The sequence below is a fragment of the Pempheris klunzingeri genome, chromosome 1 (genome assembly GCF_042242105.1).
Source record: "Pempheris klunzingeri isolate RE-2024b chromosome 1, fPemKlu1.hap1, whole genome shotgun sequence".
In the NCBI taxonomy this organism is placed as follows: Eukaryota; Metazoa; Chordata; class Actinopteri; order Acropomatiformes; family Pempheridae; genus Pempheris; species Pempheris klunzingeri.
Window position 1 is genome coordinate 33435371 of NC_092012.1, and position 271169 is coordinate 33706539.

Consider the following 271169-nt stretch of genomic DNA (forward strand, 5'->3'; position numbering starts at 1 on the left):
GTGTAATAGTATTGCAGAGCAGGAGTAGGTGGAGGAAGAGAAAGCTGCAGAGGAGGCTCTGCTCATCTGTTTGGAATAGAGTCAGGTCTGCTGGGTCTGTCAGAAAAAACAGGCAGAGGGAGAGACAGAGAGAAAGGGAAGAGAGAGTGAGATGCTATCCCATATTTCTATTACTATGTGGTGTCAGTGGTCAGTGTGTGAGGTTTCCTGTTGCTTAGTTACTGTATTGCAACGGCAGCGTCAGTGTCTGTGTTTGTATGTGTCATCCTCCCAGTGGTGGGTGTCTGCACGACTCTCCCACTGCTGCCGCCATGTCTGCTGCCTTTAAACTGTACTGCTGCTAACAAGAATCGGTCTTCTGGCAGAGAACTTTCATCCACGGCTGTTCCTATAGGCGCCTTGCAACACATCCAGCTCCATACTGTACTACGTACGTCGGGGGAACAGCAGTGCCCAGCTGGTGTTGAGGAGCCAACATGCTCCCTGGATTAGCTGTGAGCATTGGCCCAGGTGCCCTGTCATAACCCCGCCCATCAATCACCATTGGCTGACAGCCCCAGCCATGGCTCCCGCCCTAAGGAAACACGAATCTCCACCCCTTCAGGATGATGGATGAGGATGGGGCGCCGGGCCCTAAGGGGTGGGAGTCTATGGAGTGTGAAGCTGCATGGAGGTATGGTGAGGGGGGCCGAGAAGGAGAGGAGGAAAACCAAGTGAGAAGTTACTAAAGAACAAATTGAATCTTATTGTAAGTCTTGAAAATCCAGTGAAAAATGTCGAGCCTTGGCCCTGCAATGATTCCTCTTCCCTCCAGGGTACGGGAACCCATTTCGATAATTTTCCTCAATCGAGTGACATAGAAATGTCACACACTTGTCCGCTGACCTCGGCTTTCTTGATATTAGTAACCAAGGTAGAGAAAAGTAAAATCATCAGACCTCAAGTCAAGTCAAGTCTAATTTACTCGTCTGAGGGAATCAGAGACAATGTGAGGGGAAATTACTTTTTAAATTGGACAGCTTTTGCGTCACGAGGCTCTCTAAGTGAGGATGAGTATCTGAAATGTGTCTGCTGCTGTTTGATCTCCAACAAAGTGGATATAACATTACAATAGTAACCAGTGTCAGCCACCATCAACTGCTGAATGCGCTGCAGCTGTCTTGTATTTGAAATGTTAGAAAGCTGAGCCAAATTGTGACACAACACCCTGGTGAAGTCATGGAGTCAAAATATTCTGTGTGCACCGTCGATTCAACATATAGACAGCATGGCACATACTGTAAGAATGTGGCATCACACACTTTGGCTTTGAGAACTTATTACCTGCCTTTTTCATCAGCTCTACATTTCAAAACACCCACATATGACACAAATGAGCAAACAAATACCAGCGGTGCAAAGTAACTAAGTGTCCGGCCAGGCAGAAAAGGTACTGATCACTTTGATACCCTGCAGGTTACAGTAACTTGTCACAAAGTATTTCTACACTGAGGTTTTACCACTTTTAAGAATGTAAAAGTGGCTCATTCCTGCCCGTTTGTTGCTGTCCTGACCCACTGGCATATTTACACAATGAATACGCCGTCCTGTGGTCACCAGGATCACTTGTTTTTTTTAGCACCTGCACACCTTTCATCAATACGGGCCTCCAATCTGTAAAATTTAGTTTTATGTCTTTATGGCATTAGGACACTGCCGTGAAAACACAAGCACTCCTGAGGGCCTTGTCTCACCTTATCTAACTGGCTCTACACTATGTCTGTGGTTTTCATGGCCACTGGTTTTTAACGCACTCATAAAACAACATATGATATCTCTCCCAGAAGTCACACTCTCTAAATGAACAGTGGCAGCTGAGAGACTCTAGATGCAGCCATACTAATAAATGTAAAAGAGATGAATAGTCGATTTCTGCTGCTCCTCTTTTAGCAGAGAAATGATAAGAGTGAAATTAGGGCCGTATGAGTTGATGTTGTTGCAGGCCAGCTGCAGCACTGCTCAGATTATGCAAATGTGTTTAATGCCTTATCCTCCAAATAAATAGTTGCCGCCAATATTTTTTCCCAACTGGTGTTCAGATGTGCTCAGAGCTGCAGCTCCTCTGCACAGCACAGACTCCAGCTAACTGCAGTGAAGAGGATTTTCCCTGTAGCATGTTGAAAAATGAGTAACATTGTCATGAATAACTTAATGGCCATAAACACGGGCCTACAACTGGAGTTCTGATGAACACATTATCTGCTTCATAAATGAGCTGACTTTATTTGGACCCTATTAGATATGTCAGCAGCATGATTTAGACGGAGTGAAACTCTAAGTAGTGTAATGAGATCCTCATACAATGGCCTGCTTATGGACGCCCTCATCAGAGAATGGAAGCTAATTGCTGTGGAGTCACATGTAATATTTTGAGCTTTTACAGGAGACCTTTTCAGGCTCTGTGTTATTATGTGTTATTGGGTAAAAATGTCAAATAGATAAGGTTTTAGGGCATTTAAACACTTAATGACTTATGAGAAATGACTGTGGCGCTGTTGGTCGGGGGGGAAATTGGAGCATTAATGTGTGTTTTACAGTACACCTACCAAGGCTGGAAGGGAAAATGAGCTGAACCAAAATGTTCTCCTGTCACACAGGTAATGTGAATCAATTATCATCAGCGTGTCACTAAACAAGACACTAGCACTCTGCATGCTCGCCGTCAGCAAATGTTGTTCTGGATGTGTGTTTCAATTATATTCAGTATGAAGTAAAACTCCATTTATAGGTTAAAACATAGTCGTTGTGCTTCATACAGTAACTAAACAACACATAGACGATAGAGTTTATTTAAAAATAAGTGCGTATAACTTCCTTATGAATGGTCCCAAAGCAAACACTCATCATAGAAAACCAGATCATTGCAAACATCTGTGTATGTGTCCTTCCAAGTGAGATTAAAATGCTATGCATCCATTTTTTGGAAAAGCATTGTTCAGTGGATACTCCATGATTTATCTCCAAAAGATGGAGTATCCTATTAGTCTAATAAGCATAGTATTATTATAATTTCGCCAACCATGGACTTAAGTAACTGCTATCCTTCAGAAAAGTAGTTCATTTAATTTCCTGCTATTGAATCAGAGTTGATTTATTCTGCAAATAACTCATTTTGAAATAAACTCATCTAACAGTTTCGCAGCCCTAAACTCTCTCCCGTCTGACGCGGGACTTGGTGCCAGCAGAAAAGACTCCTTTATGTGATGGGGATAGAGAGACGTGGTCTGTTGCACACGCTGCTGCTCGCTCCACAGAGGAAAATATGGAAAAATTGGAACTGACAACGACCTCCTAGACAGAGAGCACGTTGGATTGGATTTTATAGTGCGTTGCCTTGGTGTGCCAGTTCCACACATTCTTGGGTGAGCAGCATCGGTGTGACACGGAGAGAGGATTCATTGTTTTGATTTTAAACATGGCCGTATTAATTATATATCGCCTTCAATTATTCAGGCTGAAAAAGGGACAACATGTGTGGTGCTTTTAACGTATTATTTGTGCTACTGAGCTGCTGAAAACACATTTAAGGCAGGCAACAATGAGAAAACAGTCTCTGCGTGAGGTGAACTAGCTCTGACCAGGGGCGATTCTAGGAGTTGACAAGGTCTGGGGTCACACACCACACACCATCTGGGGCTGAGGTCAGAGTGTGTGTGTGTGTGTGTTGGGTGCTGCAGCGTGTGTGTTTTTCTTTTTTTTTCTGTGGTCCCTGCTGTTCTGCCTACTGTCTAAATTTAATTTAATTTTACTGCTTTGTATGAAGTCCACAAACATTACACTTCATTTGAAATGTGATTCTCATGACAATTGTTCTGGACAAAATGATATCTTTAGGGCAGCAGATAATTCTCAAACCTGTGCCTCCAAGTGTTTAATTGCTACTTTACTCTTTCATTCTGATTTTACATTTTTATTTGACTGCTGTACAGTTTGGCACTTTGTGTTTAAGGCTGCAAATGAAGTAAAGCAGCAACCCGATGACAGTAGATTGAATTGAAAAACTTGTTTATTTGTTCAACCATTTAGGGAATATCAGGTGACCATTTTGTTTTTCTCCCAATTATGTTACCAACTCTCCAAGTATCCCATATCCTTTTACCCACATCATCTCTGTCTAAATGACAAAGTAATGTACATTGTTCCTATAACACTGTTTTCATATCCTCTAAAAATCCATATTAAAAACTGTGCCGTATGGGAATTTCGGGGATATTTCCAAAATATAGCATGCATATTTTTTGGATCTCTTCGGGAAGTCTGCACCAGCAGCAGATATTACAGATACATTGTTAAGGTTTGTTTAGCAGCATTAGTCACTAAACCAGCGGTCCTACAATTTAGGGCCAGTTCTGGTTGCCAGCAGGATTTTTCTTTGTACTTTATGATGTGTGCAAATGCATACACACACACACACACACACACACACACACACACATGTTTAAGTTGCAGCTTGTTTTGAAGGTTATCTAGCTGCTGTTCCTACAGTGGCAAGTTTACCGTCATTCGTCAACTATAACTGACCACAATATCAACGGTTAGACTGACTTTCCGAAGCCAGACTTTCCTGATATTACACTGCAGATGCTACATCATTATACACTTCTACCTTTTCAGCTGTTCCAAAAAATGAAAGGATGTTTTGCTGCCATTTCATCTTTACTAGTTAATACTAGCCAACTAACGACTGGAGAAAAAATTATTTGAATCACTGTGCTGCTCAAAGGCTAACGATGCATGTTACTCAATGCACAAGCTGACATTGTGATTCAGTCTACATACCGCGAACGACAACAGTTCCTCACTTGGTGAAAAATTGGTGGATTGTCGTCCAGGTGATCTCCAGCAGCATCGTGCCTTCACTGCAGTGCAATGTTGTTTTTGCAGCCTTTGAGCCCAGCAACTAAGCAGCATTGCATGTGTCCATGTCGAAGCAGGGCTGCAGAGCAGATGGACGGACTGAGCATGCAAACAAAAGGACGTTCCCCAACCTGGTCCACTACCTCATTCTCCCTACGTCCACGCACAGGCAGCAGTATGTTCTGGAGGTGGTCAGGAATTCAACTATTTACATTTCGTGGCGATTATGGAAATGTTATCTCTGTCGGAGAGATTCGGGGCCAGTCAAAAAGCATTTTAAAGCCCCAGAAGCCCTACATTGATAATGCCGATGGGCTGGACTAGACTCCCTCATTGACATGAAAGGGCGGTGACTTTTTGCATGTTTAATATTATCTTTGCTAAACTTAATTTTCTTATTAGAATGAGAAAGGAAAAGTTACAATGACAGCGGTGCCAGTGTTTGGTTATAGAAAGATGTCTCACCTTTTCAAATGTGAACCAGAGAATTGTCATCCACAGCCAATTATCAAACTCAGGTCTGGTTAAGGTTTTTAAAACAGCCGTCAGGAAGACGTGAACCAATTAAACACACAGAGCCTGGAAGAAATCTAGTGTGCTTTTTCTGCACGCTGCCAATGCTGATGTTCTCAATATTGTTCAAGATTTTATGTGTAGTCTGATTAAACGCACACTATTGCTGTACTACCTTACGTGTCCAGAGGGTATTTATTATGGACCGTTACTTCCCTGTGAACTTTTAAATATCCTGGTGAATATATTCTGTTGTTGCAGCTATATGGTACAGCTAAGGGGATTTTCATCCCCCATTCTTTAGCCTCATTTTGACCTTATTGGAGGGAAAATTCCTCTTTAACTCCCTACAACCAAACAATAATCAATATCCTACGTGGAGGAACACTATTTGCTGCGCATCTTAAAAGCTTTCTTCATGAATACGCTCTACAACTCATCTATCCTATCTGATTGCATTGTCTGTGGATACTGTGGGAATTCCCTAACTCGTGTCTTTACTTGGTTTTAATATCTCATCTGTATTCAGCGTTATAATGTAGAAATGATGCAACACTCCCTCCCAGAGAAATGGACTGTGCATGAAGAGGAAGGGATCTGTTTCTAGCTAAGGGTTACGCTGACAGAACACACGGCTGTTTATAGAAACTCTGGCTGCTGCGTGGGTCAAACGTGTGATGTTACAATCAGAATCTTTTTATTCACTCGGTCATCCTGTTCCCGTTATATGAAGAGATCTGTATGCAGAGCACCAGACCTGATTTGTTCTTGCTGGTGCAGTAACGTATTTTTCGAATGTCCACCTAACTCAGACGACTCAATCGCAGCGTGCCGGCTATGCTCCATTGCCTCATCTCATATCTCATCCCAACCAGCACCTCCATTGCTTTTTTTTCTCCCTCTGCTAGTTTTCTCATTACATTCCTGGCACTCCCTAGGAAATAATACAGAGATTTTCTATTGGTCTCCGTGGAAAAATGCATTTCCTTTCATCTAGCCCTATGTGTGCGTGCAGACTCCACATACAGTACCTGTCCTCTCACAGTGTGTATGCAGCCCGCTCTCCCACTCTTCAGCCTCCTTAAATAGGCTATTTTCTCCTCTAATGTTGTTTCCCCTCTTCTCTTCTTTTGTATTGATTGGACAAGCTCGCTGGATCAATAGATTGCTGTAGATCAGAACAATTGCTGCTCAGGCGGGCTACCATCTCCCAGCATTCAACATGGCCTTCCCATAAACCACTCAGAGAGGCTCTCATTTCTGCGCCAAGGTTATGAAATAAAGGGCTGATAAAAGTTGACGGTGAGGCTTGTTTGTTTTGACCGATGAATAGGTTAACTGCTCTGGCATTGTAGCAAGCCTTCTGCGAGCGCTCTGGGTCTCACCTCATTGTGGAGCAAATTACCTTGAATCTATGGTGTCTTTATTGCACTCACAAATCCTGAAAGTTGTTAGTGCCACAGGACTGAGGAACAGAAGGAAGGAGAGATTGTATACTAATGGCCCCATGATGCTTGCTTTTTTTTTTTTTGATGCAGTTGGGATATCAAACCATCAATCATTGTGCTTTACTATTAAAGAAGACGTTCCTCCATACTGTCGTCTCCCTCACTTTTCTTTCACTTCACCCTTTTGACATTTGGCTGACACTGCATTCTAGTCAGACTTTTATAAGTAAGAACAAACCCTACAGTAGCTTTAATTTCCCCTTGATCCTGTATGTATCAGCACAGTATTCCTTTGTGTATGACACACAGACAGCATCCTTCACAAAAAATGACTTTCAAGAAGAGACCATTGCTGCACACATCCTAAAGGATATGTGCTAAAGGACACATCCTAAAGGATGTGTGCTAAAGGACGCATCCTAAAGAATATGTGCAGCAACAGTATTTTCAAATCTGGGCCCAACTTTTACATATTTTGGGTTTGAAATGAGTGGTAGGTCCAAACTCTTTTTTGGAATTGGTCTAATAAATTGCCTCCAGCAGCAGCTGTGACCAGGCGGCGGACGAGATGTAATAGCTGCGATATAATCTTTTGGGGCAATTGTGCCCAATCAAAGTGCTCCCACTAAAAGTGCTTGTTTTTGCCACTGACAGGCTCAGATTGTTATTCGGAGTGTGTGACAACAGTATGGAAAGGATCCTCACAGATAGACCTGTGTGATCCTTTTTGTTTAACCAGTAACACCGTTACTGTATCGTGCTATTCAAACCCACCAAATTCCATAAATATAGGGTTAGGGTTAGGGTTAGGGTTAACCCTATCCAAAAATAGTAATAATTAGGCTCATGTTTAAAGATACTGGAGTAATCCTTGAAGTAATCCAATCAATCAACTGATCAACTGAAGATTGGCATAAAGTTTAGGCATGAAAAACAAGTGTTCCTTTGTCTTTTTCTTGCAGCGTTACCATGAGGCTCACAGTTGTTTTTGTGTCTTGAAAGCTATTGGATGGATTCATAGCTAAAATTTCAATTTGCCCAACAAAACTAATAGTGTTTTCTGTCAACCATACCTGTACAAATGTGTCACGCTGACATAAGCATTTAGAAAAGCAACACTATGCCGAAGTGCAGCCTGACAGAGCTGCCAGCATGCTTGTAGACTTGCAGTCTTGTTCAATCTTGCAAATGTTAGGTTTCCTTCCAGTTGAAGGGCATGTCTTTACTACATTCTTTAAATCAGAGTCCTGACACCAGTATTCCTAACTATTCCACATGGCAGTCCCAGGTCCCCCTGAACACATATTTCAGGTAGGTTTCAGAGCTCTAAAACTCTACATAACATATGACTACTGTTCCAAACCATAAGTTTCTCTCTCCCTGTAGCTGTAAAAAATGCCCCTTCATTTTAGCTTCTTAAAGCAATTCCCTGAGAAACAATTCTTGGCCCCTTTTTCTTTCTCTACTGTACAAAATGCATCCACCTCTCAGCTGTCTGTGGTGGACATGTAGCAGCTCAAACAAGCCATCTTTATTTGCTCTTTAACGCACATGGACACTTTTGGCAGGAAGCTGGTTGATGAAATCACACCGTTAACTGCTATTTGAAATAAATAGGGCTGTTCAGGCTTGTTTTCTGCAGCTGGAGAGCATTGTTAAAATAATGCCCCTTTTTATCTTCTGCAGACCTTGAGACCATTATCCACACTTTTATCCCACCTTGTTTATACTATACGAGCAACAAGCGGCACTCTGGGTTACATCAAAGTTTGCTGCAGCTTGTCCAAGATGTAGACAAGATGCAAGGTTATCTAACAGGCTTTAAAGAGATTGTGATTCCTGTTTTAGACTTTGTGCAGCGGCTGACAGCTTCAGAATAATTTTCGTTTTTACCCAAAACAGTTTGTACTTAAAAAAACAAGTTAATGGGAAGATCCTGCTCTGTTTTATTCATTTTGATTACAGAATTATGTTTTGTGTCTCTGATCATATCAACATGCCAAGACAAGAAGGTTAAGAAAAAGTCAAGTAGCCATGTATCTATTTTGGCTTAGCTCCTAATTCAACAAAATCATTCTTTCAGCAGTTAAAAGGGCTTTACTGATATGTTCAAGTCTCATTCCATAGTGGACCAATACCATCTGTAACTCTTCCTCTGGAGATCCTCTGAACTCAACTAAGAAACAAGGGGGAGGTGTTCAGGGGGAGAATTGGGACAAATCATTATTATTTGTATTATGACAGAAAATGGTTCATTTATTGTGGAAGCCGCCGTGTAACAGGAGAGGTCCTAATGAGGCCTCATCCATCTTTCTTTCTATGCAGCCTGCAACCACAGAATCCAGCACTCCAAAGGCATGAACTGCAGCTCTGTCCATTTTAAATGAATGGCTTCTTCACCTGTGCTACATGCTCTGGGACATTATGCAAATGTCCCATCCCCTCGCCAGCAGACCCCTCTGCTCTCTGCCTGCAATCAGACGTGATTATGCACTGTTGGCTGCAAACGCTTCTTCAGCAAAATAAATTCACAATGACCATTATCATATTCAGACCTGGTGGCACGAGGTGAAGGCAGGGGCCGGGCAGGTGTAGTGTATCCAAAGATGCACAATAGCCCATTACAATCGCTGCGTGCTTGGTGGTATTTCGGTTGTGGCTGTGAAATAACAAGTAAAGGAATTAAGCTGCTGAGTGGATTTGATCACAGCCACGAATAAATATGGATAAAAATGCGAAGACAGCAAAGACGACAGTTACTTTTCTTTTGTCCACAAAGTCCGACCACCACGCTTGGTGTAGTTCTATCCTTTTGTTCCAGTGTTCAACGCACCATAAGAGCACTAACTGTGGCCTCATTAAAGAGAACAGCTTCTGCACTGATGAAAGCCTGTTGGCCATGCAAAATATCTGGTTCAATATTTCAATATTTCATCATGCCCTTACGGCGAAGAGAGTAAACAGAGCTCTGCAACTCCCTTGAATTCCCACATTCAGTCTCTTTTTCTTTGTCTATGCCAACATACCTGTGTTTTGTCTCATTCATTCCAATCTAATCTTTATTTATTGTCCTCTCTTGATGTCATTTATTTCCTTCTCTACACCTTTCTTTCTTTCCTTCTTTCTTCCCGTTGTTTCAGGTACTTCATTTCCTGTCCTTGTGTGTTTCCCACCTGTGTGGCTGCCTGATTAGTTTCACCTGTCCCTCATTATGCTCTCCTTCCCAGTCTATTTAAGTCTGTGTGTTTCTCTGTTTGTCTTTGTACCTCTGTGTCAAACGCTTCTGCATATCTCTGCTTGTGTTTAATGTTCCTGACGAAGCATTTTGCCTTCTCTTTGACAGATTTGTTAGCCGTTCTCAGACTGATGACCTATGTACCAAACATTTTTTCCAAGTAGAGAATGTTTTTGATTCCAACAGCCTGGTATTTGAGTCGTGCTACTGGGCCAACGACAGTTGTTACACTTTATTTCTTCCTTTCTTTGTGGACCAAATAATGTTAACTACCCACTGTGTGCACTACAGAGCTGTGCCTTTCAGCAAGTTTGCGCTTGCTCCTAAGTCAACACTTTGCAGTATTGAATTTCTAGGACATGTAGCTGAATCCAGATAAAGTTCAAACTCTGTGAACTCTAATATACAAATTAGACAGCTAACCAATATCAAACCATCTTGGGAGAGTCTATGAGACAAATGTGTCTCACTGATGACCCGTCTTAACATTAAGAAGCTCATGAAAATATAGTAGGATATACCTGTTAGTTCAGTGTGACAGGCATATATTTATTCAGCATTGCACATGATCTGCTGTTATATAGATCAGCATTTTTAATATGTATACTGAGTGTCTTTTGCATAAAGAATAATTTCAGGATGAATTAAGTTCTGTCTTACCTCATGTTGAGGTTGTACCTTGAGTGTGCAGTCGTGTCATTTAGGTGAATATAAGTATCAGATTAAACTAACGTATCGGCAGATCCCATATTCTGCTCACTGTAAAGTTCATATTTATACTCGGAGGTCCTACCAGAACAGATTTACATGGTTTAATGTTAAAAAAACCTCATTATTTTTCTCATAGCAGACGTGGCTGCTGCAGCTGTTTCTTGTGTCTGGCTGTTTTAAAAGAACAGAACCATCTGCTGCTTCACTCTCGTCTTCGTGTTACCAGGAGCTGGCGTAGGATTCAGGAGATTTTCAGTGAGACAGGAACAGTCGGCCTGTTGAACGGCTGGAGGAGGTCACATGCTCAACAGATCCCTTTATGACATCATAAGGGGAGCCAAATTTAAACCGAGCGTTTTCACACACATTTACTGAAAGACGGAGCAGGAGAAGCAGAGGAAGGAGTCTTTTCTCATAGTCTGCTGTTATGTAGGCACACCAGGAACCCACATGTGTGTTGAAAAGACATTAAAAGGGGATTTTGCTTATTATGGGACCTTTTTAAGGGATTGGGGCCAAAAAGCCTTGATTGTAAGCTGTTCACTGTGTGCACGAGAACATGCACAGCCATCTCTCAGTGCTACTCTGATCAGGGCTTCACGCTCTTGCTTGAAAGTGGCATCTATAGACAGCTAAGTGGTTTGTGCACCTCTAAGTGGTTAATGATGGCGGTACACCACGGGCAGCACTTTGCTCTTATGCGGAGTTGCCGCTGCAGTGCACACAGCATGGCTTTGTAAAGTCAATTCTTATTGGACTGACGGCACAGATACTGACTGGATACTGGACTTCTGCTTTTCCCCCGATTGACAGTTTAAAGACCTGTTACTAAAATGTGTGTGTGTGTGTGTGTGCGTGCTTTGCTCCATCCATTATAACCCGGAGACAGAGAACATTATTACCCTCACGACACTGACAAGCAGCTCTACAGTATGACCAGTTTGGAGCTGGTCATATTGTTGGTTGTCAGGGTGAATTGTTGAAACACATGCTGAAGTTCTTCTAAACTGGGTCAGCAAACCAATGAATCACCACACTGCATCTCATACCCCCCACCCACATCTTCCTCCTTGTTCTAACTCACTGAAGAAATAGCCTAACTACCTTTCTCCTTTGCTCTGTTTCTTCACACACTGTATTTATAGAACACATGTCCCAGGAATATTGTCAAGGCTACTTAATGTCCTGCATTTCATACCGACTGCAACGCTGCTCATCTCATTCCGTTTGGCACTTTGTAAACAGCAAAATGCATAAAATGTAAATGTCAACTCATGTGTGTAATAGTAAGACTCGAAGCACGGACTGATCCCTCCTCTGAAGTGTTTCTTATTGCAGTTTTCAGACGCCCCGCGGGCTCTGAATTCCCAACCGTGAGTACATTACAAAGAAAGTTTAACTAAACCTGAATCAAAGTCAGACAATTACTTCAGTGTCTCAGTCAAATACAAATTGCCTGTGGGGGGGCCCATAACAGGTGTGTAATCTACATAACGCAATCACCACATAATCACAGCAATTACATGCACGCAAAATTGTGGTTGGCATTAAAATGCACTGAGCATGTTGTTGTATTTTGGTATCCGGCCCCTCTGCGCCGAGACTTTGCTGCGTTCATTCACATTTCAAGCATTTGGTTGACTTTTCCAGAGCGACGGTCTTTAAGTCGCATAAACCTGAGAATCCTCCACAATGCAAATAAGCAATGGTGAGCTTTTCGGGGGCTCGTGGTGCCTGAGTGTGGCGACAGTGATTTAGCATTCATGGGTATCGAAAGTGGCAAACATAAGTGCAAGGTCAAAGTAATTGATTATATGAATTAGCAGGGGCCACATGTGCAGCCCAGAGGACGAGGATGAGGTTTTAATTAATTTGCTTAATTGTTTTGACTCCTAAATGGCTTATTTGAATCTTTATTGTTTACTTTTTATTCTTAAGCCTGAGTCAGTTTTACAAACTTGAAAGGATTTGTCTCTTCGAACTTTGATTTTAGGTGTCTGCTTGTATTTCTGTTTCTTTTTTATTTCAACAGTACTTCGGTGGTAATCCGTTACTGCTGTAGTATTTCGTTTTGCTCCTCCCAGAGATCACTTGTTGTCATGGACACTGCTGGAGCTCCCTGCTCCTAAACCCCACCCTCCTGCACACACACCCCTCTGCTCATCCTCCAGTCAGCACCTGCCAGCTTCTGCCCTCCGCTTCACCATCCACACCCACTGCCACTCTGCCAATCGGCTGCCGGCCTGTTCGGTCTGCCACTCACCTGTTTTTCATCAGCTCATTATCGCTCTGTATTCGTAGCAGTTTGTCTTGTTCCTTGCTGGATCGTTGAAAGTGTTTAGCTGCTTCGTATCCAGCCTGTCTGTTTGTTTGATCATCTGGGTTTCCGACCTGCGCCTGTCTTCTGACCTGTTTCTCCGCCCGATGTTTTGTACCTCTGCCTGGTCGCCTAGATTTATGGTTTTTGACCTCTGGAACCAGCTGTACGTTTCTCTGCCAGTACCCATCAGTAAAGCCATTGTGTTGCTTTACTCCAGCCTCTGTCTGGTGAATCTGTGTATGGCTCCTCTGAATTGTGACACATGTCCAATAGTGTGGGCTGTACTATGATGGATTTACTCTTAGAGTTTATTTTTTATGGATTTCTGTTGGTGATGCTCTTACAATTATCAATCATGTCACATCAACTGGCCATAGAGAGAATTAAAAAAAAAATTGACACCTCATCTTTACTTTTTTTCTGTCAATAAAATATCGAAATCAACGCTGAAAACCAAAACCTGCAACAGTCTTAGTATCACGTTGTTGTCTGTTAAAGAGACATCAGTGGGCCACACTGTTTTTCCATTACTATGAACATGGGTGCTGTATTTTAATTTGAATCCCTCCCACATGCGCTGTCCTGGTGCTATGAGTGCTTACTAGGACACCAAATGTGTATTAATCAGCAGCAGAAAACAGACCCCAACGACAACGGCACGATTCACTCCTGTTTATTCTACTTTTTACTGTAACATTTGCTAAAAACGACAGTGTCCGACAATTATTTCATCTTCTGTAAGTGTGAGACATGAGCCTTTGTTGCCAGGTTTTAAAGATTTACATCTTCAGTAGCAGATAGTGGGCTTAGGGCGGAGTGACACAGACGGGGCAGGGAAGGTGTAAAGTACCACAGTTTGGGTCGACAATGTTGAAAATCGTTCCAAATTTACTGCATAGCTCATAAACATTCCCACCATGGCTTGGCAGTCATAGCACACTATAGAATAGGGTGAACTACTGAGTTTCAGTCTGAGTTTTTTTTTTCTTTAATCTAGATTTGAGGAAGGGAGGGTTTGGGAGATGAAGCAGGAGGAAGAAGGGAAAAATGATAGAAGAAGAGGCCATCAATGCTGCTAATTATGTCCACACCGGGTTTTAAACAGCAGGTCTGCAGGTTAAACAGCAGCCTCACTCTGGAGGCTGTCAGGACAGTCAGGCAGGGCTGCAGATGATAGATGAACCAGCATATGGCTGCTGCTGGACCCATTAAAGAAAGCTCATCGGCAGCACACACATTGCAGTACCCTTGCCCGTGCAGATGACATAGCTTGCGTGGCCGGACAGTAGCATCAAACATTTGTCGCCATTAGATCGGCTAAAATGTTGACAGACTGCTGCTGGATGATTTATCTGGCTGTGATCGCAGCAGTTTAAAAGCTGTTCTCAATAAATCACCATGATGATGCAGGGAGGAGCCCGGCTTCATTTGTCTAAGTTTCTATTGACAGGCATAATATCAGGCAAACAATCAATGCAACACTGATGGGTGATTGGTTATCATCTTTTATTGCTTCGTCATCACCAGCGGACTCCAATCAGCCAGATGGTTCTTAAAGCAGCTTCCTTTTTTACCCAGAGAAAACAGGAGACTTTGTTCAGTTTTGTTTGCACCTTTAAGCCATCTGTGTTCACATGTAAGTATGAGTCGAGTTCTACATGGATGGATATTACACTGCCACTGTAAAGGGCACGGGCTTATTTCATCGAATAAATTGCAGGGAGGTTAAAAAGACACCAAACAGATGGCAACTGCAGAGCCCACTGGCCCACAGCAACACCTGTAGCTGGTTACAGCACAGGTATGATTTATATAGAAAGGGGAGTAAGAAACATGTGTCAACAGGCGGAACAGTTCTATAAATCAGTACTAAATAATGGCAAAAATCCTCCCGTATGGTCTGAATCTGCTCCTGCGATCTAATGTGCGCTTTTGGGGCTCTTTGACATGACAATGTGTAGATTATAATGTGGTATCACAGCAGCACACTTTGTTGTGCAAATGGGGGCTTTTTATCATGTTAATGCTCTTCGTATTGCTGATAGGGGTGGCAGGGTACTCAAGTGCTGGGAAAGACAGACATCCGTCACCGCAGCCTGTTCTTTATCAGATTTTGTGGGCTGAATTAAATTTCGCGACATTAAACTCAAATATTTCAAACTACTTCTTGTAAGACCCGACTGTAAGCCACTTTCTGTTGCTAAATGAAACTGTGTTTTTAATATTTTGGAGCAGCTTATCTCAGAGGCAGAGCAAGAAGCCTGCCATGTAATGCAGGTCTTCTTCACTCGTCATTTCTGTAATTACTTAAAATACCATGTGAGTGTAAATAGTCTAGTGCTATCACACTTGCACACTGCACTCAAAAGCAAAGATACGAAAGTTGTAAAAAAAAAAAAGGGCGGTGGTGAAACACATGATGAAGCTCTTGGTTTTTTAACCTGAAGGTAAAACTGAAAGTGAAAAAAAAAAAGAAAGTTAAAGTCACAGTGACTGAATGTAACATCTAATCCCTCAGTTTAATCCCGGCCTGAAGACGGCATCAAAATGCAAACAAACTAATGCTGTCATTCATGAAATGGAAGAGAATTGCTTGGAAGAAATATGCATTTGCTTAACTTGGTATTAACAGTGATGAGAGGTGGCTGCGAGCGGAGATAATGCAACAGGCAACACACACACATGTGGATGGAGGGTACGAGGTATGTGACACCACACCCCTCACCACTACTGACTGGCCTGACAAATCCACAGGGGGCTGCACTGAGAGGAAAACACACACAGAATCTGATAAAAAAGGAAGGCTGAAGTGACAGACAGTCAGCGGTCTGTGCATGTTGAAACCTGTTACCTGACACATATACAGTTCAGTTTATTCACAAAACAACAATCATATAAGGAATTGTGAAAATATGTGAAATGAGACACCAAAAAAAGCCACCTGGAGCTTAAGAACCAAAAAAAAAATCCAAATAGGAAAGAAAAACGAACAGTGCTTGTATATTACACTAACAAGCAGCAGAGAAGTACGCTTACTTTATAAAGCTAACTGTCTCCTATTCCACTGAACAAAGCTTGTTGGCACAAAGTATGTGACTTTGACACCACAGATCGTTGACCAGAAACCAGACTTGGACTTGAAAAGACTTAACAACAGCTCTGCACTTTTAAGAATAACATTTATATATATATATAATTCAGTCTCACTCGTTTCATTTAGTACGCCAGTACATTAATGATGCTTAAATTAGAGGACTGTAATTGATATGTCACTCCCTGACAGCGTGCTGGACGCTGATGCAGTAAGATACTATCAGTGTTCCTCAATGGATAATGTGGAACATCACTCTAGATCCTGACAGGCCTTTTTAAAGACATGCTCAGTGATTTGAAGGTTAAAATAAAAAGCTGAATAAGAAGTGAGGGAGAATTTATTCAGTCGTAAACAAATAATTAATCATTCCGCCTCCTTACAGGATCCTCATATCTGCATGTACTGTAGGAGAGGAATCACTGTTTCTTTATTTTCCAGTTCTGAGAATATCAACACCCACACAGCACACAAGCTCTCAGGGGTTATAGTATTAACTCTACTTGGACCAATCATCCTCCATCTGAGTTTCCCATTTGATGTGACCAATTGGAGAGCTGCTTCCGCTGCTTTTAACATGCAAACCATGTTTTGCCAGGGACAATCACTCCAGATTTGAGGCAGATGTGATTGTTACATTGCTTCTCGTAGATTAATGAATTGACAGAAAGTGTCTCGAATGTGAGCAGTCAGAAAAAAATAAATCATAAACCAAGAACCAGTGTATTCCTCGGAGGGGCCCCGCTGAAGCAAATTAAAAACAGGTTGCCTATTATCGTGGAATATGAAGAGAGAATGTGTCATAAAAATCTGGGAAATAATGATTTTAGAAAGTAGAAAGTAGAACAATAGATAAAAGGGCTGCCTGGCCGTTTTCCAGGGTTCATCTACTGGAAGAACAATAGTTTGGTCATTTTCTATTCAGAAGAGCGGATCTTCATTTCCCAGCCAAACTAATGGCACCGACAAGTGTTTGAGGAAAAAAAACAGGAGCATCATTAACATATGAGTTTACTGTGTTTACTGTCAAGAGTAATTAACGGCGGCTACATCTCAAACTTAAAATGTTCCAGAGACATGTGGGTCTCTTTGATGCATCGGTACGAAGGCAGAGCCGCGCTGACGGAGTGGACCGATGAGTCGCCATTCAGACGGCTCCATCAAACAAGGTGGAACTGGAAATAAACATTTCATTTTGACATTTAAAAAAGCTATTGACAAACCATCGCTTACTACTTAGATGCTGTCGTGATTTGATTTCAAGGCATTTCAATGAAAACACACTGAAACAAACATGTAACCACCGAGCAGTTTTCCTTAGTGGTTCGCAACTAACTTCCCTTCAGTGGATGTAGTTGATGTAGTTTATTTTATGTTGGTAATGGTGCAGATTCATGAACACACTGTGCATACCTTAAGTATTAAAAATGTGCTTTTCCTCTGAGCACAAAATCCAGCATAAGTTAAAATGGCCTCAGCATACCGACGTCATCCCACGGCTCGTCTGTGCTGTCGTGATGCTGAACAGAACAGACTCCTCAGTGGTACTTTTAAGGCAAGCAACTTTCTCATTGTCTGCAATTTGTGTCAATGTTTTCCTTCATTGTAGAAAAAAAGATTCATCTTGCCATTTATTTTATTTGTGTGGCCTTATTGTGTTTATGTCTCCTTGTTCTATTTCATGTTGTGACAAGAAAATGACTTTGTTCCCTGTGTTCACCTGAGTATTATTGGCTTGCTGCTGAAATCTGATGTAAATGAGAGAACTGGCTCTGAGTTTCGCACCTATGGTCCACCCACACAGGTCATTTTAATTATCGGGCCTGATTAGACCTCTGAGGACTGTGTCGGTGTGTAGAGACTGAGCTTGACTGAAACCTGTCTGACCTTCCTATTAGCTTTGTTGCACCTGTTGGGCTGAATGGCGACACCTTGATCATTCTGTGGTGGCCTCAGATAATTTGAGAATATTTTAACCAAACGTAAGCCTGAGCAGAGAGAGGTCTAATCAGATGGCACAGTGAAAAACACCGGGGCAACCCAGTTAACACAGTCGGTTGTCTTTGTATCCAAAGTGATTAAATCCAAAGTCTCAGTAAAACTGAAATAAATTAATAAATCAAAATCAGTCCTTTTCATTTGTAACATTCCCACAGGAGCACAGTGTAAGGAAATAAAGGTGCTGTCTCACTGCACAGCCTGTCTTCTCACAGCACCGTCAGTCCAAACGCTTCAACAAAAAGACTGCAGACTCATACTACTAATTCATTTAAGCCAGCCTCACTTCAAAAATCTAGTAAAAGGAGCGAACTGAGGAGTCTGATTATTGACCGGCTGAATGTAAAGTAACCACCTATCTGCAGCGCATGTAAATGCCTTAACCTGATTTCTTCTGATAACCTGACATCTGGTGTGTTCTCTTTGTCTGAATGTATTAACCCAGTAACACTTGATATTAAGGTCCTCGTAATAAGCATTAGTTAATAGGTAATGAAGCCCTTTTAGGTCTCTATGAGATGCATAAACACATGTTTATGATGATATTGTCAACACTTGGGAATATTAATAAGCATTTTGTAAGGACCTGTCGAGTAACACAGTAATATAAACCCCATCCTCACACCACCATAACATCAGTTCAGACCTAGTTCACGCTCTCAAATTAAAGTTTGATATTTGTCATTGAACAGCTTAGCTGCACCTGTGCAAACCCCTGATGTTGATTTTGGACTGCTGGTAGTTTCCTTCACCAGTTGTGGTGAACAAACTGATCATTATCCCCAGATGGAGTCTGAGCCAGAATCTAATCTTCATTTCATCAACAGCACTTTATGTAGGCAGACTAGTCTGAAGTGCGCTCGGTGTGACAAACTGGTACTGACCGACTGTCAGGCGGCCCTGCTGCATATAAACAATGACAAATAGGTGGCACACTCTTACTGCGCCCACCAGATATAAAAGGTGACTGCCTGTGAACGTTACAACTACGCTTTGAATAACTGCAGCAGTTAACTGCAAATCATCCCATAATAGAGTTCACTGCTTTCAAGAAATACAGGACAGTATCTTGAAGTGGGTTGAGTAATGTGGTTTACATAAAACTTGTGCCTCTAGTACCTAAAAAAAAAACATCCTGAAACTGCAACGAGAAAGAAAGGAGAAATTTGCAACTGTCTCATTCCATTAGCGGCTCGTTCTTTTAAGTGCTTTTAGAATAAGAAAGTTTGACATCCCTAACAGAAGAATAAATAGGTAAGAGTGCACTTTTGCTGCGTTGCCCATCACAAACTTTGTAACGACTTACTGGATTTCCAAAAGGCTTCTGGTAAACCAACTACAAGCCATATGTCCTGTGAGTTATCCAACCACAAAAAGCCTGCGTTGGTGCTAACTTGATCAAATTATCTCATTAATATTGAACTGTAACAGCGCCTGAAGGCCTTAAACATCTCCACATACGACTGGACCGCATTTTAGCTTCACAAATGACTCTGTGATCGGACAAAACATGCTGATGTGCATTTTTTGGGAGAGTGCGGAATAACATTAGCGGTTCGGTATAGCCAGAGGGGGAGAGAGAGATTGGTGATTTGCAATAATTATATTAAGAATGTAGTGCTGGCTGACTTAAGATGGAATAAACATGAGTGCTTAATGCACCCCTACATTATGCTTCCCATCCCCCCTGCATTGTTCTTAAGAAATTGGGCTTCTGAGAATTCATAATTACTTGTTTTACTCTTGGCCTAGCTTATGAAAGATTAAAATTGTGTTTAAGGCAGGCTTCTCCCTGTGTTGTTGCAGAAGTGCTTTGTATGCCAATATCTGGGGTACTTATCACAGAAACAGATATCTCATAAATGGGAGTCCATGGATACTCAGTGGCTACTCTGCCAAATTTGTCAGCGTCAAATGTAACATCTAAACTCTGTTCAGACATGCTGGGTGAGTGAAGCCCAGAGGAGCCCTCTAAAGAGGAGATTGAAGGGACCAAACGGCAGAAAATAAACGGCGTGGAAAAACATGGGCTTATGATAAGTCTACAGAGAAATGATGTGCTGGCCCTGTGCCGTTTGATATCAGTTTGAATTAGAATGATATTATTGATTTTTTTGCAAGAGCCGTCTGACAATGCGCCTGTAGCCAGTCCCAGTGGTGGAGTGAAGAGACAGAGGCAGAAAAAGGCGAGGGACAGAGGGAGGCAGGGAGGGAGATAAAGAGGAACAGGCAGAGGAAGACAGATAGATAGAGGGAGGGAGAAAAATAGGCTGATAGAGGGAGGGGTGGGATAAAGGAAGAGCGTGAGGCAGAAGCATGAGTGAGGGTCTGCTAGCAGAAATAGAACGACTCCCCAATCAATTGTGCGTCGGTGGCCCTGCTGTGAGACTGCAGGGGATCCCTCAGCAGGAACACATAAAGGAGAGGTCGTAATAGGCCAATACATTAGATAAATGCCATTTACTGCTATGGAAACGACTCCAACCTGGCTGGAGGTTGCCCACTGAGCTGGCAGCAGGTTTGTATTTATAGTCCTTTCCTGCACCTCGCTGTGCAATTTCTCTGAAACCCTAAAACCACCACCACACATACACACATACACCACCCCCCCCTCCTCCTCCTCCTCCTCCTCTTCCTCAGCCTTGTCTTGTCTATCCTTCTTCACCTCCCTTGGTCTCGGTGATCCTACATCTGATATCCTGCCACCCACTCACCCAGCTGCCCCTCCTCTCCTGGCGTCCATGGTGTTTCAGGATGGCGCTGTTGGCAGCTCACCACTTCCTGTCAGCACAAGAAATGACCTGCTGGTGCCCTAAGTGTTGCCCAGGGAGCTCCAGAGTGGAGGGGCAGTCACGAGGGGCGAAGATCAAACAAGACAAGAGTGTGTTCTGCACTGTGGCAAATTTATGACCAGCTTATTGGTTAGTGAATATTTATTACCAGTGGTGATTAGCTGGCTTTAAAGCTGCTCTAATCAATATTTTTACACTAACAGTGGACAAAATCACTATTTGTACTGTGAAAAGTGTCACTTGTTGGACAGTAACAACACCTGCATGGACTGTTTTATTGTGTTCCAGCTAATTCTTTTGGTGTTAAAGCCCATAACTTTGCTGTTTTGATTGAGTCCTACAGCACTGAAAAGGGCTTTAATAAGCTCAAGCACCAAACAGCCAACTACAGCTGGCGAACAGAGCGGAGAGTTTAGCTGGTAAAGAGCCAGATATTTCCCTTCAGAGTTGGTGGAGACCAAAAGCGGAGAATGTTGGACTGGCAGCTGAAGTGAAACACCACTTCAAATGGTGCTTCTCTTCAGCTGTTAGATAACATGTTCATGATATCAACTTTGAGGTGATAATATGTCAGAGGTTTTTGTCCACGTTGTGTTTACAGCTTGTTGCCATATGAAAAATAAAATGGTTTCGTCTCGCTGAGGATAACATTAGCAAACACGGCGCTGCTGATTCAACAAAGTTATAAGTTCTCTTGTACTTCTGTGGGTTTTGTTCAACAGTCTGAACAATTCAACTCTGGTGAAATGAAGACAGAGATAAGTCTTTTTTTTTCTGCTGGAATAGCTCCCAGTAAAAGAAAAAACTGTTCTCAGACTGAGATAAGGTAACATTTACAATCTCAAATGATCTCACACCTCGCTTTGGGAAACAAAGTGGGTAAACAATAAAATGTTGCCTCCTCCATCACGACACAATCATCACAACCCCGTATGAGAGGGATTTTAATTGGCTCTTGATGAGTAAAGCATTTCAAATTAAAGTGTAGTCATTTCCAACACTGACGTCAGTAACAGTCTTGGATGATGTGTTTTAATAATGTGCAGATTTAGAGCGATAAGTGGTTTTACAGTTTGACCCCTGGACTCACAAAATTACACATCTGCCCGTATAATTTCAAGATCCTGGTGAAATATATTACATGTAGAGGGCCAATAGGTGACAGAGGGACTGATTTGACACTGATTATTGTTACAGAAGGGAGATTGGGGATGCGATGGTGTGAATGCTTGCATTTTTTCATTTCCGTGGTTGGCTTTGATGTGGTTCCCAGAGTCAGTAATACGAGGACATTTTCATTTACAATAAAAATGCTCCTCTGTCTGTTTCCACTGTTCCCATTAATCCTGACGCCTTAATTTCAGCTTTACTGACACGAAAGGAGATTTCACAATCTATTGTGTACAAAAACACCTCCTCTACTGTCCTCCGCACTCTTTATCTCCCGTTGGTGTATGAACAATTAATTCCTTATTCAAAGGAAAAGGGCAAGCAGACTCACAATATTGTCTGTGAACAAATACTTATAACCCGCAGACCATTGTCACGTTCATGTCTCCCGGGGGAGCAATTTCAACACAATATAGTGAGCATGAACATTAGACTGTCAGAACCAGGCCAGAGCCCCTGCCTTCCCAACACAACAACTCTGGTCAACTAATGCACAGGGGAGGAGAAGACATCGGGGAAGGCTTTGCTTTCAGGTAATGGCTCTTAGCAATGCCTATTCATTAAACAGAGTGTCTGAACAATAGAGCTCTACGTAATGCATCTGCTTTACACATCCTGCATTATTTATGAGTGTAGAACAGCATTATATTCAGAATGGGTTAAAAGCTTAAAGGTTGTTGAGGGACTTGCTTTTATTCAACTCGATGCATTCAGCGTAATGGTGAAATTCTAAAGGGAGACTGATTAAAAGCCACAATGACCAACTTCTTCACGACAAAATAACAAATAAATATTGTCATGCTGTAATAATTCTGTGGCCGTCTGACCCCAGTGTGCAGCCTATGTGTGCGTACAGGCCTTAATAGTCCAGTTGCCTGAAAGTGTCACTGTGCTCAAAACGAACCACGATTTCTGGCGTCTTGTGGGGGGGGGGGGGGTTCAAACGCTGTCAGATCAACCGATAAGCACTTCAGTTGAGGCATATTGAAAACTCGCCATTCATGAAAACATTTCTCAAATTAAACACACAAGCAATCTCAGACCCACAGAGAAAACAAGAAATCTGAACACAAAATTAAAAAGACGAAAACTTTGTCGAAGAGTTGTCAGTGGGGGGGGGGTGGGGGGCTTGAGGGCAGAGTGAACAACAACAGACTGAACAGCAAGAGTGACATAGATAGACAATAGATAGACAATGTTTACTGCTAAGATACTGTAACTTCTCACCGGCAGCAGCCATGTCTCCTGCTAACTAACCCCGTGCGACATTTATCCCCTACAGCGATGGTCCAGTCAGCCTTACAGAACTGAGTGAGTTCAAATTTCCAGCAATGGAGGAGTGTAGTGCTTAAGTATGTGCTGCCAGGAGAAAACAATTTCAAAAATACAAAAAGTTTTGGCTTCCCAGAAATGGAAAAGTCACTTTCAAAGGCCACCGTCCAGTCTTCTGTTCAAAGTCTATACTCTTTATGCAAATTTCACATTAAACAGAAACACATGCTCATGCACACTGACTGATGATAATTCCATAATATTTTCTATCCATAATGAAAGGAATTATAATTCCTATAATTTTCCAAGTTCTAATATACAGATAAAGCCTTAAAACTGGATACAACAATAAGTTTACACAGCATTGACTTCTCATATATTCTGAGTGGGATAATGTTCCTCCCAACTGCTGCTGCTGCTGGTTTTCTGAGCTTTCTGGCTGAGTTTGCTGTAGGGACAAAACAAAGCCAGAAAACCGGCTCCAGGTTAAATTACCCAGATAACTCAGTAAACTTGTTTTCTAAAACAGTCTTTCGAACCTCCCTGAGCCCCTGGTGAGTCCAGCGGGGACCAGCCCGTGTTATGTGGTCAACTATCGCACAGAATTCTAACGGTTAACATTGAATTGGTGAGTTTAGACCATGTTCACTGGTCAGATATGTGTAACAGACACGTTTAGCCATGCTAACAGCGTGGCTCCAGGCCTACAGCTGTTTTGTCCATCTACCATTTTGGTCCAAACTGAGATATTTGAAAAACGAATGGATTGCATTACATTTTGTATTATAAGACATTAATGGCTCCCAGGGGATTATACTTAATCACTTAATCTCACCATCATGATAGTGACTTTTGCGGTTTTGTGTGGAATACCTGAACAGTTTGCATTCATTGACACTAATCTTTGCACAAACATTCCTGTTCTTCACTCACAGAATGACCAGTTTTGGGATCCATTAAGTTTTGTCTTCCACCATCAAGTCAAAATAAAACATTACCCCCCATCAGCCTCAGCTGTACTTTGTGTTAAGTGCTAATTAGCAAATGTTATCTTGTTACCAAGCTGAACTAAGATGGTGAACATGACAAACATCAGTACGTTAAAACTGTCGAACAAACAATTATTTTCAATATCGATTGATCTGCACGTTTTCCAGATCAGCTGATTATTCACTTGCTCTATGAAATGTCTCTCTGAGTTTCCCCGAGCTCAAGGTGGCTTCTCCTAAAACCCCCTTCAATATACAGTGATTTAAAACAGAGAAAAGAAGCAACTCTTCACATTTCATGAGCTGTAATCAGATTTTTCTGCTAGAAAAGTAAATCAAACGATTATTCAACTGATTGATTAATTTACTAATCATTTCAGCTAATTCAGCTAATTATTTCAGCTCTAGGTAACATGTTGACATTAGCATTTAGTTCAAACCAAAGCTGTATCGAAATACAACCTCACAGATTAGACGCTTTGTGTTGTTTTGATATGTTACAGCTGTATCCGCAATTATTGTTTACTTTTTTATTCATTCAAGTTAAGACTTTACCACTTTGGGACAGACTGCTTTCTCACCTCATATTATTAGTCAGCGACCCCTCAGCCACAGCTGAGCCATGCAAGCAACCCAAGCTGACCGATCACTGTTCTTGTGACCTCCACATGGCATCTGTTTGGCCTCCGTATGTAGATTCTGCTACACCTGACGCACACATATGCACTACATTAAAGAAATAAATCACACGCACTAACACATACTGGGGATCTGGCATCTATTCCTGTGTTCTCAGTACAGATGGGGAAGTAGGAGTGATTTAATGAGTTGTGTGTGTGTGTGTGTGTGTGTGTGTGTGTTAGAGGGGTGAGAGTGGGGGTAATCATCAGTCAGCTGCTAAATCATGTCCTTTATAACCTCTCGCTTCTACCTATATCATCACGTCTCGGCTTCCAGCTGAGTGTGTACATGTATGTCTTTTGCAGTGTTAATAAAATGTCACACTTGCACAGCACATTATCCATACACACCGAGATAACAGAAGAAATAGCAAAGCCACAGATAACACAGACACAAATTAAGCTTATGAAGGTTCAGATAAACACCAAAACACTCCATTTAAACGGACACATGCATGAGTGTAATTATGTCTGAGACCAATATATGCACATGCATACAACAGTCTCCTTTAACCTGAATAGCCAGACCCACTTTCAGGCGCTATGACGTATTGTCTCTGACAGTGAGTTAATCACACAACACAATAAAGGGAGTAAACAAAATAATCCTGGAAACAGAACCTAGCTGAGTCCGACTAGAAATTGGGTCACATCATTTAGTAGTGTGTGAGCCTGACTCATCATTTGGGAAAGATATTTGATGGCCGAGCACAAGACACAAAATTCTGTGATTTTATTTATAATGATTGTAAAATAAGTTTGCTGAGGTCCCTGTTTTTGCTCACCACCAGGCTAACAATGAGCCAGATGACGCTGCCTCTCCCTCCAGGTAGTTCTTTTGGATTGTGCCTGTCCAGGCCCTGGGGGTCAAGGCCTAGTCACCAGATGATCACTGACAGAGCTGGCTCCAGGTGGGGGCCCCCGGTTCCCTGATCCAGATGTGGTGCTGCCACTCCTTCTTTGCCATGTCTATCTCTACAGTATGAATGATATGTGGCATATTAAACACTCATTGGTTTGCAACATTAAGCTTAATTCATAAAAAGTAAGACTTTCATTTCAAGCCTGTGTCCTTGGCTCCACAGAAGCAGCAGCAGCTTGAATGAGCCAGTGAAGAATTTGACCTCCGGGGGAACAATCAGTTCCTGAAGTCATTTCAGTGGTAGTTAGTCACAGAGTGAATGAACCCATTGGCTGACACACAAGTCCTGATGAATGAATAACACCTACCTGGTGTGTTATCGGGGGATTTCTTGTTCGTCATTGCCTAACAGAGACCATCATTTGGTATCATCAGAGGTACCAATGGAGTCAAAATAACAACACCCTGATTGCGGACGTCCTGGCGGTTCCTCCCACACTATAGCAGGATTGACACCTGCACTGAGCTGTTACTGTAAGCACCTCACATTGACATGGACATAGCACAAGTGGCTTTCTACATGACAGGATGGTTTAGTAAGTGTTGCTTTCCTTGATGACGTGTTGGAGGTTTGCTGTTGCCTTCAGCTCTTCGTCTTGTTATGTACTATGTCTATGAATAATTGTAGAATGTCCCACAACACATTTGATGCCACACCTCATGTGCCAGTCAGAGACCTTCGAAACTGTTGCAGACAACCAGTTAGTATCTTCACACACGTAATGTCTGTCAAAAGGGTCCCTCTAACCCTTGGCTGCACATTATTGTGTGGCACTGCTGGGTGAGATTATTTAGACAGGTGTCAGTCAAGTCCGCTGATCGGTTCGACAAACCAAACCTACCTGAAACATCCCGACCTCACTGCTCTGGAAACGCCGGGACCGTGTGTGTCCAAGAACACAACACAAGTCCAAAGTTTTGATGAGTAAATTTGTGTTGTGCACGGGGGTGCGCAGCCAGTCGATTGCTCGTTCAGTTGTTGAAACAGCACAGCAGCATGTGACAAGTGCACGCTCTGCTACATAAGGCAATGGACAGTGAACAGCATTTAAGTTAAAAAAAAAACAGAAATTTGAATGTGTGAACTTGTGAAGGGACATTTGAAGTATTTATTTACAAATGGCACTCGACCATTGGAGTTATAAGCAGAATTTTATTTGTGGTTATTTCTACTCACACCTAATAGTTATAATGCATGAATTATGAGTTGCTTGATTATCCTGTATAAATTACCTGCACCATTTTCTAATTTGGTTTGATATTTAAATTTGTTGAAAGCTATTATTGAGCTAACAATGTTCCATTTATTACATTATGAATATGAACTGTTAATTGCATTTCAGTAAAGTTCAGTCATTTATATTTCTCCAGTTATTGTCATTATTTGATTCATGGGGCATGAACTGATTTTTGTTTATTTTTGTTCTGTACAGCGCACACAGTCAAACCTTCAGTGAAATAGTGGTTAAACTCAATCCCTGTCTGTGGCTCTTCCTTCAGCGGTCAGCCTGACAGGTGGATAACTTACCCGATCCATACCCTAAACCCCCCTTTTTCAGCATCGGTCCAATCCTTTGCTGGTTTAGTGCTTTGGCAATAGGATGGACATCGTGACTGGGCTTCATTCAACTGAGAAATCTGTCATTTGTTAACTGTGTAGCAGTACAACAGTACAGTTACGGCCGGCTGATAGTGAGATACAGTTTATTGACGCAGCGAGAGCTCGGTATATTTGGTGAAGCAGGAAAGCTGTTTTTGATCCCAGGTGTGGACCAGAGAAGTGATATTATGGTCCACCTGATAATATTAGTCTGGGATTTTCTTCAAGAAACCTCCAGTAAAGATTGCTGCACTACACTCCAGATGTGGATCTGCTGCACACACTGGAAGTCTAATCATGCGATTAACTGAGCGTGTCACATCAATGTATGTCATGTTTCATCATGTCTCACTACGTTACATATCGCATATTTGACAAACTCTTCATTATATTCATCTTCCATTCATCTCTGCATACACTGCACTGGAGTCAGATGTTTGGAAACGTGTTTACATCATGGATGGAAACTAAATGATTCAGGGAGCCCAGAGCTAGTCAGGGGCCCTGGACCAAACATCCCACGCTTACTGTTCCAGGGTCCCAATTGAGCTGATATCAGGAGATGCAGAATTTCTAAGCAACACATCTGTAAGGACTTCTGGGCATAATGTAGCGATGGAATTGATCAGTCAACATATTCCCAACTGCAGTATCTGTGGTTTTGTCCATTGGAGTAACAAGGTCTTATTAGCACAGGTTGTCTTGTGGAAAATGCTGTAAACAAACCACAGGTGTCTGGGGTGGGAGAGTTGTGAACAAAGAGAAAACAAGAGATCGCAACTCAAACAGATTTACAGCCAGAACCGATCAATCCTGAATTGGAAAGTGTAGAGTTTGGAGACTAAAAACTAACAGAGGTAAACAGCGGCTCCAAGCTAGTTGCACTTTGTTAAATACCTCATTTTGGCTTTAAGTCCTTTAGTCCCACTTACATCTAATCATATCACTCCACCGTAAAGACGTGTGGTTAGTTTAAAGGAGAAGACCAGCTAATTACTGAAGACACACACTCCGGGAACCTACACATGCTACATTCCTGAGACTACAAGGGAATCTTAATAGGATTGATAGTGCTGCGGTTCATATTATACCACCCACTATGTGAGAGTTAGGCTACATATGACAATATGTAGCTTTAGTGCTGATAAACCATTTACAGTTGGACATTTTCAGACCTTTCAGACTTGGAACCTGTCAAATTGTGTTGGCCGCTATGTTGGTCTAATGTCTGAAAAAGCACCAGATTCACTTTTATGTGAAAGTCACAACAACAAGTCAGAACTGAACGCTGCCAGATCAACGTAGTTATTCTCAAACCCCAAACCAAATGATGCCCCTTTGGACCTTTCTCCTGCGTTCCTCCCTGACTGACTGCTTACATGGCCTCCGGCATGCATGATGTTTCTCAAACACAGAGCAGAGTCATCCACACATGGGGTTCCTGTGTTGCTGCTCCTGATGCCCACTGCGGTCCTGAATCCACGGAGGGATCCAGACCCTCCAGAGCAAAGTCAGATGTCGTGGGCAACAACACTAATGGGACATTTTTCTGACTCTCTGGGTTTCGGAATAAGGTGCTGACAGAACAGTGATCCTGCCACTAACACAGCAACGGTTAAATGTGTGTAAAGTTAGATTAATTCCACAACTTGTTGGCTCTGTAATAAATCTCTTAATTAATTCTACTTCTAATTATCTGTCATGTACGAAGTAAAACAAAATCACTTTTACAACAATACAACAATTGTTCTCTTCTAACAAACATATTGAGGGCATTTCCTTCTTCACTGAACATTTGTAAAGCTGAATTTATTCTGAAAATATTTTAAATCATGCAATGCTTGCTTGCTAGCAGGCTTCTTCTTCACTGCCTTTATTGGCTCAGTGATGTATTTCTTTATGGTGGAGAAGTAAAACCAGTGGCAGGATGTGAAAGAGATAATATAACCTATGACCTGACAGATGTCCATATATAACTAAAATATGTCAAATACCATGAATAGCAATTGCAGTGGGTTGTGTGAGGTAGTCAGTGTATTACCTACAGTGGATGGCAGTAGGAACGCTGACAGAGAGGAGCAGGCAGGAGTCCCTACACAGACGCTAAGTAATGTGCTGCAGGAAATTTATTTTAGCCACCTTAGAAATTACCATTAGTTTAAGTGTGCACCATATTTAGAATAGTTTCAAGAATAGTAGTAATAATAGAATAGTGCTTTTTATCATTGTAAGACAGGCCTTTCAACACTAACTAAGAATAAGTACTTCATTCAACTCCACTTCAAATAATCCGAACTATCCCTTTAAGATACAGATCTCCTTCAGCCTCCTAATATGATTCTCTCAGATGGCTGACTTTAAGCATAACAATGAACATTCAAAGAATATGAATATAAAGAGAAGGATTAGTTTAAGTTCAATAAACCTTGGCTTTAGGCCATAACATCAGAAATATATGACTCGCCAATGGACAGGTGCTGTAATTCTCTCTCAATATAGGCGTCATTTGAAAGACAAAAAAGACAAAAACCATCCCTTATTTATAAATCACATTGCCCTGCTACAGTGCTGAAATGGGAAATATATTACGGTGTAAGAACAGTGCACAGCAGCGGTAAGTCCCTGACTGGATTTAAAGACTTTCAGGCCCTTTAACTCTTGTGGAAGGGTTAACTATAGGGCTGAACACAAAATCAGTTTCAAAAAATTAGAGCTGTTGAGTGCTACCAGCAGCTGCTGTGCATCCCGTCTCTGTTTGCAAGGTGCTCTAGGCCGTTGAATAATTGAAAGTGTGGATGTACAGCCGCAAAGTGTAGACCTGGGCCGGCTGTGATAGAGCCTGGCTGAACAAACGGGGAACAGCAGGAGTGCTTTAGCAGGCTGGCTGCCACTCTGTGATGCCACCTCTAGTCTGGCAGGGACAGATCGCTGTGTAACGAGCCTCATTAGAACACAACTCCATCGCCACATCAAAGGCTTCCCTTTTTATACCAGGAGTGGGATCACAATCCTTGGGATATTTCAGCACCTACTCCATCCCCAAACCTTCACATCTCCCTCTCTGAGAGCAGGAGGAGGCAGATTCAAAGTTTTGGGTCATTTTTAGATCTCTGCTGCTGAGTAGCGGAGGCGGCGCTGATTAATACAGAATTATGATAATGATCTGGAGGATGAGGAAAGGGCAGAGGAGGCTTCTTATTATCTCCCCCGCTCAGGTGATGATGGATCCGGGCTCTGCTGCTCTCTGACATTGGGGAGGGACAGAGACAGAGTTTTTCATTTTGTCAAGTCAGCAGGCCTCAAATCAGGAGGGCGTTCTTTTTTTTTCCTGGGCTGACGCCGCCGTCCATTTTTTGGTAAGGCATTCATGCTGGGTTGTAAATATCTCAGGGAGGAGAGAGTGACCTCGTTTCCACCTGAGCTCCCCCAATCACACACACACTCACACACACACACACACACACACACACACACACACACACACACACACACAAACGCCTACTCCTCTGTTCTGCATTACTCTAATTGGAGCTCAAGATCCAGACAACCCCCCCTTCTCTCTTTGTCTGTCTCTATCAGTCTCCCTCTCTGTTTCCATGTCAAAGTCACATTTCTGGCTCTCTCTGTTTGTCAGATTTCAGTTGAATTGAATTCAGCTCACCTTAACTCTGTTTTTTATACAGCAATTTGTTTTATGTTTTCCTACACATTTTTAGGGGTAGTCGTCAGTCTGTGGAAAACAGTCAGAAACTGAAAGCTGTTTTTGTCCAAACACGATGCTGGATCATAGACTGTACATAACTGACTGATTGATGACATGACAGCTCGCCAGACCCCTCCATGTTCGCTGAAATATCAAAACACACATCAAAGTTCTCATCAAGCTGATGAGACATTCACATTTTAATTGTTCTGATAAGTTTGGTTTTAATGACTTATTTGTTGCTATAAAATGGCGGTGTGATTGCATGATTGACAGCTAATCCTAACCTGCGGGTGGGTTGGGAGGGTGTATGGGTGTGACCTTGATGTTGTGGCTCAGGCCCCTGATCACTACTGCGCCCGTATTCCACATATTTGGGCTTGATTTTCATTCAGTGGGACAAAATATACAGTCTACGTGCTGGACCCTTCTTTCGTCAAAGGTTGAAGACGACACGTTGCAGTTGAAAGTCAACCAGAAGGATTTTCTCCAGGCTATCAGTGTATTATCAGTAACTGCGCTCTTTTGTGTGTCCTCGATCATCAATTAGTGAAACTCCAAATCAGCTCTCTCCAGCATTCAGGCATACACACCAAACTCTGTACAAACAGCAGTTCCATACTCCCACTTCTCTCACAGCAGAATATACAAACACTAAAGAAAATGTTACGAGGAGCACTATTTATGGGAACTGCTAAATACTACTTCCACCATGAGAATAATTTACAGGGCAACCTACAGGAATAAACACAATTTCACAAGTTCAAGTTGTAACACACGACTCATTTCCAGATGGAGCGCTGAAGAAAAGGGTCAGAAGGCTCCTCTCATGCAACACTAAACCAAGAGCAATTTGTTGAACATTTGTTTCTCGCCTTGAGTGTTCAGCACGCAACTTTTCATGCATGGCTCAACACTGAAAAGTCAGTCAGTAAAATATATTCAGAACTATTGGCCCAAACACAGTCAAGCGTCTTAAACCAGTCAAAAACATCTGATGAGCCTTCATTGCATTAAAACAGTAGTTCAAGTGAAATCATTTAACAAAAGGCCTATAAAACCAGTTACATATTCTGAAGACTTGCATGCTTATTCTTTGAGTCCTCAACATATGTATTTAATTTCATGACATGAAATGACGTAAGGGCTTCAAAAGATGGAAAAAAATTCACAATGATGACGAGAGCAATATAAACTGTAGTTTGAGCCTAATTTTTAAAACATTAAAATCGTTTTAAGTGATTCAATTGAATATAAAATGCGAGTAATAGCTAAATCGAGTGAAAAATCCCCCAAAATAAAATGATTTTTCTAATGATGAAGGAGATCTTCTTCCTCCTGTCCTGCTCTTCCTACGGTGTGTGTGTCTCTCTCTCTCTTTCCAGATCAAAGTAGTTGCTGTAGTCATTCCAGTGCTGTTTAATGAACATATTTCCAGTCCACCCACCTGGTTATTCAGAGCCGCCTACATCAAAGAACCTAGGAGGAACCTTGACTGTTGCTGTGATGAAGACGAGGCCTACCGCACCGTTATTCCAGCTCTGCCTCGGGCCCAGAACTCTGACTTTATCAACAGAAGTCCCATGGAACAAGTAATGGATTAATCACGGAGAGCAAATCAGGCATGCTAAAAGGGAAAGTTACTGTCTCAAAGTCAAAACTGTAGCACTAGTATTGCCCTTCTGAGATGAAGAGCCTTTAAAAAGGAAAAGGGACAGAAGAAGATGTGGCTCAAGACAGTGTGATTACTCTCAGATCAGTCACTAAAGACACAGAACATTAACTCCAAAGTGGCTTTTCTTCTTACAAACCTGCCTGTGCTGACTCCTGTTTACTTCAAATTCATACTGAGCTGATAAAATTATGTCTTTTGCTCCCATAACGCATATTTAACACATAGCACGCTGGCTTCTGTGCCTGACTGTGAGTTTGCTGTGGATATGACGGCTGTCAGAATTGTCATCAGCAGAGCTCAGGATTTTAAGTGAGGAGGTGGTGGGAAACTCACACGTTCCTGAGGAATCTGTCATGCTTAGCGCTGATTTCAGAAATAGCAATGGTGTTCCGTCTGACTAAAGCACCAGCGGGGCAGATGGCATTTTCATGAATCACCTTTCCAACCAGATGGTCCGGTCGCACCGAAGAATCCACAACAGAAATGGTAGAAGTGATCTGGTGCAAATCTTATGAATTACAAGGTTTTACGTGACAGTTTAAACCTTTTTAAGGACGTCTTTATCCAAAGTACTGTAATGCAGGTGTGTGAGAACTGCGCTCTCTATCTGTTTTTTTGTTTTTGTATATCTTCTGTACAAGTGGGAATGCAAAGGAGGATCAGAGAAGGGATTCAGCCCCCCGAGCTAAAAAGGAAGTATTTAAGCCTTCTGTCACTGATAATCACTGGTCAAAATGAGCTGACTTTCATGCAATATACGCTTGCCAGTTAGCTGATATCACCTGTGCAGGTGGCTGCTATGTCCTGTTGAAAAAACATCTGGTCTGCACACTGTCACATGGAGCATATCTTGTACAAGACAGCAGAGTTCATTGTGTCCATTCACTTCACTTGCTTTGTTTGGGTTGTTAGCTGCCCCATAAAGCCAAAAGCCAACTGTTGGTTCAGGTTAACTGAAGTTTTTCAAGCTACAATTGAGTGTTTAAGAGTACAGACTAGATGATACAAAGATAAAGTGTCAGAGAGATGCAAAAAAGGCAAAGTGAGCAAAGCTCATTATGGAGCTGTAAGACTATAAATATTGCTGTATTTAGGAATGTCGACTTATGAAGCTGATATGACAAATATGCTAACAAACATTGCCTACTTACTCATCCAGCTGACAACGAGCAACATTAGCATTCATCTGGAGTGCTGTTTGTGTTCAGCTGGCACATACAAGTCTGATATTCACTCCACTGTTATCTGTTATAGTCTCCACCGCCAACCCTGTCTCCAAGAAATTACATTTGTGTAAGAAAATTGCTCTCATAATTATGTTTTGCAGACAAGTGTAATCACTACCTGGATTATGTTCACAGACAATATTTCTACATGTTCCCATACAACATGCAGAACTGTCACACCGCAGTCCAGAGTTTGTGTCCAGACTCCAGACTTAAGTTCATGCAACAAAAACATTTTGGTTGAGGTTAATGCTGCTATTACATCTACAATAACACCTCTATTCGTGTACCTACTTTTCCTTATCTGCTTTTTGTCTGAAACTCCATTAGCCGTCATCCTCCGGTCTACTGGCATCCCAGCACCAAAGCTTTAAGTGCCCGAGCATAAAGCACGTAGTGAACAAGCCAAAATGCTCTCTTTATGCAGAGAGGTGCCGGCAGTGTTAAGGATATTTTGGTTCCTCCCTTAAGCTGTAGTTGGAACACAAAGATAGTGATGCCCTCCTGTGCCAGAAAGGTGTGCTCAGGACCAGCCCTCAAACCCCTGGCAGAGGAAGATAACTCCATGCCACCCACTGACAATGATGCCCTCCTGTCCATCACTGCGTATGCAAAGTTGCATTATCCTATTATGCATTACTTATTATTGAATTGAGATAGTTTCCCCTCTGGTAAGAGGAGATTTTTCTGCTAAGTGCAAATCCAGACAGCAGTTGTACTGTGATTAAGGCACCTACAGCTTGTCTCCCTGCCACCCTCCATGCCTCAGTTGTTCATAGAGCGGACCTGAAGACAGGTGGCGGGAGAGCGACCTGTCTTTTGCGACCCCCGCAGTGACTGACATTTGGGAGTGGTCCGAGCCGCTGAGACTGCTCCGGTGGTCCCCCCTCATAAATATGTGCAGGGTTGATTTTGATTGAAAGATTTAGTTAATTGATCTGGCACCCCGACTTTCATTTAAGACGCTCAGTCAGTTAATTACTTTGGGATTCAGAGATCCAATCACAGTGAGAAGGTTTGCAGTGGAAATGGTTTTGCTTAGTTTCTGCGAGTATGGAGGTACGTCTGACTTGAGGAGCAACGGCCCTGATTATGTATAAAATGCAATTTGTGCAGCATTACTATATATGAGATTATTGAGCATTTTTTCAATCCTCTACATGTTGTCAATAAACGCTGACAGCAGCAGTAACGCGTGCTGTCGGAGAGAAAACACAAAGCTGACCCATATCTTGCTACAATGGTCATTTTTGAGAAGGTGTGAAGAAGCAAGCAGGGATTGTGCAACAACCTAATAAAGAGGTGCAAATCCGTCATGCCCAAGAACATCTGAAATGTTAAATGCTCACTCACCCTGCCCACCGTCAGAGTCTGGATGTTCACCTGAAACGGTTGCAGTTTGGCACAGGCACAGTTATGCTGTTTAAACCAACACCCCATTTGCTCCCTTACCAAATATTGATTTCCTACTATTGTTGTACTATTGTTTTACTCCTATTGTGGTAGAAAAGCTCACAGTGCTCATAAATTTCCTTTGTTTTGGTAATAATTCTGATATGAAAGATTTTCAATTTGTTGTCATTCGTCTTGTCTATAGAAGAGACTTTATCATCAGGCGTTATCTGTCCCAAATATACAAGCTAATAAATCAAATCGAATCAATTTTATTTATACAGGGCTTTACACGCAACATAGCTGGTCCGAAGTGCTGCACAGCACACAGAGGAAAACAAAGCAAAAGAAGAGAAGAAAAATCAGAGTGATGAAAAGTGATGATTGTAATCATAACAATAGTAAATGCACATGGTCACACAGAGGGGCCTACTAAAGCTACTAGTAGGTTCAGGGGGCTGTTATTAGACAGGTGATAGGATGAAGAGTAGGATAAAGAGTGATAAAGTCTGTCGGGTTTAGGAAAAGATGATGGTTTGGATTATTTAATACCTAACTCTGTAAAACAGCCTCATTTCACCTCTATTAACCCAAATCATCACGTTTTCCTAAACCTAACCACACGGCTGTGGTCCCTAAACCTAACCATCATTAAGCATATTTATTGTTACCATGACGATGAAGGTCCAGCATGCTTTTTGATGGTGTGTTCTGCTGGTCATACGTGTCATCTTGGCAGTGTTGATAATAATGGATGATAGACACCTTCTGGTAGGTCCCATCTGAAGCGCGCTAATAGTAGTGATAACAAGCGATAACGAGCCATTTCACGGTCTGATAACTAACAGTCCAACGGGGTGATCCTCTGAAAATTATTCAGCAAGCATTTGGTGACAGGCCACTTTTAATTTGTGTAGGAGCTTCTTAATGTTTGGATTATTCCTCCCACCTCACTTCTCAGAGGAACAGCATAATCAAGCAACTCACTGCACACAGTACATGCAAAACTGCACTTTGAACTCGTGCAACTGTGTTGTCAAAGTTTAAAGCTTGCGTGACGCAAATCAGAAGCACCAGGTTATTCAGATTTTATTCCCTACTTAATAAAGAAATCTCTTAATGAAAGCCATAATTTGTCCTGGTACAGAAAGAAAAGCCTGTATACCCTGTGGTGCTTTATTAAGGAACATGCAATGACACTTATACTGCCAGGATTATGAATTCTGTGGACAGCGTGATGGGAAGAGTCAGGCAGCAACTGTCAGAGTAATGCACTGGTTCTGGTTCTCTGTACACTCATGTGCGTGTAAATAATATTAAGAATTCATTTTCTAGTTAGTGTAAAGATGTGTGCACTATGACTTATCTTAGCTGGTGGTGAAGATGCTAGGTTTGTTAGCAGTCACAGATTTGGGTGTGTTATGCTGTCAGCAGCTAATGTAGCTGTTTGCTCCATCGGGAGCTCAGTCAGCGGCGACATTGGTGACAAATGCATTGCATTTCCTGCGACTGCTTCACATTAATAGCCACCCCGTGCTGAATGCTTTTAATGTGAAGTAGAAGCAGCAGGAAATGTTCAGTTCATGTTGGCAGTCATTTAATACAGCTCTGATACAGTGTTAGGAGAGTGAACGGGGAACAGGCTGCTACTAATGAGATGAAATTACAGTAACCAGTAGCTGTTTCATGCTTTGTCTCCTGTGAAATCCCCCTTCGCATTTGAAGGCAATCTGAATCTGGCATAAGAATGACAGACTACAGCAATATATTGATTTGGCATTGCTAAAACAATAGCCAGTGTCTGTATGAAATGACCAGATGCATAAAATGACCTTGTTTGGTCACACGGGCAGAGTAAGAGAAGCTATAAGCTTGAGAGTAAAAGAACCAGAGGCTGATGTTTTCCCACTGCAGTCAGAATGTCTTATTTGTACCTTGGACGATGGAGCCAGCTGAGTCTGTATACCAACTGTATTTTACACTACTAAAAGGACATCTGATGACAACTGCACAACAGCAGAATTACTTTTTTTCTGTTGGAATTCGATCTCAATATGATTAAAAAAGTATGAATAAAATTCCTCTGAAGGCCAAATTTTACACACACACACACACACACACACAGAGTCGTGGTGCTATCGCGTCAGAAGACATAACATTGACTTACATTAATTTCCTGGAGACTTACCCTAACTGTAACCGTAACCACAATTTGCTTGAGCCCAACCCGACTTCAGTCCCCACAATGTGACTGTGTAGACATATTAATGTCACCAGAACATCAGTATTACATGTTACACACACACACACACACACACACACACACACACCTCCTCATGATTGTTTGAACTATACAGTATATCTATGAACCCATTTCCTCATTAACACCTGCATTCCCTGATGCTTGGACGAGCAGAACAACTTGTTGGTGGCATCAGACTGTTGTTGCCTGCAGACAGATGGCATCCGATAGTGCTGCAATCCTCAGGGCTGGATATTAGCTGAGCTGATAACATCCATCAACAAAGTCACCGTGACCCAAGTAACGACATTCACAAAAAGCCAAGCCCTCCGCATCCCACCCCACACTTATCAGTTGTGCATTAAAGTAGTTTCCAAGTACTTTTCAATGATGGTACAAATTAGAGTTGTGAGGACTCAGTGTGTGAGTCAGCAGTGCTGCACGCACTTTAGCCCAAGCCAGTCCTACAGAGTTGGCTGCCATACAATCCCTCCTAATATAATAGAAACCAATTAACTGAGTGGGTGGCTTTACCCAAATCTTGATTTAAAATGGAGCTTTATTAAAAAGAGTTACAATGTGGCAGCATGCTTAACCTGACTGGTGGCAGAGATATGATAAGGAATGTAATCCCTGAGGCGAGAGCTGATTAGCTTATCCAGTCAGAGCCACAGCTAGTGCAGAATGAAAATGGCTGCCGTCTTGGGGAAAAAAGGGTTATTTAAAGTCTTGACGGGAAAAAAATGTTTTTTGTTTTCACGGACAGAGAGAAAGAAAGACAGACCTAGTGTGAGACAGACCGTTTTTCTGAAAGATAATTCAGAATTAATTCATTATTGCCCACGGTGACTTTTACCTGTATTCTGTTCTAAAAGCAGATCGATCTATCTATCTATCTATCTATCTATCTATCTATCTATCTATCTATCTATCTATCTATCTATCTATCTATCTATCTATCTATCTATCTATCTATCTATCTATCTATCTATCTATCTATCTATCTATCTATATCTATGCATGACTGGGAAGCAGCTGAGTGATGTTTAATGTATAGTAATCCATAATGCATTATGATTGTTGCTATGAAACATGCTCCCTCCTCACACAGTGAGGGCCTGTGTTTCTTCCTTGCCAGATCCCGTCTATGTCAATCAAACAGTGAATGTAAAATGTAATGTAAATGGAGCTGTGCTAGCAACCTCCATCTGGCTTGTTTGACTTGGCTGGCCGGCACTGTGTATTGTAGGTACAGCCCCTCCTGCAGGCCTCCTGTTTGCCTGCTCCTTGTCAGTGTTTATCTATGGATTACACCTTGTCTGCTTGTCTGCATGTCGCACTCCAATTTCTGCCTCGTCGTCTTGCTGAACAAGCATCTTTCTTGGATGGGCACCGTGGTGCAAATGAGGAAACAGCATCTTTTTACACAAAACGAGATTTACGGGAAAGGTGTTTAGGGTTTAGTCCTTTTTATTTAGAAAAATATAATTGTGTTCCCACAAATTGGCAGTATTATGTTAAACCTCTTGCTTCAAGCTGGAAATAGAAATGCGCGCCATGTGTGACAGAGGATGTGTTGCTCCCTCTGCAGCGTATAGATTTCTGTCATAGAGGTTAGAGAAGCAGGTTGGCTTGTTACTTGAAGCGTCTTTGCCCCATCTCTCGTTACTACCACATTCCTGTCATTTCTGGTGATCAAGGTAAACATAACGGTAATTAAAGCATTCAGAACAAATGCCCTGTGTCAACCAGACTGTTTGACTTAGATTCTCCGCAGTTCCTCACATTCATCTGAGGACTGAGGGTTGTTTTCCTTAATTTTGAAGGACACACTCACCATGTTAGAGAAAGATAACAATTTCTAATTTTAGAGAGCCTGCTCACAGAGGGGTGTAGAAAACCATCACAATTAACCAAAAAGTGACCTCCCCGATGAAGGCATGGAGAATAATGGTACGCTGAAGCACGGTTACGTGACTTCATTTGAATTTTGCAGGTAGCACACAGGTATGAGGGGACCAGCCAAAGTATTTCAGCCTTTGATTTTATTTCTCCGGCGCGGTGGCATGCACTGTATCGTCTTAACTGTTGGTTAAGGACTTTCTGAACACGCCGTGACAAGCTTCCATTAGACTCTAATTTAAGTTATCTCAGTAACAAGAAGCCATGCCACCTCTGAACGAATAAGGTCATGACTTTTTCATTTCCAAACTGTAATTGCTATTTATTCCCTTCATTCCATTTGGTTCTGGTCAGGCTCATTTGGTGGACATTACAACACAGACAGCCCAGCTGGCTAATAAAGGGCAGGATAATGACTTACTGTCTGATACGAAGCAGTGTCCTTCACTATTTATATATATGTTTTTTTTATTCTTGGTCCTTTCTGATAAGAATACAGTAACGTTGTGTGGTTGATGGAGATCAAACAGAAAAACGACGTAATTCTCCCAAAGGAAATAGAAACACTTATTCAAAGTCACACTGAGTCTAACAATAGTTCACATTTTTAGACTGACAGGCCATTACTTGATGAAACATCTACTTGACAGAGGCTGTATGTTGCCAACATGCTCCTCTATGCACAGGGGGCTAATTGCAGGGAACCGCGGTGGAACGTTGTGTGACACCACCCGCTGCGATGTAAGTATACAAAAGTATCACATACCAGACTACTGAAGACACTAGCTGGGAGAGAACCAGGTCACTGCTTTAGTTTGCATCCAGCAAAATTATCCTCTAAGACAGACCTCCATGATTAGACTTACCATGATAGTTCTTTGATCTGGAGGTGTGAGAAAACATTTAAGATTTCAATTTGGACATTAATTACTGGAACACACCAACGAGTGCAACAATAAAAGGAAGAATATGCTTCAAAGGAAAACTAACATCATGAGGCTTATGGGTCACAGGCACCCATAGAAACCTTTAATCAGATGTAATAAATATTTCTATATTCCTGTTACGATCACAGGCAGGGAAATAGGAGGAGAAATAAATGTTAAATTAATGTTAACCCTCAAGCAAAACACTGGTTGTAACACAAAGTAAGTGAATGGTGGTGTGGTAGCCCAGGGGTTAGAGAAGCAGCACTGTACATTCTCTGATGGAGCTGCACTCAGAGTGAAATAATATTAGATTTGGTGGACAATTAAGAATTTCCCTGTTGTTGTTTTTAAGATTCTCTGCATCTTTGATTACTAAAGGGACTTGAGATGTGAAAATAATATTATTATTATAACATTTTAGCTCAGTAATATATTAACACTTACAACAGACAGTATAAATAAGTAAACATGCCAGCCACAAGAAACCATTATGATGCACTATTTCAAGTGGTAACTCTGGAGTTTTGCCCACACTGGGAGTGTTTCAGTCTTGTTTTGTTGTCATCCGGTTCATGTGTGTCCATTTGAATCAATACAGCTGTGAACACAGGCGTATTTAGGCCTCTAACTGCAGTCACTGTGTATTGGGCTCTGAGATCTGCCAAAACACGGGAGACCTACACACTCAACACGGTGCCTGAAACGCATCCTGTGCAGACACTGATGCAAGACTGAAGCTGCTGCTGCCCTACTGATGTGCTGCCCGTGTAGATATTGTGTTTGAGTTGGAGCATCGGGAACCGGGTCTGGTGCCAATTGAAAGTCCGCGTATCAGAAAAAGCCTAGCTGTGCTATCAATACCGGACCAGACCGAAACATCCTGCACATAACCTGAGGGGATAAGCACTCCCTTTGAGAGTGTCATGAATTTGTGCCTATCACCATCTAATGACAGATCTTAATAGCGGTCCCTTCACACAGAGGCTCTGATTGGGGCCCTCTGAGTCTGGAGTTTCTGGGCCTGTGCCTAGTAGGTCTTTGGGCAATCGATGCATTGGTTCTTTGCAGTCAGACAGGGACTGACGAATGCTTGTTGGCTGCAGGAGAATGGCATCATTATTTGTCTCAAGACACCAAACTCTTCCCTCTTCTTGTCCTGATTGATGGTCAGCAGTTGATCCACAGCCAGCGTAGGCTTAGCAGTGAAACACAGCGTGACAAATATTCACAATTATTTTTTATTATTGACACAGTTCTTACATGGTGACATGGTGATGCTTTCATCTTCATCACAACTTTGAGTGCAGATATTGCAGGTATTATTTTACAGAACCCAGAAAGATTTCACTCTGAGTGCATATGTAGGACACATGTGGCTTTCAAAAGGGAAAGGAAAAGACAGAAAAATATATAAAGGCAGCCTGACTTACATGACAGCAGTCATTCTTTGAAAGTAGGTGTCATATTTGTAAAAATGATGGACATCTCATTTTGAAAAGAACCTGTAAGTTTTCTAAGCTGCAGAGACTTACCGATCTGTCTTGTCACTCTCTTTGTGGTGAAGTGTAGTGAAGGTGACGGAAGCCACATTCTTACCTCTACGCCTGTCTCACTAATGATTGTGAAGTTGCGGTTCTCTGCTGTGGCTCCAGTTGTTCTTCCTGCCTTTGGTTTCCAGAAGTGTGCGCCCTTAATCACGTAGAAGAGCCACTCTTTGCTCAATGTTTGCTCAATTGCTATTACGCTTTGGCTTCATCCCATGAGACTAAAACAAATGTATTCACTTTTCACCAGCGGAAATTTACAAGAAATAGCCTCAGATAACTTGTCGTTTGAGAGACTCATTCAGTATTCAAACATTCACGAGAGAATATCTGGTAGTTGTGCAGGATATGAAATAGCCAAGCTACAATAATAATAATGCACACATGTGAACGAGGCCTATTCTGGGTCTCTGGCCTTTATAATGCTCCCTCTCATTTCTCCACAGTGCTGTTTGTCCTCTCAGCCTCCTCACTGCCAGCCAGCGCTGCCTCTTCCACTCCCCTGCTCCTCCTGCTATTCTGGCCAAGCTAAGCCACAACTGTCCCACATGCCATGTCTGCTGGATGTGTGAACAAAGCTCGGAGGGAGCGAGGCGAAAACGGACCTCTTAAGTGAGTCGGACCCAGCCAGGCGGGACGGCTGGAAATGTCTTCCCCTTTGATTCCCCAGGGAACAGAGACGGAAAACAAATGGAGTCTGACTCCCTTATTTTCTCAAGGTCCTGGAAGTGACCTGCCGCTGCTGCGGGACACGGGCTGGAGCTGATGTTCGCCGCCTGGCCACCAAGCTGTCCAGCAGTCTGTCAGCCCGACACAATGTAAAAGGCCCCTCAGCCCTCCCTCCTTCCTCACCCCCACTCAATCTCAGCCACAGACCACAGCACAGCCCACTCAGTGGCACTGCTGACAACTCAGTCGGCCTCCTCACGTGGCGACGACCTGGTGAGTAATTGGTCGATAGAAGTCGGCAGGCATCGACTTGTGTGGCTTTGCAGGTGGTGATGACTCAGTGTGTCTTCGCCCTCACTCGCCATGCTGCGGACATACATGCCTGCTCAGAGAAAAATACGAGATCCTGAGGGATAAAACGAATATTCACACAGAGTAAAAATAGCCAATGAATAATTAATGCAACAGTAACGGCACACATGCACTGACATTAATCTAATCATTCCACAGCGGTGTACATAATAAGAATATTATGTGTCTGCAGTGTGGCTGCCAGCAGGCTTGGCCCATTTGGCTGGGAGCTAACAGAGGGGTTTGGCTACCAGTAATCGCACCGCTGCATCTCGGCAACTGGAGAGCTGATTCTGGCAGATGAATATAGGAATTCCATCTTAACACATCACAGCATTAAGTCTGAATTCAGCATTGTGTTAATGATCCTAACACAGGCAGGGGGGGTGGGAGGGAGGGATGCAGGGGGAGTCACACGCGGAGGTTCAAATGTGTTGTTTCTATGCGCCTGCAAACATGCACATGGTATATGTGGAGGTGCAAGGGAATGTGTCTCTGCATGTGCACATACAGCACACACTCCCCACAGGGTGATGCAACACACATGCTGCTCCTCTGTTCAGCACCGTTTAATACAAACCAGGTTAGCGACTGAGCGGTGACATTAGGTACATGGACGCTACTGAGAGTGCAGACACCAAAACACTAAACAGTGTTTCATCAAGTCAGTCTCCTGATTCGCAGGCAGGGGCTGTGCCTTACGTCTGACACTGAAGATTCATATTGATGTGATGGTGTGTAAAATAAGATATTTGCACACAGTGGATCACTTGTACTCACTTAACTCACATTAAAATAAGACACAACTGATTGATAGTGCCAAGATTTCTTTTTATTGTTCAGCGTTGTTGACAGGCAGTATTTTCTCTTTCAATATTCAACAAAAAAAAAAAGAAAAAGAGAAAAGGATTTCCTACAGACTCCAACTCTACCTACATAGAGTGGAAAATAAATGATCATTACTGTGACATATTTTGCTGAACCTTTTTTCGCTGTATAAAACCGATTTTTAGAGGACGAGATGAGAGCTAATTCTTACCTGCTCTGCACCAACATCACGAACAGACAAATTGATGTTTCAGTATAATGCTACTTCTTCCCTGAGGTAGTGCCGACTAAAAAGCTGCCCTTGAGGTTTTTTTTTTTTTTGTTTTATGTAACCTTTACATCTCACGGGAGGTTGCTTTAACCAGCATACTCTTTTTCAACTTTGTCCTTTTTCACAAAACATTTGTACCATTTCACACCTGCATCTGCCCAGTGTGACCACAGTCGTTTTTATCTGTGACTGTGGGGAATTTCCCACTTTCACTGCTTGCTGAGTCATTTAGGTGTTAACTATGTTAACTGCATCGCTTAATGGCACCTTAACAGCAGACGAGTGTATAAAGAGGACATTTTGCTCTCGTTTTTCCAGCACAAATTATCCCAGCAGGTCACATATCTGAATACACAACCTTATGCTCACAGACCCATCTTTAAACCATTTCAGGGGGGCCGTCCTCTCCAATCATACAGCCCGTGAGTTAATTGTAAGCCACCTAGAAATCGCTTGCGATTCATTTTTTATTTTCTTTTTGTCCACAGTAGCCACCAGGAAGCATATAGAGCAGCCGAAAGCCCGCAGAGACGGTTAGTGAACGTGAGGAATTTAGACCGCAGTGTCAGTAATACTCAAAGCTCTGTTGGTCCAGTACAAAGAGAGTTTGTCAGGTGTATAAGGCCACTATGGATATCCGCCAATAATATCAGGAATAGGGTGTGACCTTTTAAAGATTTCCCATGTTGCTTCGTGCTTGCTGCTCTCCAGCGGTACGTTTTTTGTGCACTGAGAAGAAGGACATTTGAAAATTCAGTGTTTTTTCGAAGGCCTACTTTTGTGTACCGATATGGACATTCTGTTTGTAAAATTTAACCAACCACTTCAAAGAGAATAGTCTCCGTGTCAGGACGGGAGGATGAAATCCTCAATGAATCTGTTGTTTTGAGCTTTCTTTTCGAAAGGATTTTGAAATAATATATAATATTTGACTTTTCATAGATCACTGTTCACAGTCACATCTATTAAACATACAATTAGTGATGAAAAATATAGCACTGCCATCAAAATGTAATATGTTTGACTGGAACCGATTTTTGTACTGATTGACAGATCTTTGGATGCACATGCCAACACCGGGTCGCAACCAAATTAAAGTTAATTGCCTCTTGTTCATACGTACAAGTAAAACATAGTGATTATTTCTCTTTCGGACCACTACTCCTCCAAGGCTGTCAGGCAACGGGCCTAGCAAGGACATCGCTGCTGTCATAAGCTTAAACAGAGTGAATGAAGGGCTCTGCTAATTTGAAACATCTTAAAACCTTGGTGCCTTGTTCAAATCTATCAACTCTTGTGATGTAATTACATTTTAAATAGGCTCGGGTGATAAATTGAATCTCCATACTGTTCTGCCCCTAACCAAACTTGATTAATCCATTTTTAATCAGTTGGTGGCAGGGCGGTGCCTTGATGTTTCATTTAACCGAGGCCGACGGCTGACTAGATCATCGGGTCCTGGTCAACTTTGAGAGCACAGGTTGCAGACAAAGGACCGTATACTGACGTATACCGTATAAAACCACATCTCACACCTAATTTTGTCCATGCTTTGGAGGATCCTAATGGTGGCGGTATGTTTGTGTTTCTGTGTGTAAGACGGTGATCTCAAAGAACGACTGCTGTAAAGCAGCCTGCTCCCTTCAGTTGCTGTACAGTAGGTGGGCGAGATAACAGTCCAGCTTAGGAGAATTGCTTCTAATTATAGATGACAGGCACAGACTCATTCCCCCAGTGTCTTCCTCCTCCCAGTGGCCATGCTGGGAAGAGAAACACTAAATAAAGGAACCTTTGGCCTCTCATGTTGCAAACTAAGAAGCTAAATGCAATATGAGGCCCAGTGATATAGTGAACGCTGAACGTTGAAACAGTCGTTCTCTCATTAAAGCAAGATGTGGCAAAAGGCTGTAGTGAGATTCCAGTTAATGGTGGAAAGTAACTAAGTACTCAGGAATTGTACTTAAGCACAAATTAGAGGTACTCACACAGTTATCTATATGTGAAGTTTTATAACTAGGATCAGGAACAAGGACCACGCCTCAATCCGCCTCATTTCTGTACCAAAGTATTTCAGCTCCACATATCTGTTTCTTCCCCCTTTGAATCTGTAATCACATCTCTCCCTCCCAAACCCTCTCTCTCTCTCTCTCTCTCTCTCTCTCTCCCCTCTGAATTTAGGAGCCACCGGGGATCTGAATACCTAGACGACAAGAAGAGATGGCTCCCCCACCCAGAGTCTCGACCCCCCCCGGTCCCCTCCTGTCTTCATGTTGCCAGACAACATGCTCCATCTACTTACTCCATCCAACAGACCACCACTTCAATCCCTTCATCCCTCAACCTTCATCCCTTCATCCCTCAACTTTTCAACCCTTCATCCCTCAACCCTTCATCTATCAACCCTTCATCTATCAACCCTTCATCCTTCATCCCTCAACCCTTCGTCCCTCATCCTTCATCCCTCATCTGTCATCCCTTCATCCCTCATCCTTCATCCCTCATCCCTCAACCCTTCATCCCTCATCCTTCATCCCTCATCTGTCATCCCTTCATCCCTCATCCCTCAACCATTCATCCCTCATCCCTCATCCTTCATCCCTCATCTGTCATCCCTTCATCCCTCATCCTTCATCCCTCATCCCTCAACCCTTCATCCCTCATCCTTCATCCCTCATCCGTCATCCCCCCATGCCTCATCCCTCAACCATTCATCCCTCATCCCTCATCCTTCATCCCTCATCCTTCATCCCTCATCCCTCATCCTTCATCCCTTCATCCCTCATCCCTCATCCCTAAACCCTTCATCTATCAATCCTTCATCCCTCATCCTTCATCCCTCATCTGTCATCCCTTCATCCCTCATTCGTCATCCCTCAACCCTTCATTCCTTCATCCCTCATCCCTCAACCCTCCATCCATCCATCCATCCTATCTACTCCAACTCAGTCGTGCTTCCACACCATTCATTTTGAAATCGACAACTTTATTGGCGTGGTCTTTGTTGGCGAAAAGTATTTTACTACAGTTATGAGGGAAATATTGCATGACGTTATATGATGCCAAATAAAATTCATATTCATTAGCAGCTTTTGCTATAATGACTAGATAAATCAATAAATCAGCCCTTCCTCTCCTCTCATATTATGATTTAGACTGACTGGAGTTCACTTGGTTTAGCTCAATATGTAATGACTGATAACTGATAGTCAAAGCCACTTAATCTCACTTGATTACATTTTTGATTTTATTTCTTCTGGTTTTAAAAATGTGGCTACTTTTGTGACAGTTTAATCAACCAACCAGTTTAATCCATCCACCACTGTATAAAGCAGGCTTATTTACTTAATACGTCACTATAACAGTAAAATGCTACTCAGACACTTTGTGCTCAATAGTATTGATTGTTGACTCTAGGATGAGGAGTAACTGATGTGTGTGGCAAATGCATTGCTTTTGTCCCCTCGCACATGACCAGCAACCCCACAAAGTGATATTAGTTAATGATGTGCTCCTTTTCTTTTGAAGTGATGCTGTTGGGGATAGTCAGCTAGTTATCTGACGATACAGCCGACAAACACCGTTTCATCCATTTCTTTTTGAAAAGGCAACGATTTCGCAGACTGTCAGCTGCATTCACATAGTCTCGAGGTTTAGATCAGAATATTGATCAGGCTTGAGAAGAATGTGATACATATCCTGCTTAAACTGCAATGTGGATATATCTGCTTGATGGTTACATAATGTCTTTGTTTCTTTGTCTTCTTTTGAAGCAGAGGGCAGATGAGTCACATGTGGCTGCAGGGCAAATACGTCTGATTTTAGAGTACAGCTGTTCCATGTGAGTTTGGTGTAATTGTACTCAGTGATATAAATCCACGTGGAGAAAAATCACAAAATCCATCAATTCCACCAAGAAACATGAACTGTCATCAGTGTGAGGGGATTACATCCTTCTTCTCCTGCACAACAGAGGCACTGGGGGGTATAAATCTCAGGTCAGGATGACAATGTGTAATGCACCTTGACTAATTGACTGTAGCATTTTGAATGGCAGGAGCTGAATGGATGTGAAAACAGAGAAGCTGCAGGTGTAGGTGGGGCGTGTTTACCGTAGCTTCTGGACTGCTGGGCGTGTTGGCTGCATCCTCGACAGAGCCTGAGTGGCTGGAGAATCACATCGGTGGGTGAGCTGGAGAAAAAACATTACTCCCATCCTGTCATTGTGAAGCTTTTATTTCCAAATCCTCTTTTTTGTCCCATCATATTCACCTCCTCTTTCCACCCACTCTCCTCATTTTAAATTGCCGTCCGTCGTCTTTCTGCCTTTTCCTTCTTGCTTTCCTTTTCAGCCTTCCCTGCATCTTTGAAATCTCAATTTACAACAGTCTTCATTACAGCAATTTACATCATCTAAATTTTCTCAAGAACAGTATAATCTAAAAGCAGTTATCCAGCACAGGAGTCTCTTTAAAAGTCAATTCATGCAGTCTACATTCATATTTTTACAGATGCCAAGAAACAGTGCGCACGATAAAACATTAGACAGTCACTCACTTCCCTCTTCCATGTGCGTATTTGGACTGATTGAATGTGATGAGTTCCTCCATTAGTCTTTAGAGGCCCACAGGAAAGTGTATTCTTTAATCTCTTAAAACCAATTATGATCTTGATAATGCAATATATGAATCAACTATATCTTTGATGGAAATTTGATTTTCTCCAAATTGAAGTATGACCTACTTCCTGATGAGGAAAAGTTCAAGTAAAGAGGCAGAAAAATGCTCTCCTGTGCACGCAGTGTATGTCTAACTCTGATGTTATTGTGCTTTTATCACTTTGGAGTTCTTTTATGTGATTATCCAGGGACGCTTGAAGTCCATTCAGCCCCATGACGCTGCCAATTACAATCAGTGTTGAGCTGTTGGCTGCTGGGAGCAGCTTAGTACGATGGTCATCTTCTTCTAGTTACCACAGAGCAGCTGCTCATGAGCAGCTGGAGGTTACTTTGCTTGTAGTAGTTACTTTAAGATAATAGGACACTCAATAATAATCCTACTCAAAATATGAGGATTCACAGTGTTGATTTCTTAGGTTGGCCCCTTGTACTGCACTGGAATAGATAAGCCATGAGTGCTTTGACAGTTGGACCCCTTTCAGCTTGCTCAACGACAACACCTGTACATGCACAAAACAGGGGAGTACCATAAATATAGAATGAAATCTTCAGAAGATGGCCCATGGCCCTAAATGGTCAGGAGACTCTTGAAGTTTGAAGTTACTGTTATAAGCATTTCTTGTTTGAAAGTCACAGGTCTCAGTCAAAAGTAGGGAACACTTTGTTTTCACCTGATCCAGTGTGTCAGTAAAGCCAGCAGGATTATCAAAAACCCCAGACACCCTGATCACCAACTGTTTCAGCTGCTGCTGTCTGGCAAGCAGTATGACAGCCTCAAAGCCTGAACTGCAGGCTCCGGGAAAGTTCTTTCCACCAGGTAACCAGGCTCATGAACAATGGACACTAACAGCCTATTGTCAGTCTGTCTGTCTGTCTGTGACACACACACACACACACACACACAGACACACACATACACACATGCATCGACACTCTGATGTAGCTGCGCATATGCAAACACACACAAACATGCAAACACATTTACACACACTATACACTATTTATATTGTCATTGCATTGCATTTTATCATTATTTTATTATGTTTTACAATGTCGAGGAGCTGAAACCCAAGAGCTCTACTCTCTTGTACCTGTTTATTGGGGTGTAACAATGAGCGAATCTTGAATCTTGAATCCTTCAAAGGAATAGTTTGACCTTTTTGTAAATGTGCTTATTTGCTGTCTTGCCGAGAGTGAGATAAGAGATACTGCTCTCATGTCTGTGATGTAAATATGAAGCTATCAGCCAGGTGACAATTAGCTTAGCTTACCACAAAGACTGGAAACAGGGTGACGCAACTAGCCCGGCTCTTTGCTTTATGTATGGAATAAGCAAAAAAGATTTGTGCTAATTAGTGAGATTTAGAGGTGCTCGTAGATTAGTTTTGTTGCCTTTGGACAGAGCCAGGCTAACTGTTTCCCTTGGTTACAAGCATTCACTTTGCAAAGAGTTGGATGAGAAGATTGATACCACTGTAATATCTGTATGGCAATTCTGAAACTACCACCAGCAGCTGGTTTGTCTAATGTAGCACAAAGATGGGGGAAAAACTAATGTTAACCTGAAAAACACCTCAGAAAAGCTGAGAAAAACTGCTGCAAACAAGTGAAAGTTTGAAAGGAGGGGCCTTTTAAGTGTCTGTGCCCAGGGGCCCATTGGCTCCAAATCCTCCCAGACTCATTAGAGAGACTAGCCTGTAAAAAAAAGTATAACATGGACAACCAGTGAGAGCAGTCTGATTCCTTCTTGTCAGCCATCGAAGACTTTCCTAAAATGTAAAACGGAGTGCGTTGTAAGTGGCAGACAACATGGGATGTATATGAACTTTGTTGCATGCCGTATATGAAGAACTGAAAAGGAATGAATATCACAAAGGAAGATTTCAGACAGCGTGTCCAGGGGTGGGTAGTTCCACAAAAGCTAATTCTTCTTATTCTTGACTCCTGTGGTGCTCTGTAACAGAAGAGAGTGAAATTACCCACATTAGATTAAATTACCTCCAAGTGATACAGAGAAACACTTTGGTGTTGCAGCATCACTGATTTAAAAACACACAACAAAGAGGGAAGGCAAATCAGCGAGGCCCCAACAAAGCCAAGCATGCCGTCGTCAACATGCTTAGGTTCTTTGTTGTTGAAATACTTGTGACTTTTAAGGCCATTTTACTGTAAGTTGCACATAGACAGCTTGCCATTTCACCCTAATTCAGATCTATCTGTTGGGGTTAAGTTGCTTCAAGTCCTTGCTCAGGAGATATGGTAATGAATACCTCCTATGATTTACAGCCTCTTTTGCAAAAAGACATGTCCAGGAAAGCAGCATTTTGACCTGCAAAAAAATTTGATGTGCAAAGTACACAACTACAACAGCAACAAAAAACTCTCTGTGTAAAAGCTGGAAAGGCATCGCTCCAGTCGGGGTCAGATGCCAAGCCAACCGAGAGCTTTTCATTTTTGAGCTTGTTCTTTATTCTGCTAACAGACAGGCTGAGCCACAGAGTTTCGGGGCTTGAGTTTTGGAAATTCCACAAAACAGCCCAGAAAAGTAAGTTGTCCAGTCTCTGTGGACACCACTCAATGTAACAAAACAATTTCAGCAGTGAGGGAGAAGCTCATTAGGTGTTAACACCAAGCAGAATAATCTAGTCCAATCAAAAAACACTAAAGGACAAATAAAAGAAACGTGCACTGCTGGACAGGCCCAGTCCACAGCTGTAGTATAGAAACTAATGCAACCACAAACTCATGCAATCACGAAACACCATCAGTGCACTTCTGGGTTATTTGAAACTGCTACTCGACTTTGGTAACCACTTAGACTCCTTCTGTAGCCTCCTTTATTTCCTGTATTACTGTTTTACTACCACTTACTATAATTTCAGGGTCCCACATGGAAACTCTCGTGCACTAATCAGCTTCTTCTTCTGCTATATCCCCTTTGGGTATAATCCTTTACATGACAATAATACACAAAACACACATTGGTAGTAAACATGCCTTCACTCAGTAGATGTTTATTGAGAATTATGCCCACCTCAGACCTTAAATCAGAGCTCTCAGCGACATCCTCAAGGCACAAAGTCTGTCTTAACTGCAAGCGAAAAGAGGAGGGTGATACAACTCTTGACAAACAGGCGTGTTGGCAGAAAAAACAGTGAAACCCAGCCAACACTCAGCAACAGTCATACAATTCAAAATAATCTAAAATGACAGCAATTTTCAATTTAATTCAGTTGGCTTTATTGACATGAAAGTTTTAGAAACAATGTTGTCAAGCTTCAAAAATAAAAAAAAAGCAAAAAAACAACCCAACAAAAACAAGAAAGCTCCATCAGAAAAATTAATGCTGTTGATGTGAGGTGTGAATGAGTATATACACCAACAACAGGAGAGAAACGTTCCATCACACACAGATTTTATCTGTACTTCCACATATAAGATGGTTTACGATTGCCTTGAGTGCACAAACACAATATTTTCCAGTGCACAGGAGAGAGGTTTCATCTGTCAGCAGCAGCGTAACTGCTTCTAGAAAGAATTTGTGCAAAATATTCTCCTCTGAATTTCTTAAGATTAGCTGCATCAATTCCTTAATTAACTCCCAAGCTGGACTCTTAGTTAGACAAGCAAGATCCCCGACTAGCTAGTTTAGCTAGTAGTCTTGCTGATTAACAAGCAAGAGAGTAATAAAGCAAGCTACCCTCACTTTCCTTAAGCTCGGCGGATATATCTGCCGGATATATCCTGGGTGTCAAACTGTCTCTGCAGCAAAAACATGTTAAACGTGTGCCAGGCACAACTTTTAACCACAAAACCAGCCTGAAAATGATTTAAAAAAAACGGAAAAAGCTGCATGAGAGTCTATGGAGCACAGCCATAGAGTTGTCTATGATGCTATGAATGGACAGTCTGTGTTTGAGGGGTGAGACTTTGCAAAAAGTCAACTACATGTTCAGCGTATGGAGTGGGCCGAGCATCGCTGTGTTCAGGGTTCAGGGTTGTGTGGCAGTAGTAGTAAAGGGAAACGTGCCTACCTGCAGAGAGAAACCTGCAGAGACTTCCTGGTTGCCTGGCAAAGGTCACGTAACGGGGGTGAAGATCAGAAGACTTTCCTGGTGTCGTGAAAAGTTGTGACTGTGAATACTGTAGTATAAAGTACATGTAGAGCTACAAATGAACACATCTGTACGTATGACGTCCTGCAGAACTGTTTCCAACTATTTTATTAATCATCCTCAGAGTCACAGTTTTGCATTACCATTTCCCACAGATTTTAGTACTGATGCTCAGTAAAAAAACATTCACAGTTGGTCTGTGAACACGAACTCAGATACAAAGTCTTTCTGTTCTTTCTACAGAAGCAGTTTGATGGGAAAGCTAGAAACTGGAAGCACAACGTTGCGCTCAACTTTGAATCTGCGACTGGTTGCTGTGATTCGATAACTTGCCTATCGCTGCCTTCATTTGTGGCGGAGAGATCTGAGAGCGTGTCATCTTTTAAGTTGTTCAGTTTGGAGAGATGGCAGAACACACCCTCCACTTAATTAGTCCGCAACAACGCCATGCTCTGCTCATGCAGCCCTTCATCTTCAGCTAGACCCTTTGAAGGCTGTACAGTTACACTGGGTGTTCTGATTGATTCGAGCAGACCAGCTGAGCTGGGGGGGAGCTGAAGAAAGGTGGATGTCGAAGCAACCAGAGATTTTAAATACAACAGGTTCTGTGACGATCAACGAAGGATGATAACTGACTGAGCTGGAAGAGGTAAGCCGTGGGCTCGGTGTCAGGCTGCGGACGGTTTGGCTTCAGGTTCAGGCAGAGAGGTGAACGGATGAGTGTCAGCCCAAGTGATGGCAGCCTGTTGAAAGGAAAGGTGAAGACAGCCTGGGAGGTTCTGAAATCCAGTGACGGCTCAGAGAGGCTAAATGAAACAAGAAAGTGACGGCTGCTCTCACTCTCATTTGATTGGCGATGGAAAACTGTCGTGAGCTCGATGAGGTCTTTAGTGAGTTTTTCGAGCTTCATTAATGGAAATATTGTTCAAAGACAAAGACAAATAGAAGTTCAGGATGGGTTCAAGGGACTGGGTGGCATCTGAGGAACCAATCACATTTTGATAGAGGTTACGCTTCAAAGGACCGTTCTCGAAGGGCTTTCATATCTGTCTCGTTTTTAAAAAATGAAGCTTCATCTCAGATTGGGTCAGAGGGACTTTGACAGGTGGTTGTTACTATCAGCCGCCATCTGCCCAGAAAATCTCTCAGAGAGGAGAAGACAGACATGAAATTTACATCACTAGAGAAGATTAGATGTGACAAAATGATTACATCTATATAAATGTAAAATAAATACATTGTGGAATAAATGCAATGAGCTCAATGATACAATAAGAGGAATACTGGTGATTATATAACATATGAAATAAATAAGAACTTCTGACGAAATGGCAAAACACCTTTGCAAAAATAATAGATATTATATATACATGTATTTCATTTGATCCCACGTTAAATACTGAAATGTTTATTTCTTATTTTAAAGGTAGCTTTTTGTCATATTAGATGTCACTATATTCTGACAGTAGTACATGAGACAGGTAATGACATGAGACAGGTGTGTCCCATTTACAAACAGTAGTGATGTTAGCTTGTTCATAATAAACACAGTAGACAGGCTTTTGAACTTTGAGGAATAAATCAGGGTAATTAAAACTCCAGAGCAGCGGGGAGATCATGGGCGACAGAAGCGGGTTAGCTTCTGCAATCTCTCCAGAGCTCTGTGACCGGTTTGCCATCTGCAGTGTCAGCCTTGTGTACTGTTGTGTGCTGCTATTGTATAAGTTCAGGTCCTGTGGTTAGCCCGTGTGGTCATGAAATGAAGCTGAAGAGAAGTTCGCTCTCTTCTCGCTGCTACCAACTGCAGCTTTAAAGCAGGGAAACATCCGCATCTTTGTTTGCCTTTGAATACATTTCATTTTATCATTTACTTAGTTCACAGTCTGTTATTTATGCGCCTTTGTCTCATCCTGTATTCAGTATAATATCACCACCAAGTACATTGGCTTTCTGGTAGACTGCATTATTCTCAGCTGTGGTAAACACAGTACATCGAAGATAACAGCTTATCTTATGTACATAAGGTACATAAGATAAGCTGTCCTACCTTTATGGGGCACAGCAACAGAAACTGCCTCCCTCTGATATTACTGTTTATTAGATGTTTTTTTTAGTTGCAGTTCTGAACTCGTTAACACCTCCTGATGTGTAGCGGTAGCTATCAATGGCACATGGGGAAAACCATCCACACGTTGTACAAATCCAACATGAAGACGTGAGGCGTCGTATCCTGCATGGCACTACCTCAGGTATCCACTCCAGCGGATGCAATCCTCTCTTTCTGTTCAAGTGTTTCATATTTTATCGGCTTTCAGATTTTATCTTGGAAGTTGAACGAACATGCTTGGGGAAATTGTATAATGGAATAGTTTGACTAAAGAAAATGGGTCAGTATAAGTACAGTTACACACAGCAGATGTAGTAGAAAAGAAGAAAGTCAAAGCAGGGAGGGGGTCGGTGGTTGGGGGGCTGGGATGGTGTTTCCCATTTTCCATACTTTAAAGGATGGGTTCACAACTTTTGATGTCTGTCTTTAAACAATAGTCAGGTGCCCATACGGACATTAAAATAGATTAGAACCAGGCATCAGCAGTCTGGATTAGTCAGACCAAGAGACTGTCTTCTAAAGTCACTAAGAAATTCGCTCTTTCACAGTAAAAGGGGAACTGGCATGTTAACTTCAACCCCAAAGGCTTACTTTAACAAATAACAATGAGATTAGAGACAAGTGGTACCAGTAAAACACGCTGTTTATGCTGTTTATTACCAGTAAACTGATGTTCTGTAAGTAAGTTGTGTAAAGCATATCGTATCAGAATATGAAAGCATCGATGCACTTTTACCGTAATGCTACTGGCTTGTCTCAGATAAAAAAAAACATAGACACAACATCAATTTAATCTGATGCCATCTAGTCTCAAAACTGCCCTGATAATTACATTTGAACGATAAACCGGTTTCATCCAGCCTCCTGCTGAACCTGACGCTCCCTCGGTCCAACCCAGAGAACCATAATGTTTTACATCTTTTTTTTATTCAGAGCATCATGATGCAGGTGTTCTCTGCCACTTAAAACATCGACATAGTGAGATACTGATGATTGTTTTAGCTGCGCTGCTTTTAACTTCACATCTTCACCAGTGAGTGTACACAGGAGATTATGTCAAATAAAAACTGGTGAAACATTACTATGTACATTTAAAACTACATTTTGTATTTTCTCTGAGTATCTGTGTGTGTGTGTGTGTGTTATTGTGGGTATGTAGTTGTTTTCTTTATCGTCTTTCTGTCTTTCTCTTTTTAAATGTAAAGCACAATGAGTTTTTCTCTAATGAAATGTGCTTTATAAATAAAGTTGCCTTCCCTAATTATTCATATTCACCTTTGATAGAAACAACAGCTTGTGTTTTTACCAGGATTTTTTTTCCCCATTCTTCCAAATACAGACCAATTAGAGTAATTAAGACTAAACTGGACTAAACAAAGTGATCCATCCAACCAATCCTGTGACTTCTAGATTGAAACGGCTGCACCAGTGATTATTAAGGTGTGTCCTGCAGAGCTCATGCACACACACATTTGTGATTCATGTAGTGTTTGATATTTGTAATTAATGGATGCTCACATTGTAGAGATCTCTGACATTAAAGGGTGTTTTCTGTTGATCAGAGTCAAAAGAGTCACATCAAATCTAATCTGAATTAATAATAAAACATGGAAGTTAAAAGGGAGGGAGGGAGGGAGGGTGAATGATATTTACAGTCTGTTCATTTTGGTACATGACTATTCTGGCTTGTAATTAACAATATAACGATCCCATCATTACTTATTTATATACATCCTTTGTATTTTCATCTTCTAACATTAACACAGTCATTCATGTAGCAGCTCAGCCTCATGTGAGATGTCGAGCTGGATTCACAGTGGATTGCATGCAGCTTCTGCAGGTGTCAGTATGACTGTAGCCGGTAGGAGGGACTTGATGCTCCAACTTCTCATTTTGTGTCTCTGTGCTCTCCAGCCAGTCGTCCTGGTCCTGCTTGGAGAGAGACGACGACATCAGCAGCGGCAGCAGCAGCAGCAGCAGCAGCAGCAGCAGCAGCACGGCACTCCGGGGAAACACCATGCATCTTAGGCTGAAAACACGACCGGAGCCTCGCAATATTTCGCTTTCTTATTTTTGATTTCCGTTTTTTGGGTTTCGTCTTTTCTTTCTGTTTTTTTTTTCCTCCTTTTCACCCAATCTGTGACGCGCAAGGACACTACAGCATCCATCCACGGCAGAAACGCTCACATAGAGCATCCTCTGTACAGACGCACCACCATCCTCCTCCTCCTCCTCCTTCCTTCCTTCCTTCCTCCTCCTCTCCTCCTCTCCTTCTCTCCTGTTCTGTTCTAACCCAGAGGACATCGGGACCTCTTCTCCCCCCCTTTGCCCGGAGACATGGATCTATGGTTTCATTCGATCCGGATTTGCTGGTGGAGGGTTTTGTTTCTGATGAGTGTTTTCCAGGACTATCTGAGCTCCATGCTGGACTGCCCGCCGACCTGCAGCTGCTCTCAAACAGAGATCTATTGCAATAAGTCCGACAACGGCAGGTTTTTCCCTTTACTCGCCCTGCAAGACACCGGGAGCAACGGGACCAGCGTTGACATAGCAGAGTTATTCAAAAACATCAGCTCTATGTAAGTAGATGCGGATTATTTTCTTTCTTTTTTGGGTTGATGTGAATCATTAATTGATCTGGTCCGCGCTCCCAGCCCGTCTGTTGCTCTCTTCACACTGATCCGACTTGTTGGCTGATTATTTCTCATTGGGGGACTTTTTGCACTTCTATCGGCCTGTTAAGTGGCCTTTTATGATAATGCCATCTCTGATCATGGGTCTGGCATGAAGGGTAAATGCGCTTATTCTGCTTCGTGTCCCCCCCCCACCCCCCCACCCCAACACACACACGCACACACACACACACACACACACACAGTGAGACAAATCCTTTGCAGCCTTGTTATGGCCTGTCGGATGTTTTCTCTCTCTCTCTCTCTCTCTCTCTCTCTCTCTCTCTCTCTCTCTCTGTGTGTGTGTGTGTGTGTCCATAAAGTTGCTCCTCCGCAGCGGCTCCGCAGGCCTAACGCGGCCAAATGACATGAGGGATGTTGCGGAGAGCCTCACATCACCCATCCGCTCGGTTCCCGTCCTCGTGTGCGGCAACTGCTCCGACAGATTGTGCCAAATGAAACAGAAATGAGTGGTGCAGTAAGGTCAACCAGTTAGGTTTCAGCCTGCGTCCTCCGAGACCGATGCGACTCGGCAAACTTTATTATGTCCAGATGATGCGGGGGTCTAGAGAGGGGAGGGGGGGGAGGAGGGGGACGTCACTTGTGGCTTTTCTCCCCCTAAATAGATGGACATGTAGCAGGATGCCTGGATTTCAGGCGATCCATGAAGGGTTTGCTTAAAACAGAGGAGCTGTGATGACGGCACTCTCTCTCTCTCTCTCTCCCTCTCCATCCCCCCTCCATACCCCCCCCCCACGCACCCCCCCTCCCCTCCTCTCCTCCCCTCACACCCCTAGAAGTACATTTTCATTCTGCATCCTCTCCCCTCCCCTCCCCTCTCCTCTCTCTCCCTCTCTGTCTCTCTCTCTCTCTCTCTCCCTGGCATCGATCCTTCCTGCCGACATCAAAGCTTTCTTTCTTGAAAAGTCAGGGGGGGAAAAAAGCGCTGCTCGGGCCTTAAAATAAGACCTTTGGTGTCGATGAGTCTGATTTGCATATAAAGTAAACATCTCCCGTTCACGCACTGGAATTCCCCGCACGGCTTCCTCCGCGTCGTCTCACGCCACAAAGGACTTTTCCTCCCATCAGTTTTGGTATCCGGTTTAGCCTTTATCCGTTTGAGGCAGACAACAACTTATTTTGTGGCACGGTTCAGCGCCTCCCTGTGCCACTAGAGGGTAGCCTGGTACCCTCTATGCGCCAGGAACCAAGTGCTCTTTACAACACTGGAGTCATTTACGTGACTGTTTTATCTGAGAGAGTTTCTGCTCCAATCAGGCACAGAGCTGCGTTAAAAGCAAAGGGAGAAGGTGTGGGGGTGAAAGAGAGGGAGGGTCAGAGGTCTCAGCACACTGTCAGTGGTTATTTTAACCCCAGAGTGGCCCCCGCATGGAGATATCCCCGTGGTAAAACCTGCCCCCAGTCACAGGCCAGTCAAGTCAACAGCAGAACAACTCACATCTCAGATTTCCATGTAAAGAAAATGCCCAAATTCAGTTTACAATAAGCACTGAACACCCGAAAGCGACCGACCCAGGACTAATCGTGGCCCCTGGCCAGCAGGCCGCTCTGCGTGGACAGCAACCGCCACCCTGCACCACCAGCACCACCACCAGCAGCAGCAGCAGCTCGCTGACAGCTTATACAGACAATACCTCCCAATGACATGTCAGCTGGCACATTTGGTAGCGATTCATGTTTCAAAAGCACCCGGAGAACATTCAGTATTTGGACATTTTGTGTCAAATCTGTTCCGTTGTGCACAGGATGAAGTAATTGGGTAGTTTACAAGCGTAAATGTGATATACAGCTATCATCTGGCTTAAACCACTAACATTTACTGCCCATCTATAAATATATATTGTTTCAGCTCAAACACATTAATAAGCACGTCTAATACATAATAGTGGTTAATTGCTTGGTGCTAATTTATTATGTGGGCAGAAAACATGCTTCCCCCCCCCCCCCCCCCCCCCCCCGTATTAGCAGCCAGTGACTGAGGCGACATGCAGCACACTTCGTCCTTGGCCCTCTGTGTCTTTGTAAGGCGTTGGATGCACCAGTGTTGGTCTGTTTCACTCATTATAAGGGAAAGTGGGAGAGGTGGGGACAATTTACGGAGATGGTAAACGAGGGTGAGGACTCCTAGCAGGAACTGTGGGATGATTGGCCAGCCAAAGAAAACTGCCAAGTCCAGATAATAGTTTTCCAGTTCTCTCACATTAGAGATTCATCACAAGAGGCATCGCTGTTTGAAGAGGATAAGATAAGGCCTCGCTGTGATACTTGAAGAAAAAACGGTTTTCTGAGAGCAGCTGGAGCACTTGACAGGTTTGTGTAAGTGTGGCTCTGACTGCAGGTGCACGCTTGTTTGCAGAATCCAATCAGCGTTTCCACCTCTGGTGATGACGTTTGGCCTCATTTTGTTTTCCTTTTTTTGAGTACCTGTGAGAGTGTGGTTTGTATGAAGAGTCTAAAGTATCACAGCAATCTGTGCAGCCATCACTGTAGCATCAGGAGCAAAATGCCTCCAATATGTATTTAGATAAAAATCACCCCCACATCTCCTCTGCTCCTAAACACATCCTTCTATTTGACTTGTGCAAAGCACTGAACTATAAATTCTAAGTTGGTAAAAGTATAAAATGTGCATGTTTGATGTCGTGACAGCAGTAATAGTAAATCTATAACCCTGCTTTTCCGTGGAAGTATAACAGTAAAATGATAATACAGTGTAATATCCCCATTATATCCCTACTGGGTCACAGACGTTTTATTAACATATAAATGGGAAGTAGACATCGAAACACCAGCTTCAACCAAAACCTTTGTCGAATCTGAATTTTATAGATTATTATTGCACTCTCCAAAATGAACGTTTTTTTCTTTGAAGTAGAACATTTTGCAATTTTCTATTTCACTTATCTCAACATCTGGCAAAAAAACTGGAGTTAAATGAAAGTTGATTTTTTTGAAGTCCCATAATTTCTCAGGAACGTCGCTCCACCTTCATAGTGACGTTACAGCACTTTGCAGTGTTCACTATTGTGAATCCAGATCACAATCTTATGGGGATTTATGTCTTATGTCAGTTATATTTAAAAATCCTCCTCCAGACATGTGCCTTGAATAAAAATGTGTGGCTGGTGTAGTTATTTAGTTAAGCATGTAATTATTTAATGCTTTGAAACATTAAAAATGTCTTTTTTGAGTGGAGAAGGCAATCCATGATTTAGACATAACGCCCAACAGCACCCCCGAAATCTCCAAATTTCTCGTCACAGTTCACAAATGTTGAGATTTGGAAGCACCGACAGGGACTTTAAAATCAATGAGTGTCCATCTAAGCTCAAACCCTTTGGCATCTAATGATGTCATTCAAACGTCCGTCCCATTAAGGACAGTATGGTCTTAGACTTTACGGTCACTGGGAGATACTGCTCTCTTTAAACGTGGGTGTTTAAAGAGACACCTCTATTTGCCTTTGAAATGAAAGCGCTCCTCCAAAAAAGTCTCGTACTTTTGGCTTCTTTCATGTCAACTCTTTCTTCAATCAAAGTGATTTATGTGGACTTGTAAAATTGCCATCTGTGCAAACAAACGGAGACTTCCACACTCTAATATGGTTTACTGTTTATCTGCTTTGCCAAATACGGCTTGAAGTTTATCGTTTAATATCTTCAAAATCTTGATCATCCCGGCTATAAAACCCCGTGTCGTCTCATTTCCAAGGATTCAAGCTATCCTTGAAAAAGCATCATAGTGTTATATTTACCACGATTGATCTTTTACTTACAGAAGATGCTACATGCAGGTGATAGAAGGCACTTTGGAATGAAACTAAAACAGGTTCAGACTTTATTTTGGGAACACTGAATAAAAGAGTGGTCTCCTGTGACTGACCCTGATCTCTGACCTCCGTGTGGAAACATGGAAGAAAAAAAAAAAACAGCATCAGCTGTGATATGCCATGGCCGAGGATCATGGGAAGGGGTGTGATCAAACGGGACACGGTATGTTGCTTTTCTGACTGAATCCTTCCTGAAGAAGTTGCTTTAAGAAGTTTTTCTCCCTGAAATTTTAAAACAGCTCAGCTCCGCTCGAAACTATCGATCTGTGGACACCTTCAACTACACATTTTATATGAAACCTGCCAGCGAGTAGATGCTGCCAAAGAAACCTGTTTCATACAGGAATGTTTCCAAGGTCTGCTTATAGGTGACTTGTGTGGGCTGCAAGTGTCTCCTAGTTCAGACACTGAGCATTACTGCATTATATAAATTCATCATTTTCTCTACCTCTTAAAACTCGTGTGCAGCCCACATGAGTGTGTGACTGCGGCCAATAGCGGCTCCAGATCAGAATATCTGCTACATAATTCTTGCGTAAGGCTTCTGAATGGGATTTCACGAGTTAATTTTTTAGAGAATTTCACTGAAATAGTTGGCAGAAGTGGAGTATTTCCTTCTCAGCTGACAGTTAGGGAGTACTAGTTGGCCCCATGATGAAAAAGATATTTTGTACATTTGGAACCTGTAATTGGGGCACTCCATCAATTTAATGTAATTTCCCACAAAGCTGGGGGACGAATTTGAAAAAAAAAAAAAAAGGAATGGTTGAAATTGAGGTTCAGATCTCCCAAAATTTGGTCCCCAGTTTTTGTCAAGCCACAAACATGCTGGAACCTACATTTCCCATAATGCAGCTCCACATTGTCCTTCCCTAAATGCCCACGTCTGTCAAACGCCACACTTTCTTTCTGTGGGATCGAAGGACAGGAATGCTTTAGTTGGTCTGCAGCATGAAGGTGCTGGATTTTGGTGGCGTTAGCGGGGACATAGACGATAAGAGCGATACCCATGACTGAAAGATAATGTGCTATTCTACCTCGACTCATAACAGGAAATCTAGAACTATTTTTGGGGTATTTTATTATGCATTCCGGTTTGCTTGGTAATAACACACTTGCAGGTTGGGCTGCATGAATTTCAGATATTCTGAAAATGATTTCATTAACATCTCTTGGAAAAATAACTGACAGCTTCCAGGGTGTCCCGGGCCTCAGTCAGCTGGAACCCAGTCAAAGGGTTTTGTTCCGCCCCCCAATCTGGGAGGTGAGATAGATGTGTGCCCCCTCCATCCACAAGCACCCACGCTCTTTGAACACTCCCACCTTCCTCGCCTCACTGCTAGTATATTTATTTACCCCCCCTCCCCTCCACCTCCCTCCTGCTCTTCCTCCAGCCCTGTGTCTTTGTTCTCTTCTCTGCTCTGTGAAGTTTTGAAGTCTGGGTTTCTGATGCCCAGCTCACCTGTATCTGTTTGTCATCTTGATTTATTTTTCTTTGTCACCTTGATATTTCCCTCGCGTTGGGTTTTTTCTTTTTTTTTCTCTCTCTCTTCCGGAGTGACATGTTTTTACAAACCTGCTGGGGCTTCTTTGTGTGATCTGCAGTTTTAAGTGTGTTAGTATCATTTGAAAGCACAAATAAATTATACGGAAGCCTCACTTACCCTCCGTTAGCTTTACACCTGTCTGACATCAGCCCTGGATATGTGCTTTACATCTCAGCAGATGTAAAGATAAAAATCTAATTCTGTTATGTTCCGAATGCAGAGCCGCCGCACTGCTGCTCTTCATGTGAGAGGAAACTGGTTAATTCATCGATGTTTGAAGAGAACTGAGTAATGTTTGATTTACCATTAGCGTTGATACGACACTTGAGGTTTGGTACTCAAACAATACAAATACAATACAAACTTCTCCAATGTTAAATATCTCATGAAATAATAATAGAATAATCCCAAATGGCAACGATCTTAAATTTGAACCTAACCATGAACTATAATAGACGAAGTGTGTGAATACAGACACACTTAATCTGTGCCAATATTTGATAACCAACCTTAAATTTTAGCCTTTAGATGTTACAAAGACCAGCTGGATTTAACGGTGTGGCATATTACAGCATCACCTGACTAAACGTACTGCAGTATTTTAGAAAAGCAGGACAGAAGCATTTGTCGATAGCTTTTAATCGCTAAAAATCAATCAAGTAATGCTTGAGTAGGACTCGGTAATGTTTGACATTTTTCCACAAGTTCTCCGATGTGAAATGCAGTGGTGGACTGTAACTATTTACTCAAGTACTGTACTTTTCAAGCCATGCTCTACTTCCACAGCGCCGCCAACCGTTGGTGTTTAGTCACAGCTGCTAATTCTCTGCTTGTTTTGGACGCAAAAATTAAGAAAACAAAATAAATGGATATTTGGTCATTTCGGAGATTTTGGTACGAATTTTGGTACGAAGAATCAGAAAACACTAATCTGCTTACTCAGCTGCAAACACAACAGTAACAGTGTTTTAGAACTGTCGTCAGCTGCTGCAGCACACGCTAATGCAGAATAGATGCAGAAAAGACAGTTGTGTGATGTCTGCCATTGTGCTTTCACGAGAGAGCCATTTAGATTCATTCATTAGTTATCGGCCAGTCTTAGGATATTAAATGGCTTTGAAATGAAACGCTTTGCGTTTAGGGGTCAGGTGATCTTGGCATCCTTCACAACCCTTGTTTCACGGCTGGTCCTCTGCCATGTCGGTGTCATTGAGGCAAGTGCGGTTTAACCACCCAGGACGTGAATTGCTAGCACACATCCTGCCAGTTGGTCCTCGCCATACAGACCCCCTGCTGCCTCCGCATTGCGAGGCTCACCTCAGGCAGTGCACGCTGGGCTCCTCTGTTATAAGGATATCATCAAGTTTGCATGAGCCTGTCTTTGTGGAAAGTAGGTCATGGCTGCCATCTGAGAATTAGGAGGAGAGAGCGGCGGTTTTCGTTCAGATCTTCTGCATGCAGGGATGCTGTGAGAAGTCTCGGCTATGTGACTGACCCAGCTTCTCCCACGCCCCCACCACCTCAGCTCCCGCATCTGCAGGCTGCCTTTGCGCCTTAAAAGATGCATACTAATGAAGCACCTTCCCCCCCTTTAACAATCAAAAGATGCATTGAGGATCGAGGGGTGAAAAATACTGAGGGCTCTGCTGTTTCAGCCAGGATTAGAAAAACCCTTTAAAGCCTTGGAGCCGCATTCCAAGGGCTTTCTGTTGACATTTAGTTGAGCCTCTGCTTTTATACAACAGATTATGAGTCAGTGTTGCTACTGTGGGCAACACTTTATCATGTCAAATTTGGGAGATTGAAGGGAGCAGAAAAAATCACGTATCCACCTTTTTAAAGTGCAATTTGTTCCGTGGTGGCATGAAAAAACATGAAATGAACCCGGCTGAAATGTTCCCCTTCTGCATACTCCATCAATTTACATCTATTTACATACATTGCCTTTTGCCGGATTTTATTTTTGTTATAATAATGTGTTATGAGATTACTCACTAGTGAGCAACAGTTATCAAGTGTCTGCTGCTGTTTCAGACACTTATCAGGTAGCATGAGCTTTACTGAAGGTTTATGACAGCTAATCATGTTTAAACATGGTTGGCTTAGTGAGGCCACACTGACAGTGGCATTACAGCTAATGCCGCCTTCTGCGCCCTCCCTCTCCATGGTGTGAGGCGTTCATGTGATGGTGGTGGCTTGGAAAGCCTCTTTTCTCTCTTGATACCCCTCTGCTCTCCGTGTTTCTCTCTGTTTGGTCCGTCTGTGTCTCACACACACACGCCGTTCATTTCTCCCAGAGATAACCTCTTCTCAGGTGAGGACGCATGGCCGACCTCCTCGGCGCTCATCACTGCACGTGACGACAAAAAAAAACCCTCCTTTCTCTCCCGGCTCCTAATAAAGCTCCTGCTTATTATTCAAGTGAGACATTTTGTGTTTCAAAAAACATCAATCATCATGTATTATCAAGTAGGAGGAGTCACCCCACTGTCCTCAGTGTCAGCGATGACTGGCAGAGCTGTGTGAATAATGCAGCTCTCTCAGTTCTCACTGCGCCTCGGCCATATTCTCCTACACACTGTGCATGTTGATGGATGCTATTCAGCAACGATTTCTCTTCTCTTAAACGTTTGTTTTTAAGTCCAAAACTCTGCGTCTGAAATGAATTGTTAATCTGTGTGCATATTCCCATATTCATCTGCAGTCCTGCTTCAAAACCTCTCCTCAGCATGTCTCAGCCTGACCCCAGATGGCTCCTGTTCAGGGACACTCAGGCACTGGAGCTTAATCCCAGCCTTGCAGCCTCCTTGTTCTCATTATTTTTGTTATTAATTTCATTATATTCTTAAGGCCACAGCCTTTTAGTAAGCTCCGGTCTACTAAAACACTTGCTTTCAAAACATTTCTTCGCTCTGACAGAGCAAACCAGTACACTGGCTGCACTGAGTTGCCCTCTGCTGCCCCCGTCCATCTATCCAGTTCCCATCTGTACAAATGAGTGAGACCCGTTTGAAGCAATATGTGTGCTGACGCTTGGGAGGTAAATGATAAATTAATGGATCTATCCTGTTTAGCCTTGACCGGCAACATCATCAGTGGCGAGGACAGGATGAAGCATCGCCACACGAATGTACCTCCATATTTCCCAGAACTCAGAAAGATATATATATTGGCCCTGAGCACCACAGCGGCCTCTGTTTATTGATTACCTCAGATGCTCTGATATCTGTGTTTGCTCTGTTCTGTGGACTATTGGTGCGTATTGCACTTCATCAAAACATTATGGACCTGGCAGACCATTCAGCTGTGCTCACTGATCATTCGCGGCGAGCCGAGGACTCTCGGTGGCCGTGCATGAGTCGAGAGCACCGGGAAGGTTTTTTAAGACCCTGACAGAGCTTTGTGTGGAGGCAGATGAGAACACATTAAAAGTAAATGGTCCACCGGGACTCAACTCTCCTTCCTACTGGCTCCCTGTTGGTGCATTGACCTTGCTACTCCAGTCAGAATATCACAGTCACTCTACATCTTCCTTCACAGGCTAAAAATCACATCTTTTTAAGAAGTACCTGACATCCCCCTCTCCTCCTGCTGAATCACACCCTCTAATATGCTCTCATCTTCAAGTTGAAAAAAAAACAAACCCTGTAGCACCTCTTTCTGATATTCCATTCCTACAATGTATACTCTACATAAGTCCAGTGATCACCGAACTTTTTAAAACCATGACTCCTTTTCATGGTGATTATTTTTTTTCAGTCTGTCACGTCTTTATGCTAAGCTAAGCTAGTCGACTGTTGAGAGCGCTATCAACTTTCTCTGGTAACTCTTGCGAAAGCAAGATAGCAAATAAGCACATTTCCTGACAACCAATTGTGTTAAAATAAACAATGAAGAATTATGTTAAGTAGTTAATTATACAATGATGATTCTATTAATTCATTCATTATATAACAATGAATTAATTAGGCTAATTGGCTAAATGTACCTCTATTGTTTAAGAATATTCATTCAGTATTGAATTAGCTCTCATAGGTTGTCAAGGACAACAAGCTCACAGTTTTTCATTCACCTCTCTTGTCACTTTAAGTAGTCAATATCTTTTCTGACTAAATTGGGGTGTTTTGTCTCAAGAGCTTATTTGGTATCATTGCTGCTTTTGACATTTGATGAGCCGAGGCACTGCGGTGTGCTACAGCTAGCCTCTCCCCTCCCTCCGAAGCAAAGCAGCTTTCAGAGAAGTGATTAGACTGTTTTTGGTCGACTCAGGTTCACACTGTGTCGAGAGCTGACATATACAAGCATTTCTGTGAGCTGCTTTTACCCAAAAAATGTTTTTAATTAAGTGATTTTCTTGTTTTTTCCTCTTCTGATATTTCTAAAAAGATAAAATGAAAATATAGCTGATGTAGAAGTTGCCTCTTGCTAAAAATGAACAGTCAAAAGGATTATTTGCTGTTTTGAATGTTTGAGTCAACCATGTGGGAATTACAGTTACGCAGTTGCATACCAACAAGAACTGGGAGAGTGAGGGTTGCATTGCTGATGAAGCTGAATGGACACATTGTTGTAGCTGCCGCTATGACTCAGATGTTCTTTAGGGATCAAGGAGGCTGTGAAAGCAGAGGCTCCAACACAAGATTGTTTGTCGAGATTGCTAGACTAAATTAGCTTTATTTTTACAGGATTAATATCTGGGGACAGCTTGGTGATTTTAATACGTATGTTTTAAAGTAAAATTCCCAGCACAAATTACCTTCTACACAGAGGTCAGTAATGTGGTACAAATGTGGTTTTAACATTGATTTACTCTTTTTAAGACTGAATATTGATAAAAAATACACATGACTTTGAAAAACCTTCTATTATATAAGACCATGTTCATAAATTCTGACCTTATACAGCTGTAATCGGGACACAGGATATTTCAGCCAATTTCATCATCCCACATTTCATGCACTTCATGAGACACAGTGGTTGGTGTATAACTTATTAATAACACCAGGTCCCCACATTATGTGAGTCAGTGTCAACAGAGTCAAGAGGGCTAAACAACAACAACCATGAGTGCATTCATTATTAGCAGGAGTGGTAACTTTTTTAGTCAAACCAATTTGATTCTTCGGCTAAATTAGCCTCCATGGGGAAAACTGGTATCTCTTCTTCGACAACACTTTGATGGAGAAACTGGCTGGCACGTCAGGAGAAGTGACTTGCGGCAGCAACTGTCTACATTTGACACTCTGAACTGCAAAGGCCTCTTATTTCCAGAGGAAGCCATCACCTGTCAAGCATCACTAATGTGTTTATTGTTACTGGAAAGATCAACTTGTTCCCCTCTGGTTATTTTAGAGAGGAGACAGCAGGAGTGTCAGTGATTGAATGTTTAGTGTTTCTCTGCTGTGGGAGTGCATTTTTTACAGCCTTAAAATGTTTTTTCCTAAATGATAATTATACTTTTAATATAGTCCGACATGGTGTACAGGTGTTTAAGCATTGATGGATTACGGGACAATGGGGCCTGGGAACAGACATCTAAATGGACCCCAACCCTCCTACAAAGGAACAAGATGCCCAGATTGAAAGACAAGACAAGAGTAGTTGTTTTGTATCTCTTTTAAGTCATTTTCTGTTTCTTGGTGGCCATTTTGTGTCTCTTTGAACAGTATTCCTGTTCTGTAATGTGGTCATTTGAATGTGTTTCCAACAAGAAACGTTAACAGTCACTTCAGACAGAGATTCTGGGCCAGGGGCCCTCTGACCTCAAGGGCCACAAGCCAACTGCCAAGGCTTTATGTCATGAATTAGACGAATGAGACGCTGTCTGGCTGGGCAGATTAGGAGTCACTCAAGGACCCTCATTTTGATAAAATATTGAGTGTGTATGTGTGTAAGGCAGACAGGCAGAGAGAGAGAGTCTGAGAGAAGCAGTTACTTAAATGGAAGCAGGTAGAAAAATAGCAAACAAATCAAATATTCAACAACCTTGAGCTCAATCTCTCCCCGGTTCCATCTTTCCTACTGGAGGTAATTGGTTGACACTGCAGACTTGTGTGAGAGCTGTAGCATGTGAGGACTAGATGTTATTGCATTCAACATCTCAGTCAGAAAACAAGAAGACAAATTTTGAAGGAATTTAACAAGATTCTTCTAAGACTTCCCTCTCTGCTCATGTTGAAAATTGGAGAAAGTTGATGTTTATTGATTTGCTCAGAGAGATGTAGAGGTGTAGCTTTTCACTTCTTGTGTCTTGTGTAGTAATGAAATGATGCTCCTGTCAAACACTGACAGGGTCAACTGCTTCTATTCTGTAGTGCGCCTTTTTAAATTATTGTTAGAACGGCACCAGTACATGTACCAGCCTAAAATTTAAACCTGCAGTGTGGAACATTTGTCTCGCCCCCTGGCAGCCAGAAAATAATCACACTTTCAGTAATAACACTGTTGACGCATGCTTGTGACGTATGTCGATTTTGTGAGTTTTATCTATATATTTATTTACTGCCTGTCAAGCAGGTTATGCTTTTGGTGCCATTTGTCTATTTGTTTGTGCATTTATCAGCAGGATGACAGGAAAACTATGGGCCGCTTTTCATGAAACTTGGTGGAAAGATGCGTCATGGGCCAAGGAGAAAGCCATTAGGTTGGGGAGCAGAGCTGGATCCGACTCCTGAACGAGCAGCAACATTGACCAAATTGTAACACCGGTGTCTGTCTGTGGCAAAGTGAATGGTGTGGTGCAACTACACATATAACAACACATGGACACAGTTCTTATACTGTAGGAAATATATCCAGACATATGTATGGTGGTTGCACTAATAGACTACGACTGTTGGCCTTTGCGGACGTCTGCATACGCTGAGTCCCCCTCTGATTTATTATCAGTTATTATCAGACATTTTTCTTTGGACACTTTTCTTTGGTTTCTCTGACATCCTCACTTTGCTGTAGCCAACGTCATTGCCGTTCGCTCCCCCCTCAAGTCTGGCAAACCAGTCGTTGTTAATGTAAAATCCATCAGGTAGAAAACATCACCACCAGTGCACGAGCGTTGGAGTGACACTGGATTTAAAAACCGGTATAATACTGTTAAAGATTTAACTGGCGGGTTTAGGCTTAATCAGCATTGCGTGGGCTCATTTGGTGACGGCTTGACTGCCTCTGACGTTTGTTTTTATCTAAAAGTCCTGCACTCCAGCTTTTAGTGCCCGACATGTCCAAGAGATCTGCAAGTCTGGACTGGATGGATCCTAGTCTGTGAAATTCTAATGTTTTAAAATGTCTGAACCATCTGGAAGCATTTTGGTGTGAATTGAGATGGAAAGTAGAGTTATTGTTCTTACTGTCATTAGATATCGAGAATACAAACTCCAAATATTTCAACCTCCACTCAACCTTAATTAAAGGAATATCTCAACATTTTTCATTTTTGGGAAACATGCTTATGTTATTTCTTTCCAAGATTTGGGTAAGAGGACTGATACCACCTGTTAGCTTTGCGTAACATAAAGACTGGAAATGGGGAAGCTGCTAGCCCAGCTCACTCTTAAGCTAAAGCTCGGAAATCCACCTACCAGCTCCTCTATGGTAAAGCTCACAAATTAGCATGTTTTACCTCATTAGTTTAATGCTATGCAAAAAACGAAAAGTTCTGTGTTATTAAAATTTATTACGCTGTTGGACTTCCACTTCCTGCTTTGAAGGCAGGGAGACACCGATTGCTTTTAGTTGTACACTCTGTTCTCTGCATCGCACCTGCATTATTTTTTATAGCAGGGCATTATTTCTGAAAATAATCACAAAGACTGAAATGTTAAGATTACAATGGAAATATAAAGTAATGTTTTAATGGTGTTAGAGGTCCATTAAAGTTGAAGATGGTGGAAGCATCCTCCTGGTGGAACAAACAGAGATAAAAATACTCTTACCTGTATTCAGCCTGGCAAATTATTTATTAATTAATTAATCATCTCTCTTTGAGGTGAAATTTTGAATAAATTAAACCTTTGAACACAAAAAGACTTTGATCCTTTGTCTTTTGGAGATGATAGTGCTGTTTTGTCTCTGTGCCTCTCCCTCTACACCTCGGCGTGTTTTCCTGCGAAGAACAGGACACCTTTGCTCACTGTCACCCCTGTTAACCACTGTCTGTGTTCTTGCAAAAATAGCATTCTGTTATTTTGACACCTGGCTAAATATCACCATGGCTGAATCTAATTCCAGCTGTGAGCCCGGTTCCTTTGCTGCAGGTGTAAATTCCTCCTGTCAGAGTCCTTCGTCAACATGGAAATGTTAATTTACCAGGAGCTCTAATTAGCATTAGAACTCAGGTGGAGAAGTGTCACACACATGATTCAGCTTAACCTTTCGCTTTGATTTCCCTCAAGCCTGATTTCTGGTATTCACAGGAAAACAACTCTGAGTCTATGTCATGTTGCTGTGTATCATCTTGGATCTGCAGTCTCCATTTTTCCTGTGTTCATAGCTGCTTCCACACATTTATGCTGTTATCTTTATCTAATTATTGTGTGGTTCAGGCGTCCCATTACACATGTCCGGTTGCATTACCGTGAGCTTTCTGTCCGTCTGCTCCATGACTTATTGAACTGATGTGCATATCCTCCTAATATCTTAAATCAACTCTCCAGACTTCCCTTTCTCTTTCAGTCTTCTTGTCTTCACCTTAATTTGCACTTTAAATAAAATGACAGCAGATGAAGGTTTCTAAGCACAATGCCACAAGATGACTGAAGATTACACTTAGCAGAAAAGAAAGCAGAGAAGGGAAAAGAATGAAACCAACCTCTAACTTTTGTGTGCTATTTTTTATCCATCATCTGAAACTGTTGCTATGCACAGGAACCTCGTACGCTGAGTTTGATGTTTTCCTTGTGATCGTTCACACCATGATACAAAATGGAGGTGGGATGATCGTCTCACTCTTTAGGAGAAAAGACAGTGTCAAAAACAAGAGCTGACACAAACCTGTTTCACCATCAGGACGGTGAAAAAGGAAATATTACGTAATCGATCATTCACATATGACCATGTCAGCCAAACTTCCCAAGGGATTACGTAAAGTATACATTACAGGTGGATCTGGTTGTAGTTTGGTGAAGGAACATGAGTTTGTCACAGACCTGCAATTAAAGTCAGATTCGTCACGCACAGATGCTGTAGAAAGAATCTAAAAAAGTCCCCGAATTATATTTGTGTTTTTGCAGAACCATCAAATACCCACGTTTATGTCTGTGATCAACTGTTGCTGACGTTATAATACTGAATAATACTGTTTCTTCTAAAAGGTGGCCATAATAATTCATACACAAGCCCATCGGTCTAGCGTTGCTCGCTGGTACAGTATATGAAGCGGTATGTACTGACACATACACATACCTTGCTGTAGTGGATTAGAACTATAAAGCAAAATATCTCTTGCATTGCTTCTAAAGTCCCTGCGTCTTTTGAGACAGTATCACTGTTTCTGGACATGTGGCTGCCCTGTTGGCCAACAAGCTCACCAGAAAAGCTCCACATCCACCAGATGGCCGGATTACACCTGCAGTAGATGTAAAATGTGTCATTGGTGCACCTGAAATGCTTATGAATATTCAGCTTTTAACCACTTTTAAGCATCCAAGCCAATTATGGCATAGTGTATCAGCGTATAATTAGTAAATATTGAGCTGTAATACTGAAGTTTAAAAGAATTTCTGAGCATGTGGAAACTGGCACTAAAATCATTACTATCATTACTGTTGTTACCAGAAATGTGCTCTAGGAGACTTTTCTTCTGTTGACCTCATAATTCTCAGGCCAAGAATGTCACCAAAATGCATACATTTACAATAAATGACAGCTTTGAGTTTACTGCTAGATAGCTCCATCTCAGTGTTGTTGCTAAGTGTGTGCTAATGTTCTGACTTTGTACTATTCTGTAGGGCGTGCATAAGCTAGTCCAATTAATGCTTGTGCTCAGTTGTTTCTTACAAAGTGTGGGGGAAAGTAATTATGATATTTTAATGAATCAATTACACTCCTCGGGGATGGGAAGAGCTGCAAAAGTAGACACTGAACATAAGCATTTGATGGAAAAATAAGACGATTCGTCATAAATTCACTGGGAGGTCATTTTTTAGTCGTTCACAGTAAAGTTGCTAAGTCAGAGTCATGTTTCTATTTCACAGTTCAGGCATGTAGCTCGTGCTTTACACTGAAAGAATAAAAAAGCAAAAGTAAAATAAACGTTATTTTCCCGATCCCAAAGACGACAAACGCCCAGTTATGAAGTGGTCAAAGGTTCCAGTAATGGGCGACATACCAAAATGGATGATAAAGAAGTGCCAGATAAAGAAAAGAAAAATGAGCAGAGAAGTGAAGAAATCTTTAAATGTTAATTTTCACTGTAAACTGGAAGATAGACACAGAATTCTTTCTGACAAGAGCCCCGGCAATACAGTTTTTTTTTTTTTTCTGAGCTGATGGGACTGTCTGCAGGAAGATGAGAGACTGTTCATAGCTTTTAAGTCCCTAAATGTCCAGATCTAACATCAAAATGGGACCTCAGCTTTCAAAAATAAATGGTTAAGATTGTAGAATCCCACAGATTACTTTATTTCAATCATGCAATAAAGCTTTTAGCAACACATAACGGCAGTGCCTTGAATGTTAAGTTGCTTTCTTGGACTTTTATGCTTCATAAGTGCATGTTAGACATTGCAGCGTAACAACCTAATGGTGATAATTGTCTTTTCTTTGGGAGGGTCTGCATGAAAACCTCATTGACCTGAGGATAACGTGGTAATATAAAAAAAATATCTGAACTAATATGTGGTGACTGAAGTCCAGAGCCAGCTGATTAGAGATAAACATCAGACGTGTTAAAGACAGACATGTTTAACCCAAGTCATTTCTCTGTTTCATAATTGTGGATAATAGTTGCGCCTTTGTCACATAATCTCATAATAAAGATTCTTATCAGATGCTATTAAAGCTAATTATACTATTTATACCAGTAGGATTAGGTACATCGCTGAGACTCATTTTCAGGACTGTGTCATACAATACTGAAACATACAGGGTTGGGCAAGTACAACATCTTCAGAAGTGTCACTTTAATGTTTATTTAGGTCTTGTTCACAAACATGTAACTGATAATCGAGATGAGGAGTAATTGCGAGCAGAATCATCCATCAGAGATGGATTCTAAAGGATCCGTCAAGCTATGATGCCGGGTTTGAAAAGATAATAAAGTTCCTTAAAGCTTGTCTCAGTGTGTTGGCAGGCGTCTGGGGCACTCATTTCCTTCCACTCCCCAACCCTCAGTCCAAACGGCCACTGATATCTCAATCCAGCTCTGAATTTCAAACTTCTCCTCTCCACAATGACACCCAGCCCTTTGAGAGTGACTTTAAAAAGAGGATGAACTCTGAGCTCGGCTAGTCAAATCAATCTAGTCACGGTGGAGGAACGGAGCGGTTCATTACTGGGAGGGCTGAGGAGCTCTCCGATCAGCTCTCTAATATCACTGTGATCCTCTTCTCTTTTCTTACCTAATTGAATTCTCCAGGAGAGATGCCCCTCAGCTGCAGATTTATCATATCCCGAAATTGGAGGAGACTAGCTCCATGAAGGACGTGCGCAGAACATTTAATCCTCTCCTCATTGCTGTAAGCCGAGCTCAGTGCTCTCTGCCAGGACTCAACTTATGCCACTGTGGACTACTGGCCTTCAGGGAGGTGTCTTTTCTTTATTCAGGGTTGCTTGAGATGAACAGGAGCAGCGTCAGGAGTAGCAGGCATCCCATATCAAATGTGCTGCTTGTCATGTACAGTATGACCACCATTCACAACAGATGGCGTTATAATCTGTAATCAAAGCCCCTTAAATGCAGCTCACTGCACAATATGTCTCTCTCTTCTCCAAATTTTTCTCTGTTCATACAGTGTTCCTTCCCTTCCCTTCCCTTTAATTTCCTTTCCGTTCCCTCCCTTCCCTTTCATCTCTACATTGTAGTAATGACATCAAAGATATGATAACCGGGAGGATTGTTTTTCAAAGCCACTTCATCAGGAAGGTGGTCAAATGTAGAACATGGTGTCTTGTTAGCATAAAGATTGAGTGCAGATAAGTCAGTGCATCATAAAGAGGAGACAGTTGTGAAGGGCTCATTATTTAGTTTTATGGCATCCAAATCCTGTCCTGTCCTGTCCTGTCCTGTCTTTGCCTCTCCTGGTCTGCTCTGCACGGTTTTGCCCTATGCTTTCCTTTTTTTTGGTTCTATGGTATCATATTACATCTCATATCCTACCCTGTTTAATATTATTCCATGGCCTAACAATTTTGTCCTTTATTCTACTCCATCCTATCCAGTCCTTCATCCTATTTTATCCTATCTTTTCTGTGATATATCCTATTCTATATCCTATGTGTGTAGGATATACAATATATATACATGCATCCCATATGTATATATCCCTTATCCTATCCCATCCTAAGATACCCTCCATAGTACAAATATAACTTTATACACTATACTGTAACATTCTGACTTTTTGAGATTGTGACCATTGTGTGCAGAAGATGGGAAGTTTGAATGAGATCAGATGTGTATCATCCCAGTGCTTATGCATGTCTCCAGATGGGATGTATTTTAAGTACACTGCATATCTCTGTGCTTGAGATTTCCCATATTTGCATGCAGTATGGCATTTCTGGCAGAGATCCAGTGCTATACGATCACTTATTTGATTAAACATTATCATGCTCAGCAGGACAGTGGAGCTCTAAAAAGAGTTGAGCTTTAGCTGCTGACAGCAGCAGAAAGTCTGGATCGTGTACAGGCTTTGCTGTGGTCTTGAATGGGAAGATCTGCCCTCCAACATCTAGTTTCTCATGGGCAATAAGCTGTGACCAAATAACACCTACCTTTGATTTGGATCATTGCGATTCTTTTTCGTGTGTTTGAAATAATTTGGCTTAAATTTGATATTTTCTCCTCTGTTTCAGTGTTTTGTTCATTTATTAATGCTTTCATTCTTTCAAGCTTCCCCTTTCTGCCTTACAGATATAAAATAAACAAACCAAAAAGAACAGATGTGTACTGTGGACGTGTTTCATCTATGATTCTCCTTGTTCACATTGGTAACAGACAGTCCCTGAAATTATTTGGATTATTTTATTTATTTATTGTTCTGGAACTTCTGAAATGTGCTCCACTGCTGAGGAATTTGACCAACTGACTCGGAAATGAGGTATCTACTGTTTGGAAAATGGATTAAATGCTCAACAGCAGTAATTGTACATTAACTCGTATACTTTTATAAGAAATAGTTGTGTTCACAGCTTGTTCTGCAGCCCCGAGGAGGCCCGGAATCAATTATTGTGGCTTTAAGTTCCCGGTTGTGATGAAAACAAAGCAGACTGACTCTGCTCTATGAATGAAGTACTTACAGAGCGCTGCTGCATTGTGAAAATGGCCTGTGTTTAAGATTTAAGCATGTAATGGCGTAATGATAACTGTGGGTTGACAGTGTTGATGTACTCTGCTTATTATCCTGCTACAGATGGAGGTGTACAGTGTTGAAAGTGACATTCGTTGATGTGCAGATCCTTCGACTTCAGAGCTGCTGCTGAGTAACTCCAGCATGGAGCTGAATCTAGAGAGGATCATAGCCTGATGACACTTGGCAAAATGGCACACTAATTATAGTCATTTTCATTTTGGGCAGAAAAGCTTGAGCTTAGTCATGTGCGAAGTGTTGATACCTTTCAGAGCACGGACCAATGCTCCCACGACGTTTAGCCCTGCCAAATCTCTGCTGCGGATTGGCTGAGCCTGTAGCAAACAGTGACACTCAGAGGCTTAGGTAGTTTCCACCGAGGACTGGATCGGCAAACCAGTGACACAGAACAGTGTGAGGGCAGCCACGGGACAGCATCCTGGCTGGGAATATTAGGAGCGTTAAAACACTCTGAGCTGAGCTGATGGCTCTGGCGTGGCTTCAGAACAGCACAGCTCGGAAGAAGTGAACTGAATGGTAAACTAGCTGACAGTTATTTCCCCTCAGCATAGAGCTGCACGGAGAGTTTGGTTTTAGAGACGGAATGAAATAATTAAACTGCACGAGTCTCAAATATATGTTTAAGTATCGGGGTTATTTATTATTTTGACTCTATTGTCTTGTTCTCACACAAGAGAGTGGAGATACTACAAATGAGCTGATGCTGAGTTCTGAGTCTCTCAATACTTCCTGCCTGACCTCCTCCAACACACACACACACACACACACACACACACACACACACTACAAACCTCAATAATAGCATAAAAGCTACAGTGTCTATAGAAATATGCAAAGCCCTCTTACTGTAACAAAATGAATGATCAAACTATTGTGTGTGTGAGTGTGTGTCTGTGTGTTTCTCATGCCTTAACAACTGAAGTTAACCACCAGGCAGAGTATTATTCTCTAAGAGCATTATTGGAATCAGGAATAGAATACGACCCTCTTTTATACTGAGTTTAAGGTTATAAATACCAAGCAATACCAAAGAAAGTCTTGCTTGCATTTGGCACATGCTTGAGAGTAAGGACTTAAAGTGCAGAATAATGATGCTAGGTATGGGCAATAAAAAGCAACAGGACTCTCATTCTAAAAGCAGGTCACAGTGAGATTGTTATTGACAGGTGTGCAGCTGGTTTGGTCGCAAAGACAATGGAAAATGTGTAGGTGGGCTTCATTTACTATATACTATGATCAACGTGCAGTAACTACCCACTCATTCTTCGTAGTGCTCTTTAAAACAGGCCGTATGGTGGTGTAGCCTAAATAATGGCCAGGCCTACTGAGACCAGCACTTAGCAGAGGCAACTGTTTGGCTGATCGGTCCATAATTCGGGCCATCTCTCCCCTAGAGGATCCGTCCCTGAGAAACCAAGGAGAACTAAAGCAATCAATTGAAATTTCATTCCTGCTATTTTTTCATTTCGCTTTGTACTGCTTTGAACTGTTAGACTGCTCTCTCTCTCTCTCTCTCTCCCTCCATTTGTCTGTCCCCATGGATTTTCAGATGCAGTTGCTGGAGAAATTGGGCTTTATCCTTAGTGCTGATTCCATCGTTTCTATGCAGGGGAATCATTTTTAATAAAGCTGTAATTTGGTCAATTTTGCCTGTCACTTTTATATCGATATCGTATTCTCCAGCCCAAAGTCTCTGCTGTTAATGTAATTGAGACAAATTGTCACTATTTGCCTGGTTTTCATGTTTTTTCCAGGAAAAGTGCGGCGGAGAGGAGCAGTGGGACCATTTGTTTCCATGATGTTTGTGTTATGCCAATACGAACGCTTCATCATTTTGTAATTTGAACCTTTAATTATGGGAAGAGCATACATGGCCATTTTATGTGTTGCCATCGACGCAGGGATGGGATACAAGAGCAAAGCCAGTGATGGAGTCTTTCCTCCACCTCTGCCTTCCAGTGTGCGGCACCTGCTGTTAGAGTGCACATGCCAGGCACACCCGACTCCTTCGGTGACACTTCTCAGTTTCCATCAGTGTGTGTAATGGCATGAATGTGAAGCAGGATAGGGCTCCAACAACCCCCTCTGGAGAAATAAAGGTGACAAAAAAAAAAGCACACCATACACCCCAGTTGGCCTTGTATATTAATGCTGTTGTCGGAGGCCATTTTATAAATCAGATTCTGACCAACAGATGGAAGGCGGATATAATTTCATAGGCTCGTACATTAGAAAGGAAGCCGGTACATCTGTCTGCCTTTGCGTGTGATTGCATTTGCATAAAGGTAACAGGCGTGGGTTTGTCTCAGTGAGCAAAACCGGAGAGATCGTAATATTTGATTCCCATTTACAAGCTTTGAATGCCAAATGTCCCTCATGATTGGTTTGGAGGATGACTTGTTCCAGCCTACCAGTTGCAGTAAATGTTGAGGGAAATAGCTTCCTTTCCATTCGTTTTTTCATCACCGCTACTTCCTATGTGTCCTTTTAATGCATCTCCTGGCCGCATCTTTACAATGCAGCTCGCAAACACTTATGAGTCAACCATAAAAAAAATAAAAAAAACACACACACAAAGAAAAACAGGTTATCTGATTGATGTTAGGCGCATGCTTTAATCTAGAGGAGTGCTGCTTCACCACACCGTCCCCACTCTGAAGTGTTTGGGCTGTAGAGGAGTGCTGCCTCTATGAAAACAGAGAGGGAGGCAGAATGCAGATCAATATCCCAGGAACACACCAGAGACATTCCATTTTATTAAACATTCTCCCATTAAGGCGGTGGCGCGAGCGTTGTAGATCATCCCAACAAAGTCGTAAATCACAGACAGACAGCGGTATTGGAAACAATGGGCTGATTACCAACAAACAGAAGATACTGGGTGTTTGTGCTACTGGGAGCCTCACGTTTCTTGTTCTCATATTACCACACATTTCAGCCGAGGGATTGGTTCAGTCAAAATCACGCCAGCACACACCTCCATGTTACAGACATGGCCCACGGTTTCAAATCTTGTTCATTAACTGAGCAGGTGAAACTACAATGTGACCCCAAAGCAGATTTAAAGCTGCATTGACTAATATTTTCATTTTAACAGCTGAACAAATGACCATGTACAATGTGAAAGAGCAGATTTAAGCTATGAAACCACAGAGAATAATCACCTGACTGTGATCTTCTGCTCAGCTCTGCAAAGCATTTTAGTGTCTTTCAGCTCATTGTTTTGGCTCCATGGCCGGCACCTCTACTATTTTGGTTTAGTCTCACTCATCAACCCTGTTTCCAACCAAAGTAGGCAGCTGTTTTCACCAAAAATAGCTCTGAAAAAGCCTCCTGCCCAGCAGACAGACAAAGTTAGTGACTAATTGATGAGCGTAGAGGAACATTAAGTCAAAATCCAAATTTTAGTTCAAATGTTTCCCTCAAGAGTTACTGGAGTCCAAACAGAGGTTAAAGGAGAGTAAATATTGGGCTTACAATTGTTGGATGGCCAGAAACGGGACTTCAAATTAATGATAATGTTCCTCTGTAAGTGCTGAATATGTAACAGGTTCACTGAATCAACTTAAAAGGGTGTTAATTTATCAGGGTTGTGTTTACTGCGTGTTCTGCTGCCCCCATGTGGCCAAAAACAGCTGTTACTACTTTAAGAGGACACGCCCATGTATTGATTTTAGGCTGGTGTGTTTTTCACAGTTAAAGTCCTGTAGACAAATGAAAATGCTGATGGAGAACACCGCAGCCTGGCACTCTGTAGATCCTACAGGGTGGCACTTTAATTCCATGTCATGTCCCACAGAGTTTGCTCTTCTGCCAGTTGGCGTTAACACACAAGAAGCCAAAAGTGAGAGAAGACATATAGGCAGTATACATACTGTATACATGTATACACACTGAGCAAGAGAGGTCCTACTATTAGCTACTGCTAACCTACTACTAACACTAAAATATAAAGCCGTCCAATGTAACTCTTGCAGCTCAAAGCATCAACTACAGTTTGATTTTGTTCAATCAAATCTGGCCCTCCATGTTCTGAAATCCTGAATTGCACATTAATTATTGCTCATTGATTTGCTCTGTGCTCGCTCAATAGTTTCATTATTCACCAACTTCCATGCGACAATAGTAGTTGCTGTGGGAGAACAGAGAGCTTCTCATTGGCTTTTAATCCAGAGTTATCCAGTATATGATGTTCAAACTGGCATTCTACTCCTCTTTTAAATTTCCTGTGTTTTTCTGGCGTTGACAGAAGCCCAGGACAAGATAGCAGGTCGTGGTTGTGTGCGTAGCCCAGGGCTGCTGCAACACAACAGATGGCTGTCACTGGGATCGAATCTGTTACTGTTTGGTTCCAGGGTGTTCTCCTCAAGCACTGGACCACCCTGCCACCCAGTTCAGATTGTACTTTGTTGGAGGCCATTTTCTAAAGCAGATGGAAGGTAGCTGTAATTTCATATGATTGTATGTTGGAGATCAAGATGCTAGACCTGCCTGTGCAATTTCTTCTGAGAGTGTTCTACTCATTTCCTTTGTACTCACCAGTTAATAATCAAGTCATGTCATGGCAAATTTATTTAGAAAGCCCTTTAAGAAAACAGGATTTGTCATAAAATACTGTGCAAGGAACAAATCACTTAAATACAGATAAGAGAGAAGAGACAGAAATAAGAGAGGCAGACTTTCATTCTAACCATGTTGTAAAAAACACTCACATCCCCTTTTTCCTTTGCTCAAATTTCCTTTCTTCTGTGTAATATTCATTTTGACAAAGTGACGATTTAAAATCATTGTACTGCCTCACTCATTGTAGTCTGGATGAGACTGTCTACTTGAATGCCCGAGATGTAAAATGTTAGCATCTGCATTAGTTTTCAAATTATGTTGATTTTATTTTTGCACCATTTCGTTTGTGCGGCCTCCAAAGATCTGGGAATAACAGGACAGAGATTGAATCCCGCTGTATTATCATGGCATCTTTGTTATTCATATCCACCCTTTCACAGTAGTCTAATGTACATGCACATTTAATGTGCCACGGACAATCAGAGGTTCTGAGCAGACAACGTGCTCAGGTCCGCGGGGAGATGATGCCTGTTTCCTCCGTGCTGTTTGTTGACAGCAGCGTGATGAAAATGGAGATAATGTTAAATTATATCACAGAGCATAAAGCGCTGCTGCAAATGAAAACATTCTGTATTCACATAAATGATGATGATTTTGTTCTTTATATCACAGTATCACATCAGTATTTTACTGTGGTACACGGTATCGCTCAAATTATGTCACACTGACGCAAGCTTCATCTTTCCATGTGTGTTTAATCACTCTAAATGCTAAACTCCATTCCCAGTGCAGGCAGAAACAGTGTAAAACTGTATTTCAGTGCATCAAGTTAGCCTGACTAAGTGTGAATGAAAACAGGTGCTACGATCTGTACAAGGTTAAGTGTACATCAGCTCTTTTAATATGATGCTCAGCTGCTGCTCAGCTCTTTTCTTATCTGGCAATACTTTTTGCGACAGGACAGAAACGTATATTTTTGTGTCCATTTGTCCAAACGTTTTGCGATCTCTAATCGTACCAGATTTTAAAAAAAAAGACTCACTTTCATGCGACTTGAGGAAAGATGTGTTGTCGCTACCTTCACCAGTAGACTAGCAGTGAGGTGATGGCTCATAACAAAGCTCCAAGGACAGCAGCGTGTTTCATTTTAGATAATCACATCATCTATGACAAACAAGGCCTTGCTTTCAATAGTAAAAACTCTCCAATGCCAAATGTCACCCCTCTTTGGATTTTTGGATTTTTAGTCATTCAATAAAAAAGAGTTTGGGCTTTTTTTTCCCTCCTATTCACTATTTTCTGACTTTTCCCTCTCTGGTGGTTTGTGCTGTAGCTTCTACTGTTTGTATCATCACATTGTATTGATTCCTTATATTGTGAAATTTCTGCCGCATCCTTCAGAAATGTGTCGTCCTCATTGGGTAATTGACGAAGCTCTTGTTGCTATTGCTAGAATTTGCTGTACGCACAGAGCAGCGCAGAAGCATTTTCAAACGCCGTTGCTGCGGTAACACGGCAGTATTGCAAATAAGCAAAGCCTTGCGAGGGGAATCCGTCATGTCTGCTTGCAGGTCACATTAATGACTCAGCTCCCTGCCTTCAGTTCAACAGTAATCTCAACATCAGCACTGCTTCTCTGTCGGCGTGAAGCAGTTACAGCTGACACTCGTTTTCAGCAACACTTTCACGTTTGTGCACACAAACATGTGTTGGTCAGCTTTTAGTGCCTCACAGTGACAGTAGGAGCGTCTCTATGATTGCATCTGTGAAGAAGTCACTGTCTGCAGTGTGAGTGGGTTTCTGTGACACTGAGAATACTCGCAGTGTTTATTTGTGGTCCCAAATCCTAAAGTGTCAAACTATTGATATTTTACAGCTTCACACATGTCAAAATTAGTGCTCATGCAGCTCAGTTGGCTTGTTCTCCATTTTCCCTGCATACATCTAAAATTAGATTCACACCTAGCTACATACTTCATGCATCTCAGGCAGATCAGATAGCTATCCAGATGATGTCGGTAAATGGTCTGTGGAAGTATAGCCTCTACAAGTCTGTGGCACTTATCAACAACAGCTATCTGTTGTTCTCCTTCTCTCATTAAAGCGATAGGAAAAAGTCATTTTAACACTGAGCTGTCATAGAATTTATCTGGTCCTCGATCAGTCTGAGGATTAATGAGTAAGCAGCATATAGGAGAGCCTGTCAGGACAAGAAAACTTCTTGTCTTGTGCTAAATTATTGTCAGAGGAGTGCGAGCAGACCAGCAGGGGGAAGGGTCATTCAAATCTGGTTTGACCTAAAACGAACAAACCAAATGTAAAAATAGTCTCAGTTGCTGATTCACCTGCACAAATCAGATTTTCGATTTCCCACAACGTTTGGCAAATCCAAGCTCAATGTCCTGTGTCTCAGCTCACATCACGGCGATAATTGCTGGTATTCAGGATGTTACCAGAATTTTAAAAACTCATCAACTGGAAAAACATCCGGAAACAGCATCATTCTTACCGCTAACTGCTCCCACCTGCCAGCCTTCATAGAAAAATTGGCAACCCAGTAGCCAACAATAAAGTCACGCACGACGGGGCTCCACCAGCGCCGGTTCCATTTGGCAGACCTGTATCCCTCTCCCCACCAAAGCAGGTGATGCACCCTGGAGCTCTGTGCTCAAATAAACAGAATGTCTCAGATGCTGCCTCATCATTGTACACCAGATGCACAGGAGCCAAAAGATATGCTACAGGAGCACAAGTTTTGCCAAAACCAATTGCAGGAATGTTATTTTCCTGCTGTTGTCATAAAATACAAACTGCTATCTGATCATAGAACTCATGCGATGAAACGTGAGCGCAATTCAAATCTTCGGCTTAGGCAGCGAGACTGGCACGTCTTACCGTGTGTGCATGTCTATGTATTTACACTGCGTGTGCACATGCAGGTTTGCTAGGTGGGAAACACTGGATGTGTCTCGCTGATTGTTGTGTTCATTGTATTGATTTGAAACTTGACATTTAGGATAAAGTTCCCTTTAGCGTTTAATCATATTTTCCTCTTTCCAATATCAAAGCAATAAAGCCTTTGCCATGTCCTCTACTACATCTCCTCATTTCCCCAGCTTAATTGAAACCGGTGTGCCCTATGTGTGTTGCCTATTTCATTTTCAAACCATAACAAACAAATCATTTACAAATGCTCTTTTTCCTGAAGCTAATTTAAAGGCACCAGCCTCACTTCTTTTACTCCACCACACATAAAGAGTTTTCCCTGGCAGTCTAGTGATAGTATTAGTGGAGGTAAAGTCATCTGCACTATTTATTTGGTCGGTCCCCCTCACACTTCCCCTCACATAGATTAAGCCTCAGAAGCTGCCTCCTGGCAATTAAATCTATCAGAGGGCAGCAGAGAGCGCTCTGTCAGAACTGTTCCAATAATTGCAATTTAAATGAATATGGATTCAAAAACTCTGACAACACACAACCAGTTATTTTGCAACCGGGGACTGGACAAGAAAGCGCTTTCTCCCATCATATCCCCTCGTTTGTTTTCCTTTCTCCTCGGATGAATTGGAACCTCTCATTTACTATTCTCTTTTTCTCTGTTTGCAGACACATAGAGAACTGGACAGGACTGCAGACTCTGAGAGACGTCGATATGGAGCTCTACACTGGACTACAGAGACTGTGAGTGTTGATGCTGTTATCTGGAGGGGAGTGAGGGGAGTCCAGTGATAGATACTTCACTGTATCTCAGTCCCACTGTGTTGCACATCTGGAAAAGGACAGTAGATCCTGTTCCAGCCTTAATCCCTCAGGTTTCCCCTCAGGTTGCCCACCTACTCACTGCAGAGAGGCCAGCGGTTTTCTCCCAGAAATTCAGCCCCAAACACAAGTGGCTGCAGCTGCTGCATCACCAGCGACGCATCTGGGTTTAATGTCCGATTCTTCTCTGAACGTGACGTTGTTAGTCATGGTGTGCAGGGAGAAGAGGGAGTGAAGGGTGTGCTTCTGATCCTAACGCAAGCTGATGTTTAAACAAGCTTTTAATTCTCAACAGTCACATGGGTTCCACACAAGGTGGAACATCCCCTTTGCTTTGCTTAGCCACTGATCAAATAATGCTAAAAGCACCAAGGAAAATTGAATTAGGGGTCCCTGCTGTTGCGTTGTGATTTTTTTTATTCTCATATCTTCACTTCTCACAGGAGCGTTGCTCTCCTTCCCTGCTTTGCCACCCTGCACTATGTGATCACATCCTTTACATTCCTCTCGCCACACCACTCCTCCGTCAGTTGCTGCCTCCCGACCTCCTCTTCCTTTTCCTCTTTTTTTCCTTCTCCTCAGAGAAACGTATTCTCCTTTGCCCTCCAAAGTCAGAGCTGGCCTCTCCCCTGATCCCCTTGATCCCTCATCAGGGAGGCCAAGTGCAATATCTCCACCACTAAATTAGCATTTTTCTCATTACCACTGTCTCTCTCCTGCTGCCTTGTCAGGGGGAAGCTGGCTCCTCCCCGGCTGGAGCCGAGCCTTCCCAGAGAAGGCTGTTACCTTGTGTGATGCTGCCCTGTGGGGCTGTTAGCAGGATGGAGGGATGAGTGAGAAAAAGTTACTCTAGGATACCTTATGTCAACTCATTTTACATTTTACGTCATTCATCTTTATTTTAATACAATTTAAAATATGCAACAATTAATTAAGATGAATTAAAATGTTAGATTAAAGGCTGACGTATTGAATGTTATATAACTGTACAGTGAATCTTCAGACTAAGAAGCTGACTGCATTCTTCAATTTCTATTCCAGGAACATGATAGTTTATCCTCCTCTTTCCTCAAGACATTTTTGCTGTTTCTGCTTTGCAAGTTATCTTCTATCAAATACAAACATATCAAGCTTTTTTTTGGTTTCTGTATTCAGTTACCTTTAAAAACATTAGGCTACTTATATTTTATGTTTTTCTTAATGTCTTCAAATCCCAATAAAAGACCAAAACCAACGTTAGTGCATCTCTCAATAGCTTCTGACTTCCCTAGTGTTTCTGTGGCACTAAATCCGAAGCCCACTGGTTTGGAGGACATAAATCTTTAAAAACAGGTAACAAATTTATATTTCCACTATTAAAAAAGGCAAAATAATTTCCTAAAACAGCTTGGCACTGTAGTTTTTGGCAAACATTACCCAAACAAGATTAAATAGTGCATTTCTTCAGGACTATTTTCAGCTGCAGATTAACACACGTCTGGTGCTCTAATAAGTATTTATAGCAGCAGGACGGTGTGCGTGGGATCCAGTGAAAATGAACTACAGTGTGTGTGTGTGTGTGTGTGTGTTTGTGATAATGAAGGAACATGTCACCCGCTGCAACAGTGTAAAGTTGATGCACTCTTAGTTGTTGCACAACGATGGAGCTCCATGGCACAGATGAAGAAGGTATATCAGGACTTAGCTGCACGTGGAAACTTGTCGGTGGGATAATCTCCAGTGATATTTGTTGTCAATTAGAAACATTATAACTACACTTATCATTGTTCATCATTCAGGCAAAAACCACAATTCTAGCATTGCATGTTTGAGTACTTTTTTTTCAATCTTGTCTTTAAACTGTATTTAAAGACGAACAGAAAAAACACTTTTAGATTTTACAAGGTAACTCAAAAGCACCGTTAACTAAAAATGTTGGTGGAGAATGGTGGTGAAGTGCTGTGCTCTCTCAGTAAATTACACAAATATTAAACTAAGAGAAGATATTTACTGCTCCTTTAGTCAATTATGTTTTTAAGTTTGGCCTGCAAAACTTTGCAAAATGTTTAGCACAGCAGTGCCCGGGGGGGTGCGTGAGCAGAAAGCAACCCTGCAACCTCCCCCTCCCTCCAGGGAACTAAATATTTACTGGGAACAGGCTAAGTGAGGTTTGATTATTCAATCATTCACTTGGTCAGTTATTTTTGCGAGGTGGGGTCAAGAGGGCGTCTAGTGATTGATTGCTGTGCCCCCACCTGGCCACCACCCCTTGGTGGCGCCACTGGTTTAAGAGTTCACATTAAATACAGCAAACATCAAATCACTGCTGTTTACAGGGATGATTGTGTTCAATATAACTGTCATTACTGTTGGCATTACTGCTGGGAGGATAATAACCGAAGCTCAAACAGGCATCCATTTGCATTGTTGTGCTAATTGCGCTCAATAAAAGGGAGTGAAATAATAGTGAAACTATTGTGAGGATTTCTCTGGGGACACGAAGATCCTCTCAAGGACCCTTGGAGGTCCCGCGGCCCCACTTTGGGAACTTTTGGGTGATGAAACACCACATCCCAGTCAAACACCACAGAGGGGTGATCCGACTTCTGCAAGGTAATTGGCACCAACAGCTGGGCACAATCAGCACGCTGTGTTACGAGGCGCTCACTGATGATGTCAATGACTTTTTCTGAGAGAGACATCTGTGATTACAAGATTAGAAGTCATTACCATTGTGGCCCAGAACAGAGGTTCCTAAACTGGGGCAGTGGGAATTCCAGGACTCCTTGAGAGGATTCCACGGAGTCTCCAGCAAAATGAGGATTAGTTTAATTTCACAGTGGTTTTTTCACTCCATACAAGGTAACACAATGAGGGGACGTGTTAGAATACATGCACTAATCAGAAGTTTGACTTTCCTTACAGTTAAAGACATGCAAGTTCACAAATCTTCCATCAAATGGTGGTTCAAAGTGAATTTCCATTTCAGTGTCAGCTCCGCAGGGTGTAGACATGAAGATTGAAGTTAAAATAATTGGAATAGACAAGGAACGATTCTGATTTGTTACAGTGGACTTCTGCAGCAGAGACTGAAACATATAAAAAGATGTCTCTGAATGCACTGGCAGTGGCAGTGGCTTTAATATGTGATCACTGCTTTGTGTATTTAAAGCTGGTTTATTTGCATTTCATGAAATAATCATGAAATAATAATGAAATAATTCTTGTGATGTTTCTAAAAAGCAGACTGGGGGGGGATGAGGAGCACAAATGCACCAAGAGTAAAGACGTAACATGGAAAAATGGCCTTCATGCACTTACATGATCGTAGCATTGTGGTATTGTGTGCATGTGTGTGTCCATGACGGGAAGAACAGAAATGTCGTTGTTAAGGTTTCCTCACGGCTGCATTTGTATTTTATCATTTCAGAACCATCATGAATTGCAACCTGAGGGTGATCCAGGCCCGAGCGTTCGCTCAGAACCCACACCTACGCTACATGTGAGTAAATGTTCTGCCTTTGACAACCACGTTTCCCGTGCCTTCAAAAGATTTATTATGATCTGTAATGCTTGACAGCTTGTAGTATATGACTATAGATGAGTAAGTGTGGAGCAGAAGATGATGCAGTTGATAGAGACTGGCTTTGGGTAAATTGTGGTGCTGCCATTATTGTTGCAGCAGCCGCACATCTTAAATGAGACATCCATTATTTGCTTTGGATAATTGGATTTCTATCTGCCCCGGCTCTTTGTGCTTCGGTAGAGCCACATGCCAAAGACGCAGTTCCATTTAGTCTGTACTCGCCAAATGGACAATTTGTCCAGGAGGCTGAGCATCAGAGAGCTGGGCGAAGAACAAGGTAATTTCTTTAACAAAGGCTGATGTGTCACTCTGTATGACAGCCTGTTATTCCCCAGTTTTACAGGAGTAAACACTGTGAGGAACTCCGTCACAGCCTTTTACCTGAACACATTGCCATTTGCAATTTCCAGTTGTCAGCTGAAAGGCAGTTGGGTCTCTCTTTTCTTCTGTGGATTACTGCTGTTAGGCTTGAATCTGTGCACCATGCACTGTGTGTGTTTGTGTGTGTGTGTGTGTGTGTGGGAGAGAGAGGGAGCAAGCAGTAGTTCATAATGTGGTTGCTAAAGTAAATTCAGTATTTGTCATTTGAGAGCTTAATCTCGCCTTTTAGTGTGACAGAAAGTGCTGCTGTGATTATCAAATTTATGTTGTGTTATGAGCTGACTTTTAAGCATCTGAGCATGTTTGTGCATCCCTGGGTGCACACATGTGAGCGGATGACGATGCCTTTCTTCCTTTGTTCTCACCTGTGGTGTAATGGGGAAATAAGAGCGTGAAGTTTTTTCTCCAGAAAACTTTTAACTTCCCTTTTTAAAGATACTGTGTGTATAGGTTTAGGTAAAAATGCCTCAGTGGAAACTCTACATGTTCTACTGCATGTTCATTTCTCCAACATGGAGGCATTTGCATTGTAATCAGTGAAAGCCCCGCCCTGGACAGCCCGTGACAGGTCTCTTTTGTGGTCTCATTAATGCAGACGGATGGTTGCTAGGTGACACTGAGGATGACGATGTCAAAGAAGATTAATTATTATGCCTAAGCTTAGCCTCTGAAGGCCGACCTCATTGATGTCTGTGCCAGACAGGTCTGCTCAAAGCCCGAGCCGTCAGACGCTCAACTGGTTGCTCCTTTTGTGAGGAGGATTGAAGCTATTCTCTTCATCACACGTTCAAGCCAAAACAGGCTAAATCGGACACATTAAAGATACCATTGATCCCACCAGCCATAAACCTCATGAATGCACCCGCCTCGGTTACACTCTCTTTTTTAATTAATAGTCTTTTACCCTGTCTTTCAACCCATGTATCTGGCATTGTCTTGAATTTACTGTATGTGAAGCGGTGATACAACAAGTGTGCCGAGACAGCTTGACAGCATAGCGACAGTAACTAAGGGGGGGCGGTGCTTACCGACATTTTAGCAAATTTCTGCCCTGTTTTCTGTGATGCAACGTGAAGGACTGCCAGAGCTGGAACAAAATGAGAGACTTTTTCCTACAGTCTGACAAACATCCAGTATTCCACATCTGCTATTTACACGGCAGCACTAATTAGATCAGATCTCCCACACAGCCCTGAAATCAGCTAGCCATGTTACAGTGTTTGTCATAATAGTCGCTGTGGCTCGTCAGAACGTGCTCATATTTGTGTTTTATTATGTCTTTATACCAGTAAGTCATCAAAACAGATGTCGTTCAAACGTGGCTGCTCAAAATATGTGTCTCAAATCTGTGTATATTTTTGGAGGGTGACAGTTAATTCGATCCGTGCAGCAGCCAGTGTGTTCAATGACCCTGTGTAGCCTGCTGCTGATGTGTCCGTGAGCAAGACACAGAGCCTCTAATGTTCTGCTCAGACGGCTCAGATTAGAGTATCAGCTGAATGGCATAAAGGTAAATATAAACTGTGCGACGCAATGCAAAGCTCCAGACTCTGATTAACTCTCCAGCATTAAATCTGTTTAACATACACTCATGACACAAATTATATTTGAATAACACTCTGAATTAATGTGCTTGCAAGATGCAAACAGGAAATCGACAATCTGTTATATTTGCTTTTTAAACACCTTGCTGATGTTTTTCTGGTGAATGACTTACAATCAGTGGTACAAGCAGAGCTTCCGAAAGGAGTTACTTCAGGCCGCCAGTGCTCAGAGTCACAGCTTTCTTCACCTGAACAATAACCACGATAGAGACGGCGCTGTTTAAATGTGCCGCTGTCATGGGACGCCACCTTTGGCACATGTCAGTTTGTGAAATTTCTGCCCCGGTCGGCTGTAAGTGCTATTATTGTGAAATGGAAGCTCAGAGGAGCAACAACAGCTCAGCCATGAGGTGGTAAACCACGCAGGGCCAACGCTGAAGCATGTAGCAGGCTAAAATGGCCTTTCAGCTGTTGTACCACTCACTGCAAAGGTCCGAACGGCCTCTGGGAACAACACCATCACATGAGCTGTGTGTCCCACGGCTGGGCGGCCGCACACACAAACCTCACATCACCTGTAACCAGTAACAGAAATCTGTAGATGCCAATGATCTTTGGTCTTTGAGCTCTTCGACCAGCTGGAACTCCAAGCCAACATCACCATGATGTAATTTAGAGTAGTAGCAATTCTAATTAAGCATATCTACAATTAGTTTCTCACCAATCAAAATGTTAATTCTTGATCTCAACAATTAATTTCTCACCAGTGGAAATTGTAGATATTCTTAATTAGAAGTAGTCAGCTCTTACCACTGACTTCCATTCAAACTCAATTACCCATAGCTATAATTTAGCTATGGCTTGTTATAATTCTAAGTCGACATATCCATAATGGAATTTTGACTAGATAATTTAACTGATGATATCTACAACTCAGTTCTCACTAGAGAAGATGTCTGTTGTTCATATCAACAGTTCAGTTGTGGCAATATTCAGTGTAAATATTTGCAATTGTTCATACATTTGAGATATAATAAATGAAATTGTAGATATCTGTAATTCAATCGTGAGCTGTCAGATTGAAGGCTGTAGAGTTGCATTCAGCTGTCTGAAATGCAGCACAAAATTATATTCTCTAACTAGTCAGATTCGCTGGAGATACTGGAAATGTTGTTGATATCTGAAATTGGAAATTAAATTACTCATTATGTCCACTTTCCAACATGTGGAAATTCAATTGTACCTGTAATCTTTACATTCACTGGTTTTGATTATATCTTTAATTAATTTCAATATATCTGAAAATCAGTTTTGACTAGTCGAAATGTAATTTCTACTCGTTAATTGAAATATATTTGTAACCTGTCAAAATGGTTTTACAGGTATGTTAACTGCATTGCCTGGGTCTAACTCCATAACGATGCCCATGGTTTTAGGAGGCACATTGAACAAACTCATATAGGTGTAATGGTCAGGTGTTTGATGGCACTTTGCTGACATAATAGTACCCAAGCGTTAGGATATGTATTAGTTTAAGTGTATATGTCTTTGCACTTAAACTAATACATATCCTATTTAGACTATTTTATCATATATAATAAAATAGTTTAAATAGGTAAAACCTGCTGTAATGTTCATACAGTTTGTTCCTAAGTTAATATTCATAGTTAATATTCATACTGTTAAGTCTATGCTCTAATGGCTCTAAGGCAAGGGTGTCCAAACTACGGCCCGGCAGGGAATTCTAAAAGTGTATTGGAATGCGGCCCACACATGGAACCTGTGCTGGACTGTGTTGTACTTCTTAGTCTCACCTCTAGGTGGAGTAACTGTCTTTGAACGAGGCAGATTCTCTATAAAATGAGTAATAGAAGAAGAAATGTGCTACAGGTGACCCAAAATGGCAGAATGAAGGAAACGTAAGAGAGGAAGTGAGTGTAGAAAGTTTCAGAGGCGGTGTGCGATGAGAGCACAGCTAATAACTAATGACGATCACTTCTGCATTACGGAGGAGCTGCTTGATGTTAGTAGTCTAAAGAGCACCACGACGGGTGAGGATGTTTTTGAAGCTGTGCCAGGTGCAGTCGGCATGATGGAGCTCCAGCTGGGACAGGTGAGCGCAAAGGAATCTACGGTGTCCGCCAAGGGGCAAAAAAGTAGAGGTAAGGCTGTTGATTCAAGCACCAGGGCTCTAACAGACTATTTCAAGCTTCCCTCTCTGATGCTGGTGCTGATGCTGGTGAGGCGATATACATCACCTCTAGTGGATTAAAGTTAACAACATTGTATGTTTTTCTGTATGTGGCCCTCAGTGAAAAAAGTTTGGACACCCCTGCTCTAAGGTTTATTGTGTTCTTTTTTCCTGACAGTCAGGGTACAGAGGAATCTCTGCTGTAGCAGCCTGTTCAAATAGGAAATTGACTAATTTTGACTTGATAGGCTCAGGAAAATGTGTTTGCTAACTTAACCCATAAATGTAAATTATTGGTCAAAGCAACACCAATAAGAAAACTTTTCTCTGGTAAAAATGTGTTAATATGTTACTGTGGGATATCTGTCTGAAAAAAGACTCATCAAAAAAGCATTTCACCGTGTTCGTCTCGGTAGCAAATCCCACCTCACCAGTTGTTGTGGCTGGAGATGAAACAGATGAAACAGCCTTAAATCATTCAAGTGCCATAAAGGGAAGGTAAAGGAACATTCAGTAATATTCTGCACAGTCTCTGCAGTCTGACCACGCTTACATCAATGGCTGACTTGTGAACAAGCAGTCTTGTCTGTACTCCATACTTAATTTCATGCATGTCTGACCTCTGCTCCCTGGACCGACCCGGCACTACTTTCACACCACACAAACAAATAATATCACATAGGACTAAAAAAAAACATCCATATTACTGATTGTTGATGCAGTGGATATCTTGTAAAGTGAGTTTTTAGGTGCTGTATGTTTACTTCAACGAACGAAATTGTATGTAGATAAAATGACGTTTTATTGAGTCTACAATATTACAGGAAGTGTAGCTCATGCACTATTAGTGAGAGTGTATACACAGGTTGGGGTTAATGTGGCTGTTTATCATTTCTCATTAGAAATAGTGGTTGTGTTTTCCGTCTCTTTCCCGACTCTGTGCACACAAAAGACCCCCATGGTACTAAATCACAATAGTGGCCATTGCTGCACAGAGTTGCTGTTTTAGAGTGTCTCTGCAGATGCTTGGTAGCCTGAGCTCAATTGTTGTTGTCATTGTGTCAGAAATTGACTCAGTATTGATTTCTTTACAGGATCTCTAGCATCTGATCGGCAATAGGAGCTTTACTCTTACCTGCTGAATGTGATGGCGGCGATATAAAGGACAAGAGCCCTTGTGAAACGTCATTAGATAATAGTAATTGTATGAAAGCTTTAATCTGCTTCAGAACATTATTTGAGATTACACACAGGCACACACACACACACACACACACACACACACACACACACACAGACACCTGGTAAGCTTTTGTGTTGCACATCTTACATCCTGCATTACCACTGTGCCAATGATCACAGTATGGGGACATCACCCTGTGTGTTTCTGCTATGAAGATTTATTTTTGCAGGAATGACTTGTGTTATCTCAGCATGGCAGTAGGACTGTACTGGGTTAGCCTTATTATTAATTAAATCATTAAATCATTATTGTTTATTGCTCATTGTAGCCTGCTTCATTTCAGTCCGTCCCACACTCACACAGTGACAACAGTCTGAGAAGTGGTGATATGACCTTGGTTTGCTTGGTCAAGCAAGCCGAGGAGGCATGCCATTGAAAAACCAGTCACACATAGCAGGCTTGTGCTCCCGCAGTGTAAAATGCACCAGTTGTCCTGGGCTTTGTGTGAGGACACGCATCCGTGAACGTTTTATCCTGCATGTGAACTTGGACACTGAACCTTTACAAAACTCCCTTTACTTGGACTCGGGACCTGCTTGTTGCTGGGACCATAAAGGATCATCGGATTGGTGTGATTTATGACGATTTACAACAAGATGATTCCCAATTTTCCAAGACCTGTAAGAGCAGTGTTGTTGTGAAAGTCTCCCGAAGATACTTCTAGTCCGGGATGAGTTAATTCTCGTCCTTGAAGCCTTTTCTCTGCCCGTCTGTAAGTCTCACACTCTCCCATCACACTCCTAAAGTGGTCAGAGTGATTTTATCTCCTAGTAAGAATTTTTTAGAAATCTCTGAATCCCCTCATGATGACATATTTTGACAGCTGTCAATCTTTGCTGGTTGACAGATGATTCTGTCTCTGGTTTGTTTCTGCAGTAAAGACGTCAGGAGATTTTTAGTTTTCGCTTGTCATAAATTTCCATCCTCTGCAAAACATGTTACACAAGCTATTAGAAGTACTTGCAGTGGGCAAACCAAACACTTCTAGCACTCATTTATTTTAAAAGGCACACAATAAACGCACTTGAAGAAACTCATTAGCCTAGCAACATTGAAGCTGTAAACAACCCATAATGCAACACTCTCTGTGCTACAGCGAAACTCTCTTCATTAAAGATTAAAAGATTTTCTGCTGTTGAGAATAAGTAATTGTCTAGTCCACAAATATAATACAATCCACATTTTTTCAAGTTTGATATAACTCAAGCATATATAATTAGTTAAATATGTTGATTAAATAAGCATTCATTAAAAATCTCTGGCTTCTGTTCAAAGGTTAAAAAAAAAAGTAAAAAAGTTGGCCTACCAGCACTTTTAACCCTTTTTAGTATAATAAAATATATATGTACATACGCATAGAATATATATATATATATATATATATATATATATATATATATATATATATATATATTTATGTATGTAGGCATCTATGTATATATAATGTATACATAGAATATGCATCAACTGGCATTAGTGGGATACAGAGGTCACCTCAGCTGCATCAAGACCGGAAGAGGTTTGAGGCAAACAGGCAACAAGGGGTTAAAGCTCACTAAGGAACACGTGGTATCTCAGGTGTGTAATCGATTTAAAAACAAATCAAGACTTCAGGTTCCTGGTAGGTGTGTGTTTGCCCTTTGGACAGAGCCAGCGGATCCATATGTAGCACACACACATGAAAGTAGTGTCATAATCACCTGTTTAACATTGTGCTGCACTGTTCATGTATGCCTCTTATGGCTTAAACCAAAACTGACCATTTTAATGCATTTTGAGATGATTTAAGTAGGCTGTAATATTACATTATCTAAGGTGTCCAAGAAGACTACCAACAGACCTTTACTCCATTGTATTCCAAAAATCACACAATCCTCCCTCACCTCCTCCAAGTCATCTGTCCCTTCCCTTCACTCCTTCTGCATACTCGTCTGAGCTTATAAGAGCATCAAATGCAATCAGTACATCATTGGGGGGACAATTTACAGTTCAGAGGGTAATCATGCCCCTCAAAGTGTATTGTGATTCTGCCCCAGCCCCGAATATTCCCGTGGTGACAGGAGGCAGAGTGACCTGTACCTCTGATTAACACTTTAAAACAAAAGCTGACTGCTAGCTATAGGTGGAGAGCTGTCCGTGTCATTTCAGCAGCCCCTTCCTGTTCTGCTGCTCCCTTTGATCCCTCCATGTGTGTGGACGTGAATATCCAGCGTTCTTACTCTGCTGACATTCATCTCACACATATTCATCTCACACACAAAGCATCAGGTGGAAAATGAAGTCTATCAACAAAGGAGCCACTACAAGGTCTTGAGCTTTCAACTCATTTCTGCCACCGGTGGGTCCAGTCTTCTATGTGAGGCTGCTGGCTGACCAGGCTGTGTGCGCCGTGCTTGTCCCCGCCTGTGTCGAATTAAAGGTCAGCGTCTGGATTGTGAGGCAACTCTTCTCTTTATTCCAGTGCAGCCGAGGGAAAGGCCCAATAAATCTGGAGGGAACGTTGTCACCAGGGAGTTGGAAAGGTCACTCCCCACAGGGAGAGGGAAGTAGAGAGACTCTCTCTCATTAAATCTTCCCGGCTACGTGTTTTTATTTATTTATTTTTTATTTTTTTCTTACCTAAATGTCACTTTCATACTTGGGTCAGCTGGGAGAGGTAGCCTGAGAGCACCTTTAATTAGAAGTCTGATTATTCTCTGTTTACCTTGTCGGGGCTTTTAAACTCTCTGCTTTCTTGCGTTCCCTTAAAATCGACTTCCTTTTTTTTCCCTCCTCCTCCTCCTCAGTCTTTTTGAGAGAGTTACTCCTTCAGGTAGCCTATTCACTTCAGGTGGTGACTGACTGATCGGGAGATGAAATGGTTACCCAGATGACACCTGCAGTCTCTGCAGAGTTTTGCCTGGCGCCTCCACAGGCACATAAAAATAGAGCGATGATCTCCATGGTTGAAGTGAATGCTAAACCCTGAAATACTGTCCGTGTCAAGCCTCTTACATTCACACTCCAGGCAGTTAGCTGACGCGCTAACCGAGAGAGAGCAGGAAGGGTGCAGTGTAATGAGGTCATCTTAGCCAAACAGCTGAAGAGACTGAACTTTGGACCTCTGATCTTTTGAGATGAGTTTTGCAGTCATGATGCTACCCTGACTAGTGTGGAAAGGTGAATTGTTAAGTGTGTAGTAAATGTTTTCTTACAATTGGTCTGACAGGCAAGAAGAACCACTTTACCTGTATCAAATCAATTGGAAAAAAAATCACCCTTCAGTGCCGTGTGAAGCAAACTGAGGCCCAGTAGTTAGAAATGTGGATTGGAGAGTCGCCATTTTGAGACCCAGACAAACTGGTGAGATTTGTGAGGAAATTATGAGACCGATTTTTCCTTTAACCTACACAAGTGCTTCATTAGAGATGCTCAGTTTTACTGAGGAGCTCTTTGGGTGAGTGTATGTAACTATGAATATAAAGCAGGGTGCTGTTAAACAAACAGCACCTGCGCTGAGATTATCTTTTCTGGAAAAAATAAATTACTCTTTAGTAAAACATAGTGACAGCTTTGGAGCTTTTATTAACGAGTAATGTACCTGCTATTACTGGAGCTGTTTAAATCTGTCACTGCATATCGTGGAGTGTTTACTTTAATTTGAAATGTATGACTGAAGATGTGAGCAAAGCCTTGTTACGCCAGTTTGTGATAAAACACCATTTGGGGTACATGTAGAGCTTTTAAAGCAGGCCAAACCTCAGTCTAGTTTTGGCAGTTTTAACTGGTGATGTATATCACACATTACCGGCTTTTTGAAGAAGGTAATTATAAAATCTGTCAGTGTGATTAATTAATTCCAACAAAGTAAATGGTGGGGAACTGAAAAGGCTGAAGAATGTCATTAAAATGCATCTACCACAATAACTATATGCTATCAAATATCTACCACTATTCCCCCAAGAGGAAAATATTTCCATCTGTGTTTGGATTTCTGAAATTATACAGAATACATTAAAATAACTATTTAACTACAGCAAAGCTGTAAAAGTCATTTCGGTCATGTGTGCTACCTTAAATGCTTTGCTTCAGTTGGAGTCATGACATGACTTTTGATTCTTTAAGAAATGCAGAATGGCATCGTGACCTTTCTTGATTTAGCTTTGCTCTGGAGGAGGAAGAAACACCAATGCATTGTGCTGGGTGCACATACGTTCATTGCATTGCAGCGGTTCAGCTGACCACGCTCTAGCGGCTCGTGCCCACTGTGCCCTGTGCGGTCACGTTCCTTCTCTCCGAGTGTGTGCTGAATTGGAAGTTGCTGTTGCTCTGTGGGTAAAGGCTGTGTGGACTTGATTCCCTCCCACAGACCTGCCGCTCTGCTCTGCCAGGGCTGAAGCCACGGGACTGTGGGAGATAGCGAAGGGTACTTTAGGATCTCCCTCTAACATTAGATTTCATAGTAGACCGCCCCCGCCATTTTTAAAAACCTCACCACCCACAATGCACTACATGAAATCACTCTTCAGTGTGGGAAACGGACCATAGGACGTGTTGTTGCTGTGCCAGCTGCTGTGTTGTTGCAGTAGGTGGATCACGTTGGTTTTTTATAATGTACACTGGATGGTATTCTGGAGTGGGGGTAATAGATTTTCTCAGAGTGACATCTCGTGTGAAAAAACAAAAAAAACAAAAAAGAAAACAACATGCAACTCAACGAGAGAGAAGAACACATTAGATGCGCCAATTAAACCAGGCACATAGCAAGGCTTATTTCACAGATGTGGAGGTTTGGGAGAGCAAACAAGCAGTTCAGATTGAATCAGCACATTCATAAATTTATACTCAGTTCAAATTTACATTCCATCCTCATGCTTGGATGCTTGGATGTGCGTGTGGCTAATCTCACTGTAAACACAAACGCGGAGGGTTGCCACCCTCTGACAGCGGTGTCACGGAGCATGGTATCTGCTGGCTGCGTGGACTAAAGGGGGAAACGCTCCGCTGCTCACCGGTTGACTATTTGCAACAGATTGACCGCTGAGTCACTCGTCCGGTTGTGAATGGAGTGCATCACTCCTTTCTCTACATCTATACTGGTTGTATTGATGGAATGAGCTCAGAGGCCAGGCACAGTCTGCACAGAGTATAAGTTTTAGAATATAACATATAGACAAGTGACTCTAGGGCTCTTGTTAAGCAGGACGGTTTGTCAAAGGGCCTGTCTATAGGCTGACTCACTAAAGAAGAGCTGATCCCACATTCACCATCCTGCTGCTGGAGATACAGACTAGACAGGAAACTCTAAATGTGTAAAAATAGTCATCCAATGCACTGTTTTGTGTTTTTTATGTTTGCCATAGACTACAATGCCCAGCTACTACACTCACTCCTTGTGTACAGGACTTATTCCTGTTTTCTATTTGGACATTGCCACCATTTGTTTCACAGCACTTGGTGCTGGTGTTGTGTTAGAAATAAAGGTACAAATGCACACTGCAATAAATACTCACAGCTCACACAAGCTGATCACATTCTCCGCCTGCCCAGAATCAACTAATGAGTCCAACATCTAGCAAACTAAAGAGATCCAGATATTATCAGTAGTCGGTCAACAAAGTTAAAGATAAAACATTTTCCTTCTGACACAAGGGGAAATGTGCAGAAAACTGGACTCAAAGGAGTGTCTATTTACTCTGTTTTTAATGGACATCTAAATAGACATTTTGTAAGATGTTAATAGATAATTTTGTGTGTTTACAACTTATTTTGTTGGGCATCATTTCTGTTGGTTAAGCTGCCACTGAACTCATCAAAGCAAAAGCTAAAAAGTGTTTAGACAAAAAAGTTGCAGGCCAGCCATCAGTAAAATAATGTACTTTACTCTATTTTGACGCTGAGCACATCTGTAATCCCTCATTGCACTGGAAAACGACGTGATGCTGTTTAGATGTCAAGGCTGAATAAGCTTTGTGAAGTAACTTTAGTGTTTTCCTTCGTTATCTCTTCCAAATGAATTTGGCTACCCTGGGGTTTTAATTAAAACCTGTATGATCACATGTGCTGTTTGTGCTGTTTGGCAACCTTTTAGCGTCTCTAGATCACAGCAACTACTTTGGTCACTGAAAAGACCGTAAAACAAAATCCTAATTGCTTTGGTTTGTTTTTGACTCTCGCTACCTCCTATTGGTCCAAAATTACCTAAATTATCTGTAAGGCTAATTTACTTGATAGAAGTGGGTTTGAGTGAGTGTGTGTGTGCGTCTTTGAGGGTGTGTTGCTCAGTGTTTCTTATTAATTACCATCCTTGCTTCACTCAGTCAACGTCCCAACAAATTGATGTGGGAGTGATGCATGACTATGAAATGACCCCGTGGCTCTAACCAAGCCCAAAAACTGAGTGGCAAAGGAGAGAAATTTGGTGAGGAAGAAGACTAACAGACAGTGAGACTACAGGTAGATAACGACGGGGAGAGAGGGAGCAAGAGACAGAGCTATTAGGCATGAAAGCACTACTAAGGGAGAAGGAGGCCTTCACCTCGAGGCCCACTCGGCGACGGAGAGTAGCCAGGCTGTGCAGGAGAACTTTACATCCATAAACACAGCACTCTAACAGAGCCTAATGCTTTATGACGGCTGTGCTGGTCCTAAGACAGCGGTGGGTGGTTGTGAGTAGCGGTGAGCCACAGGAATAATGGCTTCAGTTAATCTGCAGTGCAGGACATTCAGTCTCAAGGGACTCCGTGTCAACTGGCGTGACTGGATCGATAGCGTCTGTAACACTGAGCTTTCTCCTGCCGCCTCAAGTTCAAACCTCCCACCGACAGTTCACTGCATCCTCACCTTGCTGCCTTCACTTTCCTGACGTCGCGTTTGATCTCTCGAGTGTTGAACAACCAAAGGGGGGAAAAATGATCAAGACGAGACAACATTTTCTTTACCTGAGCTCACGGAGCAGCTAAAAATAGCTGCTTTCATCTCGGTGAAGGATTGGTTGTAGGCGGTATGCAGGAGCTTGTGTGTGTGTGTGTGTGTGTGTGTGGAGCTTCGTCCTCTTAGCCAAGATGCTGGAGTGCTTTCAAGTTGCGGTGCAGGGGTCGAACGTGCATTGTCATCATGCTCCACGCTCACAGTGTTAGCGAGCTGTGTGTCTGCCAGCGCCTGAGACGACGAGCTGAAGCAGAAGCAGCAGCTCTCCTCTTAAGAAGCCACATCCCGCAGGCCAGATGAGGTTCTCTGATTCCTGAGGCAGCACTTTGCCCCGGCCTCTCCTACCCTCTCCGCCCTCTTCCATCCTCACACATCACTCGCCACTCACTCTGCAACCTGTGCACTGACAGACAGTTGTCTGGCTGAGGCCTGACATTCGGTGTACACAGCGCCAAGCCCTCCGACACAGGCACTGTCAATCAAACGACACAGGCGAGGAACCCTCAGATGTGTTTGGACAAGGGGATGAGGATTTCAGCCATACAGATTGCTATTTACTGTGCCACAGGGGGGAGAGGATCAGGCCTTTTCTCCCCAGCCCTGTGGCTCCGCTGCCTGGCCTCTGGATGGAGCCTCCGGTCCTCATACATTGGTGCTGGTGCCGTGAGAGTGTGGCAGTGGGCTGATTTCCCCGTGACAGAGACAGATAGAGGAGACTGACTTTGATAATGTGAAAAAGGAAATAAGGTTTTTTTCCCTCTGTGTATCCAGGGAGGCTGATAAGAAGGCTGTTTGGAGCGATGGAGTTACACTCTGTTTCCATCTCCACACTTCTTGGTTTAAGAACATTCACAGAATCATAGATTTCAGCTTTTAATAAAACAGTGTGGGAAAAAAAATCACTTTGTTCCCAAATAACACTTACAATCTATTAACTCAGTTTTGTCCACAATCATTTGTAATCAATTTGTACTCAGCTGAATAGTGAGTCGGTTTAAAGTCAAGATTGTGATTTGAAAGAGTGTCATTTTCTAAATGCAAGAGCAGGGACTTTAATTATAACCTACATAATTAACAATGTCTTAACGAGCTGTTGCACTTGACGACAACTGTTAATTCCATTGGCTACCATGACAACTGTCTACCACAATTTGACTCAGTTGCAGTTGATTAACGTTCATTCTTTAGAGGAGAAGTGGTCAGTGTCCGACCTGGTTATGCCTGCTCAACAATGGCTGTGTTGAAGAGGAAACATCACTCAGTCATGTTGATGTTTGCACTGTTCTTTGTTGCTGCTGAAAAAAGACAAAAGTGTCTTTTTTGTGTGTCATAAACCATCTAGGTCAGTGTTTCCTCAACCGGCCCCCGAAGGCCCACTGCACTGCATGTTTTAGATGTTTTCATGCTCCAACACACCTGATTCAAACAACTGGGTCCTTATCAGGCTTCAGCAGAACTTGATGATGAGCTGATAAGTTGAATCGGGTGTGCTGGAGCAGGAAAACACGTAAAACATGCAGGGCAGTGGATTGGGAAACACTGATCAAGGTGATTACCTCACATCAACGTACAGGTACCGTGGCAGCAGGCACTGTAGGTAATCAGAGCTGAGAGGAAGCTCGTCCTGTCAGTCTGTGAAGGTAACGTTAGCGTCTAAGTTTACCATTAATGTACAAATGTGCTGAATTAGTCAATTATTCTACAGAAAATAAGACATGTTTACTAAGAAACTTTATTTTAATTAATCAATTAATACAAGCCTCAGTGCTTGAAGTACTCAGCAGTACTCAGTAATGTCATAGTGCTGGTTACTGTTACTTTACCTCGTGCATTCACACTTCTCACAAGCTGCAGGTCCTCTCCATATCAGGTTATTCACAATGGTCCTAAATAAACTGAATGGTAAATAAACTAAAACCTAAATAAAGTAGTGCCCTGACTACTTGATGCTCACCTGTTCCCGCTGGGTGGCTGGCGAAGTAACGTTACATTAGCATCACAGTAATGTTGGCCTGGCTCCATAAGGGCACAAAGAGAAAACGACAGAGCTTCGACAGTAACATCCCACCTAACCAGAGCTGAATGCAGGACGGGAGAAACACCTGCACCTACCGGCATCACTTGTGCAGCCAACAGTAACGATAATGTCAGTCACAATGAATGGCGTGAGTGATGGTGAAAGCATCAAATGCAAATCAGAGGGGAGTACAAATAGCTCGAGGCACAAGTGGACATATAGCATGGTGATGCAGAGGTGCTTTGTTTATGTGACACACTAAAAGTAGAGAACTACAGGCATCCCAGTCCGATGACTTCATTACACCACACGCTAAAGCTTGTGCACACAGTCAGTTGTTTTTTACTCTAATAACTGAAATGGTCGCCTCTCTGGTTAAATAAATGAATGGTGTGAACACCAGCAATATCTCCTTGTCTCTTTTATTCGCTGTGGAAATTCAGAATGTGATACCAAATGATTTGCTGATAGTCACCATCGTGTTAATAAGGGGAGTACTGGAACTTCTTCTTTCCACTTCAAGCACTGACAGGTATGTAGTTCAATTTATAGAAAACAGCAATCGGTCAACAACAATCATCAGTTGAAACACTGGTCATCTCTAATTTGAGCATACAATTAACATATTTCAAAGTGTGTTTCTGCGGTTTGTTTAACCTTGATTAGTAGTGTGTGTGTGTGTGTGTGTGTGTGTGTGTGTGTTATTATTGTGACAAAATTTAAAATGCAATCAAATGAAGTGTGTCCTCCAAGCCAGCAGAGCGTGTATGGATTACTGAGACGGCACATTAAATGCTTTTACAGTCTAGATGGCTATTGATCCTCAAAATAGCCAGTACATTTCACAGAAAAACACTGTAGATGAGACGGCTAGAGTGAGTGATAATTTTCGGAGGTGCTAACTCCCTGCCTCTCTCCAAATGTCTAAAAGACTCTGAAGTGATGTTAGCAATCACAGCTTAAGACTCACTGAACCCTTTGATAATCAGTGGAGCCTTCTCTCATAAATGTCACGATGAGTGTACTGTGCTGCACACACTCACGCTCTGTCGATATTATCACTGTCCACATCAGAGATCCTTCATGTCGGTTCTTTGTGCTGTCAAGTGTTTTGGACTTCTTTTTTCTTAATGGTGTGTATCTCTCCCATTCACACACTTTAATTTAGACACATACAGGCCAGCTGAAGGCAACATTACGATCACCAGTATGTTTTATGATACAGTTGAGCCTTTTGAAGACCGTATAGTGCGACGTAAAGACTCCAGGCAGGGTTACACACAGCAGTCTGACATTTCTCTCAACACAGGAATTTCACGGATTTCTTTAAGCAGGTATGTGATCGGTGAACTAGCAGCAGAGCAGCTGGTTACACACACCGACACAAACACACAGTAGAGGGGGAAATTACAAACCTTTTTGTCTGTTCAGTTTAAAGATTGGTAGCAAGTTTATTCAGTCTTTTTTGTGACCGCATTCAAATGCATTCAGCTACATAGCGACCGCTAACCTTACTGCATCCACTTAAACCTGTAACATGCATCAGTAAGCAGTCAGGGGCGAAGGAGTGCACAGGGGCAGATTTACTTTGCAAAAAATTGGTTTTGACAGCCGTATTTATTTACTTTTTGTGCAATTTGGGTTTGATCTGTGCTCGTGCATCAGTGAAACCATATCTGAGGTAGTTAATTTTTAATAACGGCAGAATCTTTTTGTCTATTTTTGAAGCGTTCTGTGAGTTTGATGTCATTAATCTTTCACCAAACCATCTAAATTTGTCAGTCATACGTTTACATGGATATATTTAAGTATTTTTTTGCTTTGAGTCTATGTTCTGGCGTTTGGTGTTGCTGAACTGTCAGGACCGGTCCATTGAACAGCCTCCCAATCAAAAACTGCTCTGTTTTTGTTCAGCTTTTGATATTCTACCAAGTTTTCCAGGTGCAGATTTAATGCAAACCATTCGGCTCTGACTGTAATTAAATCTGCTCTGCTAATGATCCAATTAAATCTGAAGAAGTGAGGGAAAGGCTATGGCACTTTAATTAAGTCGTGTCAGCGGAGAGTAAAACATTGGCATCTTTGGTTTCACAGTTGGCTTACTGGCTAACTCAGACCGGAGAGGATTGCTCTGGCCTCTGGTCTGAATGGTGTTCCGGTGTGATAAAACACACCAGCTTCACACTTCGTCCTGCACAGCTTGAGGCCGTTTCCTTCCTTGCTCTCTCCACTAATCCTATAGATGCTCAACACATTAATCCGTTTTTTTTTTTTCACCATCTTCTGTTTGACACCATGAGGGTTCTGGCTTACACTCAACCCCTAGGAAAAGACAGAAAAAATAGCACAGGATGATACAAATGGAGCAGTAGGTCACCGTAAGGCCATGTGGAGGAATACATATGAGAGGATTGTCAGCTATTAGTTTTTCTTTATGCCTGCCTTTTATTATTTCCTTCAAAAATTGTTGTCAGAAGTTTGAAACATCTACTGAAGGCCAATAACTATTATAGATATTTGAAAATGACTGGTGGCTTTGTACTCAACACAATTGGGTGGATTTATGATCCAAAATGTTTAACAAAATACATCAGAGGCTCAGATTTTTGGTGACGCCAGTGAGTAGTTCAGACTGAAGTATCTCAACAAGTGTTAGGTGGATGGGACTGCACCTCTGGACCAGCTGGAGAGTCTTTGTAGACTTATTGGGACAACGTGATAGTAAGGAATTGCAATAATCCAACATGGAAGTGACAAATGTTATATCATTATTTCATTTTAAATGAAACTGACTCCTTTTTTTAATAGTAAGATTTCTCAATATGGTAAAATCAAAAATCCCATTAGTATGCTCACAGTCGTGATGTTGTTGAATTCAGGGGCAAACTGCATTGAGCCACAACGCACAAAATTATGCCCAATCGGATGTTTGGCAGAGTGGTAGCCAATGACCTAGGGGCTGCTGGGAGACCGGGCTGTCTGAGCTGTCTTCCTCAGGCCTGTATCTGCATAGCCCGCGGCCCTCTGTCTCCAGTGGGGTGGTGGGAATTAAGATCTGGCAGCCCGGGCTGGGTCAAGGTGGCTTCCTGCTGTCTGAGACTCACAGGGATGCCCGGCTCAATGCCAGCCACGTCACCCCTGCCAGTTTAACAGCACCATCTGCCCCTGCTCCTCCTTCCACTCAGCCAGCCTCGTCAAAACAAGTCAAGATGGCAGCCCCAGGTGGCTGCGCATGACAGCTATGGCAGAGGGGATGCTGGGAGATGCTGAGAGCTGCTGTGCGGTAGTGGCAATCATCCAGGCAGGCTCGGGCTGGTGTTATACCGTACAACCAACGCAACACCTTCTCAACTGCGAGACAGAGACGTAGCTGCCTGCTGCCCCCTCCACTAGACATACCCCTGGTTGGGGATTTCAAGTTAGCTTTGGTCGAGCTCAAAGGTTTGGCAGGCTGCCTGAACTCTGCAATATGAGGGCTGCCACAGTTTGATTTCTAAGCTGCTGTTTGTCTCTCTCTCTGTTTCTGTTTCCTGTTGTTGAAATATTAAGGTCTGGAAAAACTCTGGTCTCTGACCTTGAATTAGCGGAGAATGACAACCGCATGTGATGATTCTGGACATGTTGTGTGATGCTGTTAAAAATGCATGAAAATTCATCTATTTAAATAGATTTATGGCGCTAAGTTTAGCGTGTAAACCTCAGTTATGGCATTCTGAAACAGATGTTTATAGCATCGTGTAGTGGCTGGAGAAAAACTCCATTGTGCCGTCAACTGGTTAATATTCTATGTGTTGCTTACATAGCCTTTAAATAGTGTATTGCTCCCCTTGGAGAACATTTAAAGTATGCTGAACATTTTTTGCATGCTGAACTTTAAGGAGCACTGCTGGCTTACAGTCAAATTACATTAAACATAATTGTCTGGAGTGGAAATGTACTCAAAGAATGTGTTATGATCATATGGGCCGTAGTGAGTCACTGAATCGGACAAAAGGAATGAAGGTGAGACTGAATGAATAAAGGCAAAAACATCCATAATGTCTTTTGTCCAACAAATGGAACAAATATTTCCAAACTACGCATTAAGGCGTTTATTCTACTACAGTTTGTTTATTTGCGTCTGCAGATTTCTCCTAAACTCACATCTTCAAAGGCGATTTCTCAAAATGAGTTTTTTCTCACACTCTGAGCCAGAAATCTCCACTTCAGCAGCACTTACAGTCACCAAACTCTCCAGCTTTATGCTTATCTATATATTTTAAGGTTTTTAGACAGGGATTTGTTCATATATCATTCATAGACTGAATTATAACATCTTACCACTAAAAGCATGGCAAATCTTTTTTCTGATTTATGGAGTGATGAAAAAATATCCTCTATAAAAACCTTGCCAACAAAATAAAACAAGAATTTGAACCTGGTTTTATCAAATGTTCAAATTTCTGTTCTGGGAATGTATGCACATTAGTGCATGTTTGATGAAGACTCATTCGCTTATTAACTTTCAGGAAACCCGTCATATTTTAGTAGGGAAGTGTCTGGGTTATATACAGTAGTTGTATAGTTACAGTGTGTCCCCTTAAGAGGAAGATACAACATACATTTATTTAACAAGTCATTTATTTTGTGAGCAGTCACACAAATATGTATTATTAATGACAAGTTTTCTTTCATAATACACTTGCTTTCGTTCTCTGCGCAATTTTGTTCCACCTACCAGCAGCTGACGGACTAGAAATCAGCTTTTAACTGATTTAGCTTTTCAAGTTTAACTGATGAGACAATTCCATCAGATCTGGCACCAGCAACTCATTTATGCATCTTACAGAATAAACCTTACTTTAATGCATTTGTAAAATTAGATTTAAATGACTTAAATGAATAAGAATAATCAGAAGAATTCTTGTTCTTTGTTATGTTTTTGTTTTTATCTCGGATACTGGTGTGTTTTTTTTTAAATGATGTTTGGTGAATATTTGAATCAGAAAACAATCAAATACAACAAAGCGAACATGGAGAGATTAATTCAAAATTTGATTTGCACAATTTATCTTCCATTTGCTGTCATCATCTCCGTCCTCCGTCTCTTCTCACAGAAAGCATCTCTTCTCATCTCTTCTAAAAGCAACTGAAAGTGAGACATTTGCTCTTCAGTAAGATTAGAAATGTCTGGATTATTACGAGGAATCAAATCAAATGAAAAAAAAACAAATGCTTGTGTATTTATTTATACGGTACAAGAAGTTCCACTCTTTCAAGGGCTTCAGTGCAGACTAATCAAGTGACCATCTCTTAATTATCTAGAAATAAGTGGAGCTGGGTGTTCATCTTGCTTTCTAACGACCATATTTGTGCTGTGTGCATTTATTCCTGTTTCACTATGCAGTTATTCTGCATATTATAAATTGTCCTTCATCTCTTTTAGCAGTCTTTTCCCATTTGCAGCAGGGAGACACGTGTGCTAAGCTGAACAAATGACATAAAACAGTAGAAAATTCAAAGCCACTTGTAGCTTGTACAGGAATGTAGGAGATGTCTTGATATATTAAGGTTTTAGTCAATTTAAAGTCATTAAAGTTCAAAAAGTTAAATGTGAAATGAAGTGCAAATGATAGTATTTGGTGTGATGGTAAATTGATATTCTGCAGCTCTTCTCTGCACTGAACCGTGTGAGAAGTTGTCAGTTTCAGCTGTGAGATAAAATCAACTGCTGCCCGAAACGCTGCATTTCCACGCAGGCGATGTCATCATTGTCTACCCTTTTCATCTTCCGCCCCTCCATCTTTCACCCATCTCTGCTCCCGCCGCGCTCAGGAGGACTTTAAAACCTGTGCACCTGAGTCGATGTGATTAGCTCCACTCCTTCTTCTTTAAACCATCACTCATTACTGGGAATGCTGAGGAAACGCCACTTGGCCCAAAGCCGCTCTGATGTGTGATGCATAGCAAGGTGATGGTGTTATTGTTGCAGGAGAGCAGAGTGATGAAAGGATAAATGGATCTTCCAGGCTAATGGAGGGAGGCAGCCCATCCTGCAGCCCACTGAGTGGAGCCAGCTGTAGCCGGGCTGGGAGGGAGCTCTCCGGCTGGGCGGCAGAGCTGTTTTTCATGTGCTGAATGTCGCTGTGCTCATTTCTGCTGGCGAGAGCGGGAATGATTTGGATGTCACCTGCTAGGGTTATGTTTCTGAAACACGAGGTCTGTCCACCTGAATTTATCATTGTCATTCAGCTCACAGCCTCCGTGCTTTGCTCCCTCTGCAGTGAAGCCGCCGGCTGTGCAGATGTTAGACATGACATCTCGGGTTGAGCTGACAAACAGCTGCTGTTCATTAAACCTCTGCTTATATTCACTGACCATTAAGAAGGGGACACTTTTTGTTTTGATGAATGAATTGACTCCATGCAGCGAGGAAGCACTTGATACTGATATTAGCTGCCACCTTTTCGATAATCTGTATTATTATTTTCTCTCTGTGCTATTAGAGTGCTTCAAACACCTCTTATTTATATTCCTTTTGGTGTCATGCAGGCTGTGACTAGACCTGAATACAAAGTTATTTCCACCACTTTAATCTGCTCTTATTATGCTTTTATGAGCAATTCTCAGCATTATTGTGGGAGTTGGTCAAGTAATTAGGCTCCTTCCAATTGACTGCCTCTGGAACATTATTCATTTTGATGCATTTCCTTGGTGAATTTTAGAATATGCCTCTTGTTGGATTAAATATGATTATTTCGTCTTAAATAGAATCCCAGAGGTGCTGACTCGCTTGAAATAATTTACAGTAGCTCATTTTCAGTTAGCTGTGTCTTTGTTACAGCCGTCTGTGTTAATACGACATGGCTGCCTGTCGCCATTGCTACCCAGGACTCATTTGATCAATAAGAATAATAAGAAACTTCACTCCTGCCCAGGGATAATCTTCAGGGAATGTGTGGGAATTATTTAGTGTCTATAAACAAAATGTGTTCTTTCAGCTATCTTGTCCATTTTAACGTAACACTTTATGTAAAAAGAAACTTCATTTACAAGCCGACATGAATCAAATGTATCTATTTGTCCAGGTGTTTGTCTCAACTACTGAAATTCATCTAAGTCATTCATTTACACACATTTTGAGTGTGTGATTTAAAGGGAGTTTGTCAGCATGAACTGCACAAGTCAAGCGCTCAAAAATCTGAATTACCGTGTTCAGTTTATTAAAATGTAGATTTTTCAGTTCCAGATAACAGCTAGAGAAAACAGTAGGTAAATAAATGTAGCTTCAGTTTTAGCTAAGGCTCGCTGAAGCTACTTCACCACCCAGCTTAAACTTGATATAGCCGTGTTATTCTGAGTCCAGAGATTACCAAAGCAGGTAGGTGTTGTGTGACTCTGGTGTTTTAAAGGGTTAGCTTGTATCCAACACAATATCTGTGTAACGCTCAAAAACACAAACTAACTCACCAATCAAGGCAGCAGTAGACCAGCAACTTCCCTGTTCTGTGAGGTAAAATGGAGTCTGAGCTGAGCAATATAACTGTTGTTTCTGATGAAGCAAGGTCTCTCTCTGTGGGGATCATTTCCATTATGTTGTCAGACACTTAGTATAACAATCTGAAACTGTCAATGGCAAAAACAAGCACTTTCAGTGGACGCACTTTGACTGACATTTGGATTACAAGGATTACATGACAGCCAATGCAGCGTGCTTGTGGCTGCCGGCTGAATGGATCTACTGGACCCATTCCAAACCTTTTTGTACCTGCCAGTTATTTTGAATCCCAAATATATAAAAAAAAAAAAAATAGTTTAGAAATGCCGACGTCATGCTTTAACCTTCCCGTCCTGACCTCTCCTCAAACGGCCTCATGTGTGTCTGCAGTAGCTGTCAAGGTGTGAGTGGCAGGCTATCGCTTCAAGATAACAGCACATTATCTGAAGATGCTTTGACAGTAAATCTTCATTCCCCACACCCTTACCTGCATTTCCATAAATTGGCATCATTGTTGTGTTAGTAAGCGGGGTATTGGAAAGTTGAATGTCCTTGTGGCCAATGTTTATGATCCGTCAAGGAGAAACCGCACATTTCATGTTTTTTCTTCCCTTTCTTTCTTCTGTTTTAATGAAACAGGAAGCAGTGGAGACAATCCTCATTTCAGATGTTAAAATACTTGAAGGCGCTAAAGCGTACACACTTGACACCCTGGGTCACTGTCTTCCCGGCTGTCTCGCTCTTGCGTGTTATATGCCGTTAACAAGCTGTTTGGACATATAGGAAGTGAGCGCTGAGCAGATGCTTTCGCAAGATGCATATGAGCTTTCTGGCCCCACTATAGGAACAATCTAATATTGAAAGCCACGCATGCCTGCAATAAAAACAGCTACTCCTGACAAAAACATGCAGTGTACTTCATGATCCAACCTTTAATGTAACGAGCAGCATCTTATTTATACTGTAGCCGCCCGTCTCTCTCAGACAGTAATCAGTGTTTTGTCTCCCAGAACTGCAATGACAAATTTAATTTAAAAACTGTGTATTTCAGTCGGTCTCCTGGTTGCCACAGTAACCGATACTCACACGGTATCTTGAGATGCACACTGAGAGGCTAAGATACACTCCAGCCATAGAGGGACGGCCACCTTTGAAAATAATGAAAGCTTCTCCATTACAGCAAAGTGGTGGCCGTATGCTGTGTTGGCACCGGCGTGGCAATGGCAATACATTCCTGTTAGAGGCAACCGAGCACAAGCCTCAGTAGTGGGAGCTTGTGGCTTGTATTAAAGGAGATAAAGTGTTGTGACGTATTATGTGTATTGATGAAGTAAACATTTCATAAAACGAACAGTAAGCCTCACAGGCTTTGATGTCCAATTTACAAAAGTTTGCACATTTTTCGACACGACATGCAGCACTCCAGATAAGTGAACAGTTTGTGACATACTGCTGTATATTAGCTGTATAATTTCTGGAATATGCTTGCTATAGAGGCAGATATACAGCAGGATATGTCCTGAATAGTACAGCACTGACGGGAAGTAACTAAGTACATTCACTGCAGTACTTCACTTCTCCTGCATTATAGTAATGTGACATCATATACTTTAGTAAATGTTGCTACTGTACTTTTACTTAGGAAGCATTTTCAGTGCAGGATTGTTAGCCATGATACGGGGACAGCTCTGTTGATCTAACAGCACTGATTAACAACTATTAAATGAATTGCCATTAATTGTCGTTCAGACAATTCATGGCTCCCAGATGATGATAAGACCAAATACCAGCAAAACATAAATAAAATACTGTAGTGCTTATTAGTGAAACATCAGCATGTTAGACTTGTCATTGCTGGGCAGTCTCTCAGAGCTGCTGGCGTGGCTGTGGGCTCTTCGTCTTGTCGCTTGTAATAAAGTATTTTCACAGTTTGGTACTGATACTTTTACTTAAGTAACTCTTGGCAGCTGGTACACAGTGATAGCTGTGGTGCACTTATTGCAAACTACAAACTATTACTGCAAACTATGTTTTTTTTAAATGTTCAACAGCACCACAGACACTCTGAGTCCACTTAAAAACAACCCCAATAACCCCTGAGGGCGTATGGGAACAAAATTAGATTTTCTGAACCATTTCTCTGGTGGTAGTGTGTACCAGGAGTTCAGCAAGCCTGCACTGAGAACAAGGATTCCTATAGTAGTTCACCTTGCTGCTTCTGACAGCGGTGCAGGATCCCCCTGCTACACATCTACACAATAAGAGCTCTGATTGCACAAGGTGTCCCGTGCTCTTAAGAGCAATGTCCACTTTCTTGCAGCTCCCATAGCTGTTGTCTCTAGTATTGATGGGGAGAAACAATCATGGTGACAAAGACAGAAACATGGGCCAGGCCTGTGGCTTGGTAGAAATGTTTTAATTAACTGAAGCAATGTTTAATCCAGTCCTCGGGACAGTGGAATTGCAAATGGGCACAGCAGAAGCTCAGTGTTGCAGCTCTGGTCTGGCTGCCCTCTCCCGGCAGCAGTGGCTTTGGATGCAAGGTTTGCCTTATATGAATGCCTCGATCGCTTCTCTGAGACCTCTGGATTATGACTAAAAAAGCACTCAGCTGGTCAGGCTCACAGCAAGGGATTTAAGTCCTGTGGGCAAAGGTGCCAAAAACATGCCATCTTCTTCGGTTTCTTCCACTTGACTACCTTCGTGTCTTTACCCAAAGTTGTTTGAATCTAATAACCAAAATTAGCTGGTCAGAGGTTCATCATTTCCTCTGCCCAAACACATGGGAAGATCATCTTTCCATTACTTTGATGTGTTACAATGTAGTAAAGAATACCAACATGGACTCTCTCCCCTGTAACCACGCTCTGCTCACTGGCTCGCTTGCTGGAAAAGCATTGTGAGAAACAAGGCCAGAAGAGAGGCTGAAAAGGCTTCTCGCAGTAGTCTGAAGAAAAATACTCAGGGGTGTCTTTATTGGTGTTTTAATCAACTCTAACATTTTATCGATTTCAGCAAGAGGCATTTCATAAAGCAGCAGGCCAGAACAGGTTGGCAGTGTGTACCCTCAGCTGAACAAGCAGCAAACTTTTCTCCATGGGAACCCAGAGCCCTGAGACTCCACCGCATCCCACCACCCCTTCTCCCCTCACTGTCTGACTCCCCAGAACAAAGACATTTTTGCATTGCGTTTGGTCTGAGGCTCTGCATATTTCATCTCCATAATTAACAAATGTAATCAGAATTATGGCTAAAAGGTTTGAGTCTACCTGTGGCAAAGCCTTCAGCCCAGTGGCAGCTCTGTCTCTGCTTGTCTCATTAGATTGATGACAGTCTTCATTACATTACTAGCCTATATTAACATCTCCATCCCTATCTGGAAAAATAATCAGAATCATGGCTTAAAGGCTTCGTTCGCTTGTGTCTTGGAACGTTGAGTCACATCTCTCCCTTGCAATCAGCAGCGTGCAGGGTAGACGGATGACTGTGCACAATATTGTCTTGCATTAATTACACCGACAAACTGAAACCTCAAATGATATTGCAGGAACATATTCCAGTTACTAATACATTTGCCAGAATAGTGCTAACCTGACTTAATGACTCAGTGAGCTCGGTCGTAAGGCGTCATGCCTTTCATCCAGCCTCATAACCCTTTCCCACTTCATCTGATTTTTCATTCATCTTGCTACCCTATGCTATCAAGCAATGCAGAAGTAACACAAAGCTGCTGTTTAGAGATTAGAATCATTCAAACAATGCCATTGCGCAGACACTAATTTGTTGGAGTTATTATGCTGATAGCAGGATTCATAAAAAGATACTGAAAAGGCAGGATTATTAAAAGTAATCATTTCTCGTCATTTGCAGCTGTTGCTGGAATGAAAGTAACAAATATTACAGGTTCTTATTAATGTTATGAGTCACCATAAGGCTTTTGTTTATAGAACAGTTGTCAGGCTGAAGATAAAGTCGTTTGTTCTCCAATAGTGAATGATTCAGGTCGCAGTTTTCTCATATGCATAAAGATGTTTGGCTCCAGGGATGGCAACGTCAGTCAGGCAGGCAGTCAGTCAGTCGGCTGGTTCACCACTTTGGTTCAGACTGAAATATGTGTCCAAATCTATTGTACTGGTTAACGTGCAATGTTGTAGAGGCAATAAACTGACCCCAGAGGAGGAATCCTACTGTCGAGCCGGTCACGTTTCACCTGGTGCCTCCCTGATGTTGACATTTTTGGATTTGAATGAAACATGTCAACAGCGTGACGAAAGGCTGCACAGACATCTATGGTGCTTTGGCGATGCCCTGACTTCACCACCAGGTCAATTCAAGAAATATCTCATCATCCTCAAGATAGTACAAAATTTGTTACGCATGATTATATTGTAAAAATCTAACTATGTCTGATACTTTGGTTCATGGTCAAATGGCAAATAAATTAGCTTCAGCTGCACTTTGTGTTTGGTGCTTATTAGCAAATATTAGCATTCTAACACGCTAAATTAAGATGAGACCACGATAACGTGTTAACATTGTAATTGCAGTCATGTTTGCATTTAGTTCAAAGCACCGTTGTGTCTCAAGTACAATCTCCCAGAATCACTGGTGTGGCTGTGGAGTCTTCAGATGTGTTCAGACAGGCAGCGAGGTGAATTATAGAAGCAGCACCATTGCATACAAAGTCAGCGGAGGCAATAAAGCAATGTTTCAACTCGAGCGGAATATTCATGTGTATCCCAGGGCTTTATGAATGTGCTTCATATAGTAGAGAAAGGAGAGGAAAAGGGAGAGTTCCTGGTGAGATCAGTTGGAGCCTGAGCCTCCACACGAGCACACGCTCGGCCCACATGGTTGGTGCATCTGTTTGGTGAATAGTTGGTGCAGTGCTTGAAATCTTTGGGCAGAGGTCCTCTGTGTCTTCTTAGAGTTCAGGCTGGAAACTAAAAGGGGACGGAGGCTTTGCCATCGGGGGCCGCGCTTATATTTCATGCTAATTACTTGAGTTTTGTAACCTTTCCTGTTACTCCCTTTGTGTTCTACAATGTACACTATGTGTTGTTTTTTTATGGCTTTTGGTTTAAACTTTTTAACCAGGGGTCAAAAATAAAAATTTGAAGGGACCTTTGGTTTAGTTGAAATGACTCCTGACTCTGTTGCACTGAGCTAAATGTATTTTACATCACATTACGTTGCACACGTCTTTGATTGAAGCTGCCCATACAGCCATAGTACAGACTGCTCCACTGTTTGTCATTCACAGATGCTTCTGTAGTTTTGACGAGCAGTCGGGCTCATTAAAACAGCCGAGGGTTATGTTCTTTGCTCAAGGGTACTTTGATAGTAGTTCCAGTTTCGTATGTTTTAACCCGGTTAGTTGTGGAGGAGAAATAAACAGGTTTAAAAGCAGATGAGAGGAATTCTGCGGAAAGATTAGCACGACACATGCACGCATACACCACAACCAGAGGATTTCACTGAGATTAAAGAATCGCCTATTTTTATCCATCTTCCCCAGAGCCAACCTTACCTGTGCTTGATGCAGATTTGGGGCGAATAATACTCTCGATTCTAATGAAGTGGTGGCTGTTTGAAGTTTCTCCTCGGCTGTTTTGACTAAATGAATTCCATATGGTTCCTCCAACACAATTTATGGATCTCATTCCCCGTGCTTTGTATTTCCAGTCATTGAACTGCCTAAGGAGGGGGATTTTAAGCACATTCATCTGATTCTGTAATACTACACGAGCTCTGTCACACTGAAGCACATCCATCAGTGCATCACGAGGTGTGTTTATTCTGCTTCATCAATGATTTACAGTCTGTCCTCATGGTGGGCCCATCGGAGATGTTTAATAGGACGGGATGCTTAAAACAGAAGCTTAACATCAGTGCTATGAGTGTGTTACTGGTCCTGGTAATTCCCAAATTCCCAAGATTCCCTCCCAAGAGGGAAAGAAGACCTAAAGAGGACAACCAGTGACGCAAGGTTTACCCACTATGACTCTACTGTAGGGACAACAGAAAGTGTACTGAGTGAGTAACCAGGGAGGGATATGAGAAAAGACAAACTTCATTTGCTTTGTGCAAATGATTCTATTTTTAATTATGCTCCACATTTTGGCATTAATAAATCATTACCTCATTGATTTTGGGACGTTTGGTTAATTACTCTAACAAATGAGACAACCGCTGAGCAGCCTGTCAGCTTCTGCACTGCATTTTACATAAAGTGTCCCCAGGTTAGATTATGCCAAAGTCATCTGGATTTCTTTGCAAACTTTAAAAGGAGAAGTTTCTTTGACACGAATGATATGACACATGATCTTCTTCTGTGAGGCAAAACATTTTGGGAGATTCGGAGAAACTGTGTGAGGCAAGGGGGCCGGAGGCTTCCAATCACATCCACTTTCCCTGCCTTCAGAGAAGCAGTGTCATTATGACACAAAAATGCATCATAATCTTTGAAAACAAGAAGCCAGCTATGTAGACAATTAACAGTCATACCCTAAATATAATTAGTAGAGAAATTACAACCACAGAAGTGATTCATTGATACTAAAAATATACTAAAGCAGGAAGACGTGCAAACAGCGAGCTGTAAATACAACATGCTCACAAACAAATGCCGCAGACACGGAGCGACATCAGCACTGGCTTTAGAGAACCGACTCCCTATAAGAGAGAAAGAATTTCAACTGCAGCGAACTACACAGTGTGTACTCATATGAGAACACAGATCTGCATTATGGAGGTTGGGACTGTCTATACAGTCTTTGTCAGAATAATGTTTTCTCAGAGGAGGCCCAGGAATTATTGTAAAACTGAGGAGTTAAAATGCAGGAATGGGGACGTCAGGAGGTGAAGCTGTCAACGGGTTTTTATGGTTTTCTGAGATGATAATATCCCCTAGAAGCTAAGAGGGTGACCTAGGAAGACCAAGATATTTAAAATGAGCACTTCCAGCCTGTGACGCTGGTATGGTTGAATATGTATAACATACATTCAGCACTCTATCACCATGTGCATTCAGGCAGAATACATACAGTAGGTTTCAGCTGTTGAGGGGATGGTGCATTGGAGCATGAGATGCAGAGTTACACTGGGTGGGATGAAAAGCATGAAATAACTTCTGAGCACTATCGGGCAGACAAATGCAGAAGGATGGAGTGGCACACGCTGTGTATTCATGCTATAGGACAGACTTGGGGTTGTAATAAGTTCAACCTTTGCATATGAGACATTTATTTTGGGAATACCTTTGGTGCTGTGTAATGGCTTTGATGTCGTTATGCACTCGATCAACATGAAAAAAAAGGAAGCTGCAGAATAATAAATGGTGTCGTTGAAACCGAATGCTGACGTCTTCTTGGAGCGAAGACTCTTGCCGGGTGTTTGGATGAACAAATGCCTGAATGAGAACTCGACTGCAAGCTGAACCACTGGTGTGCTGCATCACTCAGTGATGCTCTTATAACAAGCATGGACTCGAAGTAAAACTGTAATTACCCTTTTAAGTGCACATAGTGACGTAACGTTCTCTGAATTGGACACACAGCAAATCACCGTTTTAAGACCAGAAAGACCAAACTTTCTCTACCTTTTGTTATTTATGTAATGTTGTTTCATAAACTGCACATGGCTGCTGTGTGAGAAAAAGCTCCCTTCTCTAAAATGTCAGCTTTTCAGAAAGAAAACAACTTTTCCATAAGATTGACACCCATGATATTTTAAAGTTAGACATCATATTTTAAAAGGTGTGTTTTTGCTACATTACTCATAACATAAAGGACTCGGGGACATTTCAGGCAATACGTAACAAAATTATGTAAAAACGATCAGGAAAAGGGAAGCAATTAGTTTGTGTTGCTGCAGCAAATATTAGCAGCCTCTTCTCAGCATGACAGATGACGACTAGATTTCCCAACGTCCATACTGCTGATCCGCTGCGATGCGGCGCTCAGTGGCTGTCTGGTTCTCCTCTGCGTGGTCCTGAATGTCAATCTGCGGCGCTCCCCCACACTCAGACAGTAGCTACCAGTGATGCTGCACTAATTAGCCAACCCTCTTGTGTAGCCAAGCCCTCCCAATGGCATCTGTGCCAAACAGAATTATTAAAGAAGGAAGGAGGAGGAGTTGCACCTCCTCCGCAGAGGAGCAAACACCCAGGTTTGGTTTAGCATTCACTTCGTCGCCCTCTGGCTGGGGAGCCAACGCTGTCATCAATATTAACACCTAGATACATCCGCTGCTATAGCGCATATTTTTTACCCCAGCCTAATGAAAATTTCATGCGAATCACATAATTATAATTCCTTATTTAAATGAGCACTGTCTGAGGCGCGGAGGTGATTTGTGGCACAGTGACTGAAAAGCAGTTGTGTGGATGCTGATGCTGTATCTTTTTTTTTTTTTTTACAGTTTACTCAGAGTGTTGAGGTCTGTGTGTTTGTCTGGTGGGTGGTATACGTCCTCCCAGGCCTGGGAACACAACCGCCCAGCTTATAAATAGATTAATTTTCTTCACCACTAATTTGTTAATTTAATAATCATTGGCCTCCCTCTCTGCAGCGCTTGGCCTTCTTCACCTCCTGTCTTTTGGCATTCTGTCGGCTTTGATGGCTTATTTGCTGATTTGTTTATATATTTATTAATTCATTTACCCCCCAATCCAATTTTAGCTGACATTTCTTGTCGAGATGCGAAGGATGACCTTTGAAAACAGAACACTTCCTGCCTGAGATGTGAAGGAGGTCTCACTCTCCTCTCCTCTCCTCTCCTCTCCTCTCCTCTCACATTTACATTTGTTACTTAGATGAAAGGTTTATTTGTCTTTATATTGTTAGTACTAATTTATAAATCAGTAATACTTTAAGCAGTACTTTTACAAGTAGCAGCTAACATGTAGCTGTGTCTCCTACCAGCCTCAGTTTTACTGAAATGTCAGTGTCTGCAGGCATTTCATCAGAAACTGCATTTCTGTAACGGTTACTAACATCTGGATCTCTTTTTAAATAGACCTATTTGACTTCTTGCTGAGAGTCAGATGATAATATTGAAACCACTCTCTATGTTTGTGCAGCAAATATTGGGCTACAGCAGCTGGTTAGCTTAGCTTAGTGTACAGACTGGACACGACTAGCCTGGGTCTGTCCAGAGGAGCCTAGCTGAAGCTCACAAACACGTTACAGCTCATTTCATTTGTGCGAAAATAGACACGTTGTTGTTAAACGCCTATGCTGAGCTAAGGATACCATTTATTTGTACAATATATTAACTCTTACTAAATGTAAAGGTTCAGCAACAAAACCTAAAAGGGCTTTTTCTAGTTTTGTGGCTAGCGCTGTTATTTTTCGTGACTTCAGTCATTGGACATGAACCAAGATGAAGTCCTCTGTGTAACTTACTGTTTTATAATAAGATATTGATCAACAATAAAACCTCAGTGAGGATCAGTGGTGTGATGTGTGTCTGTTTGAAGGTCTTATATCTGTGCTGCCAGTCTGCTCGGAGTTCTGAGGTCTAATGTATGTATTTTTGGACATCCTCAGTCTGATGTGTATTATTTTAGGGTCCGTCATTTGACATGCGTCTATTTGGAGATCTGTGGTATTAATGTGTGTCTATTTTGAGGTTTGTGATTTGACGTAAGTGTTGAGCGGCCCCGCTCTGCATCACCTAATGAGCTGCTGTTTGCTCGCCCACCTTTTCCTTCTCTCTCTCTCTCTCTCACTGTTTCTCTCCCTGTAATATATTCTTCCAGTGTATAATACAGTACCTTTGGGACCACAGGTTGTTTTGGAAGGGGAAATTTCATGCAGCATCTTTACATATCCTCACACACATCCCTGTATTCAGAGCAGCGGTGCACTCACACATTTCAAGGTGACAGTTTTTAACCGGTTTGTGAGCGACTTCATGCAAACATGCTTCTGTGGGTTTTACACGTGTGTGTGTGTGCATAGTGTGCTTCTGCAGGTTTGTGTGTGTGTGTGGGTTCCTTTGCATGTGCACGGATAATTGCATGTGTGATATCACAGGAAATAAGAAAGACCTGCAGCATCCTTAGCTCCCTGTTGCCATAGCGACACTTCTGGTTACAGGAGTATCTAATAGGTCTTCCATACAAATTAACCTACTAGAGAGAGAGAGAGGGAGGGAGAGAGGGAGAGAGAGGGAGAGAGAGAGGCATATTCTTCAGTGTAAGTTGAAATGGAAATAATTTGAATATTTACCTTCTATCAGACTGCTTATAGTGTTTATATGTATATTGTATTGAACTTCTTTTTGTATATTTGTCCTTGTGAGTTTTACCTCAACCTTTACAATATAACGTATTACAAGTACAATTCTGTTTTTCTTTTTACACATTTATAATCACTGTTATCAGAATACAACAAATGGATGTATTAAATATGGATGACTCGGATGTTCACAATATACGTATCCTGTTTTTCACCCTTTACATATTCTATTGACATGTGTGTCTCTTATCTGACATGGTTTGCACGTGGCATCTTAATTAGAGGCAGGATGATGACTGCGACCTGCCCTGTGAGCCGTCCCATCAGGTGTTCATTGAAAGTCTCAATAACTCGCAAAGTCTGTCAGTCATTAAAGGAGTGCTCGAGCAGAACCACGTTCATCCACATCAGAGAAAACAGATAATCAAATAAAACGCTACCGTTTCATTTATTTTTTTTTTCTCCTAATGTAAAACAGCTTGGTCTGATAATAGGCTTTGATAGTGTACTTTATGACAAACTGCTGTGTTAATTCTCCTCCAGAGATGTTGTATTTCTTCATAAGTGTATAGACAGATGCCTGATGCTCATATTTAAACTGATTCAAAGTTCTGGTCAAATCACTTGTATGTCTCTGGCTATTGAGCTATTGAATTTAGTAGCTTCCTGAGCCGGAGGGGTTCCTTAAGTCAATTGAATTATTTGACTTGAAAGCGGTCAACTTTCTTTTATTGAGTTGGCTGGGCCTTGAAGCTCCACACAGCCAGGCCTGTTTCCCATTCTTTGTCAATAGTGCTTTGCCTTATTTTCAGCCATTAATGCAGGCCTCTATAGCCAGTTCCCCTCTCGCTTATCTTGCTTTATTTCAGTTGAATCGGATTTATTTTACATTTTAGATTCCATTTAGTTAATTTTGCTCGTGGATATAAATACGCAATGATGTGGGGTTGGGACTAGGGAACTCAGAGACTGAAAAATTAATTTCACCTCAGAAGCAAGAAAAAAAAAGTGTCAAAATGACCCGTAGAAAGATTTGCTAATTGGGTTTCTGAATCCAAAGGACATCAAAAGTGAAAAGAAACTGTGCAAAAACAGAACAGGCATGACATCAAGCAAGAGACATAAAATAATTCATATAATTCAATTTAACTTTCTCTTTGTTTGTCTTTCCTTTGCAGAAACTTGTCAAAGAATCCTCTCACCACTCTGTCATGGCAGCTCTTCCAGCACCTCCAACTCTCCGAGCTGTAAGTCTTCTTCCCTCGTCTGATTGCTCTCGTTGGCTTTTGTTTGTTCTTTATTAGAGCAATTTATCATTGCTCCCTGCACACTATCTGCCTCAATACAAATTGTCTTCACTCCGTGCCATTATAATTCCTGTCTTTGTTGTGCAATGCCTCTCATTTGTCTGAGCACATGTAAAAGACTACACCTATAGTCAGTATAGCGGCACTGTGATCATTTAAGTCATTTGTTGACTTAATTAACCCACACAAAGAAGATGTAATGGCGCGGTAGGAGGAGAGAGTCTAACCCCATTCTCTTGTTTGTTATGAATATTTTAGCCATCATTGTGTTTATGAAATGAGTTTGCTCTTTCACCACCAGTGAGAACATTGCTATGTCGACCCACTTGTAATGTACACATCATTACGTCTGTCAGCGCCGTCCATCATTTGAACCTTTGCCGTGCCTCCTGGCATAAGAAGCTGAGGTACAGCAGGATGTGATACAAGAGTATTTCAAGCAGGCCTCCTTATTGTTCTATTTTCAGAGGTAGAAGCAGGGCAGGTCCTGTGAGAGCACGGCACAATGCTGATCTGGGGTCGTCCTGCTGCTGCGCAATCCAGGCAGCACAGCAGAGGGAAAGCCCCGCTTACATTGACAGTTTGGTTTTGACTTTTGGGTGCACAGCTTACACTGTCACCCCTCGCACACTCAGGATCCGACCCATATTACACAACGCTCATTCTTATCTATCCTGTGTAGGAAGCACTTCACACCAGACCCCATACTAGTGCTACACAAGTGTCACCTCACTATGGGCCCTCATCAGAGGCAGATGGGTCTCTGAATCCCTCTTTGTGCCTGTTATTTGGTTGTGAATTTCATTCTTCGCTGGATTGTAGAAGTTCTGAACTCACCAGCTGTCCAATTCTGCTTTTTAGGAGTGAGTCTGGCTTTTAGCTTGTCTTAATGCTGCTGCTGCTGCCGCTGCAGTGTCTAAGCCTTGTATCCCCAGCTTCCTTATGTCCAGTATTTATGTAAAACAATCAGTGGGGGAAAAGGTATTCAGATCTTTACTTCACAACACTACAGATCAAAATACAGTATAACTAAATACGCTGTTTCAAATATTTAATGTTATAGAAAAAGACCTAGTTTGACTAGATGTGACACCAGGTCTGCAGAGGCTCTGAGTTAAATGCAGAAGTCTTAAGTGAAGGTGTTCATTAAGCAGTTTGGCTCCTATCATTTTGTTATATTATCATAAAACTTAAGCACTGGATCATTGTATGAATGTATAAACAGCATTTTAAACTGGAGGTGGTGGAAAAACACGAAGGACATGTGTTACTTTTTCCACCACTGAATATATTATATAGTGCAAGTTTAATTTCACACTTTGATACAAGAAAAACAAGATCAGAGCCATTTTGTCCTGTAGAGGCACACAGCAGTACAGTAGTGGAGTTAAATGGCCGCACATTCCTCGACAGACTTCATCACATGCGCCCAACTAAAACAACAAGGACAGATCTTTCCTTCACCGACTCACCATTACAGCTCACAGAGCACGATTTGCTCTGATGTGCAATCCTGTTTCTTCTTAAGCAACCATTTTAGATGCATACAAATGGTGTCTTTGTTGTTCTACATAAAAAGCAGGGCCAGAGTGATGCCTGTGTCTCCTAGTGAATGCTGATGAGGAGTGAGGGTTTATGTCTATTCCATTTGGTGTGTTTGGTTAAGAGGTGTCAGTTAGAGTGGCGTGGCGGCACAGACGTGGGCCGAGGCGTTATGTAAGAAGGAAGCCATGTGGAATCAGGCCTCGCTAATAGGAAATGAGTCACTCTATCATGGGCAGAGTCTGCGCCGTGGCCCTGACATCATTACTTTCTTTGCTGTGTCTATGTGCTCACCCAAACCGCATTAGCTTGATGAGTGCCAATCATTCAATCACGCCAAATGAAGCGTGCTCACCGGTGGCGATTGCTTTTAATTATCAGAATAAAACACAATGCTGTATCAATGGTAGCCTGCTCCTGAACCCCACCGACATTATGTAAAGAGAAGAAGATCAAACCAGCTGAAATAATTTCCGTTTTATGTGACGAAAGGAGAGCATGGCCCTATGCCATGGCGCTGTCGCTACACCGTGTTATCTCAGTCACTCTAGGCACTGTTATTGTAATTGTAGTACATTTTTTATAACAATGAAAGAGCACCAATTTCAAAGCTGCAACACTGTGAAAGTGACCTGCGAGGAAGAGGAAATGTACAAATAGTTTTTTTTCAAAACTGGAATTACGCTGAAGGCTCTTCAAATACTGTTTTCATTGATTCATTCATTGTATATTTCATTTAAGTCCATAGTTTTATTACACCAGTACTTAATTCTACTCTAAAATTACTTCAGCAACTTTCTGTGGAAAATTTACATTTGAGAAATGAAAATTAGGTGGTGGTGTTGGTGGTGGTGGTGGTGGTGGTGGTTGCACACTATGGCACAGAGAAATTACTATTAAGAAAGGAAAGTAATTTATACATATCAAACATGCTGAACAAAAGGTAGTGAGAGCAGAGGTCCTGCTTTAATCACCATGAAACAACATGCGTTTTAATCTGAGCACTGTGATTGGCCGCGTTTTGAATTAAACGCTACATTTCCTGCTTTTAAGTGCTGCTTCACACATAATTAATTAGGTGTAAAACATGTTATACTTAATAAAAAGAGGTGTGCGACCATTACAGAACCGTTTATTCAGCCGCTTTAACATGAGCGCTGGACCTCTTTGTTAACCTCACTGAGCCAGTGAGAGTGTGTGGTCCAGTGCTCACACTGTCCACTATCCACTCCGCAGGTCAAATCAGCCCTGGGAACAACAGTCCTCCTGTATGATGAGGCAACAGTTAAAAGTGAGGAGGAACTAGTACTTCCTATCATTAAGTCTGTTTTTCCCTTATCAGACGCTCCTTATCAAGCCTAGTGAAGTGCAACTGCAAAACAGTTGCTTTGTGTAGCAGGTTGGTTGAACAGATATTGCACACTCCTTGCAATATCTTAATATCAGTGACAAAGACAATACTATCAGTGAAATCTCAATAATCTCAAGTCTTTTGTGGCTCCTGTGAAAAGGCCCCAACGTCACACTGAAGCTCTACAATACCGTGTGCTGTGTGCTGCCTCTGGATGAGACACAGATAATCGGCTCTGCCTCTTTGTCTGTGTGCCCTTTAGCCAAAGGACCAGAGCTACCGCAGTGTGGTGCACGGCCCGGCCAATCACGAGCCTGCGAACGGCAGCAGGATGAATGGGGCGGCTAAATGCTAAATCTGCTGCTGTGGCTTCCAGGGTGATATTATTGGAGATTGTTTGAAGCCCAGTTAGCAGCAGTCACCGATACCGCCGTTTTCGAGGAAGCTCATCGCGCCTGGGCCACAAAAAGAGGAAAATACTCCCCTTCTTTAGCAACTGAAACGATCTGCCTGCGGCAATGTGCATCTCGAATCCCTTTATTCTGTTAGCACTTCTTTAATCCCAGCTCTCTGGGAAGCAGGGGCCGACACAAAGTCAAACATTTACGCCTCTCCTTGCAAAATGGATTTTTCTTTGAATATGGATGAAATATGAATAGATCAAACCTGTAATCTTCTGATATGACTGCCAGTGGATTAGGATGAATTAAACATTACATTTCTAAAGGCTGCGTGACAGGTAAATGACTCAATTTTAACCTTCATTTTATTAGGGCCCAATAGCACTCAGGGCAAACTCTTACTGAAATACATGGCATTTACACTCTCTTCAAAAACATCAAAGACCCACTTGCAAAAGGAAAAAGGAGTATTAAAATGTTAAATGTTGTAGAAAAGACTGAGGTGTGGAGCAGCAGTGGCCCAGACATCCGAGAGGTCAACAGCTTAAGACCTGCATCTATGTAGGGGAAACAAAGAAGAGACCTTTTCCTGTGCACACTAGTTTAGTGAAAGCAGCCCCACTCACAAATACAATAACACGTCTTCCCATTATTTTTCAATGTTGCGTGTAATTTTCGTTTACTGGAATAATTAGTCAAATGTGAGTAAGCCTACATGTACTGTGAGAAAAGCAGCGTTTACATGTAGTGATAGCTCACCATAATAATTACTTTCAGTCGTCAGAAAATGATTTTATTATCCAGAGAAAATGGTGCTTGGAGTAATTGTGCAGGGATTTAGACATGCACAACACATCCGAGTGGAGACAACAGATGGAACAGTCATTTCTGCGACAATATGATGGCGACAGGGATTTCTTCAGCTGAGGAGTGGAGCCTTCGCTTGTCCTACAAGCAGCAGTGGAGGGCATTATGGTCAAGAATCACCCGTGTTTGAACCTAGCTCAGGCTGTGCCTTAATTACAGTCGAGTTTGTATTCATGTATGTTTGGATGCCCTTAATCCTGTACTCTCTACCTTTTGACGTGACTTTTGAGAATTCAAGTCACTTTAGATTCTCCAAATGTTACTAAAGCCACAACAATGTCTCTGTGTATCGGTTTTAAAAGTTTGCCTCATAATGGGCAACAATGAAAACCAAAGTTAAAGTCACCCACTAGAACCATGATAATTCACACCTCTACTCCAGCAGGGCTTGATTGAAGCCACAGAAACACTGTAGGTAATGTAAGTCCACTATTCAGTCTCCTTTTAACTCTGTTTAACTCTCCTGAGAAACTAACTCTGTTGGTCATGTGATGCTTAGCAGGTTATGTTACAGCTGCCTGGTTTGGCTAGAAGTGATGTGAAAAGTTCCTCGTTATTATGCCACAAAGCATCCTGGGTGCTGTTATAATGTTCTAGATCTACAGGCTCAGAGAGGTTGTAGTTTCTCAGGGTGACAGGCAGATGGCTAAAGTCTTATTTATTTATTCATATAATGGTTTGAAACGGATAGTTCAGATTTTTTGTAGTGGGGCTGTATGAGGCATTTATCCGTAGTAGATGACGCTTGGCACAGCCCCAGCTTGGAGGAGCAGGCAGGAGATCTGGCACAGGCGCTAAGCAATGTACCGCTGTGGACGGGGGCAGCAGGAAAACAGATTTTAGCGTCCTAAAAAAGGCCCACTTAAAAAAATCAATATCACTCGAAGTGTAATTTAGAATATTTTCACGGGTTTACATTGCTGTTAGACACCTTTTCTGATGGGGAACGGAAGATGTTATCTCTTTTCTTTGCATGCTGATGGTGCCACCAGACTGCATTGACAAAAACAGTCATTTTACCTGGAAGAACACGGGAGTTGCGCACAGAAGTGCGAGGTAAAATTACAGCTTTCGTCAATAGAGTCTGGTGGCTTGCCTGCAAGGTAAAGCAGTGAAAATATTCTAAATATAGTGTACACTTAAACCGGCATAGATCTTTATTGGTAGGACTCTTTTTAGGTGACTAAAATACATTTTTCTGCTGCCCCTAAACTGGGGGTGTGATGACTGAAATCTAGGCCTTCAGTAAGAATATATACTATGAATACACACTAAAACGCCTCTCAAAACACCTATCCTCCAAAAGTATCTAATTCCCTGCTGAAATCTTTGACTGTGAAGACAAAAATTGCCTTACTCTCCTGCACACTTCGTCCATTTTCCTTCCTGGAGCCTTTCCTGACCTGACTCGGGTGTCCCTTCTCCTCTGTATGATTGCAGTGCAGGTGGTGTTGTCGATAAGCCAAAGTCAGGTCTGGCTCCTCAGACAAAAAAAAAAAAAAAAAAAGGAATAGTGTCTTGAAAAAACAGAGAGAAAAAGTGAGAGAGCCTGCAGGGACGCTGACTGGCCAAGTGGCTGCAACCTTACAGAGAAGCAGTGATGGGACAAAGCGGTGATTTATTTACTTGCAGCGTACCGCTTTATCCATGACATAAGCAAAAGATTCAGCGTGTGAGAATGATGGAGCCGGTCCAGCGACAACCAGAAGTGTGGTGAAGCAATGATACACACTAAGTGCAAGTGTGGTAAAAGCAACTGTTAAGGAAATTTAGCAGGATCAGGGGAGATGCTCATGCTGTAAAAGCTCTTGCTGACGAGAAGAGTAATAAATTTGACATCGGTTCAGTCAATTCTCTGTTTTTTTTCCCCATCTTTATTCCCTCTGATTGATTTATACTATTCTCTCTCAGAACTATAGTCTCTGCCCTTTTTGCTGTACAACAAAAACCGAGCATGATTTGAGATCTCTGACGGAAGAGGTGCAACGCTGCAGCAGTGATGGAGCAAACATGCAGCAAAAATGAGACCAGTTCACGGCTACATCTGTTCATTCAGCCTGCTGCCCATGAATAGTTTACCGACTGTCAATCAACCGCTTCAAGGCTGTGGAATCCAATCTGATGGCGTGACAGCTAGATTATCTCTTTTCCATGCTATAATAATAATGACAGTAGTGGTCACACCGTTTGATTGACAAGTGATCTATGGGAAGTACAGTGCAGAAACACAACAGCAACAAGTGCTTTGCATCAAAGACAGAAATCACAAAAAAATGATGGAGAGATGTTATTAAAGAACAAGCGACAAAATGGATTTATATATGCCGTCGCAAACCTTGCCCTTAGTTACTGTTGCTATGCCTGTCAATCTTTAGTTTTGAATATGGAGCATAAAGAGTTCACCGTGATAAACCAGCACCTTGCCAGTGTGTGGCCTCCCCAGAAGAGCTTCACCCAGACAGACATACAGTAGATGTATACACATGCAAGCATAAGGAGATCTACAGTATGTGCATGGTCAAGTTTGATATAGAAACAAGCTTAAACACGATCTAAACCGAAAGTATCAGATCAAAACAGGTTGAACACAATTAAAAGCTAAAGAATAAAAGCACCAACAGACTGACGGTCTCTGGCAGGCTATGAATAGTGCACAGCCACGGTGGGAGGATCTGTGGGGCTGGGTGAGGCTATAAGGGGTCGGAGATGTATGCATGGGTGAGACCATGGGGAGATATGTAGACAAAGAAATGCATTGTGAAGTTTGCCCTGAGGAGAGCCACTGTCAGGATGCAAGGAGAGGGGCCACATGGACTTAGCATAGCATCCTACACTGTTACTGACATAACATCTCATAATAATGTATTTAGCTAATAAAATATGTCTTAACTTCCATTGGAGGTAAAGCTAGCTTACTGGTAAGTAAGTCTTTTTTTCCTCATTAATATGCATTAACATCTGGCTATGCTCTACTGTAGTAGATGTAGTGTGACGAGCAGAGCTACTAACTACACATCTCTCTGCTGAATTCCCACAAAGCATCAGAGGAAACACAACCTACAGTCTCACTCAGGATCAGTAGCACGGTGGTAAAATGTGCCAAATAAGGGCGGTTTATTAAACACACAGGATTTAAAAGCCTAAAATAATTCCCGACAAGAGCATAAGGAGAGAAAGCCGCACATCCAAGCTGAGATCAAAGCGCGCGAGCAACAATGCGGTATATAGCTTATTGTTGCATGTGATCCACGGCTCCTCAGCTAAAGCACCTGTGTGTACATTTCCCAGAAAAACAGCCTCCGGTGGTGATCATTAGCTCTGCTCTGGAGGAGTGGGGTGGATCGTTAGCCGACTTCAAGGAAACATCATGCTGTTAGCTCTCTGTATCTGGGGTCACACTGCTGTTTGCTTTTGTTCTCTTCTAAGTCTAATCTGCTCTCCTCCAGACATTTATCAACTTCCAGCTGTCATTTTTTTTTTTCTTTTGTTGTCTTATGACTTGTTTAGCTGGTAGAACTGTAAAATCACCACCATGTTAGTGTGCTGCACAGGCCAGGCACACGTTACAGACGCAGGCTTGCATCTCTCTTCTTTAAGCAATATCCTGCTCGTTTCTGTGCAGCTGCACGCTGGCCCTGATCAGCTCTGCCCAGAGGAATCGTGGGTAATGTATGGAGGTGGTGGTTCTTATTAACAATTAACATAATTACAGCATAAAGGGGGGAAGCCTGGGCCGCCCTGCTCTGGTGAGCTTTGATCCCTTGTGGTTCGACTCGCACAGCATTAAATGAAAACCTTAAACGGGGAAATTCTCCTCCACAGCGGCACGTAGGGAGCTACCTGTCTCCTCCCTGCTACATACACTGTTGTTTTCATCTTATACTGAATGTGCATGTGTTTCTAGCATTGCTCCATGTGATACGTTATTTCTAATGGCAATTTAGACATGTGACGTTCTTAGAAACTTAAAATTAGCAGGTAGCAATTAGAGTGATTCCAGTATTTTTAGCCTCACTATATTTAAATTTGACTGCTTCTGGGCCAAGAGATTGAGTATTCCACCATCAGAACGCGATTTTTTCACTCTGTTAGACTGGAGAGGCATTTGAAACACCATTTAGACCTTCATGTTGGGAAATAAAATGGTAATGCTTGATTTTTTGGGTCACTGATTCCCTAATAACTTCCCAAAACGTTTCCTGGAAGGAAATCTGTACTCTGGTCGTACTAATTACAGGGAAAATAGAGACAAAGTGCTGAGACAGTTATTGTAGTTTGGGTTTAGTTTATTGTGTAGGGTTTCTAAGAAGTGTTTTATTTCTAAAGGAGGAAATGCTACGTTTAAATAAAACTTGCAGAAAATATAGTTGAACAGCTAACCAAATAAATAAAACATTTTAGAGGCTTTGTTTTTGGTTCCTGGGATTCAACTTAAGACTCTGAATTGCCGCCTCTGACCATGCATGCCTGTGTCATTGTATGAATGATGAACGGCGTTCTGCCTGAGATAATACCTGAAAAAGGAATGTCACATAAATAGGTTGTTTACAACAAAAACCCCACCTGCAATGCTAAAATGTATTCTGTATCTCAATACATTTAGATTTCTTTCAATGTAAAGCAGCATTAGGTTTCTTTCTTTTCATCATAGATGGAAAACATTGATTGGAAAAGAAGAATAGTTTAATGAAGCGCCTTTAAAACCAATAGACACAAATTGCCGCAATTGAAGACCCTTTTAGATTCGATCTTATTGGTTGTTTTCCCCACATACTATATACCAAACAATGGGTGTGAATTTAAATGAAAAAGTAATTTGAGGCTTTTAGATTTATTCATGAAATTATTTGTGTTGTAGATTTTGACTTTGATAGTATTGGTATAAAAGGTCAGGATAATGTGAAACTGACTGAATTAGAGGGCGCCTGCATAAAATACCTGCTAATAATCCTAAATAGGATTCCTATGCAGGAGAAAAGGAGTCCATAATGCATAGATGTGCAGTTTTGTCCCTTCCTTGTAGCATACGACGTAGCTCAATGAGTACTCTGGCATATAGTGAGCATGAAAAGGCTCTGCACTAACTATAGTATCAGATCCAGTGGGCACCTGATGATGAGCGAGATCCACCTGAGGAAATCTATTCTCATTATTTTATATGGCATGGTGGATGAGGCGCATACATTATTCATGCTTTCTGCAATATCTTATTGACCTCTGTCAAGGACATTTGGACAGACATTCATCTTGACAAAATTGGCCAATCACAGCCTCCAAATTGGACATATGCAAAATGCAGAGGTGGCATACAGTGTTGAATAATGTGGCTCTCTGCTGTGAGAATGAAGTGTGTGCACAGGGGAGCCTAATGATACCTGCCTGCTGCTAATACAGCCTGAGACTGATAGCCTGAAAACCGCTTTGACCTTTGACCTGCTCACATTTGAATGCCACAGCGCAGGCCTTCATTGTTTTTCTGTTAATTTGAATACATCCAGCTGTTATAAAACACAGCCTGCGGTGACTTTCATACATGTCGGGGTGTTCTGTGTGAGCAATCACCTGATTGTATTCCTGATTTCTACTATTGACACTGTTAATGACATTGATATTGCAAAAGAATGTCGCTAACTAGGTTGTGAGTGTTGCCAGCGATGGTGCCTTTTTCGTGCAGCTGAAGATTGTTCATTGAGGAGGTGAAGTGTGTGCACAGCTTGGTGGGAGCAGCAGATTGGAGTCGAAAAGACTAGAACTGAAGCCTTTCCTGTGACTTTAAAAATTCTACTTCCCAGGAAACATAAGATGGCTTTCATTCAGATTTTTTATGATGGTACTTTTCAGCTTATGTGGTAGTAGAACAACCATTCGTCTTGTAAGTACACTTTCTGAACTAGAGATAAGTCTAATAATACTAATAACATATCCTCTTGACATTATCAGTGTGAGTGATTACAAGGGAGTGTGTGAGCAGCGTTATAGCGCTGACCTGAGGTTATTAATGCGTGGCATTAGGCTGATAATCACACAGGATTGGCATGTTTTCGCTTTACTTCAAAGAACCAGACCAGCGTGAAGCGGCGGAGAAGGAAATACTAACACATCCATTATGCTGCTGTCCGTGCTCCACTTGCAGAACTCCACTCTACAGTCTGATTTTGATGTCTTATTTAGACAATTGCATAGTTTTTGCTTCCACAAAAATACAGATTGGCAAAATATTTTGCCGCACAGCTGAACATCACTGCAGGCTGTTCAGCATCAAAGATAATGAGTAGAAACCACTGTGGCTAAAAAGTTAATCCAGTTATGCTACAATGATAACGTCATTTCAAAGTCAGCTATAGATATGGCAGCTGTGTTGCTGCTTTAATGAGAAATGAATGAGGCGTCCTCGTTTCAGTCCATATGATCGGCTTTGGCGCATAAACACAGGTGCACCTGGACACACAGACCAGACACGTAACAAACGTTCTGCAGGTTTCTTTCCTTGGAAACTGGAGCAGATTTTGACGAGAATTTCCAAGAACTACTGGGAGCCAAATGCCTCATATTCAACCCTACAAACCATGACATGCTGCTAAATATTATCACTGCTTCTGTTGTTGAAGAGGCTTACTGCCTTCAGTTGTAAACTGCCGTGTCACTACAGTTTTATTCATGTTGCTGAAAATATGAAGTGAATGCAGCTTGTAGTTGTTACACTAGTGTTACTGCTTCCATTATTCGCGTGTTTTCTCGAAATAACGGCGTTGAAAGTGTTGTCGATGTCTGTCGTGTTTATCTGTAGGTGCTCGGTAGGTTTGTAAAGGAAATGATTTCAATGAATCCATGTGACTGTACAGTGCTAACAGTAGGTGCGTGTGGCCATGGCAGCGTGACGTCTCATGATGTTGGTTTGCTAACAAATATGCTAAAACCCCTGAGGTGTCAATAGTTTGAAGTTCAGAACACTCGGTGAGGTTCATCCTCAATAACATCTTTTACCAGACTTGTTGTTCGCGGCTGAATAACACTTGACTGATGTTATTTTTACCTCATGATTCTGTACTGAAGCCTGAAATCTCAGTAACTAGTCTCAAACATGTTCAATAGCCAAGAGAGCTTTCACATTTTTGTCAACACTTCAGACCAACTCCTTCTACCGCTGCACGTACTGCCTCTTTTTAAAACAGGGCCCAGACGCTGATATGCCTCATGTTTTGTGGATAGCTTTCTCTTTCTAGATGTTTTTGTGAGATAAACAGATGCAGATAGTAGTTTTGCACTACATCCCTAGTGTATGGAGTGACGTCAGGGTCAGAGTTAATAATGTTGTCTCTTAATTGTGTTTCAAGGCGTCTGGACGGCGTGGTGTTTGACTGTGGCTGTGACATCCGCTGGATCCAGCTGTGGCAGCAGAGAGGAGAGGCCGGGCTCCACACGCAACAGCTGTACTGCAGGAATGGAGCCTCCAAGATACGACTGCACAACATGTACATCCACAACTGTGGTAAGAGGAGGGGGAAGAGGAAGATGAGGAGGAGGAGGAGGGGGAGGCAGGGTGTGATCTGCTTTAAAAAAAAAAAATGAGAGATGGAAAAAAGAAGCAGCAGAGGAGGAGGGGGCGGCGGGAGTGAGGAGTGGAAAGGACAATGGCTGACGGAAGGAGACAGGAAAAGCAGGAGAAGTAAGGAAAGGGTTAAAGGTGAAACAGAGGAAGGAGAAGAGGAGCGGGGAGAGGAGTGGAGGCGGGAAGGGGAGGAGGTGTGACAGAGTTCAGAGGGTGAATCTGATGTGAGGAGCTGTGTGTTGATTCTGACAGAGGCTGGAGACTCTGCGGTATTATCTCCTGGTGGTGACTCATCCCTGTGACATCTAATGTGTTTGAGAGTGTGTGTGTGAGTGTGTGTGTGTGTGTGTGTGTGTGTGTGTGTGTGTGTGTGTGTGTGTGTGTCTGTGAATGTGTATCTCATTTCCTCCTTTGTACTAATTTTGTTACATTAATGAAAAGTGATTAATTGATTTGGTGTGAAAATATGTAGACACAGGCAGTGACAGGTGCGTATTAACAGGAACATACACTGTGTGTGTGTGTGTGTGTGTGTCTGTCTGTGTGTGTGTGTGTGTGTGTTTTCAGACTTACCAGAGATCAGTGTGAGCCACAGCAGCGTGTTGGTGATGGAGGGCGACAATGTGACGGTGAGCTGCAATGGATCCGGATCACCGCTGCCTGAAGTGGACTGGACTGTCAGCGGCCTGCACTCCATCAACACACACCTGGTCAGACACACACACACACACACACACACACACACTTACCAGACACATCCAAACAGCTGCAAAGTCACTGTCGTACTATTATAGAGACAATGAGATACTTTTTTATGAAGATACAAAAATAGAATAAAGGCCAAACGTTTTCTCAGGAGTTGGTCGAGAGTTAAACATATCTAAAGTAAAGACCCCAAACTATTTATGTAGTATTCTGTATATATGTTCTGTGTATTTACTGTGAATAAATGTATCAGACAGTATGGGACATTACTATATCGAATAGTGATGCAACCTTGTCTAAGCAGCATTTTACTGTTGGTTGCTGGATTTACGTCATTAGGTAATTAGTTCCAGTGGTTCCCAAACTAAGGGTCGGGCCCCTCCAAGGGGCCACAAGATGAATGTGAAGGGTTGTGAGGTGATTAATGGGAGAGAAAGCTCTGCAACATCAATTTATGTGAATTCTTTGATTTTTTTTTTGTGAAATATTGATTTGGCGTCTTTGCGTATTGAACAGTTATTCAGATGAAACCATCTGAGAAGTTCAGAGAAAAAAAAAATATTTGGAGCTCAAATACATTTAAAAACATGAGAAGGGACCGCAAGTAGGAGGGGTCCTAAGCCAAAGAGACTGGGAACCACTGGTTTAATCTTCTGTGAGCTTATGTTTTCTATATAAAATCTTACTCTGAAAAATATCTGGACTAATGTCCACCTTTATCTATCTGTTATTTCTTATCCAGTAAATCTGTGAACACAGTTAAAGGACTGATTTGTTTCTCTTGGATGAAGCTACCATGAGTAATCAAAGGCTCTTATTTCTACAGTAACTGCCAAAGTAAAATGCTGCATGAAGTATTTAGAAAAGTTAGTAACGTGCATGTTCTCATCTAAGATCATGATTGTATCATTCTGTATATAGAAATTAGAAAAATGAACATGGACGTTTTGCAGGTTGAGGATTCAGGACTTGTTGTTATGACAACAGCTCCAGATAAATGTTCAGTGGAGTGAAAGATCCAGGCTTGTATCCAGTCACCGACAGTCAAGTCAAGCTAGCTCACTCGCTCACTTACGAAGTTCAGGTTTAACCTGCTTCGTACAGGAGCTCCCTGATGAGCAACGCATTATAGGTTACCATCATGATCTGCCCCTGTTCAAAATAAGCTACTTTGGTGAGTGTGAGAGGCCTGGGTTGAACCCACAGTAAGCTGGAAAACCCGCTAATCTCGCTCCCTGAGACAGGCCCCAGGGATGCCACAGCAAATAACAACAGCAGAGATAAATAGCAAGGAGAGGGGGACTGCAGTTTCTGAAATTGCCGTGTGGCTGTATTTGTCATCTGTGTCTTTAATGCTTGCACCGACTTTACAGATGAAAGTTACCTCAGCCTCAGGCTTGATGTTTTGGGGTAGACGGATAACGTTGCTCATCAGGATGAGTGAAGTGTAGGGGATCCTTCCCACGTGAGGACAAGAAGGGAAGCACAGGCAATGTTTTTGTCTACCTAAAAGTGACAAGTTGTGAATCGATCAGTCCAATTAGCGCCAACATTAACAATATAACCCTCTTTAAATTCTTACTGCAATTTGAGCTCTACAGTAAGCTCAGACTAATCCACCGCAGTGATTAATTCCCCTTGGTATTGTGCACTCCTTATCTTCCTTTATTCCATTTCATTTAATCAATCAACAATTAACTTTGATTTGAATTAACTAAGTAAAGATTTAAACCCGAGTATTACATCATCATATATGCTTTTATCCTCCACATAACTAAACATCTGTGTCTCTCTTTCCCCACAGTCCAATGTGTACTGGCCGAACATCCACTCTATCAACCTGACTCTTTTCAACATCAGCCGAGATGACAACAACTTCCAGCTGACCTGCATCGCAGAGAACGTGGTGGGAATGACCAACTCCTCCATCCAGCTCAATGTACAATGTGAGTAAAAACAATGCAGGAGGGACAGGAGTGAGGAGAAGGATAAATTCAGGTCCACAGCAGACACAGTAGCTAATAATGCTAGTTTGCGGGGTCAGCGAGGGTTAGGCCGGGGTTAAATGTAGTGTCAGCATCTGTACTGGGTAACGACCTCCAGCAACCGTGCAATGATCTCTAAGAACAGATATCTGCATACGAATGCTGCATTTGTTGGAAAGGAAGGGACAAGACATCGGAAACAACCTGGTTTCTGTGTTTAGTTCGAGTAGTAACAACCAATCACATGTGAGCGGGCTTTGGTTGCATCCAGGTAACAGTCTCAGATCCCATCTGCTAGCGTTTGATGATGATTTTGCCTTTGATTAGCTGTTTATTATTAAAATGTATCTGCATTGCTGTGGATTAAATACTGATATCCATTATCTGGATATATGGCTACACTGGCCCTCACCCCCAGAGGCTAAACTGTCGTCTGTTGGTAGACGATTGTTCTCAGGATCAACCATGCATCAACAGAAATATCCACAATTCACTCTCCACAATATCTGTATTCTCTCCACCAATAGTCACGTTTCTCCGATTTCAGACCTGATTTTCACCGAACGCTTAAAATGTGAAATTATGTTGCTCTGTTGTTGAAGGCTCTAATCAGTGATCCCTGCTGGTGTAGTGATTACTTGGAACGAATACTTGTTGACGACCACTGAGCTTCTGGCTTACCCACACTGGAGCCTGTCAACTCGTCTGGGGAAAACCATGGTTTGGTAAAACCTGGCAGAGATTGGCACAAGCTGGTACGAGTAATCATCCAGTATACTAAATGACAGCACAAAGTAAAAATACTGGTATTAACTTTCAGTGAAGTGACATTTGAGCAGCCGACAGCTTCACTGTCAGTCCTCTGCCAGTCAGTTGTTTCGTATGGCACACATCAGTGTCCTACAGCTACTAGAAGTATTCGGTTGGAGCCAAGACAAGCCGGCCTGGCCGTGTCTAAAGCCAGTAGGTCTGCTGGCTGTGAATGTGACTGACCATAGAGAGGAGTTCACACCAGCCAGGTGTACTAATGTATGATAGTCTGTCCTGTCCACCAAAAATTATATTCATATGTCCTTATTTCATTTATTAGTTAATTTAACAGGGATGATACATGTTCGTATTGTCATCTTTAAATGAAGCTAAACTGATGCAATATACATGTATATATGTAGGACTTCTAGCTGTAGCTAATTTGCTGTCATTAGCATACTGAAAAAATTATTATATTCATGTACTGCCCATTTATTTCACATTTTCTCTGCGCTACATACCTCCATAGTATCGACATTGTATGCTTATGTTAAACCAGCTCAGGGAACGATTGTGCTCTTAGTTAAACACTGAGAGGCTTTATTTAAAGCACACGATGGGATGTGTTGACCTTTAGAATATTTAACCAAAAGCATGCCTGTCCCTTACCCTAAAGCTGCTACAGTATAACCACTGTTTTCATTTTAACCACAGATCAAGTGCTAATGTGTCAAGTGAATGAGTCTCTCATGCTGTAATGATGGACACACATAGGTTTGACCCAGTTCTGTGCTTCCCCTCAGCTGTACACTGAACACTGTAGCATCACTGTTTTGGGTTTTTGGCTCGCAACTTAACCGTTTTTAGTTCGCTGTCACTCTTGTTGTTTTCGGGAGCTAAACTGAAAATGCAAAAATAAAATAAAAGCCAAAGATTTCCCTCCAGCGTTGCTTGAGAATGAAACAAAGCTAGACCAAAAGGAAAGTAACTGTTGGATTTTTATTTCACGGTGGCCAGAAACAAGACACCAAATGAATGATAATGCTCCATGTCTGCTGGTCGTATAAACAGGCAACAGGTTCACCACATGGACTGAATGTACAGTATGTCTGTGTGTGTGTGAAGCTGAAAAAATCAGTGAATCAGCGAACAATCACTTAAAAGTCATTGCATTATGCTACATACCAGGATTGTAACATGAATTGTGTATAGACTTGTGAGTTTTATTAGTTTCTGTTGTATTTGTTGTATTGTGCATGGCTGTTGATGAATTGACTTTTATCCCTTTATTCATGTGCTCTGTGTTTTTATTCGATTGTCCCTCATCAGTCATTTAATCCCTTAATTTTAATCTTCCTGCAAAGCACTTTGGTCATTGTGTGTTGCTTTTAAATGTGCTCAGTAACTAAATTGACTACAGAGGACAGTAGCTGGTACAGTACGAATGCTTGGAGCCAAAAACATTTGGTGTTTTTCTTTTGTCATAAGACATACGTGGCAGCTTTGATAGACTTACGTTGGGGACTGAAATATATCTTGCATTAATGACACTGACAGTCTAAGAGAATAATTTACAACAGGAAAAAAAATCTCCTTTATCAAGCAGAACAGCCAAATTATGCAGGTACATTTAGAATGCAATGAGGTGTTGCACACTTACAAACCAAGTGAAATTGATGTAGCCAATTAGCAAGAATATACCCTCCAGCCCACATGAAAGCTCAGCCTTGATCTGAGCGGAAAGAGAAAAGGGGGGGGAAAAAAATACAACCCTCAGCAACGATAAAGCAATGATTTGGTAACCATCAGAATGTTCCTCTAATATCCAGACGATGAATTACAGCATATACCTCCGCTCTTACATAAGTTCACCCTGTGGATTGGCCCTGGGCAGATTTGGGACAGACTGTATTCAAAGCCAATATTTATCAACAGTGCCTGACATTTTTCTCTTTGTAGAAAGCTTGCTGTTGTAGAGCACAATCTATTGTGGCTGTTTGCAATGCATCACGCCACGGGACAGGGGAGATTTGTCACCAATTCAAACAGTCCCTACTGGAGCAGAGCTGCTAAGGACCGTGCTGGAATGACAGATTGACTTTGCAACATCTAGTCTTCAGGGCTTCCTCCACGCGGACACTCTATGGATGTACATCTCCAGGCATTTCTTTCCTGTTGACACTCTCTGCTGGTGCTGCAAATTAACTTATTAATTTTTCACCGCATACTCTGATGGTAATTACATTTCCTCCCCTGTGCAGCCTATTGTCTCTGGAAATGTCATAAAATGGCTTAAACTGCTGCTCTGATTAGGGAGTAATCTGATTGACAGTGAAATTACCAGCCGTCAAGTAACAGTATTTTAACACGAGTTCCTTTTTTTAACGAAACTGTAATTAACCACAATGCAAATTCTGTAGAAGCATTGTCCTGCTGCTATCTGGAAAATAGGAGCTCTGCATCATTGTGAACTCACATAACTAACCATGTTTTTCCCTTTAGTCTTCTAGACATGATGCAGCTGTCTGTTGAGAACAAGGCACTGACTAATCCCTGGGTTAGTAGTCCTATTCCCTGAGTGGCTCTATAGGCAGAGCAAGGCATTAACTCTAATTGTGAGTAATTAATAAGAAAATGAGGCGCTTGTATCCCTCCAGAGACCCCACATAGCATCACTGTGCTGGCTCTTACAGCTTAAAATCCCAACCACAATGTTGGTTCAACCCAGAGGGAATATGTGGCCCTTAACTGTTGCCTCCTCTGTCACCGCCAGCCACCATGTCCTATCTGCAGTCTGGCTGGAACACAGCATTTGAAATACGCCAGCAGTGTTTCCACTAGATAACATTGCACAACTAGCCTTGTATTGAATGTTCTCACTGATCAAAGGCATATAGTAATCAAACCTTGTCATCTATATGAGCGCCACAAGGACAGCCATGTTGTTACCAGACCAGTATGGAGCGCTGCACTGATTCGTCTTGTATAGGCTGAGACTGGGCTGACAGCCACGCTGAGGGGAAAATGGATCGTCCCCCAACTGTCTATCAACGAGAGAATTTTGTCTCTATCTCTCCCTTTCTCTCGCTCTCCCTGTCTTTAGGCTGAACAGCCACAGTGCCTACCGCCCTCACTTCATGCCCATCTTCCTCCCTCCTCTCTTTCTTCTCTCTCATCTCTATCTTTTCTCTTTCTTCCTGCACTCAAAATCACAGCTCTGCTCACACCCCCACACTCACACGTTCACACATACACATGCCTTAGCCTTTAGTTCAGTTGAATGGCTTTATTGTCACTATTGTCTAGCAGGAACAATATCACCAAAGCAATTTATGAAATGACAGCTTTCAAACACTAACAAATACTTTAGTCATGTCTTTACTAGATGACTATTTGGTTTGGAAACATGAGCTATCCATTGGTACACAACCAACAGCAGTTCTAATAACCAGAGCTGTAACTGACTGTAACTTAATTTTGTTATCAGTTTACCTGACAATCACTTAGAAATTAATCAATCATAATCCAACATTGTTTCTTAATGATAAAGCACAAGTGCAGCATTTACAATTAGGGCAGGGTTATGCTAGAAAATAATTAGTTCACACGACATGAATGAACCTGTTCTGAAAAGCAACCTGCTGGAAGGTGAAAGGTTGGTCATGCCTCGTGTGTGTCAACAGGCTCACAATTGAATTAATTGCAAATCCAATTATGTCTTTTCAATGCAAACGTACAGTATCAGCTAAGACAGACTCTGCGTAATAAATTTATGCCTAATGGGTTTCCATTAAATGTTGTGCTCTTGTGTTACCCAGAGGACGAATATTGTGGATCCTGAGCCACCATCAGGCTGAAAGTTTAGGTTTTGAGTGAAATGTCTTGACAAAAACTTTTATGATTATGATCTGAAGATGAATTATAACAACCTCAACTTTTGCATGTATTTGGACCAAACAAAGTAGCAACAATTTCCATCAGATTCAGCTGTACCTAGTTTTTTTGTACTAACTAGCACATGCTAACATGCTAAACTATGATGGTGAACATCCATCCATCCATTGTCTATACCCTTTATCCTTTAGGGGGGTCTTACCAGCTTACTTTGGGCGAGAGGGATGGTGAACATTATAAAAAAAAAATGACTCCTGCTAAGAATAAGCATGTTAACATTGTCATTGTGAGCACGTTGCCAAACATGTTGGCAAACAGTGAAGCTGCCATATAGTCTGCTTTGTGTACTGTAATACAGGGGGGGGGGGGGGGGGTCGAGGCTTGGAGGGTACAACATAATCCACAGAGGGTCATTGGTAATTAGAGAGTCAAAAGGGCTCCAACAACAAACCTTTGTCCAAGGGCCCCCAAACAGGTTGATTCAACAATACAAATCCCCCCTTTGGTGTCTGTAATCATCAAATATTTGGTTTGATTTTTAATTGATAAATGTCTTTTCTAACCTCAAGCCTATCTCTGGAATGAAATCGAAAATGTAGTATAAAGAAGCGCATTGCATGAAACAGCAGGATGGGATCAGTTGGGGCTGCTGCAGGGTTGTCTGAACACGCAAGCAGCAACCATGAACTAGCAACATAAATAAGACTGCTCAAACATGTGTATAGCAACCGTAGACTTCTGTGAGACCCGGCAAGAGACAAGGCAATGGTGCATTATGAGTGTGTGTGAATATGTGTGTGTGTGTGTGGTTGTGATTAAATGCTGGAGGTGGGTGGGAAGGTTTGCTGGGGGGGGGGGCGGCCGGTATGTAGAACAGACAGAGAGAGACTGCCAGGTAATACCGTCTGCCAAATATTTCCTTTTGATGATGTAGCTGCAAGAGTGACTCATCGGAAAGACAAATCAGCGGATGAATTGTTTATGAAATGTATCTGATGGTATTAAAGTGATAAATTGCCTCTCAGCTTGGCGGCTTTGTGGATTCAGAGGTGTGTTGCTGCATGTCAGAAAGGAGAGGCTATGTGTTTCTTTATGCTGAGGAGATTCCTGTGTCTATTTCAAACAAGAGGAGTCCCTCCATCTGTTTGTTCTCCTCACCGTCCCATGTATAATGCTGTGATATGTAACACACAGCAAAAGGCTCTTTGCTACTACCAGGCAAGAAACCTGCCTCCTAAATGTCATCTTTCCCAGAGCAAATCAGAACAGCTTTTCATTTAGTCTGCTGCTGCATTTTTTTAGGCTATCGAAAGAATTAGGGCAGGTTTTCATCAGCCCAAGGGGTTGTGGAACTTTTTCAACACATAAAGGTCTTTGTAATACTTCAACTTAATTTAGAAAACAGAAATCAGGCAGGGTTTTAAGAGAGAAAAGAGAACTTTTAGGTGATCCAGGAACTGCTCCTTACACAACTCACACTCACACTATACATGAAGTGTCAGTACGCCTGAAATGTTAAAGCTGTCGTGTAAATAACTTGGTGTCTTTCCCTCTTCTCTGCAGTTCCTCCAGTCATCCTGAGACTGGCTGAACCCGAGAAGCGCCACGATACCTGCATCGAGTTCACAGTTCGGGGTTACCCCCATCCCAAGCTGCGCTGGTTCCACAAGCAAAAGGAGATTCTCCAGAACGAGTACATTCGAACCGAGATGGACTTCTACCAGGACTATCTGGAGGGCTGTCTGACCTTTCAGAACCCAACGCACATCAACAACGGCAACTACACTCTGGAGGCCAGCAACCCTCTGGGAACGGTCACCAAGACAGTGCATGGTCACTTCCTCATGGGCCCGGACTATGAAGACGATGGTGAGTGAATCATCTCTGCTTGGTAGCTGTTCCGCACTGTGCTTGTGGTTGATGAGTGATGCAGTGTTGGCAGCCGCTCTCATGTCCCCATAATCACAATGGAGAGTATAGTCATGGGTAAGGGCTTCATTCGCCTGGATTTAAATAAGAATAAAAGCACAGGACAAAAGAAGATATGCTGCCAAGTAACTCCCCGACTCCCACAAGAGATAGCATGGCCCACTTTTTGGGAGCAGGCGCCATGATTGGAATAAGTCTCCAACTAGTTTAATTTCTTGTTTAAACTACCTGTTGTATGAATTAACGGTCCTTTTAAGGGTGGACTATTGGGAGCTTTTAGTTTTTATTAAAATCCCCCTTCACAGGGTGCAGGTCGGGGAGCTGATCCCTGCTGGCTGGATAGCAGCCAGGGTTCATCCACAGTTCAGTCAGGTAGATTGTTCGCTTGCAGTTCATCCTGAGTGCACAGGGAGGGGGAATAAACCCACAAAGACTGGCAAATTTCTCCCCATGGTCAATATTCCAAGGTTTAATGCCTTGTGTCAATTTATTGACATAGCATGACTTTCTCTGTCTTCTCTTTTGCAGAAATAGTGGAACTAGGTGAGTGTCTCTATCTTAAAATTTAACCCTGCTGTTTTTTTATCCCCTTTTGCTAGTTTTGTCTTTTACTAATTGTTCGTTTGGCGTCACTGAGAGCCATGGAGAAATTTGTTCACGTTGTGTTGCAGTTCTTTTAAAGCTCTTAGCATTGCTGCCCAGTTTTCTGGACCTGATAGTGTTTCTGACAGTATGGTTAATCTCCAAGGAGGAGTTGCTAAGCAGAACATTCATACCGGATGCTATGTTCATGCCATATATGCCTTACTCAGGGGCACCTCAAGTTGTTGAAGCACAGAGGGCAGCGTTTCTCATCTGCTTTCCCTGCTTGGATCACCCAATCCAGTCAAGGGATTTAAACTGGTGATTTAAACTGGGGTTAATGAAGAGTCTTTACACTGAATGATCTGTTATTCTGCATACGTCCTGTTGTGATGTTACTGTCCATGTGAGTTTCAGGTCTCTTAAGCAGCCGCTCTTTTTTTGGGTGGAGATTTGATGCGTCAGTGTGATGCCCTATTTAACCTTCATACATTTCCATACTCACAGTGAGAGGTCCTGTATGTTTGAGGCTGACTCAAACACAAAAAGAACTTTGTGCAAGGGTTTTAAATGTGCTCTCAAGGACTACATACATGATATCGTGTTTATATGCAACCATGACAGAATAAAGTAAGATCTGACTGTTGTTTCATTCCAATATAACCCTGTTTGGTAGGTTAGCCTTAATACTTGGAGCTGTGATCGGACAATCACTTGTCAAAGACTTATTAAAGCAGAGTCAAGATTTACTTTTTCTCTCTCCTATTTCTTGGCATTATTATTGCCTTTATAGCAGGCAGGAAAACAAAGGGAGAAATGACAACTAAAGCCTGGAGACGTAGCAGTCATGTGTTATGCACCTTAACTATTCGGCTATCAGGACAAGCCCAGCTTTTAGTCATTCTCTCCATTTTCTTTCTGTTTCTGCAACTCAGCGTGCCTCACTTCTCTAACACCTAATTAACCAGCCACGGTGTAACCCAGTTAGTTTCCCTGCCTCTTAACTAGCTGGTGATGTGTGTGTTGTTTGTGCAGCGGTATGTGGAACGATGCTCTGGCCCGCTCTCACACTGCTTCGTAAATCTCCCGTGTGTGATGTGTGGTTTGGCCTCAGGCTGTTGTGGCAGCCTCACAGTTGACGGCTTAAACAAAGTGGGCCGGTCTGATCTCTGACCTTCATCAGAGTCTTCTTCCATCTCCATATGAGGCCATTGTTTCTAATCAGCCATGGATTATAAAGCTGCAGCGTTGCCAGGGCCGGAGACAAATGGACACGACTGTGTGGCATGACTTCATGTTGCCACGCATAACACTCACACAGCTTCTGGGAGCGAGGCAGGTGAGGGAGAGGCGTTTGGGTGAAGAGACTGCGAAACATCATAGCAGCGGTGTGTGCGCGAGGGAGTTCAGGCGTAGCAGGGAGACTGACAGGCTGACTGATACTAATGCCGCTGAGGAGAGAGGAGGGCAGAGGGAGGAGAGGGAGGAGAGGAGTGAGGGATGAAGCCTGCGAAGGAGGGACAGAGAGATGGTAGTTAGGGCACACACACACACAGCAATGCACTTTAGTGTACTGTGTGTGTCTGAGCCAGTGGCAGCCAGTCTACCATGTGGCCATTAATTTGCCCACAATTACTCTCTGATGTCCTGGCTGGAGGCCTCAGACTGGAGTTTCCCTGACACCAGCTCATTTCCTTTCATGGCACTGTCTCTGTCCTCTTCGCCTTACAGCGCCCAGACATCTGCTGTTTGCCAAAACTGTTGTTTGTAGAGGTGTGACATGTACCATATTAGCATCAAGAAATTGATTTCAGGATGATTCCGAGACATTAATATGACTACTGCAGCCTGAGTCCAGCAGTCCTGCAGTTCTGTCTGGAAATTTGGGTCACATTTCTTAGATAAAGATGTCAAGTTTGAGTTGCTTCAGTGCATTTTTCAGGTGATTTAATTTTACCTAATTTAGCATTTGGTGCCCTGAGCTGTTTGGGCGTTTTTTTTGTTCTTCTGCTTGTATATCTGTGTGTAATTCTAAAGCACTTTGTTTCATTTAGTCTGTGTCTTTGTTAATGTACAGGCACCAGCATGCATTTGTGCAATTGTTATACAAATTCCACTCTGCAGACTTCTAACAGAAAACCTTTTTATCAACCCTTCAACAAAAATGCATTGTTCATCAACAACGTTTAATGGCACAAAACAGATCAATGCCAAGTGATTTAATATATATTCAGAAGAAAAACAAGAGAAGTCTTATTTTCAAATGAGGAAATCACAAAAGAATATGTTCAAACAAAACATGTCTCTTTTTGGTTTTGCAGAGATATTTACTGTAGATAAATGTGGGAGTAAACCAGCGCCAGTAAAGGCTCGTTCTCTTTCACAGCCACTGACGCCTGTTTTGTGTTTTTGTGTTGCAGGTCCTTCGACGCCGTCAGATGGTGATTCAGGCCGACCGGTTGAAGACACATTTGGGGTGAGTTTTCTCCTTAATGATGTTGATGAAGCAGCTGCTAAAGATGTTGCCTCTGGACAAAACAGAGAGCTGCTCTGAGAGCTGCTCAAAGGACCTTTGTAGGGGTTTGTATTGTGTGTTGACATGCAGCACTGAGGCACAAAGACTACAATTCACCAAACCCATGTTCACTCATTACTCTCAGTCATTTTTTTTGTCAAGTTGTGTGTTTGGGCATGATAATGGTAGTAATGAAATGTTATGTAACACAAGGATTCGGTACAGTTTGAACTGAAACCAAGAATGGTGAGGTTTTCCACTGTAAATTCCACTTCAGCAGATAAATGAGATAAATGCTAACACTTCCATGGGTAATGGTCTGTCTTAATGGCAGACATTTTGACATTTCATGGCAGGAATCGCACAGGTGTAATTAATAACATTAGTGGTGGTTGCACTCATTGAAGTGTGGACATTCCAGCTCCCTGGTTATGTGCATGCCGGCATGGCCTACTGGAATACCTAAATGGAAGTGAGCCATTGTTGGGGTTATGAATTACACCGGTGCCTTTCCTGCCATCGTGAGTCCAAATGTTTGCTGTGAAAAAGGCCTCATGGTTTATTCAACCAGTGTGGACAGAGAAAATAATAACATTCACATCTCTGAGGTGTGCTGCGGATAAAACATTCAGTTTAACTGACTTCTTACGCCGCAGTCACTGTTACAGACCTGTCAAGCTTTCATGTCTCTGTAGCTAGTTAGCTAACTGAGGTAAAGTTTCACGAATCGGTTAAAATGGCTGTTTCTGGCAGATTATTCAATGCTTCCAGATGACTTGTTTTACAATGAGAATCCTGTCAAAGAAGTCTTAAATATTTTGCTTCATGGCTACACACGTGACTAAAAGGCTGAGGCTTTAGCTGCATGTCTTGGTTTCAGTTCAAACCAGGGCTTTTTTACTTAACCTACAACCTCACTAACTAATGAAAAGCTCCCTAGTCTACTGTACTGTTAGTAGTAAGCCATTTAGTCAGACATGCTAATGAACCAATGATCAATCTCATTTTGTAAGAAGGGCTAAAATGCCCCACGCTCACCATTTGAAAGCCGACAGTTCAGCAGTTTAAATCTTCATTTGTTGTTTGTTTCTTTTTTTGGTTTGATAAGAAATCATTTCTTGCTTTAGAAATGAGAGCATTAAATCCTGTTGGTGATGATAAAAAGCAAACTGTACTGCTGTCAATAATTTGATTATTTACAGTATTTGTATTTTACTTATCCAAATTAGTCAAATTTCAGACTTTGACTAATTTGATCAGAAATAACTGGTTGCAATGATGATGATGAACCAAGCTTGTGATTGGATTTTCCCCCAAAACTGCACAGTTTAAGTCTGACTGTAGACGGGGATCATATTTAAATCACATTCTGTCAACTGGAATATAATAATATGGATTAAACTCTGATTTACTGTGTTTAAGGTGATCAGAAATCTGTAAAGGATTATGATCTGAGCACAGTCCTCTGATTGCTGTCCGAGTCTGACACAGCACTTAATTTCTCTCAGGTTTCCATCGCTGTGGGTTTGGCGGGCTTCGCTTGCGTCCTTCTCCTCGTCCTTTTTGTTCTCATCAACAAATACGGCCGGCGTTCCAAATTCGGTATGAAAGGTAAGTCTACACAAATAGTCAGACAAGCAGAAAGGCAGACAGACAGTTATCTTTGTAATTTGCCTTTCTGCCAGTTGCATCATTGTGCAGAATCCATTCCCCGGGCTAATCTTCTCTTCTAAACCTTTGCTCACCAGAAAATACACATATGGAGCTACTATAGAAATCCTTCTTTGTACTGTATGTTTACAGAACCACTGCTATTATTAAGTCATGGCCCCAAGGGGACTCATTTGGAAAAATAAAGGCCTTTTTCCCTGGTGACTGTTGAGTCCTGCTAAAGGCCATACATCTGCAATCACCCACACGCGTGCACACGTAAAGACAACTAGATCAATACCGTGTGCATGCAAACGAGGTGTGTGCACATACAGTTCATACATTCACCGTGTCTGCTGTGTAGAACGATCGCAGAAAGCACCCAGAATTAATTAGTGGACTCGGTGCTGTCGATCATGCTGAAGAATTCAATAGGATTAATGTGGCTTTTGTGCATGCTGAGCTTTCACTTTGTGTCAGCTCCAGGTTTTGCTCTCTCTGGCATTGGCGTTGTGGCAGAGGCAAAAGCAGTCATAGGGCTGATCAAGGAGCGGGATGCAGAGCAGAGAGGAGAAGGACGGTGGCTGCTCAGGTCCTGTGGTTCAGGTTCAAGTCTTTGTTCACCCGACCAAAGCTCTTATCAGTTGGCAGACTGAGGAACGGCATCTGCTCGTGTTTGGTGGTTTGTGGTGGGTGAGCTTGTGCATCCGTCACAGAGCAGACATCCCCGTGTCTCTGCATGGCAGATGCTTGGATTCATGGAGAAGATCCTTCTCCACAGACATGCCCCCTTCTCTGTTTGTTTGGTTTCAATTCTGCCCGCTTGTTCCTGTCAGTTTCTAGCTTTTTTGCTCTTTAGTCTAAATATACTGTAATGAAATGCCAGTGTGACCCAAAACCTCAAACCATGCAGGGTCTTCCTTTCATACCATAAGCATGGCGTAAAGCTGCATTAGCTGCTGCCACCCCTTAATTAGCTACTTTACAGGATTAGAGTTTGTTACTTACCTCGGTAAAGAACTCTCTGCTGTAATTATTTAGCGGGTGGCAATTATTGCGTTGACCTAAAGCTGGCTCTAATCAAGGATGACTCTTATAGTTAATGATGCTCTACGGGCGTGTTTGTAATGTCATGGCAAGTCATATGGATTTAAGCTATGCCAACAACCTGCTTCTACACAAAGAAAACAAATCACAAATCCTGATGCAAAAAATAAAAGTTAAGAAAACAAGGTGTGCGAATAAGAGATCACAAACACTACACACAGTCCTGGACTCGTGAAGGCAGCTGGACCCGTCATGTTTGCACCTATGAGATGGGATTTAATTGGTGCCGCAGCTGCTTGCTAATGATGCACCTACAGTGCAGTAACTTTCCTCTTTCTTTTTATCTAAAGCACCCTTAGATAGCAATGCATTCAACACACAGCAGAGTGTTTAAATATTTAGAATATCCACTGACAGCCATGTAAAATCCATAGGAACTGTGTATAATTCAGTCTGCCAGGAACCTGTGTCAGACCACTGCCTCGTTTTCACACTTGCTAGCTAATAAAAGGAGGCACTGTTTCATATCGCTGGCAGCATTGAGAGCTTAGCATTTTTAAATGCTCAGAGCACCCAGCGTCGCTGCAGGAGTTATTTCAACTCTTAGCAAAAGGGTTCTTCAAATACAGTTTCAGTACTCTCCAAGCAGGAGCGGTGAAGAGCGTAATTTATCTCCTTGATGGCAAGGTCCAAAGTCCTCTTGGACACTGTAGGGCATTTTTTAAAAATTGCATTATGGGCCTTTCTCACCGAGGGCCACGCAGTTCTCCAGCAACACTCACTGCTCCGTATAATATGTTAAGATTGCCCGCTTTGTTCAAGGGCACCTCGTCATTTTCTGTCAAGTGATTGAAAAGCATTTCTCCTACAATTATATCTGCTCAGATTTGTAATTTGAGTTTAGCCACACTGTCCAAGGTAACGTATTTTTATAAACGACTCTCATAGTGCAGAAAAATAAATAATTAAATAAATAAACATAGTGAAGGTTGAGCAAAGCACCATGTTAAGCCATTACCACTTCTAATATAGTCTCTATTTCCGGGTTTTACATTCAGGTTATGTGCAGTGTGCACCGCAGCACAGTGTGCAGGATGAAAACGGCTAGCTTCACGTCTCCATGTAATCACTAACAGATACAAGGCATCAGTATTAGTGCTGCCATGGTTCTTCTTCTCATTTTCCGTCAGGTAGTTATTTGACGGTGGGTACAGTACACAGGCCGGTTCAGGTTACATGGAGATGCTGCTGAATCTACTGTCACTGTGAGCGATTGAAGATATAAAAGACTTGAAGAGAGGTGATGTCAGAGAGGACTCTTTCAGGACCCCAAGCTGTTCTGAACAAAGGCCTGATTTGTCCAGTGTGTGTGTGTCTGTGTGTGTGTGTGTGTGTGTCTGTGTGTTATCCCCTCCCACTCTTGTTCTGGAGAATCAGCTGGAAGGCCTGAAGAAGTCATTACCTTTGGATGGAGCCATAATGGATTTTCGCTCCACTAAATCACTGTGGCTCTTTTGGCTGTTGGAGTTTGATCACCGACCGTTTCTGGGCATCCAATAAAAACTCTGTTTTTATTTTTTTTCTTTTATGTGGATGGATTATGTGTGTGTGTGTGTGTGTGTGTGTGTGCATTTGTATGTGTGTTTTGGGTGCACGTATGAGTGTGTGTGTGTGTGTGTGTGTGTGTGTGTGTGTGTGTGTATGAGGTACATTCAGTTGATTTGCTAGCATTTCAAGGCCCACCGCCAGGTCCGTCCACTGGCTGCCTTGCATTTACAGCTCTGCCTGATGCACTCCAGCTCAGTTTATGTGGATGTAATTGTGCTTTTATGAAAGGTACTTTGCCTGACTACATGTGTTTACATGTGTGTGTGTGTATGCATGTGGGTATGAAAATGGATTCATACTGTAGATAACCTGTTGCTCTAATCAATAGGTTGTCAACTTACCTCCCAGCTAAAACATCTTGCAGTCTAAGCAGCGGGCTCATCTTTCACATTGTGATTCACACCAGTGGGTTTTGAAGTGTCTTTCACACAGATTTTTGTCAGCGGGGAATCAATAATGCTTCTTTAGAAAAAGACACTCAGCATGTCTGTAATAAGTATTATGCTCCCCTGTCATCTTTTCTTATGTTCTGGTAGAAAATTACCTGTCCCTGCTGCTGTAAGTGCAGTCAGTATACAACAAAATGTATATCATTTTGTCACCTTCGTAGTCCAGGCCAGACATTTCCATATATTTTGAGTTAAGACCTATCGGTTGCACCATCTATTTTCAGAGTGGGTGCACTAGAACTGCCTGTTAACTGTAAATGACTGCAACACCTGAATACCTTACAAGCTTAACCTGGGATAAAGTGATTTCCAACTGGGGATAAGGAGTCCCAAACATACCTAAAATGTAGTTGAATTATGCTATTAAGAGCATGTTGTATTCTGATTCTCATCTGACGACCCCTGTAAAGTCTTTGTGTCACCGTAACAATTCAGTAACTCACCCAAATCTGAATTTTAGAAATGAAACCATTTTGAACTAATTCTGAGGGTCCCAACAGGGCTTAGGAATCAATGCCACATTCTGCTGCATTCTGGGTATTTCTGGGGCTCATCCACAATAGTTGTTGGCAGCTGCTGTGTGTTTACATAAGGAGCAGATGATACAGGCGGTATTTTTGGCACATTTCACAGCAGAGTAGACTGAAAATATACAGTGAACAAACAAAGGCAGAGGCAACGTGTCAGGAGGAAGTGACAAATGATGGAAGAAAAAGCGTTGAGTGACATTAATTTTGGGAAGGCAAGACACTGGTAGTTATTAATCATTAGTTCAAAGATTGAAACTTGGAGTATTTTTGTCTTGTTGCCTTTATTGCACACTTTTTATAAGAATCAGTTATTTTTAGTTTAATGCAGGATTCATTACAGTAAAAGTTATTTTTCTCTGCCAAAACTTTACTATCCTCGTGCAAAGCTGTACGGTTTCCTTTTGGAGCTGCTGTTTGGTTCACTTTATAATATCAAGCGAAATTTGCAATTAATCACACTAGTTATAGCTCCTCTTGTTATTTGCCTGACCCACTTTTAAAGAAGTAATGTGTGATTAAGGGAACTATTAGCGGTTTATTCTTCCCATTTCCAGTCATTATGCCAAACTGAACCTAACTGAATCTGAGGAAGTCACTGCCTAAAGCAAAGACATAGTCTGGCACATGACCACCCATAAAATCACAGGTGCTTGTAGGTGTGCTCTTTTCCTGCCTTTATGCTAAGCTAAGATAGCTAAGCTGCTGACTGCAGCTTAATATTTGCTGCACAGATATAGGCTCCTGGCAAGGCAGCAAATAAGTGCATTTCCCCAAATTAAATCCACGATTACAGTGTTTACACTCCTGTGCACCCGTCAGACCAGTGGGCCTGTCGGATAAATCACACACCTACAAGTCTGTAGGTGAAGAAAGAAATGCGGCCCTTGCCTTTTTAACCCTATTAGTTCTATGAGACTGAAAATGCCGACTGAAGCAAATGACTAATTCATAAATGCTGACGCACCAAGAAGTCGGGGTCACAGGAGGTTACCTGTGAGTCAAGGTGAGCAGACACTGTTTACATTTAATCAAATTCAGCCATCTAGCCATTTAGTTAAGACGGTTGCTCAGGCTGGGGTGTCTCACAGTGATCAGCAGAGCATGTTGTGTGAGCTGAACCTGTGACATCAGCCTATCTACTCAGATTAGGATTTTTATTTAATCAGCATAGACAGATTACAGGTTTTTAGACATACGGACAGACATGTACGTGAATCGCAGAGATGACCACCAACACGCTAATAAACACCGACACACTCCTCTACACTGACACACACACTCGCACACACAAACTGTGCCCGGCGGCAGCCTGCTAGCCTCTGTGATCCAGGCGTGTGTGTCAGGGCGGCTTACCCTCCTCTCCGCTACATTACCTGAACCAGGCCTGGGGATGATCAGCCCACACACACACACACTGCAGCATTTACTGCATCACTGCCTCGCTTGGCCTCCAGTGGCCAGAGTGAGCTCTGCCGCCAAGCAGTGAGACGCTTCCTTCTGCAGACACACGGGAAGACAGATACTCACGCTAAGCATCCATACAGACGTCACATTTTCAGCAAATAATCGTTCAATTAAGTGTGATTTACATGCTTTGCTAAATAATACGTTATACAGGAAGACTCTGAAGAGCACTGTTTGAAAATGGTCTGTGATTCTGAGCAGAACAGTCCTGTTATTGGCTGAAAAAAAAGAAAATAACTGAAAGTGGAAATCCACACAAATCACAGAGGGCAGAAAAGTGCTAACACATTAACACTCTGACTAATTATGTGCAGATGGAGACTTTAAAAGGGTAGAAACAAAATGTTTGGCTTTCCTCAGCCTTGACAGGTGTTTCAAGTTCCTTTTGAACGACGATGCATGAGACCGATTCGCTATCTGTGCTACTACGTAATTTCGGAAAATAGAATTTAAAAATAGTTTTTCCTTTTGCTGTTCAAAGCATAATTTGTTTTTTTTTCCCGCAAAAACATCTACTTCTAAATCTATCTAAAGGACATTTTATAAACATTTTCCTCTATTTAGGTTTCCTAATATAAAACATCAAAGCACATACAAATAAGCACTGCGTCACCAACAGAGATGCAGAGATGCTGATCCCAAACCTCTTGTCTTTCCTGCACAAATGGTGTTTACCCTTTGCTCAGTTGCTAGAGCACCAGTCATCTTAATTGGCTCTAATTCATTCTTCTGAACGCATGCGACAGATGGGAACTTGCAAGAAAACAGCAACAGGCACGCTGGAAAGTGCTCACTTCTCTCTCTCTCTCTCTTTTTATAAGTGTCACTTGTTATATCTCTTCCAGGAAAAGAAGGCAGGAAGTTAAGTTCATTCACCTTCCGTCCTTGCTGTCGTCACATTTAGTTGTTTTTCAAACCATCTCCTTCTCTGATGCCACAGGCCGCCTGCACTTTTAGTAAACCCCTAAAAGGATTTGGTTGCTGCTTGCAACCTCTCAGTCACAGCATGATATCCCGTGTCCTTCCTTAGTTCTTTTTGCACCTTGCATGGAAAATGAAAATACTAAAAAGGGCTATTTACTTATTTATCTCACTTAAAAGTTGCATGAGAGTCTTCCCTGGGAGTCTGGCTGTGGTGTGGTCGGTCCCTGGATGGATATAAAGTGCACAGTGGCCCTGGGTTGATGCTGCGAACACGGTGTTCTTGGTACAAATAGGAATTTCTATTTTTTCTTTTATTTTATTTTGGACTTTGGACTGTCAGCACAAGGCTGCTAATAGCTAAGTGCTTTCTGTCCTCTTGGTGTCTTTCTGCAGAGCTGTACATTGCTGTGCTGTGCCACGCATTGTAAAGTAACCATAAAGTAAAAGGCCAGGCTTTGCAGAGTGGTTGCTGAAAGCACTTTGACTGAGTGTTTGGAGGCTTTTTCCCTTTTAAGTCTTTGCTGTCAATAGTTGGACGGTTGTCTGTGGCCTTTTGAGTTAAACAATAGTTTAATTTAGCGTCTTTAAAATTTCAGAATATGGCAGAATACAAGCGTGGGAGTAGAGGAAGATGCCGCACTTCTCCGACGCAGGCTCCTCCGAACTGCTGCAGCAATTTGGCTTCATCCCCAGGGGGAATTGTTCAGACATGTTTGCTCCTCTTCTCAGCCATGCAAAGTTACAAGCACGAGCTGTGTGAGAGACACGAGCATTTTGTTTATAATGAATACAAATGTGGTTTATACTGTAAACCATTTAAGGGGCTGAACTGTCTTCAGTGCAGCTGAACAATAGGTCCATGAAAATGCATCAGGGACAACTTCTGCATTTCTATGTTTCAATTAGTATTGATCTGCAAAACTCCTCAGCTGCTGCTCCAGTTTTTTCATCGTGTGCGCTTTATCTAAAATAGAGAAAAATGTGGTGCGGAACTAAACATCTCAGTGCTTTTGTTCTGATGCCAGTCCAATCAAGTGTATTGGTATTGTTTAAGTGAGCACAGTGCTTAATCATTTTTGAATTTCACACTTTTTTAAAACCTTTATTTAGCTCATGGCAGCGCCACATTTCTTAATATTTATCCTGCACAGCACACCCACAGCCTTTTGTCTGCCATTTACCGTTGGCCATATTTCTTTTGAAGAGTTTTGTTTAAATTCACATTGACAGTCGGCTAACAAGGGGACTAACACTTTGTATAATTAACTTCCTGCCTAAACCTCTGGAAAGAAACACCTCTCTAACCACAGAGATACTGCTGTGCCACGTAAATCACGTGGTAGGTACAAAGTGGATAGAGGTGCATTCAGGATTCAGAATTGGGTTATTATTGACTTATTATTGATTGATTTATTTGCCAAGATAACCCCTATCAGCACTATAAGTAATCAGAAACACATTTATTTCTTACTTGAACTTTCATTCAACCTCCCCATCATACAGTATTATTCCTCATCCTGGAGGACTTTGCTAATGATTATTGCACTCGTATTTTCTGCAATTTACATGAGGCCTTGAAATAGACTCATGCGGTATAGTGCTGATGAGTTTCCTCCAAGCTAATGAACATTAAGGGACTGAGTCTCACCAGACAGCCATCTTGGAGTACAGCGAACTCAGCTTGGACAGCACTCCTGTAATACAGGACTGACTGGTGTTTCAAAGTTCTGCTCTTGTTGTTACCATTGGAAAGACGTGTTAAGGCCTGGCGGTGATGGATATATGAACGCCTGGCCCAAATTGGAGTATTAGATAAACGTTGCTTCCTCGTCTGCTGCGGGCTGCAACACCAACTCAGCTACCAGCCAACTGACTGGAGAGACACTAACCTGCACTTTAAAGCTATCCCTAGAAACAGGCTGGATGAAGATGCGTAGCTCCATCATAAACCTCCAGCTCGCACAGCTCAACATTTCAGCCTTTTGTTCCTTTCCAGAAACCTCTGGCACAACTCCAGTTGGGATTTTCTACTTGTGGAGGGTGATGCTCTGCTTGTTATGCCACACTACAGAGCCTCCACTCAGAGGTGGGAAGGTGATTTTTAGGGTCTGGGATGATATTTCTGTCTAATTTCTTTTTTCAAGACTGAAAAAGAGAAGCCTGCAGTGAAGGTTTTTAGCCCCCCCCCCCCCTCTAACTACTAGTTAATTCAGTGTGAATTTTAGCCACCGGCCCAGCAAACAGCTCATATTATGTAACAGCCAAATGTAGGGTGCTGCATGCTCCCTCCTACGCTGGAGAGGATTGTGATTCTTTTATACTGACAGATACAAAGTACAAGCTACTGCATTGAAATTAATTTGTTTGCTAAATCAGTGACAGTATGTTTGATATTGACAGCATTAACCAGTGAGCATATTTATTACAATATATCCAATTCAATATAGATTTAATATTGACAGTACGGTTCTATATTTAACAGTGACTGGACTTAGACTATCTAATTATTAGACATATACATACTTTGTTACCATTAAAATGGGCTGTAGTCTAATATGTAAGAATCATACAAACACATCATGTTGTTATTACACATTTTGTATAGATGTGTTTTGAACATTCGGTGTCAATAGCACTGACATTACAACACTCTTATACCATATAGCAGTATTAGTACATTACTGTACTACTGTACATGCACATACAAGCATGTCACTGTACTAAAGATGTAGTACTGACAGTATTATATACTTAGCATTGTACAGTTTATAGTCACTAAATGTGTCTCACAGCATGTTCCCATATGTGAAGTAGTGACGGGGTTCTGGGACATATACTCTCTATGAAGTATTTGTAATTCTACATTGAAGCATATTAGCTGTTCTAATATTTAAAACTGACCATATTATATGATGTGTACTTGAAACGGGTCACCAAAGTAAAAGGAATGTGAGAGAAAATATATAATCAGTCGGCTGACTTGTTTTAGAGGCGTAATGTGGGGAGGTGAGTCCTGGCATTGATATGGCTACATCATGGCTACATCACTGCGAAACACATAACATAGTAAAAGGACGTATGTCAACCATGGAATACAACTTTAACTGATAAAAAGATAAATGTAACTTGGTGACCGGAGCCCTGGAGGTGAAGTCTGCCTGCCTTTTATCTCACTGGACTCATTAGCACCACAGACGATGTGATATCTGTATGTTTCTCTACAGAACATCATTAAACCGATATGACTTGTGTGAAGTGGAACGGACAACAACTGATGAACACACCTTGAAAAAGCCCCGACTCGTCTTTCAAGACTCTAAGCCTGATGTTGATCTATTTTCTGACAGCTATTGTCAGTCGGAGTTGATTTTGCACATCTTTTATCTCTGAAAGTGGCGTGTACCACCGACATCGACTTGACCAACGTATTGATCCGTTCCACTTCACATGAGCTTCTATGATACCGGTTTGATAACATCAAGTTCTTTTTCTCAGTAAAAGTTGTTGTTTCACGTAACGACGGGGACTTTGAAAATGAAAATGGAAAATGATAGAGGAGGGCGGGAGAGCGGCGACTGAAATAGTGGGCCAATGGCAGGCCTTATACCCACAGCATACATGTGAGTCACACTAGGCCGCCATGCTTCTGTTGAATATGGAGCTGTCCTTCCATCAGCTGCACCCCCCCCCCCACCCCCTCTCCCAACAGTTCATGTTCCCATCAGCCTCTCCCCAGTCTGCATTAACACACCTCGGGGACCGGCAGACCGCAGCCGCTGTGTTATAGATAGAGAACAAGCCTCCATCTTTCATAAGGATGGTTAAAGTTTTAGCTCTGGAGAGTAATTGTTGTGTAATCACAACTAGGGGATTAATTATTTATAGAGGCACACACACACACACACACACACACACCCAGAACACGTACACACAAAGTGAATCTCCTCGAATTTCTTCCGCGCTCTCTGCTCTTTCTCCCTCTACCTTTTTTTCCATATGTCTCTCTATCATCTCATCTGCTTCTCTCTCTTTACCCCCTCCCCCCCCCCCCTTTCCACACTAATGGAGTCAGTGAGGATAAAACAATTAAAACAAAATTCATTTGAATGAATTAAAGAGCAGGGAGCTGCAGTTGCTGACACTTCTGAGGCAAGACGAATTATCCTGCATGGCTGGTTTAGTAGCATTTTACTGTGGCCCTGTCCCACCTCATTAACCTGTGTATAAACCCGTGCAAAAGCATTGTTAGTACACAATAATGCTATGGATAGGTTTGTGAGGAAGGAAGCGGTTATCGCTCTGCAGTAACGTTGCTCTGGACCCTTGAGACGGTGGAGTAGCGTGCAGCTGTTACCTGGGAGCCTTGGAAGACACTGCAGATTAAAACAAGTCACCTTCCACTCATGTCCATGCATTATTTCAATACTTTCCAGTCAACAACAAACGGGAGATGCACAAGATTTGCAGCCTGGCTTCCGAAAGATTTGAGAGGCTGTTAAGGAAATGCCAAGGCCATCTGTGCTGCTCTAAGAGGGTGTGAAATGAAGACGGAGAGTGTGTCACACTGCGATGAGAGGTCATTACTGGCTCCTCAAAGGCAGCAGATTATGTCAATTTTACAGGTCACAGTCTTGTGGGTCACTACATTTTTTTTTATCCCCTTCATCTCTGTGACACCTTAACGCTTGGTAATGAGTCCAGAAGTGCCCGGAGTTCAAATGTGCGTTAAGACCTGAGACGCTCAGGAACAGCAGCTAAACGATGCAGCCAGATGGCATCAGGATGCTGCGTCTTGTGCTCGGAGTTACCGCAACAATCACTCTCTGTCTCTCCTGGCAGATTGTCACTTTATGTGTTTGTATGTGGCGTAATGACTGAATATGCTCCGCAGGTTGTACATCCTGCTGGCTCAAGAGCCTCCAGAGCAGTTTACAACGTTGGGATCCACCTTGTGTTGCCCTGCTGAAGTGTGAAGTGTCTCAGCTCGTACTCTGTTCCGGTGCTGACCCTAACCACTGACCTGTCTGTGGAGGAGTCACTGAACCTTGCTTTAAAATAGGGCTGCATTGTTAGGGGCATGATGTTTAAGGCACCGGTGAGACAATGAAATAGCAACAGATAAATGTACTGAAAGGCCTTTCAGATGCCAAAACACTGCAGGAAGGTTGATGGAGGAGGATTTTGCAACTCATGGCAGCAACTATTTCATGTTTTGTCACAACAGTCGTGAGGTAAACAGAAGACACAATTCAATTTTTAATGCAGGCAAGCCCAACTCTGGATTAGTGGTTCATTGCTAACTGTCATATAAACCTCAGGTTCTTGTAGGGTTTGTAGTCCTTATGTCTGGTCTGGTTATAAAGTAAGTACACAGCTTCTGTACACTACGTTAGTGTGTTATTCCACACAGTTTTAACTATAGCAGGCATCTTCAAATGTGTTCTGATCCTTATCCATCTTGGAATATGTCCCGTTGTCCCATTAATTAAGCACGTCCACCTGAAGATATCACATGCATTCCTCCTGCTTACAGTTTCTTCGTGTTGCACCGAGATGTTGCTCTTGCCTCTGGTCACAGAATCGTGACAGAAATCCCCAAAAGAAAACCCACATGTGCCTGTGCTACAAGTTTGCACTTGATTGTACATTTTCATGAAAAATTAGCCCACCGTGTTTTGTATAGACTGGACCATGACCTTAATGTTACAGAATCATCATTTCCCTCTGTTAAAGTCATGCCTGTTCAGCAGTACAAAACATTCTCAGAGGAAATCTGCCCTTTCTTCCCATTTACAGTGCTTTTGAGAACCTGGTCAAGTCCAATCGATGCTGTTATATAGCATTGTAGCTCTAATTTTGTGTTTCAGCTGCTTGGTAAAGTGGCTTTGTTTCTGTGTTTGGGCTTCATGGCAGCTAACTGGCAGGGAGATAAACTCCATGTAGCCCAGGGGAGCGTGGTGATGATGAGCTAAACTAACAGGCTAACAGCGCTACAGCACAACTGAGTGTGCTGAACACAGCATGTTCTTTATGCATGGAGAGGAGAGAGAGAGGAGGAGATGTGAGGTTAGAAAAGGAGAGGAGGAACGACAGGCATAGACAAGGGAGGAGAGGAAATGAAAAGAGCAGGGGGGGAGGTGTTAAGGGAGCGCTGACAGGCTGGCTCAGCTGTGTTTTAGCTAATGGGTGAACTGGCTACTCTGCTGACTCTCCTCTGTGACTGCTGGGATGAATATTTCACTGTAGTAGGTTCAATTCCTTTCACCCAGAGGCATCTGAGGGTCTCTAAAACAAATCCAATCCAGTCCCGACAGATGTAAGGTTGGCCATAGGTTTAAACAGCCAACAACGAGCAGAATAATTAATACTACAGCACAGAAATATACACGACTAAGTAAAACTGAAGTCGCAATAAACACACTGCGTCTGCAATTTTAATAGAGCACTACAATATGGATTACATAAGGGAAAAGCAAGCTGTGAAAATTACATTATATTATATGTGTGATGTGCAAAATAGCACTTTTAATCACATCATGTCTACAGATTCATACATTTGTATAGGTCTAGAGATGTAGTGCATTTGTGAAATTGTGTGTGTGTGTGTGTGTGTGTGTGTGTGTGTGTGTGTGTGTGTGTGTGTGTGTGTATGCATGTGGGCACACATGATTTAGCACCACCTCCAGGGACTGAGCTCTGATTTAAGAGCGTCTTCATGGCGACCGCAGCAATAGGCACTTTCTGGGTCATGTGAGACTTGGCATCACTTAGATTTATATATTGGCCCCTCCCACCCGCTACACACACACACACACACACGCACATATTTTAATATGGATAGGTACAGAATGTGTGGACATAAAGAGAGAAATGGGAGAGGGAAGTCAGGATACAGTTTGTATCTGCATGTGTGTGTGTGTGTGTGTGTGTGTGTGTGCATGCATGTGCATGTGAGTGTCCAGTGCTTTTGCTCTGTCAACAGTAAAACACAGTTGAAGCCTATTTCCACTGAGAGAGGGGCAGCAATATGTTTTGGACCAATGCTGCAGCTAAGATAAGATCCACGCTACTGCAGCCCACAATCTGATCCTGCCTCTGTGCCAGAGGGCAAAATCCAATTTCCTCCACAGTGCAAAGGAAAGAAATGCAAAACAAAAAAAAGCAAAACATTTTTTAATCAATGATTAATGCTTTGCAGGAGATGACTATTTATCTTTTAGTTAGTTAGACTTTTGCATATTCCCGTAGGACAAAGTATAGCAGCTAATATATTGTTTGTACCCTCACTAGGTTTCCTGGCAGAATAATTGTATGATAAGGCCTGGCACGTCTTTAACCTGAGCTTTTGTGTCTCCCTGGCCTGCTTCCACCAGGCCATGTTTGCCTTCTCGCAACATGACATTTGGAGCGCAAATTGTCTGGCCTTTCAGAAGGCTGGACTGTCTAGCTCACACTGACAAGACAGACAAAACAGTCTCTCAGATAACTGCTCCATCCTCAATTATTAGACTTCTTTGAACTGAATGCTGCCTGTGCTGTGCATGTCTGTCATCTGCAGGAGATAAGCAGCGGGTCCACAGTGCAGCTACAACTCTGCTGTTGATTTGCCACTGGACTTTGTCACTGTGTCACTCTGGGTGGGGAGAGGTACTCGCTCATAGGTCAGCATGAGACTATCAAACCATAGCATCTGGACACAGACCAGCACATGCAGGCACTTCACATAACAACATGGCTGCGCTTCCTTCCTTTTTGGGGAATACACAACCTCAGATGCCTTAGATGTCAGTGTAATTGCATGTGTTTGCAGCACAATATTAACAAGTTTGTGTCACGAACCTGAGAGTTTGTGATACTTCAATAAATGAGGGTGAGCTATCAGCTGTACTCCAGCAGCCTGCTGCTCAGGCTAGTCATCCATCAGTATTCAACTGTCACCAGCATCATTTGGCTCTTCAGCACACTGATAGTGAATATTCATTTATCTTAGAGGCCTCAAATCTCAGCGTGAGAGTTCTTAATCACAAAATCAGCTAATCTTAACTCACAATAGTGCTTGATGACCATGTCATCTATGATCTGTAGTGTCGTTTGTTAAATCCCAGCCTCAAACAGTGATTGTTCAATTACGTACTTTAAGTTCGTCAACCACTAGTTCTCATGCTCGTCTTTTCTCTCTGGTTTCAAAATTCAAGTAGACAGTGCATCTAATGTCTGTGTTGCTTGTCCAAGTATTAAAGCCAAGCTGCTAATCAGGGTAATGTTAGAATGGAACAACAGCTTGATCTTACACATTTCACTGCACTGCAATACAGAGACGGTACAGGAACAATGACGTCTCTTTATTTCCATATCCTCCGAGGATCATTAGCTGGTGACGACACTGACTTTTATCAGGGACCTGCAACATGTCCTCAATATTTCAACACAATATCTTATATGTAGACATCAAGAGCATATTTAAGGTCCCTTTAAAGGGTGCCTGTTAGAAAAGTCAGCTCGACATTGCCTTTTCACCTCACGGAGCCAAAGTTAGCTTAATTACCAAGCTGGCTGCAGCTGATATGATATATTGTTAGTGAAAGTTGTCATTTCAGCCGTCAGTCATATACTAAAAATGAGAGGCTGCTTCTGTCTACGTCTGTCTGACATCAAGGACTCATCGCTTCAACATTCGCTGAGATTCTAAATTGGTAACTTCCAGGTCTATCGCTGTAAAATGCATACGTGACGTGTGAGGCAAGGGAGGAGGCTTGACAGGCGTAGCATCTTTAACAACAGGGTGCACGGCTCAGCAAAAGGTCAGTTGTTTGGTATATCTGTGATAAAGACAGCTTAGGGGCTTAGCTTCTCTTTGGAGCATTAGTTGCTACAGATGTGTTACATAAAACTCTCTCAACCAGCTCCTCGGCAAACAATTCTATGGAACTTACAAATGAAGATAATGCAAAAAGAGAGGAAGACAAAACAAACTTGAATATAAACTATCTCTCTTGAGGATGCAGCCAAAGTGCATCAGTAGTTCATCAAGTGTGCAGCAGGGAGAAAGTGTGCTACAGTAGCACAATTTGTATGTAATCCTCTCTTGATTAGCATATAGTGCTACTGTATTTCTCAGCTAGCCAGCTCCTCTTGTTGCCCCCAGAGTCTTAATCCTTCCTCCGCCTGTTGTGTTTCTGCTCCACTAGGGACCAATCGCGCCAATTCCACTCATCGAGCTTGATAATTAGTGACAATTGTAAAAGTAATTTACAAACTCAAGCGATGCCATTGAGCAAATGGTACCAATTAACTAGAGATGCTAATGTGGGCAGAAATGCGGAAAAGCAGCATCCGACCTCCATTACAGTGAGAGGAGGACGGCCAGGAAGCTGTCCTCTGCGTGTCAGGGAGAATTGTCCAGGGAGGAGAGGGAGCCATGCACATTGTTACACTGGGCTTGTCACTGTGCTGCAAATTAATCCCACAATACAAGTACAAGTATCGTGACCAGGGCAACAACATTTTAATTTAGAATTAAGGCTATTAGCTGATGCCCTTATTTAGAGTCACTGGCACTCCAACGCTAGAATATGGCCCAGCTCCTACATCATCAGCACTGCAAATAACTCCAGTTAGGCTTTTTGGAAATAATATTCTTATATAGTTGTCCACTGAAATGAAAAGGCTGTGTGCACCCGGAAAGGGCACCATTATTGCAGCTAACTGAGATGCTGGACATCACCTCAAATTGTTATTGGTGTCACTCGTGGCTACTGGTGGAAGTTTCATCACATACAGGCGCTGCCTTTTGAGTAGCTGGAGCTGCTTCTTGGCCCCGTGAGGTGATTAATGGTGTGAAAATGTTCTTTTCTTAATGTGTACTAATTAATATCTGCAATCTGCAGGTTCCTTTCTTTAATTAATCAAGTACAATCGCCTGGAAACTGAAAATAAGGATAGTTTTGCATAAAGGTTCACCATTTGACTATTTTTGACTGGTTTTAAAGGGATACTTTGCATAGTTTGAATCATTTCAATGTTGGTATAATATACAAATAATCAATGTTTAACTTACCCATGTGTTGGTCAATTGCCGATTCCATGGCTATTGTTTGATATATGATATAATATCTGACGTAACAGTAAATGTATTGCTGTTACTTTACTATTAAGTCAGCTACTCAATCAGGCAAAAGCCACAGAGCAGGCGGCATGGAGGAAACACTGTTCATTTACTATACTACTAACATTGTAATGATACAAAGCTGGTTGAAAATCAGCAAAGTATTCCTTTAAGTCTCTAACAGGAGCTCACGGACTGAAGTAAATCATTTTTAAACCAATTCTATGCAATTTGAAGCTGAACAAACTGGATTAGTTTTAGCCACTCAGGTTTCTTTTGTGATTACAGCATTTTTCTAATCAGGAGAGCAACATACCAAAGTGTCTTTCTACAGACGGCAATGTCGGTCTGTCAGTCAACCAGTTGGGTCGATTGTTACGAGTGTAGACATTTATGGTCCCCAGATGATGAAACTTACTACTTCTCTGATGATGACTTCTCTTCTCTTCTCCTCTAGTGCCATGACAAGGTTTGTAGTTTCAGTGAATGCTGTCAACAGCTATTGGATGGATTTCCCTGAATGTTCCTCACGGGGTGAATTCTAACGCTTCTTACATTTCTTACACCGTAATCAGTTCAGTATTTTACTTTGGCTCATGACTGCAACACTAATGATTTGTCCATTAGCTGCAACTTGTGTTAAGCACCTGTTCGCAAATGTTTGCTAATACACTTAATGCTAAACTATCACACCTAAATCACACCTGCGACACATCGGCCTGTTAGCATTGCCACTGAGTATGACAGCACGATGATATTAGCATTTAGTTTGCTTTTTCCTAAACACAAGTACGATGTTAGGCTGCTTCCATCTGTTTGTTTCCCAGAAACAGATCCTGCCCCTACACTAATTGTCCTTTCTCTGTCTGGGATTTGAACCGACAGTCTTTCAGTCACAAGTTTGCCTGTGAAACTTTGACGCCCTTTGGCTTGAGGTTACCCCTCTCATCTACAAGATCGCTGGCGTGTGAAAACATATACCATAGATGACATGGACAGATTAAATTTGGCCTATTTGTGTTTTATCAACGAGAATGTCTCGAAGAGGCTCATTATTTGAAGTCAAGGCCCCGCTGTCTCATAATGATTAGTGTAATTGTTTCTCGGTTGAATGCTTCCAGCTTTCCCAGATCTGAAAAAGAATCAGTAATGTGACTAATCCAGTGTAAGCAGGAGGGAGCCTCCTAGTTAAAGGTACAGTTGGCCCTTTGTAGAAACCTCTCCTCTCCTCCATCCCTTCATCCCCCGCCCCCTCTGCGGTTTTAAAAACGGGAGGTGTATTCCCATTCTGTCAGTCACAGCCGCTCTGCCTTATAGGCCTCAGCCTCTATCAGTGTAAACAGAAGAGAGGAAGCAGTGTTTGGTGTGTTTTTTCCTGTCTAAAAACCTCCTTTTGGTGTCTCTTTGATCCCAGGCGCTAGAATAGTAATTGCTATCACTTATAAAACAAAATGACAAGCGCTGCCAACAGCTTAGCTAAGCAAATACAAAAGAAGAGAGGGTGGTAGGGATGGAGGTCTACGGAGCCGATCTGATGCAGTTTGCCTGGGCTGTGTCGAGGTGCAGCAGGAGTGTGAATGATTGATTCTGAAAGGGCCATACGATTATTTGTGAGAGTGACAAAAACATTTTATTTCTAAACATATATTCCCATAAAATGATACTTTTTGGTCTCCTCTCATAGTTTTTCTTCTGCTCTTCTTCAAAGTAGATCGGGGTACTTTTAGTGGAGGCTGTCTGTGGTGCAGATGTGCTTGGATTATCAAACATGATGCGTTTATTGTGTGACACAAGGCAGAGGAACATATATGCTTTATTGTGTAACTATTCACCATCTATACTGTAGTTTCCTCACACATGCTACATTTGAGTGGACATGCTCACAGCTGGTTTCCCTGTTGTGTCTTCTCTAATTACAATTAGCCAAGCGTGGCGCTGAACCCGCAGGTGAACGGTGAAAGAATTGTCCATATTATAAAAGAAACCTTTCCAGAAGAGCAGAGAGTCAGGCCCCACTGGGACTTAAAGTCTGGCCCTTCTGGCTCACATGAAGTGGACGCAGCCAAAGCCGGCTGTATGGTTGGATGCTGTTTATTCAAACAGCATACAGAAGGAGAGAAATGAAGGAACTGGAAGGCTTCTGTTTGCTCTTTAAAGCTGTGGAAGTGGATAAGCCTCTGGTGTTATTCACAGGCTACTTCTGACATCTTCTGTTGATGTTTATTTAAATGGCGCTCAGATCGGTGTGGAAATCGTCCCGTTGCGAGTGCCCAGCAGGACACAAAACAGCTGGGCTCTGGAAGGGAAACAGAGAGGGTGAGAGAGGGAGAGAAATAGAAATATTTTTGAAAGGGTGGAGGAAGAAAAAGAAGAGCGAGAGAAAACTTGGGGGTTTTATGTAAAGGAAGGGATTTGTGTGAAATGTATTTTGTGTAATGAGACGCCCCAATTCTGCTCTTTGAAATAGTGTTACCTGGAGCTGGAAAATAAAAATCTCTCCTTTTGCCTGTCCCCCATGGAGCCGGCTGTTCTCAGCTTACACTGGGCCTATCCTCCATTTCACAAAAACACTCCAGCTCTGTATTTTCTCCGATTTAGTCGTCAGGAGAGGGTGTCATTTCAGAGCTCCTGCTGGGAGATTGCTCTTTTTTCTGGGACATTGTGACACGAAGCGATAATAATGTAGCTTTCCTTTCATAGCACTCACAAACACAGCCATCGACCCTATTGGCCATCAACAGAAATGTCCATTCACAGAACAAGCTGCTGCTTTCTGCTGTATTTGTCGGAGTATTTCTCCAGACGCGGTGTTGCCTCTGCATGGAAGGTGCTGGGCAGCCATTTTGCTCTTACAACACGGGAACGCTGTTTTCTTAGTGTGATGAGCATCATTTGACAGTCCCCTGCCTCAGCATCCTCAGCATCTAAGCCCATTTACAGCCAGCTCATTCACTTTATTGCCATTCGCTGATGGCAGCACTTTGAAGTGTTTGCTAAGGGAGGGTGGGGGGTGGTGTGGTGGCAGGCGGGGTTTAATTGGCTGCATTAGTTGGTTTGCTTCTCTTCTTCTTTCTTGGTGCCCCCCAGTCACTCTGAGCCGGATTAGGCGACCTACATTTTACTTTAGTTTTTTTTTTTTTTTCCCCATCTTGATTCAGTGCTACCAGTCTTCCTCATGTCGTGTTTTGGTTTTTTTTTTTTTTTGAAGGATCCCAGTTCATCTCTTCCAGCTGCTCGCAAAATGAGTTTTGCTTGTTTGATTTGAGTAAAAAATCCAGCAAGGAGACATCTTCAAGCTCGAGTCCACAATCCTCTGTGTTTACATTGACACGGATGTGTTCACACGGACTACAGGGAAAGTTAAATTTAGCAACTTTATCCCTGTGCACATGACACAGATTGACGGCCCACGGTGGGTAATGATGTGTTCCGTTTCACAATATGTCGCCCACAGCAGTCGCCCTCGGAGAAGTTTTGATGTTTGTTTTGTTTGAAATGCCTATACGCTCTTGTACATGAAGCGTGACATCTCCTGCAGTATGTTTGGGCTGGATGATGCTTCCACATGGAGAAAGACAATTTCAACTCAAATCAATCACTTTTGGGGGCTTGAAATTTTGGAGGAACGAACTCTGGATGCGTCCCAGAACTACGAAGATAGCTACGACTTTATATACAATCCACAGTGTATAGAGGAAATAATCATTGACCCTCCCCTGGTGAAAAGGCACATAGTTATCCCAGACTTAAATATATTTGATGCAAGGTATCATTTAGACTGAAACTAATGAAGTTAACCACAGGTTTTGGATGCTGCTAATACAGGCTGATGGTGTGTTTGGAAAATTGCCCTTTGGATGTGAATATAAAGACTTTTTAAATAGATTAGCAGCAAATGTGCAAAGTGTATTCATATAAATGTATGTTTTTATTCAATTCATATGCTGGAAAGGTAACACTTGTACTTAATCCTCTTAATTGCAGTTTATCACAGATGCCATTGCACCATGCTGAAAAGGCTCTATGTGTGGTACTGACCCATTTACCAGCTTAAAAGGAGATTCCTGAGAACCACACACAGTATTTAATCCTAAATTTACCAACTATGTATTCTCTTTGAGGCATTATGTAATATAGAGCTCTCACCTGAAACAAAAGAACCCAAGAAGAAGACACTGTCCTTTCTCTGGGGCTAGTGGTATAGCGTTCAGGTTCAAATGGAGGGAGGTTGATGTTGGTGCTAACCTTGGCTGTGCGCCCTGCATGGCTGCCCCTGTAAGCCATCAGTCTGCTGGGAGTCTGACTGAAATATTAAAGAGCCTGTCTGCTCGCCCGTTGTAGCACCTCACCTCAGAGCACCCAGTGTATGGTGCAGCATACGTATGTAATAGGTACAGTAGAAACGTAATGGATGGAGACCAAACTAAAGAGTGGAAGATTGTTCTCAGTTTAATTGACAGTCATATTGCCATCAGTCCTTTTGAATGTTTATCCATCTGTCTATGCGGTCATGACCGACATGACCTGCATGCAGTGCATTATATTGGTCGCTGATGGAAGATTAGAATAAAAAGCTGTCAGGGAATAAATACATTCTGTTATTATGAACGTGATGCCCTTGCAGCGGTGTAAAGAAGATGGAAGACGCATCGCCCCGCTGTAGATCACCTTACAGCAGAGCACACTGAATGAGTGCCAGCTTTGATTAAGTGTCCATGTTTTTACGCGTTACACTCACATTTGACATTTCTATACCTCACTATTTAAGTGCCACGCCAACAGGGGGGCTATGCTGGTGGGGGGTGCCTTGTTTGAGGCGCTGGTGAGACATAATACCATCCAGGAAGGCCACAGATTGATGCGTTTAAAGGTTTATCAGACGCCAAAACAGTGCATAATGGTTTATAATCCTCACAGGCAGGATTTAAACACTCTGGAAACTCATCACTATTTTTGTATCCCACCTGTGGTCACGTTTTGGCACCAAAAGCACTTTGGGTAGTACAAATACTGAAGTGTAGTAACACCTACAAGCGGTTATTGTATTGCGAGAAGAGACGGGACTGGTTGTAATATATTTTGTAATTAATTTTGTAATGAATGAATACAATCTATTTGCACAAAAGGTCAGACGCCCAGCTCTCAGGCCGGTCTTCGACAGCCCCTCATATGTGCATCATCCTCCGGTCCCTTTGTGGCGTCTGTGTAACGCTGATGATGCCCAGCATGAATGTAATAGATGGCATTAGGCAGAAGAGTGTGAAGGTTGATTTGTGTTCATATGTCTTGGTTAGGTGTGTAATTAGAATGACCCCCCCCCCCCCCCCCCCCCCCCACACACACACACACACACACACACACCTCCCTGTCTCCTTCCCTTCCTTCATCCTCTCCCCCTCCTCCCACTCTCCCCAGCTAACAAATCTGTTCTTCAACGGAGGGAGGCAGTTGTGGAAGAACTGAGGCAGGAATTAAAACCCCTGGGGCTGGAAACAAGAAAGGGGAAGAGAAAAAGGCAGGGACAGAACGAGACAACAGAGAGAGAGAGATGAAATAAATGATAGAAGTATTTCTAAAGCTGCTTTTAACTTTTGATGAACAGTTGTCATAGGAATATAACATGCTGATAGAGGAATTTAGCTTCTGATCAAATTGCATTTACTGTCATTCTGGAGACATTTTGTATGTTAGTGTTCTGACTCTCTTTGGCAACATAATGATCAGCATCCTGACTAAAAAAGGCCATTTAATGGAAATAAAGTGATCAGAGCACTGGAGAGGAAACACAGGAGGGTGAGTGCGTGAGAAAGAGAGGGTTTTCGGGAGAAAAAAGGAAAACATCGACACCTTATTGATTGATATTCCACAGTGGGTCTGCGAGTGTGTGTCTGCGTGGAACTGAGACTAAATGAATGCTACGGAAACGGGACCTGAATGTGCCCAAGTGCAGAAAACGTGGTTAACAATGACCTTAATGTGCCGCCTCCAATTCATTTTAAGGCCACATAGAGTGCTTGCGTCCGTTACCTCAACCAGCTGGGAAAACCTCTGATTAAAAATGAATCAGCTTTTCACTGGTGTATTCTCAACTGCCGTTGCCTCGTGCACTCCAGCATTATCAGAGTCTAATGCTCCTCTCCCGAGGCACTGGCTTTTAAGCTAGCATGGCATTGACGGTCAGTCCACCACTTTGGTCCAGACTAAAATAGCTCAACTACCATCAGATGGATTACATTTTTCACTCACCGAATATCCTTGTTCTCCAGAGGATGAAGTCACTTTGGTGATCCCCTGATGTTTCCTCTAAAGCCGCTATGAGATTAACAAGTTTGCTGTTTAGCGAACTGCCTCAGTAACAACAGAATGGATTGCAATGACATTTCATACACATATCCATCGTGCTCAGAGGATGAATCCTAATTACTTTGGTCATCCTGTGACTTTTCCTCTGGCGCCACCATGAGCTTGACAATGGTTCCATTACTGTTTGATGGATTACCATGAAATTTGTTCCAATATTTCCAGCTCTCTAAAAAAAAAAATAATTCTAGTGTTATTATCAAGTGTTGTCAAGTGTTTAGAGAACAAGCTAAACATTATCCTCCAAACATCCGCTACTATTGCTATTGCTACTATTGCCGCTGCGAGTACATAACCTTGTTGATATCGGCATTTACCTCAGAGCCCTGCTCATAGAGCCGCTAGCATGGCTCTAGACTAGTCTGCTGTGCTTCTGGCTGTGATGCACATCGTATAGGGGTACACTGTTCCTCGGATCCAATCAGAATTCTGCAGACAAACTAGTTTGGGTCCTTGGGTTTTCAGCTACCTTTTTATGTACTCAGCTTCACCCTGTTCATGTTCCATGTGCAGACTGTGAAAACCTTTTTTCTCTTGGGGGCACAATGAAGTAGCTGTCTGTCTAGCCATCGAGCCACTTATAAATATTTATAAACAGGGAATCATTCAGGTTCAAAGCCGCATTTGGACTGATTCAATTTAGTGATATACAGGATGTCTGTTAAGTAAACCCCTACACAAATTTTCTCCAGGTTTTACCCGACTTTATCACAATGGAGAAATCATGTTTCATCAGACAAATGATTTACCTCCGTGCTAACCCCCACCACCACTAAAGCACTTGTTGCGTCCCAGTAGGGTGGTGGGGCACATTAGCATGCAGAGGCGTCTCCAGCAGCACTGATCTGCACAATCATCAAGCCGTTTTGTGGGCTGCAGCGGCTGAATGTGGCTCTCTCTTTGTGATTTACATGCAAACTCTGCCAGATGCTCGACGTTGGGGAACCGTTTCATATTCTAATGCGACAACAAGAAATATAGCCACCGAGTGTGTGGCTGCTGTGCACATGTTTGTTCCGTATGTGTGTATGTATGCGCCGTTGCCTTTACTGCTGAGTTTATGATACAAACTAGTTTCCGTAACAATGCCGCCACCAGCTTTTCATTTGGCTCGTTCTGATTACATTACCGTGCGACATGAATGAAACCCCAAACAGAGTGGAGACCCGCATGGCTCCAAATACATTCTGAGCTTGCTGTGTGTTTTGTTTTCAATTGGTGTTTGGGCACATAACTGGTAATAACACGTAGGTCCCAGTTAAGGTAAAGATCCTGACTCTGTCGTAGTCATAAATCAAGGAACAGACCCGGGACAGCTCGGCTGTTGGATGATGTCATTTCCCATCACTTTTCAGACTTGTGTAAAATTGCTTCGTCTGTCTTTGGGGAGCTTACAGGGTAATGTGTTGTCAAAGATATAAAAGCTGATGGGGCACTGTGGGAACAGAGTCAGAATAACAATCCCACTGTTTTGTGTTATTATCATTCTGGGCATCAAGACCACAGATATACAGCAACACACACTGTAATTGGTTCAGTCCTGCGTCGTTGCTGATAATGTTCGGCATGTTGTAGATGCGTGATTTTAGAGGATGTACACAAGTGGCTACAGATGCAGTGACTGATAGGTATACAGCTTTCAAATGCATGTTTATTTCCGTCTCAACTCAGGCGTCCTTCCCCTCAGTGCTCGCCATTGTTTATGTCACAATAAAGAGGGAGCACATTGAGCTGTGCAGGGCGACTGTAAATTCTCGATAGCCCACATTGCAGAGGACTGTAAACATGGGCTGTCCTAGCGCTCAGTATTGGCCACAGTGGGTCACCATCAGGCGGGGAGGAAACAGCACACATCCAGTGGCCTATCACTGTACAGAGGCTGCTATTTGTTTACAGTGAGAAATGAGGTTAGCGCTGGTTTGCCACTGGCCTGCACGGCTGTCACATGCTAACGTGCCCGTCTGTGAGCGGGCGGTTGAGTGAGCAGGTTGGGGCCATTTGTCAGAGGAGCTATTTACATGTCTTCTTCAGTGCAGCGATGGGAGTTGTCATCTGAGCTATGCACATAACCTCAAGGCGTCTTCTCATGATAGTGGCATTTGGCAATTAACAAGCTTTTTATAGCACTAATGGCTGCTACTGGGCTTAGCAGTCACAACGTCACAATGGAGAGGTTTATTTTAGCATCAGGAATTCTGGGGAGTGGAGTTTAAAGTTTCTTGTTTGGACGGGTTGTGTTGGTGAGGCTGGTGCTAAGATGTTATCTAATAATGGACGGAGTAGTCATGAATAATATTAACAAGAGTCTTTATGACACCAGAAATACATAAACCAGATGAACTAAACCAGAATGTTGGTGAATAAAATGCAAATCACTTCTTTTTTTTTGCCCATTACTCTAAATGTTCTGGCAACTAATAGTAACCTCCATCATGAACAAATCAAATGAACATTTAATATTTTTTATTAACATTTAATAAGCAGGCACTGTATCATTTTAGGCATGTCATCGTCAATTGCCCTGTTTTACAGTCACAGCACTGAATAGCAAAATACCGTCTTTGATGGATTTATGAACAAAGCGTTAAGCACAGTGACAGTTGGTTAATGTGTGTGTCTTGCAGACCCATCGTCTTTTTGCCTTTCCTTTGTCACAAGTATGATATTCGGCTTGATTTCACTGTTTTCGACCCTTCCCACGTATGAATTTGATTTATTTCAAATCCATCGTTAACTAGAAGTGGGGCCTTGCCTCGGTAAGCTATCCTTCCTGTGTTCTCTTGTTCATTTTACATGTCCTCAAGTTAATTCCAGTCCTAATTAACTACCTTTGAAAGGAATCGGTGCGATAATTACCACAAGGAGGTGGAACGGAAGCAATCACACTCTGCACAATTTATTCCCTACCACAGGGAAAACCCTACAGAGTCACCCGCTGGCTTTTTTTTTTTTTTTTTGTCCTGAGAATCACCTTCAACACTCACTTTGAAAGCAGAGGCACAAAAAAATCGGGTGGCTCCACATACATATACCCTGCTGATTTTTAGTCTGGTGTGGTTTATTTGCACAAATAATTATAATTATTATTATAATAAAAACACTGTGAATAGAGAAATGAGATCGGAATAAATAAACCTTGCAGTTGAGACCAGAAGAAGCTTGAGGCTGTTGGAAAAAAAAAATGCTCCTGCAGCAGGAAGCGAGGACAAAAAAAATGAGCAATGGACACACTAATAACATCTAATGTCACCAATGAGGAGAACAGAGCATAAACAAGGACACACAGTGTCATTGATGCAAAGCACCCAAAGCCAGATGCAGCTAATGTGATCCAGTTCCAGCAGATCCAAAAGCAGCTCCAGTCCAACCTGTGCCACCTAAAAAGCAGCAGTGTACAGGATAACACTGGAGATGGTCCATACTTATACTGTTGGACAATGACAACAGCAGGTTAGTCCATCTGAGGACTCTCTGACTTTCCTACCCTGTCTGTGGCACTCAACTCTGGGGCTGCCAGATCCCTCTGAAGATGTACATCTTTAAAAATTGGTTAGAAATATTGTTAAATTAAAAAACGCCCAAGTAACTCTTGCACTCTGCATTTGCGAGAGACTATTTTCAACATAATACACCTTTAGTGAGCAAGTGAGTGTTTGCAGCCAGAGCACAGTGTGTGTGGGATTGACTCAGAGTAAACTGCAGTGTTAACTGGTTTTGGACGGAAGCAGAGGTCTATGGCACAAAGAAATAACATGTACATGGTTATGACTTCACGTACAGTAGCCGTTAGTCTTTTAAGTGGATTTCTGGATAACAAGAAAAACAGGCTTTTGCCAGATTTGGCCTTTAAACAGCAGATATTAAGCAGACACATTAATGTGTGCTGTCTACAGGCACGAGAAGAGGAGCTCTGGCTTTTTAGCTTCTTCCCCTCTTATGTAGCTGTTGCTTATGTTTAAGGTTTGAGGTTGAGGTTGACTGGAGCACATTTACTGCTCGGCACTCTGAAGAGTACAGATTTCCCACTGCTGAGAGCAGGGATGTCGGTTTGAATTGAGAAGTGGGGGGGGGGTGCAGGTAGCGTAACAAATAAGAGAAATGTACTATAAACCTCTGTATTGTTAATGCACTAACCCTGCTGAAATGCCTCCTTTATCAATCTCACCATGGATAATGAAGATTTACTCTCTCGTGCGGTGTTCAATTCTTCCGTCTTCCTCCGAGAGCATTACGTGTACAAATATTACTCCAAAAATGAATTTGGCAATATCTTTCTTCAGCCCAGCGTAGAATCTGTGCGTATTCTTTTCAGGCTACATACAACCGGGACGACCTTCACCAATAAGATAGATAGGGGAGCTGCTGCATGTGGCGTGAGGGGCTAAATCCAGGGCAAAAGAAAGCCCACAAAGCACTCGCTGCTCCACTCGCTGCTGAGGGTACGGGAATATCTGAAGGTGATAATAAGCATACCAACTTTTTTTATCAAATGAGATCTCCTCTCAGCAGGGCTGTAGGAGAACAGAGCTCAGGTTTTTCTTGGAGGAATAAAAGGGTCTCCTGTCACATCTGAGGGGGTTTAATAGCATTATTAAAAGGGTTTTTGCTTTGGTTCAGTGTTAGTATTCCTACAGAGTGGCAAATTCTCTATATAAAAGCTGGCTTGAGTCTGAAAGGTGGATTATTCAAAGGTTTGCAAGCTGTTGCCGTGCGTCACTGAGTCCTGGTCCACAGACGGACCTGCTGGCCCAGCACTTGGACCTTAATGAAGGAGTCCATTTTAAGAACCCAGGAGGGGAAGGCGGCGCTGCTCCTGTAGAGTAAATTAGATTGACTTCTAAACTCAGAGAAACAGATGATGCAAATGTCACGCTTGATCAATTGATTTAGCTGAATTAGCTAATGCACCTGCGAACTGCACCTTACACAAACATTTGATGTGCCGGGAAGGGAACTTTAAGTAATGTCGACCGGAGTGACACGTCTCCTGGAAATAATGGGGGAATTTTCAGGAGACATGTTTCCAACAGAGAAGCAAAAGGATGTTCGCAGGAGAAACATATTGGCTGGCAAAGCACAGATGGATGTGAGCAGTGAGATTTAACTAATCTTCAAATTACGGCATGCCACAGTGGTCTAAGACTTTTTCAGAAGGAATCCCTGGACAAACTGGTGTCTCTTGCTCTGAACGTGTTTAATAAATGATTTTTGCCAATCGTGGCATGTCCTTTGGTGATCACTTGCAGTCTCTTGCCAACTTGTGTGAGAGATGCAGCTGTGAATGAGGCTTGATTGCAGTCTTTCAAGCTCTAGCTTCTCAGGCCATGGCTCGCTAAGCTAATAATAGTTAGTTGTCATGCTGACGAATGGCTACTTCTGGTGCAACATTACAAATATTCTAGCTTTTTTAAAGGATTTGAACTATTAACACGGTGCTGTGCTTCCGAAAATCTTACAGACGGGGTGGAGCCCTAAACCGAAGGGTCTATGCCCTCAGATAGTAGTCCGGGGACCAAAGTGTTGTGAATAAAGTGAATACAAGGGAATTTTTTGGTTCTTTCACAATAGATATAATGGCTGCATAGAATCAAAGAGACACAGACATTGTGCTGCATTCAGAAGAGCCTGCAATATGTTCACTGCTCAGGTTTTTAGGTTTAAAAAAACCCCAAAGCAGTCATGATGTGAAGTAGTTTTAGTATAATCTAGCAGATTTAGCATTTTGGCCATTGCATCGCATCATAAACATTTGAACGCGGCACATAAAGTGCATGAGAATCCTCTACTATTACCTCTAATTACCTTTATATGTTCCTATCCACACTAATGCAGTGCCAGATATATGGCAGGGTTTAGATGAATGCAGACAAACGGACTTAGATAAGTTTAAGAATCCTTGTACAATTGAAGGTAGATGTTGACGTTTACATATTTATCATCACAACTCTCCTTTCATAAGACTGTAGCAACTTGAGAAAAAGAGACATTAGAACTGAAAAGTTCTTTCCAAAGTCTTTAGTCAAGGTCTGAATTAGACATAGTGCACGGCTACATTTACCTTCTGTATGAACCACATTACTATGAAAAAAAGTTGTGAAAAGGATTAGACATGAAAAGAATCGAAAAAATAGCCAAAAGTTGGCTCATTTCATTTTCCAGTTCTCACGAATAAATCAAAGTTGGTTTAATAGAGAGGAACTCTACTCTCAGATAGACGTTTCAGGGAAAATGTCCAGTGCAGAATTCCATTCTGTGCACTGGCAACGTCTCGGATGATAAAAACCCTCTCAGAGGCCGACGGGCCTTTTCATCACTCAGGTAACATAAATGCAATTTTTAGGATGTTCTGAAGTCAAGCAGTCCAATTTCCCCCTCACTCCTCGGAAAACCTTCATCTCCCAAAGAATCAAGTGGGAGGTTTTGTGTGGCTTCGAGTGCTGCGGTTTGGAGCCGGTCCAGGCGTTCCCCAAGGCCTCATCGATCTGCCACTGGAGTCTGATCAGATGGGTTTTCATTCCATTTCAGATTGCATTAAAAAGCAGAACATAATACTAGGATCTTTTTGAGGTATCTTTTCTCATATTTTAAAGGCTTTACCCATGACTCATCATGACTTTCCATGTAATGATTTTATTTCAAATGTAGTGATTGTAGTGATGGTTGAGGCAGTGCGCTGCATATATATTTATATCTTTGTGCCTGTGCTGTGCTGTGCTGTGTAGTGAGGGGGGGTGTCGGAGGCATCAGCAGAGATTTAGGGCTGCAGTGTGCCACTTGTCCCCAGTGGCTGGGTGGGTATTCGGGATGTGCACTGCTGTGCACTCCTCCAATAAAGCAGGTGCTCAGGTATGAAAACCCTGCATAAGAGCAAATGTTATAAATAAATTGCTGCTCACATGTGTCACTTCATCACACGCCACCTCCCCTGCAGCTCAGGGTCTGTAATTTGACATGACTGGGTCTTGATTATTATTTACTATGTTGTCAAGGTGAGCGAGAGATTCAACTTTGTGGGTAAACAGATTCACTGTCACTGCTCCACTGAATCAGCTGCAGTTGACTTTATATCCACTCGCTGTTTCCCATCCCTCTCTCCTCCTCTCCTCCCTCTGAAGATTACAGTTGTCAGAGCTGTGTGTTGCCTCTGACACAGCAGTGATGGAACAGGAAACTGGATCACATTAGCTGACAATAAATCATGTCAGGGAGTTTTTTTTTGGAGTTTTTAGAAAGGAAAGGAAATTATGGTTGTTTGAGAGGTGCACATTGTGTGACGCCACGAATTTGGCCAGCAGAGAACTATCACATAATGCTTTAAGCATGTAGATATTTTAATGCGAAGCACTGTCTAATTTTGTAGAAACAAATGTTTTAATGAATCAGTGAATAAACTGGGGTCCCAACTAACAATTCTGCAAAATATTTCATTTGATTAATCAGTTTCTCATTTCAATTACAATGTCCCAGAACCCAAATTTCCTGTTTTATCAGACTGGCAGAGATGCTCAGTTTACTATCATACATCTTTATGTAGAAGAATATCCAACACTGAAATCATAGCAACATGAAACCTGATCACCGACCACACACATGTTCACAATCACCTCTACAGTGGCTGAACTGTCACTAGAAATGGAACTTATTGTCACTGACCTGAGGCTGAAAGCTGAAAATATGTCATTATGTCATTTGATAAAGGACATAAGACACAAGACATAATAAATACTCTGCTTTCAACAATGCCTTAAATGGGTTTTCCACAAACTTCAGTTATTAAAAATGATCAAAATGCAGAATACAAGTGTGAAGCTCTGTGCATATGTCCTCATCCAGAGTGAACCTCAAACATCCAAGTGAAGTAACAATAAGCGAAACACATTTTTAGGTGGATGGACACTTGAGAACTGTGTAACGTACAGTACATGCATTAACATGTGCCAGTGACACTGACCATCAGTATGACATAACAGGCAGACACATTTAAAAAGTTTAAAAGCTCCACATTTAGAGCTTCAACTCTTAAATAACTCATCATTGCTTTTCTGTCATTCCAGGTCCAGTGGCTGTGATCAGTGGCGAGGAAGACTCTGCCAGCCCTCTTCATCATGTCAATCATGGGATTATTACCCCCTGTACTCTGGATGCGGGTCCTGATGCGGTTGTCATAGGGATGACTCGTATTCCTGTGGTGGAGAATCCTCAGTACTTCAGACATGGACACAACTGCAACAAGCCAGCCACCCGTAAGTCTCAGCACTGCTGTGTCACTCATTACTACTGGTGACCATTATCACACTTTATTTGACCTTTTATGGAAATCCTTGAAGCACCGGTGTTAAAGCTACAACTGTGAGGCGCTTCAGAAACTCCCTGAATGTAATGTAGCGTTCAGAAAAAACATCTGGTCAGAGCCGCAGACATCAGACATCACGTCTTTATGAGGCTCATTCCGACCGCTGCATCTCCGTTGTGATTTGCTGTTTATATTTCCAGTGACAAGTGCTGGGGCCCTCGGGGCAATAGTATAATTTAGTGTCATCGACAGTCTCAGAGCGATCATATGGTGTTGGCATCTGGTGGCACAGTTCCAGGCTCTTCATATAGGATCTGTTTACACAAAAGCAGCCTTCTGTATACCAGCTACTGGTGCTCACAGACCCCCTCCCACCCCACTCCTCCTGCCACCCACCTCATTCGCATCCTCTCCCTCGGGACTCATGTTCCAGGTTGGGGAAACACAAGACTACTTTAAGGCCTAATTACTCACAATTACATCAACTGCTCAAGAGAATCAGCAGAAAACAACTGTGCCAGCAGCCAGCCGCAGCCGGGCACCTGCTGCTTCCCTCCCAGACTATACCAGTCTGGATTATTAGGGGGAAAAGACCCTCCTCCTGTCTGAGTGGCAGCACACGAGATCAGGCTATCCGGGTCTCAGTTCACATCTGCATTGTTTACATCTTGGCTGGCGCTCAAAATGGCCGTTGGTTGGGCTAAGAGAAGTTGACTTTTGTGTTGGAGCCAATGAGAGGGAAGGAAATCCCATTTAGAGGTGATAAATAAATAAAAGACGGGTCTTATGTATTATGAATCGCATGAATTCCTAATGGCCAGCCGGTGACTGATTTATAACGTCTCATGCCTCGCACAGGAGATCTGATTGTGAGCTAATGAATAAATGACAGCGTCCAAGAATGAAACTTTCTCCCGATTACCGTGCACCTGGGAGTGAAAGTCAGACCGCGGATGTGCGCGATGGCAGCTTTAACGAAGGCTTTGCAGACTGTTCTCCCTCTCCGAAAGCTGCACCCCTTTAAATCTCTTTTTAGATTTGATTCTATGTGTGTGCATAAAAAAAAGGAAACTGCAGGAAATGAACCCTGAATTCATCACAAGGTCGTAATGGCCGCTGCTTTCTGCCATCGGCTGGAAAAACAAAATGGCTTCTGCCTCTGCCGATCATTCACTGAATATGAATGCATTCTGTACCCCCAGGATACACAAGCAGAGAAAGGAAATGTCTGCGTATCCATGTGTATATCTGCAGTATGTGTGTAGGTGTATGACAGAGGAAATGGATCTGTGCATGTATGTGGGTGTAGGCGTACTTTCCTCCACTTCCTCATCGGCTTCATAAATAGCTCGGTTTAGTTTATTAGCATTAAGAATAAAAAGAAAAATAGTATTGTGCAAGACAAAATGGCTGATCAGAATACTGACCCTATATCAATATCAAGATTGAGAAAAGGGATAAAAGATAAAAACAAGGACTGCATGATTCATCCAAGTTTCAAGACTATGCAAAATTGATAGATAGAAAGAAAGAAATACAGAAGATGAAAGTCATTAGAATTTCTTGCCTTCAAACAGGGGTCCCCTGAGTGCCCCCTGGGCCCCCTTTGGTCCCCGTCGCCTGGCTGGCCTTCGTCAGTCTGATCGTCCTGCAGCTTCATGTGTCAAACAAAGAGCTTCACTCCGCTCAGATGCAGTATGGCTGCTTTATTGATGCTCGGCCACCAATCCATAATGTATTCATTCATTTACTTGAAAGCTTCTTATCCAGGAGGATAGCTTGCTGCCAGGGTGTCTCATACACACACACACACACACACACACACCTCTCCCCAGCAGAACTCAGGGTAGTGCACATAAATTCAAACACACCCACACTACCCTGCTTACCTATGTCCATCAGGACTTCACTAATGTGCTGGTCAGTCCCAGCCTACTTCCACCACCAGTCTTCTGGGTAATTTATGGTGTTCCAAGCTGTCGGCCTCTGTGCATTTTGAAATCAGCTCCAACAATAACAGGAGGAAGAGGTGGAGGAGGAGGAGGAGCAGTCTGATGCTGCACTCTGCCATGCTGGCTGCTCTTAAAACAGCTGCATGTGATTGGAAATCGTCTGCTGCAGAACTCACACCAGTGATTTCAGTGGGCCTTACCAGATGTATTATTCATGAGTGTTTGATCTTCAAGTCAATCCTGGTAAAAAAAAAAAATAAAAACATGTATTGTACCATCAGTTTAATAGCTGTAGAGGAGACTGAGCACACAGTATCTTGGCAGTCAGGCTGTGGCCCTTGAAAACAGCAGAAGTGCGGCTGTCTGTCCCTCAGTACAGGAAAAAACATGAACAAATAACATAAATATCATCCAAATGTAGTTGCCCTCTTGTTGAACCTGTGCATAGGCAGTTGTAAACAAGCTCCAGAGATTGTGGGGGCATTACAAGAAAAGTGCTGCCACTGTTTTCGTTCTGATGCCAATTTAAAAACATGAAGTGCCGCCACGCAATTGGTTAAACTTCTGGATGAACCGGTGGCCTCGACTTTTCGTCGCCGTAAACAGGCGAGCTGTGACTGATTAGGACATTCGTTGAGATCAGCACTTTTTTTTTTTTTCCACGCCAAGCTGAAAAGGGCCAATCCCGGGGAAATGTAGCCGCATTAGTGGAGATAAAGGCAGAAAAGGCAAAGGACAATTCTTTAGCCTAATGACAGATCCATATCTAGCCGGATCTGCTGTCTCCCAGCAAGTGGCTTTGTTTTATCACTCAGCTTGCTATTTTAATTACAGATTTGTCACATCCCGCTGGCCAAAATTAGACAATAGCTTTTGATGTTGGAGTATAGCACGTAGCCTTTCATTATACCCATGTTATTAGGGATATCACACGTGGGCATGTCTTGGACAAACCCCCACTCTGTCCCCTCTGCTTTTGGTGTAAAAGAGACATAATTAAGCTCAAGGTGATGTTTTTGAAGATTAAAATGCTTCCAGCAGAGACAAGGAGTGAGTATTCTGGCAGCTCGAAAGCTCTGCAAATGAATGGAAAAGCAGAGCAGAGTGATTGAAAGGCAGTTACCGTGTACCAAACTATGATTCCATGAATTATGTTTTGAAACAGAACAGCCCCACAGGCTAGTCAGTTGTGAATTCAAGCAACCTACTTCAGTTTGTGACTCAAGAAGTCCAAGATGAGCTCCTTTCAGCTCGGGCCAGACAGGATCCAAATAGAAACATCCTGGTAGAAAGAGCTCTGAAAAGATTCTTGTTGATGCCAGATGCGAGCCAGATAGACAGAAAACCACATTAAAATTCACTGAAGATCCCATCAGACAAACCTCCAGTCATGGTTTAAGACAGACAGACTAAGCAGTTAGCAACGAAAATGAAATAAGTGAAAGTAAATTAAAAAATGTTTGCTTCTGCAAACACATTTAATTGGTTTGCAAACTAGAAGGGTGACAAGAAGCTAAATACAAGCCAGAGTCAATTAAAATAGTAAAAAGTTTGTTGGCTCTTACCACAGTAAACTAAAACAAAAATACCTGTGACACTGCGACTGATCACTTCATGTGTCGTGTGCACGTGGTATGTAGGAGAAGTCAGACTCTGCATTGGCACCAACACTGGACCAAACAGCTGCCAGTTGAAGTTGGATGCAAAAGTAACAGATTTGACAGGTCACCGTCGTTCCTTCCCACCACCAAGGACCCAGCCTACAGCTTGTTTTAGCAGCAGATTAAAATAAAACTTTAATATTAACAGTTTGCTTTTATGGAACCATCATATACTGTATCTGTGGGGACTGACAGCGCAGCCTGCCCGTCTTCTCAGATGTCACGTATAACTGTTTAGTGTTGGTAGACTTTTAAAGAGCCCCCCCCCCTGAGCAGCAAGAGTAAAGCACTTAATGCTTAAGTGTACTTATTGCTTAAACTTTAATCCTGCAATAACAGTGAGCACGAGCTTAGGGAGAGGCTATTGTCAAAGGGAAATCAATCTTATTTCAATTTCTATATGCACGTGTTGCATTTTGGAGGCACTAAGTGTTCAATATTACAGAAAAACTTTATAAAACCACTTTGATTAGAGTGTGTAAAATATGCCAGGGGAACAATAAAGTGTGAAATAAATTAGGGACTGATGGTCAAATCATTATTTTCAAATTGCCTTTTCATTATTCTTATTTTCACATTAACAGAGCGTTATTGAAGTTCTATTCAATTATAGACGTTTTATTTCATAATGGCACTCGCTCATGATGCTACAGTGTCACTGATGTGCTCTGCTGTAGCGCACCACCTTCAACACCTGCTTACCGCTCTTATACCAACCGCTCTCTGCTGCTGTAGCTCAGCCATCGTAGGTGGTTACTCACACAAGCCACAGTGTTCACTGAAGGCCGGGCAGCAGAGATGGAAGCGGGCCGGCAGCCAGCCAGCCGCAGCAGGTTAGGACGAGGAGCCCGCTGAGAGCCAACAGTAAATGCTGCTGTTCATGTCGCAGTTGCCCAACAACGCCAACAGACACAGAGCCCCTGCGCTACACTGAATTTAATGGTGGAGAGCTTTTTGTATGCTATTAGCTGCTGGATGAGTACCTCTCACTAACTATTAACATCCTGTGGTGCTCTTTTCATAGACGGACTAAACTATAAGTGCATTACAGGGATATCAGGGAAATGATTTTCCTTTTCATTTCTTTGTAAGTCACAGTGACAAAGTCTGACTATAAAAGCACAGAGGAGAGGATTCTTTCCCATATCTAATAATAATCCTTTGTCTCTGTGGTTGTAGCACTTTATTTAGAAAATGTATGATTGATAAGCATCATAAACATTTATAGGATGCTGTACTTCTGAGTTATAGTGGTCATGTTTTGTCAGTGCGGACCTGATCTTGTTTTGTTCTTGTAAGAATGTCCTTAAGAAGAAATAGCACGAGTGAATCATTATTATTGACAAGTAACTTCATGTAGAAAATGACTGAATGTGGAGCTGATGCAGGAAATGAGAATTCGTGCGGATGTCCTCAGTGTTTTTGATTGAGCCGCCGCTTCTCAATGCTGAAGCATCCACTCTGCAAAAGACATGTTGTCAATGACCAGGAGACACGCATCGATCGACCCACCACACACACACACACACACTCAGGGAAACTGCCAGGCAGAAAAATACTCACACACACACACACACACACACACACACCTCCAACTACCTGCCAACTTTGTGTGGCAGGTAGTTGGAGAAAAACACTCCCTCAAAAACTGGGGAAAGTTGGCATGTATTAGTGGTGAAGTGCATCCACACACACACACACACAGACACACACACACACACACACAGACACACACAGAGACACACAGAGACAAAGGTACAGAACAAAGCCCTCCAAACATCTGTGCTCCCCCAGTAGCCTGACCTGACTAGCTGAGTAAATCTCGGTGCTTCGTTGTCTCTCGGCGTCCAGGGAGAATGTTTGCTGCCGTCGAGGCCTCAGGTGAGCCAGGACAAATGAATGATGCTGAGCTGCGGGATGGAGATTTAATCTCAGGGCTTTTCAGTTTGCCACTCTGGGTAAATAGGCTGCAGGATGCAGCCTGAGTCTGCCTGCAGAGGAAACTGAAGGTTAAAGTAACTTGTCCTCTGCACTGTCGATAGGCACGCTCCATAGTAGTGGCTTCATTCCCATCAGTGGGAAGGAATGAGGTGGTCGGTGGCTATTTAGCAGCTGAATAAAACAAACCTAGATGTAATATTTACACCCTGGAAAGAAGGAAGTGGGGGCAACTGGTACAAATAGAGAGTTAAACAGGTTTTCAGTGTTGCTAAATTAGTGGTGGGCACAGTGTTATCCTCTAGAGATCTCCCCATTTTCTTTCATTAATTTGCTGCAGTCGTGCAGACATTATTTAACGGCTTTACAGTCAATAACAAATGTGGATTGTCTCCTCCTCTCCGACCCCACTGGGCATCTGGGGGTGTGGAGCCTTAGAAAGACATGAGCTCACCAGACCTCTGGAGCCCTCCCCTCATCTCTGCTGGAGCATAACAAGAATCCCCGACCAAACTGTTGGTGGGTAATGTGAGCACCAGGTTTAGACAAAGACTGCCTGAAATAAAAAAGAGTCTTCTTCGGTTCCGCTGCGTCGATTTTGGACCTTATGGTTTTAAACTGTCCATCACGAGCGAGACAACGTTATAAGAGTGGTAGTGCAGTGGTAAATCAGAGCTCTGTCTTACTTAGCACCTTAACTTAGCAGCTGAACAGTGTGATTACTGTACGGTTGGATTAAAGAGAGTTCTCCAGGATAATGAAAGTGACATTTTCTTTTGCGTGTCAAATGCAAAATTAGCACTGAGATAAATACTTGACATTGACTCTGAATTACTTGCTGTGCTCTCTAGTCACACCACCATTACTGCAGTGGCAGAGTTGACCTTCACTCACAGTGAAAGTAGAGTTGGTGACCGCCCCCCGTGACAGCAGAAATTAGGCAGTAGAAGTTTTTCAGTCTCTTAACACCAGCTTGTAAATGCTTATGAAAGCTTTGTCTGACCTCCCCACTCTGCGTTACTTGCAAGTTTATGATTATAAATCAACTTACAGTCTGTGATTGGAAATGAAAATTCTAGGAGTAAAATTCAGGAGAGAAAATCAGAGATGGATAAAAGTGAAATTAATTTCAGGTATCAGAGGCTTGTGATTTTTTCTTTACTTGATAGCAACACATTACAATAGGTGGTTTGGTGATTTGCAGGATGTGAAAAAAGTAAATTAGAGTAGTAGATTAAAAGTAGATTAAGCATTTTAGATTATTAACTTTATCTCAGTATTTTGTATGTATTGTATTGTATTGTATTGTATTGTATTGTATTGTATTGTGCTGGTTGTATGGGATCATATCAGTCACATTTCTTGGCCAAAACAGTAAAATCTCATAGACCACAGAGGTCCATGTTTAATAAGTGAAATTGTTCTGCAGTAAAGGCAGCTTGTTTACATCCCCCATCAATAATCCTTCAGGTGCAATCACCATGTACTGATGGATGGGTTCATTTTCACATCAGCACCAGCCTTGCTCTTATCACATAACAACACACTCCCATATTGCCTCATATTGTAATGGACAGTATGTCAGTGTGGTCCAGTGTGTCAGCTACAGTAGACTCCATAGTAACAGTAGAGTAATAGAATAATCAACCAGATTACAGTTTGGAACTTCTAATTTCTTAAAGAAACTAAGGAGGGATTTTTATGTGCACTTCCTGGAGTAAAAGTGCAGAAAGAGTTCCTCTGGTGAAGGAGGACCACCTCTGTGTGATTAGTACAGCGTGGAGCCGCCGAGGCAAACACGTCAGACAGAACAATGAATTGTTAAACTACTCAAGTTAGTTTAACAATCCAGCGTGTTTCAGTGTAGTTAATTTACATAATGGCAACGACAGAAGTGGAGATATTCTGATAAAATATGATGAAAAACGGATGCAAATTTCTAATTTTAAAACACGAGATAAGGTATCCATCAATAAAGTATCACCTCACTCACCTCACCGCAAAGGAAAAACAAAAAGAAAGAGTCAGGATAACAATCAAATACTAACTCCTGAGGAAAAGTTAGGAAAATAAATATATTACACTCATGGCTCTCATTATGTGGTTAAAACAGTTTCTGAGCCTCCACCTGCTGATAGATGACAACCTTCACAGTTTTACATTTTTGGCATTTCACCGTCTAACTCATCCAGAGAAGCTTAATGATGGGTGCAACAATAGAATAAGCTCCACTGGCTGGATCTCCAGCATGACAGGCGATAGTACGGCCAACACTGATCCTCTAATGATCATGAATGATGGAGGAGCGCACGAAGGAGAATTAAAGCAAAAGATAAGGATGAAGATTATTCTGTTTCTCAAACAAAGTACGATAGTAGAGAAGTAGGGATGGGAGTCTGTGGGGAATAGATGTTAAGTCTCCAAACTCTTTAAAAAATTCACCGTTCCTTCATCGGCTGAGAAAGTGTCAGGGACATTTGGCCTACGAGTCAAGTCAAAACACATTTTGAATTAAAATGTGTGTGTGTGTATCGACTTTAGGATGTTTTTCTCACGTCTTGGAAAGCAGATTTTTAGAGGATGAGGGTTTGACAGCAGTGATGTGTTTGTGTCCCTGGTGGGCCTCTCACCCGGCAAACTGGCTGCCAGTTCCTGCAGACACTTTTGTTGTGATCTACTTTAAAACTGGGACATCTCTTCATATTTAACGCTGATTTCAGAATTTGGTGTTAAAGATACCGTCTGACGGAAACACCACAGGAGCAGGTTGTTACAAATCACCTTCTCAACCTGTTTGTGACCAGATGGTCTGATGATTCTGGAGAAATTACATAAGAAATAAATACAAATACAAAGGACAGTTAGCCTGAACTACTAACCTGTGTGTGTGAAACATTTCAGAGATTACACCGTTTAGTGAACTTCTTTAGAGTAACGCCACAACAGACACTGCAAGAAATAATGGAGTGGCTGCCTCCCATTGGTTATCACTCTGACATTCAAACTTTGCAGTGACTAATCACACTTTAGATTTAGTATACAGTAATCAAATTGACTGGTTATTAACCCCTCCCCTGAACAGCAGTTGTCCAATCAGATTACATTCCATTAAAAGCTCTATACTGCATTTCAGTAACAATGCTGTTCTTTTATTTTGTGTTTCATTCCCTCTAAATCGACCGTTAGCTGGTGAGGATGCTGACTTTTTGCTGGGACCATGCAGCCGTTCAGTCTTTTAACACGACATCTTGTTTGCAGCAGTCGAGTCGAGTCGAAGTGAATCTGTACAGCGTGCAGCTCCCTCTGTCCACAGGCCCTCGGTTGAGACAAGAGAAAACTGGCCCCAAAAAATACAGCGTTTCAACATGATGGTTTAAAAAAAGAAACTGTGAACATTTGTCAGCTGGAGCATTTTCAGCCAACTCATGAGGCTTTTGTTAGCCAAGTCACTTAGCTAGGTACAGCCAATAAAACCTGTTAGGGACAGTCGTCATTCCAGCTCACAAAATTGATGGTCACAAGTTTCTAATGGTAATTCTGCCACTGTTATCACTGTTAACTGTGCTGTTGTGAAGATACGACTCAGCGAAAGGTCACTTAGCTTAAGTGAAACGCATCATGTGCAGAAAGAGATAAATAGCATTAGGTGTTGAAAGCTGAAGAAACACTGATGGTGACTGAGCTTCGGGGTTATGTTTGCTGATGACAACAGTTGCAACAACTCACCTCTTCCTGCAGGCACATGAGTGTTTTCTCACTATATATGTAGTCTTGTGCACTTTTAAGTCTTCAGTAATAAAAACTGATGCGCTATGTGGACTATACAACCACTGAGTATGATTCAAGTAACACAAAGACAACACAGATGGAGGATGGATGAAGACGCTCGGAGTCTAGCAGAGATGCATTAAACATGGTGGCTAACAGGAACGCAGAGGAGGCCTGAAGATATAATATGAAAATAATGTGTAATGTATCTGCAGCATCATCGTCTAAACTCAGTAACTTTAAACTTTAAAGTGCATGATGGTCCAAGGACAGTTAAGTCAATACCTGCCAGAACACCATACACAACTCTTACCTCAAGATAAAAGATGAAAAGCACAGCCTTGAAATAGTGGCATCACTATTAAGCTTCACTTTAAACTGAGATTTAAAGTGAACTGAGATTGAACATTGTTTTTTGATTTTTGATATTTCAATTCTGGCTAATTCCTTTAATTCATTCATTTTATTATATGATGGTGCTGCGTTTATTTATTGTTTATGGGCTGGCCCTGTGGTACACCTGTGAGGTGAGATCTTTAATTCAAAAAGGGTTTTGGTCGGATTAAGAGAAGAGGAGTCTACAAGCACTGAATAGTAATATAACATAATGACTGCATAAATGAATGGCATTCCCTGCTAGAATTAAATGTAATTCAAAAGAACCACATTAGACTTAATTTCTAATTTCTACCTGGATTTAATACTTAATAACTTTGTTTTGGCCTTTCCTGATGCGAAGCATTAAACATGCTCGCTTCACTTCATCCATATTTTAAGGCAGAGGGGGCACCTGTGCAGCTCCGGCTTTGACGTCTAACCTTGTATATTGAGGTTTTAAGCACTCATGTAGTGCCTCTCATTTATTTTTAAATGTGTTGTTATAAATATACATGTTTGTGTGTGTGCTCGCATTTATAGAAGCAGTCAAGTCTTCATGGTAAACCTACGAGCTGTCATGTTTAATGTAGAGAGAGGCACGAGGTGCAGTCGTGCTCAGGAGCCAACAATCCCTGCACCTCCCCGACTCTTTCATACTGAGCCTGGCAGGTGTCAGGGGGTAAAATTCTACCCCGCATACCTACCCGGCTTCATACTTTCCATCTCACTGTTGCTCTTTGTTCTTGTATTTCTGTCTCCCTCGTTTATTCTGCCTCTTACACTCATGAGTGTGGTCGACGTGCAAGATCCACTGCTTTTGTTAGGCTGATCAATAGAAAGAATAAGTTTCACTTCTGCAATAACAAACACTGAGAGCAGTGAGAAGACGAAAGGAGGAGAAAAAGGTTGGCGAATTGGCAATATCCAAAATAGATAGACTTAACTGTCCTGGAACTCTGAAATGATCCTGTTAGAGTTATTAGGGAAAAGATAGAACACAAAGTCTGGAGAGAGACAGAGGTGCTGTTATTCTCTCTCTGCTCGCCTAGTTGTTTCATTTTCCTCACAGAGATTTTTCAGAAGAAGACATTTTACAATTCTGTTCTCATTAGAAAATGTCCCTCTGTGTTGTTTCAGTGCCAACAGTAAAACCAAGGAATCCAGATAAGTGCCTTGCAGCTCGGCAGGTCCAATGTCATCTCACACTTTATTTGCGCTTTGGAGATTTAAAACCACTTGAACTCTAATGTTCCTAATATTCTCTCTTGAGTATTTTCAAAGTTAGATAAAGCATCTTTTACAGTTTGACAACATCACATATATTCTGTAACTGCTTTTTGCATTGCACTTCAATGTATCCCACTTATATTAAGAGAAACATTCAAGTATTAGACACATTTTTAGGGATTCAACATCACATCAAACAGAGTATTTAAGATGTCTTATGCATCATTTCGTAAACACTTCTTTGTAATTCAGCATGAAATATTTGGTACTGTATCGTTAGAAACTTGAGATCTCGACTAGAATTTAAAACAGGAGCAAGTAGCTGCACCCACAGTGCAGCACATACGGCTGCCAGAACACTTTATCTCTCCGTCTCTTTGCTTGCAATCTGACCGTCAGTCTTTCCCTGCTTCATATCCTATCTCTCCTCCTTTGCATTTGTTCACTCCCAGGTTTTAGAGATAATGACAATATATATTCGTTTGGAGGTGGAATTCTCTCTCCAAACATGTTTTTCTGCAAATGGTACTGACGCACTAAAGCTTAATAACTGAGGAACAGGTTTTTAAAATTCTGTGGTTTTTTTTCTCTCCCCCTTCTCTCTGTCTGCCTGTCTCTGCTTTAGTTGTCCAGCATATAAAGCGGAGAGACATCATCCTTAAGAGGGAGTTGGGTGAGGGAGCGTTTGGTAAAGTCTTTCTGGCAGAGTGTTACAACCTCAGCCCCACCAAGGACAAGATGCTGGTGGCTGTCAAGGTACGTCTTCACTGTGTGTATATGTTTGTGTGTGTGTGTGTGTGTGTGTTACAAGCAGCGTTAAGGGAATCAGAGCACCGCTCTCATATCTGAAAGATGAATATGAAGCTAATACTCTACATGCACCCCACAGCCCCACAGTGCAACACTGCAGCTGTATTCAGTACACAGTGAAATGTGTTAAAAGTTGGGTGAGCATGTTATGTGAAGGTTTGAACCATCATTAGGCCCTTCAGTGGGTATTAAGCTGTGAGTCATGAAACAACTGATCCCTCTGACAGGGGACACAGTTCTCTAACCCTGACCCAACTTAAGCTGCATTTAAATCCTACTCTGTCCCAGGCACAGAACAAATACTTGGCAACTTGACCCGTCATTATTCCTACATTGTGTCTGCTTAGGTTAAACAGTGGCTGACCCCACTGGCTTGCTTCAATGCCGTGGCCCGCTCTACAGTCCAACCACCATCACTGTGTATCTGTTTCCACTAGTGATGGGGATTCCAGCTCTTTTTAGTGAGCTGGATCATTTGGCTCAGCAAGCAAGAGCTGGCTTTTTTCAGTTCCCAAATGGCTCTTCATTTTGTATTACCTCTGGCTTTTATAATTCAGCCAAATTCACATACCAATCAAATGACTTCACTTGTGATTATTATGTGTGGACATATATCACTTAATGTATTAAACATTAAATGTTTCATATGATAATTTATGATAATTTTTTATCAGAAAAATGTAAATGAAATAACAGTTTTAGTTGCAGTAAGAGTATCATCATATGGATCATATTTAACAAATAAGTTATAGCATCATCATTATTAATTTATAAAAAGAAGATGGAAACCGGCTCCAATCATTCACTTAAAGTCGACTCGTTCCTCTACAAAAACTAGTAAGCAGACCTTCTGATATGAACAGCTCTGCAACTGTACTCCAGTCAGTGATGACGCAAAACAACCAGCGTGAGTAAGTGTCTGCTCACGAGGAGGCAAACTAGTGTTACATCAGGAGTGACCTGGTGGGAGTGACTTCAGACACAGCCATAGTCTGACACATTAGCTCAGCTGAGCTAACTGTCTCCTCATTACAGCTTCATAGTTAATGAGTGTCATTCACAATGGTATTGATCTTCTCATCTAACTCCCAGCAGGACAGTGATATGTTTTCCAAAATGACTATTCCTCTAAATGGTAAGAAGGGCAAATAGGGCTAAATGCACAGCAGGTGATCTCAGAAAATCACTGTCACTGTTGTTTTTGGTGTTGGTTGAATCCCTAGCATGTTGTTCAGTATTAGTCATGAGCAAAACATTTGCCACTGTGAAAATGTCACCAATGAATATTGCTAATAGGGATATTTGGCCTCTGTGCCTGAGAGACACTGCAGATAAGAAGAGCTAAAAGAGTCTTCAGTTTACTGGGCGATGGTTCTCCCATGTGGGGCTGGGCGCTCCACCCTCTACCTGTCTTTGTACGCATTTAAAACCTGTCGAAATATCAGCCAAGGGACCAGCAATTACGGTCGAGCAAAGTTAATACCCCAGTGAACTTTGTTTTAAAGAGCTCAAAGCATTTAGAACCACTGGCTCTGTGTGGAGGCTCTCAGTGCTTTCACAAGGCTCAACATTGAGTTGTGCTTGTGCTTCCAGCGTGAATACGAGGGACTCTATGAGTGTGAAGCGAGTGATGTTGAATATGAGATTGCAGACTCAGCAAACCTACCCGGGAAAGACAAAATTGCAGCCAGGAAACCACCGTGACCTTGACAGTGGGAGAAGTTAGTGGAAGAGTTCGGATGAAGATGATGATGGAGTATCTGGCTGTCACGTTCTTTTCTTACAGGGTTACAGGATTAACAAAACAGAAGGTTAATCTTTTTTTTACAACACGCCTACACAACAGTGTCCTCTTTATTTCCAAAACATAATGCAATGTGCATTTTCATCTGAACATGTTCCAGTCTGCGATACAGCATAAAAAGGCTCTCTGAATACACTTAAAGGTCAACAAAGGGAAAATTCATCGCAGTGCTTTTTCTCAATTTATTGTAGTCAAGCTTTTGAAGGTATTGTTTTGGAGGGACGCCCAGACAAGAAACATTTCCTTAAGAGTGCGGTTTGATTTGGTAATAGAATTTTATGGCCATTTTACCCACTCTGCCGTACATCTCAACCACCTCCAGCACTTCACTGCAAGAGGAGCATGTATGAGCAAATGTATTTCCATCCCAAGGTCTTTCCATCTGTAATAATGTCAGCAGCAGGCTGGGAAAGCAGGATCCAAGGCCAACGAGATCAAGGGAAGCAACTTGCTGTATTTTCCTGTTGCTGATGAAGTGTCAAGAGTCTTTTTTCCTCCAACAGTGGCTGCAATAAGGAGCATTATTGCTGTTATTTGATTTTTTTGGGGGTACTGGCGGCCTCAACTGACATCCCGTCAAGATTTGATATTTCATGTGTACTGTTCCACTTGAGAGGAGTTCAAGGCACTCCGTCCTTGATCCTTTTACCAATCAGATCAATTTGCTTTGTATACTGTTGTTCCAGCCAGCTGCACCTGAACTCCCGGAGCGTTACAGCTGTAGTGATCAGTGGCCTAAAAACTATGCAAAGGATTATTGGGTGAATATAATGCACGGCCATGTGCTGTATACTGCTCAACTAAGCAAAGGACAAAGGAGGAAATGCCGTAAAATCAGGACAGTTTCAAAGTTTTGATGGTTAATGTAAAGGCAGTTTAAGTTGGTGTACACTCAATGATGTGATCACCATCAGTTGGACTCAATCATCAAATAGCAAATGACTTCTTATCTTCTCTATTCCCAAGGAGTCTAGCTGGTGCACATGCTGGTTGGGACAGAGCGGGAGGTGGGAAGTGGAGCTAGAGGCAGTAACACGAGGGAGCAGATGGGGGTAAAGGCAGAGTTCACAGGATGAGTTTGGATCCACCACACCCAGGACAACGAAACCAAGAGTCTACAGTCACACTAGTGTGAATATCATCTCCACAGAGACGCTCTGGGTGTGCTGAGTGGATGATTTGCAGCAAAGAATTGCATTAGAGAAGAAAAAAGGAGACAGGAGAGGAGCACAGGTTGTAGCATAGCATAAAAACAAGCATTCAGTGTACCACTATTATTATTATCATGTTACGTTGATTTATCTGTTACCCCTTACTATCAAGAACCATTGGTGAGGTTTATGGTCTAATGTTTACCTTTTCTGACTTTTTATTTTACCTTTCAGACGCTGAAAGATCCCAACCTGTCTGCAAGAAAGGACTTCCAGAGGGAGGCAGAGCTGCTGACCAACCTGCAGCACGACCACATCGTTAAATTCTACGGAGTGTGTGTAGACGGAGACCCTCTCATTATGGTGTTTGAATACATGAAGCATGGAGACCTCAACAAATTCCTCAGGTCAGTTCTTCACTGAAGGTTAAGGTCAGTTTAACCTTAATGTACCAGGTTAGTAAGGCTGATACGAAATTCATCATGTGAGCAGACAGTAGCAAACCAAAGTGGGTGACAGCCTCATTGCAGAGCAAACGTGTGTGTGAGGCACCCAGTGTACTGGACCCTGGACCTTTAGATGTCCACCAGATGTTCACAGTATGAACAAGATGAAAAACTTCTGTAGGAATAAAAGAGAACTAGAATTCTTTTGTCAAATTCCTCTCGTTGATAGAATATCCAAGGAACTTCGCGGCTTTATGGGTTGGCAAACACGAGCGCTTTAGTGCTTTGTTACCTAATGTCAGACAGTACCGAGGGAAGTGACCTCTGATAAGCCTCAACAAAGGCAACACGATGCCGGTACAGCGAGTCCTTTGGTAATGGGAAACTTCTCTGGGGTTGATGTCAGTGTGCACAGGAGGAGACTGAAGTGTGTTGTTTCAAGTGCGTTGACAGCAGCAGTGTGCATGTGTGGTCTAACTTGTTTTTGAAGTTTGAGCAATAGTTGAAAAGATGATATGTTACGATTGAGTGTGAGTGTGTGTGCAGATTCAAGAGTGCGCGAAGACTTTCTGTTGGGAAATCATTCCTGAAATGAAAGGCAATGTCGCGAATGATGAAATTCTTTCATGCCAGGTGCAAGACGTGGCTGATTTTTGGTCTATTGGTCCTGTTGGTCACATTTAACAAATGAGATGTGTGGAGAATCCTTAGGAGTGAATAGAGTATCAGATGTGCAGGTCCAGCTCGACGTTCAGATGATCAGAGAGTGGTCTGCATTCTTTCAGCCCCTGCTAGATGTCTGTGACAGTAAGGACAGACAGTAAGGATCAGCACTACTAATCCCTCTACAGTAGAGCTGAATCATTACACATACACACTTAAAACAAAGAGCAGTGAAAAAGTGAGAGATGGTGAAAGAAAGACAACCTAAGAGAGCTTGCTCTGCTAAATGCACGGCTTACAGTACCTTGATGAATTTCCTGAGCCTTCATTAAGATTCCTGACAGGTTTGAATACATGGAAATGGTGCAGAAACAGCTCTAAAACCACCAAAGACTCGTATAACAGCTCCAGAAACAGTGCAGACACTCAACAGTTTATCATTGCAATTAAAGCTGCTTGCAGGTTATAGTTAATTTGTTAATATTTCTAACAAGCTCTCTTTATTATGCTAATTATTCTCAATAGGTGGAAAAGGGCACCAGCACTGTCAGGATAAGGTTTTATTAGCACTGTAAGGAGCTTTGGGCTACTTATTAATGGAGCAATCAGGTTACTGTCTGCCACGCTGAAAAGGCATTAATAGGTCCCTACATCATAGTTGTTAGAACGAGATTATGTAACTTTTAAAAGAAGAAATAATACAAATGAAAGTTTAAGTCATGAGCAAAAGCACTCACTTGTGCTTAACTCAGAACTCTCCCAACACGGTAGGTGTTGCTGCTTATAGTGGTAGATAGATGTTACTTTATGATATAATAATTACCGAGTCACTTTTTTGACTTTATGACTCTTCTCTTTCTGAGTAACTGTTACTTTGTGTTTTATCACGTCACAGATAAACATTTAATTATCCTGCAGCTGCTACCTCTGGCCGCTGCTCAGCAAACGTTACATAGTCTCACTTTCAACTGGATCATCAGGATCAGTTCATCAAATCAATCGATGTTATTTTGTCGTCACCCAGAGCCCACGGCCCAGATGCCATGATCCTGGTAGACGGCCAGCCGCTGCAGTCCAACGGAGAGCTGGGCCTTTCCCAGATGCTACACATCGCCACCCAGATTGCCTCGGGCATGGTCTACCTGGCCTCCCAGCACTTTGTCCACAGAGATTTGGCAACCCGCAACTGCCTGGTGGGCAACGGCCTGCTTGTCAAGATCGGAGACTTCGGCATGTCCAGGGACATCTACAGCAGTGACTACTACAGGGTAAGACTTCACCAGGATCCTTATTTGTGCCTGTTGTTTGCCATGAAAGTAGTGGAGCATCGTCTGGAGCTCTTCACTTGTGTTTCTGTCTTTGTAGGGTTTGCAGTTAATGTATTTGATTTGGCTTTCTGCAGCACATTTTTCATGTGCAGTATTTTTATGTCGTTGTATTTGTTTTGGGTTCTCGCATGCAATTTTGACCTTACATAATTTTTAAGCCTCATTGTTTCTCCTTGTCAGCCATTGAATCTTCCTTTACTGAACATTAGCAGATTCCACCTAACACACAAAATTCAATTTTAGTCGTGGATGTTCACAATACTTTTGACTTAGTTCGTAATTTGGTCCAAAACGACCCCACTTAAAGCCACCTGGCCTGCTAATTATATTTCTAAGGGATGAAGATCTGCTCTCTTTTGGGTCGTTTTTCATTCATGCTTTTTTTTTTTTTTTTTTTTTACATCTTTTCTTTTCTAAGGAGAGTTAACAGCTCACCCTCCCCAGTGCAGCCCCAGGCCCCCACACCAGCCCTCATCCATTCATTCGAGAATGGAGAGGTTTAGCAGTGTGGTAGGAGATGAGCCTGCTGAGCCCCCAGCCTGATGCTTAGAGGCTTGTTTATATAGCTTCCGATTCATGTCCTCTCTACTGTTTAACACGATTAGCAACTCAGAACGCCAGGCGGCATCTGCTGGGCTAAAGAATTTATCATTTTGCTGAATAAATACGTGGATATTATGGAATGATGGCTGCTACAGATCTGGACGCCTTAAACAGCCTGGTCTTGTGAAATGACTTTAGGTACGTCTGATTTTGTTTTCCCAGCGTGGCAGCTGGGCCCATTCGGACTTTGCTGGGGGCAACGCCAGCAGTTATGAAGTACTTGCTTGCTGGGTGAGCAGCTCTGCACACATAAAATGATTTGTAAAGAAATTTGAGCAAGATGTCCTTAGCGTTTGGTACACTGTGCACAACCATCTGTGTGGTGTGTAAATTAATAAAATCTGAATATTTTGTTTGGGTTTTTAAAGAATTATGGCTGGAATGTATGTGTGTGTGTGTGTGTGTGTGTGTGTGTGTGTGTGTGTGTGTTCTTGTATTACAAACTTAATGGGGTCAGAAAACTGGGAGAACACTCACAGTTTGGGGCCCACAATGTTTTGTGGGGGACCCTACAGGGAGAACAACGTTTTTCTGAACTTGTTGTTACTGACAAAACTCAGAGTGTCAAAGTATTTGTTTGGTGATGGTGAAGGTCAGGGTCAGGGATGGGTTAAGGTTTTTTAGTGACAGTATACACTTTGTCTCTTGGAGGTCCCCACAAAGATAGCAACACATGGTTGTGTGTGTGTGTGTGTGTGCATTGTTTAGTGCATGCTGACTTCATTGAAAATAATCTTGTATAATTCTGTTTAAAAGTCTCTGATTACAGCCAAGCAGCGTTGTTTGGAGGCTGTTGAGACCAACCAACATGAAAATGAACACAATGAAATGTATACTTCATTTATAAATCCCAACATTGTCTAATTCTGAACCAGTTTCACTGCTGTATCGCGTTTTGTGTTGCACCTGTGAAACCACTGAAATTACAGAATAAGAAAAAACCTTTCTTGTGCTCTGTGACATAGCTTAATGGCATATTCAGCCACAGTGCTCAAGTATCACATTCAAAGCTTTTCTTTTGGGTTAAGCATCAAGAGTATATAAATACTCGAGTTACAGCCTTAAACATTCATTATAAGCTCTTTGTGGAGGAGAATAATTGGATGTTAAGACGCCGGAGGCTTCATGTAGGCCAGTTTTATGGTAACTATGGCAGATTTAATGCTGTTCGTCTTGAATGTTGGCTGTGCAGACTGGAGTCTCCCTGTTGCAGTAATAGGAGTGTGCATGCGTGGACTTTATGTGTGTGTCATCTACATAATACTGCCACATCTACTCCTGAATGAATGATTCATGTTTGTGCTCAGTGTAGCAGCCTGAATTGGACTTGGTAGTAGATTCTGGTCTTGATTTCTGAAGTGACTGGATTTAAGATCAATTATAGAAGGTCATTTAGTGTTTATGTTAAAGTAAATATCATAGTTAAAGTGCGAGTGTCCTCTTGCTTATCACAGCATCTTGACATTTACAGAGACAAATTGTCCTCTCTTTTGGAGATGATGTTGTTTTAACGTTCCCTACTCCTTTACTTTCTCAAAAGCAGCGAAGAACAGAGCCCTGACATTGTGTATACATTTTGCATAACATGGAAACTATTAATCAGCTTCAGAGAGTAAAAAAGAAAAACAAAACCGTCCACAAATATTTAATTTTGCCACGAGAAAGTTAATCTCGGAGACATATATTTAGGTTCTTGTGATATTTTGACATTGCAATGGCAATTAACAGTATGCTGTAAAAAGTAAAAAGAAAAAAGAGAGAGCACAGCTAGACAACACACTGACATTATCAGGCCGGCTAACAGATTTTAGTTCATGTATTTACATCCCAGTAGTGGGTTTATTTCGCTAAACCCACTCACATACTAACAAGTAACAAGACCTTCCAGTTGCCTTCTCCTAAAAGTCCAACTTCTCAGCAAACGGATGCTAGTGACACCGAGCACTGTGGTGTGCAGCTCCCACTGTGTCCCACTGAGTGTCCAGGTGAGCCCCTACGGTCAAACACAGGACAAGACTGTGTGTCTTTCCGAGCTTTGGCCTAAAGAACAGTTTTTTCATCAAATTGCCTCTGGAGAACAAGTCACAGCTGATTTAGCGGGCAGATACTGCTCAGCTGAAAGATTAAATGGTTCAGCAGATTGTTCTTGTCTGAACAATTGTGGGCCTGATATACAGAACACTGTGCTGTAAGTTGACTGTTCAAGCCACAGACAGATTAGCTGCAAGAGGTTTCAACAGACATAAGAGCAAACAGGGAAACAAAGTTTCATGCATTTTTACATCTATGCTGTTAGATGTGTTTGTGAGCAAACATTACTGGATGACTATTAGACCCAGAGGATGGTAATTTTCCTTTCCTGGACACTAGGTTTATTTTGGCAGTTTTTTTTCATTCTTGTGAACATAAATTTGGGTCCATAATGTGGCAAATAGCAGGGCCAATTAAATCAGCAGCCAGTTTAAAGGGTTTCCCGTCAAGGCCGTCAACACCTGCTGGTTTATCTTTACAACTTATTAGCATGCTATCTACCTTGCCTATACTAACACTGTCAAATTTGAAATTATGATTTTTACTTGGAGTGGCTTTGGTGTTCTTTCCCACTAGATCATTCAGTGTATTTCATATTTATTTTACTGTGTTTTTTTAATATCATTGATCCTGTTTTCATAATACAATTTCCTTTTCTTCTCATTAACTTAGTAACAACATTTCCTGATTTACAACATATGCTCCTGTCTAGTCTATTACCAGATATGTTTGCTCTAAATGTTTACTATAGTCATAATTGAGTCTCACCTACGTCTGCAGTGCCCAACACAGACAATATACATAAGTGGGAAGCCAGTGAGGGGTCGTGTCCTTGACATTACACCAGAGAAACATGTTGCTCGGTCAGGGTGTCTGTGCACAGAGGGGTGGACGTGTGAACGAAAAGGTGGACCTCCAAGCCAATTATACTCACTGACAGGTGAAAAGAGGCATCTGGTGGCTCCCTGTGTATCTAAACTCTGCCCTGGCTAACGCTGGAGTTAGCAGTGACAGGGGAATAAACGCGGAAAATACACAAACATAGATACTGAAAACATGTCAAAGAATGGCTTCACATTGCTTTATTTGTGCATGTTTTCAAAAAACCAAGTTCTGTGATTATAACTGAATACATGTGAAGAAAATAATTAATAGCGCTCACAGCAAGAGTGTGCTGGAGAACAGAGAGCCAGTCTGAAAACCCTTTTTCAGTCAAATGTTGGTTCCTTCTATCAAACTCAGTGGTGAATTTATTGAGGAAAGTTTAGACGCTTGAATAATTTATTGAATAATTTACTGATTCAGCGCACACACACACACACACGCTCACACACACACAAACACTGCAGTGAGGAGCAGAGAATAGTACATGTAAATCTGTATGTTATGAGAAACGAGAGAAATGGCTTGTAAAAAAAAACGAAAAAGTGTCAGTTTGAAATCAGGGTCTTGTATGTATTTGTATAAGTGTGTGTGTGTGTGTGTGTGTGTGTGCGTGCGTGCGTGTGTGTGTGGGTGTGTGTGTGTGGCATGTCTTTTGTGTGAAGCTGCTGTTTGGTGCGTTGTGATAGCATCACTACCCGCCTACACAGAGGAATATTGACATAGCCAAGAGATAAGGAGCTCGTAACAGTATTGGACACTTTCCCTGTGTTGAGTGATTATAAATAGCAGCGCCCTGCCAAGAACACAATCCTCCCATCGCTGACTAGTCGTATTGACGCTTGTTGCCCTCTGGGACTCCAGAGACACTTTGCAGCAGGAGGGAAAAACTTCAAGAAAGAGATGAATATTGTCCTAAATCACATCCATCTGTCATATCCTCCTGCTCCGCTTGCACTGAATACGCTTTTGTGTTGTTTCAAAAGAGACAACTGCAGAACCAGCACAGGCCAACGGCAGCACCGGTGCCTTCTATGTAGGTGTTTAATACCACTGCCTTGCAATAATGTTTTCCTGAGTTCAGAAAGTGAAGCGCTGAATTATGCATGTTTAGGAACATATAAATGACAGTGAGTGCTCTAAAGATGCCTACGTATTAAAGGTGCTCAAGCAGAGAGACTGAATGACATACTGTTTTTAACACAGAGATGATTCAGGAGCAGCATCTAGGACAAACAGAGGAGCTCATGCAGCAGTCCTGTCTCCTAGAAATCATGTTTATATATAAATAATTTGCAACAGCAAATACAAATTACTTTTTCTATTTGCATAAAGAGTTGTTAATTAATGTGCCTTGCAAGTCTGAAAAACGTTGATCCTCAATCTTTCAGTAAAATGTTCAATGACAAGTTTTTATCATAATTTTACATGTATTTTATTTGCTTTTATTTGTTTTTGCCAAAATAACTGAAATTATTGGCTTTTCTTAAAAAGAAACTGCCTTTGTTGCCTAAACTTAACCACAGACAGACATGTGGACACAAATGCTGGACTCTACATGAATCTATTGTTTCATTTGCATGTTGGCTGTGAACATAATCCAGGTAGCGATATCATTTGTAAGCACAAAGTAATTAGGAAAACTATTTAATAAACAAATGGGATTTCTAGGGTAGCATGCAGGGTCTCTGTCAAACGGCAGGTCTTCTCAAATATCATCATCATATGTATTTTGTACTCAGAGTACGACTGCAGTAAATGAATGTAGCCATTGATTTCTCTTATAACACCCAGTGACATTATTGGTTATGTTGAATTGGAAGTCTGAAGAAGCTATTCCCTGATTTGTTAAAGTTGTAAATTTGTATTTTAATTGGAACTGGTGCTAATTCCTGGCAGCATGAGAAAAAAAACAAATGCTTTAAGTTTGGCGTCCTGAAAACTGAAAATAGTTTGGATGCTGGTTTTCTGGACAAATAGAGAAATGGCTTCAAAACAGCTCATTACAGCCAAATTATGAACATGACATATAGGTTCCCGTCAGGGGATAAGATGTAGAGGCTTCCAGTTTCTACTGTTTTGCTAGAGAATATTAAAACTTCCTCAGACTTTTCTCCAGAGGCTTGCTTGCAGCCTGAGTGTTTTCATTTAGCAGTGGCAGGGCTTTGTTCCAAGTGTAACATTGTCTGAATGTAAAGAAGGATGGGGTTGAGGGGAAAAAAAAAAAAAGCATGGGTCCGGCTAACATTAGCTAGGTAAAAGAAGGAAACAAACATTCCCCTTAACATTTGGTTCCAAGAAATACTGCAATAGAAAATAGATAAATATATGCATACATAAGGAAACAGAAATCGTACAATCTTTCAATCACAGACTAATGAATATCAAACGCTGTAACAATGTTATGATCTAATGACTCAGTTACGAGGACTTCTTTGTGACTCAGCCAGGAAGCCTCTGCTTACCTGCACTAACTTTGCTTTGAAGAAAAATGGTCCCCGGGTTTCTACTGTTTCAAGGATCAAACAGACACTCCTCTGCTGCATTATTTATCGAGCACAAGCTCCTCAAAACTGTATGCAGCTTGGTGCTAATGAGTACACAGGCCATATTTATTACTGCTGCATGAAAGGAGAAAAAAACTCTGTTCTACCTCCACCCTCGGGTCTTGTTTTTTTCTCTTTCTCTTAGCCGAGAGCTCCTGTCTTACATGCTATTAGAAATGAAGCAGATGCTCCTGCTGACCTCAGAGGAGGACTGGCTCTAGGTAGCCAAAGAAATCGGCTGTTCTGTATTCTTTAGAGCTAGTTCAACAGTTTTGGGAAGTCAGACTAGTCGCTTTCTTGCTGAATATAGATGCCATGTGGAGTGAGATGAGAAGATTGACACCATACCATTGTGTCTGTATAAATGAGTGTACTGTCAGCAGCCTGTTAGCTTAGCATAAAAACAGGACGCAGGGGGAAGCAGATAGCCTGGATCTGTCCGAAGATGACTGCAGTGTCATATTTAATGCACAGATGTCCATATGGTGAATCCTGCTAACTATAGCATACTGACTTTTCCTCTAGCACCGCCTGAAACATCTCAGCTACTGAACGGGTACATACACTCGCAGTCCTCGCGGGATTAATTGCAATCACTTCAGTGACGCCCTCTGGTGCCATTTTAAGGTCAAAATGTTAATACTTTGGTTAATTAGAAAATACCTGTAAAATTAATGACATCTCAGCTGTATTGTGTGTTTAGTGCCAATTAGCAAATGTTGGGTGAACATGGTTAAACACTGCAGCTGCTAAATATTCAGCATATATAATATATATAGTGATGTCATCTTGTGCGTGTTAGCAATGGCGTTACCATCTATCTTAAAGCACCGCTGCGGCGGTACAGCCTCACAAAGCTGCTTGGCTGTAGATTCTTGTTATTGCCGTGTTATCTATTTATCACCAAATGTAACTCATGTAGAAGTCTACTGTTCCAGAAGACGTACGATCGAATGGTGTCACTGGGCTGTAATAACACAGAGGAGCTCACCACAGTATCAACACATTGTATTGGTCTAGAGAGCCTAATACTGAAAATGTGAATGTAAAATTGCATGATAGCAATAGCGCAATCTATGTATGTGTGTGTGTGTGTTTTGAAAACCCTCAGAAACTTTCACCACCCACCGGCATGCAGCAGCCAGAGTAGATACCACTTTATCTCCACTTGGCAGCAGCACAGCAGGTAGAAACCTAATGGACATCATAGCCTCTAAAAGTGAACTTGTGTTCGCTGCTGTTTGAGCTGGGAAGGCAGAGATAGCAGCGTGGTTGGAGCAGGGAGAGAGAGTGTATAGATGCTTATCGGGGCCCTTTAAGATGTCTGGGGCCTCCCAGGGCTCCCTGCAGGCCATGGAGCGCCCATCGAAGAGCCCAACTGGGCTAGTAATCTATCCCCCTGCCATGCTGCTGTGCTCTCCACGCCGTTAATCCAATCACTCCCCTGCCACGGTGGGACAGGCAGAGCACTAATCCAGTTTACACAGCAACAAAAAAAAGCCCCAGACTCATTCCTCACTCCCCGCAGAGCGTTGCCAGCTTCTCGATGTGACATTGAGTGAGAAAGATGAGGATAATTACAGGGGCAATTATTTTATTTTTATTATGTGTTCAGCTTTTTTTTCCCTTTCCCCCATGTTCCGAGCTAATTGCCATGGCCTTGTCACAAAAACCCAAGGTGATAGCATGCAGTCATTTGGGAAGCAGAGAGTCAGCCAGTTTTAATGCCCCTCGCCACGGCAGCAAGAGCTGAATCATTAGTATGCATCTGATGAGGTTTAGCCTTGTGTGCAATTGGCTGGGTGGACCTCAGATAAGTCATTTAGACTAACGTGAACTTAATTAATTTTGTTTAATCTTTCTAAAGCTCCACAGGGGGACAGATTGGTATACAGCCCCTCGCCCACTCCTTCACCTCACTTGTAGCCCACCTAGCTCGGCTCAGCCCAGAGGTTTTACACAACGGGGGCGACTGGTCTCGGCATCAATACTGGCTTAATGTTGTGTACAATACTAAAACGCGGCATGTCTAATGAGACCAGGTGGGCTATAAGTCAGCGTTCATTTGGCCATTAGCTTGCAGTGGAACCCCGGTGAATGAGGTTGAGGGTAAATGAGAGGGAAAACTACTGCCAACCCTCCTCACCACTACAAAATTCACTCTGGGACTGTCAGTGCGCTCAACATGTAGAGAAACTTCTTTGAAACACAACTCAAACTTATGTTTAGGTTTAGGTTAATTACTATTTTATCTGTCCTACCACTGGGGGAAAACACCAACAGCTTCGGTTGTCTTTCAGGGTCGTGGCACTCATATTTGTTCAGTCTGGGACTCAGCCTGCGAGTGAGCTGGTAGGAAGGAGTCTGAAAAATTAGGAAGTAAAGGCTGCTTCTGTCTTTGAGATTCTGTTAATATGTCAGATGCCCTTGGGCGAGTCATAGAAAAGCAGAATTGTGACTGGTGGATCTGAGAAAAACGGCACAAAAGTGTTCTCTCCTCACTTTACAACTCCACACTGAGAAGCAGCTGAGCAGAGCACTCAACCCCTGGTGGGATTACTAGAAGCCTGTGCTTGTACTGGGCGGCTCTGAGGTGTAAATGTGTGTAAATGTATTAATGTGAAGCAGAAAAATAAGTGTGTGCTCAGCAAAGCCCCTCTGGACTTACGAGACAATAAAAAGTTTTTGTAACACAGTGTGCATGAGCATTGAAAATAGTCAGCGTAACCACATTTTGCAAAAGTCTGTCATAACCAATATCATTTCAAAATCCAAGTTATCTGTGAAGTTCTCTCATTTGTGTCAAGACGGTTTCTGAAGTCACTATTTTTACTCCTATTCACTTGTTCAGACAGAAGAAAGAGTTAAAGGCTGACGACAGAATGAAATGACTTGTTTAAATATTTTCCCGTGAAGTGTAATGGTGCCCTCCATTTGTTTTGCTGAAACACTGAGACCAAAAGTTGGACATTGTCGAGGTTAATGTAGTGTGGTTTTGATTCACAGTCAGCATATACAGTGAGCTCTCTTGGAGAAAACTGTCTCTAATGGTCTCATTGACCTCCAGGCCATGTGTACAAATATTGATTTGTGTTAAATGTAGAGAAAGCAGAGGCCTACATCTTCAAGATATCCCTGCACAGTTAATGCTCTCCACTGCTCACCAGTTCTACTTCTTCAAAACACTTCAAACAGTGTGTAAACATACTGTAGATCCAATATCCACAGAGTATAAACAAGACCATAAACTATTAATGACAATAAGTAATCAGATGAAGATCAGATGTCCATGCTCTACATGGATGCTACTAACTCCATATTTCTACAATCTATACATATATAGATAAACAAAGCAAACCTAGATTAACAACATGTTGGCAATTAAGGTTTATAAATATATATATCGCCTCCTAAAATGGTTATTTTTGGAAGGGAAGCTACAGCTTGGGAGCCCAGTGACTTTCCGTTAACACTTTTAACTGCTTTTAAGAATCCATTTACACATTAAAGTCTTTTGAAACTAAAACATTTGTTAGGTTTTAATTGTGCAACCGAATTTCCGAAATCACCATTTTAAAACTAGCTAACAGTCATTGAGAACTAAGAATGGACTACCACTTGTAATGGATGTCCAGAGAAGGACTCCAGAGAAGGTTATAGATGAAGGACGAGTAAAGTCAAACAAACAGAGGTCTTACACTCAGCAACTTAATTTGATGAAGTGTACAAACTAGAGGACGTTCGAATAAATGCCCAGGAAGGAACAGGCTTTTGGCAGATTGACAAATCTCATGTTTCTTTGAAACATCCAGAAGATTCATCTGCGGCATCAAGCTGACATGCAGAGATTGTGTTTGACTTTCAAAGGAAATGTGCGCTGAGCGTGCTACGGAACTAGGAGGTAATTAGTAAGACGTGACTTGATTTTTTCTTCTTTTTTTTTCTGGATACTTAAAATTCTACACAATGCTCACAGCTGAAGGCACACAGATGTTGGAGCTGGTAAATGGAGTTTGGAGAAGAGCTTATTTTGATTAAATGAATCTGATTGTGTTGTAACCCAGAGGTATAGAGCAGAGGAACCATATGAGGGTGAATGCTGCTTCAGTGAGAGGTTGTCCTAATAATGATCTCAGAGCTTATGGTGCATGTGTGAATGTGCACTTGATTGGATGGATGGATGGATGGATGGATGGATGGATGGATGGATGGGTGTCTGATACACAACAGGAGCACTTCTTCTGACTTAGAGATACAAATCTTAAAGTAGCTTAAAAATCCATTGTTTCATTGTTATCTTGACAAAAATGTCAAGATAACAATGAAATAGAAGCTGAGGCCAAAAATCACCAAGAAAGGAAGTGATACAACAACAAATTCCACACAGTTTTCCACACAAGCATTTCCAGCGTTACATCACTGACAGATAGGACGACTGCATGCACTAGAACAAAATGAATGTATTATACTTTAGTATGTAGCCTCCTGTGTATGAGGTGCACTATGGCAGAACATATATATGTAGAGTTGGCTGTATATTGGATGTTCAATTTGTTCTCTCAAGATTTTATTATTTCCATCTAATTTTTGTTGCACTTTTGTTGCATTAAGTTAAGTTACATTTCTCCTGTGGGAAGTCAAAGTGGCTTGATATTGTGCGTAGCCTTGCAAAAAAAAACCCCAAAACGTAATGACTACTTACTCGAATAAATAGCTCCTTCAGACACGTGATAACAGCTGGTTGTACAGTCAGCTGCAATGATGGGTATACAGTTCCATAGTTGAAAGCTCAGGAAAAAAGTCAGTAAGTGGAATTTGTGATAAGACTTTTTTTGTCTTGAGGGTCGGTCAACTTTCCAGACAATCTGCGGCACTTTCGCGCACTTCATGCTGCAACAGTGGCTCCAGCAGGCTTCACATCAAATCACAGCAGCATGTCAATAACATTATCTGTCACTGGAGCACTGTGACTCCTGAGCTCCACAATAATCACTATAATTAATACCGTCTGAGGATTCTGAGCTGAAACGTGCAATAGTTTGCCGCTCATTCCCACATCAGTCTTGTCCAGCTCATCACCGCCATGATTAAAGCGCAGCCACTGACATGAATGGGAAATAGATTTTAAAACAATGCCTGCTAATGGAAGCTGAGAGCAAGGATGATTAATGGATGATTGTTTAATCGATTAATATCCAGCTTCTGAGGATTTACACCAAGGGAGACTTCATTTCATGTTCTGCTGGTTTGCAGACATTAAAGAGCTTACAGCTGGTATCTCCGCTGCCTCAGCTGGTACCCTGCTTCATGCAAACCGTCTTAATGTTGGTATGTAGTCTCTTCTGTGGAGAGAGAAACACAATAGAATTTAAATACAAATATTTACATTAGAAGTCACATGACCTTCTTTGATATGAGGTACTATATGAGCGTGCATTCAGCCCTTTTCTTAGCCCTGTGGCTGGAACCGATTTATTTCAGAAACTGATTAGAACACATTTAATTCCATGCTTTGAGACTCTGATCCTCTGCTTACTGGGAGTATTTCTGCAGAGAAGGGTTTGCAGATTGCTATTTTTCATCAAGAACAAAGGGGCAGTTTAATACCATAACCTAAAGAATTTCCCATCCTGCGATTCAGTACATACATAGAAGGTGGCAGATAAGTCAGCATTTTCCTGTATTGCATCAGTGTCAACATCCAGCGGCACAGCAGACATTCATGAGATGTTAAGCCCGTCGTATCAGTTACATGCAAGGACAGTTAATCCCCAGGCGCCTGGGAGTTGTGTTGATGACTGAATTCTCTAATCTGTGTCTTAGCTACAATATTTCATATGCAATAAACATCTCTTCTCCTCTCCTTTTCTACTCGGCAGGTTGGAGGACATACCATGCTACCCATTCGTTGGATGCCCCCAGAGAGCATCATGTACAGGAAATTCTCCACGGAAAGCGACGTCTGGAGCTTTGGAGTCATCTTGTGGGAGATCTTTACCTATGGGAAGCAGCCTTGGTTTCAGCTGGGTAACAATGAGGTACAGAGAGCCTGAAGCATTTAAGATACACAGCTTATATATTATCAAAGGCTGTACTACAGGCATTCATGCACACCTTGAAAATTATAGCTGGAGGTTATCCTGAGAGCGTTTATTTCAAATCTCCTAAAAAAAACAGTATATTTAATAGATCTTGAGCGGTTATTAAAAAGGAGAGAAGTAGGAATTGAGTAGATTGTTGGCCTTCCCTCACAGAGCATCGAGGGCTAAAGTGACAGGATGCATTTTCTAATAGCAGATTTAAATGAACTCTGCCATTTTGGATCTTATCTAGTGCCTCGTGTTGTTTCTTTTCTCTTACTGAGGCTCACGCCAAGCCCAATGAGGTGATAAATTGATGCCGCTTTGCCATCAGACAAGATGTGGCATTACATAACACCCATGATTGGTTTGTTTTTTTCCATCGGAGGCTGTGCTTTGAATCAATAAAATTCAATTAGGATTATGCTTGTAAAGCGAACATATTGAGAAAATTAAATTGACCTAAAAGAATAACCTGGCGTGTGGCATGCATCGCACTTCTAAGTATTTCAATTGAAACATCAATATGTTTTCAGGCTTGACGCAAATTAGGATTTCCACATTTCTATGTATCTTGCGCAGAAAGACACTAAATGAAACGCTCAGCCAAAACCTTATGACAATGTAATTAGATGAGCTCTGTATTATGCCACAGCCCAAAACTCTGCAATCTGTTTCTCTGGAGTAGCTTTGTCCTCAGGTAGTCTTAGATCGGAATATTGTACTTATTATTCAGTTATTCAGACTTGTCTAACACATTACACAATAATACATTAGGGCAGCAATTATAAATGGGTATCGGTGACAGTGATAAACGATCACCTGGCACTGTAGGAACTGCTTTCAAACAGGCCTCATTCTCCTCCGGGCTCTGTAGGCTCCACCACTGTCCTCTACTTTTATTCAGGGAAAAAAAAAGGCAAAACAACTGTCACAGATTAATAAAAACAAGCAGCGGGAAAATGTGTATAAAGTGATACAAGACATTTGATGGAATGGTGCAGCCACATAAAACATGAGGTTTGTTTTTTAACTCACATCAGACAACTTCAATGAAGAGTTGGAACAAGCTGACCCAGAATATATGCAAGATCCTGCCAGACAGTGAGAAATCAGATGACTGAAACGATGGCTTAAGTGAAATGAAAGCAGAAACTACATGTAAACACTTTGCTGAGTTACTGCTGCTACCAGAGGTCAAGGATGAATTGCTTCTCCAACTATTTCTGTTCAGCAGTGCCCCTCCTACGTGGTCTCTTTAAAGCAGCTGAACCATATCCAACCTGCTACACCTCCCTGCAGCCCAGACTCCCGCTGCTTCTCTGTCCGTCCGAGTTGCTTGTTAAGTCGGAGGACTGGAGTCGTGCTACATTTATTACCAGCTCTATGATCACTGGTGGGATCACAGACAAAATTATGCTTTGTTTCCACTGCCCCTGTTTCTGTTACAAAGAGAACCATTGTCATTTATCATCACTATGACACCCATGCACCTGACTGGAGGTCCAAGCAGATCACTGGTTTGGGTGTGTAAGTAACTACAGCTGTCAAATTCATGAAGTTGACCAACACTGAATATGTACCTCATATAAAACCTACACTATGTACCTCTGAAATGAAGTAGATAGAAGTAAAATGTTGCATTAAATGGAAATGCTTTACTAAAACTGTGCTTAATGAAATGAAATGTACTCAGTTATACAATGATGTGCAGCTCAGTAGCTTGAGGTCATTTGTAACATACGCCTAAGTTAGCCACTTAAAGGGGGGCTGCACCGTTTTTTTCACACTAAACTCTGTTTACTGTCTTGTGCATATGTAAAAAAAAAAAAAAAAAAACTTGTATAAGTTGATTGTATCTCCAGAGGGAGCTGAGTTCAATGAGGTCACTTGAGTCAGCATCGGTCTGAGCTGAAGACTACAAGTTTGAAAATGGAAAAAAGTCTGGGGGTGTGGAGTTACCAGACCTCTGTAGCCCACTGCTCATCTAGCTAGCGGCCGGGGGCTACATTAGCCACTGACAGCAGAACACACCCAAATCTCTGACCGTACTGTCGGCAGTGGCGTTGCACTGTGGATAATGGAGGAACTAGGTTTTGACAAGCAAGAAGAATGTGTAGAATAAAAAAACATTAAGAAACTTGAAGATTTGGACAACAACATTAGTTTTATACAGAATGTGAATCATTGCTATTATGTTTTCTGTCAGATTTTACTGCCTCATTGGATTTTTTTATTTTATGCCCTAAGGCTGTGTTTGAATTTGATGACTGACTGGAAATAGTAGTCAGATGATGTAATTATAATACTGCAGGTTGATACATCTGCACATAGGAGGTGCAGGAACATATGACCACTGGGCAGGTTGTGAATTTATCAGAAAGTTTTCAGAAGTTACAACATGTCTACAGTTGTAAATTAGCTGCACTCTCTGTCATTTCTGATTCCTCTCAGGATCATCTGAGTATTATCTCACATCTGTTCGGCCAGGTGCTGTTGCCATGACCACTGCAGCCTTTACTATTGGTTGCTTGTAATGTTTGTGAGCTGGGAATTTATGCAAACAGGCTCCATATGTCTGTGCAGGAGTTGATGCTCTATCCCCTCAGTCTCAGTCTCAAGGTAGTCTCCCTGCCAGGCCTCTAATCCTCTGGTTTGACATGAGAGACAGAAGATAATGATAAAGAGAAAGCCGTGCTTTACCTTGGTAAACACATGCAACAATAGCAATAGAAAAGGATTGTTCACACTGGTTTGTTCTAACGTTTTGTTTTGTTTCAGGTTTTTACCAATGTTGACAACCTTCAGATTGTAGTAGATTATCAAATGCATTGTTTTGACACTGTATTGTTGTGCTGCTAGCTTGCAAGAGCATGAAATCATCATTATGTCTTATAGGGAGAGTTACCATTTTTCCTTTTGAGCTGTGTTGGTAATCATTCTACATAGTAGATGGCGGTCAGCACGCCCCCAGTTTGGAGAGGCAGGCAGCAGTCTCAGTGCAGACGCTAAGCAATGTACTGCTGTGGACGGGCCTCCTATAAAAAGATCCACCTAAAAAAAATCAAAATCACTTTAAATGTACTCTATACTTAGAATATATTCAGCCCTTTCAGATGGAACTGAAGCTGTTCTCTCTTTCTTTTTGCTCTCTTCAAAGCCACCAGACTCCATTCTCAAAAACAATAATTTTACCTCACAGAGCACCGGAGTTCCTGGTCCACTGCTGCCTCGATCGGTCGGGTTGCTTGTGTTATAGTGTGTCTTGGGTGCTTTAAATGGTTAGGTTGGATCTGAACTAATGTGTTAGTTTGCTGATTGAGACGTAGCAATAGCATAGTGAACTCCCGTGTTCTGCCAGGTAAAATTACTATCTCCTATCAATGGGGTCTGGTGGCTTTGAAGTGAGCTTAGAGAAAGAGAGAACACTTGTAGTTCCAGACTCAATTAAAAACATGCAATGCAATGTAAAGCGGTGAAAATAATCTAAACATAGCGTACGCTTAAACTGATGTTGTTTTGTTTAAGTAGACCATTTTCTTTAGGTAGCTACAGTATGTTTTCCTGCCGCCCCCGCCCAAGCCTGTACATTGATCACCGTCTGTGCTGGGACTCCTGCCTGCTTCTCCAAACTGGGGGCGTGCTGCCTGCCATCTATTGTAGTTAATACACTGACTATGCATAAGTACCTCACCACTTCAAAAGACCTGAACTGTCCCTTTAATAACTGAAAAGAGCCATTATCAGTGGCTAAGTTTGAAGCATGGATAAATTGCAGTGTTCAGTGCAACCTCAGTCATTACTCACAAAGAGACCCCTATCCATTCTCTTCAGCTATAGTGTCTGGGAATTGACACACATAATAAAGTCAAATTGTCACAACAGCAGTGAGTAATCTGGCTAATTAGAGCACAAGTCCAACAAAGAAATGATCAATCACCCTTTTAGCAGCGTCTAAAACATCCACCCCCACAGATATTCAGTATTATTGTTATTTCGTGCTGTGGGACAGAAGAAATTAAATCTTGTTTCCCCTTCAGTATTGGACAAATTTTGGACTGAATGCATACTGTTTACTTCTTTCATCTCAGTTTCATTAGTTCAAACCTCAAAGGACAGCCTGCTCAGTGTCACCGGATTCTCATTATGAACAAACCAAAGCAATCAGTGGGTGAAAGCCGTCTGTCTCACTCCACTGCCCTTTATCCTCTGCAGGTTATCGAGTGCATAACCCAGGGTCGGGTTCTGGAGAGGCCACGGATTTGTCCTAAGGAGGTGTATGACATCATGCTGGGCTGCTGGCAGAGGGAACCGCAGCAGCGACTGAACATTAAGGACATTCAGAAGGTCCTGTTCGCCATGGGGAAAGCCACGCCGGTCTACCTAGACATCCTGGGCTAGCGGCTTCCCAAGGTGGCCCGTTCCTCGCCAGACAGACAGATCGACAGAGACATACAGACGGACCGACCCACACGAATCCAGGAATAACCAAACCAACCTGCTCCACTGTCGAAAAACACCTACAATGTTTGGGAAGGACTTAAGTGCCTGCAACACTTTTGGATATAGTGGATAAAACGTATTCAAAAAACACGCACTTTTACATTTTGTTTACTTGCGTATAAGATGTACAGGTTTGAAGAAGACTTTTTTTTTTCCTTGAAAAACTGCAAAAATACACAAAAATGGAGACAAAAAGGGAAGTAAAGTGGACTGGCAATAGGAATATGGCCACAGTTTGATTATATTATGGAGAGGACACATCAGAGTTAAAATCTATCCTGGGTTTGGTTTTATGAATATATATAGAAATATTACATATATTTTCTATTTATTTCTTTTTGTCAGGGTGTTGAAGGGTCTGCCATGTGTGTTGTTAAGGGCTTGGCCCTGTCTGAAGACGTCACCGACAAACTATTGGCAGGGACTAGATGACGGTAGCCTTACTTGCACTCTGGTTGGCTGGCACTGAGCTTTTAATGGGAACTCTGCTTCTGTGGAATAACACTGGATGGTTGAAAAAAAAGGGAGTGCTCTGTAGAGGACCTACCCAATCAGACAACCGACAAATCTATTTTAATTTAAAAATAATGTACATATTGTAAAATTCTATGTGTCAAAATTATGTTAACTTATTTTTTCGGGTGTTATTTTGGTTCCTTTTCTGACCGTGATCTGGGTGGCTAAAGTATAAAGCTATGATATTTGTTTTCATCCTAAATCTAAAGGAGATTTCTCTTGGGAATTACCTGTGTCAGTGCTGGTAAGTTGTCTTACGTGGTGAAGGTGAATGACAGCGAGTACAGTTGGGAAAGTCCACTGTCGCTGATTCACAGAGACTCTGGAGAATGGGGGACGACTCGGAGCCGTCAACACCACACTTTTCCGAAGAGGTGATGAAGCCTCGTATTCACTTTCCAGTTCAGTTGCTTTTTATGGCTAGCATAATGCATTGATAGGTGACATCTCACACCACACTTCCAAACACACGCTTTGAGAAACTGTTCTGTTAGGCTTTTTGGTGTAAAACTGCTTTTCCATTTTAAAGAAAAGATTTTTGTAACTGAAAGTATGAATCATGTGTTAGCCACAGCCGTGCACCTTACATACACAGCCTAAAAAAAATAAAAATGTGTAACTTAATGGAATAGTTAGATGTTTTGGGAACTAGTCTTACTCGCTATCTTGTTTTCAGGTAGATGAGAAGATCAATATCACTCTTATATCTCTTAGCTAAATATGAAGCTCCAGCCGGGAGATGGTTAGCTTAGCTTAGCATAAAGACTGGAAACAGGGGGAAACACCTAGCAAAGACGACAAAGATCCACCTACCAGCAGCCCTGAAGCTCACTAACAGTCGTTCAAAAGGAGACGTGTTAACAGAGGTTGATTACGTCGGATTTACAGTCAGTTTTGCCAGGAATATCGTCCGTCTCTGAGAGAGAGAAGGTGCAAATCAGTAGTGCAAACAATACACAACTAAACCACTTTTACTAGATTATTAGACTGAAAAATTAAGCAATTAGGGTGCTATCAGTGACCACATTATCTGATTACTGTAATATATATGACTTGTAGATAGATGTTGCTGTTTGTGCTCATCAAACTTGAATTTGAACTCGACCATCAATGATGTGTAAAAATCACTGCACCTTGAAACCTGGTGATTACATGATCTTCAAAGTCGTCAGATCACCGTACAGTTCACACTAAACAACTTTCTGTCTTGAAATTGGAGTTGAAGTTGTTGTAGTTGCTGCGTGCGATCAGCGAGGGGTCACGCATTCGCCAGTAGGAATCCAAGACGACTCTGTCTGGTCTACATTCTGCCATGAAAACACACAATTTTCCTTCGTTCCTTGCGTCCAAGATGGCGGCACATCTTTTCTGGCAGCCATGTTGCAGTTGTTGCTGTGTTGCATGCAGTTTCTGGCTGCTGCTCTTCGGTTGTTTCTTCGCGACTCCTCCTCCCAAAGCCCCCGTCTGCTCTCATTGGCTGGAGCTCGTTGCATGACTCCCCGACAGTTCCCCAACAAGACTAGATATTTAGCCCGCTTGATATCTTTTGGGCATCTGAGAGACAGTGGCGAGGTCTCTCATCGCGTCTTTGAATGTTTCACACATAGCGATTGAGCGACAATAGCCGATAGTAAATGTGGCCCTATGATGAGGACTAAAGGAATAAGGGCTATAAAAATAACTAAAATTGATTTGACTTGACTTTTCAGTGGCCAAGAGTCCCTGGACTAGTCGAGCGGCTGTGCCGAGTTCAGAATAGCTGTGAGAAACCAGCTAAAAATTTGAAAATGAGTTTAGAAGAGGCTGTAGCTGGTAGACAGATCAGATGTTTCCAGTCTTTATGCTAAGCTCAGCTCACCGTCAGTCAAAGTTCATATTTACTGTACATACATTAGAGTGGTATCCATCTCGTCATCTTACTCTCAGCCAGACAGCAAATTGGTATATTTCCCAACATGTGGAACTGCTGATTCAAAACATCCATAAGAATCCTGTCACTTCACAAGCAGAGCAAACAAACACAAAGGCTTCTTCACTCGCATTTTCTTCCGAATATCAAAATAAAAATATTTCTTTTCTATTCTTCTGATTTCTTTTTCATCAACTGTACAAGACTCTCATTCACTCTTTTCGTCCTCGCACTCGTGGCCTTTGCATGTTTAGCAAAGATGAGGTTTGACACCCGTCTGTTGCTTTGATTAAAAACCTCTAGATGACGACCAGAGAGGAGCCACAGAAGCAGGAACATACTTGTGTTCATTTATGGACGGTACATTAAAAACAATAATCACTCAAGTGGATCAGCTAATTGTGTGGTGTTACGCGTTCCATATTCTTGATAATTGCAGTAATTAATGAACTGGAAAACATGAAGAGTTTTGTTCCAAAATGAAAAAGAAAAACATGACCGCCTAAAAGCTTAACAGCAAAACAAAACACAACAAAAAAACACAAAAAACTAAGAAAAAAAACCCTAAAAAAAAACTAAAACCAAATGATATTACTTTGAAAGAACTGCTCATAATTAAGTGCTCAGTTGACAAAATTAGCTCGTTTTTACAGAGTGGATCCTGTAGATTTTTCAGCCACCGAATGATAAACCTCAGGCAACAATTTTATTTTATGTTGTATCTGGATATATAGTGTTTTGGAGTGGAACTCTTCACATCTCTTCCTTATTATCTTGACATGAATTCTCACAGTATCACAGTGTTGTCTCTGTTCCCCTTGGGACTATGTAAATCATTAATGAGCATTCAGTTATTTCAAGTATTTTATATGAAAAGCAGCATCAAATCCAACGAGTTACCCAAAGCATTGAGTTTTTGTGTATTCTCTTGTGGTAAAGACAAACGCTTAAAGACATTATGACACAGACCGTGAGCATTTGCAGGGTATTGTAATCCTTTCATGGTGAGTTGAATATTGTTTAAAAAGTTTTTCCTTTTTTTTCTTTTCTTGGATGAACTAACTGAACACTTTTTGAAGCAAAGTTGGCATATTACCATGTACACATGTTACAGAATATAAAAATGTGGTATAACAACTGCAGTATATAAAATACTGGTATTCCATGATAGATCTTTGTATTAATGTGACTCTCTTAAGAAAATGTCTTCAAACAATCAGACGATCTCCTTTTCCATTTTGTCCTGTCTTATAAAGATGTGTAAATTTGACAAAATCTCGTCTATCTTCATCTAAATTTCCCAGAACGCTGAACAGCGTGTGTTCAGTGTGTCTTCTCTGCTATCCGTTGCTCCTCCATCCACTCCCGATGTGATAGAAACGTGGTTTTTCTCTTCCAGTAGGTCAGAGGTCAGGACCGGCTGCGAATCAGCAGCTGGGAAGCTCACACCGACTGAGTGTTTCTCCACTTCAGCAGGACGACCTGTCTGAGTACGAAAGACCAACTTATTTTGTGCCTGTGGCCCAATCAATAAGTGTCAACACTGTTTTATTATAGTCGGTGCTTTCTGGACCAGAAGTTACACACATCTTTTCAAAATCTGCACACCTTGCGTTCTCCAGTGATGATGGTGTCTCTGATGTCCACAAATCTGCTCTGCAATCAGACAGAAAGGTGCTCACGGGCTCATAATCATCATGTTTTGACAGTTTCTTCAGTACCCAAAGATCCAGTTTATTTATATCATTATATTTTTGTCTGTACGGATAACATCAGGAGCTTCCATAGAGCAGATTCACCAAAATGTAAACTTCTGTGGGATAGGAAGTCTGCAGGCTGAAAGGCAGGAACAGACACTTCTCTGGGCTGAAAAAGGTGCTGCCACTGCGTTGATGTTATATTCAGTCTGCTTGTCTTTTGCTTTCTAATATTCTAAAACACTAGAATCAACACTGTGAACACAGAACTGTGTTCTTTGCAGTGAAGACACAAATACAACGTTGTCTTTCCCACACTTCTGAAAACAAACCTCCTTCCTGTTTGCATCACCTCATGCATAATGTGAAGTGTCGTCCCCAAACCCAGATCATGTTTACTCCAAAGAGAAATAAGACAAAGAAACGCAGTAAGAGAGTCAAAATCTATGGGTATACGTTTTTTTTTGCTGCTGTTGATGTTGTTGTTCTGTACTTTTAGATTGTCAACATAGTTCTTACATCTACAACCCTACAAACACACTCTCCTCCATCTATTCATGCACACTCATACTGTATATATGACACATATCAAATATCCTGCACCATGTGTAGCACCACCCACACGCAACTTCATTTTATTTCTAAGAAGCCCAGCTTACGCTAAGCCTAAGTGACTCTGGCAGCACGGTGGCGCGGTGGTTAGCGCTGTTGTCTGACAGCAAGAAGGCCTCTCTATGGTGGAGTGCATGCGTGGGCTCTCTCTGGGTACTTTGGCATCCTCCCAGGTTAGGTTAATTGGTGAGTCTAAATTGCCTGTAGGTGTGAATGTGAGTGTGAATGCTTGTCTGTCTCAGTGCGTTGGTCCTGTGATTGACTGGCGACCAAACATCCTATACAATCTGGGCTGGGGATTGGCTCCAGCCCCGCCGTGACCCTGAGGAATAAGAGGTATAGACAATGGTGGATGTAGAGACTCTGCCAGAAGGGAGAGAAAGCTGAGCAAAGGATTTTATCTCTCTTTACTGTCATACATTTGATTGGCCAGCGTGCCAGATGAGGTTAGACTGCAGCGGCAAAGGCTGAACCAGGATAACCTCCTGTGCTGTGAGACCGTGAATTATTCATTCGCTTATTTATTTGGATTCGTTTATTTTTTTCAAAGTCTCTTGTTAAACCATCCCACGTTAAGCAAGCCAGGCTGACTCCCAAACTGACTCCCAAATCTACCACCACTACCAATTGTATCCAGGAAACCGAAAGGTCAGGCTCGGTCTGATTAACTAGAAGAGAACTAGCTAACCAAGCAGTGGATCAACAGCAGAAGAATGCTCAGAGGTGCTTCACGTGCCATTCTTCAGGAAAATGAATGCATTTTTGTTCCGTTATTGGACAGCTGATAGTGACAGACAGGAAACAAAGAGAGACAGAGACAGATGCAACAAAGGCTGTGATCAAACCGGTGATGTTAAATAGCATGTGTCTTAACCAGAATGCCCCACAAGACACTTCATGTTGCACCATCATGTGAGAAACATGGAAATCAGACCTTTGTGCTTCTAGGTAATGTAATCCCAGTGAAAGGGAAACAGCCTGGCGATGCAGAAGCTTGATCGTTGCTTCATACTTTGAGGCTTCATTGGCGAGCGTCCACATAGCCCATTATTGTTTCAGCTGCCCTCTTACAAACAGGAAAATGGAGACACAGTCAGCACCGAGGGATTTGAGGTCAGTAAGCAGTGTGTTATGATGCTGGTACCTTAATTGTTTATCGATTTACAATTACGCAGTGTTTTGTGTGTTTAGGTTTCTCTGTGAGCGTGTGTGTGTGTGTGTGTGTGTGTGTGTGTGTGTGCTCATATTTGTGGTTTTGCCTGGAGTGTCTCATGTGTATTGTTTCGAATTCTGCAAATTCTAACTGCTGCCTATAGCATCAGCCACACAGGGTAAACACATCAGGGTCCAGCGTGTTAACTGAACGTCACACACTGCTTCCTGTAATTCTAATCACTGGAACTTTTGTTGTTGAAAAGCTGTGACTATCAACAGTTTGTTATACCAGTACTTTTAACAATTCAGTGCTAGACAAGACAACAAAGGCTGAATCATTTGTTCCCAAAATGCAGGTGCATTAACCAAAAACGTCTGGACAACAATTGTTCCATCTCTCACTCGAATGTCGAGACTCCCTTGACAAAAACAGTATTTTTCCTTTCAGAACATGCGTGTTTCTGTTTCTGCAGCTGGTTCGATCAGCTAGTTTGATTGTGTCATTGTGTTATTTTGATGTTTGAAGGGTTTGTTGAGGTCCAACACAACCAGATCAGCAACTTTGGTGTTATGCAGAGTAAAATTAATGTTTTGGTCAATGGAGTCTGGTGGTTTTGAAGACAGTTTCTGATTGAACAAAATAGATTTTATGGGTCTTCCTCTAAAGGAATCTGCTCTCTAATGCTGTCAGACACTTTGAATAACAACCTGAAACATGCACTTTTAGTGGACACACTCTGATTGACATGGTTGCCCCGAAGCATTACATTACAGATATCAAAGCTTGATTGGATGCACTGATCCTTTAAACCCAGGTCCTCTTGTTCTTATGATGTTTGTGTCACAAAAAGCATGCACTTTCATTCATGACCTTTCAGTGAATTCAAATTTGATAACATGCATTATTTTGTGCACTATAGAATAAGGTCTGAAAATAACATGTCGATCACAGTGAAATTAATTTCGAATGAGCAGTACATTCATTTACATACAAACAAGTGTGAGAAGGTGCTTCCCTGTCAGGCTCACACACCTGGTTCTGCAAGTCGAATGCAAAGCGTGTTTACCTGGTGCTGCTGCTGACATTATCCAAAGTTCATTATAGGACTGTAGTCATTGGCATCCATTTATTTCAGTTTGATATTAAGATTTCAAACAGCTTGAGATAGATAATCCATCACAGTGACTAACTACTATCTAACCAGTCGCCCTCTCGCATACTGGATAAGGGGACCAAAATAACAGTGAATATTTATGAGTTACAATGCACACTGTGGCCAGTTCCCGCTTTAATGATAATTAATCAGCTATCATCTATACTCGTTTATAATAATAATAATAATGTAAGAAAGATCCAGTTGTTCATTATTTTTGCCTGAAAGAAGAATGGATCGCAATGGATAAGTAATCAAAGATTTGGCTTACAGGCAAAGACACTGGGTGAGGTGAAAGATGGCCTCGATTTAGTCTAACGCACGATGTCAGACTTTGAAAACCCGTGGTGTAGACCATGAACACAAACTCCAGCAACGTGTGCTCTAGTGAGACATTTGATAGATTTGATTTCCAGTGTGATGAAAATTGTAAATATTAATAATTAATCTGCAGCTCCTGCTGGTTCTTCAGTTGCCAAACAGTATTTGTTTGCCAAACTGGAGGTGATTAGTGTTTTCTTCTCATACATGCCAGCTAACTGCGGCGGTGAACAGTCTCCTGTGCATGTGACGTCAAAGCTCCTGCTGAGAGTGTCTTTTAAGTGGATATATTGTTGTGTTTTTCAGGCAGATTGCTTCTCCGTGTTCCAGTGTTGCCTGTCGACATCAAGTGCTGCTACACAGCCAAGCCATTTGAGCGACAATTCAAACATATACAGAAAAAGGGTCAGTTCTAAATTGCTTTTAAAAGTGTACTCACCTTCAAGTATTCAGTGTGTGACTCACCGTCATCTGTGTCTCTCAAAAACAGAAAATGACTACAAGGAAATGATTCACTCTTTACACTGAAGATGGTCAAAATCATCCTGAGCTGTATTCAGCCGTGTTAGCTTGCCTTACATAAAAGCAGGTATTGAACTTTATTGATAACCGTGGCAGTTTTATAGAAAAACACAAGGACAGGAAATGGGGGCTGAGAGTTCTCTACACCTGCTCTTTGCTGAAGACGGGAGCTCATTTGTGAAGAAGAGGTTGCACAATCAAAGAGAGAAGCCACACTGAAGCTCATTATATAATCCAATACCTTGCTGTCTCCTTACCCGCGGATACGCAGGCAAATGTACTGACCTTGAATGCAAAATTGCCCACCGCTGCATGATCAGAAATGGTTCCTTCCGTATGATAAGTTGAGAAATCATAATCTTCTGTTCTGCCTCGAAGCAGTCTCTGGTGCTATCTGACTGTAAACAGTGTTTTTGTTGAGTACCTGAACCCAGAGCTGCCTTCTCACCACCCAGAGAGAATGCCTTTGACTAATCCCCAAGGCTTTCTTATCAAGTGTGATTGAATAGAGCCCTCAGTCCCCAGAAGACGAGCTAACCTTTATCTTGCCTATTTTCTATTTCTGCATCTCTTTCTTTTCTTTCCACAACAAGGTGTTTGACGGGAAAAAAAACAGACCTGTTAACTGTTTACACCCTCCAATGTGCACATCCTTTCCCCAATGGGCGTGCGTTTGAAACATGAAAGGCTCCGAACAAAATGGAAAATTTCCACTCCATTAGCCATGCAGCCAATCAGCGTGCAGTGACCCAGATAAGGAGTGTGATATTGATGATGACAGCAATAAAGACGTATTTTCACCACAAGCCTTCCTTCTAATTAGGTTGATCTGTGGAGAAAATAAATGAATTTTGACAAAATGCAAAAGAGGCGGTGTGCGGGGAGGATTAGACAGGCGAGTGTGACAGGAGGAGGGAAGGGTTGAGATTCAGGAGGTTTCTGGGGGTTAAGTGACTTCACTGTTGGGGAATGGGTGACAATTACCAGTGAAATGAGATTTTGTGGTTTCAGGTGCCTCCTAAATACGGCGTTTGGTCAAAGTAATTGTTCAGGGTCAAGTGGGTGATACTCATTGATGGTGCTTTGGCTGGTTTTGCATCTCTTGACAAGCGGCTGCACTTGGGGGTACGCTACAGCGTGTACAGTATTAAAAGTGCATCCAGTACCTTTTCAGACTGCACATTAACTGCTGGTGTATCAATGAAGGTGTGCCCTTTTTATGACTATGAAAACTAACAGGAGGTGGTGGTGTAGAGGACTTGAGCAGCATGACCAAGCTGCATGGGAATCTCCCCCTCACTCAGCTGTCAGAGCGCCTTTGAGCGATGAAGCACACTGTATTATGATTTTCTATTATCAGTTGTGTTTTTAGACTACTTTGAAATATATATATATATATAGGCTTTCCTATAAGAAGGAAGGCTGCAATCAATCCACCATTTCCTAAAACGTGGCTGTAATTCCATGGAGTCTGGTTCACGGTTTGTTTCCAGGTTATGTGTTGAAGTGCTCTAGTAGAGAGAAGGTGGGTACTGATACGATGTTGGATACTGATTAAACCTTCCACGGAAACAGGTATTAAATCGCATAATGATGAATTCAATCAAATCAAAATACAAATCAAACTCTGCTGTAATTTACATACAACAATTTAAGTTGCAATCCTGAAACACAATTCTTTTTTTTTTTTACAGACACGGTGGGTGAAACATTTTCACAACAACAGTAAGTTGTCATTTTATTGTCATAGTTTTATAAGAAATTCAAGAACAAACTACAGGTGGTGATTATGTTGCCTTTTCCCCTAAAATCATTTTCACGTCCTGCTTTTAAGAATGTCATAGAGGAAGTTGGGAGTGTGGCCAGAGTGGATAGGAAGCAATCAAGCAAGCAAGTAAGAAGGTCAGCAGTCAAAGTGCCAGAAGGAAGAGCCATGCACTGCAGCACTGAAATACCAACCTCTACCAACTTCCTCCTGGAGGGAGGGTGGAATCGGTTGCCACATTAAGTTTCCACAGCGGAGGGGAAGATGGGGGATGTCACCCCACAGCAATCTGCTACACACTCAGCAGGTGTTGACATCTAGATTAACCTTAGACTGCTATGAGCCTGATTCCTCTGGGGGGCAGCGCCTCATTAAAATGCGCACAGACAGCTCGTACCCAATCCCTGGCTTCTAAGGCTCCCAGGTACTGCCCCTCATTCGCTGGCCTGTCAGTCAAAGGGTCATCGGAGCATTGCTGCAGGGACGTGGGAAACTTGGAAGATGGCTGGGATTTTTAACCCAACAATGACTGAGTCTCTCCTAATTCATATTACCATGACTGCTCCTCCAGGAGCTTATCAAGTTCATTCATGAGGGAGCAACACCACAAGGTAAGCTCACTAAGAAGTATGTAACACTTTAATGCCCGTCTGCTGTCCAAGCGCTCATCCTGCTCAGGTTCAGTATGAAATGAATAGCTGTCAGCACAGCGTGTCATATCTTATGCTAATAGGGATGTTGTACTGTGTGCTGTGCTGGACTCTGAACCAAACAACACCAATAAGACACGAGAGAACTGTTAAAAAACTATAATACTTAATAATACTTCAGGGGAGTAGGGCTGCAACTAACAATTATTTCTTTAATATCACATTTTTTATTGCTTGTTTTGTGCGACCAACAGTCCAAAACCCAAAGACATTCAAGTAACTTTTCAGTGACAAAGTAACAGCAGCAAATCCTCATAGATTATTGATTGATTATCAGTGTAGCTGCTGATTTGCTCTTGTCTACTCTCAAACCAGGCTCCTGCAATATGACCGCGAGTCCCTGCAGACCCATGATACACATTCACTTATAGTAGGAATATTTGAGCGGTATTACTGCAATAACAATGCATCATCATACATAATGGACACCGATGTTAATTTCAACGAAAGCTGTGATAAAACATTTGTTGATCATTTTTTTCCACTGCAAAAATGAGAACTATGAAGAAATATATTACAGATTTCATTTACAAAGAAAAACCCAATGATAATGTGACAGACAGACAAATGGACATGGCTTCGTGTCTCAAGCTAAACCCAGACAGTGATCAGTATTTCAGTGAACAAGTCTCTGCAGCAGAGAGCACAGGTAGCTGTGGTAATGCAGGTGAGCAGGGACGACAGAGAGAGAGAGAGAGAGAGAGAGAGCTGTTCTGTTCAGACAGAGTTTGGAAATAACAATTTGATTTAGTGAGGAGAGACAGTCTGTTATATCACTGCAGAGCACGGGGACATGGACACTGTGTGTAAACAAGTAAACTGCTTTTCTATTAGCCTCCCGTTGGTCGAGACTGACACCTGTAACCATGGCTGCATAACAATGATGACAGCAGCTGTAGCCTCAAAATGCCTGAATAACATAAAAATTAAAAATGCAAAAACCCAAATTTGCCTAAAATTAGATTAAAAAAACAAATCAGGTGCCAAAATGAGACTGATGCACAAGTTGATGTAGAGCAGCACGGCTATATAATAGTAGTGATAGTGACGACTGCTAAACACCACAGTACAGAGCAGAAACGTGTGACTAAGAGTTGTTTCTGAAGACTAAATATACACCTGTCTGCTGTTTCACTGCTCAGCACCTTGGCACAGGCAGGCTTGGAGCCCTTGCTGTTGCTCTCACCCACAACTAGGATAGGCTTGTTGAGCAACATGTCAGACATTTCCATGGAGACTATGAGCTTTGTTTTTTCTCCATAGTGTAGCCATATGTTTGTTAATGAACTCACACACCATGAACCAAACACCATTTTCCCTACAGCTGACAACATGCATGTTAACTTGCAAAACTGAATTAATATTCTCCTGCACTCTGAAGTCCCACGGTGGAAGTTACACAAGCTGTTGCCATAGCAACTCTGAGAAAATGGCATTTCGGATGGGGATGTTGATCAGGCCTGATAAGTGGACGACGATATATGTTGTGTCCTTGGTCGCATTATGGAGAATGTAGGATACGGGGTTTTTAGAGCTTAAACAGGGTAGTTTGGATTATTTCAAGTGCAGTTGTATGAGGTTCTTATCCACAGTCAGTGTATCACCCACAGCAGATGGCGGTCAGCACGGCCCCAGTTAGGAGAAGCAGGCAGGAGTCATTAAGCAACGTACTGCTGCGGACGGGGTCGGCAGAAATACAGATTTTAGCTCCCTAAAAAAAAAAATCAACACCAGTGTACATGTATGCTATATTTAGAGTATTCTCACAGCTTCACCTGTTCAGTCGTAGGACCTCTCCTGCCTGGATCAGTTAGTTTATGTGTGTGACTTTGGTGCTTTTATGGGTTAAGGTCACTCATAAGATTTAAAGGTAAAGGATAAAATTACCTGCTTTTTAAAAGGAGTCTGGTGGCTTTGTAGAGAGAGATATAAATGCTTCACTTCCCCGCTTACTTGCCAATACGTCTATCTGCTTCTCCAAACTGGGGGCGTGCCGACTGCCATCTACCATAGTTAATACATAGACTGTGGATAAGTACCTCATTCGAAATATCCCTTTCACCACAAGAAACTAAAAGTCAGGATATATGGGCCTGTGCTGCTCCAATTTCGACAATTCTTCTTTAATCTGTCTGTTGTGAGTCCCAAACTTTACTGCAGTAATGAATCATTGGAGTTCTCCTTGAGCTTGCTTGTTCTTTTAAAGGCTGCTGTTTGTTTTCTTCCACCCTGTGAGGTTTTTGACTGATAGCAGCACAGCAGGGCACGTTATTACAAGTTGTCTGTATCATGCACGGGAGTGGATTCACCTCCTGTCTTTGGTTTCACCTGATTCCACTGACTGTTAGTTTGGGCTACTTTTCATCTGACTGGGCAGGTAGATTTGCTTTGGGCAGGCCGTGATCATTTGGGCTACTGTTTGTACCAAGGTTAGGCTGCATTCCAATGAATTGGTCCTTCCTCTCCTCGAGTAGTGTGATTGAGACTGACGGCGCTGAGTTCTGTCAGCTCGGCTTGACACGCAGTGACTGATGACTGATGACAGTCAAAACCAAATGTCATTTCAGTTACAGCTATGTTTTATTCCTCTTCCGGTTATTATTCCATCTGTGATACGAGACTTGTGAAAGCATGCAGCTGCTCATATGTGTGAAAGCACTGTCGAAGATTCTTTTTATTTTGTATTATCCTGTGACAAATTTCTCGTCTTGGACGGTTTGGCTACTTTTATGACGTAGTGACGTTTTGTCTTTGCAGCAATTTTGAGAATCATTATCGCATTAACACTTTATGTGAGCACACTTTGGAGCTCCCCACCCCGAGTTCTCCCCCTTTCACCAAGTTTGATTTATGCATCTCCAGTAACTGAACTGTCAGGATGCAGCAGGAAGCCTCAGGAGCCTATGGGTGTCTATGTGGTTTATCTGTCACCTATTACGCTAGGCTTGGTGCTCAGAAAACACTCACATCATCGTACAGTTCTCACAAATATTAGACATTTTGGTTTGAAAATGTTGGTTTAGTCCCGATGGATTCTGGCAGCAGTTTGGAAGGACTCACTGTACTGTAATGTTTACAACTGGCATATCGTCTTCTTACCAATTTTTTGCGGCATTTCAGCTTCGTGAGTCCAGCTTCATCTGCAGACGACCATAAATTTGATGCCAAACTCTCACTGCCTCAAAAGTCTCTGTGTCTCACTCTGTATTCCTGCTACTTTTCAAATTTCTGTATCAGTGCACCTCTATCCTAATTCAAATTTCACAACAAAGTGGTGAATTTACTCGACCGTAAACCTGCTGACTGGCTGCTCACACACTGTGAATGACAAGAAATGCAAGTTTCACACTAAATGCCCCTAGCAACACCGAACCTATTCTATGCTGAAAAACACTGAGTTTGATGGAGCATGTGTTTGGTGGTGGCGGAGCAGGAGATCAAACAGTGTTAATGACACTCTCCAGGGGAGGGTTCACCATGAATATTAGCCTTCAGAGCAGGACATTCAGCAGATTAAATGTCACTCTTGTAGCCCACAGACCATATAGTCTTGATTTGTAGGGTTGTGTCAAGAGACTATTCTCTTTATTTTGGCCCTCTAATATATGTACCTGGGCCAGACCTTAAAGTTTGCCGTCTAATTACACATGCCTTAAATGTTCGCTCAACTTTATTGCTGTGCAGAAGTCTGGGCCTTCAACCTATAAACGCATTTGATCTGGGATTATGGATGTGTGATTGAAGGATTAAGACCCAATTAACTTGAGGGCTGTGAATAATGATGATGTTTGAGGACTTTTCTTCTCTTTCTCCAGCCTCTTTGGAGTGGAGCACCGTTGCCCGTATGCCTAAGTGCAAATATTTTTAAGATCTATAGTCCATTAACTGTAGGATTTTCAACAAATCATTTCTCAGACAGCCCACAAGCATTTGCTAGATATTCTGCCATGTCGCGTGTGCGTGCATGAGTGTGTGCGTGAGTGTGTGTGCATGTGCGTGTGTGTGCACGGCTAACTGCCCACTCTGTATGGCTGTGAAGGCGCTGGTTCACATTTTGGGTGATATACAGATTAGACATGCTCTAAATTCAAATAGCCTCACAGCTCAGTAATACCAGCGTCTTACCCACATTCACTTTGTGTGTGTGTGTGCGCGTGTGTGTGTGTGTGTGTGCGTTCATATGTTTATGTCAGAGTAATAATACGATTTTGCATTAACTTAAAATTTCCCTTTTTTCCATGACTCTCAGACTAGGCTGTCACATTATTGTGAATCCTTCAGCATCGTTACAGTGGCAGTACATCAGACTCAAAGAGCCAGCCGTCCTCCTCGGAGCCAAAACACTCCTGACACTCTTACACACACACACACACACACACACACACACACACACACTCGAGCAGATTCTTTATCTTTTATCCTTAACTGCCCTCTTCTTTCAGAGATTGAAATTTCCAATCCAACTTTCCCTTTGTTAGAAAAGAGTACTGCGTTCTGCTGTTGCCAAAGTTGGCTGAATGAGAAAATATGCAACAACCTGACAGCACCTTCTGCAGCAGAAAAAGAGCCTCTCTTTCCTTTTTGGACTGAATTATGTATAGAGGCTTAAGAGACACTCCCTGGCTACGGTGGTGTTACTTTCCCCATGTTACTTATTCAGCATGTCGAACCTTAGGCCCCATTAGCGTTGGAGAAGCAGAGCGTTTTCCTCAACGCCTCATGTTCAAACACATGCAGGACCAACACAGAGGCTGGAGGTGGAAACCCACTGTGACTCATATGTCTTCCCTCTCTGTATGTGCAATCTGCTGTTCTACCCTCCTTTGGCAAGTTTGGGCAGGATTTCATAGCTTTAAGCTACAGATAGCATGCACTGCCACAGGCAGCATAGTCCCAGGGTTCGCCATATTTGTCTACAGGATGTGACACTGTTGCTCGGTATGTCTTTGATCTGCCTTTACTTTTTATGTTGGCTTGTCTCTGTGAATCAGCGAAGGAGAACGGAGCGTGTTCATTTCTCTGAAATGTGCAGTGCTCCAGCCGTCACCTGGATGTGGTGATTTGCATGTACCGCCGCTGCACATATCAAGTATAATGCCTCCAGTGTTCATTTCATATCACGATCCCAAGCCTTGTACAGCAATTGAATTTGGGCATTTTTTATTCCTTTGTGTCTGTCTTCCTTTGACATGTTGTCAGCGTGGAAATTCAGAGCACCCTGCCACTCTTCTCCTACAGCAACCTCTTGATGTGCCACAGTGAGAGTCATGTCATGAATAAACATGCTGATGTACAAAGGGATGAGTGTTGGTTAAAGATGAGATAGACAGTTTACATGTGTTTGAAAGGGAGGGTCTGCGGAGAGGCGAGTGACAGGGTCATGAGGCCCAGATAAAACAACAAGCTGCATCCACCAAGATCTCCTTCTTTATTTGAATGTCTAGCAACGGTTAAGACATGCTTGCAGGAAACTCTGGCTGTAGCTCCTGCTGTTGCGCTGCGATTACTGAAATCCTGTTTGTAGCACTCCTTTTCTTAAAGTTAAAATATTTCGAACTTCTAGGACTTGGCTTTCAGAGTGGTAAAATCACGCTGAGCTCTGAGCATTGTCAGGAGCAAGCAACAATGCCTTCTCAAATTTGAAAGTTTAGAAATAATCTGGCAAAAAAGCTGCCGCTCTCCACCGAGAGGCTCGGGGGGGCTGTGGCAGCACTCACAGGCTCGTGCTGCTTGTCAAAACCCTCATCCTGTGTCAGAACGCCGGGCCACGACCCGCCGTCTCTTCTGGGTCTGCAGTCCTCAAGACGAGGACCACTTTTGAGGGTAAAACACATGATTGAAGAGATTTAAACTCAGGCAGGCCTTTTGGATTTTTTCACGTGTCAGAGGACTGTGAAAAAAACCAATGTCAATCTGACCAATCATCCAAAAGATTGGTATCCAAAGAGTTTGGAGGATGATGCTTTAAAAAAAAAAAGACTTGTAAGAATTTAAGAAACAGATTAAACAATGTCTTTACTTGCTCTTAGTTAAAATGGTTAGCATACCCAGCTAACTAGCGTACTACCTACAGAAGAAGTCACACTGAAGGTGAAACAACCGGGTTGAAAATGTGAAAAACAAAACAAAATCTAACCTCTGAAATATGATTCTGTTCTCACATTTTTCGTATTTAATGCTAGTGACACATTGGCTCTTCAGTCCTAACAAGAACAATATTGTTTCATTTATTTCCATGTCTGTTCTGCTGAGACACGACAGCTGCAACTTTTACTGCAGTGTCATGTATGTACATTTTGAGATTATTGATTGTTATTAGTGTTGTTAATACTACTACTACTACTGTTACTACTAATAATGATAATAATAATAATAATAGTAATAATAATAATAATTTTAGAGCTTCCACATGTCAGCTTGGTTGTCTAACTTCATCCACTTGTGCCCACAGAGTAATATTATAGAGTAGAGGTATTACCTGGTATAGTATTACCAAACACGGCCTTTCCCTCACCATTTTGAGCGGATTATCAGATGAGTCTCACATTCAGCAGCTTTCACATGCATGTGGCACACTCTCTGTCTGTCTCTTATCCTCTGTGGGTTGGGAATGAATAGGATGGAGGGCTGAATAGCAGCTGCTGAATGCTACGGCGGCTAGCAAAGCGGCGGGGAGATGTTATCGGGGGGGGAAAATAGTCTCTCCTGGTTGATTTGCTAGTCATGTAGTCTGCTTGTCTGACTGCAGTATAGCAGATAGTGTCAGAGGGACATCAGAAGAGGCCCGAGGGATTGACCGCTAACAGATCAACCAGGAAAACATGTTCTCAATGACATGCTGCCTGAGCATAGGCGAGTACTGACTGTTTTCACTGTGACATCAAAGGCAGTTTTTTAAGATTGATTTTCAGCATTTAAAACTGCAATGTGGTAAATCTGTATGTACGGAAGCACTCGTCTAATTAAATCAAAAAGTTTGGGCTGCAATAGAGAAAAGTATTCCAATACCTCTGACTGAGATGCCATTGATTTTCCCTGTTTGCCTAAATTAAATTCAGGCATGGACACGGATACAGCAGGAAATCTGCTTCCCACAGGAAGTGACATTTAATAATTAAGAGTGAGATGCAAACAGTATTCTAATCAGCAGTGAACGAGCCAGAAAGCTTTACTCACCAATAAAAGGTGCTGTCCCTTTCTCATTCCGTCTTCTCTCTCGAAGTATAAAGCACCAATGATTGCCTGGTTGGTAAATGTCAGAAAGATTACTTTAAGGACATTGGACTGAAGTCCAACATCGCTGCAGCTTGAAGCTTTGTGTGTGGGATGCCAGTGGTCATGAGTCTATCCCAGCATGCACTGGGTGAGAGGCAAAGAGGCAGGAAAGCATCCTGGATGGGTCAGAGGTCTTAAATATATAGATAACTGTTCATGTGATATTCACCACTTTTGGACTGTGAGAGGAAATCTAAACGCCTGTGGAAAACACACACACACACACACACACACACTGGTGATGGGATACAAACACCAGTTTCATGCACAGAAGTTGGACATGCTACTCGCCCGTCCACCTCCTCTTTCCACCTTGTTAGATGCAGGGCAGCAGGGCAGCAGGGCAGCAGGGCACACTACTTCCAGTGTTGGCACTGCACATTGGATGTAAATTGTGAGGTGGGGTTTCGTTCACTGTGGACTTAATTCCAAGAGAAATAGTCGTGTTTTTTCTATTTTTCTTGTCCCAGAACTCTGCTCACTGTGAAATGTGCAGAACTGACACACTGTACAGCAAGAGAAAGATGACGAGACCTGAACCAAAACAGTGAGCGGACTTCTGTGAGCTGTCCGTAATGATCACAACATTACAGTGAGAGTGAACAGTATCCTCTGTGTATCCTCTATTTTAATGTGTCCTACTTTTTGACGTAACTGGATTTATGATCAGCGAAGGGTTCGTTACTGAGCGAGGTAGCCTAAGCGTATCATTGTGCGATACTACCTGGAGCAGCCGATATAACATTATTCATTGTATTTCTTTCTGTTCCGTTTCCTGTCCTCCCCTTAAATCAGGTCAGTTTTGTCTAATTTAATCTTTTTGCTCTGCTGATTCCTATTATTTTCCCAGTCCAGGCCAATAACAGCACTTGTTTTGTATTGAAGCCACTATTCCCATGAGCCTTAACCTTTACCATGGCCAGTCCACAAGTCGCCTGAACGACCTCAAGCAGGTCTATTAAGGTAACACTGCAGAACATGAAACAAATAAGCAAGAGCTAATCCCTTAACTTCTGTCACGGTGGACCTGCAGTAATCTCTGCCTTGCTGGTAATTTGCCCTCAGTATAGTGACCAGATCAAGTATCAGTCCGATGCTAACGTTCAATGACATCATAAAGTCTTTCCAGGGGAAGTAAACAGCTAAAGGTCAGCGTTGGCCTGAAGCATCCTGAGCACACGGGCCTAATTAATGTTAGACCTGCTGTCTTGTAAAGGCAAATAGTGAGCGGCTGTGTAGGATAGATGTTCAGCAAGGAGGCGCTTCATTTTGTCTCTGAGCTTAATCCAATATTCGTGATTGAAATGCTCAAAACGTCCTGTGCAGGTGGCTCTCTCTGAAATGTCATTCCAAAGAAACAAACCATATGTGATGGCATGGAAACACTCATCAGTTTATTGTTCTTTTGAAATGCCTATTTGCCTTCAATGCGGATGATAAATAATCATCACCAACGCACAAAACTTTCATGAAAAGTTGACGGAGAAGCTTATCACTGTATCCTGCACACGTCAGGATCTCATTTCAAGTGGAGTTTGAAATGAGGGTGTAGTTTGTTAAGGGGTCTCATCGGAAACATCTCAGATCTGCTGGGACTCCAAGAACCTTGTCTCTCCTTCACCGAGGCTTAGAAGACACACTTCATTCACTGCAAAACCAAACACTCGGGTCGAGATTAAAGAGGGAGGAAGGATGAGAAGAAACATAGTTACAGATTCTTAAGAGACTACAGCAGAACTCTCCTTAGTCTACCTCAGTCTGCATTTAAATCCCATTAAACACATTTGTTGGAACACCTTCTTTTATTTTAGCCACATACTTCTGTAAAGACAGCAGTGCATGCTCTTTTTCATCTAAGGACAGCTCCAGCCTTGGAGACGTATGTGCTATCATGGCCAATGCAATCTTGGTATTGTCATAAAGTGTTGAATGAATGTTACTTGAAAGGCTTCGTCCACTTCTGCTTCAGTCACATAACAGCATTCCACAGCCGAGGGAACATTAAAAAGACCTGACCTTGATTGGTTTGCAATCAAAAACAGGTAAATACATTTCACATTTACATGGAAAGATGATGCCAGCTTTAACTGTGTATTTGAAAGTTACAGACATTGTGAGAAATAAGCTTAATTTGTTTTCTTAAGGTGCATTTCCACCAAACTACAAGAGAATATTATTTGAGTTTCTCAGTCGAGTAAACACAATGACAAGAGAGCAGCCAGATGGGGTGCTTATTGGGGCTAAAGCTTCCGCTAGCTTGCTTTGTATTTAAGTATTTGAGTGTCAGCCGTCACTGTGGGAAACTTACGTCTATTTGCATAATTCCCTTGAATTTGTACAAACATTTTCTTTGACGGAAGCAAACCTTTAGATGACTGTTACCACCCAAATGTCTGTAAGCCTATGCCGGAGAAGAAGCTAGATGCTTATCAAAACAAAAACAGACCAACACGTGGTTTTCAGCTGGGTTATGTGCAGGAACTTCTGGTTTTCACATTTTTGTATTTACACAGATTTAACAAGCTAGATGTGACGTGGTGATTGGTGATCTTTAAGGGTGCTGGCGTGCAGAGACAAAGTCTGACTAGGTGTTTTCCCTGTTTCCAGTCTTCATGCCAGGCTAAACTAACCAGTTTTTGGCTGCTTCATATTTAGTGCACAGTTATGAGAGTGGTTTCAATCGTCTCATCTAACTCAACTCAGCGAGTGAATAAGCTTATTTCCCAAATTGTTAAACTATTCCTTTAAACAGCTCACGAGTTAATCCGATACCTACAGTAAAATCTTATGGTTCTCGATTCTGATGAAGTGACATTAGAGATTAGCTCTGCTCAGGATTTTCAGAGCTCTCGCTCTAATTCTCTTTCTCATTAGCAAAAGGCAGTGTGCAAAACATTTATGTAGCTGCCTCTCATTTTTAGCCAGCACTCACTGTCACTAGGTAAGATGACTAAATGTGGGCAGCAGGTAGTTTTAGCTTCATCTGTGACTAACTTGATGACAGGCCAGAATGAAACTTGGCTGTTGTTGGTTTGTGTGCTCTCTGCATGCCAACATCTGCACGCAGGCAAAGAAGAAACTTCACTCTGTAACACCAGTGTACAATCACTTGTGGTCTCAGTATTTTTAGTGGTCCAGTCAATCTTTCATTCATATCATATCAATAATTTAAGACGATCAGCTTGGTAGTCTGGAATCAGGACTTTAGGTATTTAGACCAAGCTCATGAGAAACAGGGTTCACCAAAATCAGTAGCTACAGCTGTTACCTCAACGTGTCACATAGATATTTAATCAACACTGCATATTTTCTGCTGCTATGTAAATATAAGTATTGGATCAGACTCGACAGTGGCAGATACCCAAGATTAAAGGAGTCAGACATCCCTTGCTGACACCAAAATGTCTTCTGCAGGCCAATAACACAGCAGATTGGTTTAAAGCAATATGGAAGTGTTAGTCCCATTCATTTTGGGCACTTTGATGACAGTATGTAAGAAAAAACATGGGGGGAACATTTGCTTTCTCTAGCCACATTTGTCCAGCTGGTCTGTGAAGTCTTATTGGCAACACTCTCACCAGTCCAGCTCTCTAATCTAAAAGCCACCAACAGACCAAATATACCACAGTCGAGCTAATTTAAACTGGGTTCTACCAGCATGATGAAGCGGAAGGCACAGTGCCAAAACAACCGACTGGACATGGTTTTTCAATAAGACAAATGAATACAGACACAGAGAGAATATTAAAGGTTAACTACAGAGATTGATCCTTTTATCTGAAACATTAAAGTAGTGTTTCCTCCAGCCTAAAAGCGCCGTGCAATGTGAATGAAGATTGCCTTACATGTATTCACGCCACACAAGGTTTAGACTAATAACCACTGTGTTTGCATGGACGGCACACATGATACACTTGTCATACACTTATATCAACTTGTCTGTACTTGTGGCCTGAGCTGCTTCTCTGATTTCAGTTATTGTAAATGTACAGAATCTGCCTGATTTAAAAAATGGACACTGACCTAAATTGAAAAGCAAGATTTTGATAAAGTATGCACACTTGCAGGAAACGCGATATTACCATGAGGGGTAAAATGGGCCTCAGTCAGAAAATCAAATAATACAGAGCCTGTTCTCGTTTCAATATCCTCCTCGATAAACATCGCTGGAAGACTCTTGGCTTTCCGGACGGCCTCTCATTCAATCAAGTCCTGCCTCAGACAAGAAGCTGGGCAGTAATTTACTGGGTTTTTAGTGTTTATTTTCTCTTAATGTGCATCAAGCAATATGCACGAGGAACAACTGAGTCATTCATCATGAGTCATCGCTGCTGTTTTAGAAAAAATAACACAATCAGTTAATTGTCAGCCCGTGCAAACAGGCACAGATCAATACAAGAAATCTTGTATTCTATGAAGATAAGGAAACTCAGTCTCTCTATATATGAAACACTTTTTTCCAATCCATCGTCTATCTTGTAATAATCTCCATTATATTTCATGATAATAATAATAATAATAATAATGATAACAACAACAGAGGAGCTTTTTAAACACATCTATACAGCTCCCATCCATCATCACATGGCCCAGATGATACATGTGATGGCTGGCCAGCCTTCATTAACCATGCATGCCACATCCATGTCTTGTTTGATGGATAACTTCTTGGCACCTCAGTACATTACACTGAAGCACTTGACCTTTATTGATACAGCCCACTTCAATATACTGAGCAATGAAGGGCTCCATCAATTTAATACACGATTGGTTTCGTCAAAAGCCTGTGCTGAGCATGAGTGAAGATCTGTTTAGATTTATGTGGCCAAGATTAGCATGTTGCTAAATGACTGGAATTAAATGAACCCATAACATGAATAGAATGTTAAACAGGAAGAATAAAAGATTAGCGTTTACACCCACAATAAATGCAGGTTAATGATTTTAACCCAAGCTATTATTTAGACAAATGCTTATTTCCACAATAAGATAATTTGGCAGTTACATCTAAATGAGGATCCAAACCTTTTCATCTGCCAAGTAAAAGTGGAGTATATAGCATGTGAGACTGCATTAAAGCAGCAGTCGTGCAGAGGTGTGCCTTCTGTTATAATTGGTTGACTTTGATCTCTGAACTCTGCGGGAGGCTGCTTATGATCCGTCCCTGGAGAACCTTCCTCTGTGGGCCTCCGATGGATCCTACACCTCCTGGTTCTCATCCTTTTCCACAATCAAAGGAAGTGTTCTGACCAGTGAAAGAAACAAAAGAAAAGTTCATCCTGCGATCACTGGGTTGTGGTTTTTTCTGTCTGCATAACATGTCCTGATTGATTGCTCTATTGAGGCCATTCTGTTTTGCCTGCACTCCACGACAGAGAACACACTGTGGAACTGTGTAGTCAAAGCATCTGCACGGGTCTTCTTCTGGAACTAGCTGTAGAAGCACTGGTTTAACAAAAAGCCTATATCTGTGTCAGTGTTGGTTGGATAGCGAGGTGAGGCCGTGTTTCGGTGTTGTGCACTATTTGTTGCCCACCATGAAACCTTTCCCGTTACGGCTTTTCAGCTAGTGGCCCCATATATATCAGATAGGCTTCATGAGGCATGTAAGATATAATGGAAACACATATTAATGAGGCGTCATCGTTTCTTTTATTTTTCTTTTGCAATTTCAGTTTTACTTCATTTTCATTCTGTCATTAGAAAGCATTGGTGCATCATATATCCACCATTCACTGACTGCATTGTGTTAAAGTTAAAGTTATATGCTTGTCTAGTTAAGGAAGATGACTCTCTGATGAGGGCAGGACAGACTACAGCCGGCTCAGTAAGGGTTTCACTTATATCTACGAACTTGATATTTGATGCTCTGATACATTTTTTTGTCCAACTTCATCTTGGGACCAAACAATTTGAGGAAATCCCTAAATGCAGTATTTCTGACCACTAACGCTATTCAGTTGCAATTATGTACTAATAAAAGACATTTTCCCTGATGAGTTGATTCTCAATCGCTAGTTTCAAACCTATTTCAATGCAGGATGATCATGTTTGTGTTCAGCGTGTTCTTTTTATTAATTACGGTCCCATTTGGAGTGAAATGTACAATAAAACACGGTACGCTTTAGGGTGCGTCATTCACGCTCAACGGGCCGGATCAGACCAGTCTCTTCTGATTGAGGTGGTTACATGAGGCATTCTTTTGATTGGGCTTATTATTATTATTCTGGTTATTAGTGGAATATTAAGGTCCATGTAAACACAGCTAATGAGGAGTGAGATTACCAGGTATATGTATAATTAGTGTATGAAAAGGAAAGAAGAACGAAAAACATTTCAAAAGCCTTAACAAGCAAATCACTCCAGTACAAATCAGTTCCATTTCTGCTCCTTTGCCAAACTAAAGTATTAACTGTACGGCAAATAAGAACCACATCATTTCCCTGGTACTGACCATGGAAGCCTGATATCCAGTTTCTTTTCCAACGGCATGCCGGTATGTCACTTCGTCTTCTGTGCTACTTACTTGTGCTTTGGATTTAGTCCTGGAGGGATTGGTTTGCTGTCTGTCTCTGTCCCGGAGAGAGAGTCTGTCATTCATAGCCGAAGTGTTTATTTTTTGACCTTTGCATTCATTGTATCCGTCTGTCCTTTGGTTGGCTTTGTGAGCGCAGCCGTGTGTCCTCGGAGGCGAGGTAAGGAGGATGAGATGAAAGATTCATACGGGCACACAGGGTATGAGTGAGGCAGAGGGAGATCTCCACCAGAGTTAATTAGGATCTCCCTTTTCCAGGCAATCACTCTGCTCTTGACATTTCATCTCACTTTTTCCTGAACAAATCTCCGTACGACTGGAGGAGACAGGCGGGGAGAGACAGAGAAAGTGCTTGACCTTGGTGAGGTGTTGTGATGCATTGCTGGTTTTAGCCCACATCGGTCTGCCTGCCCATGATATCGTTCAACATGAAACACTGGAATAATCCCACAGCTCTCCAAGCAACGTGTCTAACAGCCTGCCTTCTTTCACCTGAAAGGAAGAGCCCTTTCTTTTGTGCTCCCCTGCGCAAATCCATTATTTTGTTAAGGAAGCACACCTTTAAGTGTTCCACAGTCTCATTTCAGAGGGCCCAAGGTTTTCCTGCTGCAAAATTAAAATGGTGAAACACAAAAATACATTCATACGCAAATCAGTCCCGCTGGTGAGGTTAGAGAGAGTGCAGCGATACAATAAAAGAACAAAACAGGCCATCAACACTTTGGATTTTTTTTCTTCTTGTGGCTATAGAAATAGGAAACATAATCATAGCTTGTGTAAATTGAAAACCTTCAGTGTTCAATATGAAAGAGATAGATCCGATGATTAAACTGTAACAAGAGAAAGCTTTGGTCTGAGAGAGACGGAGAGAGTGTGTGCGAGGAGGTAAAATGTGTTTATTGTCCCCATCTTCCTGTCTGTCATTTGAAATTGGAGAAAGCAGACTGTATTATTGGACACCACTGCCAGTCACAGCCAATGATCTGGCTCTGTGATAGATCTGTTTAATGCACACTATATCGCTGGCAATCCCCCGCAGAGGATTTTTCAGAAAGCTGACAGAGTGGTTATAGGTAACCTGCTCGCAGAGAAAGGGGGAAATTATCGCTCTGAAATGACTTCAACTCAAAGCGGCAGCGTGTCTCTCAGTCCACAGAACCTTTTTGGCTGGGCTGAATTTCCTCACCTCTCAAAGATCCCCTCATGATAGGAACAAAAGAAAAGAGACACACAATGTTTGTGACAAAACAAATCAGGTAGACATTTTTATTGCAGGCTGGCTTGTGAGTGTTTTACTACACTGTGTGTTATAGACAGACCGTCTGGATCGTCCCCTAAAGTAACACAACACAGATGTAATGATATATATCATAGAGACTGTTTAGAGTTTGACTTCTCTGGCCAAAGCCACAACCTGAGGACTTCTGCTGTGAGCCAAAGGTCACGTGACAAAAGATCCGAGGGGTCATCCAATCAGTGATGGGGATTCAGCAGCCCTCAGCGGAGGTTGGCCACATTATGGATTCGCTCATTAAAAACCTTTGTATGGGCGTAGGTCAGCCGGGTTCTGACAGGTGTCAGCGAGATGAGTGACTGTCGCAACACACACACACACACACACACACACACACACACACACTTCTAATCTGACTACCCAACGAGGCCGACCGCTGCCAATAGGAACAGTAGTCATGGAAATGAGGGTGGCTGACCCTGCCATGCTGAATTCATAAATCTGCTGCTGGGCCGGCTGATGGTGTTTGTGTTTAGCTGCAGAGTTTTACAAACCATTTGTTGTTTTCTGACATAAACAATAATGACATCAGGAAATAATCAGCTTCACTTGTTCGGTTCAGTGTATCACAGTCTGCCAGCTGTTGTATTATTTTTATAATATAATCATCCCATTTTTGGAACATTTGATGACAAGACTCAGACTGAGTCAGATTAAAAAAAGATTGTTTTGAAATTAAATCCTATAGATTTTACAAATATATGCTGCCATGAGCAGTGACATAATATGTTATCTTTTATTATGTAGTTTTAAAAGAAAACAACAGCCAAGGGTTAGTACCACATATACTCATGTACTGTACTTAAGTGCAGTGTTGTACTTCTACAATTTTAGTATATTCAACTTCACTACATTTATCTGGCTGCTTTAATTACTAGTTACTTTGCAGATATACACATGTGCATTTATAGTTATATGATATAATCAATGAATTCATATTATACTTGAAAGTCAATACTTTTGTACTTTTACTTTTTGAATGCAGGATATTTATTTGTAAGAAAGTGTTTCCATACTGTGGCTGTTATATTACTACTTTTACTAAGGTTAAAGTATTTCTCCCACCACTTACTTGCTTTTCTTTTAACAAATTATCTGCATGTGCAGATATGGAATCTTTGTCAAAATAATGTAGGCAACTGAAAGCAATTAGGGCAAAAATGTCAGAGCGAGTGTTTAGTAATAAAGAGCAGCAGCTTTCACTTCTCAGAAATGAAGAACATGTGACAGGAACAGCTTAATGTGCCATTAGCTTAGCTAAGTTCAGCATAACTCGGCTAAAAATAACTAAACTAATAGCTCAGTTTAGCACAAATACAGAAGCTTTGGACGGAGCCCAGGTAGCTCTGGGTAAGAGCATCATATTTAGCAGACAGACATGACAGTTTTATCAATCATCTCATCAAGTGTGTTGGCCACAATGTCTGACAATTCCTTAACATAAGATAAGCCAGGTTAATAAGGTCAAACATTATCTTGGTCATAGGAAATTATAGCCAGAGGTTACTGCTAACAGCTGAAAGGGGAACTTTTTAGAGAAGGTGTGTGTCTTTCGGTCCTAGTCTGTATGTTTGCCGCATTCTGCACACAGAATTCTTTTATTTAACTTAGCTCAAAGGCTTTAAAGTCACTGAAACTTGACTGCAGCGACTTGTGCGGTGCAGATCCTGTGGAAGCTCCCCCGAGACCTCGACTTGTTGTGTTGTGTTGAATCGGGGTCACACACCTGTCTGCGGCAGACGGAAATACAATGAAATGTGTTAAAGGACAAACCAGACATATATTGGACTCTTATCTAAAGTGTTTGGGTGGGAGCGCAGAGTATGCTTCATCTCTTAATTTCAGAACACCGCTGTAATAATCGGGGACTTAACGTCCCATATTCCATTATTGTGGGCCGCTGAGGCCTGTGAATGATCATGCGAGGGGGGAAGTTCAAGGAAAAATGAATGGAGGGGGAAAAAAAAGCAAAGTGAAGTAGTGAGAAAGGTAAAGGAGTTATTCTAGTCAGATAAGAGCATATTAGAGAGAGAACAGGAGGAAGATAAGGGGATATGATTCAGTGGGAAGAGGATGGCAAGGTCGCTGTGGTTTCATACAACCAGGAGACCATCTGATGCTTGTAACCACGAGTTAATAATAATCAGGTCATTTAAGCTGAGCAATGTCGGAGGAAAGAAAACCTGATGATTAGGTTTTAGAATAGCAGAGTTCAACCCTTCCGACACGAAATGATGTCAGTATAAAATCCCTCAATTAAAGATCCTATTCTTTTTGATGCCACTTTCTCACCATTTATTTAGTCCTTAGATTTAGCCGCTCTTTCATCACCACACAATGGATTATTTTCAGCCATAAAGCTCAGATGTTGATAAGGCATCAAACGTTTGTCCAGAGACATTTCAAACAATCCCAATCTTGAAAGAGACAAATTATTGTTATCAGCTCGCCTGCAATTAATTAGGATGTCATTTGTAGCGAAATGAATTCAAAGAGAAATAACAGACACATTATAAAACGAGCTAATTGTCTCGGATAATGCTGCATGTACTTTTCTATGCTCTCACTGCCTTTTATGTCTTTCCCCACGGCAGTTAGCGTGTCCATCAACAGCCGCGTGTTGTGGCCGAGCGCCTTCGAGCGAAACCCTCTGCCTCTGCATTAAGGCTGGCTCTTCCCTCTGTTAATATAAATCTCCCTGAATGTCAGTGAAGGGTCTGATGCCTTGGCAGGTGTTTGTTTTGTTTAGTCAGCAGAATCCGCGTTTTCATAACCGGAAAAAAAATGATTTTGATGTCCCACTCCATCCTAAATTACATCTCCTCTCCCCTCGTCCTGCTTTACTGTTTTGAATGCAATCATAATCCTGTCTTGTTAACCAAGAAAATATCCTCTCTCCTGTGTCCTTTCTTATGATTTGTGCTGTGACCTCTGCTCCGCCATCTCCTTCGTACTGGTTGCTCATAATATTGGCATCTACAGTGGCAACTGAAGTGTTTTCTGCCTCATTTTAAATGGACAGTAGCTGCGAGCGGATGTTTTTCCAGGCTTACTCCTGGAGACAAGACTGACTTTCAACATCTCACCTTACCATCCTTAAAGCAGGAATCTGGCAGCCGGTCAGTCCACCACTTTGGTCCATTAACAGACCAGAGGAGGAATCTGACTGAAATGACTTTCCTCTAGCAACACTGTAAGGTTTAGTGTCCCCACAGCTGATGGATGGATTGTCATGATGTTGCAAATATCCAGTTCCCCTTGGTCTGAAGTGCAATAAGCTCCCTTAACTTAGTGATATCTTAACTTTGGGTTGAAATGGGTATCCCTTTCATTCCCACAATTTGTTTTACAAGCAACACTTTTACTGCGCTGGCTTTAATTTTGAGGTCAGGTAGGGCTGGTTGTCTCACCTCACCTCTTAACAAAGGTTTTAAAGGTTTAATAACAGCGACTCTGTGGTGCGGTCGGCTGTCACAGTGTATGAGGTTTGTTTTTTTTATCAATGAGGTTTCATTAAAAAAGAATTGCAATTTTAACAAACATTTGAATTTTTTTAAGCTAGAGACATCGAATCCGTTTTAAAATGAACAGAATCACCATACATGCAACTTCAGGTGCTGAACAGAAAGAGTTAAAAAGGAACATATGCACCTCATTTAAGATGAGCCTATCATATCCAAAGGCCTTGTTGGCCCCTTGTTATCCTTTAAGTAGTACGTAGTGTGTTTGGTCTGCTGCTGAGAATGTTTTCCCTCCTTTTAGCGACAGAGTGTCATCTTTCCGACCCCTCCGGGCTGCTTATGTACTCCGTGCAAATGCACAATGCAAACTTATTCAAGCCCGCTTAGAGTTAGCGTTGATTATAAACAGCTGAAGTGTGTTAGTGGAACGGTTTGAGCCTCAAGTCAAAGGCAACACGAGCGCAGCTTTCATTGGCTGTGTTCATGGAATACGCCCCGGGAAGGAAGGCTAATAAATGAAATATGATCCAAATGTGACACAAATAAGCAGATTTCTCACTTTTCTGCATTGAGCGGTTCCTTCAGCTTCTTCTCTGTTCAACAATGCTGTGACATCATCCAGAGGGGTTTCAGGTAAATGTCCATTGTGTAAACATCCCACTGCTTTTCATGATAATTCCTCTCTAATTTAGCACTATACCACGCCCTAATGATTATTGATGTGTATTATCATTGATGAAATGTGTTTAGTGTGCTTGAAATTGAATTGGAAGGCGTACATTTGCTTTGACGCCGCGGGGCAAACACCAAGAGTCATTAGACGCGCTTCTCAGATAAAAAGGTAAAATCTCTTCTGCTGCAGATTCAGCTCCCTCTGGCTGATAAAGAGCCTTATTAGGAAAATATTGTCTGACTTGTTCCTTCGCTCCGCTGTACATTTATCTCCACGACTAGAGGAAAACTAAACACACAACAATGAGCGTTGAGAATAGCTTCAAGTCAGAGAATCCGAAGAGGGAGTCTGAACTCTTCTCAGTTTTTCATAAAGAGTGTCAGGTGAGTGAGTGAAACAGACAAATTTTACATCAATCACCTCTTTTGCCATGAATTTAAATAAAATAGAAGGATTTTCATAAATTTAGGAATACATTAACATTGTGTGAATGTTGCAAATGAGCCTTAAACCCTTAACAAGCTTTTATCACAGAAAATATTCTGTTTCTGTCACACTTCTGGGCCGGCTGTTTAAAATGTATACAGTAGCAGTCACATTTGAATATATTATAGTAAATGAGAGATGGTAATAGTGAATGGTGTTATTTTGTTTTCAAGATAGATTTGTTGGAGACGGGTGGATCACCAGGCCCTCACTGTACAGGTACGACTATCATCAATCATCTGACTGCCCCAATCAGTGAACTACAGCGACACAATAGCTTGGATCTGAAATAGTCATTTTATTATAGGAATTAATTTTGATGTATATCATACACACACACACACACACACACACACACACACACAAAGATCTGTTTAAGGCACAAACGAGATCATCTAAAATGGGACCAGATCTCTTTTCTGTCCTACATCAGCATGCTCCTCTGGTGCCGGGTCTCTTGTTGACCTCATCATTTCTCCAGGCCCAGGTGAACTGAGGGCTGTCAAGCTAAACATGTTATTGCCCCTAATAGGGAAGTTTGCACGGTAGACAAACACAATATATCACAACAACAGCCCACAGAAACATACAATTCTGTATATATATATCACATTAAGTGTTAAAATCCCTTTTCTTTCTCCTTTAGTAAATCTGACACTTTCCATCCCAAGGAGAGTGCAGAGCAGCAGAGTGATCAGCTCCCCGTGTGCCTGCCTCCTCACCGCGGGGGTCAGAGGTCAGACATATGGTCTTACCTCAGGTACAAGGAGGCTCTTATTCCAGCTGCAAGCCTGTCCGCCTCGCTCTTGTGTACTCGTTCACACGGAGGCTTCGCCGTGTTATTCATGATGACACGGACGTGTGCATCCCCAATTTGTGCTACCTGTTTACTTCTAGCATGTATTCTCTCATATCCTAGAGCTTCCCACGGCTGAGAGTGTGTTTTCACACGGAGCGAGGGAGGATGCTCTTCGGAAAGGGCCAAGAAATGGGTTCACGACACACACAGCACAAACATCAGTAGGCGCAAACACACAAATGCTGCATGAATAAAAAATGTCATACATAGGTAAACACATTTGCATGCACACTGTGGGCACATCCATAAAAATGCATACGATTCTCCTGTAAACATAAGTTTTTGAAAACGTCTCATTAAAACTGTGTGGCTTTGGCTACTTTCTTTCTGTGTTGTTCAGCTCAGCTGCTTTACATCTTCTAACTATCAAGCCAACACTGTTCCATTTATAAATAGGGGAACTTTTATCCAATCTACAAGCATACGTTTTTCACTTATTTTGGCAAAGCTGATGAGTTCCTATACTTGTTACATCGTGTCCAACTACCATTTTTATGCATGTAATGTGACACTGCAGTGGATAAATAAGTGGATAAATAAGACTGTAACTACTTGGTATTAATGCACAGAACTTGCATGGAAAGGGATTAGCGCTCTTACAATGAGTGTTATCACAGTGAACCTCTGAAATGCTTTGAACATGTGAATGGAACGTGTGAATGCAAGGTAGGTTTGAGAAATGGTTTTAAGAATTCACTCTAGATGGTAACTGAATTGCCTTCAGTGTCTATTCAGTTCATTTATAACCATTCAGCAAGAGTGTTTGCACTTGTTCACAATGGAGTGGTACATATATATATATATATATATATATATAAATATATAAAACATGGATTCAGTAAACATGTTTACATCCACACAGCTTGGATTATTGTGCAACTAAGGCTAAAATGTAAATAGGACAGAGCCCATGTAAACAGTCCACTCTGGTCCTATTAATACACTTCAGCTCTTAGTCGTCACAAGGATACATTCCACACGAGCACTTTCATACATGTAGGCCTTTTTCACAGCACACATTTTGACTTGCCACAGTGAGAAAATCACAGGTATAAATAATCAGGTGAATGATGGCTGGATTCCACTTAGCTGCGTCACTTTCAGGCTGCTGGCGTTGAGCACGCTGGCTCACTGTCACGGCTTCCTGGGACAGAGCCATTGTTAATGTTATTAGTAACACCTGTGCTTTTCCTGCTAGGACAAGTCAAAATGTCTGCTGTGAAAAAAGGCCTTTTCACATTAATGTCACAATTCGGGACATGTTGTATAAACTGTTATCTACTAATGCTGTATCTGAAATGCAAAACTAGCAGCAGTGTTCTGCAGTCACATGTGCCTCCTCCAGTGTTTGTTTGTTTTGTACCCACTCCCTAAAAAACACAGGCTAATACTGGCTCGGTTTTACTGTCTAGAAATGGCAGCTTGCATAAACAACTGCATTAGTCATCTCTGGTCTGATAATAGGTTACCCAAAAAAAAGCTATAGATAAAGGAATTTAATTGCAATATTTGGCAACAATAAACAACTTGTGGTGCAGTCAGCTCGAGCTATAATGGTACAGTCTGGCAACAGGAGAAAGAAACAAAATCCCTTTTAGTTCCTCTGAAATGTCAACAGACTCATGTGAATAATTTCTCTTCTGTGCTGCAGATCTATGTGGTTGTGGTGCAGGTGAGGCACAAGGGGCTACAGGGGCATTAACTGTTAATAAAAGGGCTTATTGTCGGAGCAGCGAGATTTCAAACTCCCAGAATCCTTTTACTTGACATGATCAGTTTTCATAGCAGAATCTGACATATTAGCATTTTCAGGGAATTTTAATTCGATCTTATATTATATCTTTTCACATTTCTCATTTGTAATCCTGGCTGTGATTGGTTTAGCTCATTGTGTCTCTGCAGTTGGGCAAGCTGACATTATGAATTATAAATATTTTCAGTTCTCAATAAGATGACACAATATTGCAACAGTTGAATGTATGAACCCCCTTAATCTAAAACCTACTTTTGTATTCTTTGAAGCACAAACAGTGCTACTTTTGAGATGATATTAATAATTTATATTAAAACTCTCTTACATTATTCATAATTTATTTTCAATGCCTATTTTTACGATCAGGACTTATCGTTAGACTATGCTGTGTTATGTTTCATGTCTTCTACTGTTGCTGTTTTCTAGTTGTGTGCAGACAATCAGTGGCCTCATATGTTCAAACATTCCTTTTCCTAATGAATCACACTCATTTTTCTGCTGTTTCAACCGGTTTGTTCGCTGCCTCCCCTTTGATATATGCTTATCCACTATGACTGTGGTTATCTGGTACTGCAGATGTCTGGCTTAATAAAGCGAGTGAGGACAAAGACAGCCTGCCTGTGATGAACTTGCATCCTGACATGTAGCCTTGATGTCACAATGCATTGCCTTTTGTGGTCACTACAGGATGTGCTTCAACTGTTAAGGAGGACGTCCTCACATCCACAGTATGTGCTGGATGAGCGCTGACTGTCCTTGGTGCCAAACAGTATTGCTCTTACATAATCAAGGTCGCAGGACTTCTCTCCTGTCTACATGTGTTCTGTGGATTTCAAACTGTTCCTGCAGGTCTCCTGTAGGAGGTGTTGTGGCTGTACTGGCTTCCAGGGTCGCTGCAATAATCCATTTGGTCCCTGTACAGTTAGAGTGACAGCTGTGTCAGCACTGCTGCATGCTCAAGGTGGGCTCACGTCTTTGGCAAGGATGTACTTTGTCTCGCCTCCTGTTGCGATATTCACAGTGTGCAATAGTTAAGGCCAACGAGGGCTGCCTCATTTTATAGGCTTAAAGAAATTCCTGCTCAGCACCAGCCAATAGTTTATGTCAGGTTTATAATACTGTGACATTTTACCACTTTGGGAAGTTATCGTGGCAGCAAATATTTCCAACAGTATAAAAACAGCTCTCACACTACAAATTAATCTACGAGGAATGTGGGCATGCATGCATATAATTAACGTTTTGCCAGATGATGTCACGTTGCATTGTGGCAAAGGTTGTGTGTTTTTTTTTTTGCTCTGATAGTATAGTACAGTATAGTATATATTTTATTCCTCATATAAAAAACACAAAGGCCTGTTGCAGGAATTGAAATCGCAACAGCAGAAAAAGAGAGAGAGTGCAGTGTTGCGTGTGTGATCTCCATTAGCTGCTCTGCTCTGACGGCCAAGCAGGATCACTGTGGCTGTAAAAGCCCACAGGTGAAGCAGCTGTTTTTATACCTAAAAAGGTTTTCAATATTTAATTGATGGCAATGCACACATTACCTGCAGACTCACTATATTCATTTTACATGCCCATTTTAAGCAAGTATGGTTTTTAAAGTGGAAGTTGTCATCTGTGAAATGGGTGAGGGAGAGTGCTCTCTGCAAATAGGAACAGATACACACTCTGGGTTTATTCACTTACCATGAGAAATTAATGAGGACACAAGCAAAGTTTTTATTTTATTTTCTACTCAAAATTTCAGCACAAATGCTGAGAAAATTAATATGTACCCTGGTTCGAGCTCACCTTGTCACACCTGTCAGCCAGTCGGTTCTGGAGAAAGATTCTGATTTTAAAACTTTGCAGAAGACATGAACTTCCCCCCAAAAAAGCTCAGCAGCACTTCTCCGATAACTTAACTATTTCTAAACATGAAGAGAATACATGATAGGGCGCCGTTTGTTTATAAAGTCAATATAAAGTAGAAGACTTGTTTAGACATTGTGCTTATAAGAGTTCACCCTGTCATTTCTTACAGATTTTTGCAGAATAGCATAAATAAACTTCCACAACAATTATGTGCTGCTAACTTTTGGAGAGCTGTGAGACCAACTGCACATCCCAGCCCTCGTCGCTCCCTGCGGTTTGGCTCATAATAACACAGTGATTTGATCCTGTAGAGAAAAGAGTCACAGACATCTGAATGAGACACTAATTAAGAAATTCAGTCATGTGTGAACATAGCCATGCTTGTCGCATTCAGATGAAGTCAGCGCTACCTGGACGCCACCCATCTATCAGATAAAGCTTTGCATCTGAAAGGATAAGACTGTCTGTGAAGGAGGACTGACTGTCACTACAGTTACTGAGAATACACAATACACAATACTGAATACTGACGTCTACACTATCTCTTCACTCGTCTCTTAGTGTCTCAGTACAATACATTACATTCCCAGAGCAAGTCAGAACTTAAAATGAAAACAAGGGAAGACTTGTCAGAGGACTAGAGATATAAAAAGGAAGCCAAAACCTCTGCAGTTACTACAATGAGGAATAATGCAAGCGATTGGTGCCATTAGACCAGAAGATTAATAACACAGCATGAGACCTGACATGTTCACTGACAGATGGTGACTGACTAAAGGGCTGCACACACCAAGATGACAAAGCAATTACTACTTTACTACATGTTTTTTTTAAGGTCCACACACCACAACCATAACGACATCGACACGAGCAAATGATCACTTTCAGAGAGGTTTGATAAACCACAGAAACACTGATAGCCAATAAAAATCCATTTGGATTTACACATTTAAAAACATCATTTTACCGGAGACATCCTGACAAACAGTCTTTGCCGCTGAAGTTCTTTTTATCCGTACTGATCGCCAGGATACCATCAAATAGATGTTGACTTATACGAAATAAAATTCTTCAAGTCTTCAAAAAAGGCAAACTCTCGTCGCTGGATCCTCCCAACTCCTCTAGTCTTTGAAGAAATACTGAGAACCCATTCACTTCTAGATCTCTTTTTCTTTCTCTGTGCAATATATAGCAGTAACAGGTACCGTGTGTGCGCCATGTATTTTCACCACAGTTTAGCTTGTTAGCATGCAAACATTTGCTATCTAGCACTGAACACAAGATACAGCTGAGGCTGATGGGAAACCAAACCAAACCAAAATATTAGAGAAGTTAAAACAGTGACCTGCTGATGGCACTAGACAAAAAGTTGGGGATAACTACAGTTATTACAGTTCATGCTTCAGGAAGCATATATTTCTGAATCACACATTTAACAGTGATGATGGGACAAGAGGAGAAGTCAGGGGATCACCAAAGACTGAAGGTTTTATCCTTTGGGGACCATGAATATGAGTGGTGGACTGACTGACAATCCAAAAAATGAAAAAAATAAATAAAAGTAAAAGATTGAACAGGAAAACAAAAATGTCATCAATGCATACAAATCCATTACTTTTCTATGGTGTTGAAACTGTGCTGTACACTGTGGGTATGTCTTGTTGTGCTGTTGTCCTGTCAGGTGAGGCCAAAGATTGATTGTCCAGTCTCAGCTGGACAATAAAGTTGTGTTTTATTACATTACATTACATTACAGTGGAAACTGCCTATAGTGATCACATCTGTCCACGTCAAATTGATTACTATAAACAGATGTATATTACTTTTCTTTATTTATAATGCAGCTTAACATCTAATTGACATTTGTGTCTTCATCACATGAATATAAAGTAATAAAAAGGACAGCTTCGCTATTTACTGAAAATTATTGACTCACCAAGGGGGCATTATGTGTCCCGGCATTATCAGTCCACTTGACAAGGGCAGCTTCAACCACTGGGGCTCCGTCACCAGCAGCCTGTTTCTCACTGTTTGAGTCGACGACTGCACAAAGTAGCCTGAGGAACTCTTGAGTTTTGCTACTGGCTCGTTTTTGGCAGTTTGTCACGAGCTTTGAAGAGACTACGTTTGTCATTGAGAGAAAATGACTTTCTTTTTCCCGTCGTTTTAATTTGCACGCAGCAGCAGCCTCGGGTAGGCAGCTAGAGGCAGACGGGCTACGGCAAGGCAAAGGATCATGGGAGTAAAGTTTAAAAAATCTATTATATATATATATATATAACATACAAATATTATATTCCATACTTATATGGATGGATATGTTGTCACACTTGGACAATATTTCCCATATGGTTTTTGAGAGGACCCAAAATGAACACTGCTGTATAACGGTATGTGAATTATTTAAACAGCGTTGTTATTGGAATGACTCTGCCCCGAGCTTTCAGAACCATATATGTCCTTGATCACTGTAATCGTGATCACTTGAAGTGGTTTCCACTGTATTTACAGTAGAGAGCTTCAGTCTTTACAGCAGCCAATATTGGAAAAATGAAAGGTTACATCACTCTCACATATTACCGTCACCCTAGAATGATCGTGGATAATGAGGACTGTGTAAAAGAAGCATGCATGTTCGGTGAACACAACAGGAGTGGATGTAAGAAGATGATGAAAGGAAAAAACTGTAATTTAGAGGAGAAAAGGACATCTGTATTCAGCAAGGAAATACATTTTTCAGGTTATGATGGAAGATAAGGACTCTGCTGCCTGAGGTGGTTTCAACAGAACAAACATCCGCCAGAAACTTGACTGTGATGAGATTCATTTTAACAGAGGGAAGCAGTGGTAAATTCTAATGTATCAACTTTATGTCAGTGTTTTGCTCAAGGACACTTAAACACTCTGCTGCCGGGAGACTTCTGTGGGAAACGAACCTTTGACCTTCCATTTACTGCATACCATTTTTCAGCAGAAACGTTCAGTGAATGACTGAAAGACACACTGACAGGTCTCCTTCTTCAATGTTTGTTTAAAAATCCCGATTGTACCTTTGACATGTTTGTATTACCGGAACCAGCATCAGTATGGGAACAACAATGGCCGACAGCGAGGTGGATACAGGTATTCAGTGGGCGGGACCGTCAGCTAGCTAGACGGGTTGAAGGAGGTCACATGTTTAATAGGTCCTTGAAAAGGGAGAGGATGGTTTATGTGGAAAAGACATAAAAAAAAAGTGCATTTTGCGTAATGTGTCCCCTTTAAAGGTGCCTTCTATATGTTTAAAACCGTCTGAATACGCCTCATGTAAGATCCAAATCCGTCACAGGGATTATTGTTTCATCTAATCATATGAGAGAGAGGCTCCAAGCTGATCCTCAAAGCTTTTTGTCAATTGTATTTTAAGCTATTTAGTAGGTGTTTGATCCATTGGTCTCCAGGTGTTAAGCAAATCTTTACTGACCCAGTCAGCATTGAGGGCGCCAGCGAATTCAGCAGCAGACCTCGTATCGGCAGCAGCGTCAGCCGCCCGGCTTAGCATGGCTTCTCTCTGTTTGGCTTTTTTATGAGGCAGAAAATGCCTCCACAATGTAACAGTTTTATGATGCATTTCAAGCTTGGCAATGATACGGCGGGCATTGTATTAGATACTTGTAAAATCGATGTGCCAGGCCAGACTGGAGCCAGAGCTGATGTTTGGCTGCTCTCCTTGGCCCTCTGAGATCGATAGAATAGAGGATCGTTTATTTAGCAATTCTTTGGTTCATCTAATATGCCTTAAAGAACAATGATCAGTCACACTCTCACTACATGAGGGAATCAAACCCTTCATCTTCACACCGTCAACAGCAGCTAAAGTAGATCTATGTTACTGAGGAGGTTCGCTCTCGTACAAATACTGCAGGAGTGGAACAAAGAGGCCACAGATGAACCAGCACACAGAACATCTCCTCCCACGACAGGCAGCGTCTTTATGACCTCAGCAATCAACTCGGTGATTGATTGGTGTATGTCCAAGCTGGTCGATTGTTAATTTGTTCATTGGTGCATTCAATGCCAGACACACATACAGACAGATTTATGTAGATTCAGAAGTATTTGCTGATGATGCTTTGCCTAATTGACTGACTCGCTCTGTGCAGCACTGAATATATTCCACTAAACTATGATGAGTGTGCATAGATGTAGTCAGAGCGTCAATGGCACGCGTGTCTGTCTGGAGTTTAAATGCATACGGACACATGCTGAGAGCTTCCACTGGACGCTTTTGTGAACGCACAGGTCTGCTGCGAAGGGTGAGAGTCCGAGGCTGAATACCAACAGGAGTGGTGTTTCTACTCAGACCTCTGAAGGGGAATCTGACCTTGAGACGTTACCCCTGATAGACAGGCAACACAAAGACCCAGCTGGCTAATTAGATTAAAAAACATGGATCCCAAGGGATGGAGATGTGACAAGCACATTGATTCACTACATCTCCTCAATTTCCATCTCTCTCCTGATCTCTCCCTCCTTTTCACCCCCACCCTCTCCACCACAAACCTCATTTCATACACCTCTCTGTGCTGTATATCTCAGCTCAGTGTGTTTTCTTTTTCTTTCTGTCTTTTTCCTTCTCCCTTCTTTTTCTCCAGAGTCAGTACATTTTTCAGCTTACACAATAATGAGGAATGAAAGTGAATTATGGCATATTCAATAAGTTAAACTGACACAAATGATTTGATGAATGGTGATAGAAACATATCATTTGTCTGAGACATAATGTCACTGCAGTGTGTATGATTTATGATTGGTCTTAGGAAATGGTTTACCGTCATTGCAAAATCTCATTGTCAGTAAAATAGCGGCCCACCGCGACCTCCACAAATGTCACCGGTGAAGTCTGAAGTCACCTGATGTATAAGGCCAATGGACATGGTTGAATGGACATTACTTGGTACATTACAATAATAACAAAGGGATCTCTTGATCGTGTGTTCAGACCATGAGGATAAAATCAATATGAACAACAAAATATATATTCATATATATGAAAGCATGCAGGTCTCTTGTGTTCATGTTAAGAGCAGCAGCTACATGGTTAGCTCAGAGTTATCCTTCCAGTATTTTGTTTCTAATGGTGGCACAGCTCTGTGGTGAGTTTAAGGACAAACGGTCTTTCTCACTGCCAACAACCCGGCCTAGCTAGTCAGCTGACTAAATAGGTAGCAGCCTTATTTACCTCAATAAAAGGAGAGGTGAGTGTCTGTGTGGGTACATTTACAGCAGCAGCAGCAGATAGCCTCAGATTTTACTTTGTTGCTTGTGGACGTTTCATGGGATTTTACTGAAGCTAAGAAAAAATATTGAATGTCATCAGCATTCTCCTTAAAAACAGTTGGCATAAGACACTCAGGCCACGACTAAACCCTACAAACCTCAAGTCAGACAGGGACTGTGTGTTGGATTCTCTTACCTGTGGAGGTGGTGTTCAGGATCCAGTTGGAGCGGAGCAGCCTCGCTGCAGGAAAGGGCAGCAGCGTCAATTAGAGGGAAGAGAGACATAGGAAACCCTCAGTGCACATCTAGGTAGAAAGAAGTGAAATGCATAATCATCACACACCCTCCCTGGTCCTGCTCTCTAATTAAGCCATCTCCTGTTAACAAGGCTTCAAGCCCTGCTCTCTTTGGAGGGATAGACTGAAAGGACACCATGCAAATGCCTGACAGCTAATCACTATGCTCTTACGCATCGATCACAGACCAAAGAAAAATGTCAAATGAGCAAACAGCATATGCTTACTTCTCCGATTTTATAGAGAGGCCTTGATAAACATATAGAAGATTATTTTCAAGATTCGCTGACAACGCTGACAGCCTGTAAAGCATCTTGTGTTAGGAATAGCCATGTGGACCAAAACGTGTTGATCTTCTCGCAAAGAGCTGTATAATCCTGATAAAATGTGCACGTTCTATTATCCTAGTTAATACAGTGAGAGGACCGTAATTCTCTCATCAGCTTAGTGCGTACAGCATTCCTATCCATACACAAAGGAAAGAGCTGGAGACATTCATCTGCCTGATTAACAACTTCAGTCATTGTCTTCTTTAATTACAACAAAGTCAACAGCTCCATTACTTCCCCTCCTATCTATCTTTCATCCCTGCCCTCTCTGAGGATTGTGATGTAGGAACAAAACAGAGCAGGCTTTAGCCTCATCTGTGAGAAGGTCTGCTCCTGCTCCACAATCTAATCAGCATTCAGAGGATGGCGAAGAATCGAAACGTCCAACCAAAACATGTATCCGTAGCTCCTGGTGGTAATTAGTGTTCCTACTGCTAATTGGACTCAGCTCTCTACCGGGGCTCCTTGAAAAATTGATTTGCGCAGCATCCAGTTAGTCGGTAAACCAATCAGCCAGTCAGCTGTTTAACCATTCAGTAAGTCAAGTCAACTAGTAGCACTAACCAGGGAGGCACCAAGTTAGTTATCCAGCACATAAACAAGTCAGTCAGTCAGTCAGTCAGTCAGTCAGGCAGAGAGTGATTTATCAGAGAGGTATCAGCCAGTCATCTCCTCGTTTCGTGTTCCAGTGGCCATCCTGAAGCTGGGACTTCCCGCACTAAAGCTGTGCAGCTCCGGGAAGAGAGTGATTGATGAGCTGATGAGCATAACAAATGATCTAGTTTGATCAGCGCAGTTCTAAAGCAGCACAATGAGAGTTACGGCGTGTCATTAATGACTGTAACATTTAACAACAGCCATAATATCACTCAGTAGCGTGAATGAAGCCACATTAAGACTGATAGAGATGATAGTGGTAATTTAGTTTAGATTATCTCCCAGCAGGGGACAATTTTGGACATTATGTTTCATCTAAATTGGAGCAGCTGTGCAGTGGAGGTTAGAGGAGCGGGGCTTAAGATTGGAGGGTCAAAGGTGTGAATGAGGAATGCCAGATGGGGAAAGTAAATGTGAAGCACTCTCAATTCCTTGCATCAAAGTGCCCTTGAGCAAGATCCCTGTGCCAGGCAGTTAACCCTAGAGTGCTCAAGTAGAGGAATGTTTCTTTTAAGTGTAGAAGTGAAAATCGGCTCCATCCTCAGAAGGCCTCGTATAAAGGCTGACAAATATTCTTATTGAGCAATGTGCTAAATCACTTCAGCCCTGTAGTGGCAGGCTCTTAAACAGCCAGGTCAAAAATGGCTGCATGTCTCCGTACTGTAAGTCATTATGGCTAAAAGCACCAAATGGTGTAATGCTGTGTTATTACATATTCTTGGGCTTCTCCGTCCCTCTTTAGATCCACTCAAACACAGAGAGAAAAATAACAGCTCACTGGATATAATGACACCTTTTATTAGGCCATACTGTATTATTTCATAACCCCAAAGCATGTGCAGGAATACTAATATGCCCAGTCAGAAAGCAATCCAATATCAGAGAGACCACAACTGAGCTGGATGATCTTGTACTTCACAGTTTACATCTGGGGCCAGCGTTAAGTTCCCGTGCAGGGAAAAGTATGTTTTATAAGTAGTGAGGAGGAACGTAAAGCTGTGGAAGTCACGGCTGGTGGATTTGGTTGATTTTGCATCCAGTCACGTTTGCTTATTTATTAACTCTAATCACAATCTGTTCCTTGGTTTAGTTGCCTAACCTTTTCCTAACCACAGTTTATTCGCCATGACCACAATCTCCCCTTAACCTCAGCCTAAAGGTGTTGACACTGGACATGAAATCAGGATTTTATCGCCTTTAATCCAGAATCATTCTGCAGAATCATTCACTACTGACGTTCTTTTCTGGTAGATAAGTTTGACAGATTTGATCTAACTTGGTTTTTTGGGGTGACTTTAAAGAAGATCCAACCAAATGTTCAATAAGTTAGGAACCTTGCACCTTATCTAAAAATGGCCTCCGGTGGTGAGACATGACTGTCTGTGGAGTGGGAGTGAAACTGTGAATCACTTTGAAAATAAAATGATGTGAAAGATTTCCCTCTCTGACTTCTATCATGCATATAAAGCAATAATATGTATTAGAAATAATATTCATATATTCTCATATGTCCCGGTCTGACACTTGGAGCCTCACAGAGCCACTAGCGTGGAAGGATTATACAGTGGACACCTAAACCTAGAAAAACAGTTACCAGCTGCATTTTATCAGAATCCTCTTCAGCTCACAGAGACCCAACTGATCAGTGACATCTGTGAGGTTGTTGGCTCACGACAACTTCAGACCTGACTTCATAGGGGTCAGGGGTCAGCCACTATAGTGTGAATTATTTACGAAGGCATAGTAACCAAAAGATAAGAGAGACAACTTTTCATCAAGCAAAATGGGATGCAACCTCATACGTTGATTGGATTGCCATAATAAAACTCCAGGAGGGCTGGATATACTCCAACGTTATGGTCATTTCACTCTTTGTGCGACCATCCCTCCGCAATGAGGAAACATTTTCCAGGGAAACATAAACATGGAATTGTGAAATGACCATAACTCTGGAAGATACCCATTTGATGTGCCTGAATCAGACTGATTAAATCTATCCTTAACCTTCCTAAAGCACATTTTATATGTAAATCCACTTGGTGACATTCATTTAACTGACGTATACACATGTGGTTACACAAGCCCCGATATTCTTGCAAATGTTAGGTAACTAGCAGGCAAAACCTGGTCAACGTGTGCTGCTGCATGTGCCAGGAAGAGGCTTTCACTTTGTTGTCTGTTTGACTGTGTATATGAATGAGTCATTCATCACATTTGCTCATTTTGCAATCTCTAATTAGATTTGGAAAACAAAGCGGGAAAGTATGGCTAAAAGCAGTTACACAAGCTAAACCAAATTAGAAAATGACAACGTGATTCAAAGGCCTCTGGTGTGGAACAATTAATGAACTCTGCAGAGTCACTGTGATAACCAGAGAGCTAATGCTGAGCGGGGCTGCCAGAGCAAACAAACAAACTGAAACACTTCTGACTGCAAATCTTGGGTAAACACTGCAGTTTAGCACTGCTCAAAACCACACACGTCACCCTCCACCCAGTAAACAACTTCTCCAAAAACACGTTTCTCACAAACAGTAAGATATGAGCTTTTAGAGTTTATGCAAAAAAGGTTAGAAGGTCACTGCAACTGTTCATAATCTGGATTAAAACTCTGGAGATTCTGCTGAAACTCTATGGAAGCCCACAGGGGACTATAGCAAAATGAAAATGTAATTTCACAGTAACAGTATAATTTTCCACATATGCATGTCTTATTTGAGTGAAAATTGAAATTAAAATGCAACAATCTAATTTGCGTTTTCATTCTCACATACTCATATGGGCGTTCTATGAACACATTAGAATTAAAATGGAAAAGCTGCTTGACAAAAGTGGATAATATTCAAATATCAATTGAAATGTACAAATTAAAATGCAACATAAGCAACGTAGCCAATTTTTTTCAGTTATCAAAGTAAAATGTAATATTTTCCAGTAAAATGAAAATATAGTTTTTTTTACAATTGGAAAATGAAAATGAAAGCAGAATTTGACATTTCATTTTCAGTGACTTGACCTGCTGTCCAGTGCACAATATTCAAATGTAATCAGCCACACGGTGCCCCCAGTCCATCACATTCACATTTACATGCCACAACTCTCTCTTAGTGTCAAAATGAAAATGCAATCTGTCATTCTTCTCATTAGTTATGACGACAATCATTCTCAGACGACAGGACACCGCTGTTAGCAGTCAGGCGTTCACACCTAAAACACGTCTTCATGTCTGTCAACAAGTGATTCTGCTCCTCTGGGCTTTTTTTTTTATCTTAATCTTCATATTGTTTCATTCTAATGAAATATTGCTTGCATAAATGGGAAATAAGGTTACAATACTTAGATTTTATATTTAGTTCTCAAATTTTCATTAATATTTGACTATTGTCTGCTGTGCTGCAGGGTACAGCTTTGAAAATCAAAAGTCAAACAGCTATTCAGTTTTTACTGAATGCTCATACTAGTAAGTGAAAATGAAAACGTAAGGGTTAGTTTAAGGTTGGATTCTTGCATTTTTGTTTCTTTTTTTTCTCATATGTGGAAAATGCTATTGTGCAATTACAGTTTTATTTTCAACTTTACGTTATCATTTTAATATAGTCCCCTTTGGGCTTCCATAGCCCTTCATTCCAGCATATCTATTTAAAAATGCCACAAATGAATGAGAGAACACGGAGCCTTGTGGCTACGTTGTGTTTGACACGGGGTCGAGGGGACACGGAGGAGACTGATTGACCGCCGCTCCGACAGCGACGCTGAGCTGGTAGTCAGAGCTAACCAACCATGAGAAGCTGCTGCCAGCGTGTAGTCTGGAGTCAGACAGGTTTCTGTGTGGCTACCTGTGGCGTCGCTGAGCTAGGAGCTCTACCACAAGAGGCTCTCTGATGTGTATCACTACATAAGTATAGCCATGCATGAGTATGCTGCTATTTGTCTCAAATAAATATTAATATGAATATTAATCACCTGTATTTACATAATGTTATGTATGGTGATACACTGATGTTCCAGGCATTAATCTAACACAGCTTAACTCATCTGAAATTGATGAGTATTATCTTCGCCACTGGTTACTCCCATCACTACTACTTTATCACCACCACCTCCACCAGGCCCATACGTGTCTCAACTCCTGTACGACAGTCTTACAAAACTTCTAGAAAATAAAACCGCAAGTGTTATATGACTTTAAAATTAATCCATCCGTTGCCGCTTTGTTCTCCTCTTTATTCTTCCCACTAAGCATCGCTCAATGTGAACTCTTGAATCAGCAACCTCGGAAAGGTAATGAAATGTAATGGGAAATGAAATGGGGACCAAAGAAGCAGCAGCTCTCTGTATTCCAAATACTGAAGTTCTGAATCCCTGTGTTAAAATGGATTATGTGTCCTTTCACTACCTGGGTTTTTGTGTGGCCGGGCCGCCTGAGTCAGCTCTCTGGTTGATTTCTGACATTTTCTAGGGCAGTGAAAGCAGATCATGTTTATCAATGAGCGATGCTCTACATAGAGTAGGAAGGACATTAACTCAGCCTACGCTTTCCGCTCAAACCCAGAGAGTTGAACCAACACTGCACAGCCTCCGGGCCCTATTTCCTATTGGCACTGAGTCTGTGTGTTGAATCACCCAAGCTTCAATTATACACATTCCCTTCGGCATGTGATGTTATTGTGATGCAGGTGGTTATTCTTCTGTTAGTCCTGCTTTATTTCTGGTGATTTGAATTTTGTTTTGTCTCTCAGACATCTGTCACACACAGGTTTAAGTATGCAACATGGTGAAAGAATGGACAAAATGCACTAATGTCCAGCCTAAAGACAAAAGGCCTCTACAACGCATGATTTTAATAGCAAGGCCTGGTCCAAACTGGTCTCCACAAGCCCCAGCACTGGTGTGAGCGATGTCCAGGTTTGGTCAGTGGTAGTATTCAGGGTAAGTCTGAGTTTGTTGGTCAGGAGAAAACAAACGTGTCTACAGCTACTTAATGCTAAAACCAGCATGCTCACATTGTCAAAGTTAAGGTCCTGATATTTACTAGGCATTATGTTTTGCTCCATGTTGGTTTGACGTGCTAGCATTTATTAATTAGCATTAAACACAAACTTTAGCTGAGGCTGATGGGAATGTTATTAGATCTGTGGGTATTCATCAATTAAAACAAATTGAAACAAAGTCAGTAGAAAGTATTATTATTATTATAAGAGTATTTCCATCCCATAGATGTTCAAACCACAAATGCCAACCTCATGCTGAGGATTTGTCTTCAGGGAATTATGAACATCTGCACAAAATTGGCACCATTTCATTTGGAAACAATCCATTAAGTGGATGTTAACTGTGTCCTGATGGTGGCACTAGAGGAAACACCAAACTCCATTCATCCTCTGGGGAACATGAATGTCTGTATTGAATCTCGTATCAATAAATAGTTGTTGGAATATCAAAACTGGGGGAGAGAAGTACGGACGAGAGCCACGCTGCTAGTGTGGCTAACTAACAGCTATGTTGCTGCTTCAGTCGTCATCTCAAACGTTGATGACGTCGGTCAGATGCGGTGGTGAAACCACAATGATGATTAAGCTATTGCTGAACAGAGCGTCGTTCCATGTGTTACGATACAGCTCATTACTATTCATAGTCTTTGCTGTGCTACGTTATGTCATGCCACATTAGCTTATAATGTATTATGCAGATACAGACAACATGCTGATCTGTTTGAACAATGGTCCAGGATGTAAATGCTGGATGTATGTGAGGAGGCATGACTGTTACTTTGTTATTGATAGGTGCTTTACATTAACACGACACCGACTTTATTTTCATTACATACTTGTAAACAGTGTAGAATAATTCACCAGAATAAGAAACTTACAAAGCAACAATGTCAATTATGCAGTCATATTAGGTCAAGAGCACTGAAGAGGCTAGATTAGAAACAACCTGCCTCTCTGAATTAAGTGTCACTTATTGTGTTACTGCACTCAGCTACCATACAAACATGGCGTACAGAGCAAGTCACAAAGCCGTGGAATCTTCAGTGTTAACATAAAAAGGGAAACTTAATGCAGTAGAAATGTATTATAAAGCACTCTAACATTAAGCTTTGTGTAGGAACTGAGAGTGATGTTTAGCGTGGGGTTCAATGCAGATCTTTCCATTCTCCATTCTCCATCAATAATAATAATGATGATAACAGTGATTTACCAACTGAAAGTCTCCCTCAGACACCAGGACTACAACTGGTGTGTATTATTCACAGTAAACCTCATATTCCAGCCTTCATGTACTTGACATGTTTGAACCTGTGGATTTATTAGGATGTCTTGCGGAAGTATAGAAATATTTTCACAATACGTCAATTCAAATGTAATATATCCCATCTTTTCCCCTCTAACACAATCTACTGTATTGAACCATTTGTTACGTCTGAATTGATTTTGTTGGTGTGTTATTAAATGTTTTTAAACTTATTAGCTATTGATGTTAATGAGACAGTGGATAAAACATAGTGGGCTGGAAGTCAATACTCACTTACCTCTATATATCCATTTAGAGTGGCTGCACATTTCAGTCATCATCGTCTCAGAAACAAAACCATTTGTCTTTGAATGGCCGCTGCGGATCCCAGGTAATGGATGCAAACTTGCTGACCTTGATGTCATGAAGCAAGTCATCTGTAAAGGCGATGAGTGTGTCAGTTCAGCCTGCAGCAAAGTGTCCGCATTCAATATGAGTGGACGTACAGCAGAGTTATTTTCATTTGTCAGTAATGACAGCTTTGATGAGCATCTATGTCAGCTGCAGACCTAATCAGATGGGTGTTTCTGCTCAGAGACATAAACAGAGAACTGCAGAGTTTCTGCCTTTTACAATGTTTTTAAAAAAATCCCATGACATTAATGTGTTTGGATCAATTCCTCATCTCACTAGAAGCCCTATTCAGATGGGACCAGAGCAATGGGCGTACATGTTCACACTGGGGATGTAAATTACTATGGATCTACCTTTCAGATATAAGCACATAATGAGCTCTGAACATCTGCAGTGATGCTCATGACAAACTGAAGACTGTCTCAAAAGCTCTTGCCAAAATGCCATGAGCATTTTTCTTGTCTTGGCTTTGTTTGTTTGTTTTTTTTATCATTTTCTTTCTTTCTTTTTTATTTTAACGTGCATTTCCACCCACCTGTTTTAATGTGCATTTCAATTCCTGAGTAGAAAAAGCTCAAATTTGAGAAGAAATCTGCATCCACTGCTAATAAAATGGTCGTGGATGATTAATTTGCATTTTCTATTGCAGATTTTCAGCATATTCAGTTAAACTTTGTGAGAAATTTGGATGGAAAACTTCAGACCAATTTTACATTCATCTGAATTTCCTCCCATTATATACACTTCACCTCCAGTTTTAGGGTTAGTAATATAAATATAATATAAACCTTCCCACTGTTCTATTTTCAATATTAAGGTGCACTAATAGCTACACAGCTTTTATTAAGATTAAGAGTTTAGTCATCAATGATGTTTTATTTTTTGGTTAATTTAGATTTAATATATGTTCAAATATACAACAGTTCCAGTGTAATTCAAATAAGGATCTGAAAACAGACGCACTGTGACACACATGGACAGAAATGGCAGCGTTTACTCTATTGAAGTATTAATATCACACCAAAAATATACCATCCATTACCTGCACAGCTGTGGAGGATGAAGAGGGAAAAAAAAACGGACTCAAGCAAAGAGTCTGATCTCAGTTTGGGGTGAACTGAGTGTTTCTGCACTTTCAGGTGCAGCCTGAGCAGATGGCTCTCAACCATATGCTTTGGGAGGGAAGAAGTTTGCCAACAACCTTGGGGACGTCAGTTTGTACAGGTCTAGTTTCCTCTCAGGTTATTTTTTACTGGAAATTTAAGCAAGGGTGAAAAAAGGGATTTTTACTGGTGTGACTGTGCAAATTACTGGCACGCGAGATATGGATTTGACTACAAATACAGGTGTAGTTAATCCGGACCAAATACGTCTCGAGAGTTTACACATTTAGCTGACGTTCTTATCCGAGGAGACTTCCAGGGACTCTGCAGTAAAATAAGCCTCAATTCTCTTATCACTCAGGAGGAGCCAATAGGCAGCAGTGCAAGGCTCGTTTTAGAGAGGCACAAGAAATATAATCAAAGAAAATGTTTTCGCTCCAGAGTGCAAAGCGCTGGCGTAACCGTACCGTCCGTGCAAGGACAGGAGGCGTGCATTGGGCATATAGCATTTTGATCCCAGTCAGACTGGATTTCTCACTGCGTACATGCATGTCTCTAAATATGGAAGTCTGTGTACGAACCTTTGTATAGCGAGATAATAAATAACATCATTTTCTGGAATTTTCCGTCATCCCACAGGAGAAGCAGCCTTTGTTCAAGCTCTTACATTTGACATTCCCTATTTTAAGCCCTACATGTCATGTCTCTTTCATTTGAAATTAGGCTTTGATGAATATTGCATGAAAAAGAACCTGCTTGCAAAGAGACTGACCTTCACAGCTGCTTTGCTGCTGCGTTTGAAGTATTGTCAAGTCGTGCCGGCTTACGAAAGCACTTAGACTAACAGAAGTAGAAAGAAAAGGACTGCAAAATATTTAACTAACATCACCTTGATATGAAAAGGCTAGCCGCGAGGCCCAACAGGCGAGGGCTTAATCACCAGGATGGTGGTATTTGAAACGGCACTTTAAATGCCCTTTCTCTGTATTGGTGAGCTGTCTGAATTTGCCCATTCAGCTGCATAGCTGTGATAAAGGTTAATCTGTCCATGTCAGATATCACAGTGTAATGGCTGTCTTTGGATTAAAATAACAAACCGGGAGAAACCCAAGTAACACACACACAAACATACACACACAAACACACACACACACACACACACACACACACAGGACGGCGATGACTCTGTTTCTATTTCTGATTTATTCATTCATCTCTCTTTTATATCAGTTTGCTTCCTTTGAAAGCATATCTGCTTGCTAAAGGCAATTTATAGATAAATAAGACTTGACTTAATTTTTCCATTTTACAGTCTGATGGTCTGCTGCACTGCCAGCCATCTGAAGAGTTTTGAGTAAATAACTACTGACTTTTTAATCAAAGACACTGAGACTTATGGCTCCACCTTAACACACATGCCTGAAACATCTGGGTGACCAGCTGCTCCTTTCGCTAATCCGATCGGCTCCTTAATGTTCACTGAGAACATCTGGCAGCGCCTCAGCTCTTTGATTCATCTCACCTGGCAGAACCTTGCTATTTGGCCTTTACCTTGCTCAGTAAGCATTTTAAAAACACACTTTGAAAAATGTCAACGCTCCTGACTCGAATCCATCAACAGAAAAGTGGAGACACGCACACACACAAAAAAAAGTCTCTAGTAATCAAATCTGTGGTGTGCTGGAGTGTTTTCCTGCAGGGTGTTTGTGCTTACACCACAGCCGCAGGTGACACTGATCGCTGGCTCATTTGCTCTTTTTAACGTGTCACTGGCAGTTCATACTCGGGGGGTTATTGGTACCAGTGGCCTGTTAATATCTTCAGCTCCGATGCAGGGCAGAAAAGCTGCAGGCTCCATTGACTGTGCACCACATCCCTCTCTCCCCTTCAAAGCAGAAAAATGACACAGCCTTGATTGCAGAAAGTGACCAGGATGATTGCCCCTGTAGATCTAAATCAAACTTCTGCACAAGATTACCTTTCAAAAGGATGTATGAGACATGTTGGGAATGTCTTGAAGAATAAATGATACTTCTCGGTAATGTTGCGCCACCATTAGTAAGGATATTATAACCAAGGAGGTAGGGGGTAACATAATTACAGGCCCATGTCCTTAATCAATGTTGATTACAATTTCAAGACTGATGACGATGGAGTATCCAATAACACATTGCTAAATCCAATAAAGTATTCTATTTCGAGCATTATTCAAAAACATTTCACAAGTTCAAGGGTACAGTCTGAGGCTCTGGGGCCACAAACTAAACAATAAATATGCTAAATAACAGGACAGACGTCCATATGCGGAGAATTTTGTCCGACAGGCCTATAGGGAAGCCTGCACAGTGCTTGGCCCACTTCCTGTTCAAAACCTGGGCTGCAGAGCGTCTGTCAGGGCAGCTGTCCAAACTACAGCCCAATCAGGCCCTGTGCCATCTTTCCACGAATTCAGCCTCAAGCTGTCAAGCTCGAGAATGCTCTGGCACACTTGTGGGCGGCGGAAATGGCTGCCATTTAGCATGGAAACACAATCTTAGTAAATTTAGATGGAGTGACGCGGAGAACAGCTCCGTACATGCTGCATGGTATCTCTCAGAGTGGCCTCTTACCATGACGAAACAGCCATTCAGCAGCTAACTTATGTCAGCTACAGCTGCCTGTAGACATCACTAGCAGCACTGCTCTCAACCTTCCCTTTGTGCCTTCTTCTATTCCTGACTGTGCAGCGGATGAGGTGCTGGTTTCACCCAGACCCCGTGGCTCCGTCTCTGTACTCTTAAAATTGTCAGCTGCGATCATTTTACCTACTTGAGTGCAGGTTCTTATGAACTCAACCTTGGCTAATCCACACAGCAAGGCTTCTGAGAGCTTCCTTGTGGAGATAATATTATTGGATACCATGTGATAAATCTTGATCGTTAGCACTGTGCTTTGGAGAGATTTGGAGGAGAGGGGGAGGTGGGCAGCGTTAATCAATAATGTGAGTGGCCTGATCACCCCAAGGGGGCTGTGCAATTGCTGTACAGTGTCACTTTTTAATTCAATAAGCCACACAGCCATGGCTTCCCCCCACAGAGCTCCTGTCTCTCTGTTCTCCTCTCTCTCTCTCTCTCTCTCTATATATATATATATATATATATATATATATACTGTTTTATGAGGCACAACTCCCAATTTACCGAGAGACGGCTCCTCCAGACAGTCAAGTATGAAAGTGCAAAACATGCTTACAGGACAACATGACGAGGTACTGGTACTAATTTGGTAAAATCATCATCATGGCCAAAGGAATTCACAATAACTATATATTCACAACATCTATAGAAAATTTGAAATGATGATAATAGTAGTGATAATAATAATGGTTTCACTCAAATTCCCCTTTTGTGACTTTTCTGGCAAATGAATCACGCTCAGAAAACAAGTCTGTAACCACAACTGGGCAACAGTGCACAAAAACAGCAACTGATGAAGTGAAAAGGAAGCCAGATGAACTGATAAAGCAAAGATCCACAAGGCTGGCCATCTGCCATCAGACAGTGTCGGCTGAAACAAAATCACTTGTTTGTTTGTGTGTGAGACCACAGTCTGATATACTGTGATTTCATGTCCACAGACCATGTTCTTACACACTGTTTCCGCCTTTCCCTTTTCCACGTTCTCTGTCGATCAAAGTTTTTTGAAGGAAGATGAGCATGTTTCTAGAGATGGTTTATTACTGACAAGCTTTTCTTTTCCTCTCCAATGACTCAAACAGCGTCAGCTGACCTGATTCTCTGGCTCTCACCTCTCACTTCTTTGACGCTGCCTTATAAATAACCAGGAGAGAGAAAATACTGCCCAGTCTAGCACCATCATAGCTTAGCTTTAACAACACAAACTACATCCTTAATGTAATATGTCCAGCAGACTAACTGCAGCTTACTGATGGAGGTGATACACCTAAATGCTGCTGCCCACCCTCACCTCCACAGTCTGGAGAATGCAGGATAAAGATGTTGAAAAGTGACAGTGACTTCACTTCGGTCTTCACATCCAGACCCAGCAGAGCTCCTCTGGGATCAGGTGGAACAGGATGTTCTCAGCATGAATGTGCTGCCAAAAACTGTGCAGCAACTGTGTCAAACAACTGAGCCAAAGTGGACAAAGATCCCCGTGGAACACCGTGCTGAATTCACGTCTCCAGGAGTTCACATGCATACAGTGCCACTGCATGTATGTGCACATCTTTCTTTCACACAGTGGGGCATGTTTTGCTCTGTATGTAAACAACTTAGACGGCTTAACAGACATAAAGAGCAGCAGACACAATGGATACAATGAGAAAAGACAGGGAAGGAAAATGAAAAGCAAAGACAGTGCTCCAGCTTGTTTTTCTCTTGCTCAGTGAGCAGCTCTCAGCACACACTTTGTTTTTACCTAATTAAGTAGCATACACGAGGATGGCAAGGTGCCATTGTAAGGGACTGTTATGATCTGTCACCTATGCTGAGAGCGTGGTGTGGGTCTGATTGAGTGTGACACTTCCCTTGGTGGATAACCTTCAAGACAGTGAGAGGGGGACAACTTTGCCTCTGCAGTACGGCAGCAGTGAGTCAAATTTATCATTCAGAACACCTCCCCCTAACACTGATTGTCCAATCATAACTTAGCAACCATAACTAGCATGGCAGGCCTCTTTTGTCTGGCCTTTAAACGTCACAGCAAAAGTGTAAGGAATGGATTAATCAGCGTGTGCATCTGCTCTAATGTAAGCTGCAATATGTAGCAATGCATGTAGCATTACCTTTTACCTGAGTGTTACTTCCTGAGTGAAGGTGCATCATTAACAAGCTAGGTTACACTAGTTTGTGGGGATACAGGTAACATAAGAGCTCAATATATTCTTACTAGGGCACATTTAACTGACTATAACCTGATTACCCTTTAGAATGTAAACTGTGCAAAGAGCAATAACAAGGTCAGTGAATTAAATGTTCAGTGTAGGTAAATAATTGGTGCTTTGGATGTTTTGAACACATGTACAACATATAAACCTTTATATGCACTGATTACCCCAAGGTGTAATCAGAGGAAGATGGCAGGCAGGGGAAAGAGTATGACTGAATTACACTGTAGAGAGGATACGTATGCATGTTTGTAAATCTCTTTCATCCCCAAAAATACAGATGTATGTCGAGCGTCCTCTGTGTTAAGAGAATACAGAGCTGGGGAACATTGCGAACATAGTTTTTAACCAAATTATGGAGGTTAATTTGAGCTAATAGAGCTGTTCTGCCAGCACTGTAGTCTGCAATACTGACAGTCGGAAGCTAAAAACGAGAAGGTTGTATTTTGTCGTCCTTTGTCTGAAAGTAAGGACCAATTGTTTCCAAAAATCACTATGAGTTTCATGTGGTCAGTGTGAGCTGCATAAGTGCTGCACAAACTTGACAGGTGTAGCAGCAGTGACTAAGGAGGGCACTGCTTAGCAAACATGCAATACCTATATCAATGTACCAAGCACAAATACAGCGTGGCCTAGCATGGTATACAGGGAGAGGTGCCGATATTTTTTTTTCTGTCACAATCATTCATCCTAAAGCTGTAGATACCATCAGAGGGCTATTCTAAACCACAGGTCATGCTCAATCTTTCATCTCTTTGTAAAAAAAAAAAAATCTATCAGTGAAAAAGTCAGCCAAAGCCACCCCCTGTGACATCTCAAACTGGGGCTGAATGGCTGCTGTATCTCTCTGAGATCACAGGTGATCTGTCATAGCAGGCAGGTGTTTTTGTATGCTGTTCAGGATCCCTTCAGAACAGCATCTGCTCCCTCCACATCCTCCCAATCAGCTGCACCGCACACACACACATGAACACACACACGCTCTGTTTTCGTCAGCTGGTGAATCTCTTTGTGCTCCGTGCCCTCTCCAGCCCTGCTGTTTATCTACACTTTCCCCGACACAGCCCAACTCAACATGGAGGCGACAGAGTCATACCTGAGTACAAGCGTTTTCTAAGTAGCAGAGTTTATTTTGTCAGCAGGCCTGCTTTGCTGTAAAGCTACGTTAATGCACAGGGAGTAAGGGCAGTAGCGCTTGGATGGGCACAGTAACAATTAGTTGTGGTGGAGGACAGGGAGACAGTGGCTGTGAATATGCATGCTGTGGTTCTCCAGTCCTTGTCATTGGGACTTAATAAAAATGCACAACTCAACAAGGGGCGCTGAGCAGAAAGATTAAACTGGGCTAAGCCACCAAACTGCTTGCATCTCTTGAATTTTACATCTCATAGGCCTGGAGGCACAGTCTATCCCTCTGACATACTCCACTGGTCTTTCAGGCACATCTGAATGCATGCACTGGTGTGTCTGAAGTGATACAGGAAGGCCTCTCCAATCTCCTCGCCGATGGACTGGAACAATGCCAGTGCAGCTCACCGACACAGCTTGTCATCCCTGTCTCTGCGCCGGCCTCAGATAAGGACCACAGCGACCAAAAGGATTCCTGACACGGGTCAGCTTGGCAGCCGTAGATCCGGGTCGACACAGATGGACGTACAGATGACTAAACCCGCCTGAGCCGTGCAAGAGCTAACATCAAAGAACTTTGACACAAATAGAAAGTAATAGGTAAGGTGATGGCGATGGCAGCAAAAGTCAGATATCTCCATCATACCGGCCAACCTGGACTGTATTTCCAATTAAGCCTTTATGACACATTAGTCTAGTGATATTTTGCTTTGAGCACAAACCCAAGAAAACATGTAAATTAACTGGGCTGATGAAAGAGACAGACACGTCTCAGGATTTTTCTGGACAAAAAGATTCCTCTGGACAGAGAGCTCGCTCACTCCTGCTGTTTAAAATTCACACTTCTTTCTCAGTAAATAGGGCAAATCTATAGGGTCTTAATTAGTGATTGTGGGGCGCTCCTCCGTTCTGCAGCCATGTTTGGCTTTCTTTTTAATTATATTCAAAGGAATAACACACACAGGTGTATATTTCCATGAAAGTCTCTGAAACTACTTTTTCCCCATTGTTAAGAGAGACCATGCAACAAGTAAAATAATATGATTTAGGCCTAATTCAGCTTTTAAATCCATCCATCCATTGTCTAAACCGCTTATCCTGGAGGGGCTGGAGCCAGTCCCAGCTGACCTTGGCAGGAGAGGTGGGGTACACCTGGACTGGTCGCCAGTCAGCCACAGGGCCGACACATAGAGACAGACAACCGATCACACTCACACCTACGGGCAGTTTAGAGTCACCAATTAACCTGCATTTATTTGGACTGTGGGAGGAAACCAGAGTACCGGAGAGAACCCACAAACACAAGCAACATGTAAACTCCACACTGCTGCCCTGGCTTTTAAATCAAATTACATTACAGGTCACATTAAGTTTTAATCCTGAAATGTTTTTGATAAGGGAAAGTAATGTGCTTATCTCATGTCTTGTAACTAAAAAACATTTCAGGATAAAATATGCTCATTTAAAATTCAAATATGTCCAGTCATGGAATTTGCATTTACACTATAAAACCTGCTTCAATTTGAAGGGAAAATGTTATTTTGATCATAACATGCTTAACAAGCATGAGTATTTCTCTATAAGATTTGATGTTTATGACTAAATAAGCAGCCATTTACAGACACTTTCTGTACAAATACATAGCAGGTGTTCTCTAATATAGTTAGCATTTATGGTTAATATTTGCATTTAGCTCTGCGACATCGCTCACATCAAAAAAGTGCTATTTGTCTTTACTCATGAATTGTGATTTGTGTTTAGAATCTTTGGAAATAACACTGTGTTGGTTCCAGCAAGACATTTTGCTGTTTCACACAAAATGTGTGTGTGTGTGTGTGTGTGTGTGTGTGTGATGTCCACAGAGAAGCTGGGAGGTGATTTCTGAGTTTGAAAAGAAAAGAAATAGGAATCCTTATGGGCTGTGAGTGTGTGTATTGGTGGAGGCGGGGTGGATGTGGGAGTGGTGATGGGACATTTGGCAATAATGCCTATAAAATGATGGAAAGGGTCTCTTATACACACACACACACACACACACACACACACACACCCAGCAGGCCCAGGTAGGAGGAAGACAGATTGAAGGTGCTCAGCAAACCTTTTTCTTTCATTTTTACCATGTTTACTTGCTTTCACCTACAACTCCCACACTTTTATTATCCCCGAGTCCGGCGGACAGAACACCATATATTTAATATAAAGATGTGGGGGGGGGGGTACGCAGTGTTCACTAATTGAAAATGTGTTATTTTACATGTTCTTTACAGAAAATGAGCCAAGGCCGATGAGTCTCATGCTGAAAAAATAAGTCACAGCATCATTTTCCTTTTGTCAAACGCTGAAAACGGGTCCCCGAACACAACACCAGGGTTAAGAAAACTCAAAAAGCCCACAGATCAGTCATCGCTGATTTCAAAGCCTCTACATCCTGATTGGTGAAAGGAAGAACGTGACATCATTTTTTTTTTCCAACTGAGCCCTACCCACCTCAAACGGACAAAAACAGAATTACAGAGATCGATCACGTGTCACAGAGGCAGAGAGGCTCACTACGGAGATGACTGAGAAAAAAAAGAGCTGCTCTCAAAAGGGAGATTTAGGTTGAGCAGTGATACATCCTTCTCCCCGCTCCACCATACAGCATGTAATAACAACAGTAGTGGTCTGTCTATGTGTGGGCTACCATCTGCTTCCCTCTCACATTCACTGGGCATCATCATTGCAGTCAGGAATGGGGGATAAATCACTCCCGGCCATATGTATTCATCAGAGGAAGAAAGCCTTCACTTGATATTCAAAAACCAGCCATGTTACTCAGTCAGTGTTCACTGTCTGATTTCCAGGCTCTTTGTAATATTCTGATTCTCTCCCACTTCCTCCTCTGGTCCTCTCTAGCTCCTTCCTTTTAACTTTGTCAGGGAGAAGGGATTCATTATTTGAATACATCCGCTATGTCGCTAATTTGTAGGAGAGTGAAACGGAGACTGATGCCCTCTCCGACCTGAATTTGCCGTGTCTAATTACGCCGTCTACCTTTTTTAGGTCACACCTGGTGTCACAGCGCCACACTCCAGCAATGTTAAGTGGTGCTTTTAATGGGTTTTCTGCCACAGGTTCAAGTTAAAAAATAAGGACCGGCCTAGACTTCTTTATATTAGGGATCAAAATTACCTGCAAGAAGGGGCAGAATCATTTAATATCTGGAGAAGGAGAGAGGTGAGATGAAGAATGAAACGGAGTGATTCACGTCTCGTCGATGTTATATTAATAATTTTATTCCTCGTTTTTATGTTACTGCTAACTAAACTGCGGCAGGTATTTTCCATGAGTGCGTAATTGCCTGAGAAGGATGTGGAGTCACTGCTTTAGCAGCGTGGGCCTCAGCAGAAGCCAAATATCTTTGTGTCTGACCCAAACAGCTTCGTATTACTCATGTGGAAAGCCATTTTATCTCTGTTTCTAATATTCTCATACATAATATGTTTAGATGATAGAAGATTTTAAAACTTTCTCCTGGCTCTCTGTCATCACCGTGAGGCAAAAAGTACCAGTGGAAACAAAAATCAAAAGGTTTCGGTTATGTTTTCATTTCTTTAAAACTAATATGGGTATGGCTAATATGAGTTTTTGCTCAGGAATCAGTACACAAACTCAGTCAGTCACTTTATTTCACACACTTGCACGATCTATTGAAATTCAATAAAAGAGCTTCCACAAATGTTCAGTTTTTGTTGACATTATCAAAAATGTGTGAATTCACCAGACATAGTTAAAGATGCTGTTACAGGATATCACCCTCACCTCTAAATATAATGAAGTCCAGTACAGCACCACCACTAACTATAACTTCAAGGCTAAAACATATAATTGAATTAATGACTCAGTGATAGAGAAACTGAACATTACAGAAGATAAAAGCAGACCTTATGGCAGAACATGCTTCTACACCACTTATCCTTAAGGGTCGTGGAGGGA

General features: G+C 42.0%; 1 protein-coding gene across 3 annotated transcripts; it reads left to right on the plus strand.

Annotated features, from left to right (window-relative positions):
• The first annotated feature begins 57603 nt into the window (after nucleotides 1-57603).
• On the plus strand, nucleotides 57604-212230 carry ntrk3b (neurotrophic tyrosine kinase, receptor, type 3b). 3 transcript variants are annotated; one of them, XM_070829017.1, is made up of 17 exons: nucleotides 57604-57845; nucleotides 85031-85105; nucleotides 88593-88664; nucleotides 121933-122001; nucleotides 133557-133711; nucleotides 134339-134481; nucleotides 136281-136422; nucleotides 142669-142974; nucleotides 143563-143577; nucleotides 146037-146092; nucleotides 147640-147742; nucleotides 178323-178511; nucleotides 190111-190241; nucleotides 193485-193657; nucleotides 195384-195627; nucleotides 207629-207787; nucleotides 212045-212230. In XM_070829017.1, the coding sequence occupies exons 1-17, from the start codon at nucleotides 57604-57606 to the stop codon at nucleotides 212228-212230; spliced, it is 2460 nt and encodes an 819-aa protein (XP_070685118.1). The 3 variants fall into 3 exon arrangements, with proteins under 3 accessions (XP_070685118.1, XP_070685126.1, XP_070685135.1); XM_070829025.1 differs by having other exon boundaries at nucleotides 143569-143577; XM_070829034.1 differs by lacking the exon at nucleotides 143563-143577 and having other exon boundaries at nucleotides 146055-146092.
• The last annotated feature ends 58939 nt before the right edge of the window (nucleotides 212231-271169 follow it).

Excerpts from the sequence above, each read along its gene's own strand:
- ntrk3b (XM_070829017.1), top strand. The coding sequence starts at position 57,604 with ATGGATCTATGGTTTCATTCGATCCGGATTTGCTGGTGGAGGGTTTTG. Across the intron at positions 146,093-147,639 it reads CGGTTGAAGACACATTTGGG|GTTTCCATCGCTGTGGGTTT; the intron begins GTGAGTTTTCTC and ends AATTTCTCTCAG. Across the intron at positions 207,788-212,044 it reads TTCAGCTGGGTAACAATGAG|GTTATCGAGTGCATAACCCA; the intron begins GTACAGAGAGCC and ends TATCCTCTGCAG.